We start from the raw sequence: 288,358 nt of genomic DNA, 5'->3' as shown, positions 1-288,358 counted from the left end.
TCAGGCTGAGTAAAGTCTTTCGGGCATTCGCAGTGTGAAGTGCGGATCCTGCCGCCCGAAAAAACATTACATGCTCCGTTCGGGCATGTCGGCGGACGGCAAAATTTTGGCGGATCCGCAAAAAAACGGATCCAACGGATGGCCGTCCGTCAAGATCCGCCGGTAATGCAACTCAATGGGAAAAAAAACGGATCCGCCAAACAAAATAGCTGATCCGTTTTTTTTGCAAAATGGCGGATCTTGACTGATGGACAAAAACTGAAGTGTATAACAGGCCTAAGATGACCACTGCCTTGCAAAAGAATTTAAGCATAAAAGTGCTGGACTGGCCAAGCATGTCTCCAGACCTAAACCTTAAGGGGGTTTTACACATAGCGATATCGCCAGCGATATCGCTATAACGTCACCGATTTTGTGACGTTATAGCGATATCGCTAGCGATATCGCTATGTGTGATACTTGCCTCCAACCGGCTCCCCCGCTGTCCATCGCTGATCGCGCGAGAATGTCCGGCTCCATTTCTCGTCGGGCGCTTCCTGCTGGGTTTGCTGCTGGCGCCGACGAGTGACGCGTGGACGCGGGCGGGAGGACGTCAGGATCGCTGTGTGTGAAAGGTGAGTATCGTGCGCTGCGTCGCTGCTGCATCGCTGTGAGGTCTGCCTGTGTGACAGCTCACTAGCGATCATTTAGCGATGCACCAGCGATCCTGACCGGGTCAGATCGCTGGTCGGATCGTTGGTGCATCGCTAAATGTAAAGGGGCCTTTAGTGAGCATCTGTGGGGCATCTTCAAATGTTCGGTGGAGGAGTGCAAGATCTCTAACATACACTAGCTCTGTGATGTTGTCACGGAGGAGTGAAAGAGGATTCTAGTAGCAACCTGTGAAGCTCCAGTGAACTCCATGCCCAAGAGAGTTAAGACAGCGCATGAAAATAATGGTTGGCACAGAAAATATTGACATTTTGGACACAATGTGGCCATTTTTGGTTATTGATGTAATCACTTTTGTTGCCAGCAGTTTAGACATTAATGGCTGTGTTGAGTTAGTAAGAGGCCACACTGTTATACAAGCTATAGCTGACTACTAGAGTTGAGCGAAACGGGTCGAAAAAATTCAAAAGCCGCCGACTTTTGGCAAAGTCGGGTTTCATAAAACGAAACCCGACCCTAGGATGAGGTCGGCCACGAGGTCGGCGACTTACGCGCCAAAGTCGCGTTTCAAAAGTTTGTTTTGCGCTCTTTTTCAGCCAATCAGGATCCACGGACACTGTGGGCAACGTGATGACATAGGCACGGGTCACCACCATCTTTCAGAAGGGCATGCAAGTGATTGGCTTGCTTTGGTGGGCGTCACAGGGGGTATAAAAGGGCGTGCACGCCGACCGCCATCTTACTTCTGCCGATCTTAGTATAGGGAGAGGTTGCTGCTGATTCTGTAGGGAGAGCGTTAGGCAGGGAAGAAGACAAAAAAACTGCTTCTGCTGCTAGCGATTTGGCCTGCACAACACACCAGTCACTGTGTGTGCAGTGCAAGGGGAGGCTATATAGTGGTGTATCAGTGGTGTTGGTTGTTGGGCTGCCTTCTAAGGCTTCCTGACATTCCTGCATTGCTGTTTACCCACTGCTCCGCAAACTGCTTTTTTAAAAGCAATCCCAATTTTTTTTTTTGTCCTGCTGAGAAGAAAAAAAAACTGCTTCTGCTGCTAGCAATTTGGCCTGCACAACACACCAGTCACTGTGTGTGCAGTGCAAGGGGAGGCTATATAGTGGTGTATCAGTGGTGTTGGTTGTTGGGCTGCCTTCTAAGGCTTCCTGACATTCCTGCATTGCTGTTTACCCACTGCTCCGCAAACTGCTTTTTTAAAAGCAATCCAATCTCCCTTATCCTCTAGTCACTTTTGTCACAGCTGTGCCATCGAGCCTGTCACATAGCGCTCAGATATTCATTGGGCCTCACACAATCCAAAAGTGTCCAGTGTCCAAAAGTGTGTGCAGAGATTCAAAATCTCCCTTATCCTCTAGTCACTTTGGTCACAGCTGTGCCATCGAGCCTGTCACATAGCGCTCAGATATCAGTGGGCCTCACACAATCCAAAAGTGTCCATCCAGTGTCCAAAAGTGTGTGCAGAGATTCAAAATCTCCCTTATCCTCTAGTCACTTTGGTCACAGCTGTGCCATCGAGCCTGTCACATAGCGCTCAGATATCAGTGGGCCTCACACAATCCAAAAGTGTCCATCCAGTGTCCAAAAGTGTATGCAGAGATTCAAAATCTCCCTTATCCTCTAGTCACTTTGGTCACAGCTGTGCCATCGAGCCTGTCACATAGCGCTCAGATATCAGTGGGCCTCACACAATCCAAAAGTGTCCATCCAGTGTCCAAAAGTGTGTGCAGAGATTCAAAATCTCCCTTATCCTCTAGTCACTTTGGTCACAGCTGTGCCATCGAGCCTGTCACATAGCGCTCAGATATCAGTGGGCCTCACACAATCCAAAAGTGTCCATCCAGTGTCCAAAAGTGTGTGCAGAGATTCAAAATCTCCCTTATCCTCTAGTCACTTTGGTCACAGCTGTGCCATCGAGCCTGTCACATAGCGCTCAGATATCAGTGGGCCTCACACAATCCAAAAGTGTCCATCCAGTGTCCAAAAGTGTGTGCAGAGATTCAAAATCTCCCTTATCCTCTAGTCACTTTGGTCACAGCTGTGCCATCGAGCCTGTCACATAGCGCTCAGATATCAGTGGGCCTCACACAATCAAAAAGTGTCCAGTGTCCACAAGTGTCTGCAGAAATTCAAAATCTCCCCTGTCCTATAGACACCTTGTACCTTGTTTTACATTACTATATAGTTTGTTGGATTTTGTCTACATTTCTACCAAAAATGAGGAAGGCTGGTGGAAGAGGCCGTGGAATTGGGCGGGGGTTGGCAGCTGGTAATGATGGTGTTGGTGGTGGATCTGATGGTAGTGGCAAGAGCAAAATAGGACCGAATGCAGGAGGTGCTGACCCTGCGTCATCGTCTGGCTACATAAGGCCTCGAACGCTTAGTTTTCTAGGAGTTGGCAAACCGCTTTTAAAGCCAGAGCATCAGGAAAAAGTTTTGTCTTACATTGCTGACTCAGCCTCCAGCTCTATCGCCTCCTCTTCTTCAGTTGTAAAAAGTAAAAGCACTGAGTCGTCATTGGAGGCTCATGTTCATGAACCACACCTTTCCTTGTGTCCTTCACCCCAACCAAGATTGAAGGATGATGCAGGCCATACTACTGATTACTCCATGGAGCTGGTTTCACATACCATGCCTGGATTATCAAGTGAAATGGTGAATTACCCAGGCCAAGATGAATCTGACATGGAGTGCACTGATGCACAGCCGCTGATGGATGATTCTGCTGGTACATTCACTCAGAGCACTACATTGTCCTCGCAGTGTACAGAGCCAGATTCTGACCCTGATGAGACTCAGGTGCCCCTTCCCGCACACTATACCACCATACACGGTGACACAGAGGAAGGTGCACATGACATAGAAGAGGAGGTGATGGATGACCCAGTTGTTGACCCAGATTGGCATCCATTGGGGGAAGAGGGTGCTGCTTCCAATAGCTCAGATGAGGAGCATCCACAGCAGACATCGACATCCAACAGCTGTTATCTGGCAGGCCCGGAGCACTCCAAAGACAGGTTCCAAACATCAAAAGAGTTGCTGGACAGCTTGTCCAGAGGGTCAAAAGATCACAGCGTGCTAGGCCGCAAAATGTCTGCCAAAGTAGGAAGAGTGCAGTGTGGCACTTTTTTGAACAAAATCCTCATGATCAGGCCAAGGTTATCTGTAAGAAGTGCGCAAAGACCTTTAGCCGAGGGAAAAATCTGAAAAATTTGAATACCAGTTGCATGCTTAGACATTTAACCAGCATGCACTTGCAAGGGTGGTCACAACACCAAACCTCAAGTGCCACATGTGCAACTGATCACAACGAAGGTAGTCAGCAACGCTACATTGTTTCCCCCACTGTAAGCCCACCGGTTAGCACAGCAGCAAATGTTGAGGTGTCGTTGCAAGACCACAGCAGTCAGGGAATCCCACTGTTATATCAACGAAAGACTGATTCTAGGCCATCAGAAAGAACACCAACTCCATCACCATCATCAACCCTCTCTCAGTCCGCCCTGTCCACCGCTACTTCCACCATATGCAGCTCTCAAGTCCAGCTCACCCTCCCAGACACTATGAGTAGGTCAAGAAAGTACTCAGTCTCTCATCCGCGTACACTGGGTTTGAACGCCCACATTGCCAAACTAATCTCGTTTGAGATGATGCCCTTTCGGTTGGTGGAAAGCACAGCTTTCCGCGAACTCATGGCCTATGCAGTACCACGCTATGACCTACCCAGTCGCCACTTCTTCTCTCGCAAAGCCATCCCAGCCCTCCACCATCATGTGAAAGACCGCATTGTCCATGCACTCAAGCAGTCAGTGAGCGGAAAGGTGCACCTCACAACTGATGCATGGTCCAGTCGGCATGGCCAGGGCCGTTACGTGTCCATCACTGCGCACTGGGTTAATGTGGTGGATGCAGGGTCCACAGGGGACAGCGGTGGTGGGACAGTGCTGCCTAGCCCACGGTATAGGAAACAGTTGGCTGTAGGCGTTCGACCCTCCTCCTCCTCCTCCTCCTCCAGAAGCGAAAGCTCGTCCACAGAGCGCAGTCGTACGAGCACTCCATCTGCAGCTGCCACTGTTGCACACGATGTGTCCCCCTATCGAGCAGCTAGTGGAAAGCGTCAGCAGGCTGTGTTGCAGATGATGTGTTTGGGCGACAGACACACCGCCGAGGTGCTGGCCGAGTACTTGAAGCGACAAACTGAGTCATGGCTGGGCAGTGTACATCTTGAGGCAGGCAAGGTAGTTAGTGATAACGGCCGTAATTTTGTGGCAGCCATAGCCCTTTCAAAACTCAGCCACATACCTTGCTTGGCTCACACCTTGAACCTGGTGGTGCAGTGCTTCCTCAAAAATTATCCGGAGTTAACAACCCTGCTCCAGAAGGTGCGAAGACTGTGCGCGCACATCCGCCGGTCGCCTGTACACTCCGTTCGTATGCAGAAGCTGCAGCGATTGCTCCACCTTCCCAACCACCGCCTCATTATCGACATTGCAACAAGGTGGAACTCAACCCTGCACATGGTGGAGCGGCTGTGCGAGCAGAGGCAGGCCATAATGCATTTGTGGCAGGATACACGGCCAGGCACTTTGAGAGCAGACATGGAGTTGACAGGTGTGCAGTGGTCGAAGCTGAAAGACCTTTGTAAAGTCCTTCAGTGTTTTGAGGAATGCACACGGCTGGTAAGCGCAGACGACGCCATCCTAAGCATGAGCATCCCACTTATGCGTCTGCTCATGCAAACTTTGACGCACCTTAAGGAGCAGGCGTCTGCAGCCAATGTTGATGAGGCGGAAGAGGAGGAGGGAATCCTTGATGACATTCAGCCATTGTCTGCTCAGGGACCTCTCCTAGACGAGGTGGAGGAAGAAGAGGAGGAGGAGGAGGATGATGATGATTACTTAGGGGAGGAGGATGCATCTCGTGGGGCAAGTGAAAATGTTGGCGTGGCAAGGTCTGGTACAGGGTTTGTGCGTGACTGGAGGGATGTGGATTTGACAGAAAGTGCTCCTCCACCCAGCACTCGCAGTGCATCATTGACACCGGGAACATTGAACCACATGTCAGATTATGCCTTGCGGATCCTAAAAAGGGACCCCCGCATTGCCAAAATGATGAACGATGACGACTACTGGTTGGCCAGCATCCTGGATCCACGCTATAAAGGCAAATTACAAAACATCATGCCACAGGAGAACCTTGACCTAATATTGGCTAATAAACAAGCAACTCTGGTAAATCAGTTGCTTGAGGCATTGCCAGCACACAGCAGCGGTGATGGTTCTCACACGAGCCGTACGGGCCGGGGGCAGCTTGGCAGAGGTGTTCGTGGTGCACACAGCAGAAGTGGCGTTGGAGACAGGGGTTTCATGACAATGTTGTGGACTGATTTTTCAAATACCGCTCACACAACTGGTAATACTGCATCGATGGAAAGTGACAGGAGACAGCAGTTGTCAACTATGGTTACAAACTACTTTTCCTCCCATATCGATGTTCTCCCACACAGGTCATTCCCCTTTGACTATTGGGCCGCTAAACTGGACACCTGGCCTGAATTGGCCCAATATGCCTTACAGGAGATCGCTTGCCCAGCTGCAAGTGTGCTATCGGAAAGAGTCTTCAGTGCAGCTGGATCAATCCTGAAAGAAAAAAGGACCCGTCTGTCAACCCAAAATGTGGATGATCTAACCTTCATTAAAATGAACCACGCATGGGTTTCCAAGGATTTTGTCCCACCTTCCCCTGATGACACATAGGGTGACAGAAAAATGGCTTGCTTTGGTCCACCTCTTTCTGGTACTTCACCTATTTCGCCTTTTGCATCAGCTGAATGTCCAACATCAACATATGCCACTTTCTAAAACTCCCTAACTGTGCTGCCTCCCCCCCATGGCCGGGGTCACCACCTAGCGCACGACACCGTGCGAGTGCCGTTGCCCTGGACAGGTGGGTAGGCCGACTCTTGGGCGCGGGCACTGGCACAGGGTCCCTCATAGTGCAATCAAGTGTCTCTGACGGTGGTGGTGCACACCCGCCGTCAGACACACCGCTGTACTATGAGGGGCCCAGTGCCAGTACCGACGCCCACGAGTGGGCCCCCCTTGCTTGGGCAGGGCCCCAGCATTTGCAATCTTTACCTCTCCCTGCTCCTCCACTGTGTAATCTGGGCCGTCAAATCCATACTGTGCCTGACACCGTCTGAGCCTGCCTCCTGATGTATAGACATATATTTTGAATGTGTACGCTATCCATACATGTTATCCGGGGAAACGGTACCCTTTCTAACCTTTGTGCAATCACGTGCAATCCATACTGGGCCTAACACCGTCTGAGCCTGCCTCCTGAGACATATATTTTGAATGTGTACGCTATCCATACATGTTATCCGGGGATACGGTACCCTTTCTAACCTTTGTGCAATCACGTGCAATCCATACTGGGCCTAACACCGTCTGAGCCTGCCTCCTGAGACATATATTTTGAATGTGTACGCTATCCATACATGTTATCTAGGGATACGGTACCCTTTCTAACCTTTGTGCAATCACGTGCAATCCATACTGGGCCTAACACCGTCTGAGCCTGCCTCCTGAGACATATATTTTGAATGTGTACGCTATCCATACATGTTATCCGGGGATACGGTACCCTTTCTAACCTTTGTGCAATCACGTGCAATCCATACTGGGCCTAACACCGTCTGAGCCTGCCTGCTGAGACATATATTTTGAATGTGTACGCTATCCATACATGTTATCTGGGGATACGGTACCCTTTCTAACCTTTGTGCAATCACGTGCAATCCATACTGGGCCTAACACCGTCTGAGCCTGCCTCCTGAGACATATATTTTGAATGTGTACGCTATCCATACATGTTATCTGGGGATACGGTACCCTTTCTAACCTTTGTGCAATCACGTGCAATCCATACTGGGCCTAACACCATCTGAGCCTGCCTCCTGAGACATATATTTTGAATGTGTACGCTATCCATACATGTTATCTGGGGATACGGTACCCTTTCTAACCTTTGTGCAATCACGTGCAATCCATACTGGGCCTAACACCGTCTGAGCCTGCCTCCTGAGACATATATTTTGAATGTGTACGCTATCCATACATGTTATCCGGGGATACGGTACCCTTTCTAACCTTTGTGCAATCACGTGCAATCCATACTGGGCCTAACACCGTCTGAGCCTGCCTCCTGAGACATATATTTTGAATGTGTACGCTATCCATACATGTTATCCGGGGATACGGTACCCTTTCTAACCTTTGTGCAATCACGTGCAATCCATACTGGGCCTAACACCGTCTGAGCCTGCCTCCTGAGACATATATTTTGAATGTGTACGCTATCCATACATGTTATCCGGGGATACGGTACCCTTTCTAACTTTTGTGCAATCACGTGCAATCCATACTGGACCTAACACCGTCTGAGCCTGCCTCCTGAGACATATATTTTGAATGTGTACGCTATCCATACATGTTATCTGGGGATACGGTACCCTTTCTAACCTTTGTGCAATCACGTGCAATCCATACTGGGCCTAACACCGTCTGAGCCTGCCTCCTGAGACATATATTTTGAATGTGTACGCTATCCATACATGTTATCCGGGGATACGGTACCCTTTCTAACCTTTGTGCAATCACGTGCAATCCATACTGGGCCTAACACCGTCTGAGCCTGCCTCCTGAGACATATATTTTGAATGTGTACGCTCTCCATACATGTTATTCGGGGATACGGTACCCTTTCTAACCTTTGTGCAATCACGTGCAATCCATACTGGGCCTAACACCGTCTGAGCCTGCCTCCTGAGACATATATTTTGAATGTGTACGCTATCCATACATGTTATCTGGGGATACGGTACCCTTTCTCACCTTTGTGCAATCACGTGTAATCCATACTGGGCGTGAGAACGGCTGGCGAGCTGTTAAGCAAGCTACAGCATCTGTGGTTTGCACACGTAAGTTTTTCATTTTTTCAGGAATGACGGTTAGGCCTAATTCCGGAACTGCGGTTGACCTGCACTTACTGGGAAATCATTGTTCGCGGGTAATAATTGTAATCAGTGATCCCCATCACTAACGTTGTTCAGCGGGTTATCTGCACCTGTAAGCGACAAACGCTGGCCTTTTCAGTGTAGCGCACATGCAGCCATGGACATGTAAGGGCATGACACACCAGTTATTGGCCAATCTCATGTGCCAGAGCCTCACGTGTCCCTCTATTAAGCCGGACTCGGACCGCGGGGCATGACGGAGTCTCGTTCGTTAACGGAATTAAGCTTGCAATGTTTGCATCTGTTCTGTAGCTGGCATGGTTGAGGTTTCCTAGGTGGAGTCGAATTTAACCGTAGGCTCCACTCCTGGTGGTGCCCTTCTGGACATTCCTTTAAGGTTCAGCTTTGCAACCATACTGCCCACGTAAAACAAACACTTTGCCTTCATGAACGCTGTTTGGAGGGTCATGACTCGTGGGAATAACGCCGCCCAATCAGTTAACCTGCTAGAGAGATTCTTCGTTGCTCCCAAGCATGACATCACACTCCCTAGGAAGAAGGTAATGCCACTGTGGCGACCGTACTCCTGGGGGCGACACAAGTGCACTGATGCCCAGCCACTGCTCGATGAATCTGCTGGTACATTGACCCAGACCACTACATTCTCCTCGCACGCTACACGACCTGAATCTGACCCTGATGAAACTCAGGTTACCCTTCCCATATACAGTTCCATCTTACACGGTGACAAAGAGGAAGCTGCAGATGAAAGTGCAGGTTCGGCCCACCCGCCATCAGAAACACCACCGTACTATCAGGGGCCCTGTGCCAGTGCCGTCGCCAACGAGTGGGCCCCCCCTGCTTGCCCAGGATCACAGCACTTGCAAAGTTGAAATACTGTGCAGTGAGATGGAAGATGGGGACGACGAGGAGTCCAGACAAGTACAGGGATTCCCTAGCGAGGAGACTTATTTGATTGTTTTCAATGTTGGGACAGCAATTTTTGGGGAGCACTATACTCTGGAGAATGATAGATGGGGCCCACCATACACTGGAACATTCCAAAGGTGGACATCAGACACTGGAGCAGCATTTACAGGGCCCATTATACACTAGAGCATTAGAAATGGGGCCCATTATGTTTGGAGCATTATTTGGGCCCATAAGACAGTGGAGCTTCATCCATGGGGACCAACATATACTGTAGCATTATGTGGAGCTCATCATATACTGTTTCAAACATTATATGGGACCAATGATTCTGTATGGAGAAATACAGTGGGGAAAAAAAGTATTTAGTCAGTCAGCAATAGTGCAAGTTCCACCACTTAAAAAGATGAGAGGCGTCTGTAATTTACATCATAGGTAGACCTCAACTATGGGAGACAAACTGAGAAAAAAAAATCCAGAAAATCACATTGTCTGTTTTTTTTCATTTTATTTGCATATTATGGTGGAAAATAAGTATTTGGTCAGAAACAAGCAATCCAGATTTCTGGCTCTCACAGACCTGTAACTTCTTCTTTAAGAGTCTCCTCTTTCCTCCACTCAATACCTGTAGTAATGGCACCTGTTTAAACTTGTTATCAGTATAAAAAGACACCTGTGCACACCCTCAAACAGTCTGACTCCAAACTCCACTATGGTGAAGACCAAAGAGCTGTCAAAGGACACCAGAAACAAAATTGTAGCCCTGCACCAGGCTGGGAAGACTGAATCTGCAATAGCCAACCAGCTTGGAGTGAAGAAATCAACTGTGGGAGCAATAATTAGAAAATGGAAGACATACAAGACCACTGATAATCTCCCTTGATCTTGTGCTCCACGCAAAATCCCACCCCGTGGGGTCAGAATGATCACAAGAACGGTGAGCAAAAATCCCAGAACCACGCGGGGGGACCTAGTGAATGAACTGCAGAGAGCTGGGACCAATGTAACAAGGCCTACCATAAGTAACACACTACGCCACCATGGACTCAGATCCTGCAGTGCCAGACGTGTCCCACTGCTTAAGCCTGTACATGTCCGGGCCCGTCTGAAGTTTGCTAGAGAGCATTTGGATGATCCAGAGGAGTTTTGGGAGAATGTCCTATGGTCTGATGAAACCAAACTGGAACTGTTTGGTAGAAACACAGCTTGTCGTGTTTGGAGGAAAAAGAATACTGAGTTGCATCCATCAAACACAATACCTACTGAAAAGCATGGTGGTGGAAACATCATGCTTTGGGGCTGTTTCTCTGCAAAGGGGCCAGGACGACTGATCCGGGTACATGAAAGAATGAATGGGGCCATGTATCGTGAGATTTTGAGTGCAAACCTCCTTCCATCAGCAAGGGCATTGAAGATGAAACGTGGCTGGGTCTTTCAACATGACAATGATCCAAAGCACACCGCCAGGGCAACGAAGGAGTGGCTTCGTAAGAAGCATTTCAAGGTCCTGGAGTGGCCTAGCCAGTCTCCAGATCTCAACCCTATAGAAAACCTTTGGAGGGAGTTGAAAGTCCGTGTTGCCAAGCGAAAAGCCAAAAACATCACTGCTCTAGAGGAGATCTGCATGGAGGAATGGGCCAACATACCAACAACAGTGTGTGGCAACCTTGTGAAGACTTACAGAAAACGTTTGACCTCTGTCATTGCCAACAAAGGATATATCACAAAGTATTGAGATGAAATTTTGTTTCTGACCAAATACTTATTTTCCACCATAATATGCAAATAAAATGAAAAAAAAAACAGACAATGTGATTTTCTGGATTTTTTTTTCTCAGTTTGTCTCCCATAGTTGAGGTCTACCTATGATGTAAATTACAGACGCCTCTCATCTTTTTAAGTGGTGGAACTTGCACTATTGCTGACTGACTAAATACTTTTTTTCCCCACTGTAGATGGGCCTCGTCATGAGATGTAAAAAGTGAGGTATTTTTCATTGTACTATACCGCTATTTATCTGCCGTATCGGAGCATGATGAGTTGTGGTATGTGTTAAAGGGGCGCTCTTTCGCCCAGGGCACATGAAAACCTGGAGCCAGCCCTCCCCCCCACAGTCTGTAGCCAAATAACCCCCATTTTTCAGTGCGTAACTTGTATTATGAAGTTAATTAACGTTGACAAGCTTAAGTAAGAAGAATTGATGCTTTTGGCATTCAAATGGGCACTGTTGGTGTGTTTCCTGTCCTCCTCTCACTGCCGACTTTTATTCCCCATTGACTTACATTGGGTTTCGTGTTTCGGGATGACCCCGACTTTTCCCTATAATCGGACGATCTTGCTCGACCCGACTTTTGGAAAAGTCGGGTTTCACGAAACGAAACGCGACCCTAAAAAACCAAAAGTCGCTCAACTCTACTGACTACTTTACATTGTATCAAAGTGTCATGTCTTCAGTGTTGTCCCATGAAAATATATAATAATATATTTACAAAAATATGAGGGGTGTACTTACTTTTGAGAGATTCTGTATGTGTATATACTGTATTTACTGTATATACAGTGGATAAAATAAGTATTTGATACACTGCCTATTTTGCAAGTTTTCTCACCAACAAAAAATGGAGACGTCTGTAATTTTTTATAGTATGTACAGTTCAAATGTGTGATACAGAATATAAAATTAAAAAAACAGAAGATCACATTATATAATTTTTAAATTACTAAATTGCATGAAATAAGTATTTGATCACCTACCAACCAACAATAATTCTGGCTCTCACAGAGCTGTTAGTTTTTCTTTTCTTTTAGACCTCCTACTCTTCACTCATTATCCGTATTAGTTGCACCTGTTTAAACTCGTTACCTGTAATAAAAGACACCTGTCCACACACTCAATCAATCACATTGCAACCTCTCCAAGAGCTGTCTAAGGACACTAAGGACAAAATTGTAGACCTGCACAAGGCTGGGATAGGCTACAGGACAACCAGCAAGCAGCTTGGTGAGAAGGCAATAACTGTTGGTGCAATTATTAGAAAATGGAAGAAACACAAGATTACTGTCATTCTTCCTTGGGCTGGGGCTCCATTCAAGATCTCAAAGTGTGGGATAAGGATGATTCTGAGAAAGGTCAGGAATCAAAATCAGCCCAGAACTACATGGGAGTACCTGGCCATTGACCTGAGGAGAGCTGGGACCACAGTCTCAAATATTACCGTTAACAACATATTAGGCCATCATGGATTAAAATCCTGCAGGTCACGCAAGGTCCCACTGCTTACGCCAGCATCTGTCCAAGCCCATTTGAAGTTCGCCAATGACCATCTGATCATCCAGAGGAGGCATGGGAGAATGTCATTTGGTCAGATGAGACCAAAATAGAACTCTTTGGTATCAACTCAACTTGCAGTATTCAGAGGAAGAAGAAGAATGAATACAACCCTGGGAACACTGTCCCAGCCATGAAGCATGGTGGTGGAAACATAATACTTTGGGGTTGCTTTTCTGCACAGAGGACAGGATGACAGCACCGTATTGAAGGCAGGATGGATGGGGTCATGTATTACAAGATTTTGGCCAACCTCCTTCCCTTCAATACTGCAAGAGCATTGAAAATGTGTCAAGGCTTGGTCTTCCAGCATGACAATGACCCGAAACATACAACCAGGGCAATTAAGGAGTGGCTCCGTAAGAAGCATTTCAAGGTCCTGGAGTGGCCAAGCCAGTCTCCAGACCTGAACCCAAAAGAAAGTCTTTGGAGGGAGCAAAAAAAATCAATGTTGCCCAGCGACAGCCCTGAAACGTGAAAGATCTGGAGAAGATCTGTATGGAGAAGTGGGTCAAAATCCCTGCTGCAGTGTGTGCAATCTTGGTCAAGAACTACAGGAAATGTCTATTCTCTGTAATTACAAACAAAGGTTTCTGTAAAAAATATTAAGTTCTGTTTTTCTATTGTATCAAATACTTATTTCATGAAATAAAATGCAAATTAATTATGTAAAAATTATACAATGTGATTTTCTAGGTTGTTTTTAGAGTCTGTCTCTCGTAGTTGACATGTATTTCTGATAAAATTTGCAGACCTCTCCATTCTTTGTACATGAGAAAACTACAAAATCGGCATACACGTGTGAGAAGAAGGACCGGACCAGGGGTACCTGTTTTGCACCGGGTCCTGAACTGTCGGGGCTGTCTTCTCTGTTATCCGGGGAAAGCTTAGTGAACCGGACCAACCTTTGCACTTAGCAGCAGGGGGCGTCACTAAGGCTCTGAGATGACAGCACACGCTGGAACAGGCAGACTTGGCGGGAAGAGACAGTGGGTCGCCCTCATGTCCAGGGAGGCGGGGTACTCGGTACCGGGCCCGTGGATCTCCACGAGTAGGGTTGTTGTCACGGCAGCTATGACCCGGTCCGTGGCCCTGGGCGCCCATTGTAAATAGCAGAAATGTTCATTGAATGATTCGTGACTAGAGTTGAGCGATACCGTCCGATACTTCAAAGTATCGGATCGGAATGGATCGGCCGATCTTTAAAAAAAGTATCGGTATCGCCGATTCCGATACCGGAAGTCCCATTCAAGTCTATGGGACTTCCGGTATCGGAATAAGAAAAACCCTGTTTTTGCCTTGTACAGCCTCTCTGGGGTCTGTACGGGCCTTTCGGGGGCTGTGCCGGCCTGCCAGGGGGTCTGTGCAGGCTCCGGTGGTCTGTGCCGGCCTGCCGGGGGGCTGTGCCGGCCTGCCGGTGGTCTGTGCAGGCTCCGGTGGGCTGTGCCGGCCTGCCGGGGGGCTGTGCAGGCTCCGGGGGGCTGTGCCGGCCTGCCGGGGGTCTGTGCAGGCTCCGGGGGGCTGTGCCGGCCTGCCGGGGGGCTGTGCCGGCCTGCCGGTGGTCTGTGCAGGCTTCGGGGGTCTGTGCAGGCATCGTCCGATGGGACTACAAGTCCCATCGGGCGATGCCTGCTACCATGACAGTGATTGACACATTAGCCAATGATGGGACAGTAGTAGTCCCATCATCCGGCTAATGTGTTGAATGTAAAAAAAAAAAAAAAATTACATGCTACATACATGCTACATACATACAACATGCATACTACATACATGCTACATTCATACTACATACTACATACATGCTACATTCATACTACATAAATACTACATGCAACATACATACTACATATATACTACATACATACTACATGCATGCTACATACATACTACATGCTACATACATACTACATGCTACATACATACCACATATATACTACATACATACTACATGCATGCTACATACATACCACATACATACTACATACATACTACATACATACTACATGCATGCTACATGCTACATACATAACACATATATACTACATGCATGCTACATACATACTACATGCTACATACATACCACATACATACTACATGCATGCTACATACATACTACATGCATGCTACATACATACTACATGCTACATACTACATATATACTACATGCATGCTACATACATACTACATGCTACATACATACTACATATATACTACATGCATGCTACATACATACTACATGCTACATACATACTACATATATACTACATGCATGCTACATACTACATGCTACATACATACTACATATATACTACATGCATGCTACATACATACTACATACATACTACATGCATGCTACATACATACTACATGCTACATACATACCACATACATACTACATATATACTACATGCATGATACATACATACTGCATGCTACATGCATGCTACATACATACTACATACATACTACATGCTACATACATACTACATATATACTACATGCATGCTACATACATACTACATGCTACATACATATTACATATATACTACATGCATGCTACATACTACATGCTACATACATACTACATATATACTACATGCATGCTACATACATACTACATACATACTACATGCATGCTACATACATACTACATGCTACATACATACCACATACATAATACATATATACTACATGCATGCTACATACATACTGCATGCTACATGCATGCTACATACATACTACATACATACTACATGCTACATACATACTACATGCTACATACATACCACATACATACTACATGCTACATACATACCACATATATACTACATACATACTACATACAATACATTCATACAATACATACATAGACATACAGTACATATAACATAGAGTAACATACTTACCAATACTTGTCACATTGTTCCCCGAAGCCATTGTCTTTTCCGGAATAAATATTAACATAACAAACCACAAAAATACTCACCCACGATCCGAAGCAGTCCACGAGTGTGTCCCACGACGATCTTGGGTAGAGAACGGCAGCATCAGATGATGCTGCCGTTCTCTACGGGCTGCAGGAATCCAATGACGGAAGGTAGGTATCCTTCCGCACTGTATTCCTCCGCCACTTAAAAAAAAAAAAAGTCCCTAGTCTCACTTTATGCCATTGCTGTGTGGGAATTTCCCACGCAGCAATGGCATAAAGTGAGACTAGGGACTTTTTTTTTTTTTAAGTGGCGGAGGAATACAGTGCGGAAGGATACCTACCTTCCGTCATTGGATTCCTGCAGCCCGTAGAGAACGGCAGCATCATCTGATGCTGCAGTTCTCTACCCAAGATCGTCGTGGGACACACTCGTGGACTGCTTCGGATCGTGGGTGAGTATTTTTGTGGTTTGTTATGTTAATATTTATTCCGGAAAAGACAATGGCTTCGGGGAACAATGTGACAAGTATTGGTAAGTATGTTACTCTATGTTATATGTACTGTATGTCTATGTATGTATTGTATGAATGTATTGTATGTATGTAGTATATATGTGGTATGTATGTAGCATGTAGTATGTATGTAGCATGCATGTAGCATGCAGTATGTATGTAGCATGCATGTAGTATATATGTAGTATGTATGTAGCATGCATGTAGTATATATGTAGTATGTATGTAGCATGTAGCATGTATGTAGTATGTATGTAGTATGTATGTAGCATGTAGCATGTATGTAGTATATATGTGGTATGTATGTAGCATGTAGTATGTATGTAGTATGTATGTAGTATGCATGTAGCATGCAGTATGTATGTAGCATGCATGTAGTATATATGTAGTATGTATGTAGCATGCATGTAGTATATATGTAGTATGTATGTAGCATGTAGTATGTATGTAGCATGTATGTAGTATGTATGTAGCATGCATGTAGCATGCATGTAGTATGTATGTAGTATGTATGTAGTATGTATGTAGCATGCAGTATGTAGCATGTATGTAGCATGTATGTAGTATGTATGTAGTATATATGTAGTATGTATGTAGCATGTAGTATGTATGTAGCATGTAGTATGTATGTAGCATGCATGTAGTATATATGTAGTATGTATGTAGTATGCATGTAGTATGTATGTAGCATGTAGTATGTATGTAGTATGTATGTAGTATGTATGTAGCATGCAGTATGTAGCATGTATGTAGCATGTATGTAGTATGTATGTAGTATATATGTAGTATGTATGTAGCATGTAGTATGTATGTAGCATGTAGTATGTATGTAGCATGTAGTATGTATGTAGTATGTATGTAGCATGCATGTAGTATGTATGTAGTATGTATGTAGTATTTTTTTTTTTTTTTTTTTTTTTAACATTTAACACATTAGCCGGATGATGGGACTACTACTGTCCCATCATTGGCTAATGTGTCAATCACTGTCATGGTAGCAGGCATCGCCAGATGGGACTTGTAGTCCCATCGGACGATGCTTGCACAGACCCCCGGACATCAGCACAGCCCCCCGGCAGACCGGCACAGCCCCCCGGCAGGCCGGTACAGACCCCCACAGGGTGCACAGACCACCGGCAGGCCGGCACAGCCCCCCGGCAGGCCGGTACAGACCCCCACAGGGTGCACAGACCACCGGCAGGCCGGCACAGCCCCCCGGCAGGCCGGTAAAGACCCCGGGCAGTCCACACAGCCCCCGGCAGGCCGGCAGAGACCCCCGGAAGGCCCGAAATGACGGCGCATCATGATGCGCACACACCGCGCATCATGATGACGTCAGGCTGTCAATCAACTTTGAACTTCCGATTCCGATGCCGAATTCCGATATTGAAAAAATATCGGAAGTCGGTATCGGAATTCCGATACAGCAAGTATCGGCCGATACCCGATACTTGCGGTATCGGAATGCTCAACACTATTCGTGACGCCACCTGTGGTGTTCGGCAAGAAAGGTGTTAAGCCGACGCTGCAGACAGATCCTCTGGGACAGATGGTGTAGTGCAGCAATGATGTTGTGGCCCTCCACATGTAGGGCAGTAGTCCCAGGGCAGTGTAGGTGAAGAGATAGGGGAGAGACGTAGATGGTGCAGTGTCAGGCACAGAGATGTAGCAGTGCTGAGGGTGTTGGCGCAGGAATAAGCGGAGGACACCAGGGCATGTAGTTCCAAAGCTTTACTCACAGTCTGTTGAGCATACAGGTGCCCGCATCCGTGCCGTGTCCTCCGGGTCAGGAGCTCAGTCAACTTCCAGGCAAGATGAGTTCCAACACTCTGCCAACATATGTGCCTTTTCTGAACGTCTCCCTTTTGCGCCTATAGTGAAGTACTCTCAGTATTGAGTTACACTGGAGTTCCTCCTGTCAGATGTTCCTATGAACTCTACTTGTACGGCAGACAGCTGTAGCTTGCTTCGGGGACTCCTTGCTACTAAGTCCCGGCTCACTCACGTTGCTGTTGTGCCCCCAAGTCTTGTGTGGGAATAAAGTGGTGACAACTTCTATTCCTCCGGTGTCTGCTGCAGGACCATTAGTATCCATACAACCTCGGGGACCGGACCCCGGCCTTGCGCTGTGAACTTGGGAAGGGTTCTGCTCTAACCCTAATCCTCAGTCCTCCTTTTCTCCTTACGTTCCATTCAAATCTATCTTTCTTATGAAGAGTCAGGCTTTCCATCAATGTCTCTTTCCTGTGCCAGCAGACCCAGGTCTCTGAGGTCCGCTGCAGCACTTCCCTCGTCCATCCCTCTCCGGGGATCTTCTCTCACAGACTGACCCCGTCAGACTCACTGAGTCAGACTGACTGACTGACTGACTGACTAAATCCTAAACTCTTCCCAATCTTTTGGTGCAGACTAAGCTCCACCCACCTCCCAGCACTCTTCGTGTTCCAAGCAGGGAGCCACCAAAGGGTGCTTTGCTACACTACTATGTTGTGTGGGATGCAGGTGTTGGAGTGTGGTCAGGTGTCTCCACCTTACCTGAATGGTGGGGCACCACACCTCAGGAGGAGGTGCAGTACCTCTGTGGCGACTGAACCCTCAGGGGCACCACATACCCCCCCATTAAACACAGCACATCCGCAGGCTGCAAGTGAAAAAAGTTAGACAAACAAAGGAACATACAAAAGTTTTTGAATGCTGATAAACAATTCTTATCTAAACTTCCCAATGTGGGAGGCACTCACTCTTGAACGTTGCAAAACAACTTAACTAACTATGATTTATTGCATTGACTTATTTTAAAGTGCTATTCAATACTCTTTTATCACATTTCGCATTTTCACTTCTTCTTAACCATACGTGACAACCGCTGGTACCTGGTTCGTCACCTGAATATTCTTTATTTACATTTTTATCTCTTTATTAAAGTACTACCATTTAGTCAAAATATTCACTCCTAATCAGATACCTAGTCATTACTATCAGTTTAAACTTTATATAAAAGCTATTCTATAAATATGAATACTCTCATTAGACACATTATATAACTCTTCACATTAAAACATCACAATTCTTGTAAGTGCTGAACTCCGCTCCCAGCCGGGATTTCTTGCAGTGTCCTTAGGTTGGAGCAATGCTCCAGGTTGAGGTAGTCTTCACTCTTAGAAAGCCTACATAAAACCAAGAAAGGGCACCTAAAGAGATGCAACTATATACAAGAAAGTTTGTGATTCACTCCAAGTTCATGATCACAGCAGTTCAATTTTTCATAATAAAGGCTGCCAACGCAACTAGGCAACTTGAAGACAACTGGAACATAATTGTAAACAATAGGGGAAAAATAGCAAGGCAAACGTGCCAATACCCTCCAGGATAACAGTTAGTTAGTTTTGGGCATGTTCATTAATGTGGGTTCCCTCCTGGGGTGGTGGAAGCTGGTTTCTTGAGCTGCTTTCAGGGGAGAACTTGTGGACATCCTCTTCCTGCTTGTCGGTTAACATACGATGAAGTGGCAACTGGGGTGACTGCTGCCTGTGGTATAGCAGGGATGGCAACTTGTACCATGGGGTGCTGTACTGGAGTGGAGGTGGTTTTCTGTGCTTTGGCAGGTATGATTACCACTGTGGGAGGTATTCCTGCCGGGGGAACATAGGCTCTTTCTTTCTTATAAGCCGATATAAAATCTTCAGGAATATAGTGCACGTTCATAGCATACCAGCCCCGTAGCCCCTCATGCCGGGTGAAAGTGATGTATTCTCCCGGTTGCAGATCACGAGCAGGGTGTCCCCTCCAGAGGTGATATTCCACGTCCGTCCTGCTGAAGAAGAGGTCAGAGATCCTCTGGGGGTCTGAGATGAAACCAAACCCCCGCTCATGGTTGACATTCAGGACCTGACCCCATCCTGCTGAGTCCCGGGGACCATAGTGACCGGCACGGACCCTTTCTTTCCAGTCCATGTCAGGGCCTAGCACTGCCAGTCTCCGCTGCTCCCGTTCTCTCTGCTCGGCTGCCAGCTGGCGGATGGTCGCTTGGCAACTGGCCTCTGTCTCTTCCTCCTCCCGGGATCGGCCTCTACCCACCGTGGACAGGGGCACCACTGCTAGGGGTTCAGGTGTTCCCCCCCAAGGACTCGAGTCCCGATCCCAGACCAGGTCTAGCACAACCTGCCCGGACGCTGCAACAGCTGTGTGCCCCGAGGCCTTCCCGGGTGCAGGGGCGGCGGCCATACCTGGAGCCTCCTGGCATGGTGATATCAGCTCCATTGGAGGCTCTGGGCGGCTACCGGTGGCAGCGGTGGTGACGGAGGCTGCCCGGTCCAAGGTCAGAGATTGTGGAGGAGCACATGGCGGCTCCGGGTCCGCAGAGGTCTCCGGTGGGACCTGCACAGCCGCACTAGGTCCAGGCAGGAGCGTAGCTTCAGCTCCCAGGCCCTCTGATAATTCCTCCAGACAAGCAGCGCCCAGCGGCGGTAGCAGCGTGGAGGTGGTGACAGACGCGGCCGGCGATGTCTCAACAGCCGCGGGCTCCACAGGTGCTGCCTGAGGAAGAATTGTAGCAGTGACGGTGGGTACCGGTGGTGGGGGTACCGGAGATATAGGCCCCTCATGGGCACGCCACAGGTTCAGGACCCAGAGAGCCTCTTGTCTCAGCTGCAGGCGGTGTGTCAGCTGGGCAATCTCATTCTCCAGCTGCTGGCGGTCCATTTTGGAAGCAGGGTAAGAGCCTTCAGCTTCTGCGCCGGGGAAGTTCTGCTCGACCTCCTCGCACTCTTCGGGCTTCCTTCCTTCTTCCATCATGGCGTCATGGCGTTCTCCTTCCTTCCCGGGCTTCTTTCCCGCCACCGGGCCTCGCTCCTCCTTCTGGGGGCGGTGTCTTCTTCCTACTTCTCCATACCAAGGCAGTATACAAACCCCTCTGGGGGTGGGCCATGTTGCTGTAGCATAGAAGTTAAGGCAGGGGAGGCCCAGGACAGTCCGCGCTCTTTTCTTAGGACCACCCATGTTATCACGCCCTTCTTCACCACACCGGCGGCCATTTTGAGAGTCCATTTTACAGTCTATCAAATTGGTTATTTTGCACATTCTCAGCAATTAAGTCCAATAAATCTTCGGCACACAGAACCCGGTGGTACCGGGCTTCGTTATCCTGTTTGTGACGCCAGAAATGGGTCGCCCTCACGTCCAGGGCGGCGGGGTACTCGGTACCAGGCCCGCGGATCTCCACGAGTAGGGTTGTTGTCACGGCAGCTATGACCCGGTCCGTGGCCCTGGGCACCCATTGTAAATAGCAGAAATGTTCATTGAATGATTTGTGATGCCACCTGTGGTGTTCGGCAAGAAAGGTGTTAAGCCAACGCTGCAGACAGATCCTCTGGGACAGATAGTGTAGTGCAGCAATAATGTTGTGGCCCTCCACAGGTAGGGCAGTAGTCCCAGGGCAGTGTAGGTGAAGAGATAGGGGAGAGATGTAGATGGTGCAGTGTCAGGCACAGAGATGTAGCAGTGCTGAGGGTGTTGGCGCAGGAATAAGTGGATGACACAAGGGCATGTAGTTCCAAAGCTTTACTCACAGTCTGTTGAGCATACAGGTGCCCGCATCCGTGCCATGTCCTCCGGGTCAGGAGCTCAGTCAACTTCCAGGCAAGATGAAGTACTCCATTCCAACACTCCGCCAACATATGTGCCTTTTCTGATCATCTCCCTTTTGCGCCTATAGTGAAGTACTCTCAGTACTGAGTTACACTGGAGTTCCTCCTGTCAGATGTTCCTATGAACTCTACTTGTACGGCAGACAGCTGTAGATTGCTTCGGGAAATCCTTGCTACTAAGTCCCGGCTCACTCACGTTGCTGTTGTGCCCCCAAGTCTTGTGTGGGAATAAAGTGGTGACAACTTCTATTCCTCCGGTGTCTGCTGCAGGACCATTAGCATCCATACAACCTCGGGGACCGGACCCCGGCCTTGCGCTGTGAACTTGGGAAGGGTTCTGCTCTAACCCTAATCCTCAGTACTCCTTTTCTCCTTACGTCCCATTCAAATCTATCTTTCTTATGAAGAGTCAGGCTTTCCATCAATGTCTCTTTCCTGTGCCAGCAGACCAAGGTCACTGAGGTCCCGCTGCAGCACTTCCCTCGTCCATCCCTCTCCGGGGATCTTCTCTCACAGACTGACCCTGTCAGACTCACTGAGTCAGACTGACTGACTGACTGACTAAATCCTAAACTCTTCCCAATCTTTTGGTGCAGAATAAGCTCCACCCACCTCCCAGCACTCTTCGTGTTCCAAGCAGGGAGCCACCAAAGGGTGCTTTGCTACACTACTATGTTGTGTGGGATGCAGGTGTTGGAGTGTGGTCAGGTGTCTAAACCTTACCTGAATGGTGGGGCACCACACCTCAGGAGGAGGTGCAGTACCTCTGTGGTGACTGAACCCTCAGGGGCGCCACAACAGTGCGCAGCAGACAGGAGTGAGAACTTCTTTCCTCGAGCACCGGCATGACACAGGTCCACACTGTAGCATCCCCGCCGCTGCCATCAGAGATTGTGAGAAAAGACTTGTAGTATGCCCGCTGATCATTAATAAGCAAGGAGCTGAGCGCTCCGGGCCCATGAGTACTGTGCGCGTGCCATCTTAGAGAGACCAAGGGTGGAACTGTGATCCACGCACTGCTTCTCCAGTATACTTTTACCAGATCATGTTGGGCTCAGACAGGGTTATTGTCTCCATCCTTCCAGACCCCTGGACTAGGGGCTCAGCGGAAGGTACCGGAGACCAACCTCTGGCACCAGAAGGCGGATGACCGTTATTTCCAGGACCTACACAAGCATCGCACCAGTCATTGTTGTTGCCATCACCGTTTCACAACACCCATGGCCTGAGAATCGGGGGATAACATAAGTTAACCCTACAAGACCTGCCCTTACTGTCTTTACTGTACAGTCATGGCCAAAAGTTTAGAGAATGACACAAATATTATATTTTCACAAGGTCTGCTGCCCTCTGGTTGTTATGTGTGTTTGTCAGATGTTTTTATCACATACAGAAATATAATTGCAATCATATTATGAGTAACAAAAGGTTATATTGACAGTTAGAATGAGTTAATGCAGCAAGTCAATATTTGCAGTGTTGACCCTTCTTCTTCAGGACCTCAGCAATTCTCCCTGGCATGCTCTCAATCAACTTCTGGATCAAATCCTGACTGATAGCAGTCCATTCTTGCAAAATCAATGCTTTTATTTTGTCTGAATTTGAAGGTTTTTGTTTGTCCACCCGTCTCTTGATGATTGACCACAAGTTATCAATGGGATTAAGATCTGGGGAGTTTCCAGGCCATGGTCCCAAAATCTCTATGTTTTGTTCCCTAAGCCATTTAGTTATCACCTTTGCTTTATGGCAAGGTGCTCCATCATGTTGAAAAAGGCATTGTTGATCGCCAAACTGCTTTTGGACGGTTGGGAGAAGTTGCTCTTGGAGGACATTCTGGTACCATTCTTTATTCATGGCTGTGTTTTTAGGCAAGACTGAGAGAGAGCCCATTCCCTTGGCTGAGAAGCCACCCCACACATGAATGGTTTCAGGATGCTTGACAGTTGGCATGAGAAAAGACTGGTGGTAGCGCTCACCTGGTCTTCTCCGAATAAGCCGTTTACCAGATGTCCCAAACAATCAAAAAGGGGATTCATCAGAGAAAATGACTTTACCCCAGTCCTCAGCAGTCCACTCCCTGTACCTCTTGCAGAATATCAGTCTGTCCATGATGTTTTTTCAGGAGAGAAGTGGCTTCTTTGCTGTCCTCCTTGAGACCAGGCCTTGCTCCAAGAGTCTCCGCCTCACAGTGCGTGCAGATGCACTCACACCTGCCTGCTGCCATTCCTGAGCAAGCTCTGCACTGCTGGTAGCCCGATCCCGCAGCAGAAACACTTTTAAGAGATAGTCCTGGCGCTTGCTGGTCTTTCTTGGGTGCCCTGGAGCCTTTTTGGCAACAAGGGAACCTCTCTCCTTGAAGTTCTTGATGATGCGATAGATTGTTGACTGAGGTGCAATCTTTCTAGCTGCGATACTCTTCCCTGTTAGGCCATTTTTGTGCAGTGCAATGATGACTGCACGTGTTTCTTTAGAGATAACCAGGGTTAACAGAAGAGAAACAATGATGCCAAGCACCAGCCTCCTTTTAAAGTGTCTAGTGGTGTCATTCTTATTTAATCATGACAGATTGATCTCCAGCCCTGTCCTCATCAACACCCACACCTGTGCTAATGGAGCAATCACTGAAATGATGTTAGCTGGTCCTTTTAAGGCAGGGCTGCAATGATGTTGAAATGTGTTTTGGGGGATAAAGTTAATTTTCTAGGCAAATATTGACTTTGCAAGTAATTGCTGTTCAGCTGATCACTCTTTATAACATTCTGGAGTATATGCAAATTGCCATTAGAAAAAATGAAGCAGTAGACTTTGTAAAAATTAATATTTGTGTCATTCTCTAAACTTTTGGCCATGACTGTACTTTAATCCTACCTAAAATTTTACATTTGAACTGCTTCATCCCCTGTTTAACCCTTTACCTCCCTGCGTGAAGTATCCCACTGTAAATTAAACCCAGTTAACCCTTGCTCTATCTCCTGTCTGTCACTGCATCCCGCAACCTGCTCACACACACACAGAAATGCACAGAGCTAAACGAAGCCATGATGCAAGTAAGAACATTAATCTATATAGTATTTAAAAAAAAATTATAATAGTAATTATGTAATATTGAATTGACGCATGCTCAGTAGAGCAGGGACTAAGGGTACCGTTACACCTAGCGATGCACCAGCGATCCCGACTAGCGATATGACGCGGTCAGGATCGCTGGTGCATCGCTAGGTGGTCGCTAGTGAGCTGCCACACAGGCAGATCTCACCAGCGACATCGCTGGGGACGGGGGTCGCTACTTACCTGTCAGACGCGGCGATCCTGCGTCCTCCTGCCCAGCTCCACGCGTCGCTCGTCGGCGCCACAGGAAGCCCAGCAGGAAGCGCCTGACGAGGAATGGTCCAAGAGCTTCTCGCGCGATCAGCGATAACCAGCGGGGGAGCCTGTCGGAGGTAAGTATCACATGCAGCGATATCGCTAGCAATATCACTGCAACATCACAAAATCGGTGACTTTACAGCGATATTGCTAGTGATATCGCAGTGTGTAACGGGGGCTTATACCAGCCACTTAAATGAAGGTCACTGATAACGCTTTGTTTCAGAGAGTGGGAAGATGCTTCTACCTTCTGTAAACAGCATGCAGTGGGATTCTCAAATGAAGCATCAGTGCAGTTAGGGATAGATAGGGACTTTTTTAATTAAAGTATATTAGAAAATAGATTAGATTATGGCATTAAATAGATAGGCATTTAGAATGAAAATTAATTTGTGTATCGGAACACCCATTTATGTGTGTCCAATTTAGGGTAGTTTCACACTAAGTTCTGTGCCTCTTTTGCTGTATCCATTGAGGGCTTTTATCTGAAATTCAAATAACGGTATTTAGATGGAACCCAAATGGGGCCATTAAGAATAATGAGATAACCTGGGGCCAAAGTCTTCAACTTTCAATTTTTTTTCAATCTTTTATGCTGGACACAGTAGACTATGCTCTTGTGTAGCAGACTTTGAACTCCTTTTGCCGCGTTATACTCAATGGCTCTGTCTGGATGATTGGGACCAAAGACTAATTCTGAAGAGAACACATATCCAAATTGAGAAGAGGACTAGGAGGGAAGCTGCAGCAGCAGGATAGGTGGGGGCAGGCCCAGGAAAGATGGGTAGTATAGTATAAATTTTATTATTTTTAACTCTTTCTCCATCATCATTTATGAGTTGGGGACAGACCCCTAAGCATAAGACAATAAGACACATCTTTTTGGGTCAGATTCAAATCTGTAGCCTAATTTAAGCTAATTTTACACCAAAAATATGGATATTATAGGACCTAGAATTTACCGCAACCCAAACCACTAGAAAAAAAACTGGACTAATATATGAAAATTTTCTTTATAAGATTTGCAAGAGAAAATATATCAATGTACTGTAATAACCTAATAAAAAAATAACATGATCAGTAAAGGCCCCGCTACACGCATCAATGTTCCAGCGATCCAACCAACGATCCGACGTGGATGGGATCGCTGGGACATAGCTGATCGCTGGTGAGCTGTCACATAGACAAACCCACCAGCAATCAGGAACAGTGAGCACACTGGTATCCAAGGTAAACAGCGGGTATCTAAGAGCCGCGCGGCTCTTAGATACCCGCTGTTTACATTGGAAACCAGCTCCCAGCGTCGCTGATCGTTGGTCTCTCGCTGTCACACGCAGCGATGCACGCTGGCCAGTGGGAGACCAACGGTCAAAAAATGGCCCAGGATGTTCGAGCGCGATCAGCAATACCCGGCAGCGGGGCCGGTCGCTCATACATGTCTCACACAGCGATGTCGCTGGAAAGATCACTGTGGCGTCACAAAATCAGCGATCTCGCTGGTGATCTCGCTGTGTGTGATGGGGCCTTAAGGCAACCAGATAAAATAGAAACAAGTGGGGTCATGGTTAAATACTGATAAATGTATCATAATTACCTTACTCCACCAAGAACATAATGGCCTTTCTGCCAGCAAATTTATAGAATCCCATAAATCATCAAGACACTAGAGCAGGGCTGCATGACTTGCAGGCCGCATGCATCCCACCAAGCAGTTTGCTGTGGCCATAGGACCCGGAAGATAATACTTTAGTTCCTGAATGGTCCGCAGTCTGATGATGGCTGTTAGCAACTCCCAGTATCTCCTTACCATTGTTAAGGACATACTGGGAATTATAAGTCCATACAATACAATTATAAAGTATAGAGGGTTTTAGCTTGTTCACTATCATCATTAGGAAAGGCCAGGTGATTCAAATTTCCCACCTTTATAAAAACCCTGCATCCTCTAACCTTGTGCCAAAAACAGCAGACACGGGTTCTTCTAAACAGCTGCCTAGCATTTTTAAAATGAAAATGGTGTAGGCCTACAAGGCAGGAAAAGGCTAAAAGAAGGTAACAAAGTAATCTCAAGTTGCCCCTTACCTAGTTTGAAATGAAATTAAGAATTTGCAGCTAACAGAAACAGTGGAGGTCAAGATTACGTCTGGAAGTGGAATAGATGTGTGTGACCGGAATGAACACTCATTTCCAGAAGATGACACCTAGCACCTATCTCTACACTAAACGCAACTAACAACAGTATTAACAGGGAATACAATAGATGTTACCTATATATTTAAAGCAGCAAGGATTATAATTGATAAGGCAATAATCCCTGACTAGATGGGTGTAATACGTTATCTCTACTGTGACAGCTCACCCTAGATGAACTGCAGATAACAGCGGTATTATTGCTGAAAAAAAGCGGTATTACTGCAGAACATAGAAGTGATTTGAACAGGACCTGAAAAGATTTTTTCCTGTACATGGCACCAACAAACTCTGGAGGAAAGCAAGCAACAATGCCAGCTTTGATGAATTTGTGAGTACAGATTACCATAAAAGCATGAATCTGTAAATGAGTGCCTGGAAGATAGCAGCAGCAAGGATTATAAGGCAATAATCCCTGACTAGATGTCTGTACGCTATTCCTACTCCCACAGCTCATCGTACACAAATTTCAGATAAGGCTAGTTTCACCTTCTGTACTTACTGCACAAAGTTTCCTGTCCAGGCTTTGAAATCTTGTATGCAGTGTGAGAAACCCAAATGTTATGGTTGACCACCTAACAACCCACAACAAGCCATTGGATCATATAGTAATATAACCCAGCGGCTCTTTTAGTTTTCAAAAATGTTCCCTAGAAGGTGGAGCCCCAGAAAAGCATGCTTTCCAATTAAAGAGTGGGTCTCCCAGACTGGTAAAGCATATGCACAAATGCAGGGATGCCAAAGATTAAAAGGAGGAACTCCAATACTCCTTTCAAGACACGTAGTGGATGGCCTCTTAAAACATTTTTTCCCATTATTAAGGGGTGGGTATCCTAGACTGGTAATGCGCATGCACTAAGTGAAAAATATTTACCCCTGATAGGTATACAAATATATCAAAGAATGTTCAAGGTAGGCATCTCAAAATTCTTAATGCGGGCATCATAAACACCCTTCAAAAATTTATAGCGAGGGTAGCATAGTCACCCTGTAGATATGGTAGTGGAGGAGGAGAGCAACACAAAAAAGACATAATTCTGAAGCGTATACCCATGTTGGAGTGGGAAGGGGCGCATGAGATTAAACCAGAAAAAAAACCTTACTGGATTTGAATTTATGTTCCACTGCTATTATCCAGTGGTGTTGAGAGGTCTGGACCAATCCAGCCTTTGTTCATTTTGATATGAGTCAGCTTGACATCATTTTCAGTTGACAGGCGGATGTGCCTATCAGTTATAATACCCTTATGACACTAAAAACCCGCTCTGACAAAACACTAGTGGCAGGGCAGGCCAGGACCTCAAAGATGTAGAGAGACAGTTCATGCCACGAGTCTAGCTTGGATACCCAATAGTTGTAGGCACAGAGGAATCACAGAGGATGCTGGTACGTTCAGCAAGGTACTCCTTCAACGTATTCCAAAACTTTTGCCTCCTTGTCAAAGTACCCCACGCATCAGGGCAGAGACAATGGGAGGGTCTGAGAAAAGTGTCCATACCTTTGAGAGTGTTCCCCTGCCTGCACTGCATCTGGTTTGTGTCTCCCTCATCTCTACTCCTTGGTTGTCCAATGAGCTGTGTCCTCTGCTGTCAGCATTGTCAGGTGGGAATTTGTTAATAATTCTTCAACTGGGGCCTTCTGGTACTGCAACATTTTATTAGACCTCTCCGCCACGTGAAGGAGAGATGAAAATTTTTCCTTGTAGCATGGGTATAGAAGGGTGACCAACCAATAATTAGTGATGGCCAAAAGGCATACAATGCGAGGGTCATGGGAAAGTTAGCGGAATATAAACTTATACATATAGACCAAACCAAGAACCATTGATATAAAATTGCCATGCATGCTGCACACCATGTGGGGAAGCAGTAAGCAGATCATTGACAAAAGGACACTCCAAATCTGAATATTATAAACAAGAAAAAATGTGGAGCTCTTGTCCAAAAAGTAATAAAAAGGTATAATGGTATTTAACTATTTCAAGCCACTTCACTGAATCCTGCATGTGTCCTACCTACATCATTCATCTTTGCAGCATATATAATGGTATATAGTTATTTCAACTCTGCTTGACCCTTATCCTATGAGGTCAAGTAACTTTTCAAAGTGGTTTATAATCCATGTAGGCCTGGACATTTGTTTATCTGCTCAATACATTTATTGTGTCCTTCTGTCTTAACTTAGTTTGATTGATTGCTAACGCTTGAGGGAAAAAAAAGTAAGAGATCTTACAACTGGCCTCCTATATATTCAGACATAGTCTGAGGAAGCATTTATGCAGGGGTCATTTATGTACATTTAATCGAAGTACATTTATCAAAGTACGGGCAGTTAGAACATGGCAGTTAGACAGGGCAGGAGACAGGTAACACAAATTAATAAATCTGTTCCCTGTACATTTGAATTACCACAAATACAGTGGGGAAAAAAAGTATTTAGTCAGTCAGCAATAGTGCAAGTTCCACCACTTAAAAAGATGAGAGGCGTCTGTAATTTACATCATAGGTAGACCTCAACTATGGGAGACAAACTGAGAAAAAAAAATCCAGAAAATCACATTGTCTGTTTTTTTTTCATTTTATTTGCATATTATGGTGGAAAATAAGTATTTGGTCAGAAACAAAATTTCATCTCAATACTTTGTGATATATCCTTTGTTGGCAATGACAGAGGTCAAACGTTTTCTGTAAGTCTTCACAAGGTTGCCACACACTGTTGTTGGTATGTTGGCCCATTCCTCCATGCAGATCTCCTCTAGAGCAGTGATGTTTTTGGCTTTTCGCTTGGCAACACGGACTTTCAACTCCCTCCAAAGGTTTTCTATAGGGTTGAGATCTGGAGACTGGCTAGGCCACTCCAGGACCTTGAAATGCTTCTTACGAAGCCACTCCTTCGTTGCCCTGGCAGTGTGCTTTGGATCATTGTCATGTTGAAAGACCCAGCCACGTTTCATCTTCAATGCCCTTGCTGATGGAAGGAGGTTTGCACTCAAAATCTCACGATACATGGCCCCATTCATTCTTTCATGTACCCGGATCAGTCGTCCTGGCCCCTTTGCAGAGAAACAGCTCCAAAGCATGGAGTTTCCACCACCATGCTTTACAGTAGGTATGGTGTTTGATGGATGCAACTCAGTATTCTTTTTCCTCCAAACACGACAAGTTGTGTTTCTACCAAACAGTTCCAGTTTGGTTTCATCAGACCATAGGACATTCTCCCAAAACTCCTCTGGATCATCCAAATGCTCTCTAGCAAACTTCAGACGGGCCCGGACATGTACAGGCTTAAGCAGTGGGACACGTCTGGCACTGCAGGATCTGAGTCCATGGTGGCGTAGTGTGTTACTTATGGTAGGCCTTGTTACATTGGTCCCAGCTCTCTGCAGTTCATTCACTAGGTCCCCCCGCGTGGTTCTGGGATTTTTGCTCACCGTTCTTGTGATCATTCTGACCCCACGGGGTGGGATTTTGCGTGGAGCACCAGATCGAGGGAGATTATCAGTGGTCTTGTATGTCTTCCATTTTCTAATTATTGCTCCCACAGTTGATTTCTTCACTCCAAGCTGGTTGGCTATTGCAGATTCAGTCTTCCCAGCCTGGTGCAGGGCTACAATTTTGTTTCTGGTGTCCTTTGACAGCTCTTTGGTCTTCACCATAGTGGAGTTTGGAGTCAGACTGTTTGAGGGTGTGCACAGGTGTCTTTTTATACTGATAACAAGTTTAAACAGGTGCCATTACTACAGGTAATGAGTGGAGTAAAGAGGAGACTCTTAAAGAAGAAGTTACAGGTCTGTGAGAGCCAGAAATCTTGATTGCTTGTTTCTGACCAAATACTTATTTTCCACCATAATATGCAAATAAAATGAAAAAAAAACAGACAATGTGATTTTCTGGATTTTTTTTTCTCAGTTTGTCTCCCATAGTTGAGGTCTGCCTATGATGTAAATTACAGACGCCTCTCATCTTTTTAAGTGGTGGAACTTGCACTATTGCTGACTGACTAAATACTTTTTTTCACCACTGTATATACCATATGCATTTGTATAATTTATATCCTGGCTGCTGCATTCAATCACATCCACCGCCGTTGCATTAACTCTTTACACTCCATCCATATCGGCCTCTCTGTCCTTTCCTCTCCTATGATTAGCACTCATGCTCTTTTCACATTGCTAAACAGCACAGATCCATTCACTCGCACCATACAACACACGAGACGCCCTCACAAATCACTTCACCATCTGCTCACTCTTTCTATCCTCCTCCTAGTCGCAGGAGATATCTCTCCCAACCCCAGCCCCTCATGTAATAGTAAGTCTAACCCCTCAACTGCTACACTCAGAAACCCCTCTAATCTTATTAATATTCCCTGCATGCCTTCTACCTCTTTTAATTGTGCCCTTTGAAATTCTCGCTCAGTGTGTAATAAACTCTCCTTCATCCATGACCTCTTCCTTTCCGATTTTCTTAACCTTCTGGCTCTTACTGAAACCTGGATCCAGCAGTCAGACACCACCGCTGCTGCTGCTCTTTCATATGGTGGACTACACTTCTGTCATACCCCAAGATCGGAGAACAGAGCAGGTGGTGGCGTTGGTCTGCTCCTATCACCCAAATGTACCTTTTAGGTTATCCCTCAAGTACAGTCACTTGTCTTCCCTTCTTTCGAGGTCTATGCTGTCAGACTCTATGTCCCCTTCTCCATGTGAGTAGCGGTTGTGTATTGTCCTCCGGGCCCCTCCCATCAGTTCCTGGATCACTTTGCCACCTGGCTTCCACACTATCTCTCCTTTGACATTCCCAGCCTCATCATGGGAGATTTCAACATTCCCATTTCCCTTCCCCCTCACCATCTGCTTCTCACCTTTTATCTCTAACCTCCTCTTTAGGCCTCTCACAGCATACTAACTCCCCAGCGCATGAAGATGGAAACTACCTTGACTTGGTCTTCTCCCGGCTTTGCTCAGTTGATGATTTCACAAACTCCCCTCTCCCACTCTCTGACAACAACCTTCTATCATTCTCCATCAAAAACTGCCATCCCGCCCAGGTCACCCCCACTTTCCACACTTTTAGAAACATACAGGCCATTAACACCCAGAAACTTTTGAAAAACTTGCAGTCATCATTGGCCCCTATCTCCTCCCTCTCATGTCCTGATTCTGCATTGAAGCATTACAATGAAACACTTCAAAGTGCCCTGGATGAAACTGCACTTCCTATACATAGAACAACTAGGCACAGACAGCGACAACCCTGGTAACGCTGCAAACACGCTTCCTACAGCGGTGCTCCAGGTGCGCCGAACGTCTTTGAAGAAAATCCAATCTATTCGAAGATTTCATCCATTATGAGTTTATGCTTAAAACATACATCACTGCCCTTCACCTCTCAAAACAAACCTATTTCAACACCCTCATCACCTCACTATCCAATAACCCAAAACATCTCTTTGACACTTTTCATTCCCTACTCAACCCAAGAGTGTAGTCTCCAACCACGGATCAAAGAAAAATTGACCATATCCGACAGGAAATTATCTCCCAATCCCCTCATGCCATGCACTGTCCTCCCTCCCCTACTGCATCTAGCTCACTCTCTGATTTTGAACCAGTAACAGAAGAAGAAGTAATCAGGCTCCTTGCATCTTCTCGCCCTACCACTTGCACCAGTGACCCCATTCCATCACATCTCCTCCAGTCCCTGTCACCACTAACCTAACTAAAATATTTAACCTTTCTCTCTCTTCTGGTATCTTTCCTTCCTCGTTTAAGCATGCCATCATACAGCCATTACCTAAAAAAACATCCCTCGACCAAAACTGTGCCGCTAACTATAAACCTGTCTCTAATCTTCCCTTCATCTCTAAACTCCTGGAATGCCTGGTCCACACCCGTCTCATCCGCTATCTCTCTGATAACTCTCTCCTATACCCTCTCCAATCCTGTTTCCGCTCTCTACACTCTACTGAAACTGCCCTTATTGCCCTCACAAAAGTCTCTAATGATCTTCTAACAGCTAAATCTAATAGTCACTACTCCATGCTAATTCTCTTGGATCTCTTTGCAGCATTTGACACTGTGGATTATCAGCTCCTCTTCACTATGCTCCATTCCATTGGCCTCAAGGACACCGTTCTCTCTTGGTTCTCCTCCTATCTCTCTGACCGCTCCTTTACTGTATATTTTGCTGGCTCCTCCTTCTCTCATCTTCCCCTTACTGTTGGGGTTCCTCAAGGATCGGTTCTAGGCTCTCTCTCCAGGGGTGGGATTCAGCAGGTTCTCCACGGTTCAATGGAACCGCTTGTTAAAAAAGCAGCCGGTTCCCCGAACCGGGGAGATTCAGAGCCGCAAACTGGGACTGGCAGGGGGGACTAGTGTGTAGACTGTTTTGCGCTCATTCAGTCCTGACTATTTTGACCTGCCCGGGTAACAGTCAGTCACATTGTAAAAACAGGAAGTGTCGATCTTCTCTGCCGCAGCTGTGTCAGGGCTCTGACTGCCGCCTGTCCGATGTGGGCGCCATCTCTCCGGCTATTACTGCCTGTCTGCTGCCCCGGAGTGGCTCAGAAATGGTGGCTAAGGACTTCAAACGGTGATTGATGGAGAGAGAGCTGAGGGGCTCAGGCATTCCCGGTTGTGGATGAGAGGAGAGGGCTGCATAATCCACTGGCAGCATGCTACTTCTCCTCCATGGCCGCCCCCAGCCAGCACAGTGTGCAGTACAACCCTGCTCATTCATTCACAGGCAGCACACATGAAGCCCACGCTGCCCCCTTGGCCGTCCCCCCCACTCATTGCCTTATTGGGAGATGTGCTGCTCCTGCCCTGTCCTGGAGGATGGTTACCCGAGGGGCCCTCTATGTATACCACCCACCATATACAGGGTACAGCACAGCACTGATGCCTGCTATGTATACCACCCACTAAATACAGGGTACAGCATGGCACTGTTGCCTGCTATGTATACAACCCACCATATACAGGGTACAGCACGGCACTGATGCCTGCTATGTATACCACCCACCATAGACAGGGTGCAGCACGGCACTGATGACTGCTATGTATACCACCCACCATATACAGGGTACAGCATGGCACTGATCCCTGCTATGTTTACCACCCATCATATACAGGGTACAGCATGGCACTGATGCCTGCTATGTATACCACCCACCATATACAGGGTACAGCACGGCACTGATGCTTGCTATGTATACCACCCACTATATACAGGGTACAGCATGGCACTAATGCCTGCTATGTATACCACCCACCATATACAGGGTACAGCATGGCACTGATGCCTACTATGTTTACCACCCATCATATACAGGGTACAGCAAGGCACTGATGCCTGCTATGTATACCACCCACCATAGACAGGGTGCAGCACGGCACTGATGCTTGCTATGTATACTACCCACTATATACAGGGTACAGCATGGCACTAATGCCTGCTATGTATACCACCCACCATATACAGGGTACAGCATGGCACTGTTTTTTCCTATGTATACCACCCACCATATACAGGGTACAGCTTGACACTGGTTCTCTCCTATGTATACCACCCACCATATACAGGGTAGAGCATGGCACTGGTGCCCAGACAGGTCCTATCTATGTATAATACCCCCATCTTATACAGGGTGGAGCATGGCACTGGCACCCAGTCTGGTCCTCTCCTATGTATTCCACCCATTTTACACAAGGTAGAGTATGGCACTGGTTCTCTTCTATGTATACCACTTGTCATAAAGTGTAGAGCATGGCACTGGTGCTGCGAATGGTCCCATCCTTTATATAACACTCATCTTATACAGGGTAGAGCATGGCACTGGTGCTCACACTTGTCCTCTCCTGTGTATACAACTTATCATGCAGAATAGACCATGGCACTGGTGTTCAGATGATCCTGTCTGCATGTATATCATTTATCATGCAGAATAGAGCATGTCACTGGTGTCAAACTGGTCCTCTCGCCATGTATACCACCCATTTTATACAGTGTATCCAGACAGGTCCTTTTACCATGTATCCTACTCATCATATACAGAATAGAGCATGGCACCGATGCATAAATGTATCTATTAAGGATCATGTGATGAGTGATAGGTTTCTATACAGATCAAGAGATGTCGTTTATGTACAAATGTGTAGAGAAAAAACAAGAATTTATGTGCATTTCCTGTTGCCAATATATTCTATAGTCTGGAGCACTGATCTCCAACATGTGGCACTCCAGCTCTATGTGTGGTAATGCCATCAATCAAAGTACAAAATCTACATATTCTTATACATTCTCAAACCTGCCCAGTTCCTCCATGTTTGAACAATGACTTTGTTGCTTTGCCTCCCGCCTTTTGTTACCCCCACAGATCTCAGATGTAGTTCATTAGCTTGTAGGTGATGTCTCTGATTTTCATTCTCATATTCTCTTTTTTTTGTCTATTTCCTCAGTAACAGCATTTTAACAGCTACGTTTCTGTTTAGACCCATAGCATTGAGTTGTCTACTCACACCAAAAGGATTTATTTAATGTCTGATGCAATAGTGGAGTTGGATTTGATATTTTTTTCCTATTTCTCCAACGTGTAAACATTGACCAAGTTGTCTCATCAGTAAAACCCTTGTCCATATGCCCTTTTAAGACATATGAATGGCACTTGAACACCAACCTTGGCTTACCATGTGCCAGGCTGGAGAGCCCCTATGGCAACCATTGCATTACATGGACAGTAGAGGTGATAAAAATCATTTGCTTGATCGGGGTCAAGTTACCATCGTAAGTTTGTGGCCTCTGGACTAGAATTCTCCAAACTTGCTACAAGCAGGCATCTCCAGCTATTGTTCTAATTATTAGGTCTGATGCAACATCATCTTCTTGGCAAGTCATTATGCCAGGTCTATCAATTCGGAGAGGTGATGGGGATGCCGGAGAATGTAGTACACAGCCTGGCCAGCCGGTCAGTCAAGTGAGACAGCTGCATAGAAATATATGCAGCTGTCACACTCGGGTCAGTAGAGTCGCTTGCCAGAATGTTCACTGTTCTGATCTCATTCCAATTTATTTTTTTCAACTGTTTGACTGCGCCCCTACTTGTATATGTTTAAGGAAAAGGTGTGTGTAAATGGGTGTGGCTTAAAATGGGCGTGGCTTAAATATGGGTGTGGTTTTCCTACACACAAGCACAGAGCCTGTTGTTAAAAATTTGAATCCCACCCCTGCCCCTCTCTCTTCTCTTTGTATACTGTCCCTATTGGTCAAGCAATCAGTAGATTTGGGTTCCAGTACCATCTCTATGCTGATGACACCCAATTATACACTTCTTCTCCTGATAACACCCCTGCCTTTTTGGAAAACACCAGTGATTGTCTTACCACTGTTTCTAACATCATGTCCTCACTAGAGTTGAGCGAAACGGGTCGAAAAAATTCAAAAGTCGCCGACTTTTGGCAAAGTCGGGTTTCATGAAACGAAACCCGACCCTAGGATGAGGTCGGCCACGAGGTCGGCGACTTACGCGCCAAAGTCGCGTTTCAAAAGTTTGTTTTGCGCTCTTTTTCAGCCAATCAGGATCCACGGACACTGTGGGCAACGTGATGACCTAGGCACGGGTCACCACCATCTTTCAGAAGGGCATGCAAGTGATTGGCTTGCTTTGGTGGGCGTCACAGGGGGTATAAAAGGGCGTGCACGCCGACCGCCATCTTACTTCTGCCGATCTTAGTATAGGGAGAGGTTGCTGCTGATTCTGTAGGGAGAGCGTTAGGCAGGGAAGAAGACAAAAAAACTGCTTCTGCTGCTAGCGATTTGGCCTGCACAACACACCAGTCACTGTGTGTGCAGTGCAAGGGGAGGCTATATAGTGGTGTATCAGTGGTGTTGGTTGTTGGGCTGCCTTTTAAGGCTTCCTGACACGCTGGCATTGCTGTTTACCCACTGCTCCGCAAACTGCTTTTTTAAAAGCAATCCAATCTCCCTTATCCTCTAGTCACTTTTGTCACAGCTGTGCCATCGAGCCTGTCACATAGCGCTCAGATATCAGTGGGCCTCACACAATCCACAAGTGTCCAGTGTCCAAAAGTGTGCGCAGAGATTCAAAATCTCCATTATCCTCTCGTCACTTTTGTCACAGGCAGCTGTGCCATCGAGCCTGTCACATAGCGCTCAGATATCAGTGGGCCTCACACAATCCACAAGTGTCCAGTGTCCAAAAGTGTGCGCAGAGATTCAAAATCTCCATTATCCTCTCGTCACTTTTGTCACAGGCAGCTGTGCCATCGAGCCTGTCACATAGCGCTCAAATATCAGTGGGCCTCACACAATCCACAAGTGTCCAGTGTCCAAAAGTGTGCGCAGCGATTCAAAATCTCCATTATCCTCTCGTCACTTTTGTCACAGGCAGCTGTGCCATCGAGCCTGTCACATAGCGCTCAGATATCAGTGGGCCTCACACAATCCACAAGTGTCCAGTGTCCAAAAGTGTGCGCAGAGATTCAAAATCTCCCTTATCCTCTCGTCACTTTGGTCACAGCTGTGCCATCGAGCCTGTCACATAGCGCTCAGATATCAGTGGGCCTCACACAATCCAAAAGTGTCCACTGTCCACAAGTGTGTGCAGAAATTCTAAATCTCCCCTGTCCTATAGACACCTTGTACCTTGTTTTACATTACTATATAGTTTGTTGGATTTTGTCTACATTTCTACCAAAAATGAGGAAGGCTGGTGGAAGAGGCCGTGGAATTGGGCGGGGGTTGGCAGCTGGTAATGATGGTGTTGGTGGTGGATCTGATGGTAGTGGCAAGAGCAAAATAGGACCGAATGCAGGAGGTGCTGACCCTGCGTCATCGTCTGGCTACATAAGGCCTCGAACGCTTAGTTTTCTACGAGTTGGCAAACCGCTTTTAAAGCCAGAGCATCAGGAAAAAGTTTTGTCTTACATTGCTGACTCAGCCTCCAGCTCTATCGCCTCCTCTTCTTCAGTTGTAAAAAGTAAAAGCACTGAGTCGTCATTGAAGGCTCATGTTCATGAACCACACCTTTCCTTGTGTCCTTCACCCCAACCAAGATTGAAGGATGACGCAGGCCATACTACTGATTACTCCATGGAGCTGTTTTCACATACCATGCCTGGATTATCAAGTGAAATGGTGAATTACCCAGGCCAAGATGAATCTGACATGGAGTGCACTGATGCACAGCCGCTGATGGATGATTCTGCTGGTACATTCACTCAGAGCACTACATTGTCCTCGCAGTGTACAGAGCCAGATTCTGACCCTGATGAGACTCAGGTGCCCCTTCCCGCACACTATACCACCATACACGGTGACACAGAGGAAGGTGCACATGACATAGAAGAGGAGGTGATGGATGACCCAGTTGTTGACCCAGATTGGCATCCATTGGGGGAAGAGGGTGCTGCTTCCAATAGCTCAGATGAGGAGCATCCACAGCAGACATCGACATCGCAACAGCTGTTATCTGGCAGGCCCGGAGCACTCCAAAGACAGGTTCCAAACATCAAAAGAGTTGCTGGACAGCTTGTCCAGAGGGTCAAAAGATCACAGCGTGCTAGGCCGCAAAATGTCTGCCAAAGTAGGAAGAGTGCAGTGTGGCACTTTTTTGAACAAAATCCTCATGATCAGGCCAAGGTTATCTGTAAGAAGTGCGCAAAGACCTTTAGCCGAGGGAAAAATCTGAAAAATTTGAATACCAGTTGCATGCTTAGACATTTAACCAGCATGCACTTGCAAGCGTGGACACAACACCAAACCTCAAGTGCCACATGTGCAACTGATCACAACGAAGGTAGTCAGCAACGCTACATTGTTTCCCCCACTGTAAGCCCACCGGTTAGCACAGCAGCAAATGTTGAGGTGTCGTTGCAAGACCACAGCAGTCAGGGAATCCCACTGTTATATCAACGAAAGACTGATTCTAGGCCATCAGAAAGAACACCAACTCCATCACCATCATCAACCCTCTCTCAGTCCGCCCTGTCCACCGCTACTTCCACCATATGCAGCTCTCAAGTCCAGCTCACCCTCCCAGACACTATGAGTAGGTCAAGAAAGTACTCAGTCTCTCATCCGCGTACACTGGGTTTGAACGCCCACATTGCCAAACTAATCTCGTTTGAGATGATGCCCTTTCGGTTGGTGGAAAGCACAGCTTTCCGCGAACTCATGGCCTATGCAGTACCACGCTATGACCTACCCAGTCGCCACTTCTCACGCAAAGCCATCCCAGCCCTCCACCATCATGTGAAAGACCGCATTGTCCATGCACTCAAGCAGTCAGTGAGCGGAAAGGTGCACCTCACAACTGATGCATGGTCCAGTCGGCATGGCCAGGGCCGTTACGTGTCCATCACTGCGCACTGGGTTAATGTGGTGGATGCAGGGTCCACAGGGGACAGCGGTGGTGGGACAGTGCTGCCTAGCCCACGGTATAGGAAACAGTTGGCTGTAGGCGTTCGACCCTCCTCCTCCTCCTCCTCCTCCTCCAGAAGCGAAAGCTCGTCCACAGAGCGCAGTCGTACGAGCACTCCATCTGCAGCTGCCACTGTTGTACACGATGTGTCCCCCTATCGAGCAGCTAGTGGAAAGCGTCAGCAGGCTGTGTTGCAGATGATGTGTTTGGGCGACAGACACACCGCCGAGGTGCTGGCCGAGTACTTGAAGCGACAAACTGAGTCATGGCTGGGCAGTGTACATCTTGAGGCAGGCAAGGTAGTTAGTGATAACGGCCGTAATTTTGTGGCAGCCATAGCCCTTTCAAAACTCAGCCACATACCTTGCTTGGCTCACACCTTGAACCTGGTGGTGCAGTGCTTCCTCAAAAATTATCCGGAGTTAACAGCCCTGCTCCAGAAGGTGCGAAGACTGTGCGCGCACATCCGCCGGTCGCCTGTACACTCCGTTCGTATGCAGAAGCTGCAGCGATTGCTCCACCTTCCCAACCACCGCCTCATTATCGACATTGCAACAAGGTGGAACTCCACCCTGCACATGGTGGAGCGGCTGTGCGAGCAGAGGCAGGCCATAATGCATTTGTGGGAGGATACACGGCCAGGCACTTTGAGAGCAGACATGGAGTTGACAGGCGTGCAGTGGTCGAAGCTGACAGACCTTTGTAAAGTCCTTCAGTGTTTTGAGGAATGCACACGGCTGGTAAGCGCAGACGACGCCATCCTAAGCATGAGCATCCCACTTATGCGTCTGCTCATGCAAACTTTGACGCACCTTAAGGAGCAGGCGTCTGCAGCCAATGTTGATGAGGAGGAAGAGGAGGAGGGAATCCTTGATGACATTCAGCCATTGTCTGCTCAGGGACCTCTCCTGGACGAGGTGGAGGAAGAAGAGGAGGAGGAGGAGGATGATGGGGATGATTACTTAGGGGAGGAGGATGCATCTCGTGGGGCAAGTGAAAATGTTGGCGTGGCAAGGTCTGGTACAGGGTTTGTGCGTGACTGGAGGGATGTGGATTTGCCAGAAAGTGCTCCTCCACCCAGCACTCGCAGTGCATCATTGACACCGGGAACATTGGCTCACATGTCAGATTATGCCTTGCGGATCCTAAAAAGGGACCCCCGCATTGCCAAAATGATGAACGATGACGACTACTGGTTGGCCAGCATCCTGGATCCACGCTATAAAGGCAAATTACAAAACATCATGCCACAAGAGAACCTTGACCTAATATTGGCTAATAAACAAGCAACTCTGGTAAATCGGTTGCTTGAGGCATTCCCAGCACACAGCAGCGGTGATGGTTCTCACACAAGCCGTACGGGCCGGGGGCAGCTTGGCAGAGGTGTTCGTGGTGCATACAGCAGAAGTGGCGTTGGAGACAGGGGTTTCATGACAATGTTGTGGACTGATTTTTCAAATACCGCTCACACAACTGGTAATACTGCATCGATGGAAAGTGACAGGAGACAGCAGTTGTCAACTATGGTTACAAACTACTTTTCCTCCCATATTGATGTTCTCCCACACAGGTCATTCCCCTTTGACTATTGGGCCGCTAAACTGGACACCTGGCCTGAATTGGCCCAATATGCCTTACAGGAGCTCGCTTGCCCAGCTGCAAGTGTGCTATCGGAAAGAGTCTTCAGTGCAGCTGGATCAATCCTGACAGAAAAAAGGACCCGTCTGTCAACCCAAAATGTGGATGATCTAACCTTCATTAAAATGAACCATGCATGGGTTTCCAAGGATTTTGTCCCACCTTCCCCTGATGACACATAGGGTGACAGAAAAATGGCTTGCTTTGGTCCACCTCTTCCTGGTACTTCACTTATTTCGCCTTTTGCATCAGCTGAATGTCCAACATCAACATATGCCACTTTCTAAAACTCCCTAACTGTGCTGCCTCCCCCTCATGGCCGGGGTCACCACCTAGCGCACGACACCGTGCGAGTGCCGTTGCCCTGGACAGGTGGGTAGGCCGACTCTTGGGCGCGGGCACTGGCACAGGGTCCCTCATAGTGCAATCAAGTGTCTCTGACGGTGGTGGTGCACACCCGCCGTCAGACACACCGCTGTACTATGAGGGGCCCAGTGCCAGTACCGACGCCCACGAGTGGGCCCCCCTTGCTTGGGCAGGGCCCCAGCATTTGCAATCTTTACCTCTCCCTGCTCCTCCGCTGTGTAATCTGGGCCATCAAATCCATACTGGGCCTAACACCGTCTGAGCCTGCCTCCTGAGACATATATTTTGAATGTGTACGCTATCCATACATGTTATCCAGGCATACGGTACACTTTCTAACCTTTGTGCAATCACGTGCAATCCATACTGGGCCTAACACCGTCTGAGCCTGCCTCATGCTGTATAGACATATATTTTGAATGTGTACGCTATCCATACATGTTATCCAGGGATACGGTACCCTTTCTAACCTTTGTGCAATCACGTGCAATCCATACTGGGCCTAACACCGTCTGAGCCTGCCTCCTGAGACATATATTTTGAATGTGTACGCTATCCATACATGTTATCCAGGGATACGGTACCCTTTCTAACCTTTGTGCAATCACGTGCAATCCATACTGGGCGTGAGAACGGCTGGCGAGCTGTTAAGCAAGCTACAGCACCTGTCCAGACAAGTACAGGGATTCCCTAGCGAGGAGACTTATTTGATTGTTTTCAATGTTGGGACAGCAATTTTTGGGGAGCACTATACTCTGGAGAATGATAGATGGGGCCCACCATACACTGGAACATTCCAAAGGTGGACATCAGACACTGGAGCAGCATTTACAGGGCCCATTATACACTAGTGCATTAGAAATGGGGCCCATTATGTTTGGAGCATTATTTGGGCCCATAAGACAGTGGAGCTTCATCCATGGGGACCAACATATACTGTAGCATTATGTGGAGCTCATCATATACTGTTTCAAACATTATATGGGACCAATGATTCTGTATGGAGAAATAGATGGGCCTCGTCATGAGATGTAAAAAGTGAGGTATTTTTCATTGTACTATACCGCTATTTATCTGCCGTATCGGAGCATGATGAGTTGTGGTATGTGTTAAAGGGGCGCTCTTTCGCCCAGGGCACATGAAAACCTGCAGCCAGCCCTCCCCCCCCCACAACTTTAGCCAAATAACCCCCATTTTTCAGTGCGTAACTTGTATTATGAAGTTAATTAAGGTTGACAAGCTTAAGTAAGAAGAATTGATGCTTTTGGCATTCAAATGGGCACTGTAGGTGTGTTTCCTGTCCTCCTCTCACTGCCGACTTTTATTCCCCATTGACTTACATTGGGTTTCGTGTTTCGGGACGACCCCGACTTTTCCCTATAATCGGACGATCTTGCTCGACCCGACTTTTGGAAAAGTCGGGTTTCACGAAACGAAACGCGACCCTAAAAAAACAAAAGTCGCTCAACTCTAGTCCTCACTATATCTGAAACTGAACCTGTCAAAAACTGAACTCGTGTTTGCTCCCTCTGCTAACCTACCTATGCCCGACATTGCCATTTCCTTGTGTGGTTCCACCATTACTCCCCAGCAACATGCCCGCTGTCTTGGGGTCATACTTGATTCCGAGCTTTCATTCACCCCCCACATCCGATCATTGGCTCGCTCTTGTTATCTGCAACTCAAAAACATTTCTAGAATTCGACCCTTTCTTACTTTCGACTCTGCAAAAACTCTTACTGTTTCTCTTATTCATTCTCGTCTGGACTATTGTAACTCTCTACTAATCGGTCTCCCTCTTACCAAACTCTCCCCTCTCCAATCCATCCTGAATGCTGCAGCTAGGATCATATTCCTCACCAATCGTTATACCGATGCCTATACCTTGTGCCAATCCATACACTGGCTACCCATCCACTCCAGAATTCGGTATAAACTTATTACCCTCACCCGCAAAGCCCTCCATGGCTCAGCACCACCCTACATCTCCTCCTTTGTTTCAACCTACCACCCTACCCATGCCCTCCATTCTGCTAATGACCTGAGGTTAACATCCTCATTAATCAGAACCTCCCACTCCCGTCTCCAAGACTTTTCATGTGCTGCACCAATTCTTTGAAATGCACTACCCAGGTTAATACGATTAATCCCCAATCCCTACAGTTTTAAGCGTGCCTTAAAAACGCATTTGTTCAGACTGGCCTATCTCCTTAACGCATTAACCTAAATATCCCTGTGTGGCACATTCAAAATTTTTTACCTTAACCAGGTACCTCGCTGTGATGTTGTCACATCTCCTGTTGTTTGTGGGCTGTTGCCCTTGTTTGCATTCTTTGCCTAGTAACAGTGATGTAGGGGAGAGGAGGAGTCGGGGGGAGGGACGTAGAGAGGAAGGAGGAAGTAAGGAATAAAAGAAAGCACGGCCTGTGCAGCCAAGCACCAGCACATCAGCGTACGTCTCTGAATTCTTTATCGCCGACATCACGACACTACAACTGGCGACGAGGAAGCGTTCATTCATCAGCCACAGGTATTTCAGTCCCACATACAGTCTACAAGGCTATCAGCACTCACTATGGCTTGTCTACCCGCATTTCCTGCTTTTGATGTGCATCAGTCCCAAGCAAACCTGGCAGTATCTTGGGATAAATGGCTAAAGCGATTCGAGATATTTCTGCAAGCCATGAATGTCTCTGATGATACCCGGAAAAAAGCCATGCTGTTACACTACGCAGGGGAGCAGGTTTACGATATATTCATTCCTCTGCCGAATACAGGGGAGGACAAGGACTATGAGCTCAGCAAAGCTGCGTTAAGCAAGCACTTCTCCCCTCACAGAAATCCGGCATTTGAAATTTTTAAGTTCAGGCAGTCAAAGCAGTCGCCAACAGAAAGCATGGCTGAGTATCATGTCCGGCTACGACACCTTGCAGCGCACTATGAATTTGCGGAAGTAGACAAAGAAATCCAAATGCAGATCGTACAAGGATGTATTTCCTCCAAGTTAAGGAGACAAGCACTCAGAGACCCCACCATGACGTTAGCGAAGTTGCTAGATACAGCGCGTATAAATGCTGCTGCAGACAAACAAGCTAAACTGATAGAGAACATCGAGCATGAGCCAGACGCGACATCTTCTATAGCAAAGCTTACACAGAAACCAAATGTGCCTCGCATGCAGGCAGCCACATGTTACAACTGCGGTGGATCGTATCCTCACCAGAATGTCTGCCCAGCAAAGGGAGGAACTTGTCATAATTGCGGAAAGCAAAATCATTTTGCAAAGGTGTGTAGATCCAAGCCACAATCTCCTCATACCACTGCACAACCTAGGCCACCAAAAATCCAAACACTGATGATTAATGACGAGTCCCATAGCACCTATTTATTCTCCGTGACGGAAGAGGGATCTAATACTGTGCACGCAGTTACTAATCCAAAACGAGTAATCCTAGTGAATGGCAATCCAATAGAAGCCCTGGTAGACACGGGGGCATCAGTCAACGTCATCAGTCATACTGTCTACAACCAGCTCCTAAACAAACCTACTCTAGAAAAGTACTAATATAAAGATTTTTCCTTATGGCTCAGCAGCTGCACTGCCCCTGTGCGGAAAATTTCAGTCAGAAGTTGCAGCTGAAGGAAAGTCCATCACTGACACCTTTTATGTGGTAGAATGCTCTGCGGACACACTTCTCAGCTGTACCAGTGCAATATCTCTGGGCCTTGTGAACCTTGTCAACAGCATTACAGGTCCTTCGGCCCACCACATTATGCAGAAGTACCCAAATCTCTTTAAAGCCTAGGTAAGCTAAAGGATGTTCAAATAAAATTGTATATAGATCCGTCAGTACAGCCCTCTATTCAGCCCCACAGGCGCATTCCATTCCATGTCCGCAAGCTTGTGGAGCAAGAACTGCAAGACCTGGAGGCGTCCGATGTCGCCGAACGCGTTGAAGGCCCGACCCCCTGGGTTTCACCAATCGTTGTTGCACCTAAACCGAAGCAGCCAGGTAAAATCCGACTATGTGTGGATATGCGCCACGCCAATCGGGCGATCCAAAGAGAAAGGCACATCACGCCCACTATTGATGACATTCTCGCAGACCTGAATGGTGCGAAGGTATTTTCAAAAATTGATCTAAACTCGGGCTATCATCAACTTGAATTGCATCCAGACTCCAGGTACATTACAACTTTTAGCACGCATGTGGGCCTGCGCAGATTTAAGAGATTGAACTTTGGCATCTCATCGGCCGCAGAAATTTTTCAGAATATCGTCAGCCAGGTTCTGTCTGGCATTGCAGGAGTCCTCAACGTCAGTGATGATATTCTCATTTATGGCACAACCCAAGAGGAACATGACAATCGCCTAGAACAAGTGTTTCAAAGACTCCAAGCCTGCAATCTCACTGTCAATCCGTCAAAATGTGAATTTAACCAAAAATCATTAACTTTTTTTGGATACATCTTTTCTGAACAAGGAGTTTCAGCTGACCCACAGAAAGTGGCTGCCATAAAATCGGCTAGCCCACCGCAAAATGTGTCAGATGTTCGCAGCTTCCTAGGACTGGTCACATACTGTGGGCGATTTATACCTGACCTAGCCACTGTTTCTGAACCTCTGCGAAAGCTCACAAAGAAAGACTCTCCGTGGACATGGGGTACTGAGCAGCAAGCAGCTTTTGACACATTGAAAACCAACCTAACCAGCGACACTGTCATGGCCTATTTTGACCCGTCAAAACCCACACAGCTACTGGTGGATGCTAGTCCAGTAGGCCTAGGGGCAATTCTCACACAAGTGTCTAGCGCAGGCGACATATCCACAATCTCATATGCCAGCAAGACACTAACGGATACAGAGCAGCGATATTCACAAACTGAGAGAGAAGCCCTGGCAGTTGTGTGGGGGTGCCTTCCATTTATACCTTTTTGGACATCAATTCACAGTGATAACTGACCACAAGCCACTCGTTCCAATTTTCAATAAGCCCTCGTCAAAGCCTCCCCCGCGTCTTGAACGCTGGTTGCTCCGCTTACAGAACTATCATCTCCAGTTGAGATACGAGGCGAGAGCTGGAAATCCCACAGACTATTTCTCGAGACACCCAGCACCACAGCCCACCACAGGCGACATCCCCGCGACGATTCTGGCGGAGGAGCATGTCAACTTTGTCGTCGCCCATTCGGTACCGAAAGCTATGACCATACAGGAAATTAAGCAAGCGCTGGATGCCGATCACCAACTTCAATTTGTGATAGAGACGGTTCGGTCCAAGAACTGGAGCAGTTTTCTCGCTGAGGCCCGCCTTCACCCTCCTGATCAGGCTGGGTACCTGGAGGTTTTCTTTAACGCGAGACATTCACTATCAGTATCAGACTCAAATATGCTCTTAAGAGATAATCGCCTGGTGATACCTCAGAAACTTCAGAGCAGGGTACTGGATCTGGCGCATGAAGCTCATCAAGGGGTCGTGAAAACGAAGCAGCTACTTCGGGAGAAAGTGTGGTTTCCCGGACTTGACAAAAAGGTAGAGGCACTCGTTGAAACATGCATACCGTGCCAAGCCACTACAGTTGCCCATAGACGTGCACCATTACAAATGACACCCCTGCCAGCCGGCCCATGGATAGCTGTTAGCATCGATTTCTGCAGTCTACCAGATAGCTCCTATCTGCTGGTGATCATGGATGACTTTTCAAGGTTTCCAGTCACCGAACATGTTTCTACAACCTCGGCCAAGGCTGTTTTACCAAAATTAGACAAGATCTTCTCGGCATATGGCATACCTGAGATCGTGAAATCTGACAATGGACCGCCTTTTAATAGCACAGACTTTCAGTCCTTCGCAACCTACCTGGGTTTCACACACCGGAAAATAACTCCTTGCTGGCCTCAGGCCAACGGAGAAGTCGAACGATTCATGCAATCGCTCAACAAGACCCTAAGGATTGCTACCATGGAGCACAAGGACTTACAGCAAGAGTTGAACGCATTCCTCAGACAGTACAGGGCTACACCCCACTCTACAACGGGAATACCACCTGCAACGGCACTGTTCAACAGGCCCTTATGGGTCAAACTTCCAAGCATTCCAGCAATCTCCGTCCAGACCCTGATTTCTATTAATGACTCCATATCAAAGGAAAAGATGAAACGGTACGCAGATAAGCGCAACCATCGAGGCAGACAGCCGGCAATACAGGTGGGCGATTGGGTCCTGGCACAAAGGTTAAAAGCGACTAGCAAGTTTGCATCACCGTACTATCCGGAACCCTTTCAAGTTATAGACGTTAAGGGCACCATGGTTACTGCCCAGAATCAAAGTCGTCAGGTCACACGAAATGTGTCCCACTTTAAAAAACTCCGGGGCCACGTCCCAAAAACCACGCCTATTGAGGAAGCGGAGAGCGACGACTTCCTGCCAGAGACTGGAGATGCCGTAAGCCTAACAGGGGATGTCTCCGGGGATACTCAGGGCTCATCTGGTGATGGGCTGTCTCACCGCTATCCGACTAGGACCTATCGAAGACCACCTGCCCACCTTACAGACTATGTTCTGCAGTGAGACTTAATGTTTGAACGACAATATTCTTCAAATGTTTCAGTTTTTTTTTTGTTGTGAGAAAAGAAGAGGTGTGATGTTGTCACATCTCCTGTTGTTTGTGGGCTGTTGCCCTTGTTTGCATTCTTTGCCTAGTAACAGTGATGTAGGGGAGAGGAGGAGTCGGGGGGAGGGACGTAGAGAGGAAGGAGGAAGTAAGGAATAAAAGAAAGCACGGCCTGTGCAGCCAAGCACCAGCACATCAGCGTAAGTCTCTGAATTCTTTATCGCCGACATCACGACACTACACTCGCATCATGTTCTCACATGCTTTTTGCATTTAATAGCCCTCTGTGTCTATACTGTTACATATTTAGACTGTTAACTGGTTCATGCAGCAATAGGAACACCCGATTCTTACACTAGGGCTGGTCCAAACAATAAAAAGAATAAAAGCAATTGTTACCATCCACCTTTGATGTCTCCCCTTTTTATTATAGATTGTAAGATTATGAGCAGGGACCTCATTCCTCTTGGTATCTGTTTTGATCTATGTGTTTATTGCTACGCTATGCTGTAATGTCTATTGTCTGTAGAAGTCCCCTCTATAATGTAAAGTGCTGCGGAATATGTTGGCGCTATAGAAATGAAATTATTATTATTATTACATAGATATTTGCAATCAAGTGTACAATACATATAGTAGAACAACAATAACGATACATGTTCAGCAAGAAAGTAAGGTAGAAAGCAGCATGTCAGCCAGATAGTAACATATCCTTAATATAGTCAAGTAACGTGCTTAATGCATTGTAATCACGTCAATGGAAAAAGAACCAGGCGATAGGGTGGAAAGTAGAGGTAATGCTAAGTAGCAGGTGCCTAGAGCAAGCTGCCCTGTATATCTCAGACTATCCCATGCCCTATGATTCCTTAGCGATCATGTGGTATATCTGGACCCACGCCGTGCTGCCCCAACATGCATTTCGCGTTAGCTTCATCAGGGGACCCTGTGAGCCACTGCTGGTGCTACTCCCCATGTATTAACCACAATACTCCTTTTTACTCAGCTTTGCTTATTCCTGTATATATGTTATACACTTTACTATCTATTGATATGGGAAACAGTGTTTGCTGGTCATATCTATTAACACACTATGAGGTTTCTCCCTACACCATATTGCAGAGGTCATACAGTTCGATATTCTAAAGAACTTCCTCTGTCCCATTGACTTAGTATATAATTTGAAATAATCACTGTGGGATTTATGTGGTGTTCTATATTTATCATTATCACACAAATGAACTGCTGACTATGCTGCTCATTTGGGTTCTGCAAGTCCTCCAGTGATTTCTATGCATTCTTTTGTGTCTTTCATATTGTTGCAGCTCCCCATGCCTTTTATTCAATAAAGATGTTATTTTTTCACTATAAGTTTAGACTTCACGATCGTCTTTTTTTCCCCTTTTCCACTTCATATAAGTTGGTGATTAGCCCTCATTAAGTTCTACTCCTGCATTGGTATCATCTACTATGTATTTAGTATTATATGACTATACATTTATTCTTTATACCAATGTTGTTCATAAGCTATTTCTACCTTGTGTAAGACTGAAATGGCACACCAGGCGAAATAGTGGCGGCTGGGGACACAGTAACAAGGGACGGCCGTCGTCATGAGGTTGTGGAAAGCTTCGGTCTCCACAAGCATAAACAGCAACATTTCCAGGGCATGCAGTCTTGAAATGTGGCCATTCAGTATTTGTGGCCTGTGGGTGGTTGGCTGCGTATTTATGCCTGCGTTCCAAGGTAGGGACCACTGAACAGGTACAAGGACATGGAGGTCGCTGATGGTGGTTGCAAGTGTGCAACGAGTGGTGCAGTGTGGGAGGCATCTTTGCCTGTACTGTGGACAGAAGACATAGAACAGGGGAAGAGGTAGTGGTATAACCTGCAGACTCTGTTTCTGGACCCTTGTGATCGGCCCAGCTAGTCAGTTGCTTTGCTGTCATGTGCCTGAGCATGGTGGTGGTGGTCAGACTAGTAGTTGTGCTGCATCCGCTGATGCTAACATGACAGATGTTGCAAATGGCCTTTTCTAGGTTAGCCGGACTCTCTGTAGAAAAGTGCCAGACTCGAGAACACCTAACCCTTTGTCTGGCAACTCTACCCGTGTTGATGCTCTGAGGAACTGTTTCCTGCCTTGTGTCTCTGGCCACCCCACTGCCTCGTCCTGCCATGTTTTGGTGCTGTTGATCCCTTCCTCTGTGCGCTGCTGTCCCCGCTCTGCATGTCACCTTCCTAGGTTTGGTCAGTGTCTTCATTGTCCACCGCCTCGTCTTCCACTTCTGCACCCTGGTCCCCCTGACTTGCTGCCTTAACAACATCACTTATTGGCAATTGTATCTCATCATCATCCTCCTCTTGTGACAGTAATTGCATTTTTGTAATGTCTTCTTGTGAGCATGGCTGCTCAAATTTTCGAACATCACTCATGTCCCACTTGAAATGGTCAAGAGGCCAAAATCTATAAAGAGAAATGTGAACAGCCCTTGGGGTGTCCAAGTATGGAATCACTTGTCACCAGGAACTTGGCATAGTGGGAGGAAGGAGGATCAGGGTGAGGATTATGTGGTCCAGAATCACGGCTACTGAGATGGACCATGTGGAAGACTGGGTGGTGCTTGCAAAGTGACTGGAAGCATTATCTGCTTTCAATCCAACAACCTTATGACACTGGTTTGGATTCTGTGCTCCCCTACAAATTGGAACAGGAAGCTAGGTCGACATGATGTGTGTGTTTGTTGTGCTCCCACAGCAGGCACAGTTTCACTTTGCCCACGGCCTCCACCTCTGCGCTCACTATCAGCATCGCATCCACTTCCCTGAACCTTGCCACACACCTTGCCCATTTTAAGTTACATATGGTATATCCCTTTGCAGGATTAGTATCGCAGGAAAATTTGCCCACCTTAAATGGACTTGTTACACTGCAGAAGCAATAGAGTGATGCTATTTCTAACCAACCAACTATGACTTTTTTATTTTGATGCACAACTGGTGCAGTATAATATTTCCCAGAGGAAAAAAATTTGCATGATTACTAATGCACAAAAATTTGCCCACTTAAGATGGACTTGTTACAGTACAGGAACAATATAGCGAGGCTATTTCTAACCAACAAAAGTTTGGATTTTTAATTTTGATGCACAACTGGTGCAATATAAATAGCATATAATATATATCTGCTGACAAAAATTTGCAGGATTAGTATTGCAGGAAAATTTGACCACCTCAGATGGACTTGTTACAGTGCAGGAGCAACATAGAGATGCTATTTCTAGCCCACCGAGTCTGGCTTTTTTATTTTTATGTACAACTGGTGCAGTATAAATGGTATATAATATTTCCCTGCTGAAAAAAACTTTGCAGTATTATTAGTGCAGGAAAATTTGCCTACTTCAGATGGACTTGTTACAGTGCAGAAGCAATATAATGATGCTATTTCTAAACAACCAACTCTTGCTTTTTTATTTGGATACACAACTGGTGCAGTATAAATGGCATGTAATATTTCTCTGCTGAATTAAGAGCGAAAAAAATATTATTAGTCCTGAGAACTTGAAGGGCTTTTGGAAATGAGTTGCAGCATAAAGGACGTGCAATTATCCCTATCCTGTCCTACACTATCCCTTCAGTACAATCTCTTGCTAAGTGCTGCTATCAGCAATATGAATATTGATTATAATTAACCCTAATAAGGGCTGTCTTTGCAGTTGAAACAAAGATTACATGTGTCTAATACCTGCCTATATGCAGCTGCAACTCTGTCCCTTGCTCAGGAGTGCAGCACCTCTCCCTAATCTACCTGTGTCTGTTGGTACACTGTGGCGAGGTCAGTGTCATCGGTCTTATATAGACCCAATAAGGCTATGAGGCCAGCTAATCACAGTAATGCCACAACCAACATGGCTACAACATTATACTGACTTGCAGACAATCCCTTCATGTTCACTGACTGTCTAAGAAGCACCAAACATGCGGTGTGGGGACTTGAGCTTGCTTTAGCATTCAAAAATACTCTTGAATAATGAGCATCTTGAGCACACTGATGCTCAATCTAATGAAGAGCAGTAACTAGTAGTAAAATATTACAATTAAATTTCCTGGTGAATGCTGGTGAAAACTGGAGATTAGGCAATGGTCCTTACAGTCCCCTTATCTGAACATCATTGAAAATCTGTGGCTTGACCGCAAAATAGCAGTACATGCAAGACAACCCAGGAATCTCACAGAACTGGAAGAACTTTCCAAGGAAGAATGGATGAAAATCCCTCAAACAAGAATTGAAAGACACTTGAATGGTTACAAAAGGCATTTACAGGCTGTGATACTTTCAAAAGCAGGTGCTACTAGATACTAACCATGCAGGATGCCCAAACTTTTGTATTGGCCAATTTTCCTTTTTGTAATTTTTACTATGTAAAATATGAAAATATGTAAATATATATATATTGCCTAAAATACAAAGGAAATGTGTCATCTTTAACTTTTTGTTCACAATTAGGGTATGTGCACACGCTGCGGATTGGGGTGCGGATTTGGCTGTGCGGATTTTGTAAAATCCGCAGGTAAATCTGCAGGTCAAAAGACCTGCAGTTTTACCTGCAGATTGCTCTGCGGTTTTGCCCTACGATTTTTCAAAACCGCAGCAAAACCGTGCGGAAAAATCCGCACTGTCTGCTCTGCGGTTTTTTATTCCCATAGGGAATAATGGTACTGTACACCGCAGGAAAAACTGCTGCAGAACCGCAGCGGCCAAATCCGCTGTGGATCCGCAGCAGAATCCGCAGCGTGTGCACACACCCTAACAGTAATTTTGACCAGTGGTGCCCAAAGTTTTACATGCCACTGTATATGGAGATTGCATCGCTGTCTGCTTGATTGTATGTAGCTCTTTGCAATGACTGAAACCCCTAAACTCAATATCTCAGAGCCAAGTCAAAATAAGGTTGGCCATATAGTGGACCTAGCATATTTTTGGTTGGTAATAGCTGTACACTGATAAAATGCTTGTCATCTGTTTTGGTGAACGTTGCTTACAGGTACAAAACATCAAACAGCTGTAACAATAAAATAACCAAGATAAATAATTACTAATTACGTGTCACAAGGTTAGGATACTGTATATTGGGCAAATGAATAGGTTTTAAAGAAAACCTGTCACGTGAAAAAATGTGATTAACCTGCTGATATGGGGTTAATCTGTAGGTTTAACCTGATCGGCGCCGGCGCTTAGAGCACTGCTGCAGGGAGGAAATCAACTTTATTCCTCACAGCAGCTTTTGAGTTTTAGTGACGAGATGTCGCAAGTGGGGGTTAAGTCAGTGGCTGTAGTGCCCCCCAGCACTGACTGACACCTGGTTTAAAGCTGAGCTGCTGTTAGTCAGTGCCGTGGGTGTGGTTACAGCTGTCACTCTCTATGCACAGAGCAGAGACTGTACCCGTCCTGGCATCACCCATATGACTCAACGATGAATACTGTCGGGAGGCATAAAGTTAATTTCCTCTTTGCAGCGGGGCTCTAAGTGCAGCCCCCAGGCAGGTTCAGAACACTATCAACCTGTCGATTACCGTAACCCCATATCTGCAGGTTAATAGCTTATTTTCAGGTTCATTTTAAAGTTAAAGTTTTGAAAGCAGGGAAACTGTGCTGTCGTACACACCTGAACAACTTTTTGAAGGAACAAATTGTGATGGCGGGTTGTCTGGGCCAAAGCATATTAGAAATGTCATATCGGGTGAGGTGTTAACAATGTATATTGGATTATAACTATTAGAAGTGAACAAATTTGTTGCATTGTATTGAATTTTCCTTGAATTTTACCAAAATTCTTATTCTTTAGAATACAATTTTTAAGCTATTAGTTCCACCCAAATCCAGCAAATTATGGAGGAGGTTTTAATTTTATTCCTAATGAGTAGAGATAAGCGACTTTGCCTTTTTTAGGGTCGAGTCGGGTTTCATGAAACCCGACTTTCTCAAAAGTCGAGTCGAACGAAATCGGCCGACTATCCTGAAAGTTCGAAGGTCCGACTGAAACACGAAACCCATTGCAAGTCAATGGGGAAGCAAAGTCGGCAGGGAGTGGAGGACAGTAAACACACCTACAGTGCCTACAAGTAGTATTCAACCCCCTGCAGATTTAGCAGGTTTGATAAGATGCAAATAAGTTATAGCCTTCAAACTTCAAACAAGAGCAGGATTTATTAACAGATGCATAAATCTTAAAAAACAAAAAATTATGTGGCTCAGTTAAATTTTAATAAATTTTAAACATAAAAGTGTGGGTCAATTATTATTCAACCCCTAGGTTTAATATTTTGTGGAATAACCCTTGTTTGCAATTACAGCTAATAATCGTCTTTTATAAGACCTGATTAGGCCGGCACAGGTCTCTGGAGTTATCTTGGCCCACTCCTCCATGCAGATCTTCTCCAAGTTATCTAGGTTCTTTGGGTGTCTCATGTGGACTTTAGTCTTGAGCTCCTTCCACAAGTTTTCAATTGGGTTAAGGTCAGGAGACTGACTAGGCCACTGCAACACCTTGATTTTTTCCCTCTCGAACCAGGCCTTGGTTTTCTTGGCTGTGTGCTTTGGGTCGTTGTCTTGTTGGAAGATGAAATGACCACCCATCTTAAGATTCTTGATGGAGGAGCGGAGGTTCTTGGCCAAAATCTCCAGGTAGGCCGTGCTATCCATCTTCCCATGGATGCGGACCAGATGGCCAGGCCCCTTGGCTGAGAAACAGCCCCACAGCATGATGCTGCCACCACCATGCTTGACTGTAGGGATGGTATTCTTGGGGTCGTATGCAGTGCCATCCAGTCTCCAAACGTCACGTGTGTGGTTGGCACCAAAGATCTCAATCTTGGTCTCATCAGACCAGAGAACCTTGAACCAGTCTGTCTCAGAGTCCTCCAAGTGATCATGAGCAAACTGTAGACGAGCCTTGACATGACGCTTTGAAAGTAAAGGTACCTTACGGGCTTGTCTGGAACGGAGACCATTGCGGTGGAGTACGTTACTTATGGTATTGACTGAAACCAATGTCCCCACTGCCATGAGATGTTCCCGGAGCTCCTTCCTTGTTGTCCTTGGGTTAGCCTTGACTCTTTGGACAAGCCTGGCCTCGGCACGGGAGGAAACTTTCAAAGGCTGTCCAGGCCGTGGAAGGCTAACAGTAGTTCCATAAGCCTTCCACTTCCGGATGATGCTTGCAACAGTGGAGACAGGTAGGCCCAACTTCTTGGAAAGGGTTTTGTACCCCTTGCCAGCCTTGTGACCCTCCACAATCTTGTCTCTGATGGCCTTGGAATGCTCCTTTGTCTTTCCCATGTTGACCATGTATGAGTGCTGTTCACAAGTTTGGGGAGGGTCTTAAATAGTCAGAAAAGGCTGGAAAAAGAGATAATTGATCCAAACATGTGAAGCTCATTGTTCTTTGTGCCTGAAATACTTCCTAATACTTTAGGGGAACCAAACAGAATTCTGGTGGTTTGAGGGGTTGAATAATAAATGACCCTCTGAATAAACTTTTCACAATTTAAAAAAAATTAAACAAATAACATTCTTTTTTGCTGCAGTGCATTTCACACTTCCAGGCTGATCTACAGTCCAAATGTCACAATGCCAAGTTAATTCCGAATGTGTAAACCTGCTAAATCTGCAGGGGGTTGAATACTACTTGTAGGCACTGTACATGCCGGACAGCTTTTTTAAAGTGCACGAAAACTTTCTCTCTCTCCCCGGACGCTGCACATGTCATCTCGTTGGCCACAGTGTGCGTCCTTGCTCAGTGGCTGAAAAAAGTCACCTGCAAACATTCTGGGAAATCCAACTTTGGCGCTCGTTTTGCCGACCACATGGCCGACTTCACGCTGTGGTCGGGTTTCGGTCAGCAAAACCCAACTTTGCCATAAGTCGGCGACTTATGAATCTGGCCGACTTATTTCACTCAACTCTACTAATGAGCATGTACACTGTATATTGAAAGCTGGTAATCTTCAAGAAGTCAATTTTGTTTTCAGTTTGCACTTTGTTATTTATCATCTGCTTTCTTTTATTTTTTGCCCCTTGATCTAAAAGGTTTATTGCATGTTCAGTTTATCTAATTCCTAGTTGTTTAGGGATTTCTAAGTTGTATGTGGGAATTTCAATCAGCGGTTGTAGTCAAATAATGCAATTACAATGAAAAGCTAATCATCTTGAGAGCCAATTAACTACATTCGACACTACTTGGAGTATTCTGTACTGTATCCGGTTCCGCAATGTTCTTCTAAAGATTACACATTATCGTAAAAATTCACATTGTACAATTAACCAGAACATTGCTTGCAGAGAGAACCATATATTAAACATGTAAAAGTATGCTGAAGTTAGGGAAGCTTGAACTGCAATATTGAATTCTGACAATACAAAATCTCGCTAATATTATTACGATCAAGGACAGTAGTAGATTATGTGTTCGATGGAGTGAAGTAGTTCAAGCACTTCAAAAGTTGTGCTAAGTAAGAGACTGTAATTTGCTATGAAATGCTAAAGTTGCAATTTAAAACACAAGTTGATCCACGACTGTACCTGCAAAACTCTTAGGGGTGTTAATTGATTAATCTCCAATACACTGGACTCTCAAAGATCCATGTTTGCCTAATGAAGCCTGAAGAGGAAAGCTGGACATGCTTATCAATAATTATCTAGGAAAGATGTACTTGAAATCAAATTATGATGGAGAGAATTGCTCAAAAGGTTCCACAGTGTTTAGTAAAGTTAAACATGTCTAATTTGTATAAATTGGATTTTGCTTGAAAAAGGAAAACCTAGCTTCCATGTGGTTTTCAGTTATGTCAATACCGTACATCTTAACCATGTATTGAAGTGGATAGATCCACAGAGGATTGAGTTTGAATCGAGTTTCCTGAAATTTGTGGTTTCACACGAATTCGAGTATTTTGAGATTTGATCCATTATTTGCAAAAAAAAAAAAACTTGCCTGCCGCCATTTCCCACGCTGCTGAAGCATCAAAGAGCAGACAAGCATCATTTTGCACTGCCACACAAGCTTTGTAATAATGAACTTTAGCATTGACATCTAGCGGATAATCATACCTTGTATAATGGTGGTCAGTACCTGGGTCATCAGAAATCAATGGTTGACAGTGCAGCACAGTTTGTACCGCAGATTCATTGTCCATGTCCAAAGGAACTGTAAAAATCTTTCTTTTGTAGAGGACACTCATCAGTGTCCTCTCTCTCGCCTGTAAAATGTAAATTCTTATGGTCTATGAGGTTCTCTCCCTCTTTCCTCTTCTCCTCATGTATTTTCTGAGCATGTACAAGTTTTCCAGAAGGCTACGATTACGCTATCACTAGTTGGTCAGTATTTTACTTCAGTATATGTAAACCAAAACCAGAGGTGGGTGAAAAATACAGAGGTGGTGGTGATGTGTTTCTATTATAGTTTTCCTCTGATTGTTCCTCTCCTGGTTTTGGCTTACACATACTGATGTAAAATACTGACCACATCCTGATTGTGTTACCGCAGCCTTATTTATAGTCTCACAAATTTATATGCTGTAAATCAAATTTTTAGGAAAAAATTGGTGAAATCTTTAAATTGTAATTTCAAAAGATTATCTCATCTCTATCAAGTATGCTACAGATAAGCCAATATAGTGCATCTTTTGAACCAGGATAACCAAGCCTTTCTTTTAATAGTATCTATGGTATTAGAGGTTTCATTAAGGCTATATTCATGGAACCTACACTCCATGAGTCTTTGCCGCTCTGTGCTATGGAGTTATAGACACTTACATGCCACTGTATGTGTTTAATAGCTTCAATATATATGGAAGCTGAAGAAATAGTACATTAGAGGTACATATAAGTACAATATGGCCCCATAGACTTTATATTGGAGCTCCATTCAACGTTACAAAACTGTTTTAGAAATTTGGCATCTAACTTTTTCCAATATTAATTGATTTATTTTCTTTCCAGGTACACAGTTCTGTATAATGGACATCATCAGGAGAATGACAAACTTCCTATTCATAATGACCCAGAGTCACAGGAATCCTGTTTGTAGCCAACTCTCAACTTCCAATCCCTTGGATCGGAAATCAGATGCCAAAGTATGGCACAAAGAGCTGATGGAATCTGTATTACTTGCAATGGGGGACAGAGAACTCCTTGAACAAACACACAGCATGTGTTTCTGTTGCAACAGCATCTCTCTCTGCACTACTGTACTCTAAATCCTCCAGATATATGCGAATGTGACCATTCATATCGTAGTTCTATGGACTTCTAAGTATAGCTTTAGACTGAAAAGACCGTAAAGCATTGCAAATCAGCAGTACATGAAAACCTAAAGAAAAACAACCAAAGACTGGATCAACACGGCAAGCTGTGTTTCCTTCGGCAAAAGTGTGAATATGAATGTTCATACATATATCCTAAAACATGGACAGATATAGATTGCCCTGCTCAGTGCCTGATAAATAAAAAGGACAAGCTGCACTGAGATGATGAAGAAATAGGACAGAGGACATTGGTGACCGTATATCATATGACATATCTGCATGTATGGATTGCTCAGAGTAAAATAATTCATGTCCAAGAAGGTGAGGGCATATGAAGTGTTGGACTGATGAGTAGCCTTGTCAAAGTTGGAGGATCTTCCAATAGCTTTGGTGTTTTATTGTTGTTTTGCATCATCTAATACATGTTTTTTGAAGGTCAGCTTAACATGCACAATGTAATGTTGCTGCTAATAGTGATATATGTGGGAGAATTGGGCTCAGTAATGATATCCGGTTAGGTATAAACGCTTTTGCCAATCCTTTAGTAATCCTCTCCAATAGAGGGATACAACAAAACAAGAGGACAATTCTAGGCATCTTTCAATCTTAGCCTTTCTCATCATACCCTACAAAAAGGCATTTTGGAGATGGCACATTAGAGAATGCCAATGACAAATGAAGCTAAGACTGTATTTATGAAGGAACAGAAAATACACATTGACTTCACATCAATGATGTTCTATAACCAGCATGGCTGTGGACGCAAAATCACTCATGCATACTGCAGCCAATTATCGAGTACAATACATCATTGTTGCAGGCAAATACACATAGGCTGGTGGTGACCATGAAACCCTAAGAGTGTCAGGAGAATGGTCTTAGTTATTTAGATCAAAGGTGATAACAGAACAAATTCTGAAATGAGAATGAGAAGTCATACAATCTTGATTTGAAATAACACAATTAAAGCCAATTTTCCACTAATAATACCATGTTTGCTTCCTTGTAAAACAATTCATAATTGGACACCACACAGTGCTTCCTGCTCATGACTGCACACCAAAGTGAGAGGATGTTGGTTGTTACTGTGGTTGGTAGGTTGTTAACTAACGTGCTGAACTTTGGAGTTTCTGAAGGTCTTTAGTATGAATAAATCCTACCTAATTAATTAACTCTCTAGGTCAAGGTGGGGATTCTTTTTTCTGCCAAGGGCCATTTGGAATTTTATAATAGCGTTCGGGGGCCGTATACAATTGTTAACTTAAACATTAGTCAACTATATTTATTCAGACATTTAAATAACTTGCAGCTCCCTCATACACAGTATAGTGCAACCCTCCCCCACACACACAATATAGTGCAGCTCCCTCCCACACAGTATAGTGCAGTTCCCCCCACACACAGTATAGTGCAGCTCCCACACACACAGTATAGTGCAGCTTCCTTCCTCACAGTATAGCGCAGTTCACCCACACACAGTATAGTGCAGCTCCCCCTACAGTGTAGTGCAGCTCCCCCCACACTCAGTATAGTGCAGATCCCCCCACACAGTATAGTGCAGGTCCAGCTGACCAATACACAGTAAAGTGCAGACACACACAGTATATTGCAGCCCCTACACTCATACAAACACACACACAATAATGCATACACACAGTCGCACAATACTCGCCCCTGCTACTTATTCCTCGTGCTGCTGTAAGCTCTATTGCTCCGGTCTCATCATCTCCACTGCTGGCACAGGATGGCGCACGATGAAGTGATGTCATCACGCGCCCGCTGAGTCACAGGCAGAGGGGGAGTGATGGGAGTGGGAGCATCAGCTGAAGCTCTCTCCTCCATCACTGCTTTTAACTGTATCGGTGTCTACGATGCTGATAAGTAGAATGAGCAATGGGGCAGCGCTGGACCATATAGCGGCCGTCCGCGCACACCTCTGAAAAATTATAGGGCCCATGGTCAAAAAACAGGCAAAGTGACTGCGGGCCACACCAGATGTTCCCCACCCCTGATCTAGGTAATGGTGGTACACTTACAGTAGATGTCAAGGCAAAGACAACAAAAGGCACCCATAACCTATCCATCATATGTAAATGTTCAAAAGCTTCTCATCATTGTCACTTTTTTTAGCGCCCCAGATTATTACTGCTTTTTAGTAGTTTGGTAATTCCAGTCTATTATTGGTGACTAATGCCCCCCATACACAATCATTTGGCTGGCAGCTGTCTCGCCCGACTCTTCCATTCACAGTGTTCTCTATTAGAGACCCACTAACAGACATCGCTGGTGGCGTCTTCTCTTTGAGAACAAGATCAGAGTTACCAGATTCTTATAACCCTCAACAATCACCTGTCAGGAACCCCTATACATGTCAGACTGTTAACCAACCTTGTCGATATTGGTGGGTTTATTTCTGATGTTAGTATAACCCAGGGGCAGACAGATCATTGGTACAACTTGTGCAACCACACAGGAACCTAGGAGGTCAGGGAGTCCATTTCTACCTCCAAATCAGATGGAATTGTGTATTTTGATGAGCTATTGCACTGCAAAGGGCCCATGTAATGTTCTTGCAAAGGGGCTCTTTCTTGTCTCTATCCACCACTGGTCTAAAGTGTAGGTGGACCTCAAGGGATCTGTGCCAAAGACATTCACTAGTGTTTAGTTGATGCTGTGCTGTAAAGAAAGTGAATGGAAATTGTACAGTACAGTAGTGATATGAAAATGTATTTTCCTATTTCCAGGGATATGACAGATAACAGTGCATTCATGCAATTTTTTTGGGACAATGATGATTCCTTTCACAATATTCTACGTCACCAAGTACAGGAGGCAACAATGCATCACCACATAATCACCAGATAATAAAGAATCTGTATTGGCCAAACAGTTTGACCATTTTATTATTTAATATCATTATTGGTTTTTGTTGGGTTCTTTTTCAATCTATTGGCCAACAGAGTAGAAAGATATATTTTTCTGTAGTGAAAAAGTTTTCAATTTGACATTTTTACCCTTAGTCACCAAAATCATTTGATCTTTTTCTTAACATCTTAGTTAACAGTGAAGATGAAGCTAATAATTTCTATGATATTATTTTAGTAAAAATTTTTGGCTTCCTGCATCACTTCTTGAAGAATTTCGGTTCCATTACAAAATAAGAAATAAAAGATAGTGCAGCTGTATGGCAGAGAGAGTGTAGGCTAGGATCACTGGACCGTTTTCTCTGCATCCGAGAAAATTGGTCCAATTATGCTAATCACACTTTGATCAGAGTTTGATCAGCGTGGGATTTGATTTTTCTCAGAGATGGAGAGGAAAACAATGTTCTCCACCTTCTCCATTCTGTCAGTCTGTGAACACTGGACCACACTCATGTCATCAGAGAGCGGTCTGAATTTTTTTCATGGACCCATAGACATGAATATGTGAATGCCATCCGATTCTTGGACACAAATTGTGCATGCTGCAATTTTATTTCCTTGGACCAAATAGACATGTCCACATCCCTATAGAATAACATGAGTATGAGTGCTATCCGTCAAAACAATGGACAGCACTCGTCCGATTTACAGTATACAGTCGTCTGCACGAGCCTTTAGGGAAATTTAAGTGATGTTCCTGGCTCCAAGGCAAGATAAATCCCAATAGATTTAATAATACAGGATAAAGTGTTCATTATTACATAAGTGACTTGGTTTGTCTGCAGCAACTTAAGGTATGTGCACACACAGCTTTTTGTGAAGTCTCTAAGAGCAGGTCCACTTAAAAAAAAGTGCCTAACCTAAAAAAATGAATTCACTTAAAAATGTGTGAAAGACATTTTCTATTGCTTTACATTGTAAAACCATTTTTTTACTCATATGTTCAGTCTTTTGAGAGCTTTTACCGATTTAGGTTTTGAAGAAAGTCTGGTGGGAATAAAGACAGTTCATGTCACAGATGGAATCCGCTCAGAACTAGGCACTCTCCAATCAAAATGCTGCATAACATACACTGTAGAAAAAAAAATCCTAAACATTTCAAAAACTATCCAGAAACGCTTCGGGAAATGAAAAGTTCCTGCATAAATTCCCTGGAGTAGTAATGCTTCCTAAAGCAGTTTCTACTTGACAACTCCTCAACTTTGAATGCCCCCCCAAAAAAACTTAATGTGCACATCCCTAATAACAACTGAAAACTTAAATTCATCAAGACTGGCATTGTTTAAATCAGTCTTTATAAGGAGGTGTGCTGCATTCAGACCCTCCTGATTCATGAAAATGCTATATATCCTTCTCCATTCCTAGCTGGAGTAAGATTTGTGACAAGCTGAACACTGCTGCTTGCTCCATCCACTTTGATAGAGTTAGAAATTAATGGCTTATGAACGTCAAAAGTTGAATAACTTTACTGTGGTCTCCTGTTGCCCTAAAATTATGTCACTTTTCAAAGCTTTGATGAATCTGGTCCATAGTTTTCTTGAAAAGCCTTTGTCCTGGAGAGGAATGTGTGAATGTTAACAAGAGTTTATGAGTAGTGATGGGCGAACGTGCTCGGATAATGTCTTATTTGAGCATGCTCAAGCGTTATCCGAGTATCTTGTAGTGCTCGTATATTATGTTCGAGTCCGCGCAGCTGCATTATTTACAGCTGTTAGACAGCCTGAACACATGTGGGGGTTGCCTGTTTGTTAGGGAATCCCCACATGTGTTCAGGCTGTCTAACAGCCGCAAATCATGCAGACGCGGGGACTCAAGCATACATTGTCCTTTGTGTGTGCGAAGTGGTCCATTAGGATGTCTGGGTACAATTGTCCTTTACTTACAGTCCACTTTTTTAACTGAGCTTTATGTATATTGTGGATATGTTTGTCTTGGCATGCCCTTTTGGGTATGTTCTGCATGAGCTGATGTAAGACTTGCATATGGATGTTCCCATATAACACCTCATGCCTGCTACACCTCCCAACACTTGGCACACTAGACCCCTACTAACTAGACCATAAAAAACAGATATTGAGAACCACAGCTCTGTGCTTCTGTGCTTGCCTGCATTGGGAACCAAGATTTGGTGGAATCAATTCTAATATAGTTTCAGTATGTGCACCCATTTCTGTAAACCTTATTCATTCATCCCAGGTAATCATCTCTAAGGAGAACCTCTCACTAATCTGGGAGTTACCCTGTCTTTGTGCTTTGGATCGCTGTCTCCCCACTGCTGTTAACAACATCTCTGTTGTGCATGGTTTCTTGCACCCCTGTGCTGTGAGGATGGGAGGCAGTTTGACTACCCAGCACACAACTTTAAAAAAAAGGAGGATACCTTACTTACATACCCTCCTCTTCTCTCTGTCTGCAGATCAGCAGGGATAGGGGCATCAAAGTGCAAATCTAACACTGCAGGGCGAGATGAGAGCCATGATAACTGCCCTATGTATGCCCACTGCCCAACACACTCCAGGCAACCTCTGCAGCTGGTTATCAGCTCCACTGCCCTGATTTTGCTGTGCTGATAAAAGTAAAGGGAGGGGGTAATTTAACAAATGAAAGATTAACTATTGAAGATTAGTGTGTGTATATTTTCCTATGTGTGTATTTTTATATGCATTTTTCTAAGTGGGTATGAGTACATCTGTATTTTCCTGTGTGTATGAGCGTACGTGTGTATTTTCCTATGTGTATGAACATGTCTGCGTGTATTGGCGTTTGCATTTTCTTATGTGCATTTGTGTCTTTTCCAATATGTATGAGCATGTGTGTGCCTGTGTTTTCCTATGTATGTAAGGGTGTGTGTATTTTCCTATGTATGTATGAGCGCATGTATTTATTTCTCTGTGTATATCTTTCTGTGCATTTTCCTATATGTATGAGCATGTGCGTGTATATTTTCCAATGTGTATGATCATATGTATGCGTGTATTTTCCTGTGTGTGTAAGTGTAGGTGCGCGTGCCAACTGGGGGGGTGGTCCCTTTTTCGCCGCGAACAGACTGGAGACAGAAACCGATATACGTTCAACAGGTATTCTTTATTGGTCGTCCTCCCGACGACCTCAGCAACACGACAGCCTCCGTACACACAGGCCCGGGTACCTTTCACCTCCTTCTCTTTCCTCCACTTGATGTCCCTCTCGGTTCTTTCGCTGTGGGTGCCCCAGGCCTACCACCACAGCGCTTCGCCTGTCCGAGTCCATCTGTCTGGTACCTCCGGGCTTCCTCTGTCCTGCGGCTCTTCTGTCAGGGCCACCCCCCTGACCGTCTCTTCTTCCAGTCCCCTCTGGAGCTCTTCCACTTTCTGTCTTTTCCTTCTCCAGTCTCTTCATTTGCTCAGCTCCTCCCCCTGGACTGGCTACCTTCTGGAACTCTCGCTCCCTATTTATTCCCTTCCCTAGGAATTCCCCTCTTGAGTTCCCGTAACTCCGCCCACCATGACTATGCGGTTTCTAGCCTTTAAGCTGCTGTTAAGCCCTTTCCTTAATGCTCTCTATCGCTATCTTGTGGCCAAACCTTAGTACTGCACCGTCTCCTTTTCTGCTGTTCTTTGTCTCCCTCTAGTGGCCAAAACCCAGTACTTCACCATCTTCCAGTCTTTCTAGCTGTCTCCCCTTATGTATACACCAGTTCACATCAAGTATATTTAAGACACTCTCACATTCACTTTCCTACTTCAGACAGGCCCACAGGTCAGTCCACTTCCCTACACAAGTGTATGTGTTTATGTTTCTGTGCATTTTCCTATATGTATATGAGCATGAGTGTGTATTTTTCCAATGTGTATGATCATGTATATGATTGTGTTATCCTATGAGCATGTGTGTGTGCTTTTTCCAATGTGTATGAGCATGAGCACGTATGTGCATGTATTTTCCTGTGTATGTATGTATTTTTCTATGTGTATAGTAACTCACAATAGTGAGTTCACTCCTTGGAAATATCTTATTATATCTTTTCATGGGACAACACAGAAGATTTGACACTTTAATACAATGTAAAGTAGTCAGTGTGCAGCTTGTATAACAGCCTTAATTTCATGTGCCCTCTAAATAATTCAACACACAGCCATAAATGTCTAAACTAGTGGCAACAAAAGTGAATAGACCCCTAAGTGAAAATGTCCAAATTGTACCCAATTAGCCATGATCCCCTCCCTTCGGAAACTGAGCCGCAGGGTAGTATTCCAACATGGTAATGACCCCAAACATACCTCCAAGATGACCACTGCCTTGCTAAAAGAACTGAGGGTAAAGTTGCTGGACTGGCCAACCATTTCTCCAGACCCAAACCCTGTTGAATATCTGTGGGGCATCCTCAAATAGAAGGTGGAGGAGCGCCAGGTTTCTAACATCCACCAGCTCTGTGATGCTGTCAAGGAGGAGTGGAAGAGGATTCCAGTGGCAATCTATGAAGCTCTAGTGAATTCCATGCCCAAGAGAGTGAAGGTAAAGCTTGAAAATAATGGTGGCCACACAAAATATTAGGGCTTTGGGCACAATTTGGCCATTTTCACTTATGGGGTGTGCTCACTTTTGTTGCCAGTGTTTTAGACATTAATGGATGTGTGTTGAGTTATTTAGAGCACACACCAAATTTACACTGTTGTAAAGTTGTACACTGACTACCTACCTTACATTGTATCAAAGTGTCATATCTTCAGTGTTGCCCCATGTCAAGATATAATTAAATATTTACAAATATGTGAAGGTGTACTCACTTTTGTGATATACTGTATATCTTTCTATGTATTTCACTATATGTATATGAACACATGCATTTTACTGCATGTATTTTCCTATGTCTGTGAGTGCATGTGTGTGTTTTCTTATGTGTGAATGGACGTGTGTATTTTACTATGAGTATATGCATGTGTGTATGTATTTTCCTATGTTTGTGAGCTTGTGTGTATTTGTATATTTTTCTTTGTGTTTGAGCATGTGTGTGTATTTTCCTATGTGTGTATTTTCTTATACACACGTGGTCAAAATTGTTGGTACCTCTCGTTTAATGATTAAAAACCCACAATGGTCACAGAAATAACTTGAATCTGACAAAAGTAATAATAGGGTACATCAAAAATCTTTGAAAATGAACAAATGAAAGTCAGACATTGCTTTTCAGCCATGCTTCCACAGAATTAAAAAAAAAATAAAACTCATGAAATAGGCCTGGACAGAAATGATGGTACCCCTGAAAATAATGTGACAAAAGGGACATGTTAAATCAAGGTGTGTTCACTAATTAGCATCACAGGTGTCTACAATCTTGGAATCAGTGAGTGGGTCTGTATAGAGGGCTACAGATACTCACTGTGCTGTTTGGTGACATGGTGTGTATCACACTCAACATGGACCAGAGGAAGCAAAGGAAAGAGTTGTCTCAGGAGATTAGAAAGAAAATTATAAAAAAAACATGTTAAAGGTAAAAGTTATAAGACCATCTCCAAGCAGCTTGATGTTCCTGTGACTACAGTTGCACATGTTATTTAGAAATTTAAGCTCCATAGGACTGTAGCCAACCTCCCTGAGCGTGGCTGCAGGAGGAAAATTGATGACAAATCAAAGAGACGGATAATACGAATGGTAGCAAAAGAGCCAAGAAAAACTTCTACACAGATTAAAGCCGGGATCACACTACCGTGTGTGATGCGAGAAACTCGCATGAGTCTCTCGCATCAATACCCGGCGCTGCTGCCGGCACTCAGGACCGGAGCTGCAGCTGCATAGAAATACATACAGCCGCAGCTCCAGTCCTGAGTGCTCGCGGCAGCGCCGGCTGTTGATGCGAGAGACTCGTGCGAGTTTCTCGCATCACACACGGTAGTGTGATCCTGGCCTAAAGGTGAACTTCAAGCTCAAGGAACATCAGTGTCAGATCGCACCATCTGTCGCTGTATGAGCCAAAGTAGACTTCATGGGAGACGACCAAGGAGGACACCATTGTTGTAAAAAAAAATCAGAAAAAGGCCAGAAAGGAATTTGCCAAACTAAATGTTGACAAGCCACAAAGCTTCTGGGAGAATGTCCTATGGAAAGATGAGACAAAAATGGAACTTTTGGCAAGGCACATCAGCTCTATGTTCACAGATGGAAAAATAAAGCATATAAAAAAAGAACACTGTCCCTATTGTGAAACATGGAGGAGGCTCTGTTATGTTCTGAGGCTGCTTTGCTGCATCTGGAACAGCGTGTCTAGAATCTGTGCAGGGTATAATGAAATCTCAAAACTATCAAGGGATTCTAGAGAGAAATGTGCTGCCCAGTGTCAGAAAGCTTGGTTTCAGTTGCAGGTCATGGATCTTGCAACAGGATAATGACCCAAAACACACAGCTAACACCAAAGAATGGCTAAGAGGAAAACAGTGGACTATTCTGAAGTGGCCTTCTATGAGCCCTGACCTAAATCCTATTGAGTATCTTTGGAAAGAGCTGAAACATGCAGTTTGGAAGAGGCAACTTTCAAACACGAGACAACTGGAGCAGTTTGCTCTTGAGGAGTGAGCCAAAATACCTGTCGAGAGGTGCAGAAGTCTCATTGACAGTTATAGGAATCGTTTGATTGCACTGATTGCCTCAAAAGGTTGTGCAACAAAATATTAAGTTAAGGGTACCATAAATTCTGTCCAGGCCTATTTCATGAGTTTTATTTTTTTTTAAATTCTGTGGAAGCATGGCTGAAAAGCAATGTCTGTCTTTTATTTGTTCATTTTCATAGATATTTGATTTATTATTACTTTGGTCAGATTCAAGTTACTTTTGTCACCATTGTGGGTTTCTCTGTCATTAAACGAGGGGTCCAACAATTTTGACCACATGTGTATTTGTATAAGTACATGTGTATTTTACTGCTTGTATTTTCCTGTGTGTATGAGCATGCGTGTGTATTTCATGGGATTGGTGAATAGTCTACGATATATACTCGTGTATAACTCGACCCGAGTATAAGCCGAGGCGTCTAATTTTGCCTCAAAAACTGGGAAAACGTATTGACTTGAGTATAAGCCAGGTATGCATTGGCTCTTCATCCCTATCCTTGTATGCATGGCTCCTCATCCCTATCTTTGTATGCATGGCTCCATATCCCTATCCTTGTATGCGTAACAAGGTGGCACAGGGTGGTAGTCCCAGCCGAGTCAACTAAGCCACAGTCAGTTTACACCCCTGCACCTTGTACAGAAATAAGCAGGACAGACATAATCCCAGGCATGACTTGCAATCCAACAGGGGGAACAATTTTAATAACAGAGATTAATAAAGTACAAACACTGGCTTCCTGCTGTCTCCCTAGCTTCATCCATGGCCATACCCAAAACAGCCACAGTGGCCGAAAGAGGCGGTAGTCCTTACGCCAGAATCTGGACGCTTGAAGTTCCTTCTGTGGGGCAATTACGGAGTCCTGGGCCCGTGTTGCTGTCCTTAAGTCCGGGGCAACAGATTATAGCCCCGTCCTGGGTTCTGGCAATGCCGTGTTGCTGTCTTTAAGCCCAGAGCAACAAATTCTATCCCCTCCTGGGGTCTAGCAATGTCCCGGCTGTTGTTGCATACCGGCCCAGAGCAAACATGCCCTGGCTGCTGAGTTCCCACAGGAACTCCTGTTCTCCTCAAACTGTTAGCCCAGCCCACCCTTTAACTCCTTACTGTCCCTGTCTCTATAATGTACGAGCACAGCATAATGCAATAAGAATTTGAAACATATATTACAAGTGTTGTCATACATAGTAAATGCACATGACACATAACATAAAAAGGGGTCCATAGGTCCTGTGTGGGGGAGGGGAAAACAAGGGTCTCTGCCACCTCCTTACATATGCATGGCTCCTTATCTCCATCCTTGTCTGCATGGCTCCTCATCCCTGTCCTGGTATGCATGGCTCTTCATCCCTATCCTTGTATGCATGGCTCCTTATCCCCAGCCTTGTTTGTGTAACAAGGTGGAACAGGGTGGTTGAGGACAAAATTACAGTGCAACTCAAGCTGCATAGTTAGACCCCATTTAGATGACCATATTTGCGTATGAAAAACAGTTTCTTCCATTTGTGTGCCATAATTTTTTCTCATATGCAAAAAATAAATAAAGTTTTTCTTACTTATTAAAAGGTAAAAAACAGACAACACTGTACAAATATTGTAGATGGTTCCCAAACACTATTTTTTTTTCATTTGAATGGGTGAATTTGATCCACAAACTGGATGAAAATGTGTTTGTGAGCATGCCCATAGACTGTAATGAGTACGTTTCATCTGTGAAATACACAGACCACATGTGTGAAAAATGGACCTCTAAAAAGGGTACTGTCACACTTAGCGATGCACCAGCGATCCTATCAACTATATGACCCGGTCAGGATCGCTGGTGCATCACTAAGTGGTCGCTAGTGATCTGCCAAACAGGCAGATCTCACCAGCGACATAGCAGCAGTCGGGGGTCGCTACTTACCTGTCAGACGAGGCGATGAAGACGTCCTCCCGCCCGCGTCCACGCGTCGCTCATCGCCACAGCAGGAAACTGACGACGAGAAACGGCCCAGGCCGTTCTCGCGCGGTCAGCGATGACCAGCGGGGGAGCCGGTCGGAGGTAAGTATCACACATAGCGATATAGCTAGCAATATCGCTGCTACGTCACAAAACCAGTGACCCATTACACTAAGCAATATCGCTAGCAATATCGCTATAACGTCACTAGTTTTGTGACGCTGCAGCGATATCGCTAGCGATATCGCTATGTGTGATAATACCTCTGACCGGCTCCCCCGCTGATTATCGCTGATCGCGCGAGAACGTCCTGGGCCGTTTCTCGTCGGCCACTTCCTGCTGGGCTTCCTGCTGTGGCGACAAGCGACGCATGGACGCGGGCGGGAGGACTTCAGGATTGCCTTGTCTGACAGGTAAGTAGCGACCCCCGACTGCTGCTATGTCGCTGGTGAGATCTGCCTGTTTGGCAGCTCACTAGCGACCACTTAGCGATGCACCAGCGATCCTGACCGCGTCATATCGTCATATCGTCTAAGAAATAGGGTTTAAAGAGTCCGTTAGCTCAGGTTTGCTAAAACAATAGCACTTAAAATCAATTAAAAGCCTTTTCCTATTCATTTCTTTGAGCATTGTTTTAACGCTTGAGCATATACTGATAAGAGAGCTTTAAGGGGTTGTTCAATATTTAGATATTGAAGTCATATCCTTATCCTTTTGATAGTCATCAGTATCAGATCTTTTGGGTTCTGACACTAGTTATCCCCATGTTCACCTGTTAGCAGGTTATACAATTGGACTAATCTGTTCATTGATCTTCTGGCCATTTCACAGCAGAATTAATAGTTTGAGCTGCAACGTTTTGTCTCAGATTATTTTAAAAAAATGGTGCCACATCAACATGACCTCAGATGTTTGACATTGCCCGTTCTCTACCCTCAGTTCTTTGATGGCAGACTTTAGTAATCTGAAGCTCGTTCTTAGGGACATTCTACCTGACAACCCTATTTACAATACAGTGGTGTCAGCTACTAGTCTGTTTCACGAATCCCAACTCAATATTGCAACTCTATCTGAAACTATATGTCCATTTAGCGAGAATGTGGTAGGGCAAGCTAAAGCCCCTTTTTCCATTCCAGGAGTCCCACAGATCTACAATGTGCTTACTTCTACAGTCACCACAACATACACTGCCATATTATTTCTGGGTGTTTCATATATAAAACCCGCCTGTGCCTTTCTTGTTGTTATTCCTCTTCTGCAGTTTTTGATGTTTGATGTTTTATTACTAAAGGAACAAACTGAAAAGAATAATGGGATTTATTTATTTCTATTTCCTCATCATAAAATGTCAATATTTGTTGCATAAGGACTCTGCAAATGAAAGCATCTATTTTTTTGTGACACTATTGAACTTTTCATAAAGTATAAATTAAAGTATATTTGTGTCTGTAGACACATGTATAATATATGATAAATCTATAAAAAGGCTTCTTTAAGTTTGTGCACTTTGTCCATTTCTGCTCCATTAAGATATCTCAAATTCTCTCTATATATTAATAAAGTGTTGCATATTTTTGTCAATTGATAAAATGTGTGTTGTGTGTATGACTCTTATATTTCCAAATGAATTGGCCATCGATAGGTCAACTATTTGCACTTAATGTGTAATGACTCTGAGCCTTTGTTACTTTTAGGAAGCGGACTCTTACCAGCCACTGTTTAGATGTGCCATAAGCACTATATGGGTCCCCAGTCTTTTTTCTTTATTTTACCAAAAATACTTGCATTCCTCATGAAATTATTTTGGTGCATTTGTTCTTATAACTCTTTGCACTGTCATTTCTCTGTTCTATTCCTTCTAATAATTGATGGAAAAAATGAACAACTGGTTCACTTGTCAAAAAAGTTTCTATCTACGCAATGATTGGACTTTGACAGTGAATGCTCACATCACCAACTGGCAAAACCTTGTTCTTAATGTTGCCATAAACATCTAGTGGAAAAACAAAGAAATGGTACCACTCAAAGAAATAAAGATTATCCAAAATTGACATATTTATGGTTAATACAATTAGTTATGAAATCAGGCATTTCAGTAGAGTCTTTAACTCTTCTACATTTACAAAATACCCCATATCGGTTAAAGGAGTTATCCTCAATCAACTTGCATTGTAGTAGTGTTGAGTTATAATACCAGCCATCCTGTAGGCATCCTCTTTAAAAGGTGTTGCTCATTACAGGACAACTCTGTGATGCTGAGTGACTACTCATGGACAAGCTTTGAGACAGGGTAGTTAGGAGGCCCAAGGTCAGATACTAGAAGGGCTTGGAGGGGCAAGACAAATGTATGATCAAGTCACAGTCCAGGGTCAAAAGCCAGGAGGGTACATTAAGATAAAGCAAGATAAAGAGTTAAGAGAAATAAATAATCAGAGGCCAAGTCTGGAGTCAGGTATTTGAGGTCAGAGAGCATCAAGAGCAAAAGGGATAATACACACAAATCATCAAGGCAAATCCAAGGTCCAGCAATAAAGATTAGGAAACTAGACACGAAGCACTGAGCACACACTCCACTGAGCAAAACTACAAGTGACAATGGTCTGCTAATAGCTAGTAAATTATCTAGTAAGCGAAATATCAAGAACGGGAGACACTTGGAGGAAAGTCTGCAGGCTAGGTCTGATTGAGCAAGAGATCTGTTAATGAAAAAACTGACAGTCAGCATGCTTCAGCTTCAGATTGGATGACTGGGCTGTCTCTAATCATTGTCACGGACACCACTCAGGGTGTCTGGGATGCAGCTACTGACAGCTCAGCCATCCAATCTGGTACAGGGGCTTGCTGAAGCTGTCAGTACTTTGATTCACAGCATGACCATCCAGTCTGGTTCAGGGGCATCCTGAGCTGTCAGTGTTTTTATTGACGGCTCGACAAGCTAATCTGTGACTGGGAGGTGTTGGCTGTCTCAGGTGTTCACTATCCCAGGTAATGGCCATGCCTACTTAACTGAGCAGCTTCTACTAGATTACTGCCAGACGTACATTCAAATTGTGAGGTTTGTGCTTTGTGCTCCCTGTGCCTTGAGTTCTATATGCTTGATCTGTTGCCTGATCTTGGACTTCATTCTGACCATCCACCTGTTTAGCCCCTTCAGCTCTGATCCGTTATCCTCCTGGTAATCTGACCTCGGAACGTTACCTGAGTATGCTTTTTTTCACTTCCTTCTGTTTATGATGTACTCTCCTGGCTTCTGACCTTGGACTCCTTAACGACTCTGACTCACTGTTTAGCCATGAGAAGTGACTAGCGTCACATTACGTCTGGCCACTACACTTTTCTTTTTCGCTAGTATTAATCCTGTTCACGCGCTTTGTGACCAGGTGACGAAATTGATGCAGATGGCTCAAGATCTGGCGAAGGATTGCCAGAGTCTGTAGTTATCACAATATCAGTTGCAGGGTGAGATAAATAACTTGATGAAGCCATCCCATAGCCCCACTGCCAGCAGTGGCTGTGACGTCTGTATCCTCTGATGTACAGCTGGTCTCTCCCGAACCTGTCATATTTCTCACTGATAATTTTTTGGGAGAGAAAGACCAGTTTAGGGTATTCAGGGAGAGCTGTAAGTTATTTTTTGCCCTGCGACGCCGGTTGTCAGGGGAGGAGTTCCAGCGGGTGGGAATAATCATGTCCCTACTGCGAGGAGGTCCTCAGACCTGGTCATTTTCTTTGTCCCCACAATCTCCAGAACAGTTTTCCATTGATGCCTTTTTTGACATTTTAGGTCTGATCTATGACGAACCTGACAGAATCCAGATGTCACAGAGTGACTTGCCCAGTGTGACCCGACCCGATGATCTGTCAGTCACAAAACCAACAAAGACAAACAAGGAGAAACAATTACAACAGTGGGCCCTGCAATAGGGAAGGGGGAAATGGACACCTCCTGCACTCTCCAAGGAAGTACCCTGAACTCTCCTGATGTTTCCTATGCAGGTTCTTTCAACCTGTCGCCTACCAGGATACCTGGTTCCCTCACTTGCCTTGCACCTATCCCTTACTAAGGAACTGGCAAGTGAGGACACTGGTCCCACCGCTGTACTAATGAAACACCAAGGAAAATAACAGACAGGGAAAAAACAAGCAACACTTAGCTTCCTCGGCTGTCATGCACCGGACAGCTAAGTAAGGCACCCGAACACTGCCTCCAGCAGAAACACCACAGCTCCAGATAAGCTGCAACAGCACTGCTCCAGATAGCTCCTCTCTTCAGCAAGGTTGGTTAGCAAATGACCTCTATTACCAACAGCTAGCTGGTGTACCAGGTGACCTTTTATAGGAAGGTGGAAGTGGTCTCCAGCAGACTAATTAAACATGCAGTAACACCAGCGGCCACCGGGGGCAAAACTGATATTAACCCCTGATGGCCTGAAAGGAAAAAAAGTTTATATCTGAGCAGCACAAAACTGACACAGATCCAAAAATGGATCGTGACACCAGGTTATTGAGGCTAAGATCATGAACCTGGCACAGGGGGTCGCACTGCTGAGATCTACTGTACTAAGTTCCGGCAGTGGTCCACCGAAGTTCTATGGAAAGATGCTGCTTTCAAGTTCTAGTTCCAAAGAGGCCTTTCCCAGACACCCAAGGATGCTCTGGTCCTCCATAACGCCCCTTGTTCTCTGATGGAGGCCATGACTAAGGCAATACGAATGGACCGCAGAATCCGTGAGAGACAAGATGAACAGCAGGCCGCATGTCATACTTCCCCAGAGCAGGTCCTTTTACCAGAGATTAGAGTTGCCAGTCTTCGTGTTGAGGAGAGAAGACAGAGACAAGATCTTGGACTCTGTCTATACTGTGGTCTCTCTGGACATTTTCTTAAGAATTGCCCAACTCGTCCTCAAGCCACCAAACCATGGAGAGAACATCTGAGTCTTGGTGATAACCGAGGAGGTCACCCAGACTCCCAGGTACCTTTTTCTTCCTCTGACAAAGTACTGATAAATATATGTACGGTATATCTTTTAGATCACAAACGATCACTTTTTTAAAAAAAATTGTGTGTCAGTATGATGAAATACCTACAATTTTGTCATGTTTTTTGTTATTTGCTTTGCGATTATCACCCTATGAAATAAATAACATGACAGTTTTATTGTTCAGGTAGTTCTGCATGTGGCAATATTAATCATACGAACATTGTTTTATTTATTTTTAACACAAAAGCTGTGTTTTTAGCGGTTAAACAGGTTTTGTGTTTCTTTATTTTTTTTTTTTTACAAATTTTAACCTTTGCTTAACTTTTTCACTTGTTCCCACTGCGGGTCAGAAATATTTTTCACTTTAGTTTTTGGTTTCATGCATTACAGCACAAGACACTGACAGCCTGTTAGACCCTGCTTACAGCTGGGTCTAACAGGCCACCTTACCTTGGTGTCATCAGATGACCTCAGTGTATGATGGCAATTATCGGCAACCACGATGATTGTGTGCCCATAATGTTAGAGGGTGAGTTTTATCCCTCTTTTAACCACTTAGATTCCTCTGTTGTGACGGACAGTGACATTGAAGGAATTAATCAGCCCCGATTGGGTTCAAAACCAGTAGGGGCTGATGCCGCAAGGTGTCTGCTGTCATATACAGCTGTCCCCTGTGGGATTTTCACCAGCTGGGGGATGTTATGCATTTTATCCCAAGCGCTGTAGAAAGAGGAGCTGAGGAAAAAGGACACTTAATGGCTGCTGTGAAAAAGCACATTGGTAGTCATTAAGGATTTTTTTGGCTATTGAAAATTTAAAGCTGCAATTGACTGATATGGACAACTAAAGGCCCCGTCACACTAAGCGAGATCGCTAGCGATATCGCTAAAGCGTCACAGATTTTGTGACGCAGCAACGATATTGCTAGCGATATCGCTATGTGTGATACTTACCTCCGACCGACTCCGCCGCTGTCTATCGCTGATCACGCGAGATTGTCTTGGACCGTTTCTCGTCGGCCGCTTCCTGCTGGGCTTCCTGCTAGCGCCAACGAGCGACACGTGGACGCGCCCGGGAGGACGTCTTGATCGCCGCGTCTGACAGGTAAGTAACGACCGCCGACCGCTGCTACATCGCTGGTGAGATCTGCCTGTTTGGCAGCTCACTAGCGACCATTTAGCGATTTACCAACGATCCTGACCGGGTCGTATCGTGGTCGGGATCGCTGGTGCATCGCTAAATGTGACGGAACCCTAAGCCAGTTTTGCTTTGATTGTTTGGTCACTTGCCATTTTCCACTGATGTTACTTTAAGTACAAGGCACCTAAACAAACTGCAAATTGTTCACATTTGTCTGGCTCAGCAAATCCGATCAATCATCTATAATATACAGTACAGTTCAATGTTTTAGGCAGGTGTAGTAAAAAGATAAATCTAAATCAAATTAATATTTGGTGTGATTACTCTTTGCAGTCAAAACAGCATAAATTCATCTATGTACACTTGCACAAAACTTTTGAAGTAACTCGACAGGGAGGATGTTCTAAACATCTTAAAGCACCATTACAACCTTTTTTTTATTGCAGCGCTGGAGTGGTGTTACTAAACTTAGACCCCTCCATGTAATATTATACTCACCACTCGTCGTCTTCAGCTCTTCCCGACCTGTTCGGGTACTACGCTGGTCGGGTACTGTGCTGTCATCTTGTGACTGAAAGTTCTGATTGACCAGAAGTCAGAGGTAAAGGTCACGAAGTCTCATTGCAAGTCTATTAGAGCCAGAATGAGGCTCTCACAGACTTGTATTGGAAAGTGACATCTGGCTGGCTCCAACAAACACTGTATCGGAGCAATGCAGATAAAAGATGTAGTAGCACTCCACGGCTGAAATATAAAAAAGCTGGAGAAGTGCTTTAAAGGAACTAACACTAAGTTACCTGTGGATGTAGGCTTGTGCCAATACTTCTGTCTCTTCATATAATCCCACAAAGGCCTGATGATATTGAGATTAGTTAGTCATTTAATCACTTCAGGACATCTTTTTCTTTACCTGAATATTGTTCTTAATGTCATTGTCTTCATTTTTACGGTCGTTGTCCAACAGCAGAATAAATTTTCAGCTAATCAGATACCTCAGTGGATGGTATTGCATGATGGATTTGTGACTGTATTTCTCGGCAAGGAGTCATCGTTAATCCTGACCAAAACCCCAACTACATTTCACTGAACTGAAGCTCCAAATTTGCTTGCACTCTCCATGCATTATTGATACCTTCAGATACTCATTATTGCACTGCTATCCAGCCCTTTGCGCAAACAAGTTGCCTTTTGTTACAGCCAAATACCATTTTCTGCACCCCAGTCCGTATGTTTTTGGGCATAAAGGAGTATCTTGGCCTTATCTCAATGGTCAATATACACAAATAGTCCACAAACAAAATAAATTTGGACAGAGAACCCAAAATTAGCATATACAATGCAAAAACACTTGGAGTATAATCCAAAAAAATATTTTTTATTGAAGTTCAAAAGACATCAAAATGAGTAATAAACCAGAGGCTACTATTGCACACAGAAGGACTAAACACTAGCAAAGTATCTGAAAATAATGCACAAAGCCCATAATTAAATAGTAAAAATTAAGTAAATACCATAAAGGCATAAATACAAATATAACCAAGACTTGCAAGAAATAAAGTGCATAAATTTATACAGATTAGTCATGCCTAAATGTTACAAGAGACCCTTATATGAATTAAAGTGAATTTGATGAATAAATGTGCCCAGTGACAGAAATGTATATGTAAACACCAAAAGTACTAGAGAAATTTTATATGCATACAACTGCATTCATTGCCTGCAAATTAAAGTGCTATTTAGTGCATATATGTAAACATCAAAAGTACTAAAGAAATTTTATATGCATGGGACTATATTCATTGTCTGCAAACTAAAGTGCTATTTAGTGTATAATGAAAGGAATACACTTACATATGTAAGACAAATACAGCAGATACACAACCTCCACAGGTTGCGTGTGGGATCTCTACCACTTCTAAAGTCACAGTGTTCAGTACAAATCACCACTGCAGCCAATCAGCAGAGACACTGAGCTCAGTGATTGGCTGTAGTGGTGAAGTGCACTGAAGTCATGATGTCACCACTATAGTCAAAACAGAGTCTGAAGCAGCGTCGAAGAGCCGACACAGGATCCAGGAAAGTGAGTGCCTGCGGTGTTTCATATTTTATTGGTTTAAAAGTCCTTGTGGACCAGTTTTGTTAAAGAGGAAAATCTATTTGATTTGCACCACAAGTCCAATTTTTAGCAAATCAAGATTCTTACAGTGATGGTTATATCACTTTCAGAGGACCTTCAGGTTCCTATCACATTTGTCTTACATCAGAGTTACTGTCATGGTCAAATACAGCAGTACACATCCCATGAGATTTCCTCTTTTTTTTAAATAAAAAAAATTCTTTATTTATGTAAAATCTATGATGCATCACAACTCAAACTGAAAAGCCTTCACAACATTATATAATTTAGTGATAATACAGTCGACCAAAAAAGGAAAATTCATATCACTGCCAAGAACAATTCACATTTCACCCACTTAAAAAATTCAAACTGCACTGAAGCACAACCATGCTCGTCTTCTCCAGCTGATTAAAATTCAAATATATATAAAAAGAAGAAAAAGTTTTGTCCAATTAAAGCAAACCTGGGAAAACTGTGGCTCGTAAGCCATATCTTGTCCTTTGGTTTCTTCTGTCTTATCCATGTACCCGGACAGTCAAAGGTCTGAAAATCAAATGTAAAGTGACATTAAAGTGCCGGCAACATCATAGTGCACACTTGACCAACGTAGACCTGAACTTTAGATGCAGGTCAGGTGCACACGTGATACTGGAAAACCAAGGGACTAGCAGAAGGAATGTGAGTTACAGAAGAAATTGATAACAGGAACAAAACAAAAAGAGCCGAAGGACAAAGAAAAAGCATGATTATGACAGAAATAAAGATTGAGACCGGGGAAATGATAAAGACCATGGGAGAGATCTAGAATCTCCACAAGAGCTGCTGAGTTAAATGCCCCAAATATTTTAAATAGTTGACTCCATTTATTAAACCAACACTATCCATTATAAATATAATACAAGAGTCGTTATTAATTACAAAATGATACATTCATGTAAAAAACACATAATAAGTTAAGCTGGACAAGTGAATATGGTGATAATAAACACCAGAACAACTGAGCAAGCAATGCTTACCCATGTGGGAGGCTCAGTATGCTTCTGGCATGGCCCAGACGCGCGTTTTACGTGATGGGCTTCCTCAGGGGGCAGTGTCAACATACTTAGTCTCCCACATGGGTAAGCATTAATTGGAGGAGACCGTAGGTGGGGTGTGAAACTATTTTATGATGTCTCTAGGTTTACCCCTTGTATTTGTTATGACTAGTGTTGAGCATTCCGATACCGCAAGTATCGGGTATCGGCCGATATTCACTGTATCGGAATTCCAATACTGAGTTCCGATACTTTTAGCATATCGAATACCGGAATCGGAAGTTCCCATAATGCTATGAGCCAGTTTGATTTGATTCAGCCAATGACAATCCTCAGAAGTGTGGGCACATCCTGTTAGGCATGTAGGCATGTTAGCTAAAGGCATGGCTGTGATTGGCTTCTGAAATTATGTCATGATGCACTATAAAAACCGCCGCCACCGCCGCCGCCATTTCAGGTTCACTCTGCTGTGAATTCAGTTAGGGACAGGCTGCTGTTCAAGTCTCTGAGGGACAGTTAGAGATAGCGATTTTCAAAATCATATTGTGCTTTACCCAGGCTACATAAAAAACCACTGTAGCTTTCTTTTGCCTTGCAGCAGTGTTCACAGCTGTCTGCAAGGTCTGTGTGAGTGCAGCTCACGCTGAGTAGTGTGTCCTGCAGCCACATCTGGTTGTAGGCCGCTCAGCGTGTGTCACTGCCTCATACATATTTTTCTTTTTTAGCTGCTCATTTTTCATTCTCCAATTAGTGTGCATCCATCCGTATCCATATACGTTGGTTGCAAACACTATAGGAGTAGACAGCGGAGCCTCTCTGCAGCCTTTCAGTGCTAGTGCCCACTTATCTGCACTGTTCACGGCTGTCTGAGAGGTCTCTGTGTGTGAGTGCAGCTCACGCTGTAGTGTGTCCTACAGCTACATCTGGTTGTAGGCCGCTCAGCGTGCGTCACTGCCTCATGCATATTTTTCTTTTATTGCAGCTCATTTTTCATTCTCCTATTAGTGTGCATCCATCCGTATCCATATACGTTGGTTGCAAACACTATAGGAGTAGACAGCGGAGCCTCTCTGCAGCCTTTCAGTGCTAGTGCCCACTTATCTGCACTGTTCACGGCTGTCTGAGAGGTCTCTGTGTGTGAGTGCAGCTCACGCTGTAGTGTGTCCTACAGCTACGTCTGGTTGTAGGCCACTCAGCATGCGTCACTGCCTCACACATATTTTTCTTTTATTGCAGCTCATTTTTCATTCTCCTATTAGTGTGCATCCATCCGTATCCATATACGTTGGTTGCAAACACTATAGGAGTAGACAACGGAGCCTTTCTGCAGCCTTTCAGTGTTAGTGCCCAATTATCTGCACTGTTCACGGCTGTCTGAGAGGTCTCTGTGTGTGAGTGCAGCTCACGCTGTAGTGTGTCCTACAGCTACGTCTGGTTGTAGGCCGCTCAGCGTGCGTCACTGCCTCACACATATTTTTCTTTTATTGCAGCTCATTTTCCCTTCTCCTATTAGTGTGCATCCATCCGTATCCATCTACATTGGTTTGTTGCAAACACTATATAGGAGTAGATAGAGGAGCCTTTTTTCTGGCTTGTGCCCTTCATCTGCAGCCAGATTAGTATTACCCTATTTTTTGGAGCCTCATCTTTTGCATTGTAGGTGACCTTCCTGCATTGTAATAGCTCCAAAAAGTTTGTGATACTATCACTTTCAAATCTTTGGTCACATCCTTTTTGTTTTTTTGAAAAAAAAAAAAAAATAAAGTTCACCAAACACTCCATTTGACAGTTGTGTAGGCCACATTAGCTCATATTAAAGTGTAGTCCACACACACACTTTATAAAATTAGTGTTTCTTATACCTGTTAGCAGCTGTTCAGGAATAAGCACACTAAGCCCCCCCTTTGTACTTTTCTGCCTATCTTTATCAGTCTACCAAGATGAAGAAGGCAGGGAGTAAGGCACGTGGGCGTGGGCATGGAGTTTCAGCAGGGAGAGGACGTGGGGATTCTGCAGGGAGAGGACGTGGGGATTCTGTGCCTGCTGCGGGCACCAGTGACTCAGCATCCCCCAGTTTTACCAAGCAACAGTCCTTTATGCACAGCTTTGTAGGACCTCGCCATACCCCACTGCTGCGGAAGGAACAAATTGAAGCCATTGTCGGATGGATGGCAGCTAACGCATCGACTTCAATGACTTCCACGTCCTCTCAGAGCCAGAGCACTGAAGAGCAACCATCTGTCTCTTCACCACCTGCCAAAGTGCCCAGGCAGTCAGAGAGCCCTGGACAGGAGCCATCACAGTCTCTACTTCTGTTCTCTGAATCTGTAGGCTTGGAAAGAGGGGGCCAGCCAAGCAACATTCAAGAATGTGAATAAGAGGGAGTATGCAGTGATGCGCAACTTCTTTGTCCCTCTGAATCTGAAGAGGCGGGTGAGCCAGTGCCTATGGTCAGCACACCTCAGTACGCATCAGATGATGACGAGACTCAAGTGCCACTTTCTGGTGCGTACGGTGCTGGCGAGACAACCCAGGAGAAGCAGGTGTTTGAAGAGGGGATTGTAGATGATGAGATCCTTGACCCATCATGGCGTGAGGAACAGGGAGGTGGTGGGAGCAGCTCTGAGGAGGAGATTCCCCGAACGGCCAAAGCAGGAGGGAGAGGGAGGGGGCTGACTTGGTTGCCTGTAGCCTCCACTTCAGCACCCGATAGGAGCATTCCTCTTCCAAAAGCCAAAACGGGCGCTCCCAAGACTTGACACACTTGCAGATGACATTTGCTTTGTCAAATGCAAGCTGTGTCATTAGAAAGTCAAAAGAGGGAAAAATGTCAGCAACCTCAATACCACAAATATGTGGAAACATGTGCGGAACAAGCACGAGCTGGAGTTACACAGACACACTGAAGACGTAGGCCAACGTACAGCACCACCTACCACCTCTTCAGCTCGTGATGGGGCCTCTTCCTCCAGCTCACACACAGCTGGTTCGGCTTCCTCACAGGATCGCCAAGGAAGAACCTCTGGCACTGTTGTCCACAGACCCAGTGACATTCCACCCACAGCACCACGTTCCCAGTCATCCTCACACTCCCAGGCCACTCTAGAGCCATCGGTAGCACAGGCATGGGATAAAAGGCGGCCATACTCGGCAAACCATCCCCGAGCACAGGCTCTGAATGCTGGCATTGCCAAACTACTGGCCCTTGAAATGCTCTCATTCAGGCTGGTGGAGACTGACACCTTCCGAAACTTCATGGCATTGGCAGTCCCACAATACACCGTGCCCAGCCGCTTTTATTTCAGCAGGCAAGCCGTCCCTGCCCTGCAAAAGCATGTGGAGGGAAAAATAAAACATGCGCTACTAAATGCCGTCAGTAGCAAGGTCAACCTGACCACCGATGCATGGACCAGTAACCATGGACAGGGACGATACCTTTCCCTCACTGCCCATTGGGTCAATGTTGTGGAGCCGGGTACAGATCTGGAGAGTGGCACTGTACGTGTTCTGCCAACTCCACGGATTGCAGGAATCCAGTCTGTACACATTGACTCCTCCTCCTACTCAAGTTCCTCAGAATCAGTGCTGCAGGAGCCATTGGCTCTTGTTCCTTCAGCTGCCACTCTGGGTTCCAGCACCGTCAGCTGGTTCTCGGTAGTTCCATTGACTCTTGTAGCTTCTGCTACCCATCCGGGTTCCAGCATCGTCAGCTGGTTCTCGGCAGTGTCTTTGGCACGGGCACTCCCTCCTGCCCATCCTGGTTCCAGCACGCCTGCTGTTTCCGGGGAGTGTCAACGTCACTTTGCCACCAATACGTTGTCCTGTCGTGTTGCGGTCGGGTTAGCCGAGTCTACGGTGCCTGCAGTTTAGGTGCTTCCTATGTGGGCTGTGGGTTCTGGTAATAAAGGCTGGTTCCGTAGTGCCAATAGGACAAGTACCCCCTGTAGGACTATGGGTTTCGGTAACTGCGGCCTGCTCACGGCCTTGCAAATTTGTTTATCATGGGTAGCTTCTGCTACCCATCCGGGTTCCAGCACCGTCAGCTGGTTCTCGGCAGTGTCTTTGGCACGGGTACTCCCTCCTGCCCATCCTGGTTCCAGCACGCCTGCTGTTTCCGGGTAGTGTCAACGTCACTTTGCCACCAACTCGTTGTCCGGTCGTGCTGCGATCGGGTTAGCCGAGTCTATGGTGCCTGCAGTTTAGGTGCTTCCTATGTGGGCTGCGGGTTCTGGTATTAAAGGCTGGTTCCGTAGTGCCAATAGGACAAGCACCCCCTGTAGGACTGTGAGTTTCGGTAACTGTGGCCTGCTCACGGCCTTGCAACTTTGTTTATCATGGGTACCTTCTGCTACCCATCCGGGATCCAGTACCATCAGCTGGTTCTCGGCAGTGCCTTTGGCCGAGGTGCCTCCTTCTCGGTATCCGAGTTCCAGCAACGTCTGCTGGTCCTTGGTAGTGCTTTCTAGCACAGGTACCTCCTGCTTAGTAGCTGTGTTCCAGCACCGTCAGCTGGTCCACGGTTGTGCCATTGGCTCTTGTTCCTTCTGCTGCCCCTCCGGGTTCCAGCACCGTCAGCTGGTCCTCGCTAGTTCCATTGGCTCTTGCAGCTTCTGCTACCCATCCGGGTTCCAGCACTGTCAGCTGGTTCTCGGCAGTGCCTTTGGCCTAGGTGCCTCCTTCTTGGTATCCGAGTTCCAGCAACATCTGCTGGTCCTTGGTAGTGCTTTGTAGCACAGGTACCTCCTGCTTAGTAACCGTGTTCCAGCACCATCAGCTGGTCCACAGTTGTGCCATTGGCTCTTGTTCCTTCAGCTGCCACTCTGGGTTCCAGCACCGTCAGCTGGTTCTCGGTAGTTCCATTGACCCTTGTAGCTTCTGCTACCCATCCGGGTTCCAGCACCGTCAGCTGGTTCTCGGCAATGTCTTTGGCACGGGTACTCCCTCCTGCCCAGCCTGGTTCCAACACGCCTGCTGTTTCCGGGTAGTGTCAACGTCACTTTGCCACCGACTCGTTGTCTGGTCGTGCTGCGGTCGGGTTAGCCGAGTCTATGATGCCTGCAGTTTAGGTGGTTCCTATGTGGGCTGCGGGTTCTGGTAATAAAGCTGGTTCCATAGTGCCAATAGGATAAGCACCCCCTGTAGGACTGTGGGTTTCGGTAACTGCGGCCGGCTCGCGGCCTTGCAACTTTGTTTATCATGGGTACCTTCTGCTACCCATACGGGTTCCAGTACCGTCAGCTGGTTCTCGGCAGTGCCTTTGGCCGAGGTGCCTCCTTCTCGGTATCAGAGTTCCAACAACGTCTGCTGGTCCTTGGTAGTGCTTTGCAGCACAGGTACCTCCTGCTTAGTAACCGTGTTCCAGCACCGTCTGCTGGTCCACGGTTGTGCCATTGGCTCTTGTTCCTTCTGCTGCCCCTCCGGGTTCCAGCACCGTCAGCTGGTCCTCACTAGTTCCATTGGCTCTTGCAGCTTCTGCTACCCATCCGGGTTCCAGCACCATCAGCTGGTTCTCGGCAGTGCCTTTGGCCGAGGTGCCTCCTTCTCGGTATCCGAGTTCCAGCAACGTCTGCTGGTTCTCAGCAGTTCCTCAGCCTTCTTGTACCTTCTGCTACTTTTCCAAGGTCGAGCTTGTGGAAATGGTTTTTGGTTCTCACTCTGGATCTCCCTGACGACGACGACCCTGAAGACCACACCGAAGAAGACCAAAAAGATGACCCTGAAGAAGATGATCAAGAGGAAAAAGAACATGAAGACAACCACCAAGATGCAGAACAACAAGAGACAGAAGACCAAGAAGCAGAAAAACCAAAAGCAGAAGAACATTAAGCATAAGACTAAAAATCAGAGCAAATGTTATTATCTAAATTATAAGCAGAAGAAGACTAAGCAGTGTATGGGGGTGAGTCCATTCCTCCTTGTGGTGCCCCTGGAAAATGCCTGCTGCTGCAGGCCAAACTGAACGCGGACAAATCCTGTTGTAAATCTTTTGTGACAGGCAGAACGGAAGGTGTAATCTTCAAACTTTTATAGATAACAACTACAGGAATGCCTGTCACAAATAAGAATATGATGAAGAAGAAGAATAAGAAGAAGATGAAGAAGTAGAATATGAAGAAGAAGAATAGTTGAATAAGAAGAATAGGAAGAATGTAAAAAAAAGAATAATAGGAAGAAAGTGAAGAAGAAGATTGATAAGGTGAAGAAGAAGTTGATGAAAAAGATGCTGCTGCTGAGGATGATGAAGGAGAAAGTGTGGGATAAGTAAAAAGAAGATGAAGAGCATGGAAGTAGTGAAACATACATATCTGGCAAAATATAAAAGAGGTTAACATAGTCAATATCTTTGTAACTCCGAACGTCTTTAAAAAAAAAAAATAATTCCTGCTATTCCATTTGATTGGGCTAAACCTCTATGGCTTTAATGTCTCCTACACCTCCCACAATACATTCTACATTATTATTAGTTGTTTTTCTTCATGTAGAATTAACCTACAAGGAAAGAAAGGGTTTTTTTTAATTCCGATATTTCTGTCCCATTGACTTGAATGGGACTTCCGGGATCGGAATTGGCGATACCCGATACTTTTTGGATATCGGCCGATCCAATCCGATCCAATATTTTTCAATATCGGATGGTATTGCTCAACACTAGTTATGACTCTATATGAGGATTATTTTTCCCTGTATTTGTCTGAGTGGTAAAACCTAGGATCTATTTACATTTTGATACTTTGTCCCATATTGTATCCCCTCATGTAGGTGACTGACATCTATTGCTTGCTCAGTTGTTCTTGTGTTTATTGTCATCATATTCACTTGTCTAGCTTAACATATTATGTGTTTTTTTACATGTATGTATCATTTTGTAATTAATAAAGACTTTTGTTATATATTTATAATTGATAGTGTTGGTTTAATAAATGGAGTCAACTATTTAAAATATTTGAGGCATTTAACTCAGTAGTTCTTGTGGAGGCTCTCAGTTTGTAGGAGTTGCCCTTTCTGTACATTTGTATTTATTTGGTGATGTTGGGTTTGATACATTTTGGGAAACTCATGAGATCTAGTAGTGTAGCTAGCGGTGGCTGTGAACCCAATTGTAAATAGGGTCTGGTATGAAGATGACGTGGAACTCACAAATGTTCCACTTGAATCTACGTTGTAAGCACGTCACTCTTAAGGCCCCGTCACACATAACGATCTCGCTAGCGAGATCGCTGCTGAGTCACAATTTTTGTGACACAACAGCGATCTCACCAGCGAGATCGCTGTGTGTGACAGCGATCAGCGACCGGCCCCCCTGCCGGTATCGCTGATCGCTGAAGGAAAGGCCAGGACTTTTTTTGGTCGCTGGTCTCCCGCTGGCCAGCACGCATTGCTGCGTGTGACAGGCGGGAGACCAGCGATCTGCTGGTAACTAATGTACACATCGGGTATCCAAGGGACGTGCGTCCCTTAGATATCTGATGTGTACGTTAGTTACCAGCGCCCTGATGCAGGAAGCTGGTAACTAACGTACACATCGGGTATCTAGTTACGCACGTCCCTTAGATACCCGATGTGTACGTTAGTTACCAGGTTCCTGCATCAGCGCGCTGGTTACTAACGTGCACAGCGACGCCGGGCACTCGGCGTCGGTGTGCTGATCGCTGGTGAAGCTGTCTGTTTGACAGCTCACCAGCGATCACATAGCGATTCACCAGCGATCCTGACACATTGATATCGTTGTCAGGATCGCTGGTGAGTCGCTATGTGTGACACCAGCCTTAGGCTACGTTCCCACGCTGAGCTTTTGGTGCTTTTTTAATGCTGCATATTTTTGCTGCATCAAAAATGCAGTGTTTTACCGTTCCAGCAAAGCGGAAGGGATTTTATAGACATCTTATGCCCACTATGCTTTAATTTTACTCTTGCAGGTTCTTGCAGGTTCACTGAGTTTCATGTGCAGATTTTCCCCATAGACTTGTGTGATAACACAGCATCTTAATTACCCAGATGTCTATCTTCAGTTGATCAAGAACTATGGATTGTTGTCGTATGAGTGGTAAAATTTATTTGCCTCTTATATCAGCTCCTACACCTTATTGTCTGCTATCTTTGCAAGACAGGGACGCAGGGTCTTTGAGCAAACCATGTTTGATATGTGTATTGACCATTGCGTGGGACCATGTGGCTTGTTGACTTGCGAAACAGAGAAGAAAAAACTATGCAAATTGATTAAATACTCAAACAAATGAGAGTTAAACTGATCCTACCTCCCCCTGACCTGTAGATGATGACCTAAAGCAAAAATGTGGGCTTAGAAAAAGATTTTCTATCAATCTGCAAGAAGATTCAGAATCTCTTTACAAAACCAGTCAGGAACACTCTACAGGACAGCAGGCAGGACATCATGGCTCCATCACGAGGGACAGAGATTTGACAATCTACAGGATGCCAGCTTAGGGGACCTTGAAAGAATAGAGATCTGCACCATTGACTATGACTGAATCCATGGATACATTTGGGAAAGCCAGAATTTGGACTAATTGGTCACCTGAGCCCCATATATACGTTTGGGGAAGCCAGGATGTGACCATCTGGTCACCTAGCCACATGCTTCAATGGACTATCAGCTTTCTAAGCTTGTTGTTACCTCTTCTCAGTGGATGATACTGCCGCCGGCACTCGGGACTTTCGTGTGCAGCTGTATAGAAATAAATGCAGCCACACACTAACGGTCCCGAGTGCCAGCGGCAGTGCCGGGTATTGATGTGAGAGACTCGCTTGAGGCTAGGTTCACACTAGCGTTCGGCAGCGCTGCCAAGGGCTGCGTAGTTCCTCTTTGAAGCTTTGTTTGAAAAGCAAAGCGGGGGGGGGGACACATGGGTTTGCCAGCATTAGAAGGCAGGAAGTTCTGACATTCCTGGAGATAATAGTTGCCTGTGCTTCAGGTTCGCAAAAGGTAAGATTGGTGAGTAGAGATGAGGGAACCTTTCAAGGTTCAGTTTGGTTGGGTTCACCGAACATCTCAATGTTCGCCGAACATACCCGAACCCCATTGAAGTCAAAGGGAGATTAAACCAAAATGCATAGACAACACTTTAAGGAGAGCCAAAAATCTTCCCAAACAGCTCAAATTAGAGGCAGACACCAAGAAAAATGGCATACATTGACCTAGAGTACAAATAATAAAATTGCGCAGCATGGGTGCATGGCACAGGGCTTGAACAAGCATTTGTAGCTGAAACATTAATCAATAACAGATGGATGAGTGACAGGTGAAGGCCTGGTGCTCTGAGAGCCCTGCCAGATTCAAGCAACACATATAAATGGGACCCAAATAGAAGCCAAAACAATTTCCAAAATTAGGGGCAGACGACAGAAAAAGTGGCATCAATTGAACCTCAGTAAAAATTTGATAATGGCACAGCAGCATTCAACTTTGGGCCATACCTGAAATATCAGGGTCTGGGCCAGAATTTAGAGCTTTCAATTTAAGTTTCAATAAGGACGAGGTGGGTGAGGGACCGGTGTAAACTTGCTTTGCTGGAAGCCCTGTTTCTTTATGCAAGAGTTCAAACTGCCTTTTTGCTCAGTCACACTCAGGTGACACAAATATCAGCTATATTTTCTTTTTTTATAAGGCAATCCACGTTTGTGTGGTTTATGAGATGAACCTCATTCTGTTGTCTATGGATCGTTATTCCCACAGGTATTGAACTCCCAGTATGCAAAGAGCTATACACTAATATATGAGATTTATGTAAGGAGTCTTCTTTCTATGTGAATTATTGTATCTGTTGTATTTTATTTTGATTTGCTTGAATGGAGCGTAAAAGAAAAAAATTTTTCATGTGTATAATTTTTATATTTGACGCTGACATTATATTTTTTCATATGAAAAATTATTTAAAGTTTGGTATGATTTCTTTGCAGATAAATTCTTGAAAAAGGCATTATAGCCGAAACGTCGATTATAATTTTTTTTCTGTGGCTCATGTATCACATTTTCTTTTGGGTCTATCATTATATGGAAATATGATATGCAATAAACTTTGCTCTTGGATCATTTGAATTCTCTCTTTGTGTGCCGAGGTTGTTTGTAGTATATACAAATATCAGCTTGGTAGACCACTAATGTTAGAAAAATTTAAGGATATGTGTGTGAAGTTGCCCTGGAATAGGGCTGCCACCAGGTTTACACCATTATTGCACACAGCCTTCCCTGGCTTCAGGTTCAGTGGAGACAGCCATTGCTCAAACTCGGCCTGGATAGCTGTCCAAAACTCTTGAGCTGTGTGACTGCGATCTCCAAGACATATTAAATTTAAACACTGCCTGATTGCGGTGAGCCCTGGCTGTGCAGTATGAAAGTGTGGGAGATTCTGTCTGCACTGTTGGAACGCATGTCTCACTAAGGCCGAGGTTGAGAGTGGAGGACCTAGAGGAGATGGAGGAGGCAGAAGCAGTGGAGTTTTGTCATGCAAGCCTTAGAGATTCCAACCCTTGTGGTGCAGCCCCTTCCCCCATGCACCTACAGCCACCAGAGTCACACAGTGCCCAGTCAGCAAGATAAAACACTCTTGCCCATGTTTGCTCATCCAGGTGTCAGTGGTGAAATGCACCACTGCAGACACCTTTTGTCAAGGAACGGGTGATGTTGTCTGGAACATGCTTGCGTAGTACAGGCTCAGCTTTCTTAGAGAAGTAATGGTGACTGGGCAACTGGTACTGGGGGACTACAACAGCAATCAGCTTTCTGAATTCGTCTATATCGACCAGGTGGAAAGGCAGCAGTTCCGTGGCCAACAGATTGGAGTTGATAGCGTTCAAGCTCTTAGCTTTGAAATGTGCAGGAGGAAACATTCTTTTGCGTGACCACAACTGTGGGATCTGTCATGAACTCATTTTCTGCTCCACCAGTTGAGAGTTCCTCTTCCGTTCTCCCTCTGGTGGTGACAGGAGATAGTGCTGTTGGTTTAAGTGGTAGTGATCTGCCACCTGATGAGGAAGATAACGATTGGATCTCTGGAGTATCAGACTGAATATACGACAGCCGACGCCCTATCCGGGTGCTGGTGATTCAGTCTGCTTCTCAGGTCCTGGACTTCAGCTCTCTTCCAGTCTCCTTAAGTTAAGTTTGTTTTTTGCTAATGCTCACACTTGCGCTTGTTGGTCAATTCAGTTTTTTGTGTAATCAGCTTGCCCCTGCTGGGGCTATGCTGAATTTCCACTCCTATTAATCAGTATTTGTCAATCTGCTTTTTGTTACTTATTAGATTGCCCTCTTTTTTGCTCTGTCTCAGAATATTTCAGAGTGCTGATATAGGTTTAGAAGTCTAGTGACTTCATGGTTAATTTTGCTATCAGAAGTGTTGGACAATATTTTTGTAGGTTTTTTTGGCAGATTGCAGACAGTGTCTTTCCTTTCCTGTCCTTTTAGTTAGCCAGGCCCCATCATTTGCTCAGCCTATTTTCCTGCCTTTGTTTGTAATTTCATCTTGTTTCACCGTCAATACATGTGGGGGGCTGTCTTTCCTTTGTGGCCTGCTCTGGGGCAGTTAGTTTTCCTCTTTTCCTGGTTTAGGCTTAAGTAGCTCTCCGGTTGTGATGAGGCATCTAGGACCAAAGTAGGAACGCTCCACGACTGCTGCTAGTTGTGCGGTTAACTTCAGGGATCTGCAATCTGCATAGTTACCAACTTCTCTGGTTTTCTGAGACTTAGCTTGTTGTTTATTTTTTCCTCCTCGGTGACCCATTCATAACAGGGATCTAGAGCAGGCTGCTGTGCTGAGAGAGGGTAGAGTAGAGTGAACACGACAAACTGCTGGACTGTGAGTGCAGAGCAGGAGGAGATGTTGTGGACGGATTGTGAAAGATATGGTGTGCTCGAAGAAACAAAAACATCAAACATCTCCACTTCCATAACAACTGACGGGCTCTCACTCACCATGAATTCAGGGTATAAAGACGTGCAGGTAATGTGTCTGGAGACCTGTGTGAGAACACTTGCCACTTGTGATGGAGGAGGAAGAAGCAGCAGAAGTGGTTGATAGGATGGCCACTGGTTGGCCAGGCAAGCTAGTCCGCATTTTTGCACAGTGAGATTCCCAGTCTAAGGAATTGTGATCGTGCATTGCCATTTCATGGATGTAGTAGACAAATTATTGCAATTTTTGCTTCTACTGAGTCATTTTTTGTTTGGCAAAGCTGGCAGTTAATGCAAGTTGGATCATCCTTTGTGGTCTCAAAAAAGCCCAGGCTATGCAACTCTTGTCGCCCCTACGAACTGCAGGCTCATGACCGCTGCTGACCACAGGCAGAGTTGTGACTGAGGATGCAGTGTTTGTCGTGGTTGCATACCTCCATGTCTGTGCGGCAAGCCGCAATGTAACCTCCTTGTCATCCTCCTTCTCCTCTGCTGAGCTACTCTGCTGCATGTGCAGTGCCCGCTAGGGCCGGGGAACTCGGTACTGGGCCGGTCAGTTCTTCAGGGGATGTCGCAGCATTTTGGGGTATGTTTATAAGGAATTAATTTGTGACGCCACCCGTGGTGTTCAGCAATAAGAAGATGGCCAAAGGTGCATTTCAAATCCACTGGGGCAGTCAGTGACACAGTAGAGTTGGTACAGCTCTCAATGGGTAGAGCTAGGCCCCAGGGCAGTTATAGTTCTTATAAGGGATAGTGACGTTGGGGTGCAGGACTGAGGGAATAATGAATAACTGCAGACACATGAACTGTAGAATCATAGAATCATAGAATCGTAGAGTTGGAAGGGACCTCCTGGGCCATCTGGTCCAACCCCCTGCTCAAAGCAGGATTCGCTAAATCATCCCAGTCAGATGTCTGTCCAGCCTCTGTTTGAAGACTTCCATTGAAGGAGAACTCAGCACTTCTCGTGGCAGCCTGTTCCACTCATTGATCACTCTAACTGTCAAAAAGTTTTTTCTAATATCTAATCTGTGTCTCTTCCCATTCAGTTTCATCCCATTGCTTCTAGTCTTTCCTTGTGCAAATGAGAATAAAGTTGATCCTTCTACAATGTGACAGCCCTTTAGATATTTGTAGACAGCTATAGCTGTAGTTTCCTTTACCTTTACTTGATGGTTTGGAATGCAGACTGGAGCACTGTTAACAGATGGAAATGGAGTTCCGGACAGCCTGGAAGCAATCAAGGGTCCCCTAAGCCAGATGGAGTTGGAGGCCTCTTTGCTGTGCTGTTCTCTGAGGTCCTTGCTGCTTAAAGCTATGCTTGAGCCTCCGTTCCTTATGGTCCCTGTACTTGCCCTTATGGCAGGCAGCTTGAGCCTATTGCAGGTGTTGCTCCTTTGTGGCAGCTCCGGGCTCTGATATGCTGCTGTACCCTGAGTGTCTGATGGGCCAGGGGACCTGCAGTTCCCTACCCTCCAGATTTAGCTGCTGGGACTGTTGTACCCGTGCAGCCACAGACTCCGGCGTCCGGTTGTATTGTAGCGCTCTGTTCTGGGGTGAGCTTGGTCCCAGCTCCACTTTTCCTAGACTTCTCTCTTCCTCTATAACTCTTCTCTGACTCAGACTGCAACTCTCTTCTGGGAACAAGCTCCTCACTCTTCCAGTCCCTACCACTGACTGCCTAACCCCGCCTCCAGGCCAGAACTAATAGGGAAGCTCCCCTAAAACCGGGTTTTGAGCTCCCCCTCCTGGTCTGGAGCCAGGAAAAGTGTTGAATGCTGATGTTACCTGACCAGGGAACTCCTCCTTGCTTTCAGGCATAACATCACCCTCTGTGAGGGAGGCACTGCCGCAGTGGCAAACGGAATCCTTGGGTGCCACATATGGATCTGGGTTAACACCAAGTGGGATCTACAACCTCATCATCATCCAATCTGTTCTCCCACTACTAGCTATTTATAAAAGTCAATATTTCTGCATTACTAGGGGTCAGAAACAGAAGAGCTACCATCACAGAATGCAGCCTTAGTGCTGCTGAAGGTGGTTCTTTTACTTAAAAACGTCCTGGGGTGTGACAGGTTCCCTTTAACGATTTTTAGTACAAGATGGCTGTGCTGACTTCTATGGGTGTAACATCAACTTGAAGGACATAGTTCTCATAGTTTTAAAAATGTTAGCTTGTTTTAAAGTCTGTTTACTTTGGTAATGTTAAGTTGACTGATTTGTTGCGGAAAAAGGTGAACATGAATTTTATTGGGTCAATGGTGCCAAAGGGAGTATGTAACTTAAATGAGGTGTATTGTTGTGCATAGAGTAGGACAGTACAGTGAAGGAGAACCGGCCATGATATGATAATAAAATCAGTGAGAAGATTAAGGTTCTAGTTTGAAGATATGAACCTTTTGTTTACAAGGAGAAACGTACCGTAATTTCGTTTTGACAATTATAACTAGTTCTGTTAATGTTCTGCCTTTTTTAGTACAGGCTTAGGAAATCAGGCCCTCCATGAGGATAGCCTTGTGTGTCTCCCATAAAGAGATAGAAAAGTAAAATAAGGAAGTGCTTATTAGTAGGATGTTTTCCTCTTTTGCCTCCATAACTTAAAGAAACATATTTTTCATAATAAATCATATTTTAGGTTTCCAATAATAGGAGAAATGTATAGTGTTGCTTGAAAAGGAAACCCTTAGAATTTTCCACATTTTTGCAAAAATTTGACCTAAAATCACATCAGATTTTCACAGAACTCCTAAAAGTTGATGAAGAGAACCTAATCAAAACATGTAAGTTAAAGATTTTAGACTGTCATTTTTTTTTATTGAGGAAAAAGATCCAATGTGAAATGTGAGTGTAAAGGTATGTGAGCTTTTAAGATTACAGGATTACAGTTACATGCAAAAGTATTCAACCCTGAAGGTTTAGTTATTTTGCTACATTACAACCTGTGTTTAAATATTTCTATATTGTGATTTGTATGTTCTGCATTAGCACTAAATAGTCAAAGTTGGTGCAGTAAAATAAGAAAAATACAGGCAAAAATTAAATTTAAGAGATCAAATAACTACAAATTGGCATGTGCATAGGTATTCACCCCTTTTATAATGAAGCCCCTAAAAATTTCTGTTGCCAGAAATCACCTTCATGGTATGTGCACACATTCAGGAAGCTCTGACGGCTATTGAATGCAGGTGATTCCGCATGTGTTCATTGAACCGTGCGGATTCACCGCATCCAATAGATTGTACGGGTGAAATTTATATTGCGGATGGTCGCTGTGGTCTGGAAAGACACGCCACATGTCCGTCTCTGCAGGTGAGCAGCAAGCGTCTGTGCAGGCATAGTGGGCATGGCATTTCTTTAAATCCCATCAACTATGCTGTAACACCTGGACGCAAGTTCGCAGTGTCCAACCCGCACCGTTTAATGATCGTGTGCACGTACCCTCGTAATGAAATTAAGTCCTCCTGTATTAAGGGTCACATGGTCTGTCAATATACACACACTTTCTGAAAGGCCACACAGGTTGCAACACCATTAAGCAAAATGTACCACTAACAAAACACCATGGAAGACCAAGGAGATCTTCAACAAGTCAGGGACAAAGTTGTTGAGACGTACAAGCCTGGGTTGGATTATAAAAAAAAATAAATCCTAATCTCTGAAGAATCCCCTGAGCATCATAAAATCCACTATCATCAAATAAAAATAACATGGTTCCACAACAAACCTGCCAAGAGAGGGCAGCCCACCAAAACTCTCAGACCGGGAAAGCAGGGCATTAATCATAGAATCATAGAATCATAGAATCGTAGAGTTGGAAGGGACCTCCTGGGCCATCTGGTCCAACCCCCTGCTCAAAGCAGGATTCGCTAAATCATCCCAGTCAGATGTCTGTCCAGCCTCTGTTTGAAGACTTCCATTGAAGGAGAACTCACCACTTCTCGTGGCAGATGGTTCCGCTCATTGATCACTCTAACTGTCAAAAAGTTTTTTCTAATATCTAATCTGTGTCTCCTCCCCTTCAGTTTCATCCCATTGCTTCTAGTCTTTCCTTGTGCAAATGAGAATAAAGTTGATCCTTCTACAATGTGACAGCCCTTTAGATATTTGTAGACAGCTATTAAGTCTCCTCTCAGTCTTCTCTTTTGCAAACTAAACATTCCCAAATCCTGCAACCTTTCCTCGTAAGACAGGGTTTGCAGACCAGTCACCATTCTGGTTGCTCTTTTCTGAACTTGCTCCAGTTTGTTGATGTCTTTTTTAAAATGTGGTGCCCAAAACTGGACACAATATTCCAGATGAGGTCTCACCAAAGAGGAGTAGAGGGAAATAATGACTTCACGTGATCTAGACTGTATGCTTCTGTTAATACATCCTAGAATTGCATTTGCCTTTTTTGCTGCTGCATCACACTGTTGACTCATATTCAGTCTGTGATCTATTAGTATACCCAAGTCTTTTTCACATGTGCTGTCACATAGCCCTATTCCTCCCATTCTGTATATGCTTTTTTCATTTTTATTGCCCAGATGTAATACTTTGCATTTCTCCCTGTTAAAAACCAGAGAGGTAGCACAGAGACCAAAAGGTAACCCTGAAGGATTTGCAGAGTTCCCAAGCAGAGACTGGTGTATTTGTCCATACGACCACAATAAGCGATAGAGGTGGCCTTTATGGAGGATTTGACAGAAAAAAGCCGTTACTTACACACAAAAATTGTAAGGTTAGTAGTGAGTTTGCCAAAAGACATGTGGGAAATTCTCCAAATGTATAAAGGAAGATGCTTTGGTCAGATGAGACCAAAATTGAACTTTTTGGCCACCAAGGTAAATACTATGTTTGACGCCAAACCAACAAAGCTCATCACCCCAAGAACAACAACCCCACAGTGAAACATAGTGGTAGCAGCATAATTCCGTGCAATATTTTTTTGAAGCAGGGACAGGGAAAATGGTCTGTGTCAAGGGGAATATGTATGGTGCAAAATACATGGATATTCTTGAGCAAAACCTATATCTGTCAGTGATTTGAGACTGGGATGGAGGTTCACCTTCCAACAAGATATTGACCCAATGAATACTACTAAAACAACACTCGAGAGGTTTAAAGGGAAACATGTAATTGTTTTGAAGTACTACATGTGTGGTAATGGCAGGTACGCGGGATGCAGTGACGAGACGTGAGACGGATTGAACTTTGGGTGGTAACTTTTATAGATTGATGCCGGTAGAGATATCCTAAGCAACCAAACAAAATAACAGAAATCGTCCTCGCAGGGACCCAATACAAGCGAACACTGGTAATGAGAACACGACTACTCCGGCAACGGCCGGTCACTATAGGGCCGCGGTATGGCCGACTACGGGTCCTTAGTTATATTGTGTCACTTATCCGTCTTGACATCCCTCGGCGTCCTGGATGATGGTGCTTCGACGTCGCAGCCACTGGGCCCAGCTGCTGAGTATCTGGCGTAGTCTTCAGGCGTTCCGGTGCCCAGGCGAAGCAGGGGCACAACAGGCCCTAGAAGAGTTCTTTGGCGGAGTGTCCCCCAGTAGAGGCAGCGGAATACCGCCTGGGAGTGGGAGAGTCATGGCCGCAGCCCCAGAACCGGGGTGGGCAGCGGTGGTGCTGAGTGGCAGTTGGTAGGCCACCGGCGCAGCCAGCGGCTGCACTAGGGAGCCCGCAGTGGGCGACGGCCTGGCCTTTGCCACGGACAGGAGCGGGGCGGTGGCGGCTACGGGCGGCAATGTACAAGCCACAGCCGCGGTCAGGAGTGGAGTGGTAGCGGCTGCGGGCAGCATCGGGGAGGCCACAGTCGCGAGCTGGAGTGAGGCAGCAACGGCCGTGGATGGCTGCGGGCAGGCTGCAGCCGCGAGCTGGAGTGAAGCGGCGACGGCCGCGGGCTGGAATGAAGCGGTGGTCTTCTGTCAGTCGGATCGGTGCCATCTCCCTGCAGTCCACTGTGAGTCTCCCTCCTGTTGCTGTCATCCTCTCTGGTTACTGCTCATGGTTCTGGCTCCCTGGCGCTTTCACGGTCTCCTGCTCCTTCTCTCCCGTAGGAGCAATGCCTAGTAGAAGACTATGAAAAATGAGGATGAATGAACTCATGGAGATCAACATCCAACACTGCGGAGACACCATCACATGTTTCTCAACACAGTGATTCTAGAGCAATGCCCCCATCCCTTATGGGAAATATGTAAAAACATGCAAAACACAAGCCGCGGAGACACCATCACATGTTTCTCAATGCAAGCAATGACTAGCCACCTCTTTCCCCGGGAAGGAACAACCACGGGAAGGGCAGTCTTTAATGAAGGAAATCACCTATGCCAAAACATGGTATCCATCCACAGACAGCTGTTTCGGGGTATTGCCCCTCATCAGTGTGGAGTAGGAAACTGGCCAGTAGGAGCAATGCCTAGTAGAAGACTGTGAAAAATGAGGATGAATGAACTCATGGAGATCAACATCCAACACTGCGGAGACACCATCACGCTTCTCAACGCAGTGATTCTAGAGCAATGCCCCCATCCCTTATGAGAAATCTGTAAAAACATGCAAAGCACAAGCCGCGGAGACACCATCACATGTTTCTCAATGCAAGCAATGACTAGCCAGGTCTTTCCCCGGGAAGGAACAACCACGGGAAGTGCAGTCTCCAATGAAGAAAATCACCTATGCCAAAACATGGTATCCATCCACAGACAGCAGTTTCGGGGTATTGCCCCTCATCAGTGTAGAGTAGGAAACTGGCCAGTAGGAGCATGTTTTTACATATTTCCCATAAGGGATGGGGGCATTGCTCTAGAATCACTACGTTGAGAAAAATGTAATGGTGTCTCCGCAGTGTTGGATGTTGATCTCCATGAGTTCATTCATCCACATTTTTCACAGTCTTCTACTAGGCATTGCTCCTACTGGCCAATTTCCTACTCCACACCGATGAGGGGCAATACCCCAAAACAGCTGTCTGTGGATGGATACCATGTTTTGGCATAGGTGGTTTCCTTCATTGGAGACTGCGCTTCCCGTGGTTGTTCCTTCTTGGGGAAAGACCTGGCTAGTCATTGCTTGCATTGAGAAACATGTGATGGTGTCTCCGCGACTTGTGTTTTGCATGTTTTTACATATTTCCCATAAGGGATGGGGGCATTGCTCTAGAATCACTGCATTGAGAAACATGTAATGGTGTCTCCGCAGTGTTGGATGTTGATCTCCATGAGTTCATTCATCCTCATTTTTCTCAGATTCTGGCGGACTGACTGGGCCTACTGAGATGTCATTTCTTGGAGGGCCCACGGGTACTGCTGAGGAGTCTTCTTCATCATCCCGGTCCCAGACCGTTGGCAGTGGTTCGGGGACCTGAGGAGTAGGCTCGGGTCGCATGGGGTCGGTGGATGTACAGGGCCGTAACATATTACGGTGCACAATGCGAGTGGGAAGTGTCCCATCTTTTTCAGGTTGTATTTCGCACACAGGCCCATCGGAGCTTATTCGGCGCAATACTCGGTAAGAACTTTCTTCCTACTGAGGTTCTAACTTGTTCTGGGGGCGCTGGTCTAGTACGAGTCCTCGATCCCCAGTTTGGAGGTCGGTGGGCGGAAGCAGAGTTCCTCCTGGGTGTTCCAGGTCCTGGAGTTTTGTATGGACAATTCGGTGTAGGGTTTGTAGCCGGTGTCGGTGGTTGCGGACCCATGATGACACCCCGGTCCAGGTTTGGGGTTCCTCCGGGTTCAATTCTACCTCTGTGATCCCTTTGCCTTCTCGCCCAAATAGCAGTGAGTATGGGGTATAGCCGGTAACCCGGTGCACCCGGTTGTTAAAGACTCACACTAGTTCAGGGACATACTCAGGCCAGCGAGCCTTCCGGTCACTCTCCAGGGTATGCAACATTTGTATTAGCGTCCGATTAAATAGTTTTCAGGCCCCGTTTCCCTGCGGGTGGTATGGCGTGGTCTGGGATTTATTGATACCATAGAGACGATGTAACTCCTCCATGACTTTCCCCAGGAAGCACGCTCCGTGGTCTGAAGGTGTCCGTTGAGGGCAGCTGTACACTTGGATAAAGTTTTTACAGATTGCATAAGCGGCCGACTCCGCAGTTTGATCTCGGGTGAGGATTACCACGGCAAATTTGGTGAAATGATCCACCATGATGAGACAATGTTCATACCCCTGGTGTGCAGGACCAATGGTCAAATAGTCCACCATCAAAACCTTGAGGGGTGCTGATGTCACTATTGTTTCCACCGGTTTAGCTTACTCGCATAGGCGGCAGGCCCGGCAAGTCTCGTCCACAGCAGCATGCAAGCGCGGATGGTAAACTATCTGCTGCAACCATTGTAAGGTCTTGTGAGTTCCGAAGTTAGCCCCTTTTCGTGGGCTTCCCGAGCCAGTTCACTAAGTTGGGCTCCAGGCACGACTACCTGCCAAGTTGTTGTAGACGTCGCCCGTGATACTGCCTTACGATACAATAGTCCTTTTTTGATGACTAGTTTCTTCCATCGGCGTAACATCAGCAACATATCCTGAGTCAAGGTCTGTCTCTGAGAGTCAGTGGGTAGTCTGCCGGTGGTTACCCATCGGCGTAGGAGCCCAATTTCTTCATTTTCTTGCTGCTGTTGGATCCATCTGTCACGGGATTGTTCCAGCATACCCCTTAGGGGTCCTAGATGGGATTCTTCCTGTGTGGCAGCTGTGAGCATGGCGGTGGTGAGTGCGAACGGTGTCTCTTCCCCTTCCAATTCTTTGTCTCGACTTTTCCCTGGGGTTGTATGCCGGATCCAGGAGAGGGTGTCAGCATGTACATTTTCTGCTCCTCTTTTATAGATGATCTTATAGTTGAACTTGGCCATCCGGGCCACCCATCGCTGCTCCAGTTTGGCATTTTCCAAATGGGCCAGCGGGTTGTTGTCAGTCCGCACCACCACTTCGGAGCCCGCCAGGTACTCTGCGAACCGCTCTGTCATGGCCCACACTACTGCGAGCAGCTCGAGCTTAAAGGAGCTGTAATTGTCAGGGCTACACTCGGAGTCATGAAGTGATCGACTACCTTAAGCGATCACTCTCTCCCGGCCGTCTTGAACTTGTGACAATACAGCCCCTAGCCCGTGGAGGCTTCCATCGGTGTGTGCAGTATGAACGGTTGGGAGAAATCCGCATGAGCTAACACCGGGGTACCCAAGAGTGCAGCCTTAAGGTCTTGGAAAGCTTCCTCTTGCGGTTGTTGCCACTGGATTTTCCGCCCATTCGCCCCGGCAGGAGCCCCCTTTAGCAGGTCCTCGGGCTCGGTGTGTAAAATTCTTTACGAAACGACGGTAGTATCCGGCCAACCCCAGGAAGGCCCGCACTTCTTTTACCATCCCGGGGGTAGGCCATCCCTGGATGGCGACAGCCTTTTCCAGGGACGGTCTAACGCCCTCAGCTGAGACGATATGCCCCAGATATTCGATCTGAGTGCAAAACAGGTGGCATTTCTGGGGTTTTACCTTCAACCCGTACTTCTGCAGCCGGCCGAGCACCTGCCCCAACTGCCGCAGGTGGTCCTCAAACATGGCAGCATAGATGATGATATCGTCCAGGTATATCAACGTGGCTTTGAACTCAAACAGTCCCATGGGGAGAATGAACGCCATCTTGGCCCTGTCTTCCTCCGACATGGGCACCTGCCAGTACCCACTGGCCAGATCTAAAGTTGAGAAGTACGGCCAAGGCGGACAGGGACTCTTCTATGCGGGGCAGCGGGTACGAGTCTATGATGGTACAGGCGTTGAGCTTTCGATAGTCCACACAGAACCGCAGGGTGCCATCCTTTTTGCGGACCAACACAATGGGGGCCACCCAGGGGCTCTGATTTTCTCGTATGACCCCCTTCCGTAGCATTTGGCCCAGTAAAGTTTTCACCTCCTGGTATAGCTGTGGAGGGATTTTCCGATATCGTTCCCGGATGGGTGCCGTTCCTGCCGTGGGAATTCCATGCATGATGGCTGTGGTGCATCCAAAATCATCCTCGTGGCTGGCGAATACCTCGTGGTATTGTCCGAGTAGTGTCTCCACCTGGAGAAGTTGGGCTGGAGTCAGGTCAGAGAGTTCGGCACGCATTCTTTCCAGGATGTTTCGGCCCTTTTCCTGGGTCGAGGACTCAGCAGTCTGCAGAGTTCGAATAGTCACTGCCCACGGGTCTTCGAGTTGCACCTTACTTGGACCGTAGGGGCTGGTAGCTCCTCTTCCAAAGGCCTTACCAGCTTGGCCATTTCGGCCCGGGGCTTTAAGATGATGTTTTGGTCTTCTAGGTTGACGCAGTGCACCAGGACGGTCCCTCTCCACACCGTGGCCAGGGAGCGGGCCACCAGTATGCCAGGATGCAGGCGTTCTGAGTAGCATGGCTCCACCTGCATCTCCATGCCCTACAAAGGCACCGGGGCCTGGATAGGCAGGGCCACCATTGTCTGCCCGGGGGGCAGCACAAGCAGGGGAGCTGCTGGCGCGATGACTTTGCCCAGTGCCTCACCCTCCTGGCAATCCTGGAGAACTCGTGCCTCCCACACCAACTGCTGGAAGACCTGCCCTTGGGCCGTGCGGGAACCCCACTGCTTCAGGGTCTCTTGCACGGGGTCGTTGAGGAGTAAATTGCAAAACTCCCGCAGTGTGTTCATACCCAAGATGACTGGATGTTTGTTATTGGTTTCCCCTTGGGTCATGAACACTCCCCGGAGGCCAAGAGATTTGCCACACAGCGTTATCTGCATCCAAACCACTCCAGCAACAGGGACCGGTAGCTGATTGGTGGCTACCAGTCTGATCATAGACCCCCATTGGGGTCTCGCTGCCTCGGGAAAATGCTGCCGAAAATAAGTTGCAGGCATATTCGTTACTTGCGACCCCATGTCCACTAGGCACCATACGGCACGGCCCTCAACCTCTGCCCATACCACCGGACACTTTGCGACCAGATCTTCGGGACTTCCACCACCCCATGTCGTGGCTTCTGGCTCCGAGCAGCGTCCCCCCAGCCAGGAGCCCTCTAGTTTAATGGCCACCGGGGTGGGCATCTCCCACGCCATGGACACTCTCATGCAAAGTGGCCCAGCTCCCCGCACTCATAGCACCAGGGCTGCAAGGGCCGGCCGCTCCTGGCATTGCGAGGCCCCAAGGGCCCAGGATTGAAACTAGGCCGACCAGTCATGAACTCGATCCTTTTTTCACTTCGGTCAACTCGCCCCTGCTGTTCTTCAGCTCTTGTTTCATCTCTTCTATCCATTGGGGCTCCCCGACAGCGTTTACGGAGGCCTCCACACTCCGGACCTTTCCCATGGGGACCGCCATTCCCTTCTCCTGCTCTTGAGCATGCGCCTGACTCTCCACCTCAGAGAAGGCCATACGTGGGTTCATTCGGACCAGCTCCCGTAATGCCTGCTTTATTAACGGGTCTCGGAGTCAAGTCACTAACAGGTCGCGTAGAGTAATGTTGATGGATCCTACCCCTACGCCGTCCTTCCGCTCGATGGCCGTGTATAACTCCTGGAGGACATTCATATACTGGGTGATGGTCTCCCCCTCTCCCTGCATTCGACTGAACAACCGGATCCTCAACTCTCCCACATTTGTTGGATCCCCATGAGTTTCTTCCAGAATCTGCAAGACCCTAGCAAAGGTGTGGCGGTGTCCCGGGGGCCTCAACATTACTGAATCCCGGGCCTCCCCATCTAACGCCATGAGAGCTACCTCGGCTTCCAGGTCAGGGATCATCGGATGCATTCGGAAGAGCCCTCGCATTCGCTCTGTCCAGCTCCACAGCATGGTGATGGAGCCAGAAAACCTAGGCAGGTTGCTTAGCATAGCCCCCAAAGAAATGCTGGACGGGGGGTCCTCATTATTTGTGGAATCTACGGTCCTGCTCTAGTCTGGGGCACCGTTGTCTGCACTCGGAGACTGCATCCTGCCGACTACGCCAAATGTGGTAATGGCAGGTACGCGGGATGCAGTAACGAGACGCGAGATGGATTGAACTTTGGGTGCTAACTTTTATAGATTGATGCCGGTAGGGCTATCCTAAGCAACCAAGCAAAATAACAGAAATCATCCTCGCAGGGACCCAATACAAGCGAACACTGGTAATGAGAACACGACCCGGTCAGGATTGCTGGTGCATCGCTAAATGATCGCTAGTGAGCTTTCACACAGAAAGATCTCACAGCGATGCAGCAGCGATACAGCGGACGATACTCACCTTTCACACACAGCGATGAAGACGTCCTCCCGCCCGCCTCCACGCGTCGCTCGTCGTCACAGCAGGAAGCCCCAGCAGGAAGCTGACGACGAGAAATAGAGCCGGACATTCTAGCGCGATCAGCGATAACCAGCGGGGGAGCCGGTCGGAGGTAAGTATCACACATAGCGATATCGCTATAACGTCACAAAATCGTTGACATTATAGCGATATCGCTATGTTTAAAACCCCCTTTAGCCTCAGGAGAGATTTGCTGCAAGGTAATCTCCTCTGCAATCTCTTCTGCAGTAGATAAAGAGCAGGAGATTGCAGAATGTGAGGGTCTGGATTACTGCATAGCGACCGCAGAAACCTGACTCCTAACAAAAACTCCTCCAATTTGATGTGCAGGACTTTGCAAAATTACCAGAAATGTTTATATGACGCTATTGCTGCACAAGGGGATGGCACCACATACTGAAAACAAATGTTCATAAACTTTTCCCACTGACAGACATGCGATATTGGATATTTTTTCAATGAAAATGACAAAGTCTCATTTTTTTATTTAGTTCCCTTTAGCGATGAGCAAACTTGTTCGTGAAATGTTCTTCAATCTTAAATTCGGCACGAAAGTAGCTCATTCGTAATTGGCTTCCAGAGCATTTTTCCTTAAAAGTCGGCTAAGTTTGGGAACAGTCCGGTAAATGATCGTGTTTCCACTAATGCTTTTGTTAGGACTTTGGTTAGGATAGGGGTGCTGTATGCTGAGTTGCTGATTGGAAGAGGACATGTTTTATGAAGGGAGGGGGAGGGAACAGGTCAGAGGAGCAGAGGACTTTATTTTTTTTAATTAACTTAATGTGTGTTGAGTCTGGCAGCCAATCAGGGTGTAGAAACCACCAACATTGTCCAGACTCAAGGGATTCTGTGTTTGGCTGTCAAAGTCACGTCCCTCTCCATATAAAAATCCGACATGTTGTTTTGCTGGCGCCATTTTGTCAGTGTAACAGCATAGAGAGGCTGCTTCTGCAGCTGCTGCAAGTTGTCACATATAGTTAGATAGGATCCTGTTCTGTGTGAAAAAGGCCTTCCATTCCAGCATCAAACTAGTTTGTGGTATTGGTGTTGTGCAGGCTGGACTCCGCATTTCCTAATCCAAATCATTTGGAATAATACTGTGTTGCAGTCAGGATTCAGGAGGTCCCATTTACTAATAAAAATAGTTTGAGCTTTTAGTGTAATGCAAGCACACTATCTCAAATAATAAATGGTGACTGCTAATTTAGTGAAAAGTGACTGCCAGGTCTGGGCCTAGGGTTGTGAAAAGAGAGTGGAAGGGTACATCCAACATGAGTGGTGAATGGGGGAATAAAACTAGTATTCGCAGGTTAAGTGGTAATGTTAGTGAGAGTTCTACTGAATAAACACCATCTCACCATATCTGTTACTTGACGGGCTACTCGACTCCCTTGCTTTTGCAGCTGCACACCTTATAGATGAGGGCCAGAAACAGCATGTGCTCCAGTGGATGGGAACCACTGCATCAAGTGACCTCTCCTCCTCTTCCTCCGCCTTAACATCACACACAGTACAGTCCTCAGAGGTGGCAACCCAATCACCCTGGTTTCCACTGCATCACAACTTTCCATCCGCCCAACTGATTGTGGGGACCCATACATGGGCGAGTCTACATAGCTGCTCACACATTCTATTCCATGGGCATCAGAGGTCTGCATCAACGATTCACAGAATCCAGAGAAGCAAAGCATCTGTACCGATCCCCACATTTTTTCCTGTTGGATTTGGAGCCGGATGAAGTAGGGTCTGAGCAGAATCAGACCGTCGTCACCAGACATTAACTTCGGGGGTGGAGATGATCACGATAAGACTCAGATACCTGAGGCACATGCGAACTGCAAGGTGCTGCCAGGGCAGGAAGAGGATGACTCTCAGGGCGAAGAGTGGGAGAACAGACAATGAGGTTGTAGATCCCATTTGGTGTGGACCCAGAGGTAAGCAGCTCAGTAACTCAGCAGAGGAGGTGGAGGAGGAAGACGAGAAGGTTTCATTTAATGATGAGCAAATATTTCAATGTTCGGTTCGGCTCACAATCGCCAAATTTACAATGATCGCCGAATATAGTAGAACATACACAGCAAAAAAGCCGGTGTTTCCCAAGCTGTGTGACAGCGTGGGAAACGCCGGCAGAGCGCTTCTGATTGGCAGTGAAGATGTTATGGAAATTTGGATGGATAGATATATCCCTGTGTGTGCTGTGGCTGCTCACAGATTCTTTAGAGCGCTCAAAGGAATGAAGACGCTATACACTGTTAGCAACATAACATTCCACCAGAACTCTGGAGGTTTATTGCACATACATAGTTTTATAATTACGTATAGAAAGGATTGGTTAGTAAATTAACTTAAGGCTGAACTTCTATCTTATTGGCTGGTTTGAATATATTTTCAAACCATTTTCCTGACATTCAGCAAGATATAGACATCAGTTTGAACATCTGTTCCTTCTTCCTCTTTTCTCATGTCTATCAAATACATCACAAGATAATCCTAGTTTGAGCTAGCTAGCTCATGATGTCACTGGGTCATTCTGAGCAATTGATTATAGAGTTCATGTTAGCTGTGATTATATATATATATATATATATCAGTATATAGCAATGTGCAGGCAAGTGAGATCTATATGAAATACATATATATTTCGATCACAATCCCCCCTTAGGTATCACTTGCCCTAATCCTGCTACTGTCCCAAAGCGCTGCAACTCTTTTATGTTGCCAGTGGGCTGACGCATGCCTAATGCATACACCCCCCCATACAGACTTTCACAAATGGGCGGTCAGGAGATCTGTCCCTATTGGGGGTTCATTGCATTGTAATCAAAGTCTCTTAGTTAGCAGTCTATGTAGTCAGTGGTGTGTATTCTCTATTAGGTAGGTAATTTATTTAGTCAGGTAGGGCATCTACAGCATCATTCCGGCTCAGGTGTATCTTCTGGTATGAGAGCTTTCTCGCAATGCGATGCGTGGATCCAAGTGGGGGTCTTCCTCCAGGTTGGTGTCATCAGCAGCACTTGGAGAAGGGCCATCAATTCTGGGTACGAATGCTCTCCTTACGAACTTTTTTCACCAACACTCAGTCTCCTGGCTTCAGGGCGTGCATACCAGGTACCGAATCTGGATCTGGCAAAGAAGAAAAAACTCAAGAATGGACATTAGCAAGATTCTTGGTAAATTCAATTACACAAGCAGACAAAGTATCATATTGCGTAGTCAACTGCTGAGTGAAGACTACCCCTAACCTGGGATTAGACCCAAATAAAATTTCATATTGGTGACAGCTTTTTCTGGGCCTATGGGAGTGTCTAATGCCATGGTTTGTTTGGCTCTTGGGCAATTTTTTTTTTAACATGCTGCTCTTAAGTGTCCCACTTAGTCTATGTTGCGGGATGGTGGGAAGTGTGTAAGCCTAAGTCTGACCCTACTGCTGACCAGCTCTCTTGTGTCAGGTTTGCTGTGAATGCTGCTATCACTATCACTTCCGGAACCCCGTATCTGCACACTATTTCTGAGAATAGCTTCTTTGCAGTAGTCTTCGCTAACTGGTTCCTTACTGGAAAAGCTTCTGGCCAGATGATGTGGGGGAACTTTTTTCCACTTGTCCAATGTTGCATTTGTCGGAGGTCAAACAGCTGCTGGGAAGTTTGGCTGTTAAGGTGGGAGTCCAATCAGATCATTCATCTGTGTCTTCAATCTGTGCAGGGGCCCATGTGCCCATTGAACCACCATAGGGTACATACTTTGAGGTAGACAGGTTTTGCTTTGAGGTAGACAGAGTTTGCTTTGGAGCCCAGTGCTTTTTCACGTCTTCCTTCAGATGTTGTCCCTTCAGCATCCAGCTTTCCTTCTCCTCCTTTGGAGTCTGGTCCTGCAACTTCTTGAACAGATCCTAGGACGTCATTTTTGTCAGGTTTTCTTGTCTTCAGTCGTCATATAGGAGCCGTCCGGCTCTACGAGCTCTCCCACTTTTCCATATTGTCTTCCTCTGGCTGCGTCTTTGGCTGCCACGTCTGCCATGTTGTTGCGCCGTGCCTCTACTGTGTTCAGTTTTCCATGTGCCTTGACTTTTAACACTGCCACTACTTTTAGAAGTTGGAGAGCGTCCAGCAGGTCCCTGATGGCTCTATGATGCTTCACGGTTGTCCCGCTTGCTGTGATGAAGTCTCTTGCAGCCCAGATGGGTCCAAAGTCGTGTGCTATGCCATTCAAGTACCTGGAATCGGTATAGACATTTGCAGTTTTGTCCTTCACAATCTGGCAGGCCTTCGTCAGCGCTATCAGTTCCGCTTCTTGGGCTGACAAGCTAGGCAACAAACTTCTGGACCATAGGATTTCTTGATTGCTGGTCACTGCACATCCCATGTGGAACCTTCCTTCATCATCTGCAGATCTGGAGCCATCTACGGTATCCTGCAGATTTTGTTCTGAAGAGTCCACATCGGCATCCCCCCTTCGGAGTGGGAGTAGAGTGGTGGTGGAAGACGTATCCGCATCCTCCCTTGGGAGTGGGAGTAGAGTCAGGCAACAGCTGAGAGCACTGGAGGGCGGTGAAGAGATGTTTTGGTGGATAGAGGATCTCTAGTGGTTGTCCAAGAATGACGTCAGCAGCCTTGTCCAGGAGGGCATGAGCTGCAAATACTGTTTTCATGCAGGAGGGGGCCCCCCTTGCAACTGGATACAGGCAGACTGAGAAGTAGCCTAGAGACCTCTGTTTTTCCTCCGTGGGTCTGTTTTAGGGCGCCAGTATCATGACCTTCTTTTTCCATTTGGTAAAGACGGAATGGCTTCTCATAGTCAGGGAGGCCTAGAGCTGGCGCAGAGACTATGGAGTCTTTCAGTTTCCTGTACGAGATGAAGGCTGCAAACAACAGGAGGAACGGGGTTGCATTGATGCAATCGTACAGAGGCTGCATTAAGACTGGAGCGACAGGGATCCAAGGTCTGCAATACGAAACTAGACCAAGGAAGGCCTGCAGCATCTTCGGAGATGTTGGGATAGCCATCTTCTCCTCAGCGGTCTTCCGGTCATTTGTCAAGCGTTTCGTCTGGCGGGCAATACATTGTCTCAGGAACGTAACTTGCTTTTGACACCACTGGACTCTGTTGTTCCAGAACTTGCATTGCTGCTCCACCAGGCAGAGTAGAAGAGACAAGGAAAGGGCTGTGCAGGTAGAGATGTCGATGACTTCTGCATGTTCTGCAATCCAGTTAATGAGGATGGAGGACAATGCTTTGGTGAGCTGTGAAAGGCTATTCTGGGCCCTCTTGGGCATCACTGTCCATGTGTTCTGCACCCCCCTGGTACGTGAAGGTAAACAGGAACTGGTCGTCCAGGTGAAGGGGGAAGATTGAAGGACGCATTGGACAGATCCATCACTGTGAGCACTGTTGCTGTGACTGGCACGCTGGACAGCAGAGTGTGCAGATTAGGCACAATTTGGGTTTCAAACACGGTTGTTTCGTTCACAGCCCTCAGGTCATGCACCATTCTGAACCTGGCTGGTTCTCCTTTCACAGCCTTCCTCTTGATCGAGAAAAGCTGGGACTGCATGATGATTCCTATGGATGAGGCGGCCCAGTCTGGCCTTGCTCTTCACAATGCTGTGAGGGACTCCCATCTTCTGGCACAGAGCCGGCAGGAAAGCAAGCCGTTTACTGGGATCCCCTTCATCAGAGATGACGTTCAGCTGAGCTTTCTTGCTCTCCACCAAGGCGGTCATTGTGTTAACACCTGCTCTGATCCCCGGGGGTCTCTTTGCTGGAACGTCTTCATTAACAGCCATCAGTTGGTCCTCTCTTCCAGCTTGGTCTCAAGTAAGCATTTGTGTACGAGTTTGAAGAGCTGAGTGGCTGTCTTCTGGTCCAGGGCCTGGATAAACTTCAGGGAGCACCTTCAGAATCTTGTCCAAGATGATTCTCTGACTCTGGAGCCAGAAGCAGCGCAGCCATTTCACGAAGCAGGTAAGGTCCCTTTGGGTTGAAATTTCCTGGCCCATGCCAAAGCTCTTAGGCCGTTTCTTGAACAGCGGTTCCACTTAGACCTCCAGTTGGTCAGAGACAGTTTGACTCTGGGTGATGGACAGGGGATGCTGGGCCTTATGAGGGTACGGGGCTCCAGACTTGAGTGACACCCGCACTGGCGCAACTAGAAGTCATCCTTGGACCATAGACTTTCAGGTACTATGTCCAGCACCTCCTTGGGTAGGTTTGCACTGTTTGTTTGAGGCTCTTGTAGGGCCACATCTTCCTGGAACACTTTGATCACTTTCAGCTTCTGCAGTAGGTCTGCTCCCATCAGGTTGAGTGTGCAGGTCCGCACCATAAACTGGAACAGGATGGAGTGTCCTGGCTGTGTTCACATGCTCAGGGGCTTGTAAGCTGGGAATGTCTGTCTTGACCATCAATTCCCACACAAGACACAGAGTGTTCTGATAGGCATGTGGGGTCGAGGAGTTCCACATGTCTCATCACACTTCTGACTGCACAAGTGTCCACAAGGAAAGATCTGACTACCCCCCGTCCACCTTCAGGGTGATTTGAGATATTGGGTCCGCTGATGGGGTTTCACATGTCAGGGGCGTCATGTCTTGCGGACCTGGCTTGCCTCTGTCCTATGGACAGGGTTCTTCACTGCTCCCTGTGTTTTCTTCTTGGCCTATTCCTCTATGTGATGTCCTGGGTTGCCGGGGTGCTTTTCACTGGTTCGGAAATGGCCAAAGTTGCCACAGTTGGAACACATGATGTGTCTCCTGTCTCACCTGCTTTTATTTCGATCATGGCCCAGAGATCAATCCAGATTGCAGCATATGTTTGCTGGATCTGCTGCATTCTTCGGTAGAATGGCATGGGGTCCATATCCAGGTCTGGCAGATTATTCAGAATACTGAACACCTGACTAGGGGTGAAGGGCACATAGTGTAATGGTTCTGGCTCTATCTGCCCCTGCCTACTTGGTGCCTGTGGGTTTCTTTCCCTAGTACTGGGCAGCATGTATGGCGTTCCTTCTTCATTGGTGTTTGGGTCACATACTGGCTGAAGTCTGCACATAGAAGTTGTCTTTTTGTGTGAGGATGCTCCACCCTCCTGAGGCTGCGTTGATGATGTAAATGTTGGCAGCTCTTCTGGTACTTAGGTTCCTAATTTTGAGCATTCTTTGCTCCTGCCTCCCGCCTCCCCCCTCCCTGCACCCCGAGCTGTGGGCTCTGCTGGCTGTTGTATGGGGGGCCACGTGTGATGTTTGTGTATGGAGATTTTCACTTTCTTCTCCCGGTATCATAGCTGGCACTTTTGAGAGGGTGCCCTGTGGATATAGGGACACCTCATTGTCTGGATTTGGCATTGGTCCAGCTGGTGACAATGAACTGAGAGGTGGGGAAGAGAGAGAGAGCGCGAGGAGTAGGGGGGGAGAAAGAGAGAGTGGAAAGATGAGGAGGAGAAAAGAGAAATGAGGGAGGAGAGGACAGAAAAGGAGGAGAGAGAATACGAAGGGGATGAGGGGGAGGATAGATAGGTGAGGGTGGAGCAGATAGAGAAGGAGGAGAGGGAAAAAATGAGGGGGATGAGGGAGGAGGAAAGATAGGTGAGGGTGGAGAGGATAGAGAAGGAGGAGAGGGAAAAAATGAGGGAGATGAGGGAGGAGAGGATAGAGAAGGAGGAGAGGGAAAAGATGAGGGAGGAGGAAAGATAGGTGAGGGAGATGTGGTGAGAGAAGGAGGAGAGGAGATAGAAGGGGGAGAGAGAGGGAAGAGAGGGGAAAGAGGAGAGGGAAGGAGGAGCGGATTTCTTCTCGTTTTCTTCAGTCAGTGAGGCCATGCTTGGACTAGTGGTGCCTTCTCCCTGGGGGGGGAGCCCCACAGACGGCACAGGTTTGGATCCCGCTGAGAACACATTTTTCTATCTTATACACGTAGAGTTGTGGCCAAAAGTATTGACACCCCTCAATTTTGTAGATAATACTCAGTTTCTTCCTGAAAATGATTGCAAACACAAATTCTATGGTATTATTATCTTCATTTAATTTGTCTTAAATGAAAAAACACAAAAAGAATTGTCCTACAGCCAAATTGGATATAATTCCACACCAAGAAAAAAAAAAGAGGGTGGACAAAAGTATTGGCACTGTTCGAAAAATCATATGATGCTTCTCTAATTTGTGTAATTAACAGCACCTGTAACTTACCTGTGGCACCTAACAGGTGTTGGCAATAAGTAAATCACACTTGCAGCCAGTTGACATGGACTAAAGTTGACTCAACCTCTGTCCTGTGTCCTTGTGTGTACCACATTGAGCATGGAGAAAAGAAAGAAGACCAAAGAACTGTCTGAGGACTTGAGAAACCAAATTGTGAGGAAGCATGAGCAATCTCAAGGCTACAAGTCCATCTCCAAAGACCTGAATGTTCCTGTGTCTATCGTGCGCAGTGTCATCAAGAAGTTTAAAGCCCCTGGCACTGTGGCTAACCTCCCTAGATGTGGACGGAAAAGAAAAATTGACAAGAGATTTCAACGCAAGATTGTGCAGATGTTGGATAAAGAACCTCGACTAACATCCAAACAAGTTCAAGCTGCCCTGCAGTCCGAGGGTACAACAGTGTCAACCCGTACTATCCGCCGGCATCTGAATAAAAAGGGACTGTATGGTAGGAGACCCAGGAAGACCCCACTTCTTACCCCGAGACATAAAAAAGCCAGGCTGGAGTTTGCCAAAACTTACCTGAAAAAGCCTAAAACATTTTGGAAGAATGTTCTCTGGTCAGATGAGACAAAAGTAGAGCTTTTTGGGCAAAGGCATCAACATACAGTTTACAGGAGAAAAAGAGGCATTCAAAGAAAAAAACACGGTCCCTACAGTCAAACATGGCGGAGGTTCCCTGATGTTTTGGGGTTGCTTTGCTGCCTCTGGCACTGGACTGCTTGACCGTGTGCATGGCATTATGAAGTCTGAAGACTACCAACAAATTTTGCAGCATAATGTAGGGCCCAGTGTGAGAAAGCTGGGTCTCCCTCAGAGGTCATGGGTCTTCCAGCAGGACAATGACAACACACTTCAAAACGCACTAGAAAATGGTTTGAGAGAAAGCACTGGAGACTTCTAAGGTGGCCAGCAATGAGTCCAGACCTGAATCCCATAGAATACCTGTGGAGTGATCTAAAAATGGCAGTTTGGAGAAGGCACCCTTCTAATATCAGGGACCTGGGGCAGTTTGCCAAAGAAGAATGGTCTAAAATTCCAGCAGAGCATTGTAAGAAACTCATTGATGGTTACCGGAAGCGGTTGGTGGCAGTTATTTTGGCTAAAGATTGTGCAACTAAGTATTAGGCTGAGGGTGCCAATACTTTTGTCTGGCCCATTTTTGGAGTTTTGTGTGAAATGATCAATGTTTTGCTTTTTGCTTCACTCTCATTTGTGTTTTTTCATTTAAGACAAATTAAATGAAGATAATAATACCAAAGAATTTGTGTTTGCAATCATTTTCAGGAAGAAACTGAGTATTATCTGACAAAATCGCAGGGGTGTCAATACTTTTGGCCACAACTGTAACTCCCAGTACCTTCTATGCTGTAAGTCCACTGCTACTTTATAAAACGCAGGCAGCGATCCAGCTTCAACTAACTTCCTTTTTTCCTTTCAATACATCATGCCATGCCGTAGCCTAAAAGCTGCCCCTGCAAATCCACATACTTAACTTTCTAAATCACACCTACTGTGTCTATTCCAAAAACTTCAAAAAAGGTGATTAAAAACTTCAAAAACTTTTTTTTGTTAAAACTTGCTTAAAAAAAGGAAAGAAAAGGGCAGAAACCAAAACGTTTATAAAAGCTTCAAAAAAAAAAAAACCTAAAAACTAATAAAAACGTAGAAAATGGAGAAAAAAAAGAAAATAAAAGGAAAAATCAAGGAGTTGGTAAACCTTTGAAAAAGTCTCCGAAAATAAAAAATCAGTACAACTTCCAACAATATATACACTGTGTGCAGAATTATTACGCAAATGAGTATTTTGATCACATCATCCTTTTTACACATGTTGTCCTACTGCAAGCTGTATAGGCTTGAAAGCCAACTGCCAATTTTGTAAATCAGGTGATTTGCATCTCTGTAATGAGGAGGGGTGTGGTCTAATGACATCAACACCCTATATAAGGTGTGCTTAGGCAACTTCCTTTCCTTTGGCAAAATGGGTCAGAAGAAAGATTTGACGGACTCTGAAAAGTCAAAAATTGTGAGATGCCTTGCAGAGGGATGCAGCAGTCTTGAAATTGCCAAACTTTTGAAGCATGATCACCGAACAATCAAGCGTTTCATGGCAAAGAGCCAACAGGGTCGCAAGAATCATGTTGATAAAAAAAGGCGCAAAATAACTGCCCATGAATTGAGGAAAATCAAGTGTGAAGCTGCCAAGATGCCATTTGCCACCAGTTTTGCCATATTTCAGAGCTGCAACGTTACTGGAGTATCAAAAAGCTCAAGGTGTGCCATACTCAGGGACATGGCCAAGGTAAGGAAGGCTGAAAAATGACCACCTTTGAACAAAAAACATAAGATAAAACGTCAAGACTGGGCCAAGAAATATCTTAAGACTGATTTTTCTAAGGTTTTATGGACTGATGAAATGAGAGTGACTCTTAATGGGCCAGATGGATGGGCTCGAGGCTGGATCAGTAAAGGGCATGCTCCATCACATGCATCCAAATACTCCACAACATGGCTGGCCAGTAAAGGTCTAAAAGAAGAAAAAAATAATGACATGACCCCCTTGTTCACCTGATCTGAACCCCATAGAGAACCTGTGGTCCCTCATAAAATGTGAGATCTACAGGGAGGGAAAACAGTACACCTCTCGGAACAGTGTCTGGGAGGCTGTGGTGGCTGCTGCACGCAATGTTGATCGTAAACAGATCAAGCAACTGACAGAATCTATGGATGGAAGGCTTTTGAGTGTCATCTTAAAGAAAGGTGGCTATATTGGTCACTGATATTTTTTTTTTTGTATTTGAATGTCAGAAATGTTTATTTCTAAGTTTTGTGTTGTTATATTGGTTTCCCTGGTGAAAATAAACAAGTGAGATGGGTATATATTTGGTTTTTATTAAGTTGCCTAATAATTCTGCACAGTAATAGTTACCTGAAAAAACAGATATCCTCCTAAGATAGCCAAATCTAAAAAAAAAAAACATTCCAACTTCCAAAAAATATTAAGCTTTGATATTTATGAGTCTTTTGGGTTGATTGAGAACATAGTTGTTGTTCAATAATAAAAAGAATCCTCTCAAATGCAACTTGCCTAATAATTCTGCATGCAGTGTATTTATGTCCGTGCCTGACAGATGCAAGACATAGTAACATAGTTATTAAGGTTGAAGGGAGACTTTAAGTCCATATAGTTCAACCCATATCCTATCCTAACTTGCCCTAACATGTTGATCCAGAGGAAGGCAAAAAAAACCCATGTGGCAAACAGTAAGCTTCACATTGGGGAAAAAAATTTCTTCCCGACTCCACATACGGCAATCAGACTAGCTCCCTGGATCTACGCAATATTAAGGAAACTAGTGTATATACCCTATAATATTATACTTTTCAAGAAAGGCATCCAGTCCCTTCTTAAATTTTAGTAGGGAATCACTCATTACAACATCATATGACAGAGAGTTCCATAGTCTCACTGCTCTTAAAGTAAAGAATCCGCGTCTGTGAGTATGCTTAAACCTTCTTTCCTCCAGACGTAGAGGATGCCCCCTTGTCCCCGTCACAGGTCTAAGAGTAAAAAGATCATTAGAAAGGTCTTGGTATTGTCCCCGCATATATTTATACATTGTAATAAGATCACCCCTAAGCCTTCGATTCTCCAAACTAAATAACCCCAAGTGTAATAACCTGTCTTGGTATTGCAGACCCCCTAGTTCCCTAATAACCTTGGTCACTCTTCTCTGCACCCGCTCCAGTTCAGCTATGTCTTTCTTATACACCGGAGACCAGAACTGTACACAGTATTCTAAGTGTGGTCGCACTAGTGACTTATATAGAGGTAAAATTATGTTCTCCTCATGAGCATCTATGCCTCTTTTAATGCATCCCATTATTTTATTTGCCTTTGCGGCAGCTGCCTGACACTGGCCGCTAAATGTGAGTTTGTCGTCCACCCATACACCCAGGTCTTTTTCAGTGACTGTTTTGCCCAGTGTTTTACAATTAAGCACATAATTATACATCTTGTTCGTTCTACCCAAGTGCATGACCTTACATTTATCCCCATTAAAGCTCATTTGCCATTTATCAGCCCAAGCTTCTAGTTTACATAAATCCTCCTGTAATATAAAATTGTCCTCCTCTGTATTGATTACCCTGCAGAGTTTATTGTCATCTGCAAATATTGAAATTCTACTCCCTATGCCCCCTACAAGGTCATTAATAAATATGTTAAAAAGAAGTGGGCCCAAAACTGACCCCTGTGGTACCCCACTGCTAACCGTGACAGAGTCCGAATGTGCTCCATTAATAACCACCCTTTGTTTCCTATCCCTGAGCCAGCTCTTAACCCACCTACACATATTTTCCCCTATCCCCATTGTTATCATTTTATGCATCAACCTTTTGTGTGGCACCGTATCAAAAGCTTTTGAAAAGTCCATGTACACCACGTCCACTGCATTCCCTTGGTCCAGTCCGGAACTTACCTCTTCATAAAAGCTTATCAGATTAGTCTGACAGGAACGGTCCCTTGTAAACCCATGTTGATATTGGGTCATAAGGTTATTCTTCTCCAGATACTCCATTATAGTATCCTTAGAAAACCCTTCAGGATTTTACCCACAGTTGAGGTTAAACTTACTGGCCTATAATTTTCAAGTTCAGTTTTTGTCCCCTTTTTCAATATTGGCACCACATTTGCTATACGCCAGTCCTGTGGTACAGACCCTGTTATTATGGAATCTTTAAAGATTAAAAATAATGGTCTATCTATGACTGTGCTTAATTCCTGCAGTACTCGGGGGTGTATCCCATCCGGGCCCGGGGATTTGTCAATTTTAGTGATTTTTAGATGCCGCCGTACTTCCTGCTGAGTTAAGCAGGTGACATTTAACGGAGAATTTTTATCCCTGATCATGTTATCCGTCATGGGATTTTCTTGTGTAAATACTGTTGAAAAAAAGTCATTTAGCATATTGGCTTTTTCCTCATCCACCATTTCACCCAGACTATTTTTAAGGGGGCCAACACTATCATTTTTTGGTTTCTTACTATTTATGTAGTTAAAGAATATTTTGGGATTATTTTTACTTTCTCTGGCAATGAGTCTCTCTGTCTCAATCTTTGCTGTTTTGATTTGCTTTTTACAGAATTTATTTAATTTTCTGTATTTATTTAATGTCTCATCTCTACCTACTTGCCTTAATTCTCTAAATGCTTTATTTTTATCTTATTGCACCCCTTACAGCTCTATTTAGCCATAGTGGTTTCCTCCTATTTCTAACATGTTTATTCCCATATGGTATATATTGTGCACAGGTCCTGTTCAGGATGCTGATAAACGTCTCCCATTTTCTTTGTGTATTTTTATGTCTCAGGATATCGTCCCAGTTAATTGCACCAAGATCATCTCTCATCCGTTGGAAATTTGCCTTCCTGAAGTTTAGTGTCCTTGTAACCCCTCTACTACACATCTTATTAAAGGATACATGAAAACTTATTAATTTGTGATCACTATTACCCAAGTGACCCTCAACCCTTACATTTGATATGCGGTCTGGCCTGTTGGTTAATATTAGGTCTAGCAGTGCCCCCCACTTGTTGGGTCCTGAACCAGTTGTGAAAGGTAATTGTCTCTCATAGTTGTCAAAAACCTATTACCTTTGCTGGAACTGCAGGTTTCGGTTCCCCAGTGTATTTCAGGGTAGTTGAAGTGCCCCATAATAATGACTTCTCCTTGAGTCGCAGCTTCATCTGTTTGCTTTATGAGGATATTCTCTGTTGCTTCCATTATTTTTGGAGACTTATAACAAACCCCTATCAGTAATTTATTATTTTTCCCCCCTCCCCTTATCTCTACCCACAGGGACTCTACATTTTCATTAGATTCATATATATTATCACGAAGGATGGGTTTTAAGGATGATTTTACATATAAACACACACCTCCCCCTCGCTTATATGTTCGGTCATTTCTGAACAGACTATAGCCCTGTAAATTAACCGCCCAGTCGCGGCTCTCATCCAGCCATGTCTCAGATATCCCCACCATGTCATAATTATGTTCCAACAACACTAACTCCAATTCCTCCATTGTGTTGGTGAGGCTTCTGGCATTAGTATACATGCACATTATGTATCTCTCTGTACCTCTATTCTTTCTTAAATTATTAACTGTTCTAACCCCACCCCCCATGCCACCCCCACCCCCAATGTCATTATTTGCGCCCAGGTCTCTATCTGCACTGTCTTCCCCTCCCATAAAAGGAATACCCTCCCCCCCATCCCTAGTTTAAACACTCCTCCAACCTTCTAGCCATTTTCTCCCCCAGCACAGCTGCACCCTCCCCACTGAGGTGCAGCCCGTCCCTAGCGTAGAACCTGTAGCCAACTGAGAAGTCGGCCCAGTTCTGCAGGAACCCAAACCCCTCCTTCCTACACCAATTCTTGAGCCACTTATTAACCTCCCTAATCTCCCGTTGCCTCTCTGGCGTGGCACGTGGTACAGGAAGTATTTCTGAAAATACCACCTTGGAGGTCCTTGCTTTAAGCTTACAGCCTAATTCCCTGAAATCATCTTTAAGGACCTTCCACCTAGGACTTCCCCTTTTCTCTGTCCGCATCTATTATCAGTTAAGTCACATCTCTGAGAACAATGAAAACAAAAGGGGACACTGAAACAATGGTATATACAGCTCAAACAACCCAGGTTTCATAAAAATTCTCACACTGCAGCGGAAACCTTCACAAAATGCAAAAAAGAACAAGGGCACAAAACAGATGTGACAATATGAAAAATATCAGGGACGCACCCTATGAGCAAAAGAGGAAGTGTTAAAAAAAAAAAAAAAATCCCTTTTCCATGGAAAGCAGCAGTGAATCACAGACGGACGGACACGCATGAATAGACATCCGGGAGAAATTGAAGGCCTCTTTATTTTGTGACACGTAGTACAAGCAGCTCTGGTAACCGATAACTGCCAATCACACCAGGCGCTTTGGCGCCGGGATGTATCTCCCTCTATCCTGGGAGACAGGCCCTGTGATATACCACTATATATCCGTGTATGCACGGGAACCGTGATAACCTCTCCAGTGATAAGCCGGTGATATCTCCCCAAGCTGGCACCATCCGTGTATGCACGGGAACCGTGACAGCCTATCCAGAGGGATTCACCTGTGATATCTCTCCAAGTTAAAACCATCCGCACCTGGGCCTCGCCTGTCCCGGTTATGCATGGGAACCGTGTTAACTTAGCCAGAGAGATTCACCTGTGCATATCTCTCCAAGTTAAAACCATCCGCACCTGGGCCTCGCCTGTCCCAGTTATGTACGGGAACCGTGATAACTTATCTAGAGAGATTGCTTCCTGTTATTGGTTCCCCAGCAACCGCAAGCAAAATCAGCCACCGTTACAACTCTTTCTCCCGTATCCTGACAGACATGAAACACACACACAGCACGCAGTAGACACCTTGACTTATATCCCAGGGTTTGGATAAGAGTGTGGACTTTTACACTACCTGGGAAATGCGGTGGTGACCACACCTGACCAGCAAGAGGTATAGAGCCGGACTGGGCACAGGGGACATTCAGGTAAGATAACCAGATTTTCTTACCTTACTTATGGAGCTGCGCAGTCTCCATCCCCATGAGCCAAGGCCATAGCCAACACCCCGTCTCTCCGGTCAGCAGGGTCCCAGTGCATTTCGTCCACTGCACCACATTGGGCGCCAGATGTTATGGAAATTTGGATGGATAGATATATCCCTATGTGTGCTGCGGCTGCTTCCAATTAAAACAGAGTGTGAAATATAGCGTGGCACTTCTGCAGGGTGCACAAGTAGGTTACCCAAACCAAAGAGCAATAATGAAAATAATTTGGCACTCAACTTATAGCGTTCATGAAAATAGAAAAGAATTTTATTCGTGCAGTCTGCAAAACATTTCGACCTACATAGCCTTCATCAGTCTCCTCGCTTGTTTTACATGAGTGTGTCAGTACAGCAGGTCCTATTGAGGCACTGGTGGTTAGTAGAAGTGGGCATGGGTCCGGACGCAGTTTCCACTGCTTGTCACATAGCTCCAATTAAAACAGAGTCTTTAGATCACTCAAAGGAATGAAGACGCTATACACTGTTAGCAGCATAACACTCCACCAGAACTCTGGAGATTTATTGCACATACATAGTTTTATAATTACGTATAGAAAGGAGTGGTTAGTAAATTAACATAAGGCTGAACTTCTATCTTATTGGCTGGTTTGAATATATGAACGTATATGGAAATGTCTAACAAAAGTGTGATTCAGCAATGCATGATTTACTGTAGCCATTTTCCTGACATTCAGCAAGATGGAGACATCAGTTTGAACATCTGTTCCTACTTCCTCTTTTCTCATGTCTAACAAATATATCACAAGACAATCCTGGTTTGAGCTAGCTAGCTCACGAGGTCACTGGGTCATTCTGAGCAATTGATTATAGAGTTCATGTTAGCTGTGATTATATATATGTATATATCAGTATATAGCAATGTGCAGGCAAGTGAGATCTATATGAAATACATATATATTTCCATCACAAAATCCTCACCACCGGTCAGAAAGCTGCGGTTCCCACACTGTCAGAAGACTGCATGTGCGCTCAGCTGTGATCGGAGGTAAAAAGTTTACCTCCGGTCACTGGTGTCAGCTGATGGGACCACAGCTCCCATCAGATGACACCTGCTGCCACTAATAACAGTGTGTAACAATTATATAGGTACTGCGGAATGTGATTGCGTGTGATAATACGAAACTGAGACCAAAGTTGATGCAAATGAGTATATTAACAAGAAAAGCAAAACTAACAGAGCACTTCCTGCAATAGTAACGAAAACACAGCACAAGATAGAATGATGCAAGTAAAGCAAAACTAATAGAGCACTTCCTGCAAAAGTATGGAAATGTCCAGTGTAACTGAAAAGCAGGACGCGATCACTAATATGATCCAGTCCAACAGTAATATGACGCAGGTGTGTATGAGGCACTAAATGTAGGAGCCAACAGTAAGTATGCGAGTAAGCACACAGTGTTTAATAAGGAATTCCAGCTATATTATGAATGAGCACTAAAGTGTAGGAGTCCAGCAATCATATGGGTGGAAATGCACCCAGCACTTAAATATAGAAGACCAGCATTGTACGAGAGTGGCATTTAACAGGAGAAGGTCACTAAATGTACCTTATTGGGCTGAAAGTCCTGCACAAGTCCAGCACCACAGGCCTAGAGGAGATGGTGATGTCAGGATTCTTTACAGGCCATGGCAGATCCAGAGGCAAATAGATCCACACTAGAAGTCCAGACACTAGACAACATCAGGGAGACGCACAAAGGACTGTAGGCAGCATAACGGGGAGAGGCAGAGCACCGAGTAACGAGCAGAAACAGCAGTGAGTCCACCAGTAGACAGGCAGGAGCTCAGGAGCTAACAGCAACAAAATACTCAGGCAGAGAGGAACACACAGCCTGGACTTAAATAATGAGAACAGACAGGAAGTTCCATGGCATGGCGAGATACAGGACTCCATCTTGGATAAGGGTGAACAGCCACAAAGGAAAGTCCAGAATCCTTACACAGTGAGAGCAGGTGTTGCGGATGTGAATAATCATCAGCCACTCATGTGCTCTAAATAAATAATTTAAATAAAAAACCTACTTGGGTTCCCCTGTACTTTTGATAACCAGCCAGGCAAAACTCACAGCTGGGGGCTGCAACCCTCAGCTGTCAGCTTCAGCATGGTTGGTTATCAAGAATAGAGGGGTCCCCACGCCCTATTTTTAATTACTAAAATAAATAATTAAAAACAAAATGTGTGGGGTGTCCCCCATTTTTGACAACCAGCCTTGAAAAAGCAGATAGCTTGTTGCTGGTATTCTCAGGCTGATAAAGGGCTATGGATATTACCCCCCCAGCCTAAAAATAGCAGCCCACAGCCACCCAGAAAAGGCACATCTATTATATGCACCAATTCTGGCTCTTTGCCTGGTTCTTCCCACTTGCTATGTAGCGGTGGCAATTGGGGTTCATATTTGTGGGGTTGATGTCACCTTTGTATTGTCAGGTGACATCAAGCCCACAGATTAATAATGGAGAGGCCTCCATAAGACACTTATCCATTGATAATCCTATAGTTGTATGGTAAATAAAGACACAGCCAGAATAAAGTCCTTTATTAGAAATAAGACTAAACACAGTTTTCCATTTTATTTAAAAATAACAAACACAGTTATACTCACCTAACGCCTAATTCCACCAAAGCCCTCATTCTCCTGTTATAAAACTAAAATAAATAAACAATATACTATACCTGTTTGTCGTTCTGTCCCACGCTATAATGCATATCTGGGGGATTAATAGTTTTAAACCTGGACGGTGCAAAGATGCGACTGTCTTGGCTGAGAAACACTGGAGAATGAACTTCTGTGAGCGGAACCTCAGTGACCTGCGGTGACATCATTGAGGTTACGTCTGGTCACTGAGGCTGTGTTCCCAGCTGGGCTGAACTGCTGTGACCTTGGTGTGATCCCTGCTAGCACCATGGGAAAAAGTCACTGAGTTCACCACAGATCAACAACAATGGTTTCACAGCAAATCACCATGAGAATTGCGGCGAAGTCAATGAGCTTGAACTGCGGTGACCTCATCACTGACTTTGTCCCACAGTGCTGAGATCACGGCAGTTCAGTCCTGCTAGAAATGCAGCCTCAGTGACTGGAGCTAAGCTCGATGACGTCATCACTAGTCACTGAAGCTATGTTCGCAGCAGTTCAGTCACCAGTGGTTTTCAGCCTGGACGGTCACATCTTGGCACCATCCAGGTTGAAAACTATTTCTCCCCCAGAGATGGATTACGGCATGGGACAGAATGACAGACAGGTATGGTATACTGTTGTTTTATTATTTTTGATTTGCTACAGGAGAACAAGGGCTTCGGTGGAATTAGATGAGGTTGTAAGTATAGTTTAATTAAGTTTAATTAAGATAAAGGAGTCTGTCATTTTTTTCAATTAAAGGACTTTATTCATGGTGTGTGTGTTTTATACAATGTGACTATCGGGCTGGTAATGGGGGCGTCATATTGACGCATCTCCATTACTAACCTAAGGGCTTGATGTCACCTGACAATACAAAGGTGACATCAACCCCCCCATTATCACCCCACTTGCCATCGCTACAGGGCAAATGGGAAAAGCTATGCTAAGTGCCAGTACTGGTGCATCTTAGAGATGCGGTTTTTCTGGGGTGGCTAAGAGCTGATGTTTTTAGCCCGGGGAAGGCCTGTTTCCATGGCCCCATCTTTGGCTATTAATAACAGCCCACAGCTGTCTGCATAGCCTTTGCTGTTTGTTAATTATAGGGGGACCCAACGTCTTTTTTTAGGGTCCCCCATTTTAATAGTCAGTAAAGGCTAAGCACAGTTGTGAGGTGATATTAATAGCCTGGGAAGCTCCATGGGTATTACCCCCTTCCCAGGCTCCCAGCCATTGGCTTTCCCTCTGCCGGTTACAAAAATTACGTGAGAACCCATGCCATTTTTTTCCAAAAAATAATATTTTAATAATTAAATACATGTACAGTAATTAGCACACACACTGTACTAATTGTATTTGTCACTGACATCTATATATCTACCCATTCTATTTGTATTTACTGTATGTAATCTATCTCTTCTATCCTGCCGGCTCCTGCTGTGATTTTCCACTACCGCAGCTGCTGAATTGCTGGCTTTTCTTCTATCTATGTATATATACACGTGGTCAAAATTGTTGGTACCCCGCGCTTAATGACAGAAAAATCAACAATGGTCACAGAAATCACTTAAATCTGACAAAAGTAATAATAAATTTAAAAAATCTATGAAAATGAACAAATGAAAGTCAGACATTGCTTTTGAACCATGCTTCCACAGAAATATTTTAAAAAATAAAACTCATGAAATAGGCCTGGACCGAAATGATGGTACCCCTGAAAATAATGTGACAAAAGGGACATGTTAAAACAAGGTGTGTCCACTAATTACCATCACAGATGTCTACAATCTTGGAATCAGTGAGTGGGCCTGTATAGAGGGCTACAGATACTCACTGTTTGGTGATATGGTGTGTATCACACTCACCATGGACCAGAGGAAGCGAAGGAAGGAGTGGTTTCAGGAGATTAGAAAGAAAATTATAGACAAACATGTTAAAGGTAAAAGTTAAAAGACCATCTCCAAGCAGCTTGATTTTCCTGTGATTACAGTTGCACATATTCAGAAATTTAAGCTCCATGGGACTGTAGCCATCCTCCCTGGATGTGGCTGCAGGAGGAAAATTGATGACAGATCAAAGAGACGGATAACTCGAATGGTAACAAAAGAGCTCAGAAAAACTTCTAAACAGATTAAAGGTGAACTTCAACCTCAAGGAACATCTGAGTCAGATCGCACCATCTGTTGTTGTATGAGCCAAAGTGGACTTCATGGGAGACGACCAAGGAGGACACTATTGCTGAAAAAAAATCATAAAAAAGCCAGACTGGAATTTGCGAAACTAGATGTTGACAAGTCACAAAGCTTCTGGGAGAATGTCCTATGGACAGATGAGACAAAAATGGAACTTTTTGGCAAGGCACATCAGCTCTACGTTCACAGATGGAAAAATGAAGCATATCAAGAAAAGAGCACTGTCCCTATTATGAAATATGGAGGAGGCTCTTATGTTCTGGGGCTGCTTTTCTGCATCTGGCACAGGGTGTCTAGAATCTGTGCAGGGTACAATGAAATCTCAAGATTATCAAGGGATGCTAGAGAGAAATGTGCTGCACAGTGTCAGAAATCTTGGTCTCAGTCGCAGGTCATGGGTCTTGCAACAGGATAATGACCCAAAACACACAGCAAAAACACCCAAGAATGGCTAAGAGGAAAACATTGGACTATTCTGAAATGGCCTTCTATGAGCCCTGACCTAAATCCTATTGAGCATCTTTGGAAAGAGCTGAAACATGCCATCTGGAAAAAGCAACCTTCAAACACGAGACAACTGGAGCAGTTTGTTCTTGAGGAGTGAGACAAAATTCCTGTCGAGAGGGGCAGAAGACTCATTGACAGCTACAGGAATCGTTTGATTGCAGTGATTGCCTCAAAAGGTTGTGTAACAGAATATTAAGCTAAGGGTACCATCATTTCTGTCCGGGGCTATTTCATGAGTTTTATTTTTTTTAAATTATGTGTAAGCATGGTTGAAAAGCAATGTCTGACTTTCATTTGTTCATTATCATAGATTTTTTAGCTATTATTACTTTTGTCAGATTCAAGTTATTTCTGTGACCTTTGTGGGTTTTTCTGTCATTAAACGAGGGGTACCAACAATTTTGACCACATGTGTATATATACATACATATGTGTGTTTGGCACTGACATCTATATATCTATGTATTCTATGTGTATATATCTATTCCATCTATTCTAGTCTAACCTATCACACTGTGATTTTACTGAACGCGGCACATGAATTGCCGGCTTTTATCCTATCTTTTCCAATTTTAAGAAAAATGCTCATGTTACCGATCACGAATCCGAATGTACCATATTCTTGCTGAATTTATGTTTGGCGTTCATTTTCCAAACATAATCGCTCAGCTCTAGTTATGTTGCGGCTTGCCACACAGACAGAGAAATGCAACTACAACAAGCACTGAATACACAGCCACAACTCTGGCTTTGGCCAGCACCGGTCACGAGTCTATAGTTCGCAGGGGCAGCATGGGTTGCCTAGCCTGGGCCTTTTTTGAGAGTGCAAAGGATGACCTAACTCATGTTACCTGCTAACTTTGCAAAAAAAGACTCAGAGGCAAAAATTGCAATTATTTGACTACTACACGACTGAACCGACACTTGCGCGATCAACATGCCTTGTCTGAGAATCTCACTGTGCTAAAATGCAGACTAGTGGGTCTGGCCAATCAGTGGCTGCCTCATCGCCCACATCTGTTGTTTGTTCCTCCTCCGTCACTGTGGCAAGTGTTCTCACAAAGGTCTCCAGCTGCAGAATCTACACTTCTTTACCCAGAGGCGTATCTAGGCTTTCTGGCACCCGGGGCAAGAATCTGGTTCGGCGCACCCCCCCCCCAGTACATATGCTACTTGCACAGTTAAAAATGTACCTGTACCCACAAGCTGCTCTCCCTAATCCTCTCAATGTTCAGTAAAAAAATGAAAGCAGGAAGAGAAGCTCGTTGTCACAGGACCATACCTATGAAAATCGAATATGAGTGAAGTGTCCATGTGATGACACTGGAACCTGTGGAGCTCAATTCTGACATTGTAGGCGTCTGAATTCTCACAACTAATGCACTGCACACATTTAGGATTCTCCCTTGCCGATGTACAGTCATGTCAGCACAAATATGTGATTTATATACTTCTGGCCACATTCCAACTAGAGGTGCCCGGCCTCGCTCTGTTCATTTTCATTAGTAAGGCCACACATGTCTAGTCAGCATGTGACCGCATGTATGTAAATTACCGGCACGAGAGAATCCTGACAGCGTTCAGTGAGCACTGTGAGAATTCAGAAGTCTGCAGTCACAAGGAATGACTGCAGACTCAGCATATACCTGGACAACCCCTTTAATGTTCCTAACAAATAAAAACATGAGAATAAGTCAGTATCACAAATAATATTTACATCCAGGTACCTTATAGATGATGTCGTCTCTATAGTCGGTCTCCTTTTCTTCTTCTTGTCCAGACCCCATGATGAGTTTTCGCATCCACAGCCGTCTGCAGACGTCCATCTTCTCCGGTCTTCTGCAGCAAATCTCCACACGATGCCCTTAAAGACAGAAGTGTCATTATAATGCTCCTAAATAAAAATATCTGCAATATACTGTCGCCTCATACTATTCCCCTCCTTCCTCATACTGTCTCCTCTAACATCCCTCCTGTTCACCATACTGTCTCCCCATATATTTACCCCCTCACTCTCTATACTGTCTGCTCACACATACCTGACTCCCCATACTGTGTCTGCACACATCCCATCACCCTCACTCCCCATACTGTGTCCACATACATTAACCCGTTCGCTCCCCATACTGTCTGCACCCATCCCCCATACTGTTTCCTCATACTCTTCATTTTGTGTCCTCAAATCTCCCCACACACATTAAATCCCCCATCCCCACTCCAAATCCCCCATCCTCAATCCCTCATATACATTAAATAACCCCCCATCCCCACTCCAAATCCTCCCACACATTAAATAACCCCCCATCCCCACTCCAAATCCCCCACACACATTAAATCCCCCATCCCCACTCCAAATCCCTCACACACATTAAATCCCCCATCCCCACTCCAAATCCCTCACACACATTAAATAACCCCCCATCCCCACTCCAAATCCCTCACACATTAAGTATCCCCCATCCCCAATCATTAACCCCCCCACACGTTAACCCCCATCGCCACTCATGAACCCCCCACACATTAACCCACATCTCCACTCATTAACCCCCACACATTAACCCCATCCCCACTCATTAACCCCCATCTCCACTCATTAACCCCCCACACATTAACCCCCATCCTCACTCATTAACCCCCCATCCTCACTCATTAACCCCCACACATTAACCCCCTTCCCCACTCATTAACCCCCTTCCCCACATTAACTCCCCACTCATTAACCCCCTTCCCAACATTAACACCCCCTATCTCCCATCTTCGGTGTCTTCAGCTCCACAGTGGAGTGCTTACCACCAGCGCTGAGCGTTCGCTCTGGGCACCAGGGAGTGATGTCAGCAGTGTGATCACATGATATGTAACGCTGCTGATGTAGCTCTGACCCGGCAGTCAGAGTTTCAATTGTACTGGTGTCTGTATAGACGCCAGTACAATTGTTCCCTGGGAGCCGGCACGCGCACCTTCTCTGCGCCAGCTGTCAGCTTGACAGCTGCCACAGAGATTCGCCGACTCTCAGGCCTGGGGGGCGGCAGAAAGCAGCCGCCAGGGAGGACACTGCGGACCACTGTATTAGGCGGCCCGAGTGCGCCCCCTGCCGGCTGCGGCCAGGGCAAATGCCCCGGCGGCCCCCCTAGATACGCCCCTGTCTTTACCCCTTACAGTAAGAGTGAGTGAGAGCCTGTCAGCTGTTAAGTGGAAATGCCTGCTGTTTTTGTTTCACAAGCACACCACATCTTTCTAAATCCCCATAACATCTCCGTCTGCACCTCACTCACAGTCCAGCTGTTTGTTGTGTTCATCCTACTCCACCCTCTCTCAGCACAGCAGCCAGCCCTCCGTCCCACAGTTGTGGTCACTTAAAAGAATGTTTCCTCCTACACATGCCGTATCTAAGAACTTGAACTCTATCATCTCCAACCTGATGACCAGTGAAATGCTGCTTTTCCGCCAGGCCAATATAGACGGTTTCTTACTTCGCTAAGAAAGCTGTGCCTGTGCTACACCAGCATGTTGCAGACATCATCACCCATTCCCTGAAAAAAATCTCTGTCTTCCAGGGTTCATTTCACCACTGATACCTGGATGAGCAAACATAGGCAGGGGCGATACATATCGCTCACTGTGCACTGGGTGACTCTGGTGGCTTTGCAGGCAGGGGGCTACTCCACAAGTCTTGGAATCCCCAACGCTTGCGGGACAAACTTCTGTGTCTAGCACTTCCTCCACTGCTTCTGGCTCCTCCACATCTTCTAGGATCTCCACCTGCAGCCATCAAACTCACCCTTAATGAGACACGTGTTCCATCAGTGCAGAGAGAATCACCCTCCCCACCTCCGTACTGCACAGGGCTCACTTTAATCAGGCAGCGTTTAAACTAATATGCCTTGGAGATCACAGTCACACAGCTCAAGAGTTGTGGACAGCTATCCAGGCCGAGTTTGAGCAATGGTTGTCTCTACTGAACCGGAGCCAGGGAAGGACGTATGCGATAACTGTGCAAACCTGGTAGCGTTCCTATGCCGGGGCACCTTACCACACCTGCCTTGCATGGCTCACGTCCTCAACCTGGTGCTACAGCAATTTCTCTGCCACTATCCCAGCCAGGATGCGCTGCTGCGCAAAGCACAGTTACTGTGTGCTCACTTCCACCACCCGCAGCCCACAGATTGTCAACTTGCATCGCTGCAGAGGTTTTTCAGCCTACCAGTTAATTGATTGATATGCTATGTGCCGACATGGTGGAATTCCACTCTACATATGTTGCAGGGACTGTGAAAGCAGCAACAAGCCCTGGTCCAGTATGTCCTTTTGCATAGTCTGGGCCAATGCAGTATGGACGTAGTGCAAATCACGCTTGCAGAGTGGGCAAAGGTGAAGGACCTCTGCAGCCTTCTGCACAGGTTCAAAATGGCTATTAAGATGGCTACCACTGATGATGCAGTCATCAGCCTTGTTATTCCGGTTATTTAAGTACTGGAGCACACTTTGAATAGTCTGCAGGAAGAGGTGGTCATCCCAGAGGAAGAGGGTAAAGCAGGTGAGGATGCGGAAGGGATAACAATATTTTTAAATTCCGAACAGTCATCGCACAAGTGGGTGCCATGGGAGGGTAGACTACAGTGATTGAGGGGGCTCATGGTACTAGAAAAACTGTTAGTGAAGGTGCAGGAGCCGATGAACAAATGGAGGGCAACATGGAGGAAGAGTTGATGGGTGTGCAACAGTCAGGAGCTGAAAAGGATAACGATCCCCTCTCTGTTATCCATGGTTGGCTGGAGGGGACAGATGAAAAAAGCTTGAGTTTTACCCAATAACCAACAGACAATGGACTTAGACATCATGGAAGCGCCCGTCACATGAGCACCTTCTTGCTGCACTATCTGCAACATGATGCCCGTATTCTTAGCATTAGAAATAGTGCCATCTTCTGGGTTGCATCTCTGTTAAATCCACGATACAAGAGTAAATTTTGCCAGATGCTTCTCCCCCTGGAAAGGATGCACACATGCTGGAGTATCGAAACACGTTTGTAGACAATCTTAAGAGTGGTTTTCCCCAAGACAGCAGTGAGGCACACAGTGTGCATAGCAGTTATAGACTTACGACTCCAGGAAAATTGCGTCATCAGCGCAAATACATTAGCAACTGTAGTGTAAGTGGCATACGCAACTTCTGTGAGTCATTTCACACTTTATTTTATACCCTAGACCATGCACCAGCAGAGCAGAGTACAAGTTTGGAGGGATAGCTAATACTAGAGAATAGAGAGAGAGGATTCAAAAAGATTTAAATAAACTGGAGAAGTGGGCAGCAACTAACAGAATGGATTTTAACAGGGAGAAATGCAAAGTACTACATCTGGGCAATAAAAATGAAAAAAGCATATATAGAATGGGAGGAATAGGGCTAAGTGACAGCACATGTGAAAAAGACTTGGGTATACTAATAGATCACAGACTGAATATGAGTCAACAGTGTGATGCAGCAGCAAAAAAGGCAAATGCAATTCTAGGATGTATTAACAGAAGCATACAGTCTAGATCACGTGAAGTCATTATTTCCCTCTACTCCTCTTTGGTCAGACCTCATCTGGAATATTGTGTCCAGTTTTGGGCACCACATTTTAAAAAAGACATCAACAAACTGGAGCAAGTTCAGAAAAGAGCGACCAGAATGGTGACCGGTCTGCAAACCCTGTCTTATGAGGAAAGGTTGCAGGATTTGGGAATGTTTAGTTTGCAAAAGAGAAGACTGAGAGGAGACTTAATAGCTGTCTACAAATATCTAAAGGGCTGTCACATTGTAGAAGGATCAACTTTATTCTCATTTGCACAAGGAAAGACTAGAAGCAATGGGATGAAACTGAATGGGAGGAGACACAGATTAGATATTAGAAAAAACTTTTTGACAGTTAGAGTGATCAATGAGTGGAACAGGCTGCCATGAGAAGTGGTGAGTTCTCCTTCAATGGAAGTCTTCAAACAGAGGCTGGACAGACATCTGACTGGGATGATTTAGCGAATCCTGCTTTGAGCAGGGGGTTGGACCAGATGGCCCAGGAGGTCCCTTCCAACTCTACGATTCTATGATTCTATAAGTTTGACAAACTTGTGCGACCAACTGGAGAGGATGGTAGAGGAGTATCTCGAGCTCAATATCAATGCCATCAGTGGAAATTTCAACCATTTTATGCTTCGGTTTTCAAAAATGGAAGAGTGGCCTGAGCTCACCTGTCATGCCTTGGAGGTTGTCATACCCGGTAGCCAGCATTCTCTCAGAACGTGTATTCAGCGCTGCTGGTGATGTGTTGATGGACAAGGGCATCAGGCTGTCACCTGAAAGTGTAGACAGTCTAACTTTCAGCAAGATGAACAAATCATGGATCGTCAATGATTTTTGCACCCTAGTCACTCGCAGACTGGGCAGAATAGGCAATGGTGTTGTTTTTAGTGTGATGCATTGATCTTGCGTTATTTCAGTTTGTGACTTTGTCATGGCTTCTGTGCTTGCTGCTGCTGCTGCTGTTGATGTTACAAACAATTTTTTGAAATGTGGAGACTCCAAGTTGGGTCTCCATCTGGTTGGTTGCTTGTAGTGGAAGGGGTCTCTGAGCACCATTATGCTATTTCTACTATAGTGAAATGGATGCCACTTTAGTGATGTGTGGCAATTTTTTAAATGTTTTTTTAAATCCAGTTTGCACTGTTGCATGAGGTATCAGGGCTCCCATCGAAAAAGGCTTACACCGGTCACTCACCCACCTCGTCATAATTGAAACATCAATTCAAAGCTCTAAATGCTGGTCCAGACCCTGATCCCTCATGCAACGCACATGGCTGATTGCTGCTGTGCCATTATCAAATTTATACTGTAGGTCAATTGATGCCACTTTTCCTGGTGTCTATCCCTATATTTTGGAAATGTTTGGATTCCAAGTTTGGTCTCCTTCATGTGTGTTGCCTGAATTTGGCAGATCTCTCAGAGTACAAGGCCTACACCTGTCACTCAACCACCTGTTACTGATAAATGTTTCAGCTAGAAATGCTGGTCCAAGCCCTGTCCCATGCATCCATGCTGCACAATTATACTATTTGTACTCTGGGTCAATTAATGTTCAGTGAACATTGGGACATTCGCCAAACCTTGAAAGGTTCACTCATCTCTAGTTCCTTTTAGCTACAATTAAGACTTGTAAAAATCTGATAAACAACAAAAACCCAATAAATAATAACGGCAAAAACTCAAATTAGAATCCATAAACAACAAGAATAAGTATAAATTGCCCAAAAATAAACACTTTTATTGAATACAAAAATACAAGGATAAAAATTACACACAAGGGTGACTGCTATCCAAAGCAGGAGCCATATTGCACTAGTGCCCATTTAACCAAATATAAGTACAAATGTTAAACAATTACACACACTGATCAGAAAGTGGCATGTGCTATAATACATATAGCTGAATATTTATATTGCCCGTTAAACCAAATATAAATAAAAGTATTGAATAATTACACATATTGATCAGAGAGTGGCATGTAATTTGCTACGTACAGCTAAATAGCCCAAAGAGAACAGCACAAATGTTACTGAACTCACAGTACTTCCCACAGTGGGTATATACACAACCACTCAGTGATCACTTAGCAAAAAGAGCCCAACTATGATCAATGTGTATAAACAGATACATAAACATACTACCAATGTGGTAAGGACACTTACAAGATATAAGTAATGGCGCTGGCGAGTGGGAAGCCAGCGCCATTACTTATATCTTGTAAGTGTCCTTACCACATTGGTAGTATGTTTATGTATCTGTTTATACACATTGATCATAGTTGGGCTCTTTTTGCTAAGTGATCACTGAGTGGTTGTGTATATACCCACTGTGGGAAGTACTGTGAGTTCAGTAACATTTGTGCTGTTCTCTTTGGGCTATTTAGCTGTACGTAGCAAATTACATGCCACTCTCTGATCAATATGTGTAATTATTCAATACTTTTATTTATATTTGGTTTAACGGGCAATATAAATATTCAGCTATATGTATTATAGCACATGCCACTTTCTGATCAGTGTGTGTAATTGTTTAACATTTGTACTTATATTTGGTTAAATGGGCACTAGTGCAATATGGCTCCTGCTTTGGATAGCAGTCACCCTTGTGTGTAATTTTTATCCTTGTATTTTTGTATTCAATAAAAGTGTTTATTTTTGGGCAATTTATACTTATTCTTGTTGTTTATGGATTGTAAAAATCTGATGTAGTTTTTGCTCAAAACTAAATCCGAAGTATGGAAAATTCTACAGGGTTTACAATCTTTAAAGCACTGCTGTATGACGATTGTCAGACAATTGGTTATAGATTATTTTAGTAGGAGTAGACCAGGAACGCTTAATTGATTACTACCCCCCGCCCAAAAAAAGAAAAGAAAAAATCAAAGGAGTGGAGTTTAGAGTAAAATGTGTCTCCCAGTCAATGGTATTGAAGCAAAACCAGGAAGGATTCTTAAGAGGTTTCTAAGTGGATGACTGAAGACACACTTCAAATCCATTTGTGTAGGTCTGAAAGTCCAGTACCATTAGATTGGTGATATATAATGTCCGATAATGATCCCCTGTTTACTGTCTCTCTTAGTAACACAATTAATTGTCTTTAGAATAGAAGAAAAAATAAAAGATATCAACACTGATCTCACTAAGCTATAGGGTAAGCAAATGTAAGTGTTTATTGACTAGCTAGACATACCACAGTTACTTATTTGAAAGCTTGTTATGAGTTTGTGGATGATTCAATAAGTATTGAAGGAAAAATGGCTTCATCGTTCAGTTTATTCCAGTTTCAATATAAATAATAACATATTGCAGGACAGAAGAATAATTCAAAACAGATCAAGTTTTGGCTCAGATTTTGTACAGAATGACTTAATTAGATTGCTTCAAAATCACACTTGCCATGTCTGTTAGGCAAGAATCCCTGACAATTGCTATGTATTAGGATTATAGAATGTATATGAACATTGGCCAAAAAGCGATCATTTTTCATCTCTGAGTGTAAATTATTGAATGCTACATTTACCACAGATCACTAAATATTACATAACCTGTTGCATATAAGTATACATGAATGACTATTACAGATGATGATAGGTACATAACTAAACTGTTAAAGGCTAGGAAGCTTTCATTACATCTTGGAAAAAAATGGTTTAAAAATGTAACCATTCTTATGAGTTAAAGGTAAAATTACCCATGAATCAGGGTCAAGGAGATATAGTAACAACACAGTCTTATCCTAAATTGAAAAGATTAGCTAAAGGGGGATAGTAAACTCTCCCTACCTTACCACAGAGGTTGGCACCCTAAGTTCGACATAGCACCCCCACTCAACGTCGGCTCTCCCTTGTGACCCTAAAGGGAGAAACTAACAGAAAACCAGCACCAACACCAATAACAATAAAGTGCTAAAGGGAAATACAGTGGCCTGTATCTATTTCGAGAGACCACATAGATGATGGCTTTCACTATGGTATACTTTCTATGAGAGGAGGAAAAAAGGGCTTGTGAATGGAAAGCTACTACAATGAGCCGCATCCCATAGTGACGGCTCATTGCAGTAGCTTTCTTTTCCAAACTATTTTATTAACATTTTATAACAGAGCATACATAAATGCAATATCATGAGGCACTCATGACACATGAAAGAAAAAATAAAAAACAACCAGACTATAAATAATAATAATAAGAACTCATGGAAACATTTCTAGCCAGCGAGACCATTTCTTTATAAAGGAAGGAAGACAGCCATTCAGCAACGCCAATTTTTGCTCATATGACTTGTGCAAAGTCAGCTTTGCAATAATATCGAGTGAAGAGGGCACTCGAGTGGATTTCCAATGAAACACAATTTCATTTTTAGAAACCAAAAATAAATGAATAACCAATTTCCTAACAGAAGGATTCAAACGACTTGCATCCAACGAGAGCAGGGCGAACTGAGGAGTCAGTGAAAAATCTCATTGATTTAAAATATGAGAAATAAGAGAGGAGATGTCATCCCAAAAATGCCGAATACGTGGACAAAACCAAAATAAATGGGAACGGCTACCATGTTGCCCGCAATCCCTCCAACAGAGAGGGGAGGTGGAAGGGTTGATAAAAGCTAGACGAGATGGTGAGTAATACCATCTTGATATGATTTTAAAGTAGGACTCATGGAGAGCCATAGACATGGTAGTAGAATAGGTTAGAGACATGGTCAGTTCCCAAACATCTGGAGTAACAGAAAAATTCAAAACCGATTCCCATTTTTTCATATATGGGGATTTTATAAATACAGAATCGTTGTTGAACCACTGGCAGATATAACGAGTGGACCAAAAAATATTATGGCCTGAGTTGCATAAAATATTGATCGCTGGCTCCGATAGCAGAGGGGAACGAGTCACCAGTGGAGTCAAAAATTCTTTCAACATAGTAAAGTGAAGAAAAGCAGAGGAGGGAACCCCAAACCTATTCTTAAGAAGGGAAAATGATATAAATTTATGACCATCAAAGATGTCATTTAATCTAGAAATACCCCAGTCAGCCCAAGTAGAATGCAAATCGAATGAAAAAACAGAAGCCAGAAAAGAGAGAGGAAGTCTCAACAGGAGTTGTATCTTAGAAAAACCACTCTTAAATTTAAAAAACTTCCTCCAAGCCACAATAGCAGCCATAAAAATTGGATGATCAGACTGAGATAAGTGCTTAGATGTCAATAGATTCAAAATAAGAGAACAAGGAGGGGAGTTATTATTAAAATAAAATTCCAAGTCCACCTATGAAGATATATGGCCAGATGACCCCCAACATAGACTTTGTTTAGTAAGATTAGAGTAATAATAAGCTGAGATATTAGGCAGTCCCATACCTCTGTAGGGTTGGTGGGCCCGGCTGGGCGGGGGGTCCCTCTTCTAACCCGCAGAGACGAAACAGAGACAAGATGGAGACAGATTCTGGGTGCAACAGGTCCAAGCTTTATTCACTCGCTGTCTGCCTGACAGCCTCACAGCACTCCGCAATTTTCCTCAAGGCTCTCCGGTTACAATACACCACAGAACACCGTACTTTCGCGAGGGAAGTATATATACGTACCGTCCCTTTACTCTTGTTGACGCTTTTGACAGGTCCGTCACTGTGGCCGCCTTAGGCCCGTAAACCAACAGTAATTTCACTGGTCACAACGTCTTTCTTAACACGGTATCCGTAACCTCTGTGCCTCGTCGAGATAACCTCTGTGTCTCGTCTATATTGCGGTATTCCTGTCAGGACCACCCCCCTGACGTTTTCTCTCCTCAGTCCCCCTGGTTTGGATTCTCTTCACAGCGCACAGACTGTCACAGTCCTCCTGTCACTGGAGCTCCCCCTGGGGACTGGAACTTTCTGGAACCCTCCCTCAGTATTTATAGCACTCCCGGTCCCCTGTCACTGTAACTCCGCCCCCCATGACCAACAGTTTCTAAAGCCCTAAGCTGATGTCAAGTCCTTTACTCACACTCCTCCCTGCCATCTAATGGTCAACCCAAGGTACTGCACGTCCACTACACTTTCCTAGCTGTTTCCCCACTGTAACATAGTAACATAGTTATTAAGGTTGAAGGGAGACTTTAAGTCCATCTAGTTCAACCCATATCCTATCCTAACTTGCCCTAACATGTTGATCCAGAGGAAGGCAAAAAAAACCCATGTGGCAAATAGTACTTCACATTGGGGAAAAAAATTCCTTCCTGACTCCACATACGGCAATCAGACTAGCTCCCTGGATCAACGCAATATTAAGGAAACTAGTGTATATACCCTGTAATATTATACTTTTCAAGAAAGGCATCCAGTCCCTTCTTAAATTTTAGTAGGGAATCACTCATTACAACATCATATGGCAGAGAGTTCCATAGTCTCACTGCTCTTACAGTAAAGAATCCGCGTCTGTGAGTATGCTTAAACCTCCTTTCCTCCAGACGTAGACGATGCCCCCTTGTCCCCGTCACAGGTCTAAGAGTAACAAGATCATTAGAAAGCTCTTGGTATTGTCCCCGCAAATATTTATACATTGTAATAAGATCACCCCTAAGCCTTCGATTCTCCAAACTAAATAACCCCAAATGTAATAACCTGTCTTGGTATTGCAGACCCCCTAGTTCCCTAATAACCTTGGTCACTCTTCTCAGCACCCGCTCCAGTTCAGCTATGTCTTTCTTATACACCGGAGACCAGAACTGTACACAGTATTCTAAGTGTGGTCGCACTAGTGACTTATATAGAGGTAAAATTATGTTGTCCTCATGAGCATCTATGCCTCTTTTAATGCATCCCATTATTTTATTTGCCTTTGCAGCAGCTGCCTGACACTGGCCGCTAAATGCGAGTTTGTCGTCCACCCATACACCCAGGTCTTTTTCAGTGACTGTTTTGCCCAGTGTTTTACAATTAAGCACATAATTATACATCTTGTTCGTTCTACCCAAGTGCATGACCTTACATTTATCCCCATTAAAGCGCATTTGCCATTTATCAGCCCAAGCTTCTAGTTTACATAAATCCTCCTGTAATATAAAATTGTCCTCCTCTGTATTGATTACCCTGCAGAGTTTAGTGTCATCTGCAAATATTGAAATTCTACTCTCTATGCCCCCTACAAGGTCATTAATAAATATGTCAAAAAGTGTAGTAACTGACACCTGTCTAAACTGTGCAAACCTATCTTTCTCTGACACATCCGTCCGTCAGGTCACCTTCCCTACACTCCCCCTTCCTTTGTCCATTGTCATCCTCGACAATTCGTAATCCCTGCCTTCGTCGTTCTGAAGCTTCACCTACACTCTGTTGCCGGACCAGTTGTTGGGCCAAACCCACTACCCGCGGGGGCCGAACCAAACTGGGAGCACCATGGTCTGAGCAGCCTACTGCTACTCACCAGCACGCACGCCACATGACGTCTTTCAAATTGGGCTAGGTACACCCATATTCTCTCTATGGCGTGTACCTTCCCCTACTCTCCCCTACTGTCCCCTTCCACTATTCAGTACGCCATGATCGAGGTCTCACACCTACCAGATCATTACCAGCGCCCGCCTTCCTTCCTTCAGGGGTGTCCGTGGTGTCGGGGACCCGACCTAGGACGGCTGTCTTTCCCATGTCTTCCATTTCTTTTACCCTTCTTTCAGTTACATGTCATGGTCGGCGTCTCAGTCTCCCAGACCCTCTTCACACATAGACCCCTCTTCGGATCTCACACTTCCCGTTGGTCCCACAGACCTTCCCTTACCCGGACCTGTTGCATTTACTTTTGCATATTATACAACAAAACAACTTTATAATAGCAATAGTACACCTTTTTCTATTTTTTTTTTCCCATTTACCATTTTTTCTTTTTAACCAACAAAACAAACAAACAAAAAAATATATAACAGGCTTTCTCCCCCTTCCTTTAACATTGGCACTTTTCTTTTTGCATCCCCGCTATGTCAGGCAAACCAATTTCAACACTTATAACAAGAAAAACATTTTCCTTTAACCTGGATTCAAACTGTCCCAATTACACCGTTATGCAGATAGCGAATTCCCAACAGTTCAAGCCATCTCCTGGTGGCTGGTAGCAAGGGACCCCACAACCGTGGAGCTCCCAGGATGCAAGAAGTGTCCCTTTCTGCAAGTTAGTATAAACGAGCCGTCCCGGGGTTCGTGCAGCCGCCATGCCAGCCTCTCCCCTCTCATGGAGCAGGTTCCAGACTTCCTGCTCCCTGGCCCTCTCCTTCTTTATAACTCCTGCGACCCAAACAGAAGGTCCGGTACGAGCCCTGGAGTCTGGTGGGCGGGACTTAACCGAGGACGACGGCTGGGCAGAGACTGCTGATGATGTCAGCGGCCCAGCAGCCGCTGGGACCGGGTGGCGGGCAGGGACAGCCGGATTTCTCACAGATTGGGCCACAGGGCCTGACACATAGGCCGCAGCCGGCTCCAACGCCGGCATAGCCACGGCCGCGGGATAGGCTGCACCCGGAGTTCCAGACGGAGCCGGAGTAGCTGCCGATTCCGGGAATGAGGTCGCTACCGGCAGGGGACACGCAGCAGCGCCTTTTGTAGACAGTCTCCGCACCGGCGACACCAGACGTGGCGCCACCGGGCATGATGAATCAGGAAAGGGAACGGAGGCCCTGCTCAGCTCAGCGTAAACAGTAAGGGCCTCCTCGGCCAGACTTTCGGATGCACAGGGGGCCACATGCTGCAGCTGAGTAGCGGGGACTTCTTGCGGAGCCGCTGGCAGAGCCGGGGGAACTCTCACCTTCCCCGACGTCGTGGCCTCCGTCACATCTTCCCGCGGCTTCTCCCGCAGTCTCTGTTCTTCACCCTGCCGTCCGGCGGGGCTGGCCTCCAGGCTCAGGGGCTCCACGGGGAGGCTTCCCGGTGATGTCTTTGGCGGCCGCTCCTGTAGGGTCCGCAACCGCTCTTCTTCTCCGCCTGAGATCTGGAAGACTGTCCATGACTCCCAGCGGGACTCAATCTCCCGACGCCATTGCCACTCCAGGCACCCGAGGCCTCCTGGCACATATCGCTTCCCCAGGGGTACGTTGGAGAGGGCCCCAGTCCATCCGGAACCATGGCAAACACCCGGACCTCTCTCCTGCTTTGGAGTAATATCGCCATCTTGGGCAGAATCAGCTGCTGCCTTGGATCCTGTGCAGCAACGCAGATCCGCCACAGCGTCCTAATTTGTAATCCACAGGTCAGTAATTGGTAGTCCACAGGTGTTTATAATCCAAAATAGAGCAACCCAAGTTTTTTTTTCTCAGTCCTTCAGACGCAGGCCTGACGCAGAAGATAGCGTATTAGCGGCGGCGATCCTGCCGACTACGCCAAATGTAGGGTCGGTGGGCCGGGCTGGGGGGGTCCCTCTTCTTACCACGCAGAGACGAAACAGAGACAAGATGGAGACAGATTCTGGGTGCAACAGGTCCAAGCTTTATTCACTCGCTGTCCGCCTGACAGCCTCACAGCACTCCGCAATTTTCATCAAGGATCTCCGGTTACAATACACCACAGAACACCGTACTTTCGCCAGGGACGTATATATATGTACCGTCCCTTTACTCTTGTTGACGCTTTTGACAGGTCCGTCACTGTGGCCGCCTTAGGCCCGTAAACCAACAGTAATTTCACTGGTCACAACGTCTTTCTTAACACGGTATCCGTAACTTCTGTGCCTCGTCGATATAACCTCTGTGTCTTGTCTATATTGGGTATTCCTGTCAGGACCACCCCCCTGACGTTCTCTCTCCTCAGTCCCCCTGGTTTGGATTCTCTTCACAGCGCACAGACTGTCACAGTCCTCCTGTCACTGGAGCTCCCCCTGGGGACTGGAACTTTCTGGAACCCTCCCTCAGTATTTATAGCACTCCCGGTCCCCTGTCACTGTAACTCCGCCCCCATGACCAACGGTTTCTAAAGTCCTAAGCTGTTGTCAAGTCCTTTGCTCACACTCCTCCCTGCCATCTAATGGTCAACCCAAGGTACTGCACGTCCACTACACTTTCCTAGCTGTTTCCCCACTGTAGTAACTGACACCTGTCTAAACTGTGCAAACCTATCTTTCTCTATTCTGACACGTCCGTCCGTCCGTCAGGTCACCTTCCCTACACCTCCACGTAACTTATGCTTGTATAACTGATTCGAAGCAATACGGGCCTTTTTATTTCCCCAAATAAATAAATTAAGGCGTGTCTGCAGACTAGTTAAATAAGAAGTGGAAATAAGCAGGGGAAGGGATCTGAAAACATAGGATTTTGGGAAGGAATATTGATTTGGCTACTAGACATTTTCCCCACCAGGACAATTCTTTGTCCGCGTAAAAATTAAGATTTTTAGAAATGGAGATGATTAGGGAATTTAGATTAGTGGAAATCAAAGATCCAAAGTTTCTAGAAAACCGCAGACCTAAATAAACAATTTTCCTCTCCGCCCAACCCCAAGAAGAGACAGCCTTTATACTCCTGATTTGAGCATTGGTGAGGTTAAATTGGAAAATTTTAGATTTGGACTCATTAATCTTAAAATAGGAAAAGGAGGAAAATTTTTTAAGAAGGGATTGTAAATGTGGAATAGAGGAGCAGGGATTAGTGAGAGACAGGAGGACATCATCAGTATATAGACTGATCTTAAAATTCCTGACGATCTGTTCAAACACCCTCTATGGAGGAATGATCTCTGATTAATTAGGCTAGCAGTTCTATTGCAAGGGCAAAAAGCAATGGGGAGAGAGGACAGCCCTGACGTGTGCCAATTGCAGTAGCTTTCATCCACAAGCCTTTGTTTCCATCCCTGATGAATCCTAGTCTATCTTTCTGGGGGAAACATGTCAGGATGGGCCTACATCATTACATTGGATGAGTACATAATTTATTTACTGTATTTTTTGACCTTCATCGTTTAAAAATTTTCTTTATTGCCTGTCTCTCTTGGAATCTTTTAATATGTCCTAGGAGTTTTCCTTACGTATTTCATGTTTATGCACTACAAACGCTGTAGCAGTGAATTAGGATTTTTTGCGTGATTATCTTACATGTTCAAAAGGCTCTTTTCAACTATTGGCAACCGTGATACAAAATGGGTTTACTGACTGATATCATAGAAAGTATACCAGAGTGAGAGTTATTAGAGCACCCCGCAGGGCCGGGGCGCACCCGGTACCGGGCCGGTTAGGCTCTTTTACAGGGGAAGTGCCAGTCACAAGCACCCTCCAAAAGGCAGCGGTATGAGTAACGGACCTCAGGGTCTGACCCACGTCGCCTGAGGAGTACCGTGGCTACCAGCTGAGGGCACTACTTGTGAAGGGGCAGGGAAAGTAAGGAGAACTCAGCGCAGAGACACGGCCTTGAGAGAAAACACACGGAGGAATCCTGAAAGGTGTAACCAATCTGTCTGGGAATTTGCCGGACCCCTCCCTCGGAGGACGCAGCACTAAGTGGACCAACGTGTACACAAAACTTGTGAGTAAAAACCCCGAAACTGCACCTGTGTCCTTGGAGTTATTTTACAACTGCCTGCCTCACACTGCAAACACCATCACTGTCACCGGCTCAACTGCCCTGGGACACAGCTCTACCTGTGGAGAGCTTTACCATCCCCGCTGCCCTAACACCATCCCAGAGGATCTGCAGTGCAGCGTCGGCCGCCTTAGCCGAATACCACAGGTGGCGTCACGATTTCCCCTTCAACTATCCTACCATCTTCCCCCTCATCTGAACTTCCATCATTTACATTGGACGCCCAGGGCCACGGACCGGGTCACTATCACCACCGTGACACACTTCACCTCTGAAAGAGCCTGACCGGCCCGCTACCGAGTACCCCCCGGCCCTGCGGGGCGTTCCGTTATCATATATATGGTCTCTCTAAATCGATACAGGCCACTGTATTGTACTTTAGCACTTTATTGTTATTGGTTTTCTGTAGGTTCCTTCCTTTAGGGTCATAAGGGAGAGCCGACATTGAGTGGGGGCACCGTGCGGAACTTAGGGTGCCAACCTCCGAGGTTTGGATAAGACTGTGTTGTTACTATATCTCCTTGACCTTGATTTATGGGTAATTTTACCTTTAACTAATAAAAGTTACATTTTAGGGGTATTCGTTTCTCTTTTGGGTTTAAAAAAAAAATTGTTTTACCATAAAGATTCTTTACGGTAAGAGCAATGAGACTCTGTTTCCCTCTGCCACACCATGTTGTGATGAGTGATTTGTTTATTGAATTCAGAAGAGGCCTGAAATGCCTTCCATGTTTAGAACTATTTTTTTTTTTTGCTAAAGGTAATTAGGGTCCGATAATTTCACCTTCTTCTGGTTCAATATTGCAGTAAAATATGTTTGATTGGATGGATAGAGGTCTTGTTTCAACTTTTCCATGTTAGGCCTTGAGTTATTTGACATTTTTCATTCTAAAAGTAAAATATTACAAAGCTGGAGGCAGAGAACACAGAACTCACCATTGACAATAGGTGATAGTCACAGTGCACCTCCTCCAACTCTCTGCACACACATAGAACATGCTCACAAAACTGTTCTACAGAAATATATAGCTCATTACAGGAGATTTCTCATTTGTTAACTATTGAATACAGGCTGGGGTGGTTTAGTCCATATTTCTAAAAGAGACATTTAAAGGGAATCTATTGCTAGGTTCTCCCAATATAAAATTACAACCACCACCATTACCACCTCTTTTACAGTAGTCTAGTAACCTGCATATAAGCTCCTAACTCCTTCTGCATTTCTCAAAAAATACTTTTTATGGTCTCCTCATACATCGAGGTCAGGCAAGGTGGGCCACACTGGTCTTGCTTGGTGCCTCCTATCCCATCAATCACTATCCTCATGTCCTGCTTAATGTGGATGACGCACCCTACATCATCCACACAGCACCCTCAGTCTTGCCGCCTTTACTTTAGGTCATCAGTGGTTTTTGTCTTCTCCCATCTCATGCACTTTATAATACTTTGCTCTAAAGGTGCAAGGTTGGGGGCACTGTGTGGATCATAGAATCATAGAATGGTAGAGTTGGAAGGACTGAGGACGGTTGGTAGCACCGATTCTGTAGCTGGTGCTGCTCGCTGTATCATAAGCTGAGATTAGATACATGGAGTGTATCACGTGCACTATTAGATACTTAGAGAAACATGTTGGGATTAGATACAGGGCTAAGTGTAGTGAATCACATGATGGGATTAGATATTGAGATCAACTGAGTTTATCACACAGGATGGAATAAGAAACACAGTATCTAATGTATGTAATGTGTGATCTGGCTCTGTCCATAGAATCATAGAATGGTAGAGTTGGAAGGGACCTCCTGGGTCATCTGGTCCAACCCCCTGCTCAAAGCAGGATTCACTAAATCATCCCAGACAGATGTCTGTCATGTCTCTGTTTGAAGACTTCCATGGAAGGAGAACTCACCACCTTTCGTGGCAGCCTGTTCCACTCATTGATCACCCTCACTGTCAAAAAGTTTTTTCTAATATCTAATCTGTGTCTCCTCCCATTCAGTTTCATCCCATTGCTTCTAGTCTTTCCTTATGCAAATGATAATAAAGATGATCCTTCTACAATGTGACAGCCCTTGAGATATTTGTAGACAGCTATTAAGTCTCCTCTCAGTCTTCTTTTTTGCAAGCTAAACATTCCCAAATCCTGTAATCGTTCCTCATAGGACATGGTTTGCAGACCGGTCACCATTCTGGTCGCTCTTTTCTGAACTTGCTCCAGCTTGTTGATGTCTTTTTTAAAATGTGGTGCCCAAAACTTGGCACAGTAATCCAAATGAGGTCTGGCCAAAGAGGAGTAGAGGGCAATAATGACTTCATGTGATCTAGACTGTATGCTTCTGTTAATACATCGCAGAATTGCATTTGCCTTTTTTTGCTGCTCCATCACACTGTTGACTCATGTTCAGTTCATGATCTATTAGTATACCCAAGTCTTTTTCACATGTGCTGTTGCTTAGCCCTATTCCTTCCATTCTGTATATGCTTTTTTAATTTTTATTGTCCAGATGTAGTACTTTGCATTTTTCCCTGTTAAAAACCATTCTGTTAGTTGCTGCCCACTGCTCCAGTTTATTTATAACTTTTTGAATCTTCTCTCTCTCTCTTCTCCAGTATTAACTATCCCTCCTAGCTTTGTATTATCAGCACATTTAATGAGAGTACCCTCAATTCCTTCATCTAAATCATCAATAAAGATGTTGAACAATACAGAGCCCAGGACAGAACCCTGTGGTACCCCAATTGAGACATTCTTCCAACTGGATGTGCAGCCATTTCTGACCACCCTTTGGGTCCAATCACTAAGCCAGTTATGAATCCACCTAACAGTTGCCTTGTCCATTCCATACTTAGTCGTCATTTCAATAAGGATGGTGTGAGATATTTTGTCAAATGCTTTGCTGAAGTCAAGATATACTATATCTACAGCATTTCCCTGATCCACCTAGTCAGTGATTCCACATGAAGCAAGGAAAACGGTGATTGCAGGGAGAGGAGACCTGAACAAGACCAGCAATGTCCATTGGACTGGATCACGCCACATGAGCCGATTATAAAAGGTATGTTTTGGGCTATGCAGAAGGGTTTGAAGGCTTATATACAGCTTGCTGGTCTACTGTAAAAGAGGTCGTAAAGATGGTGGCCTTAGTCTATACTGGAAAAACCTGGTGAAAGGTTCCCTTCAAGTCATCTAAAGTCGGTATTAGATATCTATAGGAAGTAAATTTTGATAAAATGTGCTACTAATGGAAAAGACTTAATTTGTGATCCAATGTCTATGGCCACTGAAGAAATGTTCAATCTTTATCTTTAACAGGAGTATCTAGATATTCATCACATATTACTCAATGTGTGAATGTTCAACATTCTCTTATAAATATAAAACAGACTCAAGCGCTATCTCTGTGCGCAAGTTTTCTAGGTTTCATTTATCATCAACTCTGTGACAAGACATCCCTCAACTGAATGAGGTTTTTATACAGAGCCAGAACTTGATCCTGCAACATTGATAAATCGGCACTTTTAGCACTTGTAGCTACAAACGTACTCCAGCCATAGACCGTAAAAATGCAATGAAGGAAATGAAAATCTAAAATGTGATGGCTCTAAAATTGTGAACTTGATTTCTATAGTAATTTTGAAGACCTCCATTTGATTGTGTGTAAATAGACACTTCTGTTAACTGACTAGACATGTTTTTTATGTAGAAAACATTTTTGTTTTCAAAGAAATTTAGAACAAACTAAATTAAAAAATATGTATATTAATTTTAATATTCAGCTGAATCCAAATGTTACTTTACAGCAATCTAATAAAATAGCAAATGCAAAGTAACATTTTTCATAGTAGAAAAAGAATTATCCAAGTCCATTTAAGCATCAGGAAGTTTTATTCAGAATCTGCCACCCACCAGGAATAGCAATTTCATGCAATATATTCTACTTTATGAAATATTAAGGTTGTATAAATCAGCATTAGCCTAGATTCTCTGCACTTCTGTAATTGTAACCTGAACGCACAGGCACAATTTTAGCAACAGATCAGGTAAAGTAGAATAATCCAAAAAGACTATATAATCTAGACATGTCTGAAAAACCAATGTAGCTAAACGGTCACTAAAGACGAGATTCACATTATTTTATACTTGACGTGTCTTCGGATGAGACTCCAGCAGAAACTAAAGCTGACACTACCATCAACAGAAGGCCCTGAGCCTGGGACAGACAACTGTGAGGCTGTACAAGTCAATTTTACACATCATCAAGAACACGTCTAATTGAACTTGCGTAATTTTTGTGCAATTGCATTAAATGTATTTCCCTAAGATCGGTTTCACACTTTTATTTTGGTACCGGAGATGACAGTGTCCGTGTGTGTAATACTTGCGGCACACGTGTGGCAACCGTGTGCCGCATCAGTGTCACACGGATGGAAGCCAGGGAAGAAGCAGTAAAGTAAGAGATGTTCCCCGGCTCCGGGTGCTGAAAACAGCTCTCATCATTCTCCCCTTCTCTGCCAGCGATCAGCGTGAGTAGAAGAGAATGATAATCCTTAAGGATAAAGTTATTCTCGGGCTTACTGTGCGCTGCTTGACCGGAATAAAATCACCACAATATGAACAATTTGTCCATTTATTTCCCTACGCGTTTCAAAGTGTGAACCACTTCGTCTTCAGGGGTTGACATCAACCCCTGAAGACGAAGTGGTTCACACTTTGAAACGCGTAGGGAAATAAATGGACAAATTGTTCATATTGTGGTGATTTTATTCCGGTCAAGCAGCGCACAGTAAGCCCGAGAATAACTTTATCCTTAAGGATTTGCATTGGAGGTCACGAAGTGGACCTTCGGGCGTGCAGCAAGCTGACAGCGAGTCTATATGCTTATACCTCTCCTGGAAAGGGTGAGTAGACTTTTTTCACATCTATTTCATTTATCACCAGATAAGACCCTATTGCGCTCTTTTGTTTCCTAGTTTTATTATATTAGAAGAGAATGATGAGAGTTGTATTCAAGAGAGTACAATGAGAGCAAGCGGCGGCTGATGGGACTATTACACCCATCAGCTTACTCCTGCTGCCTCTAATAACAGTGACAGCAGGAACGGCTGGTGGGAGTATTCCTCCCCCGCCACCTGCACTATAAATAAATAGATGAAGAAAAGCGTGAGTTCCCTTGTATCAGGCAAAACTCAACTGAGAGCTTCAATCCTCAGCTGTCAGCTTCCCCATGCTGTTTTTTAAATTAAACTAATAAATTTTAAAAAAACGGCGTGGGGTCTCCCCATGTTTGACCACCACAGTGAGAATTTCTCACCGTGATCTGCAGTGAAGACACTGAGCTTGAACTGCAGCGATCTCATCACTGACTTTTTTGATTGGTGCTGAGGTCACCGCAATTCAGCCCTGCTGGGAATGCAGCATTACTGACCAACGGCAACCTCGATGATGTCATTGCTGGTTAATGATGCTGCGCTTGCAGCAGCTGTCACCAGTGGCTCTCAGCCTGGATGGTCGCATCTTGGCACCGACCAGGTTGAAAACTATTTATCCCCCAGACATGGATTATGACGTGGGACAGAACAGATTGCTGGGGGGATTTTGTTTTTTCATTTTAGTTTTATTACAGGAGACGAAGGATTCAGTGAAATTAGGCGTTAGGTGAGTATAACTGTTTTTGTTATTTTTAAGTAAAAATAGAAAACTGAGTTTTGTTTTATTTCTAATAAAATACTTTATGCTGTGTCTTTATTTATCATATAACTATAGGATTAGTAATGGAGAGGTGTCTTATAGACACCTCTCTATTACTAAGCTGTGGGTTTGATGTCACATGACAATACAAAGGTCACATCAACCCCATAAATATGACCCCCACTTGCCACAGCTACAGGGCAAGTGGGAAGAGCCAGGCAAAGAGCCAGAATTGGTGCATCTAATAGATGCACTTTTTCTGGGCAGCTGCAGGCTGCCATTTTTAGGCTGGGGGCCTATATCAATGACCCCTTACCAGCCTGAGAATACCAGCCCCCATTTGGTTAGCATTAGCAAGGCTGGATGTCAAAAATGGGGGTGACCCCGTGCATTTTATTTTAAATTATTTAAAAAATAATTTAAAAAAAACAGCATGGTGACCACTCTATTCTTGATAACCAGCCTTGCTGTAGCTGATAGCTGAGGGTTGCAAACCAAACAGTTTTGCATGGCTGGCTATAGAACATACAGGGGAACCCACGCCATTTTTTAAAATTTATTTATAGCGCAGGTGGCGGGGGAGCAATACTCCCATCAGCTGCTCCTGCAGTCACTGTTATTAGCGGCAGCAGCTGTAGACTGATGCAAGTAATAGTCTCATCAATCGCCACCTGCTCTCATTGTTATCTCTTGAATACAACTCTCATCATTCTCAGCAGGGGAGAATGATGAGAGCAATCTTCAGTACCCGACGCCAGGGAACCACTGCTTCTCAGGCGCCGGAACGTGTCACATGAATGACATCACAGTGTGACATCCATTTGCAAGTGTGCAGCACGTTTTGCGGCCCGTACTGCCGGTAAAAAACTGACATGTCTACGTGTGGGATAAACGGACACATTGTCTGTGGAAACACATGAACATGTGCACAGCATCGTGTCTTTGTGCGTCAGTGTCTCCAGTACATGTGAAATCTGTCACCACATGTACCAGAGACAGGGACATGTGTAAGAGTCATAATACATTGCTTTTTGATCAGTGTTCCCCAGAAAAAAATGTGTTTGTAAATACTTCCACATTACAGGGACAAAATTACTTTTGCCTCCTCCAAACTTATTGAGGTAGCAATGATTGTAGGATTTCCGAGAAGTAGCAATAGTTTACAGGGGTTCACAAAGTTCTATGGAGTTTTTCATATAGAAGGTCAATCTGGATATGATGACCTGTGCACTGTTTGTGTTTTTACACCAGTTTCTTCAAGCTCTATCTAAATGGGCAGAGGTGGGGGAGGGAACATGACTTTGCAGCTTGTGTAAATTGTGACTAGCTGTAGCATACCATGTATCAGAAATTTTACTACAGTCAAAACTTGGAGAAACATTTGTGGTGTGTTGCACTGAGGTGCACGCCACTTGTCTGACACTCCCAAATCACTGATACATCCATCTTAATGAAATCAGGAGTAGTGATGGGTGGACCCGTGGATGTTCCAGTCCATGGGGTTTGGCTGATCATTAAAAAAAAGTTTTGTTGGAGTAGCAGCATGGTACCCGAACTCAAGCCTGGACACCATTCAAATTAACGGGGACCCAAACATCCAGCGTTTCCCACTCTGTCATCCGTGTTAATAAATGAAAATATGGTGTGGTGTGTCCTCTATTCTTGCTAATCAGCGCAAGTAAGCCAACAGCTGCATCTTTCAGCCGTCAGATTTATCTTGACTTTTTTTTTTAAACTGTTTCACCCCTTCATGACCCAGCCTATTTTGACCTTAATGACCTGGCCATTTTTTGCAATTCTGACCGGTGTCCCTTTATGAATTAATAACTCAGGAACGCTTCAACAGATTGTAGCGATTCTGAGAAAGTTTTTTCGTGACATATTGGGCTTCATGTTAGTGGTAAATTTAGGTCAATAATTTTTGCATTTATTTGTGAAAAAAATGGAAATTTGGCAAAAATTTTGCAATTTTCAAATTTTGAATTTTTATTCTGTTAAACCAGAGAGTTATATGACACAAAATAGTTAATAAATAACATTTTCCACATTTCTACTTTACATCAGCACAATTTTGGAAACAAAATTTTTTTTTTGTTAGAAAGTTATAAAGATTAAAAGTTGACCACCGATTTCTAATTTTTACAACAAAATTTACAAAACCATTTTTTAGGGACCACCTCACATTTGAAGTCAGTTTGAGGGGTCTATATGGCAGAAAGTACCCAAATGTGACACCATTCTAAAAACTGCACCCCTCAAGCTACTCAAAACTACATTCAAGAAGATTATTAACCCTTCAGGTGCTTCACAGGAACTAAAGCAACGTGGAAGGAAAAAATGGACATTTTAATTTTTCCAACAAAAATTTTCTTTTAGCATCAATTTTTTCATTTTCACATGGGCAACAGGATAAAATAGATCCTAATATTTGTTGGGCAATTTCTCCTGAGCACATTGATACCTCATATGTAGTCATAAACCACTGTTTGGGCGCACGGCAGGGCTCGGAAGGGAAGGAGCGCCATGTGACTTTTTGATTGGAAAATTAGCTCCAATCGTTAGCGGACACCATGTCGCGTATGGAGAGCCTCTGTGTGCCTAAACATTGGAGCTCCCCCACAAGTGACCCCATTTTGGAAACTAAACCCCCCAAGGAACATATCTAGATGTGTGGTGAGCCCTCTGAGCGCCCAAGTGCTTCACAGAAATTTATTACGCAGAGCCGTGAAAATAACCATTTTTTTCCTCAAAAAATGATTTTTTAGCCCACGTTTTTATTTTCACAAGGGTAACAGGAGAAATTGGATCCCAAAAGTTGTTGTCCAGTTTGTCCTGAGTACGATGGTCCCCCATATGTGGGGGGAACCATGGTTTGGGTACACGTCGGGGCTCGGAAGGGAAGTAGTGACGTTTTGAAATGCCAACTTTGATGGAATGGTCTGCGGGCGACATGTTACGTTTGCAGAGCCCCTGATGTGCCTAAACAGTAGAAACCCCCTACAAATGACCCCATTTTGGAAACTAGACCCCCCCAACCTAGATGTGTGGTGAGCACTTTGAACCCCCAAGTGCCTCACAGAAGTTTATAACAGAGCAGTGAAAATAAAAAATCATTTTTTTCCACAAAAATAATTTTTTAGCCCCCAATTTTTTATTTGCCCAAGGGTAACAGGAGAAATTAGATCCCAAAAGTTGTGCAGTTTTTCCTGAGTATGCTGATACCTCATATGTTGGGGTAAACCACTGTTTGGGCACACAGGGAAGGGAGGGAGCACTGTTTGACTTTTTGAACACAAAATTGGCTGGAATCAATGGTGGCGCCATGTCGCATTTGGAGACCCCCTGATGTGCTTAAACAATGGAAACCCCTCAACTATAATTCTAACAATATCCCCAACACACCCCTAACCCTAATCCCAACCCTAACCATAACCCTAACCCCAACACACCCCTAACCCTAACCATAACCCTAACCACAAGCCTAACCCTAATCCCAACCCTAACCCCAACACACACCCCTAACCCTAATCCCAACCCTAACCCCAAAACACCCCTAACCCTAATCCCAACCCTAACCCCAATTCCAACCCTAACCCCAATTCTAACCCTAACTGTAACCCTAACCAAAAAATAAAAATATTTTATTTTATTTGTTCCTACCTATGGGGGTGATTTAATATTTTTTTTATTTTGATCACTGTGATAGGATCTATCATAGTGATCAAAATGTAATGAATGAATCTGCCAGCTGGCAGATTTGGCAGGCGCACTGTGCATGTGCCCGCCATTTTGGAAGATGGCGGCGCCCATGATCCATGGTGGAGGGACACCGGGACTCAGAAGGTACTGGGGGAGTGGGAGGGGGGAAGAGCGGAAGGCAGGGTAGCGGAGGGAAAGGGAGGAGCAGATGCTGACGGCAGCGGCAGATCGCCCCCGTCAGTCGGTGGGGGGGGTTCAGATAACTGTCTCCAGCCATGGCCGATGTTATTTCAGCATCGGTCATGGCTGGATTGTATTATTTCATCAAATTTCATTAATGAAATATTACTATCGCTCTGATAGGCTGTTTCACTTTCAACAACCAATTAGAGCGATCATAGCCACACGGGGGTGCAAAGCTACCCCCCTGGGGTGAAGCACAAAGCTCCTGTGCCTGCGGGTCAGGTGACCTTTCAGTGACTCCGGTCACCTGACCCGCAGGAACGCGATTTATACCATGACGCCTACGTAGGCATCATGGGTCATAATGGCACAGGTTTTCAGGATGCCTACATAGGTGCATGGGTCGGGAAGGGGTTAAGCAAAAAAAATAACTAGCCAAACTAAAGCAGACAGCTGGGGGCTGGTATTCTCAAGTTGGTAAGAGGTCATGGATATTTCCCCTGCCCAGCCTAAAAATAGCAGCCTTTCATGGCTCTTCCCACTTACCTTGTGGCAGTGGAAAGAGGGGTTATATTTGTGGGGGTTGATGTCACCTTTGTATTGTCATGTGTCATGAAGCCCAGGGGTTAGTAATGGATAAGCTTCTTAAAGACACCAATCCATTACTAACCACATAGTCCTAATGTAAATAAAAAATGCCCAGAATAAAGTCCTTTATTTGAAATAAAAATCCACACCGCTTTATAAATTTAAAAACAAGTTTACACTCACCTTACGCCCATTCCATTGAAGCCTTTGTCAGCTATAAAAAAGCAGAGGATAATAAACAACCATATACTCACCTTACACCTAATTCACTGATGCCAATGTCCCCTGTAAAAAAAACAAAAAAAAAACCATATCCCTCATCTTTTTGAAGTGCAGCTAATCCATACGGTCCCATGATGATTCGGATGATTTGGAGAGCAGTCACATTAGTGACCACTCTCCCCGTCATCCAGCTTACACGAACGTAATTACTCCTGCTAGTGTCTAGCGCTGAGCTCTTGTGAGAAAGTTCATGCTGTATGAGTAATCTTACCCCTGATCAGAGGCACTGTTTGCCGTGCTGTCATGCAGATGCCAGCATGGCAAACAATGAATGTTTGTGCCCCTCATTCATCTGAATTAGGTCCAGGTCTCGGGTCCTGGTTCCCAAGTAAAACTTTTTTCTAAATATTCTGCTAGAATTGAACATCCAGGAGTTCGCCCATCACTACACCTGAGCACAGAGATACCCCATATGTGGTTGAAAACTACTTTTGAGGCACAGTGCAAAGCTCAGAAGGGAAGAGGCATCATAGGGTTAAGATTTAGCTGGAATGGTTTGAAAGCACCATGTCAGATTGGCAGAGGCACTGAGGTGCCTGAACAGCAGAAACCCCCTATAAGTGACATTTCTCAATTAATTCATCCAGAGGTACAGTGAGCATGTTGACACCACATGTGCCTCACAGAAGTTTTGGGGTATGATTCCCTTTAATGGCTAACAAAAATAAAATAAATGAGGTTACAAAGCAAGCTTTCAATACATCTTTGGTCTCTTCCTCAGGCATGGTATAACAAAGTATTATTTATTTATATAGCACCATTGATTCCATGGTGCTGTACATGAGAAAGGGTTACATACAAATTACAGATATCATTTAGATTTATAAAACTATAACAGACTGATACAGAGGGGAGATGACCCTGCCCTTGCGGGCTTACATTCAACAGGATGGTGGGGAAGGAGACAGTAGGTTGGGGGTTGCAACCGCTCCAGTGTTGGTGAGGTGGTAACTCCGGTAGTGGTGAAGAGGCAGCGGGGTCATAGCAGGCTGTAAGCTTTCCTGAAGAGGTGGGCTTCCAGGTTCTGTCTGAAGGATCCAAATGTGGTTGATATTCGGACATGTTGGGGCAAAGAATTCCAGAGGATGGGGGATATTCGGGCGAAGTCTTGGAGGTGGTTGGGTGAGGAGTAAATAAGTGTGGAGGAGAGGAGGTCTTGGGAAGACCGGAGATTACGTGAGGAAAGAGATCAGTCGATTAGTTCAGAGATATATGGAGACAGGTTATAGATAGGTCAGTATTAGTAATTTGAACTGGATAAGCTGAGGGAATGGGAACCAGTGAAGAGATTTGCAGAGGGAAGAAGCGGAGGAGTAGCAAGGAGAGAGATGAATTAATTGGGCAGCAGAGTTAAGGATGTACTGGAGAGGTGCGAGGGTGTTAGCAGGGAGGCTACAGAAAAGGATGTTGCAGTAGTCGAGGTGGGAGATGATGAGCGCATGCACAAGCATTTTAGTAGATTGAGGGTTGAGGAAATGACTGATAGACACTCCGGGATTCTGGATAGTAGAGAGGTGATGTCTGGGCCAGAGAGGTAGATCTGAGTGTCATCAGCATAAAGGTGGTACTGGAATCCATGGGACTTTATGAGTTGTCCCAGGCCAAGTGTATAGATTGAGCAGAGTAAGGGTCCTAGAACAAGCCTTGGGGGACTCCAGCAGAGAGAGGGTGGGATGAGGAGATAGAGTTGGAGTTGCTGAATGTGAGGTTGGAAAGGAATGAGATACAAGATAGGGCGAGATCTTTGACACCAGATGAGAGGATCTGTAGTAGGAGACAGTAGTCAACTGTGTCAAAACCAGAGGACAGGTCTAGAAGTAGTATTGTATAGTATATTACAGCTTTGGCTGTAAGTAGGTCATTAGTAATTTTGGGCAGGGCTGTCTCAGTGGAGTGATGGGGGGCAAACACCAGATAGTAGATTGTCAAAGAACAAAGTTAGATGAGAGGTGGGAAAGTTTAGCATGGACATGCTGCTCCAGGAGTTTGTAAGCGAGTGGGAGCAGCGATATTAGGCGATAGCTGGACATAGCAGTTGGGTGGAGGGTCTGAAGAAACAAATATATGTCCAAAACAAAGGCATGAAATAATAAGTGGACATTTACATAGACAAACTGAGCTCAGAGAATGGATCCCAAATTGGATTAGATTAGTAGTTTGAACGTTTCACACCACTAATCTAATCCAATTTAGAATTTGTATTGTGGGGGAGGACAGAGCCTTTCTATTAATAACCTTGAAGCCCCATATATTTCCGTTAACAAATGGCGGACGTAAGCGGGGACTAGCTTTTTTTGTGGATTGATTTGAAACTTTTATTGGCAACATTTTAACTATCATTTGGGATCACATTTATCCGGGGCTCTACGCTGAGCACTTACATAGGACTTAACGCTTATATCTAAATCTCTGATACGATTCAGAAAAACCTGAGGGATCCATTCACTATAATGAGGCATCAGAAGTATTGACTGGCCCTCTGTTCACGGGTGTCCTCCTTTTAAGAGGAGCACAAAACTGTGGCCAATGGCACTTTTATGCATGACTAAGGCTGGTTTCACATTAGCGCTTTTTAAGCGCACGCACGGTCGGGGGTAGCTCCGCCCCCGAGCCGGCTCTCTGCCCGGCGTGCCCGCCCCTTGCTTGTAGCGCCGCCTCCTAGCGCACAGCGGCGCCTGCGATCGGCGCACCCTATCTTTAGCATAGGGTGCGCAGATCGTGCGCAGGCCGTGCGCTAGTTGCGCTTTGACCTGCGCTGCGCACTTTTGACGGTGCGCCGTGCGCGCCAAAATCAAACTTTTCGGATTTTGGCGCGCACGGCGCACCGTCAAAAGTGCGCAGCGCAGGTCAAAGCGCAACTAGCGCACGGCCTGCGCACGATCTGCGCACCCTATGCTAAAGATAGGGTGCGCCGATCGCAGGCGCCGCTGTGCGCTAGGAGGCGGCGCTACAAGCAAGGGGCGGGCACGCCGGGCAGAGCCGGCTCAGGGGTGGAGCTACCCCCCGGCCGTGCGTGCGCTTAAAAAGCGCTAATGTGAAACCAGCCTAAAAAGATGGATACTGCCAGACAATGTTCAAAGTGTCTCCATCTGCCTCATTATAGAGAAACTTCCAATGAAAGTTCCGTCTGAATCACATACTTCAGAGATGTATACTGAAGCCCCAGCCCTGCGTAGAGTGCAGGATAAATGTGAGCCGAGTGTTCCTGCGATCTTTCGGAGTCAGAATGAACAAATCAACAGTAGTTGAAGAATTTGTTCTATTTATTTTCACACCATTCCTCAGTGATTAGACGACTTTATTCTTCGGGTCGGTGCGATTACAGAGATACCAGATTTAGAATTTTTATGTTTTGCTGCTTTCACACACTAAAAGACTTTTTTTTTTTTTTTTTGCAAAAAAAAATAGTTTTTGCATTGCCATATTTTGAGATCTAGAATTTTTTCATATTTCGTCTGACAGTGTCATGCAAGGGCTGTTTTTTTGCAGGACGAATTGATGTTTTTATTGGTACCATTTTCGGACACATGACATTTTTTGATAGCTTTCTATTCTGTTTTTTAAGAAGCATCATTTCTCCTTGCGGAGAATGACATGCTAAGAATGTCGAGATGAGACTTAAAGCCGCAATGCTCCTCTGGGAAATATGCTACTTATGCAAATTGTCTCTTCAGAAAGGAAGAGGACTAGAACTCTAGTGCCACCTATTGGAAGTAGCAATCCTAAAAGTGAATGTCGACCCTTTAACGAGCCTTGTTACATGACTTAGAATAAAAGCTTAGTGAAATTCAATTCGATATGACATACAAGTGGAATGAATAGACCTAATTTACTAGCTAATGTTACGATACACTGACAATTTACTGAGGCATGGATTATATAGTATATAAAACGTACCCATGGGGTGGACGGCTGAAGGCACATAAAAAAAACACACTGTAATTTACAGAAAAATTCTTGTTTTAGTGCGTCTGGAATTGTTTGATTTTATAAATGCAAGTAGTTGAAACCTAAAATCAGGGACACATTTATGAATACTGTGTGATTTAATCTAAATTCTGGTGGAATTAGAACAATACTGTACATATCCATCACTATTGCTACCCAAGTATACAAGATTACCTAAAGATTAAACCCTCATTTCTAATAAGGGTTTACTGTTTTTCCAAATTTTCTTGATGGGTTTTTCATCTGCTGCAATAGGTTTCCTTGCCTGTCCACTGCATGAAGTGTCCAATGTTTTTGGTGCTTCTTCTTGAACTGCAGTCTGCTTTGAAAATATTTTCCTGGGAGAGTGTTTTCCTGATGTAGAATAACTACCTTGTGTCTTGTTGATGCATTACCTGTGACATAAAAATGTCTTTGATAACCTCATCTTTGGAGCAGAGTTTGGCTGTTCCTGACCCTGTTTTAAACCGCTTACCCTGATGTTTCTATTAATGCGTTTCTTTCTACGTAAGAATATGACGATGGTCAGCACCTGTTTGGTACATTTGGTTACTCACACTATCTTACAAATCTGACTGTGTACCTAGAAGAACTGATACTGTTTTGAAAGCAAAATGTGGTCACACCAAATACTGATATCATTTAGCCTTTGCTTTTGTTCACTCCCTTTGCATTTTGACAAAAACTTTTTAAAATCCTTTTTATTGTACAGCAATTTTTCCTCACCTGTCCAGTATGTTTGCACAGTACTGTATATAATTTAGTTTAGTTGTATTGTATCTCTGACAATAGACTCCAGTGTGTGACACTGCATTTAAAGTCACCATCATCAGTATTAGTGCATTTTTCCCCATGCAGAAAGTGGAGATCTTAAATCCATATTGAATATATGTAGCATATCCGCTACATGTTAACGTAGAGTACAGTACTAGCGGCAATCCCTCCATGCGTTGCGGCTGTCTAACAGCGGCAAGACATGCAGGCGCGGAGACTCAACCATATTTTTTGAGCATGCCTAAGTCTACTTTCACGTCAGTTTTTTTGCCCTGGCACGATGCGGCGAAAAACCGGACTACCGGATCCGGCCGCAAACGCAAACACCGGATCCTTCTTTCTGCCGGATATATTCCTGGCAGAGGTCTTCCGGGCATACGCAGAGCGAAAAACCGGTCCGGCGTTTGGAAAAAACGTTGCATGTAACGCTTTTTTCTCCAGACGCCAGAGCGGCAATTTTGACCGGATCCGGCAAAAACCGGACGCGCCGCATAGGCATGCGGCGATAATGAAACTCCATGGGAGAAAAAACGGACCCGGTGGCAACAGGCGTCGGATCCGGTTTTTACACATTTCGCCGCATCGCGCCTGATGCAGAAAAACTGACATGTGAAAGTAGCCTAAGGCCTCTTTCACACTTCCGTTTTTTACCATCAGTCAAAATCCGCCAGTTTTTGAAAAAAACGGATCCGCCATTTTTTTTGGCGGATCCGTTTTTTCCCCATTGAGTTGCATTACTGGTGGATCCTGACGGATGGCCATCCGTTGGTCCATTTTTTTGCGGATCCGCCAAATTTTTGGCGTCCGCCGGCATGCCTAGACGGACCCTGCAACGTTTTTTTTGTTGTAGGATTCGCATTTTCCAGTGCGCATGCCCGGAGAAAAGAAGTCAGGGAGAAAATTAACCCTGAAATCCTTTCTGGCGGACGAAATAAATTCTCTCTCTCGTCCAGCGGTTCCTTTAAAATTCTTCATTCTGCGGTTCCGTCAAAAAACGGATCCTGTGCCATCCGTTCACATAACTTAGGAACGGATCCGCTTTTCCGCCTTTTTGGCGGATTTTAACTGACACAAAAAACTGAAGTGTGAAAGAGGCCTAAGGCACTAGGTTAGTGCACGAGCATGCTCGGATAGCCACTGATTCAAGCACGTTTGCTCATTACTATACAGTACACTTAACAGATTTTTGAAGGACATAGACCAAGTTGTTATAATACCGTGAATTCTAACATGCAGTACTTTTTCTAAAGCATAAAAAAACTATGCATTATACAGTTCTGTGGAAGACAATGTGGTTTTGAAGGACACCACCTTGCCCAGCAGACCATGCGCTGCTTACATCTGATGCTGCAGTTGCACTCTGTCATAGATTACAGCTGGAGAGGAAAACGGCACATTTTGTGTTACTCGACATGACCCTGGTAGCACCTACATCCAGTTCTCCTGAACATCCAGTAGAGTTATTTTACAGTCTAAACTGGCAAAGCAAACAGAATGTGCAAAAGTGAATTTCTCAGGGTATGGATTCTATACATTACACTGCAATTTCATTAGATTTCCCTCCACAATATACTGCCTTACCTACTGAACCAGATACCAGAATGTTCTATCCAGTGTTGCGCACTTCCAGAAAACTTGGCGGCACATCTGAGTCGTTCGTGTTGATAGATCTCATCAATTACAATTACCCAAATTATTTTACACTGTATTATAAAAAGGTCAGGAGCTGATGCCAGGAAAATATGACATGCTACCTAGCAGATTGCCGATGAGACAGTAGCTCCACCTAGTGATCAGATGGGTACATGAAAATTACTGTACAGTTTTGCTGCTATTCACTATATTACAGGGCAACACAAATATGGACAGAACCTTAACAGCAAGGGCACCTTGAGCATATTTCTTTAAGGGGCAGTCAGATTTTCTCACTTCTTCCATTCTTGTTCACATTAATCAGCAAGTTTAGGAAAAATACGTATTAAAAATTAATAAATGCTACACTAAAACACATAAAAAAACAAACAAATGAAAAACACAGACAGAACATATTCTTGTTGTGTATTTGGTCCAGACACCTGAGGAATAAATGTATTGGTTATACAGGAACAAGGAGGTAGAAAAGCATGCACTATCATCCCAATATTATACAATACATCTAGTATTACGGCTGCACTATTTGCAGCCAAATGAGGCATTCATTACAGCTCTTCTGGGAAAGTTCCACAACATTTCATTCATCCCTTTGTCATGCTCTGAGTATAGAACATGTTGCATGGACAGTCTAATATAAGGCAGTCATGCCGCCTGAGTACAGTCTCATGATGCATGAACTTGACAGCCTCATATAAGGTAGTCATTTTCAGATTAGGATACCGACTGACAGTCCGTGCATCGTGTTCTGTACCTGGTGTAAGTGTGGCTGCGCGGAGTCTCCTGGCTGACCTGAGGTGAACTAATGCGTGGGGGAAAAAATGCAGAAACTTTCCCACGCTCATTAGTTCATCTCCGGGTAGCCGGGGAGGCTGCGGAGAGATGAAATAATTCATTCTGGCAGTGGTTTACATGGGGTTGGTCGCATTAGCACCGGTCCCTCTGTAAACCACTTAGCCCCTTCTGATGGATTGCAGCAGGGGACCTGACTGACCAGCGGAGAGGTAAGCACATGCTTGCTTTTTAGTTTTATTTTTGTTACATGTCGATGGCTTTTATTTGGATTAGCAGAGGAATAAATATGGTCATAAAATAAGTGTCTTTATTTCATTAAAATAATTTTTAATTAATGTCTGTTTTTTAACCCTTTATTAGTCTCGGGTTAATAATGGATCGGTGTCTTATTGACACCTCTCCATTATTAATTGGCTTAATGTCACCTTCCAATTGCAAGGTGACATTAATCCATTCATTTTAAACACATTAGCCACTGCTACAGGGCAATGGGAGTAGAGAGGATAAGTGCCAGAAAAGGCGCATCTTATAGATGCGCCTTTTCTGGGGTGTCTGGGGGCAGATTTTTGTTCTATATGTTGTATGTTCTGTATCTTATATGTTCTGTGTTATACGTTGTATGTTTTTTTTTTTTTACATTCAACCCATTAGCCGGATTATGGGACTACTACTGTCCCATCATTGGCAAATGTGTCACTCTCTTGGTAGTTCCATCGGACGATGCCTGCATCACACACACAAACACACAGCACCACAGACACCCCCCCCCCCGCCGGAAAGATCGATGAACCACGGACAGCCCCGCAGCCACCCCGCCAGCCTGATGAGCCCTCCACAGACCCGACAGCCCGATGAGCCCCGCAGACCCCCGACAGTCCAAAGAGCCCCGCACAGACCCCCGACAGCCCGATGAGCCCCGACAGCCCGATGAGCCCCGCACAGACCCCCCGACAGCCTGATGAGCCCCGGTAACCCCCCAGAGAGCCACGAACACACACATAGCCTGCACACACATATACGCCCAGTCACCGCCCACACTCTCCCCTCCCTATCTGTAGCGTTTCATCTGCAGCAAAGCCGCAAATCTTTTTGAGACCTGTGGTTTTGCTGCGGATCAATGCAAGTCAATGGGTGCAGAAACGCTGCAGAGCCGTCCAAAGAACTGACATACTGCGGAAATGAACCCACAGCGTTTATGCTGGATTTTTCCGCAGCATGCGCCCAGCAGTTTTTCTTTTCCATTGACTGACATTGTACTGTACATGACTTGCGGATCTGCAGCGGATCCACAGAGCCAGATCCACAGACAAATCCACACTGTGTGCACATACCCTAAGACTCTCTGGCCTACATACACAAACTTGGCATTCAGACTCGTGGGAAGGCCATGCTATTATATAGAACATCTACAAACATATACAGTATGACTTCTTCAAAAGAAGTGTAAACTAGAACATTTGGCAGATTTTTAGAAGTACACGTTAAAGGGTGTGAACTAAATAGGATTTAAACCGAACCTGTCAGCAGGATTTTGCTAAGTAAACTAGACATTGTGAGGATGGCGCTGTTACACTGATTAAAATGATACCTTGGGTGAACAAATCAGTCTTGTGGTTCTTGAGTTATCAGCCTGTTCTAAGCCAGAGAGGAAAAAAAAAACAAAACACCTGCCTACAGGCCACCTGAAGCACAAACAGTTTGTCGCTCTGTCTCTATGATGACTAACAAGTTTATGTTTTGAGGCAGGCCTATGGGCAAATCTTTCCTTGTTTTCTCTGGCTTAAATCAGGAAGATAAAAGACTCTGGTGACAGCCTTCCTTGAAGCACAGGCATATCATTAACTGGAAACTTCTAACACTGATTATACAAGACGGAATTCTTCACCCCAGGTATCATTTTAATCAGTATAACAACACCAACCTGACAATGCCTGTAGTTTACTTAGCAATATCCTGCTGACAGGCTTGTTTTAAGCCTTTCATCTTTTCGGAACTTCCAGATTTGTCTGTGCCATCATACTGCCGCACATACAGAGTTATTAGCAGGTGCCCAGCTGGAGATGGAGGGGGTCAGGAGAAAAGAGGCATTTCTCTGCCTGCAAGGTTTCTGATAGGTTTACTGTAGCATTGTGCAAAAAAAAAGTAGAGACGCCTGTATAGATAAATTTTTATTTTTATCAATGTTTTTAAAAACACCCTTCACCCATACTGCCATGTTTGTCAGATCACGCTATTTGACTATTATGTCTTGTTGCCATTTTCACTTTACTTCTAGTCATCAGGTGTCGGTATTATCTGTATAAATGAAAACTTACATAAAATGTTCCGCTGGGCATAATACAATGTGGGACTTGCAATTTTGAGTAATTGTGAATTTTTGTAATTCTCTTCAATTTCCAAAACCGACGGAAGGGTGAATCCTCCAGTGGCCTAAAACATTTCCTATTATTTACTCCTGAAACTGGCATAATAGGGCACAAATGTCACTTCTCGGGAGCACAGACAGGCAGAGATGCATCAAATGAATTGAGAGGCAATGCTCTTTTCCTTATTCTATCTTTAGCTCATGATATTCCAGCGCACTACATTTTGGGAATGGTCAATTAATTTCCCCACAACTGTAACTCCCTTCCTATAAGTGGCTGTGGAATATGGTCTTTTTTTATGGAATTACAAAAGGGATCTTTAGTTTAGCAAATATTCTAAATACAGGCACATATATGGGCAGATATCACAATTTATAAACAGCAGATATCTGCCTGTATAAAAAGTTTTAGATCCAAGCAAATATCTATTTGTCTAGAATATTTAATAAACTGTAAATATCTGTCTGTATCGACAACATTTACTGAACTGCAGATGACGTATCTAGAACATACAGACAGATATCTGGAGAGAACTGTAAAGAGAACATTTACTGAACTCCAAATATATGTATTTTGGTAAATGGTATCCTGTTCTTAACAAAATAATTAGTGAGAAAAAAATATATACAGTATATACCCACAGCAAATAAGATAAATACCAGAACACTACATAGAATAGATCGTGGCTAACAAAAGTTTCTCTTTAGCTTCTTCAAGTGGTATTTTACTTATTTGCTGTACTTTTTTTTTCTGCCTAATTACTTTGTAAGGATCTGGATTTAGATTATACTGGACCTTTTGTCTACTTGTATCCCTTTCCCGATTTATTTCTGTATGTGATGCCACGTCTTTATTTATACTACACACTGATGAGCAGCATCTTTTTACACGTCATCCTAGAAATTATTTTATCCAAGTCATGATTTTGTGGTTGAGATTTTCTTTCTTATGAAACATGATTTTTCATTCTGTGATGTAATTTCTTCCAGAAACTGGATTGTTGAAGACGAGATGACTTTTTTTATTGCAGTATTCCAATGGCAGGGTCAGGACTAAGAACTGGACCCACCCCACCGCCACCAAAGCCTTGTAAAATAGGTAGTGAAAGAGAGCCCAAATACTGTTCTTTTATGGATCAGCACCTAGTTGTGTGTGTATTACATGCTCGCAAAAGTAATCTAAACAATTCTGTCAGTGGCAAATCTGGCCTGACAGAGTAGACATGATACTTATGTCTGTAAACTCAATCTTCTGAAACGGAAGGTCTGATATTTACACCATCAAGAGGCCATTAAAGAGTTATTTCCAACATTCCAAGTTATAACTTGCTGATGACTGGTTGGATTGGAGCGGTCATTGTGCATGTGCCCCACTGCTCGATTCATTGTCTATGGAACGGTCGCAGAAAACAGAACACCATACGGATATGTCTTGCAGTATCCTATACAATAACTTAAGGAGCGTTATGCATATTCGGCCACAATTCCTTTCTGAGAGCATGAAAAAAGCCCCATTTTTGGAATCATAGAATGTTAGGGTTATCGTATCCAAACCGCCCTGCTCAATGCTGGATTCACTAAGTCATCTCAGACATATCTGTCCAGCCTCTGTTTGAAGACCTCCATTGAAGGAGAACTCACCACCTCTTGTGGCAGCCTGTTCCACTCATTGATCACCCTCACTGTCAAAACGTTTTTTTCTAATATCTAATCTGTGTCTCCTCCCATTCAGTTTCATCCCATTGCCTCTCCTGTTTCAGTGTGTCACGGCATTTAGCCCATTACAGATCAAGCAAGTTATCTCCTATTCTGTAGACATGTGATAGCGTTAAAGTCTTTATTACCATCAGTAAAAAAAAAAAAGCTATCTACTCCATTTCTTGTAGCATTTCAAGATCAGGATACTCACTGACACGCGTCGTTTCATTTACTTTACATTGTTTTAACCATACCTGGAAGTGTGTTGATGGTTAAAAATCCAGACAAAGCATTGTAACACATTTTACAATCTGGTCTGTGCAATTAGGAAAAAAATAAAAAAATAATAATAATACAAAAAATACAAACTTTTACAATAACTAGAAGCTGCTCCTTTGAAGCTTTATCTTGTAGGATATGGCAGCTTCAACTCAGTGCAAAGAATCAGAATGATTTAGAATCATTAAAAAAAAAGAGAAAAAAAACGCCAAAATATTTGCACTGCAATGAGCAAAATAACGCTTTGCAGCCCACAGAATTGCCGGTACTGCAAACCTGTAAACTAAAGTCTTATGGTATCACGATTGTAGCAAAAGACAGAGGAAATGATCATTTGATTCTTTCTAGAGACCATTTACTCTTTTAACCCCTTTCTTATATATTAAGGCCTCACTCACTCACTCACATTAGCTCCTAAAAAGGTCTCCTATTTGGCCAGGCCACCACCGCCGACATGCCTGGAACCTGTATTACTGTAGGTGTATCACTGCACCACTAGGTTAAGCCATCTCCTGGAAATATCTAGTATTCCAACCGGTACTCCATAGTATAGCTGTTTTTTTGAGAGAGGCGGGCTACCACCATAAAGACATCACACATTATAACTTTGTTTTATGGTTAACAGGACCCATGGCACTGAACAGATGCCCTTAACGGATACTGGAATAGAAACTTTCACCTGACTACACTACAGTCCTATACAGATAGCACTACCTTTGCATTCGAGCTCACAGGAAGACTTGCTGAAGGTGGAAAAAGTTATGCAAAAAGGAGTTGAGCTGCTGTGGTTTACATTTTTTTTTTTAATGCTGGTCTTCAGAGCAAAGACTATCCCACCATCATGTATAAGTGTAGCTTGCTTCAAAAGGATCCGATGGAAAACGTTATTAATTACCAATAAGGAGATGGACCTTCTCCTTACTTATGTGCAGCTGGAGAAGGTAAAACTGATGTAATGATGGCAACCGGTTCTGTCTAAATATAGTCATCTTCCACAGGTTCTCCATTTACATCGCAGTAATGGATGAATATGGCAACAACTCGCTGGAAAACCCCCTTTCTCATCTGTCGTAGCTCAGAAATTTCCTCGCCAATGGTTTCCATACAAATGTCCGCAGAGAGCTGCCCTTTCCTCCTTGGTGCGTAAATTGTAGCTGATAATGGAAGAAACAAAACATGCTAATTAACAGAGTGACGTTAAAGAGAAAAGGAATTTGTAAAAAATAAAAAGGCGAAAGCACTCAGCTGATTATTGGAGTGTGAGCAAAACAAAGAACAGATCCAGATAAAGTCTACAAGTCTAAACGCCGCTAACCCAGTATCTGCAAGGATCAGACGAGCAATGAGGAACACAGCCGAGGGGCAACAGCGGCCAGCTGAGTTCTTCTACTACCCCTTCTTTTATGTTATCATTGAGGGTCTCGAGGTAAGGACCTCCACCATTTAGGATTTCAGAACTAATTTCATACACTGCTTTTGAATGGGTACACAAGATTATTTTGGAGAACCTATTTTGTAGGGCAGGGTTCCCCAACTCCAGTCCTCAAGGCCCACCAACAGGTCATGTTTTCAGGATTTCCTTTGTATTGCACAAGTGAAGCAATTATCACCTGAGCAATACTAAGAAAATCCTGAAAACATGACCTGTTGGTGGGCCTTGAGGACTGGAGTTGGGGAACCCTGTTCTAGGGGTCCAGATTTCTGCAGGCCATGTTGTGGTCAGAAACACCCTTACAGATTTTTTGAGCTCCATTTCTTTCAAACAGACTTCTCAAATTGAAGAAATATGAAACCGTTGTAGTAGGCCTCATTCAGATGTCCTTTTTTGCATATGAGTGCTGTCCGCAAATGTCACAAAAAAAACAGACATCTGAATGAGGCCTTACTCCAAATACAAGTTGCCACAACAAGCAATATGCATTTATTAGAGCTTTGAAGTCTACAGTACATGGTACAATTTATACAAGACAGATCATGTAATAAGACAAGGTCAATAATCTCATGTAAATAGTCATGGATATTTTTCACTCAACTCACTTTTTTCATCATCCTCAAAGTCATATCTTGCATAGCTGTTTGGTTCTGCAGTTCTTAGTGAGCGCAACCAAGGAAAGTCTGTGATCATGGAGTATGGAGCACTGTCTACAACGCCTGGAAAATTTTTGACAAAATTAGTCAAGATCAAGATTTAGTGATCCATATTGTCTGCATATACAATAACCACATGCCCTATTTGAGCACACCCACAGTATAGAGGGTGTCCTCATGTATGAGCTAGGGTCAAGTATTGGATGTCACGTGGGAGGACATCTGAATTACCGCCATACTTCTTTTCTTCCTTCTCCCCCAAATCATCTGTTTGCTTGAGATTTTGGGAGCTGGGATTGTCTGCATCAGTTACTAAGGTCAAGAACGCATCTGTCTCACACAAGTAGTCCACTTTCATACCGGCAGAATAAACACTTAAAATTTGACTGACCGCAGTTCAGTTAATAGTTGGTTTCAATGGCTAATCCTTTGAAGGATGAAGACGTTAATTACCTTCCAGGGTGTAAATGTCTCTACCCCAGGGATATTTTGTATATTTCTTTACATCTTCTTCTGTGCGCGAGGCCTCAGGAAAGAATTCGTATTTAATGAGCTCTCTGAAGAGGAAATATCAAAAGAGAGAAAAAGTCTTGGTTGCATTAGTGGGGAAAAAAAAAAAAAAGCTTTGTAGCTTAATAATATCAAGAAAACAAAAGGAATATTGAGGAATGGATATTTTAGCAGTAATAGATTTCAAAGTGTGTGTGTTAAATAGCTACATAATAAACAGTACATAGTAGGCTGAATCTAATAGTCTAGCTCAATCCTACGTCTTTTAGTGGTTATTGGAAAACAGTTACTTAAGGGGTTCCTTAGAGCCCAACTTGAGTGATTTTAATTTTACTTGCACCTTTGTCAGCTATCGTTCAAGTGCAAATTTCAGTAAGGCAGTAACATGCTTAGCGGTGGCTGTCTTCTCCCAGTTTCAAGTCCATGGCACTACCACCTGACAGCATTTGAGGTGCGTCGAATCACATTATGCTGAGCGGAGGTAAATTTTGAATATTTTCAATGCAAATCTATGAAGCTCAGGAGCTAGAGAGCGTTGTTATGGGTCACAGACTTGCATTGAAAGTGTAACCGCCATTCCACACAGTAGGTTACAGATGTGGTCACATGTTGCTGGAGTAGATAGAAGCGTCGCTGAAAATGGGAGAAGACTGACCGGTGAGTATGCTACTACTGTTCATGATAGTTACATACAGAATACCTAAAAAAGGGAAAAAGATTCAATCATTTGCTTTCTTTAACTTGTCACATTTGCAGTGGAGGCCATCATCTGTATCCTGTCTGATTAGATGATACAGACCGAAATAGAGATAGAGCTTGGCGATCTTTATTAGTCATATTTTGAATGAAAGAATCATAGAATCATAGAATCGTAGAGTTGGAAGGGACCTCCTGGGCCATCTGGTCCAACCCCCTGCTCAAAGCAGGATTCGCTAAATCATCCCAGTCAGATGTCTGTACAGCCTCTGTTTGAAGACTTCCATTGAAGGAGAACTCACCACTTCTCGTGGCAGCTTGTTCCACGCATTGATCACTCTGTCAAAAAGTTTTTTCTAATATCTAATCTGTGTCTCCTCCCATTCAGTTTCATCCCATTGCTTCTAGTCTTTCCTTGTGCAAATGAGAATAAAGTTGATCCTTCTACAATGTGACAGCCCTTTAGATATTTGTAGACAGCTATTAAGTCTCCTCTCAGTCTTCTCTTTTGCAAACTAAACATTCCCAAATCCTGCAACCTTTCCTCATAAGGCCTGTTTCACACTTCCGTTTTTGTGACCGCCAAACGGATCCGTTTCCGTTTTTTTGACGGAAACTGATGCAAACGGACCCGTTTTTAAAAAAATGGATCCGTTTTTTTGACGGATCCGCGGTAACCGTTAATGGAAGTCTATGGGACAAAAAAACGGATCCTGCAAAAAAATGGCGGATCCGTTTTTTTACGGAAACCAACGGATTTTGACGGATTTGAAAAAACGGAAGTGTGAAACAGGCCTTAGACAGGGTTTGCAGACCGGTCACCATTCTGGTCGCTCTTTTCTGAACTTGCTCCAGTTTGTTGATGTCTTTTTTAAAATGTGGTGCCCAAAACTGGACACAATATTCCAGATGAGGTCTCACCAAAGAGGAGTAGAGGGAAATAATGACTTCACGTGATCTAGACTGTATGCTTCTGTTAATACATCCTAGAATTGCATTTGCCTTTTTTGCTGCTGCATCACACTGTTGACTCATATTCAGTCTGTGATCTATTAGTATACCCAAGTCTTTTTCACATGTGCTGTCACTTAGCCCTATTCCTCCCATTCTATATATGCTTTTTTCATTTTTATTGCCCAGATGTAGTACTTTGCATTTCTCCCTGTTAAAAACCATTCTGTTAGTTGCTGCCCACTTCTCCAGTTTATTTAAATCTTTTTGAATCCTCTCTCTCTCTTCTCTAGTATTAGCTATCCCTCCTAGCTTTGTGTCATCAGCAAATTTAATCAGTTTACCCTCAATTCCTTCATCTAAATCGTTGATAAAGATGTTGAACAATACAGGGCCCAGGACAGAGCCCTGTGGTACCCCACTTGAGATATTCTTCCAACTGGATGTGCAGCCATTTACGACCACTCTTTGGGTCCGATCACTAAGCCAGTTATGAATCCACCTAACAGTTGCCTTGTCCATTCCATACTTAGTCATTTTTTCAATAAGAATTGTATGAGAGACTTTGTCAAATGCTTTGCTGAAGTCAAGATATACTATATCTACAGCATTTCCTTGATCCACCCAATCAGTGATACCATCATAGAAGGAAATTAAGTTAGTCTGACATGACTTATTAGTTACAAACCCATGCTGACTCTGTTTAATCACTTCATTCTTATCCAGGTATTGACATACATGTTGTTTAATAATTTGTTCAAAGATCTTTCCTGGTATAGAAGTCAGACTCACCGGCCTATAGTTGCCTGGGTCCACCTTCTTCCCCTTTTTGAAGATAGGAACATTTGCTCTTCTCCAGTCTTCTGGCACTTCTCTTGTTTTCCAAGAATTTTCAAAGATTATGGAGAGGGGTTCAAAAATTTCTTCTGCCATCTCCTTCAGTACTCTGGGGTGTAATTCATCTGGACCTGGAGACTTGAATTCATTTAGGTTAGCTAAGTGTTTCCTCACTATCTTTCTGTTTATAGATATCCTGGATTCTTCTATTCCCTTAATAGGACAGTGAATAACAGTTGATGTTACATTTCCTTTCTGAGAGAAAACAGATGCAAAATAGGAATTTAAAAGTTCAGCCTTCTCAACATCCTGTCTTACCATTTCATCATTTTCATCCTGTAAAAATCCTATAGCATCTTTGACTTTTCTTTTACTTTTGACATATCCCCAAAATCCTTTAATATTGTTTTTGACATCTCTTGCAAGCCTCAATTCATTTTCAGCTTTAGTTAATCTGATTTGTGCCCTGCAGGTTCTGCAGACAGCATTATATTCTTCTTTAGATATGCCTCCCTCTTTCCATTTTATAAACATTTTTTTCTTCCTTTTTAGCATGTGCTTAAGTTCTGTGTTCATCCATCCTGGTTTCCTTAAATGCTTCCTATTCTTCCCTCTTTTCGGAATTGTTAACAACTGTGCTTTGAGAATTTCATTTTTCAAGATTTCCCATCCTTCCTGGACATTTTTGTCTTTAAGGATATCCAGCCATTGGATCCCTCCAATTCTCTTTCTGAATCCCTTAAAATCTGCCTTTCTGAAATCTAACCTTGACGTCTGAGTCTTCACAGGTCTTCCGCCTCTAGTTATCCAAAATTCTAAAATAGCATGGTCGCTACCTCCTAGGGTCCCAGCCACTTTTACCTCCTCAACCATTTCCTCCCTGTTTATAAGGATTAGATCCAAGGTAGCAGTTCCCCTTGTGTTCTCCCTTACCTTTTGGAAGATAAAGTTGTCAGCAAGAGAGGATAAGAATTTCCTTGACCTGTTAGTTTTGCCTGAGAGGGATTCCCAACAAATGTCTGGATAGTTGAAATCTCCCATGACAACTATGTCATATTTTTTGGAGAACTTGGCCATTTGATGCATAAAGAGTTCATCCATATCTTCAGCTTGCACAGGCGGCCTGTAGTAAATGCCTACAATGGTGTCCTTTCCATTGTTCTGTCCTTGTATTCTTACCCAAACAGTGATTTTGTTAAAAACCTTTTTTTATTTAACTTATCTGGACACTAGTCCCCTAATACATATAATTTAGCTAGTATTAGCTAATTTACTTATATTTTCTACCTGTAAATTCATGATACATTGCCTCGGTTGTGTCATGTGATGACAGTGTTTCTCCCCTCCCACCCATACCTCTAGGATTTATATGCCTTTACGTTTTCTAAAGGTGGGGAGAAGGTTGGAGAGAGTGGGGTAATACAATCTTCGTCCCTAAGGCATGCGTTTTTCCCACAAAAAACACCATGGTTACTTGCCGGTTTTTCCAGAACCCATGACAGCACACCTGAGAGAGAAGGATCCGCACCGCCAGGACAGGAACCTACTGAGACATAAGGGGCGGCACCTCTCCCCCGCTACAGTTGGGTTACAGAGCATTGAGAGGACTTCCTGGTTAATTACATGTTAATCCAACACCACATCACTCAAAAGCACCCTACTAATTGTGCACACCCATACGGTGAAAAGGGGGGGGGGGGGAATATACGGGTGCTGTCATGGGTTCTGGAAAAACCGGCTACCAGTAAGTAACCATGGTGGTTTTCCCTTCACCCATGACAGCACACCTGAGAGATTTTTGGAGACTTTGAAACACCTTAGGGAGGGACCACCGCTTGCAGCAATCTTCTACCAAAGGTTAAATCAGCAGAGGATAGATTTAATCTATAGTGCTTAAAGAAGGTTGAAGGTGAGGCCCAGGTAGCGGCCTTGCAAATCTGTTCAATCGATACCTCTGCCTTTTCAGCTCAGGAGGTCGCCACGGCTCTGGTGGAATGAGCCTTAATGCCGTCAGGAATCGAAACACCACTAGCTGAGTAGGCTACACTAATGGCCTCCCTAATCCATCTAGCAATGGTCCCTTTTGAAATCCCATAGCCTTTCCTGGCACCCTGAAAAGCTACGAATAGGGACTGGGACCGCCTCCACTGGCTAGTGACTTATGTATTCTAACAGGGCTCTCTTGACATCCAAACTATGGAATTTTTCCTCTCCCAAATTTTTTGGATTCTCGCAGAAGGATGGGAGGACAATCTCCTGACCCCGATGGAAATCTGATGCTACCTTAGGCAGATAAGCATGGTCTGTTCTTAACACCACCCCATCCATAAAAACTTGTGTATAGGGTGGATTTACCGAGAGAGCCTGCAAGTCGCTTATTCTACTGGCCGATGTAAGGGCCATTAAAATGATCGTCTTTAGGGTCAGAAACTTTAGGGGTAGCTGATGTAAAGGTTCATACGGTTCCTTTGTAAGGGTCTCTAGTACTAGGCTTAAATCCCAGGGGGCTATTCTGGGTATTGGGATAGGCCTAGCCCTATAGCAGGATTTAACGAACCTGGCTACCCATCTATTTGCTGCCAAGCTGCAGTTGTAGAGCGCCCCTAGTGCAGACACCTGAACTTTAAGCGTGTTTACCGCTAACCCCAGCTGCAACCCTGATTGTAAAAACTCCAAGATGGCACAAATCGGGGGGTTCTTGTTCTAACGGCTTACCTAGGAACTTTTTCCATGTTCTGCCGTAGATGTTAGTCGTCACCGGTTTCCTACTTTTAAGCAAGGTGGCCACCAACCCGGGGGGAGAACCCTCTATCTATTAAAAGCGACCTTTCAAATTCCACGCCATCAGATGGAATCCTTTGACCTGAGCGTGGAATATTGGGCCTTGAGCTAGTAGGTTCGGGATTTCCAGCAGAACCCATGGATCGGAGAGGGACATTCTTTGTAGTAGAGAAAACCAGGGCCTTTTCAGCCAAAATGGGGCTATTAGAATCACCCTGGCTTGATCGTTTCTGATCTTCTTGACAACTGTTGGGATCAGAGCCACTGGGGGGGGGGGGGGAAACACAAGCGAGCCTGAAGTTCCACTGAATGTGCAATGAGTCCACTGCCCATGGCTTTTCCCTCGGGTTTAGAGAGCAAAACCTTTCTGTTTGCCTGTTGTGCTTGTTGGCAGAGGTCTATCACTGGTTTCCCCCAAAGCTGCGTTATTTTTTGAAAAATGGACAGATTTAGTGCCCTTTCTCCTTGCCTCTGAGTATTGCGGCTCAGAAAATCTGCCTCTATGTTTTCTGCCCCCTTTATGTGCAAGGCTGTTAAGGAGTGTAGGTGTTGCTCTGCTCTGCTCAGAATGTCGCTCGCGGCTTTCATTAGGGAGTGTGATCTCGCCCCTCCTTGGTGGTTGATGTACGCCACTGTTACTTTGTTGTCCGACATGATGCGGACATTGTGACCCTTGAGTAGCGGAATGAAGTGACTTAGAGCTTTGTTTACTGCCCACAGTTCTCTCAGGTCGGAAGATGCCCATTTCTTGAGGCGTCCAGGAGCCCTGGCCTACGTGACTCCTTAGGTGTGCCCCCCACCCCGAGGAGCTTGCGTCTGTTAGAATCACATCTGTCGTCTGTCCCAAGGTATTCCTGCGGCCAGTTTTGTACCGTCCAGCCACCAGTTGAGAGTGTCTCTGGTTTTTAAGGAAAGCTCCAGCTTTCCTTCTAAACGCCCTCTTAGCGATCTTTGTGCTGATAGTATCTCCCCCTGGAGTTGTCGGGTGTGAAATTGAGCCCATCTGACCACTGGAATTCAGGACGTCCGGGTACCTAGTAGAGACATCGCCTTTCTCAATGTCATATATGGTTGATTTCGGGCAGCCAAAGCCATATTCAGTACCTTCTCTATTTTGGTATCTGGGAGCAGACACACCTGCCGTTCTGAATCCAGGATAAATCCCAGGAAGGTCTGTTTTTTGAGGAGTTGTAGTTTTGACTTTTTGAAATTTATTATCCACCATAATTCTTGTAAGGTGTCGGTCACCCGGCTCAACTGTGCAGTGCAGTGGTCCTCTGAGCTGCCCACTATAAGGAAATTGTCCAAGTATGGTATTATGACCATATCGTGAATCCAGAGGAAGGCTGTCACCTCCGCTATGGCTTTGCTGAAAAGCCTCGGGGCTATGGAAATGCCAAATGGAAGAGCACTGAATTGGAAATGCCTCAGTACGCCTTGGATATAAAGAGCTACCCTCAAGTATTTTTGGTAATCTGGATGGATAGGGATGTGATAATATGCATCCTTTAAATTGACTACGGCCATAAAACAATCTTGATGTAGTAGCTTTATGGCCGTAGCCCCTGACTCCATCTTGAAGGTTTGTTTTTTTAGCCACCGATTGAGCCGTCTGAGTTTTATAATCGTCCTGAAAGATTGATCCGGTTTCTTTATCAGAAAAAGGGGTGAATAGATCCCCCTTCCTTCCTGTGTGTTTGGGACTTCGTAAAGTACCCACTTGTCTATCAGGTTCAGGATCTCTGCTTCAAAGGCCAACTGTTCTTCGGTTACAGTCATATGTTAAAGTTTGGGCACCCCTATTAATGTTAACCTTTTTTCTTTATAACAATTTTGGTTTTTGCAACAGCTATTTCAGTTTCATATATCTAATAACTGATGGACTCAGTTATATTTCTGGATTCAAATGAGGTTTATTGTACTAACAGAAAATGTGCAATCTGCATTTAAACAAAATTTGACCGGTGCAAAAGTATGGGCTCCTCAACATAAAAGTGACATTAATATTTTGTAGATCCTCCTTTTGCAAAAATAACAGCCTCTAGTCGCTTCCTGTAGCTATTAATGAGTTCCTGGATGAAGGTATTTGTGACCATTCCTGTTTACAAAACAATTCCAGTTCAGTTAAGTTTGATGGTCACCGAGCATGGACAGCCCACTTCAAATCATCCCACAGATGTTCAATGATATTCAGGTCTGGGGACTGGGATGTCCATTCCAGAACATTGTAATTGTTCCTCTGCATGAATGCCTGAGTAGATTTGGAGCGGTGTTTTGGATCATTGTCTTGCTGAAATATCCATCCCCTGCGTAACTTCAACTTCGTCACTGATTCTTGCACATTATTGTCAAGAATCTGCTGATACCGAGTTGAATCTATGCGACCCTCAACTTTAGCAAGATTCCCGGTGCCGGCATTGGCCACACAGCCCCAAAGCATGATGGAACCTCCACCAAATTTTACGGTTGGTAGCAAGTGTTTTTCTTGGAATGCTGTGTTTTTTAGCCTCCATGCATAATGCCTTTTTGTATGACCAAACAACTCAATCTTTGTTTCATCAGTCCACAGGACCTTCTTCCAAAATTGAACTGGCTTGTCCAAATGTGCTTTTGCGTACCTCAGGCGACTCTGTGGCGTGCTTGCAGAAACGGCTTTTTTCGCATCACTCTCCCATACAGCTTCTCCTTGTGCAAAGTGCGCTGTGTTGTTGACCGATGCACAGTGACACCATCTGCAGCAAGATGATGCTGCAGGTCTTTGGAGGTGGTCTGTGGATTGTCCTTGACTGTTCTCACCATTCTTCTTCTCCTCTGCCTTTGATATTTTTCTTGGCCTGCCATTTCTGGGCTTAACATGAACTGTACCTGTGTTCTTCCATTTCCTTACTATGTTCCTCACAGTGGAAACTGACAGGTTAAATCTCTGAGACAACTTTTTGTATCCTTCCCCTGAAAAGCTATGTTGATTAATCTTTGTTTTCAGATCATTTGAGAGCTGTTTTGAGGAGTCCATGATGCCACTCTTCTTAGGAGAATCAAATAGGGGAACTACTTGCAAGTGGCCACCTTAAATACCTTTTCTCAGGATTTGATACACCTGGCTATGAAGTTCAAAGCTTAATGAGGTTACAAAACCAATTTAGTGCTTCAGGAAGTCAGTAAAAAGTAGTTAGGAGTGTTCAAATCAAGAAAATGATAAGGGTGCCCATACTTTTGCACCGGTCAAATTTTGTTTAAATGCAGATTGCACATTTTCTGTTAGTACAATAAACCTCATTTGAATCCAGAAATATAACTGAGTCCATCAGTTATTAGATATATGAAACTGAAATAGCTGTTGCAAAAGCCAAAATTGTTATAAAGAAAAAAGGTTAACATTAATAGGGGTGCCCAAACTTTAACATATGACTGTACCTTCCTGATTGTCATTACACCTAACACTGCTTGTGGCCGGCAAACAAAGGGGATTCTCAGGCCTTCTCTTAAGATGCCCAGGATCCAGGTATTGGAGATCTTTTCCCAGGCCTGGAAAAAGAGTGCCAATCTCCCCCCCACTGGAATACTGGTGTCATTGTGGCGATTTCTTTGAGGTGGAGGTGCCCCCACCAAACAAATGCCGACTCTTTTTTCCTTTTATCCTCCCATCTTCTCCTGTCGGCCGGAGGACGCCCTCTATTGAATCTTCCCCTCCGAAAGGGCTGTCTTATTTGTTCCTTCGGGAACCTGGGGAAGCCTTTTTTCCTATCCCTTGCCTTCTCCAGGATATGTTGCCGAATAAGAACCGACCATAGCAGGGGAGAGAGCACAGTTTAGCTTTAGACTGCAGGTCACCCGGACAGCCTTTAAGCCACAACGCGCGTCTGGCAGCATTTGATAATCCTGCTGCCCTAGCTGTCAACCTCATAGAATCCGCCGAGGAACCAGCCAAAAAAGCTGCTGCCCCATGCAAGAGATACATATCTGCTAATATCTTCTCTTTTGGGACCTTTGATGCTAGCTTTTCTTCTAACTGCTGCAGTCAGATCATAAGGGAGCGTGCCGTGCAGGTGCCCGCTATCGCCAGCTTTAATCCTCCTGCTGTCGCTTCCCACGCGTGCCTCAAACATGAGTTCGCCTTTTTGTCCAGCGGGTCTCTAAGAACCCCTGAGTCTTCCAGGGGCAGGGCCGATTTTTTTTGAAGACCTGGATACTGCTGCGTCTATTTTTGGGACTTTGTCCCATATCTCTGCATCCTTGTGCTCAAAGGGGTATCGTCTCTTAGAGGTGGAGGGAAGGGCCCCTGATCTTTCCGGTTTCCTCCACTCTCTCTCAATAAGCGCCTGGACCTTTTCGTTTACTGGAAAGGTCCGTTTTTTCCTTTCTTGCAGCCCCTCAAATATAACATCCTCGAGGATTTTAGCCGCCTTCTCTTCCTGTAGGCCCATTGTGGTTCTAATGGCCTTTAGGAGAGCATCCGTGTCTTAAACAGGGAAACATGGCTTACCCCCTGTGTCACTGTCTGAGGAGTCTGAGGAGGATGCCTGTTCCGCTTGAGACAAGGCTGATAAGGAATCTGGGGGAGAACTAGGGGGAAGTTTCCTACTTTTCCTCCCTTTTTTCAATAGGGTCTTAATTGAACCGTCCATTTCTGACCTAAGGGCAGATATCAAATTTGCTGCGAAACTAGGCGCTTCCTCCGCCATGGTCCGCTGAATGCAAGTGGCGCAGAGATCTTTCTGCCAGTCTCTTGCTAGGGGAGTTTTACATATAGCACAGTCCCTATTATTCTTCTTGCTTCCCGCTTTTTTGGGCCTTTCCTACGGGGTAAAACATACAACAGAGAATCCCTATTAACATAAATGCTAGCATTCACGAAGATCACTCACCACCCGTAATCAAGGGTACCGGACTCGGAGGCTGCGTTGGAGCAGGTGATCTGTGCTCTCTGGACCTTGAGGGTTCTCCCGACCTGCGGCTGGGGTGGCTGCTGCTTGAGCGGCTTCCATGTTTGCGGCCCGAGGGTTGTGAGGGAGGCAGAGACAAGGACCTCTCCTGCTCTGACTCCATTTTCCACCGTCTCCCCTGCCGCTGGTCTTTGTTTATATGCAGCCTCTGTCCTAGTGGTGTCTCCTCGCCTCCCCCCTACGCCCACCAGCCGACTGCTTCAGAAAAGCCGGCGTCGCACCCGGCACCATGACACCGTCGCCTTCTGCTGACGTCAGCCGGCGCACCCATAATCCACTGGGCCGCCGTCAGCGGCCGTAAGAAGCCTGCGTCTCTCCCCTGCTTCGGGGATCGAGATGCGGCGAGCGCGACGCGGTGGGGGCTCCCCGGAGCCACCGGGATCCCACCTGCGCCCACACGAACCCGGAGCCCAGGGGACCATCGGGGACTGTGCCTCCAGCACCCGACGGCCGGCGCTACAGGTAAGATACCTGTTCTTCCCGCGCCGGGACGGGCCTGGGTCCTTTTTTTTTTTTTTTTTCCCCCTTTCCTTTTTCTCTTCGCCCATGACAGGCACCGCCAACAGTGGGATTCCTTCCAGGACAGGAACCCAACTGAAGCGGGGGAGAGGTGCCGCCCCTTATGTCTCAGTAGGTTCCTGTCCTGGCAGGGCGGATCCCTCTCTCTCAGGTGTGCTGTCATGGGTGAAGGGAAAACAAGCATTTTGCAAGCGGTTTTCGCTTGCGGAATGCTTGCAAGTTCCAAGCGATTTCAAGCATCGCTTAGAAATGTGATTGACAGGTTGGTCACACTTGTCAAGCATAGTGCTTGACAAGTGTGACCAACTTTTTACTATTGATAGTGCCTATGCAGCATCAATAGTAAAAGATAGGATGTTAAAAATAAAAAAACAAAAAACAAATATGGTTATTCTCACCTTCCGACGGGCCCCATCTCCTCAGCGGCGCTCCCGGCATCTTCTGGTCCCAGTGACGCTTTGCGTAAAGAGGCGGGAAGGACCCCGGGGGGCCGACAGAGGGTAATTATATTCCTATTTTTTATTTTAATTCTATTTTTTACAGGATTATGGTCTTCTCCTCCAGACCCTGGGTACCATCCACACATAAAGCCCTCACTTTACGCATGGCGGGCATAGCCACATGTTTAAAGTGAGCATTTCAATGCAATCCTATCGCCGCGATTCCACACAAAGAATGAACATGCTGCGTATTTTTCCGCTATGCGATTACGCAGCAGTAAAATCCGCAGCATTAGCATAGCAATGCGGAATCCCATAGGACTGCATGGGATGCATTTTCGCAGCGGAAAAAACACCGCGAAAACGCTAAAAAAAACGCAATGTGTGCACACAGCCTTATAGAAGAAATGAAGATTGTGATAGATAATCAGAAGGGTTGCTTGAATACTTTTTAGGCCTGAGAACAATTAGATAAAATATATCTGACTTAACGATTCTTTATCCTCTGCCTTTATAGTTCTGATAATCTCCAAAATTTATTATACACGTTAAAATGGTGTAACAGCTCTTTATGTAAGCTATAGTTAACATTTTAATGCACCTTTATTTTTTATACAATAAAAGCTTAAAAGCAGTTATCCCCATCTTCACATTGTCGCTACACATCTGTCAGGTGACCCGGTGATGCCCTAGCTCGCCCTACTTCTGAAGGTGAAGATGCCGGGGCCTCCACCCTTGCCTTACCTCCTGAGTTAGCCCTCCATCTGTTCTCTTCCCCCACCCAGGGAAGAGGGGTGCTACTGTGCACCGTAATACACCAATCCGACAAACAAGGCAACACAAAGGTTTTTTTGGTTTTTTTTTATAACTCAAATAGATTTTTATTAAGAAGAACATCACAGTATTCATACAACAGTGGTAAAAGCATTTTTGATTTTCCCATAAACCAACCCCCCTCAACAATGCAAACTCACCCCACCCCTTCCCCCTTTAGACAGATCGTATTATCCCTTTAACACCACCTGTACACGTATATAGAATTGCATTATGCAACATCATCTGTTATAGCAGTGGAGACAAACAACCCGCATATACATACACCCGAGACCATTCATTCACCTATTCACTCATTCCAATTCCATCCAAGGCATCCACAGTTTGTCATACATCACCAGTTTTCACCTTTTCTTGTAGACCCCCTTCTCTAGCTTAAGGACATGCTTCACACAGGCAAGATATTGTCCCCTTGAATGTGGATCCTCCTTTATCCAATTCCTCACTATTACCTTTCGAGCCATATATAGTAATTTTGCAATTGCCACCTTCAGATTGTTTTAAACTTTTATCTCCTCCACATATCCCAGCAAGCAAACCACTGGCTCTTTTAGGACCACACACCTATAAGCCACTTCCACACGACTCAATCACTAACCAAAAAGCAGCCAATCTTGGACACGTCCACAGCATATGAAATAATCCAGCATTTTCGTTCTTACACCGGAGGACACTCAGTTAGAACGTAATCCAGCCCTATACATAACTTCCAGAGACCTATATACTCTATGTAAAATATAAAGCTGAGAGTTACAGTTTTGGTATCCACTCCAGAATCGACTCCCACGTTTCATTTTTCAAGTGACCAGGTCTCTTTCCCACTTAGCCCTCGCATTGATTGGATATCCAAGTAAATGAGTATGTATTAGGTCTCTATATATAGAGATGACCCCCGCCTCGTAGTACCCCCCCCCCCCCACACACACACACTCCAGCACTAGGTCGCCCTGAATTTTAAGGCAATCATCTCTGTTTTGAGCTCTGTACGCATGCCTTATCTGAGCACATTGATATTCCCCGGAGGCCTTAAGACCATATTCCGACTGCAGCATGGAAAAAGATTTCAACTCCCGCTGCTCTAATATCTGAAAGACATACCGTATCCCCCTGGCCAGCCATTCCGACAAACATCCCAACGTCATAAACTCTGGAAGATTGTTAATATGCCATAACGGAAAAGACAGGTGACCCCGCGAATTTGTTTGATCCTCCCCCATATTTTACGTATCAGAAATAGTGTTGGATAGATTTTCCCAAGTGCCCCCAGGGACCCATCCTCCAAGCACTGAACCGCCGGTCTTCTCTTAGTCAGCCCCTCCATCAAATGCTGTACCACGCTGAAAGTCTCCTCATCCGCCCAACCCCTGAGATGCTGGCACTGTGCCGTTAGGCAAATCCAATCCCCCCTCTTCCTTAGGTCGCTGAAGCGTCTCCAACCTAATACGGGGATGCCGCTTCCCCTATGCCAAACTCCTAAATAAAGAGAGTTGATCTGTTTAAATTTCCCACGGGGTATTCAAATAGGTGCATTGTGAAGTACATATAGTATCTTAGGCATCAGAATCATTTTGATGAGACTGACCCATCCAACCACCGACAAGAGTAGCTTAGTCCAGGCCCCCACCTTCGCCTTAAGAACCCCCAGTACAGGAGCCAGATTCTTATGCAGATAGTCTGTTGATCTGCCACTTTAAGTCTGCCCCAGCCTACGGCGTCCCTCACCTCATCCACTACATCATCGACCTTAAACAGAATTGATTTATTCCAATTTATCACCAGCCCCGACAAGGATTCAATTTACTCAAGCCGCATGGCATTCCCCAGAGAAGAGTGTGGATCACCCAAGAACAATAGTATATCGTCCACATAGAGTGCTATCTTTTCCTCTATTGACCCATACCTGAACCAGACACCCGGGTACACTGTTGAATCTTTGCAGCCAGCGGTTCCACCGCCAAAGCAAACAAAAGAGGGGAGAGTGGACACCCCTTTCTCGTCCCTCTGTGCAACTTTATAGTTTGGGATAGCTCCTCATTCACCCTGATTTTTGCTAACGGTTGCGCATACAGCAGGTGAACTCATGACAGAAATTGCGGACCAAAGCCCAAACAGCGCAGAACCTGCCACAAATATCCCCACTCTACGCTATCAAAAGCCTTATGAGCATCAAAGGATGCAATAACCCTCTGACTGCAGTTGTCGGCCCGCAGCTGCATATTCATAAAAAGCCTTCTCAGATAACCGCTGTAGATCTAACACAAAGGTTAACAGAAAACTCCAGGCATACAAAATATTCTCTGCTCTGAATCCACTCCTGTGTCTCCATTCAATGTCAGCAAGCAGTTAATCCTGAATGCCATCTCTGTGTTTTCAACTCTGCAAGCTTATATATGGTAACCAGCTTTTCCAATCTCTGCTCTGAATCCACTCCTGTGTCTCCATTCAATGTCAGCAAGCAGTTAATCCTGAATGCTATCTGTGTTTTCAACTCTGCAAGCTTATATATGGTAACCAGCTTTTCCAATCTCTGCTCTGAATCCACTCCTGTGTCTCCATTCAATGTCAGCAAGCAGTTAATCCTGAATGCTATCTCTGTGTTTTCAACTCTGCAAGCTTATATATGGTATATAGTTTTTTTCAACTTACTCTGCTTGTCCCCTTATGTTGTGAGGTCAAGAAACTTTTCAAAGTGCTTTATGATCCATGTAGTGCTGGACATGTGTTTATTTGACCACAACATTTTATTGGGTCCTGGTGTCTCAATTTAGTGTGATTGATTAACGAGAAGAGAGAGAGGCAACAAAAAAATAAAAAAAGTTCTAAGTCTTATTCTCCTATATATTCAGACATAGCTTGGGGATAGCATTTATGCAGGGGGCATTTATGCACACTTTATCCAAGTACAGTTTATCAAAGTACTGGCAGTTATAACATGGCAGTTAGACAGGGCAGGAGACAGGTAAGGCTGGTTTCACATTAGCGCTTTTGTGCGCAGCGCATCGTGCGCACCCGTGCGCATGCGCACTGCGCACCTATACTTAACATGACGTGCGCATGGTCTTGCGCATACTTGCGTTTTCGTGCGCATGCGTTTTTTTGTCTTTTGCGCCAGGCGCGCCAGACGCAACATGTTGCATTTTTGGTTCCGCCCTGTCTCGTCAAAAAAACGCATGCGCACGCTTGCGCACGGAATGCGCAAAAACACCACATTGGAGCCTATGGGAATGCATGCGTGCGCATGGTCTTGCGCACGCTTGCGTTTTTTTGCGCATGCGTTTTTGAGTTAAACAAGTCTAGAATGTTCTCTAGACAATGGAAAAAACGTCACACTTAAAAACGCATGCGCATAAAAAACGCCAACGCATGCAAAAAACGCATGTAAAACGCAAACAACGCTGCGTTTTTTTTACACATCAGCGTGCGCATGACGTTAAAAAAACGCGCGTTTGTTTTGCGTTTTTCTTTGCGTTTTTTATGCGCCCGATGCGCTGCGCAAAAAAACGCTAATGTGAAACTAGCCCAAGACATTTATATACATCTACTCCCTGTACATTTGGAGTACAACAAATATATACCATATGCATTTGTGTAATTTTTATCCTGGCCGCTGCATTCACACACATCCACCGCCCTGGCATTAACTCTCTACACTCCATCCACATTGTCCCCTCGCTTCTTTCCTCTCCTATGTATAGCACTCATGCTCTTTTCACGTTGTTAAACTGCACAGATCCAGTCAGTCCCACCATTCAACATCAGAGACGCTCTCACAAATCACTTAACCATCTGCTCACTCTTTCTATCCTCCTTCTCCTAGTCGCAGGAGACATTGCTCCCAACCCTGGTCCCCCATTTTATAGAAAGTCAAACCTCCCGACTGCTACACTCAGAAACCCCTCTAATCTTATTAATATTCCCTGCATGCCATCTGTCTCTCTTAATTGTGCACTTTGGAATTCTCGCTCAGTGTGTAACAAACTCTCCTTCATTCATGACTTTTTCCTTTCTAATTCTCTTAACCTCCTGGCTCTTACTGAAACCTGGATCCAGCAGTCAGACACTACCGCTGCTGCTGCTCTTTCATACGGGGGGCTTCACTTCTCTCATACCCCAAGATCAGACAATAGAGCTGGTGGAGGCGTTGGTCTGCTCCTATCACCAAAATGTACCTTTCAGGTTATCCCTCAAGTACCCTCACTTGTCTTCCCTTCTTTTGAGGTCCATGCCGTCAGACTCTACACCCCCTTCTCCATGCGAGTGGCGGTGGTGTATCGTCCTCCCGGCCCCTCCCATCAGTTCCTGGATCATTTTGCCACTTGGCTTCCACATTTTCTCTCCTGTGACATCCCTACCCTCATCATGGGAGATTTCAACATCCCCATTGCTCTTCCCCTCTCCCCATCTGCTACTCACCTTTTATCTCTAACCTCCTCATTTGGCCTTTCGCAGCTTACTAATTCTCCAACGCATGAAGACGGAAACTCCCTCGACTTGGTCTTCTCTCGGCTTTGTGCAGTGGATGATTTTGTAAACTCCCCTCTCCCGCTCTCTGACCACAATCTTCTTTCATTCTCTATCAAGAACTGCCAGGCTGCTCAGGTCACCCCCACTGTCCAGACTTATAGAAACATACAGGCCATTAACACCCAGAAACTTATGAAGAACTTGCAGTCTTCATTGGCCCCTATCTCCTCCCTCTCATGTCCTGATTCTGCATTGAAGCATTACAATGAAACACTTCAAACTGCCCTGGATGAATTTGCACCCCCTATAAATAGAACACCACAACACAGACGGCGACAACCCTGGCACACGGTGCAAACACGTTTCCTGCAGCGGTGCTCCAGGTGCGCCGAACGTCTGTTGAGAAAATCCAATCTACCCGAAGATTTCATCCATTTTAAGTTTATGCTTAGAACATACAACACTGCCCTTCACCTCTCCAAACAAATCTATCTCAACACCCTCATCACCTCACTGTCCAATAACCCGAAACATCTCTTTGACACTTTTCATTCTCTACTCAATCCAAGAGTACAGGCCCCAACCACGCAGCTCCGAGCTGACGATCTGGCCAATTACTTCAAAGAAAAAATTGACCAGATGCGACAGGAAATTATCTCCCAATCACCTCATACCATGCACTGTCCTCCCTCCCCCACTGCATCTAACTCACTCTCTGATTTTGAACCAGTCACAGAAGAAGAAGTAAGCAGGCTCCTTGCATCTTCTCGCCCAACTACTTGCACCAGTGACCCATTTCCGTCACAGCTCCTCCAGTCCCTTTCCCCTGCTGTCACCCCTCACCTAACTAAAATATTTAACCTCTCTCTCTCTTCTGGTATTTTTACCTCCTCATTTAAGCATGCCATCATACATCCACTACTTAAAAAACCATCCCTCGACCAAAACTGTGCCGCTAACTATAGACCTGTCTCTAATCTTCCCTTCATCTCTAAACTCCTGGAACGCCTGGTCCACTCCCGTCTTATCTGCTATCTCTCAGAAAACTCTCTTCTCGACCCTCTCCAATCCGGTTTCCGCTCTTTACACTCCACTGAAACTGCCCTCACTAAAGTCTCTAATGATCTGCTAACAGCTAAATCAAATGGTCACTACTCCATGCTAATTCTCTTGGATCTCTCTGCAGCATTCGACACTGTGGATCATCAGCTCCTCCTCACTATGCTCCGTTCCATTGGCCTCAAGGATACCGTTCTCTCCTGGTTCTCCTCCTATCTCTCCGACCGCTCCTTTACTGTATCTTTTGCCAGTTCCTCCTCCTCTCATCTTCCCCTTACTGTTGGGGTCCCCCAAGGATCGGTTCTAGGCCCCCTCCTCTTCTCCTTGTACACTGCCCCTATTGGTCAAACAATCAGTAGATTTGGTTTCCAGTACCATCTCTATGCTGATGACACCCAATTATACGCTTCTTCTCCTGACATCACGCCAGCCTTTCTAGAAAACACCGGCAATTGTCTAAACGCTGTGTCTAACATCATGTCCTCACTATATCTGAAACTGAACCTGTCAAAGACAGAACTCCTGGTGTTTCCTCCCTCTACTAATGTACCTATACCCGACACTGCCATTTCTGTGTGTGGTTCCACTATTACTCCCCAGCAACAGGCCCGCTGTCTTGGGGTCATACTTGATTCCAAGCTTTCCTTTGCCCCCCACATTCGATCACTGGCTCGCTCTTGTCATCTGCACCTCAAAAACATTTCTAGAATTCGACATTTTCTTACCTTTGACTCTGCAAAAACTCTTACTGTTTCTCTTATTCATTCTCGTCTCGACTATTGTAACTCTCTTCTAATCGGTCTCCCTCTTACCAAACTCTCCCCTCTCCAATCTGTCTTGAATGCTGCAGCCAGGATCATATTCCTCACCAATCGTTACACCGATGCCTCTACCTTGTGCCAGTCATTACACTGGCTACCCATCCACTCCAGAATTCAGTATAAACTTATTACCCTCACTCACAAAGCCCTCCATGGCTCAGCACCACCCTACATCTCCTCCCTTGTTTCAGTATACCACCCTACCCGCGCCCTCCGTTCTGCTGATGACCTGAGGTTAGCATCCTCAATAGTCAGAACCTCCCACTCCCGTCTCCAAGACTTTACACGTGCCGCGCCAATTCTTTGGAATGCACTTCCCAGGTCAATACGATTAGTCCCCAATCCCCACAATTTTAAGCGTGTCCTGAAAACGCATTTATTCAGACTGGCCTACCGCATCAACACATTAACCTAATCTATCCCTGTGTGGCAGAGCCAAAAGTTTTACCATAACCAGGTTCCCCGCATCATTCTCCCACATGCTTTATGCATCCATTAGCCCTCTGTGTCCGTACTGTCACACACCTAACATTATGGCTGGTCCATACAATCAGGGCAACTGTTACCACCCACCTTTCGTGTCTACCTCTTTCCTCATAGACTGTAAGCTTGCGAGCAGGGCCCTCTTTCCTCTTGGTATTTGTTATAATCTACTGTATGTGATTATTGTTATGCTGTAATGTCTATTGTCTGTACAAATCCCCTCTGAAATGTAAAGTGCTGCGGAATGTGTCGGCGCTATAAAAATAAAATTTATTATTATTATTCACTCACAGAGGGCATGGGAGTAGGGGAATAAACCAAAATAGAGAAGGATAGGGAATTACCACATATATAAATCAAGCAACAGTCACTTAGAACTCCTCCAACTCTCCTTCTCATATGAACTCCTCTCCCTCCAATAGCCATGCAGCAAATGCTAGCTCTGACAAGTATTTGTAAGGGTATATTCCCACGGTCAGTAAACGCTGTGGGTTGGACGCTGCATACATCCGCAGCGTCAAACCTGTAGCGGCCAGATGTTACAGCATAGTGGATGGGATACCTCATTTAATGTATTCATTGTATGCATTAATTTTTTGCACTTATCAGTTTTTGCAGGATGCAGCCGGGCCTCTTTCTGTTGGCTTGGTCTGGGACGTCTGTCACTGTGTTTTACATACTATAGTGCTGGAGCAGCCCGCCTGATAATACTATGGGCGTGATTAATAGGTTGCAAGCCAGACACTGGCGTCCAAAGTAAGCCTATATCTATGTGCCTTTTTTCCACTAGGCAGCTAACCCCTCCATGGTCTGGTAGGTGTGGGGTGGTTGTTTTATCAGTGGATTGCACCTGTGCTGGTCCTTGCCTTTATTAGTGGAGGCCTGCTGCATCCTGCTACATGTGCATTTGTTCATCAGACAGGGTTTGGGAAGGCCATATCTTGTGGTATGAGTTTTTTTAATTTTTCCTATGATAAGCTATGTTCCCACGGTCAGTAAACGCTGTGGGTTGGACGCTGCATACATCCACAGCGTCAAACCTGTAGCGGCCAGATGTTACAGCATAGTGGATGGGATTTCAAGAAACCCCATCTCCACTATGCGTCCTGAGACATGCGGCATGTCTTTCCAGACCGCAGCATGTCCATTTATGTTGCAGAGATGCTCAGTCTCCGCAGCGTAAGTTTCCCATAGACTATCATTAGATGTGGTAAAACCGCATTATCTTTACAGTCACATGCGTATTAAGTGCGTGAACCTTGTGACACAGCCGGAAGTTTGCATCCACTGCAGTTCTCGCGATGAGCCATGCATCCGACCGCCGGCGTTTTCTCACTAGGCAAGTTCTCACGATCAGCTGACTGTGAGAACTGCAGTGCAGGTGACCGCCAAAGACAGAGTTATCGCCGGTCGTTATCTACAAACTCCTCTGTGTCTGGATGACAGGCTGAGTCGTGGCATAATGCCATCATTCAGCCAAGGCATCCAGATGTAGCAGACCTGGACTCATCGTGGGACAGTTTCTACATCTTGTCTGTGGACAGGTATGGTATACTGTTGCTTTTTTATTTTTTCTAGGGCTTCAGGGGAATTAGGCGATGCAGTAAGTATGGTTTAACTAAGATTACTAAAAGGAGTCTGTGTCATTATTTCAATTAAAAGACTTTACTCTGTGTCTTTATTTACCATACAACTACAGGATTAGTAATGGATAGGTGTCTTAAAGAAAATTTTCCATTATTAAGCAGTGGGCTTGATGTCACCAGTCAATACAAAGGTGACATTAACCCCACAAATATTACCCCACTGGTCACCGCTAGAGGGCAAGTGGGAAGAGCCTGGTAAAAGTGCCACGATTGGCGCATCTTTGGATGCGCCAATTGTGGGGCGGCTGTGGGTTGCTATTTTTAGGCTGGTGAGGGCCAAAATCCATGAGCCTCGTCAACCTGAGAATAATGGGCTGCGGTGGTATGCTTTTTCCTTAGTTGGCTAACAAAAATTGGGGTACCCCATGCTGGTTTTTTTTTTTTTTTTTTAATTATTATTCATTTATTAAAAAAGGAGGGGACCTCTCTCTGTGCTTTCCTCCATTTTCTGTGTCATGCACTTCCAGCGGTGTCACAAGATTCACCATTATGTAAATTAGTACACATGCATAGTAAGCTGCCTTCCCGCAATTAATACGCATATTACCTCATAGTGGACATGGGATTTCTTGAAATCCCATCCACTATGCTCTAACAGCTGGATACTGCAGGTTGGACATTACGGATTACCATCTAATAGACATGGTAAATAAAGAACAATTGTGGAATGGCACGTTTTTTCCCCCCATTTTTCAGTACACTATATGGTAAAATCAATGGTGTAATTCAAAAGTACAAATCATCCCGCATAACACAAACCCTGACATAGAGCTATATTTACGGAAAAATTAAAGTTATTGATCGGGGAAGGAGGAGAGGAAGAAAACGAAACCGGCCAGGGGTTGAAGGGTTTAATGGTGAACCATAGACTTAGGGGTTTGCTTCTATTATTCCAAACTGGAGAGAGAGCTTAGTCTATAAGTAGCTTTCATCTAATCAGCATTTCCAACAGTGTGCTGGCTTAACTAATTTTGGGGACATATATCGATTTTAAAAATCAAAAGTAAAATTATATTCTGAAACAATAACACACAAAAATGGTAGGTATACTCACTGATTGACGTTTGCTATAGTGTCCATCCAGCTTCGGACACGAACTTTATTTCTAACATTAGGGGGATTGCTAAATTCATGTATGATACAGATGTGATAAGGGTATGGGCCACTGAATATTTTTCTTTCTAAGGTCAATGTATCTACCTGTAAAAGAAAATTAAAATAAAGTAATCCAATCAATTATTTTCATTAATGATGACTTTCAGACAAGTAGTAACCTGTAACACTACTTGTCCAATTGTAAAAATTCAGAAAGAAGGTTAAAGCTAAATCAAGTATATGCCATGGAAGCAGTCTCCAAGCTGCGGCTCTAGCTGTTGTCAGACTTCAACAGGTTGTCAGGACATGATGAAAATAGCAGTTTCACAACAGCTGAATGGTGATGAACGCATGTGCTCGTTACTCAAGTTTGCCTAGGGTGGTCAGGTATGAACAGAGTATCGCGGGTGCTTGAGTGAAATATTCGAGTCCCCGCAGCCGCATGTTTCGCGGTTGCTAGACAGCTACAAAACGTGGCGATTGTGCGTGATTGCCCAAGAAACATGCGGCCGTGGAAACTCAAACATGTCACTTGAGCACCCACACTCATCACTACAACTGTAGCCTCATATTAGCCCATCAATCTATATAATGTATGTAATAATGATAGCTTTATTATCACAACAGCATTTTAGGTCATGTATTGTCACCCAAAAAAACTAACAGCAAATCTTTTACCAAAAAGGTGACCTAACATCAAAGTTACCACCAACCTCTGTGTTAGTGATGAAGATTTCCACTTTGAACAGCAAAACCTACAAAGTCTCGAGATTGTAAGACCTTAGTATGTGAGATCGTACAATCTGGCAAAGCTTTAATGATATCTAGTCTGTGCACAAAATGCAATAATCAGTCCCATGAAGAATGCCTTAATAGGGCTTAACTACTGACCACATCACAATGCCTGGCACATACTTGTCAGATTAAACTATTTCCGGACTGGAGCCAAAAGCGAAAGTTCTACAAACATCCTGTTACCAAAACTCAAAGAGTAATATAAAAAAGTTTTTTAATAAGACATTTATTTTTACCATCTGCATTTTGCTTCCCTCTTTCTTTCACAGATAAACTTACTTGTTGCATGGGACGCAGGTAGATAATACGATTTCTTTCAGGGGGCATCCTAAGTATCTGGTCAAGTACTTGCTCCATATGAAGCTTCTTACATTGAGCATAATCAAAGCGATTGACTATTGGGGCATTTTCTACCTTTAAGTGCTTCAAAACACGACATCGTGTTGCTAGGTGGAGAAAAAAAAAGGTTACTTTTTAAAACAGAAGCCAGAGCTCGTCAGTAACTGGGAAAGGATGCATTACTAACTATATGTAGGTCCATGCTTATGTTCCTAATTATTACATCTGCACATTACATTCAGGAGGCAACTAGCATTATTTAACAGGTTTACCTTTAACATGGAGAGTAGTGATGAACGAACGTGCTTGGATAAGGTGTTATCCGAGCAGGTTTACGTGCTAACCGAACGTCTTTGGCGTGCTTGAAAAATATGTCAGAGTCTTCGTGCCTGCATGTCTCGCGGATGTTCGACAGCCGCCACACATGTAGGGATTGAACGAATGTGTTGCGGTTCTCAAACAGCTGAGAGACATGCCGGTGAAAGGACTGGGACATATTTTTCAACCACGCCAAAGATGCTTGGCTAGCACACGAACATGCTCGGATAACACCTTATCCTAGCACGATCGCTCATCACTAGTGGGGGGGGGGGTTTCAATAATGAGATATGGCACCAACCAGCAAAGGTACAGCTTAGTGCCTGAAAGAAAAAAAAAAGCTGAGCGGAGGGCAGATACATTTTCTATAAGTGGTCAAAGCAGACAGCATTCTACATCTAAATTGTTAGAAAAAAAAAAAAAAATAATAAATAAAATAATATATATATATATATATATATATATATATATATATATATATATATATATATATATATCTCTCTCTCTCTATCTCTATCTCAAATTCATATGGTTTTTCAAAAGAATTTAACCTCAAGGAGATATAATAAGGCCATATCTTAGGTGTAGACAAGACAAAGGTTAGGGTAGATGTAAAATGGGATGAACTATTCTTGTATGACATACACTATTATTCACCTCCCTTAGTCTTTTTCATTTTTTGCTAACTCGCATCCTAGAATTTCACTTTTTTTTTTTTTTGGAGGGTTTGCATCTGTTCATGTAAAGAGCGTGACGACAACTGAACATCTGATTTTCTTTTTATTGGGAAGCAAAAAACAAATAACTGAAAACTTCAGTGTGCATAACTATTCAGTGGATACAAGGAAAATTATTTCAGCTCACCCCAACTGTTTCTTCTAAAACAATATTCAATCTGAGCACGGATCCGTCTCTGTAAACGTCAAAAGTATCGCAAAAAAGTAGAAATCCAGCACAAGGAATAAAAATAGTAAGGTCTTTATTTCAAAATTCAGTAAAACCAATTGTTCCAAAAAGGCTGCTATGTTCATAAGGGTATACCCGCTGGAGGGAATTACCTTGGACTGATCTGCAGAGCACCCGGACGCGTTTCGAACACGAGGTTCTTAAACTCAGGCTGAGCTCTGAGCCATCTCGTCTAGCTTTTATCAACCCTTCCACCTCCCCTTGTCTGTTGGAGGGATTGCGGGCAACATGGTAGCCTTTCCCATTTATTTTGGTTTTGTCCACATCTTCGGCATTTTTGGGACGACATCTCCTCTCTTATTTCTCATATTTTATATCAATCAGATTTTTCACTGACTCCTCAGTTCGCCCTGCTCTCGTTGGATGCAAGTCGTTTGAACCCTTCTGTTAGGAAATTGGTTATTCATTCACTTTTGGTTCCTAAAAATGAAATTGCGTTTTATTGGAAATCCACTCGAGTGCCCTCTTCACTCGATATTATTGCAAAGCTGACTTTACACAAGTCATATTAGCAAAAATTAGCGTTGCTGAATGGCTGTCTTCCTTCCTTTATAAAGAAATGTTCTCGCTGGCTGGAAATGTTTCCATGAGTTCTTATTATTTATAGTCTGGTTGTTTTTTATTTTTTTTCTTTCATGTGTCATGAGTGCCTCACGATATTGCATTTATGTATGCTCTGTTATAAAATGTTAATAAAATGGTTTGGAAAACAGGCTGAGCTCTGAGAGGAACATTGCATTATATAAAGAAAATGGACAGGTGATGACAATAATTACCAAAATTAGCTACAAGAGATAGAAAAAAAAAAACAATACATATATATAAATACAAATAAAAAGTAATTTACTATATAAATATACAAGAACAAAAAGATCAATAATGTAATATGAATTCCTTTCTTAAATTGAGACCCGAGTTTAAGAACCTCGTGTTCGAAACGCGTCCAGGTGCTCTGCAGATCAGTCCAAGGTAATTCCCTCCAGCGGGTATACCCTTATGAACATAGCAGCCTTTTTTGAACAATTGGTTTTACTGAATTTTGAAATAAAGACCTTACTATTTATATTCCTTAACCTGGATTTCTACTTTTTTGGGGATAACTATTCAGTACTTTGTAGAGCATCCTTTTGCAGCAATTACAGCTGCTCTGAATAAGTCTACATGAGTTTTCCTTATCTTGCACTGGGAGTCTCACTCATTCCTCAAGGCAAAACTGCTCCACCTCCTTCAAAATAGATGGTTTCCTCTGGTGAACAGCAATCTTCAAGTCTGACCACAGATTCTCAACTTAATTCAAGTCTGGGCTTTTCCTAGGCCACTCCAAAAACATTTACACATTTCCCCTTAAAACACTTGAGTGTTACTTTAGCAGTATGCTTTGGGTTATTGTCTTGTTGGAAGGTGAACCTCCATCTCAGTCTCAAATAACTTTCAAACAGGATTTGCTCAATATCCTTGTATTTTGCATCATCCATCTTCCCCTTGAGTAGGACTATTTTCACTGTCCCTACTGCCAAAAAACATCCTCACAGCATGACGCTGACAGCTGACTCCATCATGTTTCACTGTGGAGATGGTGATCTTGGGGTGATGAGCTGTGTTGGTTTGGCGCCTGACATAGCGTTTAACTTGGAGGCCAAACAATTCAATTTTCATCTCATCTGACCACAGCAACTTCCTCCATACATTTGGGGAGTTTCCCACATGTCTTTTGGCAAACTCAAAAAGAGCCCTACAGTTTGAATATTTAAGTAAAAGCTTTATTGTGCCCACTCTTCCATAGAAGCCACCTCTATGGCTTATTGTGGTTGTGTGGACAGTCTCTGCTTTGGAACTCTGCAGCTCCTTCAGGGTTACCTTTGGTCTCTGTGTTGCCTCTCTGATTAATGCCCTCTTTGCCCGGGGCTGAGAGCTTTGGTGGTCGGCCCTCTCTTGACAGGTTTGTTGTGGTACCATGTTCTGTCCTTTTGAGGATAATGGATTTGATGATGCTCCAGGGGATCATCAGAGATTGGAATATACTGTATATACTTGAGTATAAGCCGTGGCACCTTATTTTACCACAAAAAAATTGGGAAAACTTATTGACAAGTATTCATTTCTCTGTAAGGGTAAGTTCACACAGGACTTTTTTGCTGCTTTTTTTCATGGTTTTTTTAAATGCTAATGTTCAGCTGCTTTTTCCATTACCAGCAAAGCCTATGAGATTTCAGAAATCTCATGCACACACATTGTTTTTTTGTGTGATCAGGATTTTGTGCTTTGCTGCATTTTTTGGACACAGAGCATGTCACTTCTTTCAGCGTTTTTCACCCATTAACTTGAATGGGTGTTGAAAAAGACGCACCAAAAACGCAAGTGTCATTAAAGTCATGGACATTAGCATGGACAAGAGACGAAAAAAAAAAAACGCACCAAAAGACGCACCTAAACCTGCATTTTTGCCACAGCTTCTTTCCTGCCAAGATCATCAGGTTTTGCTGCAGAAAAAAAAAAAAGTCCTGTGTGAACTTACCCTAACAGTGTGAGCCGCAGCAGCCGGCTTCCTGCAATTGCTGGGTGGTCATGTGTGCCCGCTACTTAAGAGAAATGAATATTCACTTCTCTTTAGCACCATGCACAGGTGTCAGCCACAGCAGCTGGCTCCTGCCTCCTGTGACCTGCTTCTCCGCCGCACAAAAAACCACCATGGTTACTTACCGGTAGCCGGTTTTTCCGGAACCCATGACAGCACCACATGAGAGAGGGATCCGCCCCGCCAGGACAGGAACCTACTGAAACATAAGGGGCGGCACCTCTCCCCCGCTTCAGTTGGATTACAGAGCATTTGAGAGGACTTCCCGGTTAGTTACATATTTATCCAACACCACATCACACAAATACACCCGACTATTGTGCACACCCAAACGGTGAAAAAGGGGGGGAAATATACGGGTGCTGTCATGGGTTCCGGAAAAACCGGCTACCGGTAAGTAACCATGGTGGTTTTCCCTTCACCCATGACAGCACCACATGAGAGATTCTGGAGACTTCGAACACCTTAGGGAGGGACCACCGCTTGCAGCACCCTTCTACCAAAGGTCAAGTCAGCAGAGGAGGATAGATTTAGTCTATAGTGTCTAAAGAAAGTTGAGGGTGAGGCCCAAGTAGCGGCCTTACAAATTTGCTCTATTGATACCTCTGCTTTCTCAGCCCAGGAGGTCGCCACGGCTCTGGTGGAATGAGCCTTGATGCCGTCAGGAACCGGGACGCCACTAGCTGAATAGGCTACACTAATGGCCTCCCTAATCCATCGGGCAATAGTCCCCTTTGACACTCCATAACCTTTCCTAGCACCCTGGAAGGCTACAAATAGGGACTGGGACCTCCTCCACTGGCTGGTTATAGACATATACTCTACTAGGGTTCTTTTAACATCTAGGCTATGAAACTTCTCCTCCCCTGGGTTTTTCGGATTCTCGCAAAAGGAAGGGAGGACAATCTCTTGGTTTCGGTGAAAGTTAGTCACTACTTTCGGCAAGTAAGCCGGGTCTGTTCTCATAACCACCCTATCCTGGTATATCTGGGTATATGGTGGGTTGACTGAAAGGGCCTGTAAGTCACTAACTCTACGTGCCGACGTTAGAGCTACCAAAATGATGGTTTTTAGAGTGAGATTTTTAGTTGAAATCTGCTTTATGGGTTCAAACGGCTCTTTCGTGAGGGCTTCCAGCACCAGATTTAGATCCCATGGAGCTATTTTCGGTAAGGAAACTGGCCTAGATCTGTGGCAAGATTTTATAAACCTGGCTACCCATCTGTTTGCCGCTATATTGCAATTGTATAATGCACCCAGCGCTGAAACCTGTACTTTGAGGGTATTAACCGCCAGGCCTAGCTGTAGGCCTGCCTGCAAGAACTCCAAGATGGACTCGATTGGGGGTTCTTGACCTAACGGTTTTCCCAGGAATTGTAGGAATTTTTTCCACGTTCTGCCATATATGTTGGTTGTTATTGGTTTTCTACTTTTCATTAGAGTAGTCACCAACCCCGGGGAAAACCCTTTATCTCTCAAAAGTGACCTCTCAAATTCCACGCCGTCAGATGGAGCCCCTTGACTTGTTTGTGGAATATCGGCCCCTGAGCTAACAAATCTGGAATCTCTGGTAGTACCCACGGGTCCGAGAGAGACATCATTTGTAGTAGAGAAAACCACGGTCTTTTTGGCCAGAACGGGGCTATGAGGATTACTCTGGCTTGCTCGTCTCTTATCTTTTTTACTACTGCCGGGATTAACGCTACTGGGGGAAAGGCATAGCTCAGCTTGAACAGCCACGGGATTTGTAGAGCGTCCACTGCCCACGGGTTTTCCCCTGGGTTTAATGAGCAGAACCTTCTCACTTGTCGGTTGCTTTTGGTGGCAAAGAGGTCGATTACTGGCTGTCCCCATAACTGTACTATCTTCTGGAATATTACACGATTTAAGGCCCACTCTCCCTGTTTTAACTTGTTGCGGCTTAGAAAGTCGGCTTGAACATTTTCTGTCCCTTTGATATGCAGGGCTGTTAGGGAGGTTAGGTGTTGCTCTGCTTTGAGGAAGATTCTTTTGGCTTCGTCCATTAGGGAGTTTGACCTTGTCCCTCCCTGGTGGTTGACGTACGCCACTGCCACCCTGTTGTCTGACATAATTCGGACGTTTTGACCCCGTAACATGGGAATGAATGCCTCTAGGGCCCTGTTTATCGCTCTCAACTCTCTTAAGTTGGAGGAAGCCTTCTGCTCTATGTGAGCCCAGGACCCTTGGGCCATATGTTCTCTCAGGTGTGCCCCCCATCCCGAGGAGCTTGCGTCCGTCAATATTACATCGGACACGGGCCTGTGCCACAAAGTTCCCCGTTAAATTTGTGTCGTCTAGCCACCAAGTGAGAGAGTTTTTCCCCCCTTTCGGAAAGTTCCAGCTTCCCTTCTAAACGCCCTTTCAATTGTCTCTGGGCTGACAAGATTTCCGCCTGCAGTTGTCGGGTATGATACTGTGCCCAGTTGACCGCAGGGATACAGGCTGTTAGCGTGCACAACAGGGACATTGCCCTTCTTAGGGTCATGTGAGGATGCTGTATTGCCTGGATGTATAGGGCTACCCTCAGGTATTTTTGGTACTCTTGGTGCATCGGGATATGGTAATAGGCATCCTTCAAATCGATTACGGCCATGAAGCAGTTGTGGTGTAACAGCTTTATGGCCGAAGTCACTGATTCCATTTTGAATGTTTGGTTCTTGATCCATTGATTGAGGCGCCTGAGATTTATTATCGTTCTGAAGGAAAGGTCGGGTTTTTTTATTAGGGAGAGGGGAGAATAGAACCCCCTTCTTTCTTGATCTTTCGGGACCTCTACCAGAACTTGTTTCTCCAATAGTCCTAAGATTTCTGTTTCTATGGCTGATTGCTCTCCTGGTTCCTTCCTGACGGGGGTCACCACAAATGAAGCTCTTGGATACTGGAAGAAGGGGATTTTTAGGCCATTCTTTATAATTTCCAGGATCCAATTGTTGGCCGATATTTTCTCCCATTCTTGGGAAAAGAGCCTCAATCTTCCCCCCACAGGAGGGCTGGTGTCATTGCGGGGATTTTTTGGCGGTTGAGGTATTTCCCCCAAACATAAACCCTGGTTCTTTTTTCCTCTTGTCGTCCCACCTTTTCCGTTCTCCCGGGGGACGGCCTCGATTGAACCTTCCCCTCCGAAAGGGCGGTCTCCTTTGATCACCCATGAATCTGGGGAAGCCCTTCTTTTTATCACCGGCTTTTTCCAGGATGTCATCCAGGTCTTTTCCAAACAAGAACTGCCCATCACATGGTAACGAGCATAATTTTGCCTTAGATTGAATGTCCCCAGGGCAGCCTTTGAGCCATAACGCCCGTCTTGCGGCGTTCGACAGCCCCGCTGCTCTTGCCGTTAACCTCGAGTCGGCGGAGGTGTCTGCCAAGAAGGCGGCAGCTCCGTGTAGTAGGTACATTTCACCTAAAATTTTCTCCCTTGGTATTTTGGAGACCAATTTTTCTTCCAGTTGTTGCAACCAGACCATTAATGACCGGGCTGTGCAGGTGCCGGCTATTGCTGGTTTTAGACGGCCTGCCGCTGCCTCCCAAGTGTGCCTTAGGTATGAGTCCGCTTTTTTATCCAAGGGATCTCTCAAAACCCCTGAATCCTCCAGGGGCAGGGCCGACTTCTTGGAAGACCTAGACACTGCGGCGTCAATCTTTGGGACCTTGTCCCAGATGTCCGTGTCCTTAGCCTCAAAGGGGTATCTTCGCTTTGAAGAGGAGGGAAGGCTACCTGACTTCTCCGGTTTCTTCCACTCTCTCTCGATTAGGGCCTGAATCTTGTCATTGACCGGAAAGGTACGCTTTTTCCTTTCTTGTAGGCCGCCAAACATCACATCCTCCAGTGATCTCTCTACTTTCTCCTCCTGAAGGCCCATAGTGGACCTGATGGCTTTAAGGAGGGCGTCCGTATCTTCTACGGGAAAGCAAGGTCTGCCCCCCGTATCACTGTCTGGGGATGAAGATGACCCGTGCTCAACTTGATACTCCGAAGAGTAGGAGCCTGACGAGGAACTCGGGGAGGCTTTCCTACTCTTACTTTTCTTTTTTAATAATTTAAGTGAGCCCTGTACCTCCGACTTAATTATTGATCTGAGGTTTGTTGCCAGGCTCGGTGCCTCTTCAGCCATAGTCCGCTGGATACAGCTGACACATAAGTCCTTTTGGTAGTCTTTTGCTAAAGGGCTGTGGCATATGGCACATACTTTATTTTTCTTTTTGCATGTAGCTTTTTTGCCTCCCTAAAAAAAGAAAAGACATAGGGAGCCCTATTACACCATAGTCTACATTCACGGAGATCACTCACCACCCAGGAAAGACCGATACCGGGCTCTGGGGCTGCGAAGGAGCGTGCGTTCTACGTTCTTTTGACCTCGAGGAATCCCTCGATCGGTGACTTGGACGGCTACTGCTTTTGCCGCTCGAGCGGCTCTTGCGACCAGAAGCTTGTGATGGGGGCAGAGACAATGGGGACGGTGAGCGATCCTCCTGAGACGCCATTGTCACCCCTGCAGCCGCTTCTGCTCCTTCTTTAAAGTGAGTGCCCCTCATTACCCCTCCCCCCGCGACCGCCAGCTGCTTCTCCTGGCCGGCGTCGCGCCCGGCGCCATGATCGTCGCGTCCTGATGACGTCAGCGGTCGCGCTCCCAGAATCCTCTGCGCCGCTGACGTCGGACGCCGGTCTCCGCCCCCGGCTTCCCCTGCAAGCAGACGAAGGACGGGCGCGCGCGCAGGGGGAGGGCGGCACATGGAGGAACCTCCGAAGGGAGGACATCGGGACGTGCCCGCACGAACCCGGGGCCCGGATCAGGCAACACCCCGGGGACTGCGCTACCAGCTGCCGACGGCCGGCGTCGCAGGTAAGTCAGCCCTGCAATTTAAACGCCGGGACGGCCCTGGGTCTTTCATCCTGACAGGCGCCGCCGCTGTCAGAGGGATTCCTTTCCAGGACAGGAACCCAACTGAAGCGGGGGAGAGGTGCCGCCCCTTATGTTTCAGTAGGTTCCTGTCCTGGCGGGGCGGATCCCTCTCTCATGTGGTGCTGTCATGGGTGAAGGGAAAAAATGTACTGAGAGAATTGTCCTATACTCGAGCATAAACGGATTATATATATATATTTTAAAATGCCAATCATGACTTGTACTTCTTAACAGCTTTGTCCCTGACTTGCTTGGAGATCTCCTTGGTCTTCATGTTGCTTGGTTAGTGGTGCCTCTTGCTTAATGGTTTTGTAGTCTCTGTGGCCTTTCAGGAAAAAATGAATATATACGGACAGACCACGTCACACAGATAGCACAGGAGGGCTTCATTTCGCTAAGCATGTGACTCATGAAGGCAATTGCTTGCGCCAGTAATTTTTAGCGGCTTCATAGTAAAAGGGGTGAATACATATGCACAGGCCAATTTTATTTATTTGATCCTATACTCCTATAAATGTAATGTATGCCATGTATGCCTATAGTTTTCTCACTTCACTAACTTACAAAAATATTTAAAGGGGATCTGTCACCCCATTTTAGCCCTATCAGCTGCCGGCACCGCCATCAGGGGCTTATATACAGCATTCTGTAATGCTGTAGATAAGCCCCTGATGTAACCTGAAAGAGAAGAAAAAAAAGTGTTAGATTATACCCCGGCGTTCGGTCCTGTTCGATGGGTGTAGCCGTCCCGTCAAGCGCCTCCCATATTCACACGATGATGTCCTCCGCCTTGCTTCTCCCTCGGCTCCTGCGCACGAGTACTGTATCTGCCCTGTTGAGGGCAGAGCAGAGTACTGCAGTGCGCAGGCGCCGGACCTCTCTGACCTTTCCCGACGCCTGTGCACTGTAGTACTTTACTCTGCCCTCAATAAGGCAGAGAAAGTACGCCTGCGCAGGAGCAGAGGGAGAAGCAAGGAGGAGGACGTCATCGTATGAAGATGGGAGGCGCCGGACTGGACCGCGAGACCCACCGCACCTGCCCCCCCGGTGAGTATAATCTAACGTGTTTTTCTTATCTTTCAGGTTTCATCGGGGGCTTATCTACAGAATGCTGTAGATAAGCCACTGATGGCGGTGGCCGCAGCTTATAGCGCTAAAATGGGGTGACAGATTCCCTTTAAACGCAGATTGTAATGTAACCATATAGTTAAAAAGCCAGGGAGGGGTGCAGAGGGAGTGAATACTTTCACAAGCCACTGTAAAAGTGATCAGTTCAAGACGTCCGCAGATTTTTCCCTGCAGAACATTGAAACATAAGAGACATCTGATGTAGCGTGAAAGAGTACATGAAAATCAGGCTATAGTTAAAAAATTGTAAGTCAAAGGACAACACTAGGGCTTTTTATGTGACTTATTTTAACTGATCAACAATGAGTGCCGGCCTTTCATCTATTGATGGTGCAGAATTTTACATAATTACACTGCTTATCATGCAAAGCATGTATACTGTATATCCATACAATGAGACAACCTAACAGTAATAAGACAGACTTACCATGGATGAACATCATTTTAGGGCAATCCTTAAGGACCAAATCAGTGATGCCACAGTTAGTCAAGGTAATACCCACAAGATTTTTAGATTTAAGGTTCAAAACCTAGAAAAATCATAAACAACATATTACACCCTATGAAATCTAGTTGAGGCGAAAAGTTTGGAGACTAACACACAAACACACATTTTGGTTTTGACAAAGTTTGCTCTTCAGTGTTAGATCTTTCAGATCGAATCAGATTTTGCCGAAATACTACTATAAGCATTTCATAAGTTCTTACACTTTCATTGACAAACCAATAAATTTTATATGAAGATTCAATATTTACAGCGCTGACCCTTACTTGTCCAGACTTATGCAATTCACCTTGACTTGCTGGATATTGGATTCTGGGCCAAACCCTGACTGATGACAACCCATTCCTGTCCACTCAGTGATTTGAGTAGAATCACAATTCCTGTGTTTTTGTTTGTCCACCCGCTTCTTGACGACTGACTACAGGTTCTCATTGGAGTTAAAATCTGGGGAGTATCCGGGATCAAAATTTCAAATTTTTTTTGACCGAGCCACTTAGCTATTACTTTCGTCTGGCTAAATTGTGCTCCGTCATGGTGGAAAAAGCACTGTTCATCACCTAATTGCGCTTGAACCATTGGAAGAAATTGCTTTTAGACAATTATTAGATGATATTCTTTATTAATGGCAGTGTTCTTATGCAAAATTGTGAGTGAGCCCACTTCCTTGGATGATTAGCAACCCCACACATGAATTGTTTCAGGATTCTTTACTGTTGGCATGACACAGCTCTCATGGTAGCGCTCACATTTTCTTCTCTAGACAACCATTCTTCAAAATGTCCCAAGCAGTCTGAAGGGGGATGCAGAGAAAATTAATTTATCCAGTTCTCTGCAGTCCAATTTCACTCTACATTCTGAAAAGTTATTTTCTATGCAAAAGCCCCCTTCGTGAATTTACTTACAGTGAGGAAAATAAGTATTTGATACACTGCCAATTTTGCAAGTTTTCCCACCTACAGACAATGGAGAGGTTTGCAATTTTTATTATAGGTACACTTCAACTGTGAGAGACAGAATGTAAAAATAAAAAACAGAAAATCACACTATGAGTTTTAAATTATTAAATGGCATTTTATTGCATGAAATAAGTGCCGTGTTTTTCAGACTATAGGATGCACTGGACCATAAGACACACCTAGGTTTTAGAAAAGGAAATTAGGAAAAAAAACTGACAAAAAAATGGTCAATTCTGTACTTAATATCACCTATCCTGGTAAATATGGTTCCCTCATCCCTATCCTGATACACATGTCCCCCTCATCCTTATCCTGGCAGGAACGATCACCCTCATCCCTATCCGGGTATGCAGGGCCCCCATCTCGTTCAAGTATGCATGGCCCCATCCCTATCCTGGTATGCAGGGTCCCATCCTTAACCTGGTATACATGGCCCCATCCTTATCCTGGTATGCATGGTCCCATCCTTATCCCGACATGATTGGCCCCATCCTTATCCTAGTATGATTGGCCCCAACCTTATCCTGGTATGATTGGCCCCATCCTTATCCTAGTATGATTGGCCTCATCCTTATCCTGGTATGATTGGCCCCATCAGAAAAGATAAAAAAAACAAAAAACATTACACTTACCTTCCTCCGCTCCCTCGCAGTGCCCTCCTCCGGTGCCAGCAGCGCATGGCAGGGACTTCATGCGCTTCTCACAAGCAGAGGACAGCTGCCGGAATACTCACCGGGACTGTTCATCGCAGAGAGCGGTGAGTATTCATTCCTTTTCAGTAGCGCACAGTGTCAGCCGCCGACTTCCTGCTGCTGAAGCGGTCATGGGTGCCGATACTTAAGAGAAATGAATATTCATTTCTCTTAAGTATTGGCAAACGTGACCGCCGGCAACAGCAGGAAGCCGGCGGCTGACACTGCACGCTACTGAAGAGGAATGAGTACTCATCGCAATCTCTGATGAACACTCCCGGAGAGTATTCCGGCAGCTGCCCTTTGGCTTGCAAGCAGCACATGACTTCCCTGACACGCGCTGCTTACAAGCATTAAGCAGCTTGCTGGCACCGAAGCAGGACGTTGCGACTGCGAGGGAGCGGAGGAAGGTATGTGTAATGGTTTGTTTCTTTAATCTTTCCTGATTGGGTCATGCGTACAAGGAACGGCATGGGGCCAATCATACCAGAATAAGGATGGGACCAACTATACCAGGAACAAGATGGGGCCAAAGCGGGCACAGGAGTTAGCTGGAGCCACCGGCTCCTGCCTCTGTGACCCACTGCTCTGCCAAAACCGCTCCCCCACCTCCCCACCACAGACAGAACCGGTACATCCGGACAATAAGACGCACCTCCCATTTTCCCTGGATAATTGCATCTGTTTGAACTCGTTACCTATATAAAAGACACCTGTCCATACACTCAATCACACTCCATCCTCTCCACCACAGCCAAAGAGCTGTCTTAGCACTCCAAGGACAAAACTGAAGACCTTCACAAGACTCGGATGGGCTACAGAACAACAGGCAAGCAGCTTGGTGAGACGGCAACAACTGTTCGCACAATTATTAGAAAATGGAAGAAACACAAGATGACTGTCAATCTTCCTCGGTCTGAGGCTCCAAGCAAAATGTCGCCTCGTGGGGCAAGGATGATTCTGAGAAAAGTCAAGAATCACCCAGAACTACAGTGAGTACGGAATGTATTCAGACCCCTTTAAATTTTTCACTCTTTGTTTCATTGCAGCCATTTGGTAAATTAAAAAAAAATGGATTTTTGTGATAACTCACCGTAAAATCCTTTTCTCCGAGACGCTCATTGGAGGACACAGGTACTGTGGGTGTATGCTACTGCCACCTGGAGGCTGACACTAAGTGAAAAAAAGAGGTTAGCTCCTCCTCCGCCGTATACACCCTCGCCCGGATTGCTGGCGGAAACCAGTTTGGTGCAAAAGCAGTAGGAGACCAAACAAAAATCAGACATCAACCTTAATGCAGGTAACATGTCTATAGAAAAACCACCCTAATATCATACAAAGAGCATATTAAACAGAAGACAACTTGGCTATCAGGGTGGGTGCTGTGTCCCCCAATGAGCGTCTCAGAGAAAAGGATTTTACGGTGAGTTATCACAAAAATCCATGTTTCTCCTTTGCCTCATTGGGGGACACAGTTACTGCGGGACGTCCTAAAGCAGTCCCTGGGTGGGAAGTTGACTCACCGATCCAAGCTACATGCACCTCCTGTCTAAAGGTGCGCCACCGCTGCTTGGAGAATCCTTCTACCCAGGCTCGCATCCGCTGAAGCCCGAGTATGGATATTGTAATGTTTGGTAAATGTATGCAGGCTGGACCAGGCTGCTGCCTTGCAAACCTGTTCCGTCAAAGCCTGGTGCCGAAGCGCCCAAGAGGCACCAACTGCCCGAGTACAGTGTGCTCTGATCCCTGCTGGAACGGTCACACCTCTGATGCAGTAGGACTCCTGAATATCCAGACAAATCCATCTGGCTATGGTCGATTCTGAGGCAGCGAGTCCCTTCCTGCGACCTTCAGGGAGCACAAACAGCGCGTCTGACTGACGAAAGGGTGCCGTCCGTGACACGTATCTTCTGAGCGCTCTCACCAGGTCCAACGTATGGAGGGCCTTTTCCACACGGTGTACCGGTGCTGGCCAAAAAGAGGGCAAGACAATATCCTCATTAATGTGAAACGAGGAAACGACTTTTGGCAAAAAAGGAGGAGCTGGTCTAAGAACCACCTTGTCTTTGTGAAAGTTCAGAAAAGGGGCTCGGCAAGATAGAGCTGCCAGCTCAGAGACCCGCCTGATTGATGTTATAGCTACCAGGAACACCACCTTCCAGGAAAGGTATGACAAAGACATCCTGTAGCAGCTCAAATGGAGCTTCCTGCAGAACACTTAGGACCAGGTTAAGGTCCCAGGCGTCCATAGGCGCCTTATAGGGAGGTACCAAGTGGGAGACCCCCTGGATGAAAGTCTTTACCTGCAAGTTGGTAGCAATCCTGCCCTGAAAAAGGACGGATAAAGCCAATATCTGTCTCCTGAGAGAACTGGGGGCCAAGCCTGAGTCTAGGCCAGACTCGAGAAAAGCCAAGATGTTAGGGATGGAGAATCTCAGTGGAGAACAACCGCGGCCTCGACACCACGCAAAGAAAACCTTCCAGGTGTGGTGGTAAATTCGTGCTGAGGCAGGCTTCCGGGCACTAATCATCGTAGCAACCACTTTGCGCCCAAACCGCGCCTGTTTCAGAATGCAAGATTCAACGGCAAAGCCGTCAAACACAGGGCCCCTGAGTTCGGGTGGCAGATTGGCCCCTGAGAAAGTAGATCTGGATGCTCTGGCAGTCGCCATGGTACGTCGACGAGCAGCTGCACTAGATCTGCGTACCACGCCCGACGAGGCCAGTCTGGGGCCAGCAGAATCACTGGCACCTCTTCTGCCTCCATCTTCTTGATGACCCTCGGAAGTAGTGGCAGCGGGGGAAATAGGTATGGGAGGCGAAACTGGTTCCAAGGCAGAACCAGCGCATCCACGGCGATTGCCTGCGGGCCCCGGGACCGAGTGACAAATACAGACACCTTGGCGTTCACCCTGGAGGCCATCAGATCCACATCCGGTGTTCCCCACCGTTGGCAAATCTGCTGAAAGACCTCGGGGTGTAGTGACCATTCCCCGGACGCAAGCCCCTGCCGGCTGAGGAAGTCTGCCGCCCAGTTTTCTATACCCGGGATGTGGACCGCCGATAACATCGTGAGGTTCTTTTCGGCCCAGTGAAGCATGTGCCCTACCTCACGCATGGTTGCCCTGCTGTGAGTGCCCCCTTGGTGATTTATGTAAGCCACCGCCGTGGCGTTGCCCGACTGAATCCGGACGGGGCGGCCTGCTACAAGGTGATGAAACCGTTGCAGAGTTAGCCGTATCGCCGTATCTCCAACAAGTTGATTGGGAGACGTGCCTCCTGCGGTGACCACCGTCCCTGCGTCGTGTGGTGGCGAAAAACCGCTCCCCAACCACTGATCTGGGGAAACTGATTGACCTGAGAGGACAACCGGCATCGGTGATCTAGCGTGAACGGGTTCTTGTCCCAGGATGACAAGAGGGTGTGCTGCAGGGGCCAAAGATAGAACTGGGCGAACGGGATCGCTTCCATTGCTCCACCATTTTTCCTAGAATCCTCATGCAGAAACGGATGGTGTGAGGGACTGGTTGGCGAAGTATCCGCACTCCCTGACGGAGAGCTAGGGCCTTGTCTCGAGGGAGAATTACCAACCCTCGGAAAGTGTTGAAGCTCATCCCTAAAAAGGAAATCTGAGCTGGAATAAGGCATGACTTCTTTACGTTGACCAACCACCCTAAGCGGGAAGAGTATCTAGCGTGATGCTTACACTTTCCTCGCATGCCCGCCTTGAAGGGCCCTTGACAAAGAGGTCGTCTAAGTAGGGAAATATGACTATGCCCCGGGAGTGCAGGATGGCCATGGGGACTGCTATGACCTTTGTGAACACTCTGGGGGCTGTGGCTAGCCCGAAGAGTAGCACTGCGAACTGGAAATGTAGATCGTTGATGGCGAAGCGTAGAAATCTTTGATGCGAAGGGAAAATGGGGATATGTAGATAGGCGTCCTGAATATCGATATAGGCCAAGTATTCTCCTTGCCCCATTGCCGATATGACTGAACAGAGACTCCACTCGGAAATATCTGATCCTGATAAATTTGTTCAGGAGCTTTAGGTCCCGAACGGGCCTGAAAGTCAGGTCCTTTTTGGGGACTGCAAACAGGTTGGAATAGAAGCCCTGAGTCTTCTCGTTTTCCGGTACGGAACCGCCGGACCCCAGAACCAAGGCCGGGAATCGGGTGCGCCGCTGTCAGATGCCCCAATCTTGCTGCTGCCGCCCGGAAGAAGTTAAGGGCTCCAGCCCTGAGCCGCTGCAGGAGCCCTCCCAGGCCACCCTCCTCTGTGCTTCGGCTCCAGCTCAGGTAGAGGGGAGGGGGGCCATATGAAAACAAGGACGGTGCAGGCACCGTAACTCCGTCTAACCCCTTCCAGGGGTGAGGAGAGGGACCGTCCGCCGCCTTGCTGCACCGCAGTCTTAGCATTGGTGGAGCAGTGGGGGTCGCACGGACTACACTTGTGCCTCTGTGCAGCCTAGGGTTTCAATACCCTAGGATTTCAATACCCTAGGGTGTACAGGGCTAAGTCCGGCATCATGTCCCACGGTGTGGGAGAGGATACGTGGAGGGACACTCGCACGTGCTCGCCCGTTGTTGGTTTGGGGAGATCGGACCCTTTCAATAGGGACCGTCGCCCCTGTCTCATCTTCATAGCAGCTGCATCGACACAAGCTAAATCTCCGAGCACGCCAAAACACTCGGAGGTCACCCGAGCAACGAGTATACTTGCTCATCACTAGTAGAAATTATTGCAAATTTATTAAAAAAGGAAAAATGAAATATCACATGGTCATAAGTATTCAGACCCTTTGCCTAGACACTCATTTAAGTCACATGCTGTCCATTTCCTTGTGATCCTCCTTGAGATAGTTCTACTCCTTCATTGGAGTCCAGCTGTGTTTAATTAAACTGATAGGACTTTATTTGTAAAGGTACATACCTGTCTATATAAGACCTCACAGTGCATGTCAGATCAAATGAGAATCATGAGGTCACAGGAACTGGCCAAGGAGCTCAATGCCAGAATTGTGGCAAGGCACAGATCTGGCCAAGATTACAAAAGAATGTCTGCAGTACACAAGGTTCCTAAGAGTAAAGTGGCCTCTATAATCCTTAACTGGAAGAAGTTTGTGACCACCAGAAGTCTTCTTAGACCTGGCCGTCCAGCCAAAATGAGCAATCGTGGGAGAAGAGCCTTGGTGAGAGAGGTAAAGAAGAACCCCAAGATCACTGTGGCTGAGCGCCACAGATGCAATAGGGAGATGGGAGAAAGTTCCACAAAGTCAGCTATCACTGCAGCCCTCCACCAGTCGGGCATTTATGGCACAGAGGCCCGACGGAAACCTCTCCTCAGTGCCAAACATACGAAAGTCCACATAGAGTTTGCTAAAAAAACACATGAAGGACTCCCAGACTATGAGAAATAAGATTCTCTGGTCTGATGAGACGAAGATAGAATTTCTTGGTGATAATTCTAAGCGGTATGTGTGGAGAAAACCAGGCACTGCTCATCACCTGCCCAATACAATCCCAACAGTGAAACATGGTGGTGGCAGCATCATGCTATGGGGGTGTTTTTCAGCTGCAGGGACAGGATGACTGGTTGCAATTGAAGGAAACATGAATGCGGCCAAGTACAGAGATATCCTGGATGAAAACCTCTTCCAGAGTGCTCTGGACCTCAGACTTGGCCGAAGGTTCACCTTCCACCAACCCAATGACCCCAAGCACACAGCTTAAATAACAAAGGAGTGGCTTCAGAACAACTCTGTGACCATTCTTGACTGGCCCAGTCAGAGCCCTGACCTAAACCCCATTGAGCATCTCTGGAGAGACCTGAAAATGGCTGTTCACCAACGTTTACCATCCAACCTGACGGAACTGGAGAGGACCTGCAAGGAAGAATAGCAGAGAATCCCCAAACCAGATGTGAAAAACTTGTTGCATAATTCCCAAGACTCATGGCTGTACTAGCTCAAAAGGATGCTTCTACTCAATACTGAGCCAAGAGTCTGAATACTTAAGACCATGTGATTTTTCATTTTTTATTGAATTTGCAATAATTTCTATATTTCTGTTTTTCTCAGTCAAGAGAGAGTTTACCAAATGGCTGCAATGAAACAAAGAGTGGAAAATTTAAAGGGGTCTGAATACTTTCCGTACCCAATGTACATGGGAGGACTTGGTCAATGACTTGAAGAGTGCTGAGACCACAATCAAACATTACTGTTAGTAGCACACTACGCCGTCGTAATTTAAAATTCTGCAGGGCAAGCAAGGTCCCCCTGCTCATGCTACACATGTCCAGACCTGTTTGAAGTTCAACAATGACCATCTGGATGATCCAGAGGAGGCATAGCAGAAAGTCATGTGGTCAGAGGAGACCAAAATAGTACTTTTTGGTCTCTACTCCACTCACCTTGTTTTGAGCAAGAAGAAAAACGAGTACAACCCCAAGAACACAATCCCAACCATGAGGCACAGTGGGGGAAAACAGGATTTTTTTGTTGCTTACCGTAAAATCTGTTTCTCTGAGTCTTCATTGGGGGACACAGAAACCAAGGGTGTATGCTGCTGCCACTAGGAGGCTGACACTATGCAAATAAAAAAGTTAGCTCCTCCTCCGCAGTGTACACCCCACCGACAGGAAGTAGGATGTTCAGTTAGTGAGAAAGCAGTAGGAGAAGCAATCTGTAACGAGATAAAAACCACAGAAAACACAAATCCATACTGTAACAATATTATACAGTAAACTGTGCTGTTCAACTTGGGAGGGTGCTGTGTCCCCCAATGAAGGCTCAGAGAAACAGATTTTACGGTAAGCAACAAAAAAATCCTGTTTTCTCTATCGCCTTATTGGGGGACACAGAAACCATGGGACGTCCCAAAGCAGTCCTCAAGGGGAGGGAACAGCAAACAACTCCAATCGGGACGAGGAAGTCACCCTCGTCACCTGCAAGGTCACCTGCGAGGTCTTTTCACCCCGACCGGCACTTGCCGAAGCTAGGCATGGGCTCTGAAAAAACCTCATGGACCTGTGGAGGACAAATGACCGTACTGCAGAGGAGCCAGACGAAGGCCCAAGGAGTACCGCCAGGAGGGCACACACTGCCCGAGCAGTGTGCGTTGTACTGAAAAGAACGCAGTCCCTCCTGGGTCGGCAACCCTACTAATGTCGACCAGATTCCGCGAGCAGACGCTGACCTGGAGGCCAGAGGACCTTTATACCTCAAACCCGAGCTTGATAAGTACCGTTGCTGTGGCCAGGTAGCCTGATGAAAGCGCGCCACGAAGGGAAAATTCGAGGCGGATGAAAGAAAAAGAATTTAGAGAGATGTAGAGTGGACCTTTGACCCACAGGAAGTGTACCACAGCTGCTATAGAGTCTGTGAGGCCCTAGGAGTGGTGGAGAGCCTGAAAGGGAAGGCTATCAACTTAAAAGGAAAATGAACCCGTACGTTGCGAAAGCAGATATCGTATTAACAGAAGCATACAGTCTAGATCACGTGAAGTCATTATTTCCCTCTACTCCTCTTTGGTCAGACCTCATCTGGAATATTGTGTCCAGTTTTGGGCACCACATTTTAAAAAAGACATCAACAAACTGGAGCAAGTTCAGAAAAGAGCGACCAGAATGGTGACCGGTCTGCAAACCCTGTCTTATGAGGAAAGGTTGCAGGATTTGGGAATGTTTAGTTTGCAAAAGAGAAGACTGAGAGGAGACTTAATAGCTGTCTACAAATATCTAAAGGGCTGTCACATTGTAGAAGGATCAACTTTATTCTCATTTGCACAAGGAAAGACTAGAAGCAATGGGATGAAACTGAATGGGAAGAGACACAGATTAGATATTAGAAAAAACTTTTTGACAGTTAGAGTGATCAATGAGTGGAACAGGCTGCCACGAGAAGTGGTGAGTTCTCCTTCAATGGAAGTCTTCAAACAGAGGCTGGACAGACATCTGACTGGGATGATTTAGCGAATCCTGCTTTGAGCAGGGGGTTGGACCAGATGGCCCAGGAGGTCCCTTCCAACTCTACGATTCTATGATTCTATGATTCTATGATTCTTAAGAGCCAAACATTGAAAACGTACTGAATGGAACCAGGGGATAATCTGGATCTCATCGCCACGATGTAGGCTCAGGATGGCTATGAACATACAACTGATTGCTCCACTAAGGAGGTAGAACGGAGACTACTGGATGACTGAGATCCAAAGGGAGATGAACCCAGCATCCCAGGCTGAGTGTGGATATGGACAAAAATAGTGTAGCTGGACTTAGAAAAGTGATTAGTCGAGCAAGGAAAGTTCATGCAAAACATGGAGTATGATAACTGTAAGAAAAGTTGGCTCTAGGCAGATCAAATAGACACCAGAAGACAACTAGGCTGACGAAAGGCAGGTCAATTTGTATGACAATGTAAACGACCGAATCCATCCTGGACCCTCTGGAGCAGGGAGGAGATTACGGTGTGTAGACCCGCTAGCCTAAGACAAAACGCCTGAGGATAACAGTGAAAAGATACAATACTAGCCGAGGGAAGAAACGCGTTATCACCAGACTCATTCTTGGATCCAAGACTGGAACAGCTTTTTACCCCGGTCGATGGTTGCGCAGTTAGATCCCACCCCTGTCTGAGGTGGGATACTTTCTCCCGGTCACGGTCAGAAGTCACATGTCTGAGCTGCTGGAGGCTTTACTCGGCGTCTGTAAGAAAGAATAGGTAAGTTCCGACAGATAAGGAGCTTATGGTAGTGTGGTAGCTCGAAGGCCCCTAAAGCAGGCTAGAACTTATAAACTACTATTTGCCAAACACTAAAGATAGGCGGAACACACCGGCAGTAAATATAGCTTCTGGCAAAAACTCCTGTGGAGCAACTCACACTTAGGGTACAGAACATGCCGCAGTAAAACCGCGACCATCAGTACCTAACACGAGAGAGTCTGACCCACCTGAAGGTGGAGTATCCATATATGTTGCTACCAAGATCCGCACTGTGGGACAGAAATCCGTTCTGCTTCGACATGGTAGTGGTTACGTTTAACTGTTAACAAACCACAGATGTTATTGACAATGAAATATGTAGCCGAGAGGTGTCTTTGACTCACCTGAAAGCGACTTGTAACCGCGGCTGTAGCCCGCTATGAGCAATAAATACCGGCACCTCACCTTGAGTGGCGATTAGACGGGAGCTTAGGCAAAAGCTGCAAAAGACCGTGAGGGACGTGAGAGAGGACGCTTCTGACTCACCAGAAAACGGGACAGTATAGCCGGATCGGTATAGTTGATGGCCTCGGGTACGTTTGAGTTACCAGAGAGATGGCATGTATTGACTAAACATGTCTGATAGAGGACTATTCGAGTGCTCGATAAGGGATCGAGTACTGCTGCAATAGAACGCGCGTCCGACTCACCTGAATATGGTACAGAACACCAGTACCACTGAAGCAGTCAACCCCCCAGACACGTCTCCACAGTAATACGGCCGTTTGACTACTGTACCTGGTAGGTGATTCGTCTGAAGCCTGGTTAGCGGATATAGCCCAGCTGCAATCGGCTCTAAGTATCCTGTGTACAAATCAGCGTGGAGAGAACCCGGAGAAGGGAATAGGAGACCGTCATTTCTGAGTTGTGGGGAAGTCTAGGCCTGGATACCTGACATTAGGCAGAATAACGGCTTGTGTGTTGCGGTCTATGCCGGAATACCTGACGGCATTAGGCCGAATAACTGCTTCTGGCTGCGGTCTAGGTCTGAAAACCTGACGGCATTAGGCAGAATAACGGCTTCTGTGATGCGGTCTAGGTCTGGGTACCTGACGGCATTAGGCAGAATAATGGCTTCTGTATTGCGGTATAGGACTTTGTACCTGATGACATTAGGCAGAATAATGGTTCCTGTGTTGCGGTCTAGGTCTGGATACCTGACGGCATTAGGCAGAATAACGGCTTCTGTGATGCGGTCTAGGTCTGGGTACCTGACGACATCAGGTAGAATAATGGCTTCATGCATAGTAAGCCGTGCCACGAAGTCTGTAATAAAGTAGATTCTGACCAGTCAATTCTTCTGACGGTAGAACAGTAGGCCTAGGATCAGAAAGAGACTTAACATCACTCTGTTGTGCGCCATGGTTCCAACTTCTGGAACAGCGAGTTGTGGTCAGCTTCTCTATCCACTGAGCCACAGCAGACAATTGCCAGATAACACGGACTTCTATTCAGCTAGAAATCCGGCCCAAACACTGGAGACGTGAAGAGAAAGAAGCAGCACCTTGTTCTGCTTATAGCAATATGAATCCAGCGTCCGGAGGGGGCTGCAGAAAATTGAAGGGCGAGTGCCTGCGAGCCGTAGATATTGGAGTAGTTGCTATGCCAGGACCCCAACATCTTTATGTGAAGCAATGGTTGAGACTTGCTCTGCTGAAAATCAAGGCACCTATCCGTAATGGCCGAAAAACACAACAACCGTGTGACAAAATCAGATCTCCGACAGACATACTGATGCACTAGAGACTGCGCGGCAGAAGATTACAATTACGCCAGTAAAATACACGACTCTAGAGTACTATTACGTCAGTGACTGTACAGCTCTAGAGTACAGTTACTTCAGAGACCGTACGGCTCCAGAAAAACCATCACGTTAGTGACTGTACGGCTCCAGAGACTGTGCGACCGGGTCAACGGGGGGCTCCTGGACAGTGGGAGGGGACCAGAGTGGAGGAATAGGAGGCCTAGAGTTAGACATGAGAATAATCCCACTAAGCGCCGACAGAAGGTTAGGGGACAGGACAGCAGATGAGGGAATCAGTCTGCAGTGCAGCTACTTACAGCAGATGTCCTGTAGGAGACATCCTGGCTGTAGAGAGAGACAGGCAGGTCCCATAGCTGGATGCGGCTCCCCTGTACCACAGCCGGAAAATGGCGTCTGCCAGAAGACGCAGGGCAGAACACGTGCGCTGTGAGGGCGGCCAGAGCCCGGGAAGCCCGCTCTCAGCTAAACGCGGGGCCCGGAGGAGCAATATGGCGGCGGCTCCCGTCCACAGTCTGAGGGTAGCGGGCGGAGCCTGACGCCACACAGGAAGAGGTGAGAGGAGGAAGAGGCGAGAGGAGGAACGGGCGGGGAGCCAAGAGGAAGGGGGGCGGAGTCAGCGCTGCAACTATGCCCAAAATGAAGCCGGGACCTAGATTACAGCCGGCGGCCGCCGGGAGGGGGGCCCGCGGAGGACATACAATAGCGCCAAAAGGGTCCACACAGTGGCGCCAGGGTGCTAAAAGTGGCGCAAACAAAGCGCCATGACGCCGCTTAGACAGGCTGCACGGGGGCACAAAGAACAGGAAAGCCTCTGTGTGCCAAAACCCCCTCTCTTCCCCAAAGGATCTGCAAGGCAGTGCTGAGGTCTCCGAAACCAGTCGGAAGGTATGAACTGCGCTAGCCGCCCAAACCACTATCTTTGAATAAAGGTTTTTGTTTTTTTCCCCTCTCTCTTCTTATCCCGTTTTCTTCACCTCTTCAGTAACTGGGGAGAAAAGAGGGAAAGTACCTCTCCAATCACGAAAATCGGACGTCCGGAATCCATATTGCGGGACGTCCGTGTCTCCTCGACCGACAGGCTCTGGTGGGCGAGTGGGTGGGCGACGTAGGCAGGACCAGGTATTCTTTCTCTTGAGGGATCACCTACACACGCGTCTGTGTTAGGGATTTTGGGGTCCTGCCGTCCAGACATATGAGGATACGGGGTGGCAGTACACGCCGTACTCAGTCTCTGTGTGGGAGTACAGTAGTGACCATTCACACTGCATCCCTCCGGGAACCTGAAAAGAAAACGACGCACATTGAGGTAGATAAGGGTCTACTAAAAGACCTGTGTCCACCTCCTACTGACACCAAGCTAAACTGAACATCCTACTTCCTGTCAGTGGGGTGTACACTGCGGAGGTGGAGCTAACTTTTTTATTTGCATACTGTCAGCCTCCTAGTGGCAGCAGCATACACCCATGGTTTCTGTGTCCCCCAATAAGGCGATAGAGAAACATCATATTTTGGGGTGCTTTTGTGCAAAGAGGACAGGACAACTACACTGTATTGAGCTCGGAGGATGGATGGGGTCATGCATCGTGAGATTTTGGCCAACATCCTCTTTACCTCGGTAAGAGCATCGTAGATGGGCTGTGGCTGGGTCTTCCACCATAACAATGACCCGAAACACACCGCCAGGGCAACTAAGGAGTTGCTCCAAAAGAAGCATTTCAAGGTCCTGGAGTGGCCTAGCCAGTATCCAGACCTGAACACAATAGAAAATCTTTGGAGGGAACTGAAACTCAATGTTGCCCAGTGACAGCCCCAAAACCTGAAAGATCTGGTGAAGATCTGAATGGAGGAGTGGGCGAAAATCCTAGCTGCAGTGTGTGCAAACTTGGTCATAAAACACAGGAAACATCTGACCTCTGTAATTGCAAAAAAAGGTTTCTGTACCAAATATTAAGTTCTGTTTTTCTATTTTATCATACTTATTTCATGCAAGAAAATGCAAATCAATTATGTAAAAATCATACGATGTGATTTTATGGATGATTTTTTTTTTTTTTTTTTACAGATTCGGTCTTTAACATTTGAAGTGTCTTTACAATAAGAATTACAGATCTCGTCATTTTTTGTAGGTGGGAAAACTTGTAAAATCTACACAGTGTATCAAATACTTATTTTCCCCACTGTATTTTACTCGCTTACATAACGCCAATAATTCCACAGCAATTTACAGATATAATCTTCACTGTCCCCATTGGGAATCACTACATAAACTCCCTATCAGTATGTGTTTGGAGTGTGGAAGAAAACCCACGCAGACCAGGGGAAAACATACAAACTCCGTGCAGATGTTGTCTTTGGCGGGAATTGAACCCAGGACCCCAGCGCTACAAAGCAATAGTGCTAATCGGTAGGCGTTTAATGACCTGGTTAACAGGGCTGTGGAGTCGGAGTCCATTTTGGTGGTGTCAGAGTTGGTATAAAATGTACTGACTCGTTAAATATATAATAAATTGGTTAATGGGTGCATCAGTTCAATGAGTAGGTGCTGTAAATTTTCTCATAAGAATTTGGGAAAGTTATGAAATATCTGTTCTATTTGTTATTTAAGGATCTCAGCTTTTAGTTGAAATGAATCTGTGCTGCACTTTGCTCAGTAGTGAGGCAGTGCTATGGAGTCAGAGTTGTGGAGTCTGAGTCGGGAGTCAGGGAAATTACGATGTAGCTCATAATTACCTAAGCAAAAGTATGAAGGGGATCGTGGTCCTGTGCAGAAACCCCCGACGCGCGTTTCGCTCTCTTGCTTCTTCCGCGGGCATCACCTCCATGCTAAGGTACTGTAATTATGAGCTACATCGCTACTAACTTTTGGCAGTTATTGATGCTATAGGTATAGACCTATAGACCTCTGTAGATCATTCAGGCATTGGTACCTTTTCAATATACTCTGGCTTAGGTCATTATGAGATGCACTGCTATTATCTTTGGGTAGCAATTGTGTTTATAGGTACTGAAAAAACAGGATTTTTTGGGTTGCTTACCGTAAAATCTGTTTCTCGGAGCCTTCATTGGGGGACACAGAGACCATGGGTGTATGCTGCTGCCACTAGGAGGCTGACACTATGCACAAAAAAAGGTTAGCCCCTCCTCCGCCGTATACACCCCACCGACCGGCAGGAAGTTCCTCAGTTAGTCAGAAAGCAGTAGGAGAAGTACCAGAATAGATTGAGAACAGAACAAACAACTCAACTGTAACAAACCGACAAACATAAGAACAGGAGTTGTAGAACATGGGAGGGTGCTGTGTCCCCCAATGAAGGCTCCGAGAAACAGATTTTACGGTAAGCAACCCAAAAAATCCTGTTTTCTCGTTCGCCTTATTGGGGGACACAGAGACCATGGGACGTCCCAAAGCAGTCCCTGGGGTGGGAAACAAACTTCCATCAGGCCAGTGGACTCGCCACCGCAGCCTGCAGAATCCTTCTACCTAGGCTGGCGTCCGCCGAAGCGTAGGTGTGGACCCTGTAGAATTTCACAAAGGTGTGAACCGATGACCACGTTGCAGCCTTGCAAAGCTGCAGCGCGGAAGCTCTGTGGCGCACCGCCCAGGAAGCACCCACCGCCCGGGTAGAGTGCGCTCTGACCCCTGGAGGGGCCACTCGATGCTTGACCCGGTATGCCTCCAAAATTGCCGATCTGATCCAGCGCGCAATAGTGGCCTTTGAGGCTGGGTGACCTTTCCTCGCCCCGTCAGGAATGATGAACAGAGAGTCTGACTTCCGCAAGGAAGTCGTCCGGGCTAGATAGACTCTCAATGCCCTGACTAGGTCCAGCTTGTTCAAGGACCGCTCCCGAGGGTGAGCTGGGCTCGGGCAGAAGGATGGCAGAACAATGTCCTCATTGAGGTGAAACGAAGATACCACCTTCGGAAGAAAAGAGGGCGGAGGCCGCAGAACTACCTTGTCCTGATGAAGGACCAAAAAAGGAGAGCGGCAAGAAAGTGCTGCCAATTCCGACACGCGCCGGATGGAGGTAATGGCCACCAGAAAGGCCACTTTCCAAGAAAGGAGGGAAAGGGAAACGTCCTTGAGAGGTTCAAAAGGAGGACCCTGCAGAACCTGAAGAACCAAATTAAGATCCCAAGGATCCACGGGCGCTCGGTACGGAGGAACCGTGTGAGCCACACCCTGGAGGAAGGTTTTGACCTGGGGCCGGGAGGCCAGCGTTTTCTGAAATAAAATGGACAGTGCCGAAACTTGACCCTTCAAGGAACTGAGAGCAAGCCCCGCATCCAGCCCTGCCTGCAGAAACGCCAGAATAGAAGGGAGCGAAAAAACCAAGGGCGCGATGTCATTGGTCTCACACCAGGAGAAATAGGCTTTCCAAGTACGGTAATAGATCTTCGAAGAAGGCGGCTTTCTGGCGCGGATCATGGTATGAATCACCCGATCAGAGAATCCTGCCCGTCTCAAAACCTCGGTCTCAACAGCCACGCCGTTAAATTGAGCGACCGAGAATTGGGGTGGCAAATCGGGCCTTGAGACAACAGATCTGCCCTGTCGGGAAGCTTCCAGGGAGCGTCCGCGAGAAGGTTGACAATGTCCGCGAACCAAGACCTTCTGGGCCAATTCGGGGCGATGAGGATGACTGGAATCCCCTCTGCTTTGATTTTCTTCAACAACTTGGGAAGAAGAGGCAGAGGAGGGAACAGGTAGGGGAGCTCGAACTGTGACCAAGGGACGGCCAGAGCGTCGGCACCCACTGCCAGAGGGTCCCGAGACCTGGACACGAATTGTGGGACTTTCCTGTTGAGGTGAGATGCCATGAGGTCTACATCCGGAGTTCCCCACCGACGGCAGAGCAGATGAAACACCTCCGGATGTAGGGACCATTCCCCTGCCGCGAGACCCTCGCGGCTGAGGAAATCGGCGGCCCAGTTGTCCACGCCGGGAATGTGAACCGCGGAAATCGTTGAAACAAAGGTCTCTGCCCATTGAAGAATTCTGGACACTTCCGCCAGAGCTGAGACACTCCGTGTCCCCCCTTGGCGGTTGATATACGCCACCGCTGTGGCATTGTCTGTCTGAATCCTGACAGGCAGGCCCTTGAGGCGCCTTTCCCAGTGGACGAGAGCTAGATGGATCGCTCGTATCTCTAGGACATTGATCTGCAGAGCTGATTCCTGAGTCGACCATCGACCCTGAACAGTGTGATTGCGGAACACTGCACCCCAGCCGATGAGGCTGGCGTCCGTAGTGACAATCTGCCAGTGAACGGGAAGAAAAGACCGCCCCAAGAGAATGAGGGGAGACGTCAACCACCAGTTGAGAGACCGCTTGATCCGGCATGAAAGACGAACCGGACGATCCAGAGATAGAGCCGACCTGTTCCACCTGGACAAAATGGCCTGCTGGAGTGGCCTGGCGTGAAATTGGGCAAAGGGAACTGCCTCTATCGCCGCCACCATCTTCCCCAGGACCCTCATGGCTGTCCTGAGGGATGGAAATCGTGTGATCTGTAATGATCGCACGCCCTGCTGCAGGGAAAGGATCTTGTCTTGTGGGAGAAATACCCTTGACCGACGAGTGTCGAACAGAAGGCCCAGAAACACAAGGCGTTGAGTAGGGACCAGACAGGACTTTTTCCGGTTGACGATCCACCCAAAACTGGACAGGGTGTCTAGAACGATCGCCACACTTAGGCGGGCCTGTTGAAAGGAGGGAGCCTTGATCAGGATATCGTCGAGGTACGGAAAAAGAACGAGACCTCTGATCCTCAACAAGGCCATCAACGCCGCCATAATCTTCGTGAAGACTCTGGGAGCGGTGGCGAGCCCGAAAGGAAGCGCGACGAACTGGTAATGTTCGTGGTGAATCGCAAACCGCAGGAACTTCTGATGTCCGGGAAATATGGGCACATGCAGATAGGCATCTTGGATGTCTATGGAACCCATGAATTCCTGCTCCTCCATGGAAGCAATTACCGAGCGTACAGACTCCATCCGGAAGTGGCGAAGGCGAACTCTCTTGTTGAGTAACTTGAGATCCAAAATGGGCCGAACTGCCCCGTCCTTTTTCGGCACCACAAACAGGTTTGAATAAAACCCTGTGAAGCGTTCCGATTCGGGAACGGGCACAATCACCCCGGAACTGAGAAGAGAGGCGATGGCCGAACAGAACCCCGGGACCAAGGCCGGATCCCTCGGCGGACGGGATTGGAAGAAGCGATCCCGTGGAAGAGAAATTAACTCTATTTTGTATCCTGTTGATACAACCTCTCTGACCCAAGCGTCCTCTACTGAGGCGAGCCAGACGTCGCTGAAGAAAAGAAGTCGACCTCCCAATTGGAAGGGACCCCTGGGAGACCGATGGTAGTCATGCGGATGTAGACCGTCCAGATCTAGATCTGGACGGTCTTCCCTGGGAAGAGTGGGACCGCCAGGACGGAGTGGGCCTGAAGGAAACCTTCTTTCTTTCCTGACGTGCCTGTGGCCTTTGCTGGTTGGAAGGGTTTTCCGCCGTATTGAAACGGCGGAAAGTCCGAAAGGAACGAAACTGACGCCTTGGAGGAGGTCTGCGAGGCTTGGAGGGGAGAAGAGAACTCGTACCTCCGGTAGCGTCCTTAATAATCTGATCCAATTGTGATCCGAAGAGACGCACTCCCTGAAAAGGTAGATTGGTCAGAGACTTTTTAAAGGACAAGTCCGCCTGCCAGGCCTTGAGCCAAATTGTACGTCGGATTGCCACGATGTTACTTGACGCCTGAACTGCGCAAGATGCGGCATCCAGGGAGGCAGAAAGCAGATAATCCCCCGCATAGGAAATCTGATTGGCGAGATCGGCCAAATGCTCTGGTCGTGCCTTATCCAGAATGCCCTGCCGAAGGTCGTCTGCCCAAGTGGATATGGCCTTTGCTGCCCAAGAAGAAGCAAAGACTGGACATACCGCTGACGATGCCGCTTCGAAGGCAGATTTTGCTAGAGATTCTATGATCCTATCATTAGAATCTTTTAGAGACGCCACACCTGACAGCGGAAGGACCGTATTATTAGAAAGTCTGGACACGGGAGGGTCCACCGAGGGAGAAGCGGCCCAGTTGTCCGTGAGCTCTTTAGCAAACGGGTACAGTACGCCGAGACGCTTTCCTCTTTGAAAGCGTCTGGTCGGATCTACTCTCTCCCTTGTAAAAATCTTTCCAAACTCAGAATGGAAGGGAAACACCCTGGATGGTGTTTCCGCCCGTCTGAACGAAACCTCCTGATCTGAGGATTTCGCAGGGGCGTCAGCGATGTCAAAGGTATGGTGAATCGCAGCAATGAGGTTTTGCACCGTAACCTTCATGTTCGCATCCTGGTCCGAATCCAGCTCTAAGACCCCTTCCGATTCCGAAAGCGCTTAGCCTGACTCGGGAGAGGAGGCCCGAGAGGGAGACTGCTGGGGACTATGGGGTGAGGTAGGACGAGGGGAGGACTCCGCCTGGAGGTCCTGCCTGGGCCTCTTGCGACTGCCGCTGGCTGGCTCAGATGGGACGTCCTGAGACGTGCTGGGTCCCGCCGAAGCTCCCAAGGGCAACTTGTCCAGAACGGCTACTAGGGACTGAGACACCTTGGTGAGGTCTGCCACTGACTGTGATAGAGAGGAGGCCCAGCCCGGCATGGGGGGCTCACTCACCACTGGGGCTATGGATGGCTCCTGAGCGGCGTCGGGCTGGATTGGATTGCTACAGTCCAGGCAGAGGGGAGTGGACTGACCTGAGGGAAGTTTGCGATTGCAAGAAGAGCACGCAAAGTACTTGACTAAGGTGCCAGAGGAGGCAGGGGGACGAGCGCGGTCAGACTTAGAATTAGACATACTGACGGACAGTCACTGAAGCCTTGCCGGAAGGTTGGGGGGACAGGAGGCAGAGGAGGGTGTCAGTCTGCAGTATGCAGAGCTACTCACGGTCCGGTGTCCTATCGCAGCTTCCAATAAATGGAGATGCACGGTTCGTCCGGCTTGCAGGGGCACGGCTGAGGGAACAGCGTCCGGCTGACAGGCTGTGAAAATGGCGGCAGCCAGAGAGGAGCCGAGCAGGAAGCGCGCGCTTTCCTGCAGATGCAGAGGAGGGAGGTAGGCGGGGCTAGGCGCCGATGATAAAAATGGTGCCGCCCGCTAAGATGGTAGGTGGGAGGGACGGCGCCGCCTCCGGGACGCTCAACCTGAGGGGAGAAGGCCGTGGGCGGGCTTAGAGCGGGCGGGAGGGAAGCCCGCCCGAGGATGGAGGCGGGGGGCGTGGCCGCGACGCCGGACAAGGCCCCAGATGAAGCCGGGGCCTGGATTAGAAGAGGCGGCCGCCTGTCAGCACAGGGCGGCGCGGAGGCGTCGCAGAACCGCCGCGGTGGCCGCTACTGAGGACAGCTAGGGCCCGGCAGAGGGGGGGGGGGGGGGGAAGAGCTGTCCGATAACCAGCCAGGGCCCAAATAGCTGCAGCGGCCGCCTGGAGACGACGCGGAGGCGTCGCAGCACTGTCACAGCGACCGCTGCCGAAGAATCCATGGAATGGCCTGGCGTGGAATCCGCAGGGGAGAATGGGACTCAGGTCTCATACTTGCCCTCCTGATCCGTTTCATCCAGCGTACTGTTTCAAGGAGAGTATCCTGCGCCTCAACCGACCGACCGGCTCTGGTAGGCGAGTGGGTGGGAGACGGGGAGCGAGGACCATCTGGAACGCCACATCCATGTTAGGGGTCTTGGTCCTGCTGTAGACTTATGAGGATACGGGGTGGCAGTACATGCCGTACTCATAGTCTCTTTGTGGGACTACAGATGTGACTATTCACACTGTATCCCTCCGGAAAAACCTGAAAAGAAACGACGCACATCGAGGTAGATATGGGTCTAATCAAAGACCCGTGTCCACCTCCTACTGACACTAAGCTAAACTGAGGAACTTCCTGCCGGTCGGTGGGGTGTATACGGCGGAGGAGGGGCTAACCTTTTTTTGTGCATAGTGTCAGCCTCCTAGTGGCAGCAGCATACACCCATGGTCTCTGTGTCCCCCAATAAGGCGAACGAGAAATAGACCTTTTGTAGGTCATTTAAGCACTGACACCTTACAACATAGTATTGTGGGGGTACTACATTGGTATACCTGAATATATTGTGTTATTTGATGTACATTTATTTTTTTGACTAATTGGTGTACTATAATAGAGATATTGTTATTTATTTTGGGTCTGTGCTATTCCCCCTTGGGGTATGTTATGTATGAAATGTTATGTAGTCTTTTTAACCCTTTTGCATCTAATAAAATTGCGTGATTTTATTATATAACATCTTTTTTGGTTCGTTTCATTCTGGGTTATCAGTTACATCTTGTTGCCCTTGAGTGTGTATTACGTGTGCACATAGCCTAATAAGCCTTGCCACATGACTTAGGATAAAAGCCAAACTAGAATTTTGCAGACACTGCACTGACGTGGGGCAGTACCCCGAAGCACAAAGTGTGAGCTCTGGCTTGGCTGTGAGAGAGGCGTCTGACCAGGATCCAAGGGTTAACGTTTCTCCTTGCGGTGAGTGACATGTCAAGCCTGGCATGCCAATGTGAGGAGACTTAAGCCTTGCAATGCTCCCGAAACAGTGTCTAAAAACTGAGATTCTGATTTGACTTTTAGGATTGCTACTTCCAATAGGTGGCACTAGAGTTCTAGCCTTCTTGCTCTCTGAAGAGACAACATGCATACTTAAATTTCCCGGAGGAGCTTTCTAAGGCTTAAAAAGTCTCCTCATCTTGGCTTGTCAGCTTGGTCGCCTCAGAAAGGCCTTTTTGAATCAGGGCTACCATCCAGGACAACATCGGGTTACCATGGGAGCGAATGGGACCTCGCATCATGCCGCGAGGTCTCCGATCCAATGGCAGAGGGGCTGTCATGTTTGATCACAGTGTGCCAAGGGTTAAAGTTCCGGGAGCGGTCCATGACTGCTCTTGGCACTTAGTCCCGGGTGTCAATTGTGAGAATCAGATGACACCTGGCCGCGATCAGCCGCGCTCTCCCCCCCCCCCCATGAGCGCGGCTCATCATGTATGACGCACTATTACGTCCATGGTCATAGGGGCCCAGGGACAATGGACAGAATTGTACGTCAAAGGTCAGGAAGGAGTTAAACAGCAGGAGATTATCATTACAGGACTAGGTCCCTTGTGCATCCTAGTCAACTGCTGTCTGTAACCCGACCCCACCACTGATTAGCAGCTTACTGTCAATGTACACTGTACACAGAAAGCCACTAATCAGTGAAGTAGGTGGGCAAAAACGGGGCTCAGCAGCAGCGAAAAGTGATCTTACCACAACTGCTACATAAGCTAAGTAATATATTGCTGGAATCACGGTCTCAACACTAACATCATGCTGCTGTCAGATTACATAAAATACACCTGTTGACAGATTCCCTTTAACTTGATTCAGAGTTCATTTGGGATGTCTTTTGGGCTATAGGGCACCTGTTACTATAAGACAATTATCAGACAATAAGAAAAACACATTTCCTTTCAATGAAAATTTCCCTGGTGATGTAAAGAAGTGGTGGGGTCAATTTTTATAATAATAATAATAATAATAATAATAATAATAATAATAATAATAATACACTAGGGTAGATTAGGAGGTAATAGAACTATTGTTAGTGCTTCTTTGAAACAGGGCATTATACACATACAGAATTACAGCACTCATGCAGAGCACACATACACACAACTCTGCTTCTTGCACAGTATACGCACACTCAGCTCTGCTGTGCATATTCAGTTCTGCTACATGTAATGTCTGACACACACCACTACTTGTATATTCTGTGAGTGGGTTTTTGTCCTGTGTCTTGAATAAGCGTTGCAATTTCTCATTAATAAAATTTAGTGTAAAACAAAATAAAGTCAATAAAGCCATGTTTTTAACATGAGATCTGCTACACTTGCTCTGAAAAAAACCTTTTAGATTCAGTTTCTATACGTTTTGTAAACCTACCTGAACGTGGTCATCTTCAATCACTGGGTCACTGGTGCTCGTAGATTTATCTGCCGTGCGTTTCCGCTTTACGGGTTTTCTGCATTTTGGCGTTGATTCTGAACATAACATATTGCGATACAACCATGAAATGGACTACTCCTTTAGTAGACACAGACTAATACAAGTATGACAGCAAATAATGAAACACAGAAGGGAACTCACCCCCATCGGAAATAAGAGACACCTGAGACAGCCTTGTTCTTGCTCTTGTAAGTGGCCCGTGTGTGTAACAGCACCTATGTTGTATCCTGTCGTTTTCAGGAGACGCATTTGGATCCATCACTATACCTGAATTAGTCCTGTTTGCCCCATTGTGTGGAGTCCTGAGTGTGGATTCAGAGCCATCTCCTGGAGAGGAGCGACTAGTTGAAGGCTGCGGTCTGTCATCACTCTCACTGTTACTCCTTTGCGATTTTTGTTCCTGGGTCACATTTTTGGAGCAATGAGGACATAACGGACTCATCTCTTGTCCCTGAGCATCACGGACCTCAAAATCCTCTGCTCTACCACCACACGTACATGCATCTACCTCCTCGGCAGAATCAGGACTTTCATTCAAAGATTGCGCAGCATCCATATTCTGGGGGTCAGGGTCACTGGCATTTATAACCCCACCTGCAGCATTCACTTCACACGAGCAAGTTTTTTCTTTGGTCCTGTCAGAGGGGTCACTGGTGGCCTTCATATCCGCTTTGATCTGCTCGCTTGTCACTTGGCATCCCTTTTCGCAGCACCTTTCCTCGCTTGGTGCAGTTTGCTGAGGCGGACTCTTGAATGCGACACTGCACTTTTTCCGCAATGGCGTTTTACCTTTCCCACTTACAACTGGAAGGAATGAAAATAAATAGTGTTAACATGTCTAAAATATGTGATTTGGGGTCAGTGTTAATATGGCTACTCTGGCAGTCCTTTAACAGTGTGGGGGGACACCCGTAATCATACACGGATTTGTAAAACTCAGATCAGAGAATTCTTCCATGTAGTCCTCACACACTTTAGCTTGGCAGAAAAATGTATATAGTTTTTTTTTTTTTTTACCTTTTTGAGGAGAGATGGTGAAAAACAGGCTTGTAGAAAAAGTACTGACCAGTCAAAAGACAAGAACCAAAAGTCACAGCCTTGTATCCTCCACATTCAATTCTACATAACATCTTCCCTATGCTATATCACTGCAAAAAGACTTTAAGGTATGTGCACAAGTTCAGAATTTGTTGCACTTTCATGCATGAAAAACATGCCTCTTGGAAGGAAAACTGCGGCATAAAAAACATGCATTTTTGCAACTTTGTTTTTTCCCCATTCATTACGACTTGTGTTTATTTGTGAAAATACCGGAAATTTGGCAAAAATTTCGCAATTTTCAAACTTTCAATTCTTATACCCTTAAATCAGAGTTAATTCACACAAAATAGTTAATAACATTTCTCACGTGTCTACTTTACTTCACTTATTAACATTTTTGTTTGTAAGGAAGTTAGAAGGGTTGAAAGTTGATCAGCAATTTCAAATTTTCAACAAAATCAATTTCAGCAAAATTTTTCACATTGGAAGTGACTTTGGGGGGGGGGACCTATGTGACAGAAAACACCCAAAAAGTGACAACATTCTAAAAACTGCACCCCTCTAAAGTACTCAAAACCACATTCAGGAAGTTTATTAACCCTTCAGTTGCTTCACAGGTACTAAACCAATGTGGAAGGTAAAAATTATCATTCAACTTTTTTCACAAAAATTTTACATTAGCCTCAAACTTATTATTTTCTCAAGGGTAACGGGAGAAAATGGACCCCAATATTTGTTCTGCGATTTCTCCAGAATATGCCGATACCCCATATGTGGGGGTAAACCACTGATTGGGTCACGGCAAATCTTGGAATGAAAGGAGCACGTAATGACTTTTTGAAAGCAAAAATGACTGGAATTGAGAACCGACTCCATGTCATGTTTCAAGAGCCCCTGATGTGCCTAATTGGAAACAAGTGACCCCATTTTGGAAACTAGAACCCTCAAGGAATGTATCTAGACAAGTGGTGAGCACCCTGAACCCCCAAGGTGCTTCACAAACGTTTATAACGTAGAGCTGTGACAAAAATAACACATTTTATCCATAAAAATGTATTTTAGCCCCGATTTTGTATTTTTAGAAGGGTAACAGGAGAAAATGGACCCCAAAATTTGTAGTGCAATTTCTCTTGCCGATACCTCATATATGGTGGAAGACTACTGTTTGGGTTTGGGCGCATGGCAGGGCTCAAAAAGGAAGGAGTGACTGGTACGCAGACTTAGATGGAATGGTCTGCAGATGCCATGTCTCATTTGGAGAGCCCCTGATGTGACTCAATTGTGAAAAACCCTACAAGTTACTCCATTTTGGAAACTACACCCCTCAAATATTTTATCCAGGGGTATAGTGAGCATTTTGAACCTTCAGGTACTACAGAGACTTTGATATTAGATTGTCATATTGAAAATATTCATTTTTTTTTTTTTTTTTCACAAAAATGCTGTTTTAGCCCCCAAAATTTGATTTTCACACAATGAATAATAGGAGAAAACAGACCCCATAATTTGTTGCTCTTTTTGACTATACCCCATATGTGGTCAAAACTTCCACTTGGGAACATGGCGCTAGGGAAGGAAAGTGCTATTTATCTGGGATAGATTGTGAATGCCTTGTAGCATTTCAAGAGCCCCTGACATGTGAAAACAGCAGAAATCCCACACAAGTGACCTCATTTTGGAAATTTGACCCTTCAGGGAATTCATATAGGGGATAGTGAGTATTTTGAACCGGTAGGTGCCTCACAGAATGTTATAATATTGAGACACTGAGATGTGGAATATGACATTTTAGTGGGAAAAATGTAATTTTTGTATTTGCTTCAAATTTGTCAGGTACCCAAGGGTTAATGGGCGAAACTAGACCGCACACTTTCTTGAACAATTTCTCCCGAAAACAGTGCTGCCCCATATGTTATCAGAAATTACTGTTCGGCCACACACATCAGGACTGAGAAGGAAAAATGCTATTTGGCTTTTGGAGCACAGATTTTGCTAGAATAGTTTACAGGTGGCATTTGCGGAGCCCCAAAAGGTACCAGAACAGAAGAAAAACTCCAAAAGTTATTCCATTGTAGAAATTGCACCTCTCAATGAATTCATCTACGGCTGCAGTGACTATTTTGTAACATCCATGCCAGTTTTTTTTCTGACGAATTGCAAGTCAGCCAGCCAATCTAGTACCCATACATTGCATTCCCATATAGTGTAGAGCCCCCATATATTGTGCCCAGCTTGTGCTTCTGGTGACACACACACTGTAAATTGTTAAGTGCGCCGTCCCCACTACAATAAAGCCAAAAGTGGCCGCTTATTGTGGCTTAGGCACAATGGGGCTCAGAAGGGGGGGGGGGGGCATTTGGATTTCGGAGTGCAGAATTCACTGGATTTTACCTGAGGGGGGTGGGAGCCATGTCGCATTTCCAGAGACTTTGTTCTACCAGTAATGTGGGAACAGCTTATATAATTCCAGTGACCTGACTTGTGGCTCGTTTTGTGTGGGATAAATTATGGTTTTTATTGGTAACATTTTGGGTACATAGTATTGTTTGATCGCTCCCAGTTTAAGGCTGGGATCACATTCTTGTGTTCTACAATGAGCAGTTATGTCGAGGTTTCCGTGTAAATCCCACAAAAATGTGATTCACGCGAAAACCCTAATGGAACCCCCAACCATGAGGCAGACTTCTTACTCTGCTTGGTGTCTGTTCCGGTGGTTTCCATCTTTTTAGGTGTGCACAGATCTGTGGTCGTCCACTCTTGTACACTAAAAAGACGCCTAAAATGATGAGATACCGCAAGTCTAAAGTGACTCCATCTGCCTCATAAGTGAGCATTTCCGTCCGAGGTTGTTTGTGAATTGCGGTTTTGGGGAGATTACACGGAAACCCCGATGTTAGTGCTCAGCGTAGAGCGCAGGATAAATGTGAGCCTTATTTCGATTTTTGTGAGGTAGAATGAGCCAATAGACAGCAGTACAAGAGTAGTTCTTAATTTTTATTTTTGCACGGTTCACCGTGTGGTATATGTGATAAGGCGGATTTATTATTTGGGTCAGAGCGATTCCAGGGATACCAGATTTATATTGTTTACTTTTTTTAGATTTTGCTGCAATCACACAGTAAAAATGCTTTTTTTTTTTTTTTTTTTAAATAAAAAGTAGTTTTTTTGGTTGCCATATTTTGAGAGCTGTAACTTCTTTTATGGCGAACAAGCTGTATGTATGGGGGCTTATTTTTTGTGGGACAAGTTGCAGATTTTTTTTGGCACAATATTGAGGGACATAAAAGTCTGATCGCTTTTTATTCAGGTTTTTTAAAATACAAAATTAAAAATAGTAATTCGTATCTATTTTTATTTTTTGCACCGCTCAAATTGGTAAGAGTGATGAGAACGGTTTTGTGCGTCGGGTTAATATTGTTTGCTACGCTTTGCTATTTTTACAGACTAAAAACAATTTTAGCAAAAGGAATTTGTTTTTGCTTCGTCATATCCTGAAAGCTGTATCTTTTATTGGTTTTGCCGAATGAGGGCTTGTTTTTTGCGGGACGATTTAGCGTTTTCATTTATACTTTTTTTTTTTTACATACGACAATCGTTTTTTATTCACTTTACGATAAAAAAAGTAAAATTTTTGCCATTTTTTCTTTAATTTTTTTTACGGCGTACGCCATACTGAATAAATCACGTGCCGGTTTTATATATAGCGTCGCTCTGGATGCGGCGATACCAATATATGCGCACATTTTTTTTTTGCTAATTTTTCGTTTATCACAAACGCTGCGTTTTGAGTGGCAAAATTATTTTTTGTGATTTGTGGGCACTTTGTGTTTTTTTTTTTTTTTTTTACATATTTTATACTTTTTCATTGTGGGACATGTAGAATATTTTTTTTTTATTGCTGGTTTCATACACTGCAGTACTTGTGTACAGTAGTGCATGAGAACAGTCAGTGTCTCACTGACACAGCCTGTGAGATCCAGCTTATTGTGGGATCTCATAGGCCACTGTACCCTGGAGTCATCATATGACCTCACGGCAACAGAAAGGGGGTCTGATGGTTAGTAAGGGGGTCTTCTGACCCCGGTCTAACAATTTAAATACTGCTGTTGCAAATGACAGGTATTTAAGGTTTTTATTTGACCCGATCGGCAGCAAAACCAGCCGGGGCCAATACTGCAGGGTGTTAACTCATTTCTCAGCGCAGTTTTTTTTTTACTTTAAAAAGTGGAACTGAGGAATAAGGCCCCTTAACCACCGCCATTAAAAGGCTTATGGGCGGTTGTTAAGGAGTTAAAGAGAATCAGTCAGCAAATTTTTCCTATTTACACTGAGAGCAGCATAATGTATAGGCAGAAAGCCTGGTCACAGTGATGTGTCACTTGCTAAGCAGTTTGCGGCAGTTTCAAAACAATCAGTGTTTCATTAGCAGTGGATTGCTAGAGGACTAAAGGGCCTGTCACACTAAGCGATATCGCTAGCAATATCGCTATAATGTCACTGGTATTTGTGACGTTATAGTGATATTGCTAGCGATATCGCTATGTCTGATACTTACCTCCGACCGCTCCCCCGCTGGTTATCGCTGATCGCGCGAGAACGTCCTGGACCATTTCTTGTCGGGCGTTTCCTGTGGCGCCGACGAGCGACACGTGGACGCGGGCGGGAGGACGTCAGGATCGCCGCGCCTGACAGGTAAGTAGCGACCCCCGCGATGTCGTTGGTGAGATCTGCCTGTGTGGCAGCTCACTAGCGACCACTTAGCGATGTACCAGCGATCCTGACCGCGTCATATCGCTGGTCGGCATCGCTGGTACATCGCTAAGTGTGACAGTACCTTAAGTCTAAGATGCAGGACAATCTTTATAACTATGCCCTTACAACTGATTGGTAGCTTTCCTACTATGCACGGGGTATACGGGAAGCTGCCAATCAGTGGTGTGGGCAGGGTTATACACAACTCAGCATTCTGACCACAGATACATCAACAGGGATCTGACAAAACTACACTAAGTAGCCCAGTAAGTGATACATCGCTGGAATCTGGCTGTCTGGCCCTACACCATGCTGCTCTGGGGTTACATAACAAAAACCTGCTGATGGATTCCCCTTTAATGCAGCGAGTAGAAGTGTTCTCTGAGCAGGTTTTAGCCCATGAACAATAAAAAAATGTAAAGTTTCATATCCATATTATATACTCACCACTGTCATTTGCGCTGTCCTGAGGGTCTGTCAACTGAAAGCTTTTATCTTCTTCAGTAGGATAGTTGCTGACAGAGGCGGTGCTGACATTAGGGTCATTGCCTAGATCATCCTCATCCTCACTATCAGAATCGTGCACGGTTATTGGGGCAGCTTTTACAGCAGGCTGCAAACCACTGGGACCTGCAGAACATGTACAGATGCGGGTGAGCAGCGGTCAATACGGTTTGCACCTATTTTGGTAAGATAAATACCTAGGTATTGAAAAAAAATATGCGCAGTAATAACTAATTAAGAAAAAATCCTGATAAAATGATCATTTTATGCCAAGTAGGTTAAAAAGTGAGCAGATTATTTTTCAGGTGTTTCCTGCTCTGAAGGTGTTCCATACATGTCAATGGGAAGGTTCAAAAGACATCCAACACACGTAGGCGTCTGAGTGGTTTGACCCCGTTTTAGCTTCAAAAAATATCAGTGGTTTCTTCAATGAAGTTAAAAATAAATAAATGGACAGAAGAGGACAAAAAATAAAAAAATACACAACGAAAACCCACAAACTGAATTTCCTGAAGCGTCAGCTCTGCAGGTGGTTCGCCGGCCTGAAAAAAAAACGTAACAGGCACATACTCTTCGGGTAAATACTGCACATTTAACAGAGAGGAATAATCAACTCCAGACTTCCCTCCAACAAACAGCAAGAATAATTCTATGACGAGTACTCCTGCTTACTGGAGTACACCGTTCTTTCATGTGTCACAAGGACATCCAATTAGTCATAGAACACAATATTAACAATTAACCGTTTTAACTTTTATTTTAAAAATCAATACTACACGTGAAAATAAGGAATTTTTTCATATATCTTATAGGAGAAATCAGCTTCTTTCTCCTCTTTGACTCAGTGACTAACAAATATCCTCTTAATTTTTGTCGGGATTTTTTGAAGAATATAATAAAAGTAAAGTATTTTGTGCGCTAGTGCGCTAATAAAATACTGGATTAAATATATTCAATACATCAATTCGTAATGTGTCCCTTGACTCTGGTCTTGTGGTAGAGATCAATGCCCCAGACATAGGGAATTCTTGTGTCCTTATTCAATTAGGACCTGCTCTAAGGTAGTCCTAGTTAACAACTGACCTAGACCACAATAAAGCACATGAGATATAGTGTAAAGGCCCCGTCACACTAAGCGATATCACTATAATGTCACTGATTTTGTGACGCAGCAGCGATATCGCTATGTGTGATACTTACTTCCGACCGGCTTCCCCGCTGATTATCGCTGATCGCGCGAGAACGGCCTGGGCCGTTTCTCGTTGTCAGCTTCCTGCTGAGCTTTCTGTGGCGCCGACATGCGACGCGGGCGGGCGGACGTCTTCATCGCCTCGTCTGACAGGTAAGTAGCGACCCCCGACCGCTGTGATGTCGCCGGTGAGATCTGCCTGTGTGGCAGCTCACTAGCGACCACTTAGCGATGCACCAGCGATCCTGACCGCGTCGTATTGCTAGTCGGGATCGCTGGTGCATCGCTAAGTGTGACAGTACCTTAAAATTGCACTCACACAAGAGCGAAAGTAAAGTGGGATGATTAGTTTCCTTGTATCCCCTAGAATGGCTCTTCCTGGCCACAAGGGTTGGCACTCTAACAATACGCAATCGGCGCCCACATTCCCAAGTCATCTGTCACTAATGCACACTATATTGCACTTAGTATGATGTATCCAATAAGGGAAGGGTAGCTATGCGACTGAGGATCCAATAAATCCTATGCTATAACTTAAGCCGAGCTCCTAACAGCAATCAAACGGGCACAGCTCCTGTGCCTCACATAGTTACCATGACGTACCCATACGTCAAAGGACGGGAACCCCTATCCGACCATGAAGTAAGGGAACGTCAGAAGTTGTGAAGGGGTTAAAAGATCGTACTGATGGAGTTAGAAATGTTAAGAATGAATACCTATTCATTGACAGAGAAGTTCTGTGTCCCCTTTACTGCTTTCCCTTGCCTACCAGGTGTGACAAGAGCTGCAGAGCGACTTGCTTTCATTTATAGCCATATACGATCAGATTTCATGATGGGGAAACAACTATGAAGGAGATTTCCCCAGCAGGTAAAGTACATTTTAATCAACAGATCTTGTAAGAAAAATAATTTCCTTAATTGGATGTGTTAATAAAAAAACATTCCTGTGCAGAGACTTGTGAGCTCATCACAAATCAAGTCAGTGCGACATGAGCACAGTGCCGCAGGAGCTTCGACATCACTGACCTAAATTATGATGCGCTCAGAGGGCTGGAGACTCAGCAGACATACTCGCTCCTGTGATAAAGCAGGAAGGGGAAGGGTGTTACATCACAGAATTAAGCAGTTGTGAACCCCTGCTTTGTCATCGGTATATTTACTTATCATAAGTGACTTGTACTATCCTCCCTGGCTAGGATCTGTGTTATGTGCCGACCATGAACTGGAAAAGCCCTGCAAGGCAGGACACAGCAAATCGCAGTACATAGGACAGGCATATATAAAAGATTATTTAAGCAAACTCAAATGTGGAAATTATTACGCCAACATCTGTTGATGAAAATGTACTTTGTTCGTGGGACAAGGTATTTTATTAGTGTGGTCACTCCCAAAGAATATAAATACAACTAAATGTTATGATAAACATATGAGCTTTGTGCACTAAATACCCACAGGCAAATTTTTTTTTAAACTACCGTATATACTCGAGTATAAGCCGACCCGAGTATAAGCCGAGGCCCCTAATTTTGCACACAAAAAAAAAAAAAAAAAAACTGGGAAAACTTATTGACTCAAATATAAGCCAAGGGTGGGAAATGCAGCAGCTACTGGTAAATTTCAAAAATAAAAATAGATACCAATAAAAGTAAAATTAATTGAGACTTCAATAGGTTAAATGTTTTTGAATATCCATATTGAATCTGGAGCCCCATATAATGCTCCATACAGTTCATGATTACCCTATAAGATGCTCCATAAAAAATACGTCCCATATAATGCTCCATAAAGTTCATGATGAGCCTATATATTTAATGCTCCATAAAGCTCATGATGGGTCCCATAAGATGCTCCATACAAAAATATTCCCCATTTAATGCTGCAGAAAGGTTAATGGTGGCCCCATAAGATGCTCCATATTAATATATGCCCCATATAATGCTGCAAAAAGGATAATGGTGGCCCCATAAGATACTTCGGTGGCCCCATAAGATGCTTCATATTAATATATGCCCCATATAATGCTGCACAAAGGTTAATGGTGGCCCCATAAGATGCTCCGGTGGCCCCATAAGATGCTCCATATTAATATATGCCCCATATAATGCTGCACAAAGGTTAATGGTGGCCCCATAAGATGCTCCATATTAATATATGCCCCATATAATGCTGCACAAAGGTTAATGGTGGCCCATAACATGCTCCATATTAATATATGCCCCATATAATAATGTTGCTGCGATTAAAAAAAAAAAATAACATACTCACCTCTCATCGCTGCCCCTCAGCATCGCTGGCTCTCTGTAGTGACTGTTCAGGCAGAGGGCGCGCACTAAACACGTCATCACACCCTCTGACCTGTGCATCACAGCCAGAGGACCCGGAAGACAGCGCAGCGGGGGAACGGGGACAGGTGAATAAGGCATGGCTCACGGTCCCCCAGTCCTACTCACCCTCCTGGTGTCTGCATATCAGGCTCTGCTACATCTCGGTCCCAGCGTCTGCATCTCTCTTCCTGTCTTCTTCCTGGGCAGTCATGTGATACCGCTCATTAAAGTAATGAATATGCTCTCCACCCCTATGGGAGTGGAGAGGTGTCCATATTCACAACTTTAATGAGCGGTGTCACATGACCGCACAGGAAGACAGGAAGGGAGATGCAGATGCCGGGACTGAGATGTAGCAGAGCCTGATATTCGGACACCAGGAGGGTGAGTATGATGTCTTCTGCTCCCCCGCTGGCTTTCTGGTGTATGACTCGTGTAGAAGCCAAGAGGGGGCGTTTTCAGCACAAAAAAAATGTGCCGAAAATCTCAGCTTAAACACAAGTATATACGGTATATGTGGTTGTTCGTTTTAATAGAACCATTTCATGTTTTACATGAATTCAATATAAAACGTATGTGAACACCATGGAGCGAAATGGAAAATAATCAGGACATTATTATTAGCACAACCTGCTCGTTCCTCATCCGCATCCATTGGTAAAACAGCCAAATCTGGGCCTGCCACTTCATTGTCTTGTGCAGCTGGTCTAACTTCATCTTGTGGAATATCTTCCATGTCATTTAGAGCTACAAAGCAAACACATGGTGAATGAACACTGCAAAATGTAAGTGAATGCATTCTACATACAGATGTGCATGTCCTCATATTTTCTCTTGGCTAAAAATTTCTGCAGATATGTAGCACAAGATTACAAACTTTTTGTATAAGTAAAAAACATAATAAGATGTTTTGTCCAAAGTGAATACCTCCTAAAATGACAACAGCTCTGCCACTCAACAGCAGCAGAACTATGCAAAGAGCTAGGCCATAACAAAAGTGCACCAAGCATCCTCATTTGCTTAATAATTAAGCATAATTTTCTGGATAATCATAGCTGAGAAAGCTACAAAAAAAAACAAGCAATGGAAAGAGTCACCCACGTGGAGCGAGCTCTTCACAGATCGTGGTCGCAAGATAGATACCCCAGCTGTCAACATAGGTAGAAGTCTCATAGGAGGATATGCCATAAATAGATAAGACGTCCAAGTGGAGAGTTCTGACTTTAAACACTCAAAACATTTTGGCAGAACGCGAATTCTATTGTGGAATATTAAATCAGGTAGGTTCTTGTTTATTTGTAAAAAGGTATGTCACCTTCAGCAGCTATATGCTGTTCCTCTACATGGTTCTCTGCTCGGACATCAGGATCCTCATTTCCCTCCTCATGTTGTGGTGGTGGAATATTTTGCGGCGGTTGATTATTTTGTTGCAGGTTGTTATTTTGGTGGTTGTTATTTTCATTCTCATTGTTGGAGTTCTGGTTGCTCACAAGGGCTGATGACACTCCGATACCTGTTCCAGCACTAAGACCTACACGAGCACAACCCTAGAAATAGAAAAAAAAAAAGAGTTCTTAGGGTATGCATCCTCTAAAATCGGTACAACAGATCTACCAGCTTTTTAACCCATACACGAAGAGGAAGAATAATTAAACTGAAATCCACTAGGTGCAAAGTAATTATAGAAGTATGGTCATGTGAAGAGAACTGCAAGTTTGCCCTAACGGAGCCAGCAAGCAACTTCATATAGAAACATTTTAGAAACAGGAGAGAAAAGCTCAAATCTAAAGTGCTTCACATATGAAAATTATTATTATTAGTATACACAATTACAGGTAGAAAATGACATAAGAACAGTACATAAAAAATGATCACAGAAAGCAGGGCTATCAAAAATGTCTGGGGTAAAAAGATCTCATAAAACATTAGATAGTCTTAACAGAGTAACCAAAGACAAGGCACAAGTCCATATAAGTATATAATGTACATGACAGAATATCTCACTCTAAGATATCCTAAACATCATAGTCCCCAACATGTGGTGGACAAATCTCTGTAAATAAGTATGGAAATACTAGTCAGAAAGAACATACCTATAAAAGGCACCAGCCTAGAGAAAAAACCTGTGTCCCCGACGTGCGTTTCATTTGTTCATGTATACCGCACCCTGTGATGAAGCGGTACCTTTTTGCACCATACATTTTTGCCAGCACTACTGGCTGTGATCATCTTTTATATACTGTTCTTATGTCATTTTCTACCTGTAATTGTGTATACATATATGAAAAATAAGTTATTAGAAGCACTTTACACTCCACCTTTTCTCTCCTGCTTCTACCAAGAGAAAGAAGTATGTTGTGTGAAGGTCATTTCATTGTACAATGACAAAACATATATACGTCACGCGGATGTAGTGGGAACATCTGCTGGTCTCAAGCTTCAATGGTCAGGATGACCGCTAAGTGCAATCCTGACTGTTTACTGCTGCATATAATGAATTTGAGAGGAGAGAGCTCCCTCCGCCAGCCCATCAGCCCCATCTATATGACCGCGAAGTGCTGATTTGTTGCCCTAGCAGTCAAAGGCCAAGCTATGGCCTTCCGTTCTGTCAAGTGTAGAAGTAACAGACATTTTAGCAGTAGTGGGGATTTCAAGAATATAGCAAAAAAACGTTTAAATAAACATAATAGCAGGTCAAAGGTCTCTCAATACATGTCTAACTGTACCTTTAGACGAGAGTCGGTGAATGAGTATTGGCAAGATGTTCCTAATTATAGGCCCAAGTAAACATGTTGGAGATCACCCAAATTGAGCAAAACAAATGTTTGTTGGAGCACTTATGCTACCCAAAAAAAAAATCATCATGTTAATAAGGATTATGCTATTGACAATACGATGCTGTATGGGAACAGAATGAACGACCCTTCTCTTCCCATAGTAAATTTTGGCTTGTGTAAGCAGGCCAGTAAATGAGAGATCATCAACTGCACTCCAAGAGAAAAGAACGGCATATCTAAATGTAACTTAACCTTATTCTTATAACTTAATTCCTTATTCTTATAACTTAATCTTATTAAATCATCTGTTATGCGTGGGGAAAGATGCGGGCTCAGCGTCTGAGCCATCATCAAAGTCAGGGACATGACATATATGATGTAAATATACATCATATGTTGTGAAGACAACATATGATGTATATTTACATCATATATGTCATGTCCCTGACTTTGATGATGGCTCAGACGCTGAGCCCGCATCTTTCCCCACGCATAACAGATGATTTAATAAGATTTTAACTAGTTAAATCCCACTGTCAATCTCCGACAGCCAGAGGCTTGTTATTGCGGCAGCTCATTGGTGCCAGTCACACGATCGCGGGGCGCCAATGGGTTGTCGTTAGAGCCGGGGTCTTCAGAATCACAGAATGGTAGAGTTGGAAGGGACCTCAAGGTTCATCGTGTCCAATCCCCTGCTCAATGCAGGATTCAGTAAACCATCTCAAGACCTTGATGCCTATCATTAGGATGCTCCTGTGAATGCAGGCTCATGGTCGTCGTTCAGAGGAGATTGTGATTCTTGTTATATATAGCAGCTCTATGTATAGCACCAGGCGATCAGACGATCACAGCTTCAAGCCTTCTAAGGGGACTATTAATTAAAGTGAAAGAAAAAAAAAACCCACAGAAAGTTCAAATCACCCCACTTTTACCCCCATTGAAAAAAAAAAAAAAAAAATACCCATGCTTGGTACGTGTAATTTCTCACAAGAACTAACCTTTGGAGGTTCCCGAAACATTTGGTCCAACGAGATAAATTCTAAACTGGGGAGGAGCTCAACAAACTGACTGAAGGATTCCAACTTAATGGCATGACAGCGCACCAAGCTAAGATCAACCAATCGGTTCCATCGGGAGTGATCTGTAAGGGAACAGAAAACTATGCTTATACCACAGAGATTGTTACCAACTTAAAGCTTTTACATTGTGATTTACTAGGATGTGGTAAAGGTAGCTTCAGTAAGAAATTAAAGTTTGGTCCCAAATGAATTAAAGGAGCTGTCCAAAATAATCAATCAAAAAGCTGCACAAGCAAAAGAAATGCATATAAAATATGATATTCACATTTACTAACCCTATCAGCTCCACACAGCTTTTTTTTTTTCATATTGGCTGCAATTATTATGGCCCACATACCGCATTTGACATTTGCAGCTAGTTATTGACCTCAGCATTCCTGTGCTATACACCACTATGGCCAGCGATGGCAGCCAATAGAAAAAGAAGAATCGGAGATGAGGCACTGATACGGGTAGAAGATAAAAGGGTGAGTATATACAGGGAAATAAAGTGTCTACATACCCTTCAAGGTCTTTGTTATGTTTACAAAAATATATCATACCAACATGAATGACTTCACAACTTTAAGCACCTTTAAAATTATCCATAATCTGTACAAATCCATTGACCGATAAAATCAAAATTTTGAGAGGAAAAATAAAAATAACAAAACTAAGATAATGTGTTTACATAAGTGTGAACACCCTCTCGTAACTGGGGATGTGGTTGTGTTCAGAATTAGCCAGAGCAGGCACAAATCAGTAATGAATCAGACCCCAGAAACATCAGCTGAGTAATTAGGAGGTGTGGTTCTCCCCGCTCCACTCCCGTAGACTGGCACGTCTCTCCATAGGTACGTATATAGGGAGGAGATACGGATCAGTCAACTAGAGCAGGGAGAACCCATCTGAGGACCATATCGGGATAATAAGCAGAGATATAATCCCCAGCAGCTTTTCATTGCACATCAAAGCATTTCCCAGGACACCATACTCAGCTACAATCCCACAGCCAATGTATGATTCATGCTTCCGGTAGTAGACAGGTTCCCTTTACAAAGATATGGATACTTATGGGGACATTTTTTAAAAACTTAAAAAGGAGTTATTCCCATCTCCAAGATCTTATCCCAATATTTAGTAGGTGTAATACTATTAGCAAATACCTCCAATAAAAAATATAGTACAGTTTTTCTGATTCGCTATATCTCATTCCAGATGTGCAGGCATTGCAGGACCTTAGATATCCATGGTTACGACTAGAGATGGTCAGACACCTGGATGTTCGGGTCCGGCCGAACAGTTACAAAAAGTTCGGGTACCAGAACATTACCCGGACCCCATTCACTTGAATGGGGGGCCCTTACGTCCAGTGTTTGCTGCGCGGTAATATGCATGAAAGCGCGGCAAACACTGCTTCTGATCGGTGAGGACATCATCCCCACCGGTTAGGCCTCTTTCACACATCAGTTTTTTGCCTTCAGGCGCGATCCGTTTTTTTTTTGTAAAACCGGATCCGGCAAAATGCAATGCCGGATCCAGTTTTTCCCCATTGACTTGCATTAGCGCCGGATCGTGCCGGATGGCATTGCGTTTCATCCGTTTTTTGCCGGATCCGGCAACTTGTCTCATTCCGGCGTCTGGAAAAAACGGCTACTGTAACGTTTTTTGTCTCCGGCGAAAAAGCCGGAAGCGCCGGATCCGGCGCTTCCAGCTTTTTGCTACAATGAAAGTCTATGGGCGCCGGAATGCGCCGGATCCAGAAAAAGACGGATCCAGCCACCGGATCCGGTTTTTTTAAGTCTGCGCATGCTCAGATCCAATTGGCCAGCCCCCAGGAACAGATATAACCTGCTAGACGGATCCAGCAAAAAAACGGATCCGTTTCTACAGTTCTCCAAAATTTATGCCGGATCCGTTTTTTAAAAAAATAGCCGGATCCTGCCTGACGGCAAAAAACTGATGTGTGAAAGTAGCCATAGAGAGCCGCGGCTCTCACGGTGCTAACGGGGGGGTGTCACCAAGGTCACGGCAGTTCAGCCCTGCTGGGAACAGACCCCCAGTGACCGAACATAACCTCGGTGACGTCACCACCAGTTTGAGGCTGCACTCGCAGGAGTTCAGTCACCAGTGGTTCTCAGCCTGGACTGACGCATCTTGGCACCGTCCTGGTTGAAAACGGTTTATCCCCCAGACATGGATTACGGCGTGGGACAGAACGACGGACAGGTATGGTATATTGTTGTTTTTTTTATTTTACTTTTATTACAGGAGAATGAGGGCTTCGCTGGAATTAGGCGTTTAAATAAAAATGGAAAACTGTATTTAGTCTTATTTCAAATAAAGGACTTTATACTTGCTGTGTCTTTGTTTACCATACAAGTATAGGATTAGTAATGGATGGGTGTCTTATAGACATCTCTCCATTACTAAGCAGTGAGCTTGATGTCACCTGACAATACAAAGGTGACTTTAACCCCACAAATATGAACCCTACTTGCCACCGCTACAGGGCAAGTGAGAAGAGCCGGGCAAAGCGCCATAACTGGCTCATCTAATAGATGTGCCTTTTCTGGGCAGGCCCAGGCTGCTATCTTTAGGCTGAGGGGTGCCAATATCCATGGTTCCTTATCAGCCTGAGAATACCAGCCCTCAGCTGTCTGCTTTAGCAAGGCTGGTTGTCAAAAATGGGGGGGATCCTACGCCGTTTATTTAAAGTATTTATTTAAATAATTTAAAAAGACAGTGTGGGAACTCTGGGATGCAGAGCCCAGCTGTGAGTTTTGTCTGGCTGGTTAGCAAAAATAAGGGGAACTCATGCCGCTTTTCCATTTATTTATTTTATTATTTATTTATTTACAGCGCAGGAGTGGCTAATGAATACTACCATCCACCACTTCTGCTCTCGCTGTAATTAGTGGTAGCAGGTGTCGGATAATGGGATCAGTAGTCCCATCCGTTGACACTAGTGACCAGAGGAAAAGTTTATACCTCTGATCACAGCCGGTAAGCTTAACATCTGTTGTGGGTAAAATTTTTGAAGGGTTTCTAAGGCTAAGTTCACACGTACCGGAACTCTCGCGGAATTTACCGCGAGAATTCCGGAATTCCATTCCGCGGGAAAATCGCATTTTAAATTCCCGCGATTTTCCTGCGGAAAAACTAGCATTTTGCAAGCATATTTAGCTTGGAAAATGCTAGCGTTTTCCAAGCGATCTGTAGCATCGCTTGGAGAACTGATTGACAGGTTGGTCACACTCGTCAAACATAGTGTTTGACAAGTGTGACCAACTTTTTACTACTGAGGCCGCCTATGCAGCATCAGTAGTAAAAGATAAAATGCAAAAAAAAAAAATGGTGTTATTCTTACCTTCCGACGTCCCGCGCAGCCGTTCCCAGTAATCCTTTGCGAAAATGCCCGCGATGACGTCAGTTCTCGCGGGATCGAGAGAAAGGACGCCATCGCGGGCATTTTCGCAAAGGATTACTGGGAACAAGAGCGTGGAGAGAGGCGGGAAGGCTGCGCGGGACGCCGGAAGGTGAGAATAACAATATTTTTTATTTTAAATTCTATTTTTTACAGGGATATGGTACCCAAAGCCCGGAGGACAGTCTCCTCTCCTCCGGATCGTGGGTACCATCCGCAAATGTTCTGCTTACTTTCCGCATGGTGTGCACAGCCACATGAGGGGAGTAAGCGGAACAATGCATTCCTATGGGTGCGGGATCGCCGCGATTCCGCAAAATTAATGAGCATGCTGCGGTTTTTACCGCGAAGCGATTCCGCCGCGGTAAAAACCGCAGCATTAGCACAGCATTGCAGAATCCCATAGGAATGCATGGGATGCTTATTTTTCGCGTTTTCGCGGCAAAATCGCACAGTTAAAACCGCCGCGGAAAAGCGAAAAAAACGCCACGTGTGAACTCAGGGATACCATTATGGAATATCTCAATGTTAATAAAGGTTTAACTCCATATCAACATGGATTTATGAAGGATCGCTCCTGTCAAACTAACCTGATCAGCTTCTATGAGGATGTAAGCTCTCAAATGGACCAAGGAGAATCATTGGATGTCATTTATCTCGACTTCTCTAAAGCATTTGACACTGTCCCACATAAAAGATTGTTAAGATGAGAAAGCTTGGGCTAGGGGAAAATGTGTGTAGATGGGTAGGTAGCTGGCTTAGTGATAGAAAACAAAGAGTGTTATTAATGGTGCATACTCAGATTGGGCCAGGGTTATTAGTGGGGTACCACAGGGTTCTGTATTGGGCCCCCTACTATTTAATATATTTATGATCGATCTAGTGGATGGCTTACACAGTAAAATATCAGTATTTGCAGATGATACAAAACTATGTAAGGTAGTTAACACAAAGGAGGACAGTTTGCAACTACAGACAGATTTGAGTAAATTGGAGAATTGGGCTGAAAAATGGCAAATGAGGTTTAACACAGATAAGTGTAAGGTTATGCACATGGGAAGGAGAAACAGATGCTACAATTACTTACTAAATGGGAAACTGCTGGGGAAATCAGACATGGAAAAAGACTTAGGCATCTTAGTCATTAAGAAGCTAAATTGGAGTGCCCAGTGTCAGGCAGCTGCCACCAAAGCAAATAGGGTCATGGGATGCATTAGAAGAGGTCTGGGGACACGAGATGAAAACATAATTCTCCCTCTGTACAAATCTCTCGTCAGACCACACTTGGAGTATTGTGTGCAATGTTGGATGCCGGTGCTCAAGAAAGACATTACTGAACTTGAAAGGGTTCAAAGGCGGGCTACTAAAATGATAAATGGAGTTGGTTCACTACAATACCCAGAAAGGTTATCAAAATTAGGTCTATTTACTCTAGAAAAGAGAAGACTTAGGGGAGACTTAATATATATGTGCAAGTATATCAGAGGGCAATACAGAGATCTCTCCAATGAACTCTTTGTACTATGGACTGTGACAAGAACAAGGGGGCATTCTCTTCGTTTGGAGGAAAGACAATTTCTGCACCAGCATAGAAGAGGGTTCTTCACGGTAAGAGCAGTGAGGCTCTGGAATTCTCTTCCTGAGGAAGTGGTGATGGCCAACTCACTGAATGAATTTAAGAAAGGAATGGATGCTTTTCTTGTAACAGTATAGAAGGTTACGAATAACAGATTATAGGTAGATGGTTGACCCAGCTTAGAGGAAGGAATTTTTTTCCCTATGGAGAAAACTGGCTTCTACTCTGTGGGTTTTTTGCCTTCCCCAGGATCAACAATGCAGAACAGCTGCACTAAAAATAGGCTGAACTAGATGGACATAAGGTCTTCCTTCAGCCTTAAAAAAAAAAAACTATGTTACTATTTTACAGATGACGCTCACGCTGTCTTTTCACAGCGTGGGAACTGCGGCTCTCTGCCCGGCGAAGATGATTTCACCGCCGATCAGAAGTGGTGTTTGCCGCGCTGCCATGCACATGGCAGTGCAACAAACACCCACCGTTCTGGCAGCCGAACCCGAACAGTAACACTGACTTCCTGGTGAAGTCCGTGTTTGGTGTTCGTGCCGGAACAGTAGGTATTCGGTACGGATGCCGAACTTTACGGTTCGGGTTCGCCCATCTCTAGATACGGCCAATACCAACAATCTAACTAAGGCCGGGGTCACACTTGCGAGAAACTCGCATGAGTCTCGCGTCTCAATACCCGGCACTACCGTCTGCACTCGGAACGAAGCGCTCAGCTGCACAGAAATACATGCAGCCGCACACTGCGGTCAAAGTGCCGGGTATCGAGAAGTGAGACTCGTGCGAGTTTCTCACAAGTGTGACCCCGGCCTAATTGTAACTATATCAGTGATCGTAAGCATGGATACCAAAGGTCCTGCAATGCCTGCACAAGAGGAAGAAGCATAGCGAATCAGAAAAACTATAATACATTTTTAATTGGAGGTACTGTATTTACTAATATGACACCTACTACATATTGGGATAGGATCTTGGAGATAGGAATATCCCTTTAAATGCATGTACTTTAGGCTTCAAATACTGCAATTGTTGCACTATGGTATCAATAAGAAGTTTTCAATTCCAACTATGGTGTCACTTACTGACTGCAGAATGAGGCTAAGAATTCATCAGTGAGCTTATTCTGTCATAATTTGTGCTTATTTGAGCTTCTTTCAGCTTATTTATGACTACAGCAAAGCTCCGCTCGATTGTGGTGCTGGCCATAACAGCTGACAGGAGCTCAGTACGATAAAGCTAAAAGAATTACAAACTGCTAGAAGAAGCAGCAAAAAAAAAAAAAAAAAAAAAAAGATTGTATAAGTCAAACGGTGCAAAATTCGTAATGAATCTGGTTATCAAAAATTATTTTTTAGAAAAATACGGTACATGTATTTAAGTATCAAAAAAAGATAAAAAAAATTCTGTAATCTTAAAAGTAAGGTTATGTGCACACGCTGCGGATTTGGTCTCTGCGGATCCGCAGCAGTTCTGCAGACAGTGTACAGTACAATGTAAGTCTATGGGATTTACAATCTGCTGTGCACATGCTGTGGTTTTTCAACTGCGGAAAAGCTGCGGTTTTAAATCCGCAGAAAGAATTGACATGTCACTTCTTTCTGCGGATTCCGCTGCGGTTTGCCACCTATTCCATTGTCCAGGTGTCAAACCGCAGGTCATTTTAGCTGCAGTTTTACCTGCGGATCCGCAGATACAAATTTGCGGGTGAATCCACAGCGTGTGCACATAGCCTTATGGTTGAGCCCAATGTCTGTACAGAGAAAAGCTCTTTTATTCTTAATCCTGCCACAGCAAAGTTTACACAATTCTTGCGGTGTTTGATGTTGCTGGTTACTTGAGATACAGATACAGTACCAAGCACAGCCACAATCACATTTGATAAACAAGAAAGTGACATTAATGCATGATACGTGGTTATACACTCACTGGCCACTTTATTAGGTACACCTGTCCAACTGTGTGTTAAGACTTAATTTCTAATCAGCCAATCACATGGCGGCAACTCAGTGCATTTAGGCATGTAGACATGGTCAAGACAATCTCCTGCAGTTCAAACCGAGCATCAGTATGGGGAAGAAAGGTGATTTGAGTGCCTTTGAACGTGGCATGATTGTTGGTGCCAGAAGGGCTGGTCTGAGAATTTCAGAAACTGCTGATCTACTGGGATTTTCACGCACAACCATCTCTAGGGTTTACAGAGAATGGTCCGAAAAAGAAAAAAAATCCAGTGAGTGGCAGTTCTGTGGCCGGAAATGCCATGTTGATGCCAGAGGTCAGAGGAGAATGGGCAGACTGGTTCGAGCTGATAGAAAGGCAACAGTGACTCAAATTGCCACCCGTTACAACCAAGGTAGGCAGAAGAGCATCTCTGAACGCACAGTGCGTCGAACTTTGAGGCAGATGGGCTACAGCAGCAGAAGACCACACTGGGTACCACTCCTCTCAGCTAAGAACAGGAAACTGAGGCTACAATTTGCACAAGCTCATCGAAATTGGACAGTAGAAGATTGGAAAAACGTTGCCTGGTCTGATGAGTCTCGATTTCTGCTGCGACATTCGGATGGTAGGGTCAGAATTTGGCGTAAACAACATGAAAGCATGGATCCATCCTGCCTTGTATCAACGGTTCAGGCTGGTGGTGGTGGTGTCATGGTGTGGGGAATTTTTTCTGGGCACTCTTTGGGCCCCTTGGTACCAATTGAGCATCGTTGCAACGCCACAGCCTACCTGAGTATTGTTGCTGACCATGTCCATCCCTTTATGACCACAATGTACCCAACATCTGATGGCTACTTTCAGCAGGATAATGCGCCATGTCATAAAGCTCGAATCATCTCAGATTGGTTTCTTGAACATGACAATGAGTTTACTGTACTCAAATGGCCTCCTCAGTCACCAGATCTCAATCCAATAGAGCATCTTTGGGATGTGGTGGAACGGGAGATTCGCATCAGGGATGTGCAGCCGACAAATCTGCGCCAACTGTGTGATGCCATCATGTCAATATGGTCCAAAATCTCTGAGGAATGCTTCCAGCACCTTGTTGAATCTCTGCCACGAAGAATTGAGGCAGTTCTGAAGGAAAAAGGGGGTCCAACCCCTTACTAGCATGTTGTACCTAATAAAGTGGCCAGTGAGTGTATATACACACCTAAGGAAGTATTTTTTACTCCCATCAGTCAAATGAAAATCCAAGAAAACTGTCAATGCAATTAGCCTACAGACTATAACGTGCCCATAGGCCCCCATTCATTAGACTAAGTCCAAGACAGTATTCCTTCAGCCTCCATCTAGCAGGTATGAGCTTGCAGACTGTGCTTTCTTATACAGAGGGCCACCGCAAATAAATGCATACCATGCAGTACTTGAATTTTACATTGGGTCCCTCAGCATCCATCCTGACTGTACCCACAGAGTGCATATCTTGTTTGGGTTACACAAATCTGCTGAATATCAGTGGTAAAATTACTTTCTGCCCCATAGAAGCAGTGATGCAAAATATTTGCAAGGAAGTCCAATAGAAAAAGTTAAGAAAACAATCATCGCTAATATTCTGTACCTGTGATCCAATTTTTGGGATTATGAAGATGGGGGCAGTTGTAGATTACTAAATATTTGATGCAAGAAAAGACTTCATTTACAGCTTTCATTCCAATATCAGTAATGATTCCAGGATTCTCAGCAACATCAGCCAAGCCATACTTCATTAAATCGGCATTGGTCATCTTACCTGCAAACACAATAGATTAAACAGACTAAAAAGAATGAAAATAAAGGACTGTAAGCTGCAGGTTTAAAACAGCAACAGCAGTATATAGCACACAGTGTCACATTTCTGACATGATGGAAGCTCACAAGTCTAATATGTAAACCAGTTGCCCCTTCATGTTTTTACTTACATTGTAACAAAAATTCATCCACATATCCCAAATGTAAAGTTTCAAACTGTGGAAACTCAAGCTCAGCCATCTTCAATGCAGAGAAAACTCCATCTTTGGTCAATGAAGGTTGGATACGTACTTCATGTAATCTTGATGGAAAAACAGATAAGATAATATTATCAATGTAAGATTAGATTGGTGCCTTTCTACTGTGAAATAGGAAGCTCAGTGAAAAGGGCGTGTTCTTTTCTTCCCTGCATGATGCTAACTGCTTATGATTGGTCAGTCTTGTGCAGGCGAAGAAGTACACTCCCCCCAGAGACAGAACTCTGGTAACTCAAGTTGAACTAGAATATAAATAAGCTACCGTAAATTTTACAAGCCAACATCTATGTAGCCGAGAGGAGAGATTAAAAAATAAAAAGACAACATTTTACTCAGCTCTGCAGCCACTTCATCATGATGTGGCCAGTTCATCATGCTCAAACTGGTAAAAGGTCCTCTATAAAGTAATGTTCCCAAAGGTGTCAGTATCCTTTAGGCCACTCAAAATGTACCAGCTACAAAATTCTAACACTACATGTAGCCAATGTAAAGATGAAGCTGTACAAGTCAGTGATCCACTTGGTACAAGCAAAAGACGACTATTTAGAATCACAGAATCGTAGAGTTGGAAGGGACCTACTGGGCCATCTGGTCCAACCCCCTGCTCAAAGCAGGATTTGCTAAATCATCCCAGACAGATGTCTGTCCAGCCTCTGTCTGAAGACTTCTATTGAAGGAGAGCTCACCACCTCCCGTGGCAGCCTGTTCCACTCATTTATCACTCTGTCAAAAAGTTTTTTCTAATATCTAATCTGTGTCTCCTCCCATTCAGTTTCATCCCATTGCTTCTAGTCTTTCCTTGTGCAAATGAGAATAAAGATGATCCTTCTACAATGTGACAGCCCTTGAGATATTTGTAGACAGCTATTAAGTCTCCTCTCAATCTTCTCTTCTGCAAGCTAAATATTCCCAAATCCTGCAACCTTTCCTCATAAGACAGGGTTTGCATTCTGGTTGCTCTTTTCTGAACTTGCTCCAGTTTGTTGACGTCTTTTTTAAAATGTGGTGCCCAAAACTGGACAAAGTATTCCAGATGAGGTCTGATTAAAGAGGAGTAGAGGGCAATAATGACTTCACGTGATCTAGACTCTATGCTTCTGTTAATACATCCTAGAACTGCATTTGCCTTTTCTGCTGCTGCATCACACTGTTGACTCATACTCAGTCTGTGATCTATTAGTATACCCAAGTCTTTTTCACATGTGCTGTTGCTTAGCCCTATTCCTTCCATGCTTTTTTCATTTTTATTGCCCAGATGTAGTACTTTGCATTTTCCCTGTTAAAATCCATTGTTAGTTGCTGCCCACTGCTCCAGTTTATTTATATCTTTTTGAATCCTCTCTCTCTCTTCTCTTGTATTAGCTATTCCTCCTAGCTTTGCGTCATCAGCAAATTTAATCAGTTTACCCTCAATTCCTTCGTTAATAAAGATGTTGAACAATACAGGGCCCAGGAGAGAGCCCTGTGGTACCCCACTTGAGACATTCTTCCAACTGGATGTGCAGCCATTTACGACCTCTCTGAGTCTGATCACTAAGCCAGTTATGAATCCACCTAACAGTTGCCTTGTCCATTCCATACTTATCCATTTATTCAATAAGGATTGTGTGAGATATTTTATCAAATGCTTTGCTGAAATCAAGATATACTATATCTACAGCATTTCCCTGATCCACCCAATCAGTGATTCTGTCATAGAAGGAAATTAAGTTAGTCTGATTTATATGGAATGTTTCACATTTTCTAAGCAGATTTATGCCATCAAAATCTGTGTGAAAAGGTAACAGTCAAGCAACAATTACTAACACCCCTAACTTATATTTCTTGCCATATTGTACTGAAAACCAGGGTTCATAAAAATGCAGTTTATACGTAGGGAACCCAGAAGCAGAACCCTAATCAATCAGATAATTAAATAACATTATGTTGATATTTGGATAGATAGGTCATAAATTAAGGCTTCATGTCAGGCGCGTAGGCAATCTAGAGAAGAAAGTTACAAATCAAAAACTTATGGGATTTTCATAAAGTAAAGTACGTCCACCTCTGTAAACATGGTCTTTAATTGCTCCAATGCATTTGGGAAACCCCCTTACACCCCCCCCACCCCCCCAAAAAAAAGGAACAACTTAGGCTTGCTTAAAGGGAACCTGCCATCAGGAAATGATGCCCCTAACTGAAAGAATCTTTGTAAAGGCCCTTTAATGCTTATTAAATGCATACTTTTCCTATTATAATTCGTTTGGAAATTGTAGAGCAATACATCTCTGAAGTTTTATTTGCAAGTGCAGTGGGCAAACACTGAACTTCCAACTCTCATGCCTGACTTTTTTCCCCATCAGCAATAGACCCTAAAGTCTTAGATGGACATAACGCAGAATCACCACCAGGAGTAATCTCATCAGATCATTATGTCAGCTCCCCCAACATCATCATAAGCCTACTGCGCATTCGCTGCTCCATCTGAGACTGGCATAAGAACTGGACAAGCAATGTCTGCCCACTAAATGGAGATTTTTGTGTACTCACCGTAAAATCTCTCTTAGCCTTTAATTGGGGGACACAGAACCGTGGGTGTTATGCTGCTGTCCACTAGGAGGCGACACTATGCATAATCTGAAAAAGATTAACTTTGGCTCCTCCTCTGCAGTATACACCCCTGGATGGCGTCAGCCTTCTCCAGTTTTGTGCAAAAGCATTAGGAGGAATATACCAGAAACATAACCATGCCTGTAAAAAAAAGGCTACTATAAACAGGCTCAAACAACAATATGAGAACCCAACCGTAACAACGGCCCGCAAGGGCAACAGGGTGGGAGCTGTGACCCCCAATTAAAGGCTAAGAGAAAGAGATTTTACGGTGAGTACACAAAAATCTCCTTTACTCTGTCGCCTTATTGGGGGACACAGAACCGTGGGACGTCCTAAAGCAGTCCCTGGGTGGGAAGCAGTGGACGAATATTGTGCTGACAGTCCCCTAGACTTGGGGTACTGCCGCCTGCAGGACCCGTCTACCCAGGCTCGCATCCGCTGAGGACTGGGTATGCACTCTGTAGTGTTTTGTAAATGTGTGCAGGCTAGTCCAAGTGGCTGCCTTGCACACTTGATGTGCTGAGGCTTGATGCCGAATGGCCCAAGAGGCCCTTACCGCCCGCGTAGAGTGTGCAGTGATACCGGCCGGAAAGGGAGAATTGTTGAGGCGGTAAGCCTCTTGAATGGTGGACGTGATCCACCTAGCAAGGGTGGCTTTGGAAGCCGGTAGGCCCTTGCGAACGCCTTCTGGAAGAAGGAAAAGTGAATCAGACTTCCGGAAGGGAGCAGTCCTAGACACGTAAATACGCAATGCCCTGAAAAGGTCAAGCGTATGCAGAGCCTTCTCTACCCTATGAACGGGAGCCGGGCAAAGAGACGGTAGTGATATTTCCTCATTGAGGTGGAAGCTGGACACGACCTTCGGAAGGAAGGATGGTACTGTACAGAGAACCACCTTGTCCTGATGAAAAACCAGGAAGGGTTGTCTGCAGGAAAGAGCTGAAAGTTCAGACACCCTGCGTAGCGAGGTGATTGCCACCAGGAAAACCACTTTCTGTGATAGAAAGCGGAGTGAGACCACCCTAAGGGGTTCAAAAGGAGGTGACAAGTGCTGTCAAGACCAGGTTGAGGTCCCACGTCTCCAACTGACGTTTGTAGGGGGGAACCAATCGGGAAACCCCTTGGAGAAAAGTCTTCACTTGCGGCTTGTTAGAAATACGCCTCTGAAAGAGCACTGAAAGCGCTGACACCTGGCTCTTCAGCGAGCCCAGGGATAGCCCGGCGTCCAGGCCTGACTGAAGGAACCCGAGGACCTTTGGAAGAGAATAGGGAAGTGGAATCTGCCCACGAGAGTCGCACCATGTGAAGAAAACCTTCCAGGTACGATAGTAAATCCTGGCTGAAGTTGGCTTTCGAGCCCTGGTCATGGTTTTAACAACGTCCGGTGAAAAACCTGCTTGGGTCAAAACCCAGGTCTCAATGGCCACGCCGTCAAATTGAGAGCCCCTGAGTTCTGGTGGAAGAACGGGCCTTGTGACAGGAGGTCGGGATATGTGGGGAGACGCCAGGGAGCGTCTGCTGTGAGTTGCACGACGTCGGCGTACCATGTACGCCTGGGCCAGTCTGGAGCGATCAGAATGGTGGGAACACCCTCTTGTTTGATCTTCCTCAGGACTCTGGAGATCAGGGGGAGGGGTGGAAAAATGTACAGAAGCTGGAACTGGGTCCAGTCCTGAACCAGGGCATCTGCTCCGAGCGACCGCGAATCGCGCGTCCTGGCCATGAAATTGGGAACCTTGGCATTGAGATGGGATGCCATCAGATCCACGTCCGGGGTCCCCCAACGATGACAGATCTGACCGAAGACTTCGGGATGGAGAGACCATTCCCCCCCCCCCCCCCCCCCCCCGAGTCCATTCCTTGTCGGCTGAGATAGTCGGCTTCCCAGTTGTCCACACCCGGAATGTGGACCGCGGAGAGTACCGACCTTGCAGCCTCCGCCCATTGTAGGATGCGCGTTACTTCGGTCATCGCCTGGATGATGCGGGTGCCGCCTTGATGGTTCACGTATGCCACTGCCGTGGCATTGTCCGACTGTACTCTGATATGAGAGTCTGCCAGCAAGTGATGGAAGGCTTTCAACGCCAGGAAGATGGCCCGAATTTCCAGGATGTTGATGGGCATGGTCGATTCCCTTGGTGACCACCTGCCTTGCGCTCTGTGATGTAGGTGCACCGCGCCCCAACCCATAAGGCTTGCGTCGGTGGTCAAAACCTTCCATTGACCGGAGAGAAAGGATTTTCCCCTTGCAAGCGAGGTTGGCTTGAGCCACCAGTGGAGGGACCTCCTGGTGTTTGCTGATAACCGGAACTCCCTGTCGAGGGAGAACGGATTCCTGTCCCAGGACTTGAGGATGGCCAGTTGAAGGGGTCTGAGGTGAAACTGGGCAAATGGTACCGCCTCCATTGCTGCTGCCATCCTGCCAAGTACTCTCATGGCATACCGGAGAGATCTGGGGGACTTGCGGAGGAGTGTGTGAACTCCCAGACGGAGAGCCAGTGCCTTGTCCCTGGGGAGGATCACCAGACCCTTGGAGGTGTCGAACAGCATCCCCAGGAAGGTCAGAGACTGACTCGGGGTAGTCGAGGACTTCCGTAAATTGACTAACCATCCCAGGCGCGTCAGAGTGTCGATCGTGATCGAGACGTTGACCTCGCAGTCCTTGAGGGTGGGGGCCTTGATGAGAAGGTCATCCAGGTATGGAACGACTACTATGCCTCTGGAGTGCAGAACATCCATGGTAGCTGCCATGACCTTTGTAAATGTTCTGGGAGCCGTGGCCAGACCGAACGGGAGGGCCACAAACTGGTAATGGTCTTGGTTGATTGCGAATCTGAGAAACCTCTGATGGGCGGGAGCAATCGGTATATGCAGGTATGCGTCCTGTATGTCTATGGAGGCAAGATATTCTCCTTTTTCCATAGACGCAACGATTGACCGGAGGGATTCCATGCGGAAGTGACGAACTCGAATGTACTTGTTGAGTTGCTTGAGGTCTAGTATGGCTCGGACGCTGTCTCCCTTCTTGGGCACCACGAACAGGTTGGAGTAGAACCCTCGGAAGCGCTCTTCTGCTGGGACTGGCACTATGACTCCTGCTCGCAGGAGGGAAGAAACCGCTTGACGGAAGGCCTGAGCTTTGAGCGGGGATTTTGGAGGGACAGAGGGAAAAAACCTGTGCGGTGGGCTGTTAGTAAACTCGATTTTGTATCCTGAAGACACTATTTCCTTGACCCACTTGTCTTCTGTAATAGGCAGCCAGACCTGCTGAAAGAGTAGCAGTCGTCCGCCTACAAGTGGGGTGTCTTCCCGAGGGCATGAGTCAGGATGAGGGAAAAGTCTGAGGTTTTCCTCCTTTAGGTTTTGCCTGGCTTGCCTTTGATTGCCAGTTCCTGTCCGGCCTCTGTGCCGCACGTGTGTTGTCCCTGCGGGGGGGGGGGGGGGGGGAACGATTACGGTTTTGTGCTGGGCGTGAGACGGACCAGCCTGAAGAATTCCGAAAGGATCGGAAACGAGATTGATTACGCCTTTTAAACGTGCGTTTTGGTCTTAGTTGAGGGAGGGAAGTACTTTTGCCCCCGGTAGCATAGGATATCATTGTATCCAGCTTTTCACCGAAAAGACGGCCACTGAAGTACGGGAGATTTGTTAGGGACTTTTTTGAGGCCGCATCCGCTTTCCATTCTCATAGCCAGAGAATACGCCGGATTGTAATGGCGTTTGATGCTATTCCCGCTATTCCTCTTGCAGAGTCCAACGCTGCATGGACCATGTAATCTGCCACCACTGCAATTTGCACCGCCTGGTCCGCCAGCTGAGGATTTGAAGCTTGAAGGCCCTTTTGCAATAGATCAGCCCAAGCCATGATGGCCTTGGCTGCCCAAACTGAAGCAAATGCGGGAGCCAAAGAGGCACCTGCCGCTTCAAAGATTGAACGAGCCATGCGTTCGACTTGTCTGTCTGCCGTGTCCTTGAGGGTTGAACTGTCCGGCAGCGAGAGAAGCGTTTGTGCTGCCAGCCTAGAGACTGGAGGGTCCACTTCATGCGGATCTGTCCAATCCTTGGTGTCTGTCTGTGGAAAGGGGTATTTTGCTTCCAAATACTTGCGATTGGCGAATTTTTTCTCAGGCTGCGAAAAATGCTTAGAAAGGATTTTTTGAAATTCCGGGTGATTAGGGAAGACCTTCGATGGTTTCTGAACACTTTCAAAGGAAATCTTGTGTTCTGGTGCTTCCGGGGTTGGATCTGAAATGTCCAGCACCCGAAGGATGGAAGAGACGATATCCTCAACTATCGCAGTATTGCTAGGGGGACAAGGGAGCAAAGCGTTCTCTGTTTCGTTATCTGAATTGGAGTCACATATGCCCTCTGAGTCCTGAGCATCGGTAAGGAGCTCCCTAGCAGGCGAACTAGAGCGGAGGTTTCCCGTGGTCTGGGATCATTGTGGAGATCCGCATTGTCCTTCTCTATCAGGGGACGGCCTCGGTGACCTGAGGCCACTGTGTCTTTCCCTGGAGGGGGAAGACCTATTGCTATGTGAGGACGCAGCTGAACGTGACCTGTGGGTCCGCTTACGCCTCGAACTGTCGGAAGCGCCCTGATCATGAGACCGGACGTCCCTTTGCTGGGTAACGTTCATAGCCGAGACATGACCCTGCAGTAATGTGGAGGTCAGGTTATCTATAGACTGTGTCATAGACTGTGACATCTGAGTCGCCCATTCCGGCGCAGTAGCGGTCGCAGAAGCGTTGGTAGGGACTTCTTGGGGTTCTGATCCTGTTTTTTGGGTACAGTCCCGGCAGTGCGGGTACGTGCTGCCGCTGGGGAGAGTGGCCTTGCAGGCTGCATAAAAACAGTCTTGCCTGGTTCTTTTCCTTGAGCCCGACATAGTACCTAGGCTGATTAGTGGAGGCCCTACAGGGGTATCTACGCAGAGGAAAGGAGGAGAGCGCTATATGGTATAGCAATTCACAGCTGAGTACCAAGGACCCAGCTGTGATCTTACCCTTAGGTCCAGCGCTGATAAATCCCACGTCCTGTGCCCCCCCCCCCCCCCCCGAGACTGCTGTGCTGCGTTCTTCCAGGTGCAGCAAGATGGCCACCGGATTCTGAGGTGGAGAGGGAAGGGGGCGGAGAGCTGGAAAAGGGCGCACTGGGCCATGTAAGAGCGCGCCCCTCCTGCCTCGATCCGCCCCTTCTATGACACTGCAGTGTCATTTTCGTCATCCGGGGGGCGGGAATGGGGCGGCGACTTCGGCTAGGCCGAAGCCGCGGCCTAAATTTGAGGTCTCCTGCCCAGCAGGGCTCCAGGACGGCACGGTCGTCCGCGGGGGGGGTGGGGGGGTCGGATTTAAACCAGACCCCCCCCAGAATGAAAGGAGGGCTGGCGGTGGGGCCATATATGTGACTGGGGCCCTGTGGAGGGTCCCTTGTGGCGCCAGTGCTGCAGAGACCGGGGTGCAGGGAGCCCGGTCTCTGATAAGTGCCCTGCCTCGCTGCACCTCCCCCGGTCCCAAAAGGAGCCCACAGGTGGACTGGGGTCCCTGGTACAGGCCCTACCTGCGGTGTCTCAACCTAATACCCCCAGAGGGGGATTAGGGAGGGTGCTGCTGTCACCGTCAGGGGGCTTCATCGTCGCCTCGACCTCGACCCAGAGCCGGACGGAACTGAGGAAGGAGGGGGGTCTCGACCTCGAACCAGTACCCGAGGGACTGGTGAGGGAGCGACATGGGGAATAGCCACCTCGACCTCAACCGGGTACCCCTAATAGGGGACCGAGGAGGGAGCCATGCCGGGAGTCTCGCTGGAGACCCTCTTTTCTTCATCTGTAGTCCTTTGGAAAAAAAAAATCCAGGAAAAAGACGGAGTGTAAAAAAAAAAAAAAAACTTAGGTGTGCCTCCTGCGACACTAAGCAAAAACTGGAGAAGGCTGACGCCGTCCAGGGGTGTATACTGCAGAGGAGGAGCCAAAGTTAATCTTTTTCAGATTATGCATAGTGTCGCCTCCTAGTGGACAGCAGCATAACACCCACGGTTCTGTGTCCCCCAATAAGGCGACAGAGTAATTTGCAATTAAAACTTCAGAATTTGATTACGCTACAATATTCAAACTAAATACTGCAAAAAGGTATGCATTTAATAGGCATTAAAGGGCCTTTACAAACATCCTTTAGCTGGGGACCTAATTTCCTGCCTGATCAAAGGTTCCCTTCAAAAAGATTATATGCATTGTTCTGGGGAGAAAGCAGGAATATTTCATGTGTATTGTCTTACATACATTTTGGATTGTGGTTCTTAATCTTGTAGAACTGGCATATGAATGTATAGTGCCTAATTTGTATTAGCATGATTTGTATTCTCGGAAAAGGAGATGAGTTGCGAGTGGAAGAGGTAGGGAGAATTGCTATTGCAAGTCTGCTTTTTCAGTCAGGAAATTAATTGCTAAAATTGGATCTAAGAGAGACCTTCATCCCGCAGGAATACATCAAACATGTGAAGTCTCATACATTGGTTGAAAAAGGGGTTTATTCCAAAAGGAACAGAAGCGCATAATTTGACAAACTTTGGTCTTCTTGGTAGGTTCGTAAATAATTATTGTTGTTTAATGATCATCTAAAAAGCCTTAATATTCTATATGTGTGGACTGTATGCTGGTTAGCCAGCCCAGATAAAACGTGAAAAGACATATTAAAGATGTTTTAAACTTTATATTTCTATGTGTACTGTAATTTTGGCTCTGGTCAAGCACGACTGGTGTTTGAAAAGGTGGGATGGTTGTTTGGGGGTGTAGGGGGGAGGATCAATTTGGGGTTCAAATGTTCTGATTTGGATATCCTTTTTTTCCTGTAAAGTAAGTTTTAAAATTAATAAAAATTTACCGGATTTAATTTAAAAAAAAAAAAAATTGTACCATTTTTTTACAAGATTAGATTGTGTAAGGTTTGGTTGTGATGTGCAAACTGGAAGACATGTAGGTCTGTGTATGAGTTAAACAGGCAAAACAATAGTTGATTTTTAATCACCAGAATCTGCAAAGCTGCTTTTTATATTTTACATGCCCTGTACAAAAAAAGTGTACATTCCCTTGAACTTTTATGTAGCACATCAGGCAAGTACAGCAGCAATGGTCTGTTCATCGCAGAATATAGTAAGCATATAGAGCCACTTTCTCCTCCATTGTCCCATACTCAAACCCTTTCACCTCCAGCAAACTTATTTTAGCAGCTAATGGTTCCACAGCCAAGGCAAAAAGCAACAGGGACTACTGACACCCGTCTCGTACTCCTAAACAGAAAACACTACGACAATTTATTATTCACTCTGTTAGCCGTTGGAGAGGAGTATAGCAATTTTACTCATGAAATAAACACTGGTCCAAACCCAAAGCGACCCAGTACCGACCACAGGTAGTTCAATTCCACACTGTCAAAAGCTTTATGTGCATCTAAAGAGACCACCACTCTCTTACCCGCATTTTCAGCTGGGATTTGCATATTTAAATACAGCCTCCTTAGATTGACAGCAGTGGATTTATTAGGCATGAATCCAGATTGGTCCAAATGAACCACTTTATCTATTACCCAGATTAGCCCGTTTGTCAGGGCCTTTGCCAGAATTTTAATATCCGCCATCAGGAATGATGTTGGTCGATAGGACTCCGGCAGCTGTGAATTTTTTTCAGCTTTAGGGATTACCACAAAAATGGCCACCCTCATAGATGCAGGCGACATTCCCCTCTCCAATGACTCATTGAATACCCTTAGCAATTTAGTTATTAGTTCCTCATTGAGGTTTTTGTATACCTCAGCTTGGATGCAGTCTGCCCCCAGAGCCATGTCCCCCCCACCATGGATGCCAAAGCCTCTCTCAGTTCCTCCTCTGAAAGTGGTTCATCTAGCCAATCCCTATCTTCACTGCCTAATTTAGGTAAATTTGCCTCCCCTAGACACCTATCCATCTCCACCTCCACCTGCCGCAACTGCAAGGAGTACCGTATAACACTGTATAAACCCCGAAAAACTTCCAAGATTTGTTCCCCCTGCGTAACTACATTACCATTCTCTGGTTTTCATGCGTATACGTAAGCCGAGTCTCCTGCGCAGATGCCACCGAGAGCAGTTGTCCCACTTTTTCACCCTCCACATAAAAAGCATCCTTCTGGAACTCCCTCAACCTCTCTGCCTTACGCAAATGTAATTTACCTCCTCCTGAGCTGCCTTCATACGATTTTGTGCATCTTGTGAACATTGATTACTCAGCGCTTCCTCTGCTGCCCTCAATTCCTCCATTACCACTTTATCAGAGTTTCTAGATATAGTCTTATGCCTTGATACATCCCTGAACAAAATCCCCCTTAAGTATGCCTTCATAGTGTCCCAAATTATAAGGCACTGCAGTGCGCAGGCGCCGGACCTCTCTGACCTTTCCCGGCGCCTGCGCACTGCAGTACTTTACTCTGCCCTCAACAGGACAGAGAAAGTACACCTGTGCAGGAGCCGCGGCAGAAGTAAGAAGGACGTCATCGCTAGAAAATGGGAGGCACCGGATCGCAACACCCACCGCCCTCGCGTGAGTATAATCTAACTTTCTTCTCTTTCAGGTTACATCGGGGGCTTATCTACAGCATTACAGAATGCTGTAGATAGGCCCCTGATGGTGGTGGCCGCAGCTCATAGGTCAAAAATGGGGTGACAGATTCCCTTTAAGCCATCAATCTGCAGGGTCAGGGCCGCAAGTGCATATTTGCAAAATATCGCTGCTGAAAACATCTTTAGTGTCGGTTTGTTCATATCAGCTTCACATACATTCACAGGCTGATCACTGTGTATAGGGGCTTGTGGGCCTGCTGCAATGGGTGATGTGCCACACTCATCGAGTGCCTTATCAGAACGTATAGTCGTATAGGGGACTGCTGAGCCATGACACCGCCCTGCGCCCGATGCCGATCTTCAGTCAGCTCCCCGGGTCATCCACATCTCCAGCCTCCTCATCTCCAGACCCGAGTCGCAGCTTCTCAGCCCCCTCCATCCTGACAAACTTCTCCAACTTGGATATCACCTCCATCTTCCTCGTCTACGCAGCGCTAGCCTTAGCCGCTTCCTCCTCTACTGACTTGACGCCATCTTGGGATCGGGAACTTCCCGCCATCCCCACCTCCTTCTCCCTCTTTGTGCTTCATCCGGAGTCCAGGTACCGTCACCTCCGGGTTCCCTTTGCTCACCACACTCACGAGCACTCCAGAAGCTATGACAGGCATTCAGCGGCGGCTCAGTTCAGCCCTGAATACAGTATGTGTGGCGGGAGAGCTCCTGCAGACGTCCGCTCACATAGCTTGTTAAGCCACGTCCCCCCAGCAACATCACTTTAGCACAGATAGACAACATAAACGTTGAAGGACAAGAGTGAAAAGGAGAAGAATATTGCATACTTTTTTTTATTTTTAAACTTTTAATCCTAGGTACCCCATTTACCTCCAGTATCTTACCTTCTAGCAGCTGTAATTATGAGGTAGCCAAGATCAACTTCCAAAGCATTCTTACATGCTCCTAAAACTATTGTGTGCAAATTCCGGAAGCCACCTGAAATGCAATTACCAATGCTTATAACATATCTCAAAATTTGTTTAGAACCTGCACTTTTAATGAATTTGCTTGAGGAAAATATGACAAAAAAAAAGGAGATGACCTATATCAGGCAGTACCATAATGCAACACATAATGATGAAGAAAATGTCTGAGAGAAAGTTCACAGTGCCTCAACACAAGGTATTGAATATATATGCCATCGTCTATAAAAGAATTTTAGTTCTTGACCGAAAACTGGCAAAATATATGTAGGAAATACCTATAAGGAAACTTAGAAATATGTAGGTAATCTATAGATCATACAATCCTTAACATTACTACTTTATATCGACACATCTGTCAATGTAGATCTAATTTATATATAAAGAACTAATTAGAAGTAGAGAACTCGTAAAAAATACATAAAAGTAAACACAGGTATTCCCAAAATAGTAAGTTATTTCACCCAACCTATGAATAGGCATATTTATGAATCTCTAAGGGTTCAAATGCTGGAACCTCCAGAGATCCCAAACGAGCATCCAAAATCAAGCTTTGCAGAAGCTTGATCTCCACCATTCATTCCCTATGGGCCAGAAATAGCCAGAGGTTCATTGTCTATGGGACTTTTGGAACCCTGCCCTTGAAATCATCGGATATAGGATTAACTATTTTGGAAAAAAACACTTAAATGCTTGACACTGGCTACAGTGGACTGAAACAGAATATAAATATAGTTTTGCACATAATAGTTTCAGACAAATAGGGATTTTTGTGTACTCAGCGTAAAATCCTTTTCTACGAGCCAATCATTATGCTGCTTGCCACCTGGAGGACACTAAGTGAAAACACAGAAAACCACCATGGCTACTTACCGGTAGCCGGTTTTTCCGGAACCCATGACAGCACCACATGAGAGAGGGATCCGCCCCGCCAGGACCCTACTGAAATATAAGGGGCGGCACCTTTCCCCCGCTTCAGTTGGATTACAGAGCATTGAGAGGACTTCCCGGTTAGTTACATGTTTATCCAACACCACATCACACAAATACACCCGACTATTGTGCACACCCATACGGTGAAAAAAGGGGGTGAATATACGGGTGCTGTCATGGGTTCCGGAAAAACCGGCTACCGGTAAGTAACCATGGTGGTTTTCCCTTCACCCATGACAGCACCACATGAGAGATTTTTGGAGACTTCGAAACACCTTAGGGAGGGACCACCGCTTGCAGCACCCTTCTACCAAAGGTCAAGTCAGCCGAGGAGGATAGATTTAATCTATAGTGCTTAAAAAAGGTTGAGGGTGAGGCCCAGGTAGCGGCCTTACAAATTTGCTCAATTGATACCTCTGCCTTTTCAGCCCAGGAGGTCGCCACGGCTCTGGTGGAATGAGCCTTGATGCCATCAGGAATCGGAACACCACTAGCTGAGTAGGCTACACTAATGGCCTCCCTAATCCATCTGGCAATAGTCCCTTTCGATACTCCATAACCCTTCCTGGTACCCTGGAAGGCTACAAATAGGGACTGGGACCTCCTCCACTGGCTGGTTACTGATATATACTCTAAGAGGGCTCTTTTCACATCTAGATTATGGAATTTCTCCTCTCCTGGGTTTTTCGGATTTTCACAGAAGGAGGGGAGGACGATTTCCTGGCTACGGTGAAAATCCGACACCACTTTCGGTAAATAAGCAGGGTCTGTTTTTAGGACAATTCTGTCCTGGTATACCTGGGTATACGGTGGACTAACTGATAGGGCCTGCAGGTCACTTACCCTACGTGCCGATGTAAGGGCCACTAGAATAATGGTTTTTAGGGTAAGATATTTCACTGATAGTTGTACTGGTTCAAATGGTTCCTTTGTGAGAGCTTCTAACACAAGGTTTAAATCCCAGGGAGCCATTTTTTGCGATGGGACTGGTCTAGACCTGTGGCAGGATTTAATAAACCTAGCTATCCATCTGTTTGCCGCTATGTTACAATTATATAGAGCGCCTAGCGCTGAAACTTGTACTTTGAGTGTATTTACCGCTAGGCCTAGCTGTAGACCTGCCTGTAAGAACCCTAAGATAGTCTTGATCGGGGGTTCTTGGTCTAATGGTTTCCCCAGAAACTGCAGAAACTTATTCCATATTCTACCGTATATATTAGTTGTTACTGGCTTCCTACTTTTCATCAGTGTAGCCACCAACCCAGGGGAGAATCCTCTATTACTTAAAAGTGACCTTTCAAATTCCACGCCGTCAGATGGAACCCCTTGACTTGCGTGTGGAATACCGGACCCTGAGCTAGCAGGTCTGGAATCTCTGGCAGTACCCACGGATCTGAGAGGGACATTATCTGTAGTAGTGAGAACCATGGCCTTTTTGGCCAGAACGGGGCTATTAAGATCACTCTGGCCTGATCTTCCCTTATCTTTTTCACTACTACTGGGATTAGAGCTACCGGAGGAAAGGCATAACTTAGCTTGAAATCCCACGGAATTTGCAAAGCGTCCACTGCCCATGGCTCTTCCTTTGGGTTCAGTGAACAGAATCTTTTTACCTGCCTGTTGCTTCTGTTGGCAAAGAGGTCTATTATTGGCTCTCCCTAAAGATGTACTATCTTTTGGAACACTACCCGATTCAGGGTCCATTCCCCCTGTTTTAGTGTGTTGCGGCTTAGGAAATCGGCTTGTGTGTTTTCTACCCCTCTGATGTGTAGGGCTGATAGGGAGTGTAGGTGTCTCTCTGCCCTGTGAAAGATCTCGTTGGTTTCGAGCATTAGGGAGCGTGACCTTGTCCCTCCCTGGTGGTTGATGTAGGCTACTGTTGTGCTGTTGTCCGACATAATCCGGACATTGCGGCCTTCTAGAGTGGGCATGAATATCCTTAGGGCTCTGTTTACTGCCCGTAGCTCTCTTAGGTTGGAGGATGCGTTTTGCTCTAGGTGTCCCCAGGGTGCCTGGGCTACCTGTCCCCTTAGGTGCGCTCCCCACCCCGAGGAGCTTGCGTCTGTCATTATCACGTCGGACACTGGCTTCTGCCACGATGTCCCTGTTAGTAGGTTTGCTCTGTCTAGCCACCATCTGAGAGAGCCTTTGGTTTTTACGGAAAGTTCCAGCCTTCCTTCTAAACAGCCTTTTAGCGACTTCTGTGCTGATAGGACCTCTGCTTGTAGTTGACGGGTATGAAATTGTGCCCATCTGACCGCTGGGATACAGGCTGTCAGAGTGCCTAACAAGGACATTGCCCCTCTCAGGGTCATGTGAGGTTGATCTATTGTTGCCAAGATCATATCCCTTACCTTTTCCACCTTGGCGTCTGGTAAGAGACAAATTTGTTGATTTGAGTCCAAGATGAAACCTAAGAACATTTGCCTTTGTAAGGGTTGTAGCCTTGACTTCTTGACATTCACCATCCAGCCGAGATTCCGTAGGGTATCTATCACCCTTTCTACTTGCTCTGTGCAGTGACGTTCTGAGTTGCCCACAATTAGATAATCGTCTAGGTAGGGTATTATAATTGTGTTGTGGATGCGGAGGAATGCTGTCATCTCTGCAACTACTTTTGTAAACACCCTCGGTGCTATGGATATGCCGAATGGAAGGGCTCTGAACTGAAAATGTTTGAGGTTGCCCCGAATGTAGAGCGCTACCCTTAAGTATTTTTGGTATTCTGAATGGATCGGGATGTGGTAGTAAGCATCCTTTAGATCGACTACCGCCATAAAACAGTTGTGGTGTAACAGCCTTATAGCTGAAGTCACTGACTCCATTTTGAAGGTTTGGTTCGGTATCCAACGGTTGAGGCCTCTCAGGTTTATAATCGTCCTGAACGAATGATCCGGTTTTTTTATTAGAAAGAGGGGCGAGTAGAAACCCCTTCTTTCCTGTCCTCTTGGGACCTCGATCAGGACATGTTTGTCCAGCAGGCTTAGGATCTCTGCCTCTAAGGCCAACTGTTCTTCTACCCCTCTCCTGACGGGGGTCACCACAAACGATGCTCTTGGCTGTTGAAAAAAGGGGAATTTTAAACCTTCCTTTATGATGTTTAAAATCCAAGTATTGGAAGATATATTTTCCCAGGCCTGACCAAACAGCATCAGTCTCCCCCCTACGGGGATGCCGGCGTCATTGAGGGGACTTTTTTGCGGATGAAGCGGCTCCCCCGAACATGAATCCAGACTCTTTCTTCCTCTTGTCTTCCCATCTTTTCCGATCTCCCGGAGGCCGGCCTCTATTGAATTTCCCCCTCCGAAAGGGCGGTCTTCTTTGATCTCCCTGAAACCTGGGGAAGCCCTTCTTCTTATCACCCGCTTTTTCTAGGATTTCGTCCAGATTTTTTCCAAAGAGAAATTGTCCATCACATGGAAGGGAGCATAATTTGGCTTTTGATTGTAGATCTCCCGGACACCCTTTAAGCCATAATGCACGCCTTACAGCATTTGATAGTCCCGCTGCTCTCGCCGTCAACCTCATGGAATCGGCCGAGGTGTCGGCTAAAAAGGCGGCTGCTCCGTGTAGCAGATACATGTCTCCTAAAATTTTCTCCCTAGACATCTTGGAAGCAATTTTTTCTTCTAGCTGCTGTAGCCAGATCATTAAAGACCGGGCTGTACAGGTACCGGCTATCGCAGGTTTTAGTCCCCCCGCTGTTGCTTCCCAAGCATGCCTTAGGTAGGAGTCTGCTTTCTTATCTAGTGGATCTCTTAGTACTCCCGAGTCTTCTAGGGGCAGGGCCGACCTTTTGGATGACCTGGATACCGCCGCATCGATTTTTGGGACCTTGTCCCATATTTCCGTATCCTTAGGGTCAAAGGGATATCTCCTTTTTGAGGAGGAAGGAAGGCTACCTGATTTTTCAGGCTTCTTTTACTCCCTTTCGATGAGCGTCTGGACTTTTTCATTAACTGGAAAGGTGCGTTTCTTCCTTTCCTGTAACCCACCAAACATTACCTCTTCTAGGCATTTGGTCGCTTTTTCCTCCTGAAGGCCCATAGTTGACCTAATGGCTTTAAGGAGACTATCAGTATCCTCAACCGGAAAACACGGTCTACCCACTGTGTCACTATCCGAGGAGGAAGAGGACATGCGCTCAGCCTGATATTCGGACGAGGAGGAGTCTGATGAAGAACTTGGGGAGTTTCTTCTACTTTTTTTCTTTTTCTTTAATAATAATTTAAGTGAACCTTCCACCTCTGATTTTATGACAGATCTGAGGTGAGTTGCTAGGCTCGGCACTTCCTCCGCCACTGTTTGCTGTATACAGCTAGCGCAAAGGTTTTTTTGCCAATCTTTCGCTAGGGGGTTCTGGCATATCGCACACTCCCTATTATTTCTTTTGCTCCCTGCTTTTTTGCCTTTCACCTAAGGAAGCAAATAACACACAAAAAGGACCCTATCAATAATGGTCTAACATTCACGAAGATCCACTCACCACCCACAAAATCGGGTACCGGGCTGGAAGGCTGCGCTGGAGCATGTGGTCTGTGTTCTCTCGATCTCGAGGAATCATTTGATCTGTGGCTCGGACGGCTGCTGCTCTTACCGCTCGAACGGCTACCGTGCTTCCGTGCCGAGGTCTGCGACGGGGGTAGAGACAGTGGGGACGGTGAGCGTTCCTGCTGTGACCCCATTGTAACAGCCCGGCCGTTCTGCTCCTTGCCTCCTTTAAATAGGCCCCGGTGAGCGATCCTTTTGACCCTCCCCCCTGCGACCGCCGGCCATTCTTCTCTTTTTTCCTTTTGTGGCCGGCGCCGCACTAGGCGCCATGTCCGTCGCGTCCATGACGTCAGCCGGCGCATACCCAAGCTGCACCGCGCCGCTGACGTCAGGCGCCGGAAGTCGCGCCCGGCTTCCCCTGACCCAGGGAGAAGGAGCGAGCGGGCGCGCGCGCAGGGGGAGGGAGGCACGGAGGAGCGCCCCGAATGGAGGCCGCCTTACCGCACCCGCACGAACCCGGGGCCTGCTGGAGGAACCCCGGGGACTGCGCTTCCAGGCGCCGACGGCCAGCGCTGCAGGTAAGCTGACCTGCTCTTCCCGCGCCGGGACGGCCCTGGGTCCATGTCTTCATCCATGGCAGGCACCGCCGCTGTCAGCCTGGGATCCCGCTCAAGGACAGGAACCCAACTGAAGCGGGGGAGAGGTGCCGCCCCTTATATTTCAGTAGGTTCCTGTCCTGGCGGGGCGGATCCCTCTCTCATGTGGTGCTGTCATGGGTGAAGGGAAAAGTTAAATGCTCCTCTGCAGTATACACCTGCCCACCGGCTGAGGTTGAACCAGTTCGGTAACAAAAGCAGTAGGAGTCTTAGATAACAATAACAGCCACGGGAAGGGCAGTCTCCAATGAAGGAAACCACCTATGCCAAAACATGGTATCCATCCACAATCAGCTGTTTCGGGGTATTGCCCCTCATCAGTGTGGAGTAGGAAACTGGCCAGTAGGAGCAATGCCTAGTAGAAGACTGTGAAAAATGAGGATGAATGAACTCATGGAGATCAACATCCAACACTGCGGAGACTGCCCTTCCTGTGGTTGTTCCATCCCGGGGAAAGACCTGGCTAGTCATTGCTTGCGTTGAGAAACATGTGATGGTGTCTCCGCGGCTTGTGTTTTGCATGTTTTTACATATTTCCCATAAGGCTGCGTGCACACGCTGCGGTTTCCGCAGCGGTTTTGGCCGCTGCAGACCCGCAGCAGTTTTAGCTGCGGTGTACAGTACCATTCAAATGAATGGGAAAAAAAAACCGCTGTGCCGACGCTGCGGAAAAAACCGCGCGGATTTGCTGCGGTTTTGAATCCGCAGAAAGAATTGCATGTCAATTCTTTCTGCGGAAACCGCTGCGGGTTCCTATCTCCACCATTGTGGAGATAGTGAATCCGCAGGACCAAACCGCAGGCAAAACTGCAGATAATCCGCAGGTCTTTGGACCTGCGGATTATCTGCGGTTTTTGCAAAATCCGTGCGGATTAATCCGCAGCGGATTCCGCAGCGTGTGCACGTACCCTAAGGGATGGGGGCATTGCTCTAGAGTCACTACGTTGAGAAACATGTGCTGGTGTCTCTGCAGTGTTGGATGTTGATCTCCATGAGTTCATTCATCCTCATTTTTCACAGTCTTCTACTAGGCATTGCTCCTACTGGCCAGTTTCCTACTCCACACTGATGAGGGGCAATACCCCGAAACAGCTGTCTGTGGATGGATACCATGTTTTGGCATAGGTGGTTTCCTTCATTGGAGACTGCCCTTCCCGTGGTTGTTCCTTCCCAGGGAAAGACCTGGCTAGTCATTGCTTGCGTTGAGAAACATGTGATAGTGTCTCCGCGGCTTGTGTTTTGCATGTTTTTACATATTTCCCATAAGGGATGGGGGCATTGCTCTAGAGTCACTACGTTGAGAAACATGTGAGGATGTCTCTGCAGTGTTGGATGTTGATCTCCATGAGTTCATTCATCCTCATTTTTCACAGTCTTCTACTAGGCATTGCTCCTACTGGCCAGTTTCCTACTCCACACTGATGAGGGGCAATACCCGAAACAGCTGTCTGTGGATGGATACCATGTTTTGGCATAGGTGGTTTCCTTCATTGGAGACTGCCCTTCCCGTGTTTGTCCTTCCCAGGGAAAGACCTGGCTAGTCATTGCTTGCGTTGAGAAACATGTGATGGTGTCTCCGCGGCTTGTGTTTTGCATGGTTTTACAGCCTTGTGGACAGGCCTGAGAATGAATTTGGTAATGTTTTGTAAAGGTATGTAGGCTGGACTAAGTCGCAGCGTTGAAGACCTGTTCTGCCTACGCCTGGAGCCGAATGGCCCAAGAGGCGCCCACTGAGCAGATAGAATGCACCTTAATCCTTCCTGGGACACGTGTGTCCCGGACATGGTAGGATTCCTGAATAGCCAAGCAAATCCACCAGGCTAGCGTGGTTTCTGAAGCGGCTAGACCCTTCCTATGCCCCTATGGAAGTATGAACAGGGTATCTGACTTGCGGAAGGGAGCCATCTACGAGATGTACCGTCTCAGAGCCCTAACCACATCCAGGGTGTGGAGGGCCTTCTCAATGCGATGGACCGGTGCCGGACAAAAGGAGGGCAAAACAATTTCCTCAGACATGGAAAGAGGATACGACTTTGGGCAGCAAGGACGGGGACATCCTGAAAACTGCCTTGTGCTGATGAAAATTCAGGAACTGATGACGGCAGGACAGGGCCGCCAATTCCGAAACTCGTCTGATTGACGTACTTGCCACTAGAAAGACCACTTTCCAAGAGAGAATAGGTAGTGGTACGTCCTGCAACGGTTCGAAAGGAGCCTCCGGTAAGGCCCCGAGAACCAAGTTAAGGTCCCATGATTCGAATGGCCCATTATAGGGAGGCACTACATGAGAAACTCCCTGAATGAACGTCTTGACCTGAAGTTTGGTGGCAATTTTGCATTGGAATAGCACTGACAAGGCTGAAATTTGGCCCTTGAGCGAGCTAAGCGCGAGGCCTGACTTTAATTCTGACAGAAGGAATTCCAATATGGCAGGAATAGAAAACACTAGAGGGGATCGACCATGATCCTTGCACCACGAAAAGAAGGTTTTCCAGGTGCGGTAATAAATGCGCATGGACACGAACTTCCTAGCACTAATCATGGTGGAAATCACGTCGTGAGAAAACCCCAGCCTGTGCTAGAATCCAGGATTCAACGGTCACGTCGTCAAAGACAGGGCCCCGGCGTTCCGGTGGTAAATCGGACCCTGAAAGAGTAGATCCATTCGATCTGGAAGTCGCCAAGGGACGTCGGCGACTAGTTGTACTAGTTCTGCGTACCATGCTCGGCCAATCTGGCACGACTAGGATCACTGATACTTCCTCTGCTCTGATCTTCTTGTTGACCCTCGGGAGCAAGGGGAGAGGGGGAAAGATGTACGGGAGCCGGAACTGGTGCCACGGCAGAACTAGGGCGTCTGCTCCGATGGCGCCTGTATCGCACGATCAGGCAACGAATCGAGGAATCTTGTTGTTTAGCCTTGAGGCCATGAGATCCACATCCGGAGTGCCCCAACGACGGCAAATCTGCTGAAAACCTTCCGGATGAAGAGACCACTCTCCCGAGGCAAGGGCTTGGCGACTGAGAAAGTCTGCCGCCCAATTCTCTATGTCCGGGATGAGGATCGCTGAGATGGGCGAACGGTTGGTCTAGGCCCAATGGAGGATGTGACTCACTTCATGCATGGCCATCCTGCTCCGAGTACCCCCGACGGTGGATATACACTACAGCTGTGGCGTTGTCGGATTGGATCATGATGGGGAGACCTGCGAGGAGATAGTGGAAACTCAGTAGGGCTAATTTCGCTCGTATCTCCAAGACGTTGATGGGGAGACGTGACTCCCGAATTGACCAACGACCCTGTGCCGTGTGGTGACGAAACACCGCACCCCAGAAGACTTGCGTTGGTGGTCACCACCAACCATCATACTGGGAGAATAGACCTCACTTTACTCAGGGAGGATTTCACTGTCCACCACTTGAGGGCTTGTGTGATCCGCAGGGACAGAAGGCACCGGCGGTCCAGGGAAGATGGGTTCTTGTCCCAAGTCATCAGCAAAGCTTGTTGCAAAGGGTGGAGATGGAATTGTGCACTGCAAATGGCACCGCTTCCATTGCTGCCACCACCTTTCCGAGAACTCTCATGCTGAAACGAATAGAATTAGAGACCGGTTGGGAAAGAGTCCGCGCTGACTGTTGCAAAGCTCAGGCCTTCTCTGGAGGGAGAAAGACCAACCCGCGGGAAGTGTCCAAGACCATTCCCAAAAGGGAAATCTGCTGGGCTGGTGTTGGGGATGACTTTTCGAAGTTTATCTTCAGACCCAGGCGAGTAAGTGTATTTACTGTGATATCCACGGATTTCTCGCAGGCTGGAAGGGATGGACCCTTGATTAGCAGGTCGTCCAGATACGGCAGTACCTCCACTCCCCAAGCATGGAGAATGGCCATGACAGCCGCCATGGCCTTGGTATAGGCCCTGTGGGCGGTGGCGAGACCGAAGGGCAAGACAACGAACTAGAAGTGTTCTTCTCGATTTGCAAAAAAAAAATAAAAACGCAGGAACTGCTGGATGATAGGGGCTCTCCCCTTTTGCATGGCAGTGACACCGACCGGAGGAATTCCATTTTGAATCACCGTACTTTGACAAACTGATTTAACAGCCTGAGGTCCAGTATGGACCGCATCATTCCTTCCTTCTTTGGAACCACAAAGAAAGGTTTGAATTAAAAACCGTTGAACCATTCTGAATGACAGCAGACGGCCGCCTAATTGTCGGTGTCGGCCGGATACCACAACAAGTCATTGAGTAGAGGATCTATGGGATATGCTTCCTTAGATCCACATGCTGTCATCCTGGGTTTCCAAGAGCGGTTAGGTCTGTGAGAGACCTGGGAACCTCTGTCTCCAAGCGGGGACCGACCTATCCGGAAGAGAAGGTTGTGGAGGACCAGCTGGAGCTGTTGCGAAAAAAGGGTCGAAAAACTAGTCGGCTGTTGATTCCGAAAACAGCCGGGCAGCCCCTTGTTGGGGAAGAAACCTACTCTTACCCCCCGCAAGTGTGAGAAATGAGCTGGTCAAGTTTCTTGTCCAAACAGGCGACCAGTTTGATATGGCAGAGAAGCCTTTGATCTCCTGGAGGTGGAATCTGCCCGCCAGTCGCTTAGCCATAGGGCTCTTCTGATGGAGACTGCATTAGTGGTTGCCTTAGCAGCGCAATTAGTGACATCTAAAGAGGAGTCTACTGCAAAATCCCCTGCGTGAATTATCTGCTTGGAAGGCAGTAATTAAAGACTTCTGCCCAAGTGGCCATGCTTTAGCCACTCAAGTCACGCGAAAGATGGGAAAAACGCCACTCCTGAAGCTCCAAAAACTGAACTGGCGAGGTAGCCAAACTGACGATCGGAGGGGATTCTGACTGAAGAGCCCTCAGAAACGGATCGAAGCATTTTAGGAGCAAGGCACAATACAGGAGACTCCACCGAGGGGGACTGTAACCAATTCTTCAGCAGATATGTAGTAAAGGGGTATTCAGCCTCGATAGGCTTTTGCCCTGTGAACCGCTTAAGTGGTTGGTTCCTACGTTTCTAGACAATGTCCTTCAACTCCGGATGGCTGGCAAATACCCTGTGTTCACGTTTAGTCCTCTTAAAGGAGATAACATGTTCCGGAGCGGGAATATTCTCCTCGTCCAACGTCAGAAACTTGTTGACTGACTGTCAGAGAATCAAGCGATTCATGGACATTTGGGGAACTCTGAGGGACTGACGTGTCAGACTCAAATTCAGAGACATGGTCTCTGCGAACATTAGGAGAGGGAGAACGAGAGACAGAACTCGCAGATGCTGAATCGCGAGCGTGACTAGGGGACACATCATTGGTCCGCTTTCTAGAGACCTGAGGATCCCTTGAACAAGCACAGTCCCTGCAGGCAGACTGTTCCCGGCCGTCGCCAAAGCCCTCCTCGGGCGGTAAAGACGCGTTCTGACTTAAAGAGAATTCCCGGAGGAGTCTATAGCCTTGGTCAGTGACTCCACAGACTGTGACAAGGACGCGGCCCACGCAGGGAGCACCTTGCAGCGGCGGCGGATGGCGTTTTAGCACAAGCCAGGTCACAATCCGTGCATAGTGGATTAGTCTGGGTACTGGGCAAGGCAGTCTTGCAAGAGGTACCAGCGGAAAAGAATGCAGTGCGCTTCTTATTAGCCCCCTTTTTGCTTCCTTAGACTGAGACAGTGCCCGTGAAAGGGTTACAAGCAAAGCCTGGGTTGCAGCTGCAGGGAATGTGCAGCGAAGGGGTTAAGCTTGCTCTGAGGCAGATACAGCACCCCTGGGAGGACCTGGGAAGTGTTGTCTATCCGTGCGCGCAGCTCTCGCAGCCATCCCAGAGCCCAAGGGGCAGAGAAAGGGTTAAGGACATGGCCCACGAGACTAGCAGGGCGCGTCTCGTACAGAGCGAGAAGCGCCAAAGACGTGGGCGGCGGCGCTAATGGTGGGCAGCGCTTTGTAAATTGCAGGCTAGTAGGACGAAAAGCCGGGGACTAAATTTTTGGGCCTACCCGCGGCCAGCGCCGTGTGAAGGGGGGAGCCGCGATGGGGCGCCAGTATGCCGCTTCTCCCAGGGACCAGGACCCGACCCCATACCTCCAATCCGGATCTTGCGCCATCTGCGCCTTAAATGAGGCTCCACGGAGTTTATTTGCATATTCGTATTTCCCAGGGAGCAATGCACCTAGGATTTCACTGTGATTGAGCGCCTTTGCCGTCTGCCGCAGTGTTTCCTTTGACTGATCTCCCTGAGGTCAGTGATTGTTTCGAGAGAAGGGGTTAAGCACAGTTAAGCAGCTTACCCAGGTCCTGCGTCCCAATGGTGGTGTCCTAGGCGATGGCTCCCGCATTGTCCCTCAGCGCTGTTCACAGCACTCCTTTCAGCGGTGTCTTTAAGGAAATCGTCCCTCCCCCGCAGTCGCCGGAGTCTGGGATCCCCTGCTGTAACCAGGGAGGACGGCCGCCGAGCATACAAGGGGGCGCTTCTCGTTGAGGACGAGAAGCGTCTGAATCGTAGGAGAAACCGCCGGCTTGTGGGCAGAGTTACAAGTGGCGGCCTAGTCCAGGAAGACTAAATTTTTGGCGCCTAGGCCCAGGAGGGCCGGAAAAAACGGGAAAAATCACAGCCGGAACCCGGGACACCCATTCAATGGGACCAGGACACTCTGCGTCCCCCATACCGTGCCCTCCTGCTGCCACCTGACGGTGCACTTACCCGATGTGCCACCGTATATGCAGCAGAGCATATCATCAAGAAAATATGAGAGTTTAAATTCCCTCCCAAAGAAAGAAAAATATCAGAAAAATACTAATAATGCATTTTGTCATCTATACAAAAAGTTCACTTTATTAAATATAAAAACAGTTCCTCAAATGACAAAACATACAATTACAAAAAATACAAAAAATATTATACAAATGTAAGAGGCAGATAATGATGCAACCGTGGTTGTGACATGGAGACATATGTAAACAAGGGACCAGAAACTCCCATGTAAAAATCAATAGTTATAATGCTAACAATAAGTGTCATCTATTAAATATTAATGTAAACATGAATAGAAAAAATTTTTTTTTAAATTTTTTAATAGAGACACACTACATTAGAAAGAGGGGAGGAAACATCCCAGTATAATCCATTAAGTAGTGTTAGCAAAAAAGGTCATGTGTATAAACATCAAGAGTTCCCTTACCCATAATAAAGAAATGTCGCCACGTCACACAGAACACCCCGACGCGCGTTTCGCACCTCGCTTCCTCGGGGGGCGATATAATCCCTCCTGAAATTGACGCCGTCAACATGCGCACACACAGAGCGATAATATTGAAGAAACAACCAATAATGATGAAATCCATATAAGATACAAAAACCGCATGTCAAACTAAAAACCCATACATACAAACTGCATAAATGCAAATATATATATTTTTATATTTATATGTTAAATATTAAATTATACCGCATCCATGCATATTATCAAAAAATAATAGACATACTAAACACCCCCACTGAAACGCATATACAAACACATAAATATACAAAAGAAGAACATATTAACAAAAAAAAAAAAATATATATATTATTTTGTTAATATGTTCTTCTTTTGTATATTTATATGTGTTTCTATTGTTTGTATATGCGTCTCCTAGGTTACCCTCACCACGGAAGGTGTCGATATGACGCGCCAATGTTCCACTGACGTCAGTGGAGCAATTGCTCCTGGGACACGGCACGCCCGACGCCGGAAGTGATGTAGTGGTGCCGGACTCTCCGCCTCCATGCGCTCGCTCTACACAGAGCGATTGGATCCGGCTCATATATGAGGGCCTATTTAAGGCTAACAATTTCAGGAGGGATTATATCGCCCCCCGAGGAAGCGAGGTGCGAAACGCGCGTCGGGGTGTTCTGTGTGACGTGGCGACATTTCTTTATTCTGGGTAAGGGAACTCTTGATGTTTATACACATGATCTTTTTTGCTAACACTACTTAATGGATTATACTGGGATGTTTCCTCCCCTCTTTCTAATGTAGTGTGTCTCTATTAAAAAATTTTAAAAAAATTTTTTTTCTATTCATGTTTACATTAATATTTAATAGATGACACTTATTGTTGTTAGCATTATAACTATTGATTTTTACATGGGAGTTTCTGGTACCTTGTTTACATATGTCTCCATGTCACAACCACGGTTGCATCATTATCTGCCTCTTACATTTGTATAATATTTTTTGTATTTTTTGTAATTGTATGTTTTGTCATTTGAGGAACTGTTTTTATATTTAATAAAAGTGAACTTTTTGTATAGATGACAAAATGCATTATTAGTATTTTTCTGATATTTTTCTTTCTTTGGGAGGGAATTTAAACTCTCATATTTTCTTGATGATATGCTATTTGGACAGAGAGTGTCCCTAATTAAATTATGGTATTTTTGTATATCCACATTCCTGGCTATGTATTCATCACTTCAGTATATGCAGCAGAGCTGGGAGCCGCAGGATGTGCCAGCGCAGGTGTAGCAGGGCTGGATGCTGCTAGATGTGCCACCACAGATGTAGCAGAGCTGGATGCTGCGGGATGTTCCACCATGTTGGCTGCGGGATACTGTCACATAGTCCACCCTCAATCCACCATCCCTTTGATAGGGAGGTGGAGAAGGAACTGTCCGCCTCCTTCCATCATCCGCTTTGAAACAGTGGTGAAGCAGTGGGGGCTGCACGGACACCAATAGATCGGGTCTCTGTCCGGCTCCCAGTGAAGGGACATATAGACTACATTCCATGCGGTCGCCTCTTGCAGGTGTGGGGAGATCAGGACCGTGAAGGGACAGTCGCCCGTAAAATGAGCTCAGGCATGACCCAGTCGTCGCAGGAGAGGGTACAGGGAGGTATACTCTGCGTTCTCGCCTGTTGATGTTTCAGGGGAGATCAGATCCTAGAGAGGATCCGTCGCCCTCTTCACTCCGTTAGATAAAAAATAAAAATTTACAGAAAATTCAAAAGATAAAATAAAAACGTTGGGGTCTGAAGCCAGACCCAAGTGCCACCTACAGACACCAAGCAAGAACTGATTCAACCTCAGTCGGTGGGCGGGTGTATACTGCAGAGGAGGAGTTAACTTTTCTGTGTTTTCACTTAGTGTCCTCCTAGTAGCAAGCAGCATAACACCCATGGTCCTGTGTCCCCCAATGAGGCGTAGGAGAAAACAAGTTTATCCAGTTATTCTGAACATTAATTATGGTATGTACCGAGTATCACTTACCAGACCGCCAACTGTCCTCCACAACATGTTGTATAAGGCCACCTAAAAAAGGAACTCGAACAAGCTCTAAATGCTCCAAGTTGCGAGCTGAAGCCAAACCAGTGACCAATGGCACATATTTTAAGGAATTTGTAGGTCCTTTAACAAAACAAAATGACAAAATTAAGGCTACAAAAAGATGTATCCGTATATAAAGAAAAATAAAAAAAAGTGACTTCAATCATATATGACATAAGCTTGTGTACTCAGACTGACTCAAAAGGAAAATTGACGCTAGCGATCAGTTACAATTACAGGGCAATGTAGTAGCACGATATAAGTCGGGCATATCAAAGGTTCTTTTTTTCTTTATACTTGTGCCCATGTCTTTAGAGTTATGGAGACAAAAGACAATAGCATGCCTACAGAAATTGGGAACACCCGTATAGTATAAAAATTAGACTTTATTGAAAAAAGTAGCACCTTTTTAAATGGTGTTTGTTTCTTTTGGCAGAACAGGGGTTAATCGGCAATGTTGGGAGCTCTGGGAGTATGAGCTCTCAGCTGAGGTCGGTTAGCCACTCCCATCCCTTTTATAATCTGGGTCCTGATTCGAACCCATGTCAGACCTAGCTTTTGCTCCATGGCTTGGAGGAGAGGTGTTTATATGACGAGTTTTGGAGGCATTATTTGTGAATGTTGCATGGTTTGTAAGTGTGATCATTCCCTTCCCTCCTGTTACTTTGGTTATTCCCCATCATTCACTCCCTGAAGCATTTGTTATATGTGAGTAAATATTTGCATGCTTGGTGTTTTCAGTTTACCCTTGTTTGTGTTGCCTTGTTCTTCGGAATAGTGTACTGAGGTGCACAGTAGCGCCCCTCTTCCCTGGGTGGGGGAAAAGAACAGACCGAGGGCTGATTCAGGAGATAAGGCAAGAGTGGAGGCTCCAGCATTTTCAGCTTCAGAAGTATCCCGGGGAATAGGGCGAGTTAGGGCGTTCCCTAGTGGTAGGGACAAGGAAGAGGCCCTGGTCCCGGGTCACAACACTTAGGCTGTTAAGGATTTAACTATACACTGAGCTCTGCTGCATCAGTCTATTTATCCCTGATCCAGCTGTTGCTATGCATTATTTCTTAAGCCACAGTAAATACAATCATTATGCAGCAGGTACGTTTGCACATTTACAATAACCCATGTTTCCTTAGAACTACCTGGAAGTATTAATTACTATGAAAGAGTTTTCCTGTTTCCTTTTGTCTAAACCTTGGTGCGTTTTATGGTCCCATGTCGCATATAGTCCAAAAGATAAGGAAAACGTTAAAATGACTTAAACACCAATGGACAAACTATAGGGTATCACTGTCAGAAAAATCTAAAGACCAAAGATAGAGTTTCAAGATGAAAATGAAGGCTCGCATTCATCAAACTTTGTGTTTTTAGAAGCCAGTTTTGATGAAGAGTGCGCTGGATAAAGTGTCTCAAATTCAAAGATATTTATGGTGTTTAAAAAGGAGATGCTGCTCACAGTTTTCTTTGTTGGCAAAGCAGAGCAAAGTAGAAGAAAAGTATCTATAAAACAGAATACTAAAGGGAGCAGCAAGAATAAAGTAAAAAGAAGTCACTTTTGGTCCTTTTTAAAAAAAACGTTCTCCAATTAGGGTTTGCAATCCGGTCAAAACATACACCACTATTGAGTCCTTACCAGCACAATTTCGCATCACAAAGGTTCGGAGGCTAATGCACAAGAAGTCTTTAAAAGGCTGAGGTTTGGTTAGACGCACCCATTTTAAGTACAGATGACGCAGCATAGGAATGCATGGGATTTCAGGAACATTCACACCTGTATAGAGTGGAAAATGTGGCAACACCTTAGTAATTTAAGACCATGTCAGTGGATAAGCAATTTATGTGTATCAGATACCTACCCACTAAATGTAACGTCTGGATTTTTGCACCAATGGGTATTTTGAGTTTATTTTCTGGGGGAATGGGAAAAGCTCCATTTCGATTCCGAAACTTGCCTAGAATGTGAACTTGTGGCATATAGGTCCATATAGCTTCTACAAGTTCCAGATGTGAGGTCTCTACACCCTGGTGATAGTGCGGCAATAAAAAGATAAATTGTTAGGTTATAGAACACATTGGTACATGACAAGACTACTCCGAAGACTGAACATGCAAGTATCCATCTGAATATTATTACACATCTAAGGTGTATCGACAGAAGACATCACAGCAGGGATAGATCACATTAAGACTCTTACTGGGTTTATGGACATGCTTAAGAGTTGCTCACCAAAAGATTTGGGCATGATTGCAAAGCTTCTAGCACACCGGGAATGCTGAAGGCCTCATGGCCTCGAACTCTGCGCCTCTCCAAATATCTCGGGTGAAGGCCATAAAGCTGTTCAATATCTGGCATCTTCTTAAGTAGTTTCAGAAAACTGGAATCAGTGAAACCTACAGGAACAGAAAATAAGCAACATCAATCGGTGACACTTTCATCTGTATGGAAACACAAGATAAGTCTTATAATTAGACAATCTGTGGAAATAAAGAGTCCAGTAATCCTGAAGGAAGGTACAATGGTAATGCTAATGTACAGAGCAAAGCAACCCACAAAGAGGTCACTCAGCCCCTTCAAAAAAGCCAACTGGTAATCAGTCGATCTGATATTGATTACCTACGGATGGGGCACCAATTAAAACTGGAAACTCTTAAGAGTTAAATACACACACACATATATATATATTATATACATACACACACACACTTTAGAGGGGAAGGTCTTATTTATACTTAAGAGATCCATAGGAGTGCTCGTTCCTGATTATAGGCCCTTGTAAACATGCAAACAATCTACGTCAAATGAGGAAAATGCTGGCAAAAATTATTGTTACCGGCAGCACTTCACTTGTATAAACAGAAAATGTGCCATCAATAACATGATGTTTCATGGGGACAGAATGATCATACTAGCGATCGTTTGGTTCCAATTATTGCTCATTGAGCATCAACTGACACATCCACAGTCAACTGGCACTCGTTTTTTTCAGTCCGAAATCGGCATTAGTCAAATACTATTTGGCTAGAAAAACAGAAATAATAATAAATATAACTGTTGCTCACCGGTTGGCATATACTCCCACCAGCGTCCAGCGCAAAGGTCAACCATTTTGACGACACGCAGATACAGAGTCACCGCTTCCTTCAGCTTCCTGGACAAGCACTCCATGCACATGATGTCTTGCAGTGGCAGATATCTACCAAGAAAACCGAGAAGTTGTGTTATGAGGACCTCCAATAATACAAAGATTACTTATAAATTTAAAAAAAAAAAATGCATATGTGACAAATGCAATGCTTTGTGGTTAGGAAAAATTAACTATTACATTTTCTTAAAGGAAACAGAATAAAGCAGCAACTGAGCCACTGATTTTTAGGTTTCATTTTTAGAGCATTTAATGTACAGTTCAAATGACAATTAAATTATTCTTGCCATTCCAGTTAGTGATTCCAAAACTTGTTTTTTTTTTTTCAAAGTAAAAGCATTGTGCAAGAGGAAAAATATGGATTTTTGGTTCTTACCGTAAAATCTCTTTCTTGGAGCCTTCATTGGGAGACACAGAATACCATGGGGTGTATGCTGCTGCTGCTGCTAGGAGGCTGACACTATGCAAAACAAGAAAATTAGCTCCTCCCCGGCAGTATACACCCACCGACAGGCACTAGGCACCTCAGTTGGTGAGAAAGCAGTAGGAGAAGCAACGGAAACTCTCTAAACATATGTACCAACCCAACAGGGGACTCAAAGACCCAACACGGTACAATTTAAACAGGGAGGGTGCTGTGCCCCCCAATGAAGGCTCCAAGAAAGAGATTTTACAGTAAGAACCAAAAATCCATCTTTCTTTATCGCCTTATTGGGGGACACAGAATACCATGGGACGTTCCAAAGCAGTCCCAAGGGCGGGAACAGCAATAAGGAACGAAAGAACAGGAAAGGCTTAGGTCGGCCGGTGCGCCACCGCCGCCTGCAGAACCTTCCTACCAACAACTGCATCAGACGAGGCCTGGGTATGAACCCTGTAGAACCTCGCAAATGTGTGCAAGGATGACCAGGTCGCGGCCCTGCAAAGTTGCAGAGCCGAAGCCTGGTGTCGAACGGCCCATGAAGCTGCCACAGCCCGGGTGGAGTGAGCTCTCACTCCCGGAGGGGGCCGTCTTTCCTGAAGTCGGTATGCTTCCTGAATGGTAGAACGAATCCAGCGAGCGATCGTGGATTTGGATGCCGGAAGCCCTTTCCTGTGACCTTCAGAGATGACCAGCAATGAATCGGATTGACGAAGTGAAGCGGTCCTAGCGAGGTAGACACTCTAACAACATCCAGCTTGTGGAGTGACCTCTCAAGAGGGTGAGAAGGAGCTGGACAAAACGATGGAAGAACGATATCCTCATTGATGTGAAAGGAGGAAACCACCTTTGGCAGGAAGGAAGGAACGGGCCTGAGGACGACTTTATCCTGATGGAGCACCAGATAAGGAGAACGGCATGACAAGGCCGCTAACTCAGAAACTCTTCTGATGGATGTAATGGCGATCAAAAAGGTCACCTTCCATGACAGAAGTGACAAAGGAATGTCCTGGATGGGTTCAAACGGCGCCTTTTGGAGAGCGCCAAGAATGAGATTGAGATCCCACGGTTCTATTGGTGAATGATGAGGAGGAGCCACATGAGCGACTCCTTGGAGGAACGTCTTAACCTGCGGTAAGGAAGCGAGCTCTCTTTGAAAGAGGATAGACAAGGCAGAAACCTGGCCCTTCAGGGTGCTGAGAGACAGACCCGAATCTAAGCCAGACTGGAGAAAACCCAGTATGGACGGAATGGAAAAGGCCATTGGAAAAACTTTTTTTTATCGTCGCACCAACGGAAAAAAGCCTTCCAACACCTGTGGTAAATGCGGGAAGAGGCTGGCTTCCTGGCTTTGATCATCGTCTGAATCACCTGGTTGGAAAAACCTGATTCTCTTAGGATTGCGGCCTCAACGGCCATGCCGTTAAATTCAGAGACCGAGAATTCTCGTGGTAAAGGGGGCCTTGCGAGAGAAGATCCGGACGGACTGGAAGTCTCCAGGCAACGTCCGCGAGCATGTTCACCAGTTCCGCATACCAAGGCCGTCTCGGCCAGTCTGGAGCCACAAGAATTACTGGAACGCCTTCCGATTTTATCTTCTTGACCACTCTTGGGATCAAGGCAAGAGGTGGAAAAAGATAAGGGAGTTGGAACTGGGACCACGGAATAACTAGGGCGTCGCAAGCGACGGCTAGAGGGTCCCTGGACCTGGCTACGAAGCGCAGAACCTTGTGGTTCATCCGAGATGCCATGAGGTCGACGTCCGGAGAACCCCAGCGCTTGCATATCTGATCGAAGACTGAGGGATGGAGAGACCATTCGCCTGACGCTAGGCCTTGACGACTCAGAAAGTCGGCTGCCCAGTTTTCCACCCCTGGAATGTGAACGGCGGAGATTGCTGGGACGTAACGTTCCGCCCAGCGCAGAATCCTGGCCACTTCTGACATGACTTGGTGGCTGCGCGTGCCGCCCTGATGGTTTATGTACGCCACAGCCGTGGCGTTGTCCGACTGAATGCGGATCGGCTTGCCGACGAGAAGGGGTTGCCAGCGAAGAAGGGCCAGAAAGATTGCTCTGATCTCGAGCAGATTGATAGGAAGAAGAGCTTCCTGAGGGTTCCAGTGTCCTTGAGCCGTTCTCTGATGAAAAACCGCTCCCCAACCCAGGAGGCTGGCATCGGTGGTGATCACTTGCCACCGAAGCGGGAAGGACCTCCCTTGGAGGACTGATGAAGACATCGTCCACCAAGTGAGGGATTGCCTCACTTTGAGAGGGAGAAGAATTGGCCGGTCTAAGGACCTCGTCGTCTTGTCCCAGGCTGAAAGGAGGGACAGCTGAAGAGGACGAAGGTGAAACTGTGCAAAGGGCACTGCTTCCAAGGAAGTTACCATCTTCCCCAGAACTTTCATGCAGAATCGAAGGGGAATGGGCGTCGGCCGTTTGAGGGCTCGAATCCCTTTGAACAGAACTGCAAATTTTTCCCTCGGAAGAAACACCCTGGCCAGGTTCGTGTCGAACTCCATGCCTAAAAAGGTCAGACGCTGAGTGGGGCTGAGGACGGACTTTTCTTTGTTGACTAACCATCCGAGACGGTCGAGAGTATCCAGGGTTATCTGAAGACTTAGGAGACAGTCTTGACGGGACGAGCACTTGATTAAGAGATCGTCCAGATAAGGAATGATGAGAATCCCTCTGGATCGAAGGATGGCCATGACCGTCGCCATCACTTTCGTGAAAACACGGGGAGCGGAGGCTAGGCCGAAAGGGAGAGCCGTGAACTGGTAATGATCGTCCTGAATCGCAAACCTGAGATATTTCTGATGCTGCAAGCAAACAGGGATGTGAAGATAGGCATCCCATATGTCCACAGAACAGAGAAATTCTCCAGGCTATCACCGATCGAAGAGACTCCATTTTGAAGTGAAGAATCTTCACGTGGCGAATGAGCAACTTGAGGTCCAGGATTGGCCGCAGGGAACAGTCTTTCTTCGGGACTACGAAGAGATTTGAGTAGAACCCTGAAAACCGTTCGTCTGAGGGAACGGGAACAATCACTCCGGCGGAAAGAAGGGAGGAGACGGCCTGAAAGAATCCTGGAATGTGGGACCGTTGTCTTGGAGGACGAGACAGGAAAAAACGCCTGTCTGGCGGGGAAGAAAATTCGATCTTGTAACCGGATGCGATTAGTTCCCTGACCCAAGCGTCGTCGACAACCGACAGCCAAGCGTCCACGAAAAAGGAAAGTCTGCCTCCCACCCTGGAAAAACTTCCAGGTGGGGGTGCCCCGTCACTTGGAGGCAAACCTACCGGAACGGGCACCTGAGGACCTGCAGTATTGTCCTCTAGATCTCCAGCGGGGAGCGGGCTTGTAAGAAGGTTTCTTCTGCTCTCGCTCCCTAGATGCGGAAGGACGCTCTTGCTGGACAGATCTCTCTGTGGACGAGAACGGACGAAAAGGCCTAAAGGGCCGAAAACCCTTTCTATTAAAAATACGTCTTGGTCGAGACAAGTACTTTTGCCCCCAGTGGCGTCGGAAATTATTTGATCCAGCTTGGCCCCAAAGAGCCTAGAACCATGGAAGGGCAGATTGGTGAGCGACTTTTTTGAGGTGGTATCCGCATTCCATGACTTTAACCAAAGAACTCGGCGGACAGCTACTATATTGCTGTTAGCCCTAGCAACGCAACCGGCCGCATCTAAGGAGGCGGCTAAAAGGTATTTACCCGCGTGATTAATTTGATCTGCTAGATCTGCCAGCTCGTCCTGGGGAGCTGCCGCTAAGATGCCCCTGCGAAGAATTTTTGCCCAAGCCGAAATGACTTTAGCTACCCAGGAGGAGGCGAAAATAGGGCAGAGGGAGGCACCGGAGGCCTCAAAGATAGATTTCGCCAAAGATTCTAACTGCCTGTCTGTCGGATCCTTAAGCGATGCACCGTCTGGAAGGGACAGAACTGTCTTAGAGGCTATGCGAGAAACGGGAGGGTCCACTTCAGGGGCTTTGGTCCATTTAGAAAGCAAATCAGCCTCAAATGGGTACAGAACATCCAAATACCTGCGGCCCAAAAAGCGTTGCTCAGGGTGCTCCCAATGTTTGGCTAGAGTAGTATCAAACTCGTTGTGGTTTAGAAAAGTTATAGATGGAGGTCTTGAACGTTTAAATGGAACAGAACATTCCTGAGGAAGGGGCTTGTCCTGCTTAATCTCCAGGGTTTGGAAAATAGCTGAAAGAAGACTATCGACCATACTTTGTGTTTTAGACATGTCATCTGCTTCTGAACTAGATCCTGATTGTGGATCGTCGTCTGACCTAAGGTCGTCCACTGAAGGAGACGGACACCTGGGTGAAGCAGACGGGCCTAGCGAACTGGAAGACGAGCCCGATAGGAGACGCTTCCTGGACATCCTATTCTGCCTGTCCCTCTGAAGGTCGCGGTCAGGAGCGGACGACTCACCCTGAGAGGCGGTCGGAGCAGCGGTGGCTGAAGATAGCTGAGGCAAACGTTCTAGGACCTGGACCAGGGACTGAGAGACTTTGGTCAGATCGGATACCGACTGAGACATAGCTACGGCCCATTCTGGGAGAGGAGAAGTGCCCCCATCACGGAAATCTGTGTGCTCCTGAGAGGCCGACATAGCTGAAGGACTGCAGGACGGGCAGAAAGGAGATGGCTGACCCGAAGCCCACTTCCTTTTACAGCGCGCACAGGCGTAATGAGTAGCGGTGGGCCTGAAACAGAGCTCCCCTGCAGGGTTGGGTATAAGGAAAACTGCGCTGAATGGCCGCGGAAATTGGGGAAAGAACTGTGGAGGAGGGCTAATATCTCTGCATAGAGCAGAGCCTACCTAGTTCCGGCGAGCAGCAGAAATGCTGAAGTGTCCCCCAAGCAGCGCAGAAAGGCAGGACCGAAGAAACAGGAAATGCCTGATGAGGTGAGCGGTGGGCGGAGCTTAGCGGCTGAGCCGCAATTGGAGCTGGCATGAAGGAAGGGAACGAGGAGCCCTGTGATGGGCTAAAAAAGGCGCGAGGAAAGCGCGCTCAGAAGGAGGAGGAGGCGCCCTGAGAGCGGGAGCTCAACTGAAAGTAAAAACCGGCGCCGCAGCCCCGTGATTAAATCGCCCAGGAAGGAGAAGAGAAAGTCCCTGTAATGGAGGTACTGGGCGCGCAGGAGAGCTGTGGAAAACCATGGCCAGCTATGAAAACAGGGAGAGAAAATCCCTGTATTCAGCCCTTTAATATGAGTGGAGAGGCGCGCGGCTGGTGAGAGCGGTGCCCGTCAGGCAGGGAGAGGGGCGGGAAATTCAAATAGCCTGGTGATGTCCAGTTACCCACCAATGTGCCTCTTGGGGATGCTGCGGGCTGGAGGGATCGTTCAGGCACCTACCTGACGTCCCTGAAGAGGATGACCACAGGGACCTCTCACAAGGGTAGTGGCAAGTCGCTGGCCGCTGTCCTCTGTACCCGCGTTCTGCAGAAGACGGCATTAGCCTCTTGATGGCGAGGGGAATCTTGCGATCGCCGTCTTCCTCTCAGCCCTGTCCCGAGAGAGGGGTGAGGAGGGGGATTTTGGCAAGGACCAGCCACCTGTCCACATCCCATAGCACCCGGAGGTGATATGGGAAAAAGTCCTGCCAGCGCACTGAGAGTTGCGATGTGGGATCACCACACTGCTCGCTCAGCCGCCTGATATGGGAAAGCAGAGTGAACTTTCACCCTGTTTCCCGACTTGAATCTGCAAAACAAAAGACAAGAGAATTAAAAAGTTCCACTAGAACACCTAAGGAAAGAAAAGGTTAATTTCGGATCTGGGAAGATCCCGGTCCGCCTCCTACAGACACTAAGCACAAACTGAGGTGCCTAGTGCCTGTCGGTGGGTGTATACTGCCGGGGAGGAGCTAATTTTCTTGTTTTGCATAGTGTCAGCCTCCTAGCAGCAGCAGCATACACCCCATGGTATTCTGTGTCCCCCAATAAGGCGATAAAGAAACAAAATTTCTGTTCTCTTTTTTATATTGCTGTAAACATTTACCGTTCCTTTTTTCCCATTTTTTTTAGTTCCACTGAATGAAATGACTAAGCGATCATAGGAGTGCTCACATAGTACACGGCAATGCTTCTGTGTTATGCCTGTTGGTGTTTTAGTAAAGGATCCTGCCTTAAAAAGGGGTGATACCCTTTCAAATATTAAGCTGCAGCCAGGGCTGAATATTAAGACATAAGGAGCTGCTCTGTATTCACCTACCTGAAGTCCACCGGCGAGCGTCTGCTGCTGCTCCAAGAGCCTGGCATTGGCTAACATCACCTTGACAGCCAGTGAGCTTAACGGATCGGCCCGTGTAGATGGAACACCCGCATCAGAGCCGCTGGGCTCAATGAATGGCTGCCAAGATGTCAACGTGATATCAGTGCAGCAGCCAATGACAGACATGAGGAGCAGCGCCGGCACTCATCAGCTGACCTGTGGAAGGCGAGTACAGTGCGGTTTGTTAGGTTTTAAAGGCACTGTCAGCACAGAATGGCTGTTCAAACCAATTACAGGCGCTTGGTGCCCTCATGGCATGGCCAAGCAATTAAGTGCACCCTCCCACCTGTTCTATCTCCACCCTTCTCCGTCGTCTTTAGAAAACCAGAGCAAACATTTAAAGAGGGTGCGGTGGAAAGAGAGAAAACATGTAGGTGTAATTTTTGGCCAAATACACAGCACCTGTAATTGGTTTGACCAGTCATGCTTTGCTCATGGACTTCCTTTAACAAACTGCAGATGGGGAAATTTTTTGCAACTGTTTTTTTTTCTCTCCACTTCTTCATTGCAGAGATGTGGAGAGAAGAGTAATTTAATTATTTGTATTTATTTTACTCATTCATATATAGCGAAATTAATTCCCCAGCTCTTTACAGACATTATTGGCACTGTCCTCGATAGGGCTCACAATCTAAATTCCCTATCAGTATGTCTTTGGAATGTGGGAGGAAACCCACGCAAACACGGGGAGAACATACAGACTACTTGCAGATGATGGCCTTGGTGGGATTTGAACCCAGGACCCCAAAGCTGCAAGGCTGCAGTGGCCACCGTGTACCTTCAGCAAGAAGTAAGAATGGGAAATGCACATCGGGGATAATAGTGGGCAAGTACTGGACTAACGTTATGGATAAAGCAATCCTCTTAACTAGTTTACATAGTTGAGCCTTAAAGAGGCTGTCCACTACTTTAGCATTGATGACCTATCCTAAGGATAGATCATCAATGTCTGATTGGTCGGGGTCAGACACCAGGCACCCCCGTAGCTGATATCGGTGTCTGAGGTCACTGGCCAGAAATACTCACTTGCAGAGCTGGTCATGTTCTGATAGTGAACGGGCCTTGGTACTACACATCCGTCTCCTGTTCAAATGAATGAGGTGGATGTGTAGTACCCTGCAGGAGCCACTATGTGAAAAAGGAGCAGCTCCGCAAGTGAGTACTTCCGGCCGGGGCCTCCGATAACAGTTAATCCCCGGGGTCCTGGATGTCGGATCCCAACCAATGATGACCTCTCCTCAGGAGAGGTCATCAATGCTATAGTAGTGGACAACCTCTTTAACACTTTCCAAGATAGTTATAAAGGATGTTACATACTGTGCCACCCATATAACTACAATTGGCACGTGTGATCCATCTGTCAGCCTTTGCTACTGTGATTACCTGGGCGTTCGCCTTTTTAAATACCTGTTTGCCAATGTGGCACACTTTTTATTATTACTTTTAATGATGGATAATAGAAGATTTATAATAGTTGGATAATAAAAGACACTCACTTAAATATATGACAAAGCACTTCATGGGAGAGCTGATTCATGTAATCCTTAGGATCACCGGATTTGTCCATCTCTTCATTATCGCCATTAGCTCTGCATCCTTTCACCGATTTCCGTCGGGGCCCCATATTCAAAACTTAAATTTGTAAACACCTTTCTTAGAAAAGAAAAAAATAATAATTTTAAAGTTTTGTACAATGAATACAAGGCTACTATATACTACTAGATGGTGGCCCGATTCTAACACATCGGGTATTCTAGAATATTTCTCTCCGCCGTGGATCTCCCGACGGTAGCAGTGGCATGCGTCATTCGAATTGCGCGCCAATTCGCGGCCAGACTGCGCCTGTCTCTGATTGGTCGCGCCCGGCCGGGCGCGACCAATCAGCGACGCGGGATTTCAGTTACAGACAGACAGAATTAGACGATTATATAGTAGACTAGATGGTGGCCCGATTCTATCGCATCGGGTATTCTAGAGAGTCTCTGTCAAAATAAAAAAAATAGTGATATACTCACCTTCCGACGGCCCCCGGACTCTGTCCCTCCTCTCACCACGCTCCCTGCATCTTCCGGTCCCAGTAATGCTTTGTGCGAAACACTGCTGATGACGTCATCTCCGGCCCTTCTCGTTAATTATTACTGGGACCGGAAGATGCCGGGAGCGTGGTGAGAGGAGGGACAGAGTCCGGGGGCCGTCGGAAGGTCCGAGTATATCACTATTTTTTATTTTAACAGAGACTCTAAACTACCCGATGCGATAGAATCGGGCCACCATCTAGTGTATTATACTCATGTTACACCCGGAGCTGCTGTCACTGTTCTGCTGTTACCTAATGTATTGTACTCCAGTTACAACCAGAGCTGCAGCCACTGCTCTGCTGTTACCTAATGTAGTGTACTCCAGTTACACCCAGATCTGCAGTCACTGTTCTGCTGATACCTAATGTATTGTGCTCCAGTTACACCCAGAGCTGCTGTCACTGTTCTGCTGTTATCTAATGTATTGCACTCCAGTTACACCCAGAGCTGCAGTCACCGTTCTGCACTTACCTAATGTATTGTACGCAAGTTACACCCAGAGCTGCACTGTTCTGCTCTTACCTAATGTATTGTACGCAAGTTACACCCAGAGCTGCAGTCACCGTTCTGCTCTTACCTAATGTCCTCCTGTTACACCCAGAGCTGCATTCACTGTTCTGCTGTTACCTAATGTAGTGTACTCCAGTTACACCCAGAGCTGCTGTAACTGTTCTGCTGTTATCTAATGTATTGTACTCCAGTTACTCCCAGAGCTGCAGTCACCATTCTGCTCTTACCTAATGTATTATACTCCTGTTACAGCCAGAGCTCCAGTCATTGTTCTTACCTAATGTTTTGTACTCCAGTTACACACAGAGCTGCTGTCAGTGTTCTGCTGTTATCTAATATATTGTACTCCAGTTACTCCCAGAGCTGCAGTCACTGTTCTGCTTTTACCTAATGTATTGTAGTCCAGTTACACCCATAGCTGCAGTCACCATTCTGCTCTTACCTAATGTATTGTACTCCAGTTACACCCAGAGCTGCAGTCACTGTTCTGTTGTTACCTAATGTATTGTACTCCAGAATATGTACAGGACTGTGCCTGTGTAATGAGCGACGCCGCAGTGATGCCTTTAACGGCTGTAATGTGCCTGTACGATAAGCAATGCAGCCGTGTTGCCGCGACGACTAAGCAACTGTCGCTGATTGGTCGCGGCAGTTAGGCCGCGACCAATCAGCAAGGCAGGATTTCCATGACAGACAGAATTAGACAATTATATAGTAGCTATCTAAAGTGCAAGATTACCAGCTTTAAAACACATAAGAAAAAAACAAACTATTTTTCAATTCACACTTGCAGATGTAGTATTTGATAAGAAGAGCAGTGCAGCACGCCGATATTCTGCCCACCATCCTGATAGACACAGGAGTGGTACCTGGCAGAAAACATTTGGGTGCTGCTCACGTCAGTCACTGGACAGATCTGACGAATATCCTGTTAAAGTCACTCGACATGAGCATGTCACATAGATAGTAGCACATGATCCTTCAGCCAAACAGCATTTACAGGATATCTTTTCTGATGAAAAAAAAAATAAATAAATAAAAAACACGTTGGGCCTGCTTTGTCGGTACGAATGTGCCCCTTATTTTCCTTCCAGTGTTTCTGTACACCAGTACAGAGGCATAAAGGGATTGCTTTATAAAAGGGAGTGAGGATTTATCATCAGCTCCTATTGACAAATCCTGTCCTTGTGCCTTAAAGAGTACCCAGACTTTTGATCACTAGGCTGACCGGGCCATCTGCTTGCTGGAGAGTAAAGAGGTCACAGCAATCGCCAGATTCACCGCGATGTCATATATGGGTCCAACTAATATGAATTGTACATGCCACATACTCCGCTTTGCTTCGCTCTAAGGTATATGGCTGTATGGAGTCAACATTACCACCAGAGCAGTCTCCCACTGATGCAATCAGCACCTATGGTTCAAGGGGTATTCCATCATAGACAGGTGATCACTAGCACCCCCTTTGGAGGACACTGTCCCCCATCCTTCCCTGGTCACAAGACCAAAGCCTGGAGGAGTTGAATGAATGGGCGGGTCACACACGCATATGTCATGGACTTCGAAGTGGATCGGCCATTCCATTCATCTCTTCTGGGATGTGATCTTTACAGCCAAGGAAGAATGGAGTCACAGGTGGGGTGTAAAGCGCAGGGGTCCTGGCAGCGATCTCCTATCCAATAGATGTAACGAGAGGAGGATTACCACAGAAACACCTAGTGATGAGACCTCCTCTGCAGCGAAGACCCCACATCTGATCCCCACAGCACCAGGCACTTCCTCTGCATCACTGCTGGGGCTTGTAGTGACAGTGAGCTACAGATAAGAGGCCATGTGCTGTCAGTGTCACCCTGTGTGCACACATGGAGGGCAGCGCCACACTCTGCAGGGGAAACTTTTAACTGTAAACAATAACGAGAAGCAAGACATGACGTAAAGCAGTGACAAGTGTCGTGAAGCAGGAGGCTTCTGTACAGCGTGTTCCCCTGCATACAAGCAAATGGCAGCCGTCACCTCCACTGACTTTACCTCCCTGCCAAGTGCACTGTGCGAGCCGGCCCCCGGCCGTCCAACTACCGAGCTTCTGTGGGTACCGGAAGCAGGTACAGACAGTGCAGGCAAACACTTCCTGACTCAGCCCCGCCTACTGCTCCATGTACAGCCAATCAGCGTCCGCTATGTGCATAACCAGTGGCAGTGCAGACTTTACTGTGTACAGGGGAAGCACGAGGGCCGAAGACAGCTTCCATTGGTAGGCTGTAAGCACGTGATAACACGGCGTGACGTCACGTTGTTAATGTCAGCTGGAGAAGCGCGCTGTTGTGCGGTCACTGTGTAGTTCCGCCCGTGGCCGGTCGCTAGTGGGGGGCGGGCTGTTGGCTGTAGTCTCCACGCAGGGAATAACGCTTCTGTGTATATAGAGGTTATATACTCTCCACAGAAATGCTTAGCCAGCGCTGATAACCTCGTGGTGGGAGGCCTCATTTACACAGTGGTTGATCATGCCTGTACCTGGTAATGGGGTGGATCACATGTGTGTAATTTTTTGCAGATCGAGTGGTCGGTGCAGAATCACGGAGACCTGTCCAAATGTGGACCCCGTGTGAGTCTACGGATCAGCGACAAAATCAGTGCTGGGATGCCATCTAGGTGCTGTCTGGGTCTCACTGACGGGAGAAAGTGGCGAAACCGGCTAGGAAGA

General features: G+C 45.6%; 1 protein-coding gene across 2 annotated transcripts; it reads right to left on the bottom strand.

The window, feature by feature from the left end:
• Window positions 1–164,864: 164,864 nt before the first annotated feature.
• On the bottom strand, window positions 164,865–287,826 carry FBXO38 (F-box protein 38). Of its 2 annotated transcripts, none has more exons than XM_073575178.1 (22): window positions 287,686–287,826; window positions 284,566–284,722; window positions 276,267–276,400; window positions 275,434–275,597; window positions 275,063–275,228; window positions 274,840–274,977; window positions 273,156–273,293; window positions 257,746–257,839; window positions 245,583–245,713; window positions 245,243–245,413; window positions 236,615–236,757; window positions 234,155–234,386; window positions 233,470–233,586; window positions 229,268–229,450; window positions 223,169–223,831; window positions 222,965–223,062; window positions 199,719–199,821; window positions 189,323–189,489; window positions 188,208–188,353; window positions 166,623–166,726; window positions 166,119–166,232; window positions 164,865–165,235 (listed from the first exon to the last, which is right to left on the bottom strand). In XM_073575178.1, exons 2-22 carry the CDS (start codon window positions 284,691–284,693, stop codon window positions 165,057–165,059), a joined length of 3,513 nt encoding a protein of 1,170 aa, XP_073431279.1. In that variant the 5' UTR covers window positions 284,694–284,722; window positions 287,686–287,826; the 3' UTR covers window positions 164,865–165,056. The 2 variants fall into 2 exon arrangements, with proteins under 2 accessions (XP_073431279.1, XP_073431280.1); XM_073575179.1 differs by having other exon boundaries at window positions 284,566–284,718; window positions 287,686–287,816.
• Between the last annotated feature and the right edge of the window lie 532 nt (window positions 287,827–288,358).

The sequence above is a fragment of the Dendrobates tinctorius genome, unplaced genomic scaffold, assembly GCF_039654945.1.
Source record: "Dendrobates tinctorius isolate UK_male_01 unplaced genomic scaffold, ASM3965494v1 ptg000043l, whole genome shotgun sequence".
Taxonomy (NCBI): domain Eukaryota; kingdom Metazoa; phylum Chordata; class Amphibia; order Anura; family Dendrobatidae; genus Dendrobates; species Dendrobates tinctorius.
The sequence above is the reverse complement of the archived record's forward strand: the minus strand, read 5'-3'. Positions and strand labels throughout refer to the sequence as shown.

Coding starts and splice junctions, on each gene's coding strand:
- FBXO38 (XM_073575178.1), bottom strand. CDS start 284,693: ATGGGGCCCCGACGGAAATCGGTGAAAGGATGCAGAGCTAATGGCGAT. Junction 275,598..276,266: donor GTGGGAGTATATGCCAACCG/GTGAGCAACAGT, acceptor CTGTTCCTGTAG/GTTTCACTGATTCCAGTTTT. Junction 257,840..273,155: donor GGAGGACAGTTGGCGGTCTG/GTAAGTGATACT, acceptor ATTGCATTTCAG/GTGGCTTCCGGAATTTGCAC.